Here is a 280,827-nt window from a genome sequence, read left to right on the forward strand (position 1 = left end):
CAGATGTTGGCCCTTTCATGAGGCAGAGACAATAGAGAGAGGGAGGAGGTCTTTCTCTGGCCACACAGACCACAGACATGTGGCATTACTGTGGCCAGCCTAGCAAGAGATAGTCAATGATACACTGGCAGGATCCAAGGGGATTGGGAATGTGTCCCACTGCTCTAAGGAGTCCTCTTCTTCACTTGCCCAGTGGTCCAGTCACATAAAAGACTCAGAAAACCCAAGCTTTGAAATTAAGGCTCCTAGGAGCTAGTAGATCAGGCCACCATGACCTAGAGACAGAAAAACCTATGCCAGTCAGTCATAGCCCTATTGATGCCTAAGGATACCCTGTGCCTTCAGATTGAGCAGCTGTTCCTTTACTGTGATGTCCACCATTATTGACAGATTACATTTCAGAGAAGTGCCACCCACCCTAATAGAAAGCTGCCAGCTCCAGCCCCTGTCACACATTAGTCCTTAGCCACCAGAAGGGGAAGTATGGTGCTCAAAGTGTCTGGCTGACTGGTCCTGCGTTAGAGATGAACAGTCACAGTCTGAGGGGCTAATGGCAGGTACAAAGACCAGATTCTAGGCCATTTTGTCAACTTACTGCCTTGTCCTAACCCCTGGCTCCTTTCTTGGGATATCAATAATCTAAGAGACCACTGCCATTAAACTGGGCACGGCGAGAAACTGGTGCTTTCCGTTACTTGATGTCTATATTTTCCTTTGTTTCCAGGCTTTTATCAGCCAGAGTCTGATAAAAAAGTCTGCAAACGCAGGATTTCTCTTGATCTCAACTATCTGCCACCATCATTGTCTACCTGTCTTGCTGAGTACTGAATTCCCCTTGCTCTAATATCAACCACTACAAATTCTTAGGTAAGTTCATTTAGCAATAAACCCAAGGGGTTGGCCCCATGTTGCAAATATGATTATATATAATGCGGAATTTACATTTTATGTCCTTATCTCTCTCCAAACTCAAGAACAAGATGTTCTACAAGTGTATGGACACCAACTCAGAGAAGGAGGCCATCAAGCTTTTCATTCCCCCTATAAGGGTCCCAGATCTTTCTAAAAAATAGGTACTCTACTTCTGCCAGGAAACCCCAGTGATCCATGTGAATATTACCTGTCTAAGAACATTATCAGTGCCCAATGATCCAGAGGCTCCAAAAAGACAGTCTTTACAAAATGAGATGTCCAGGACACCTACAACCCTATCGATATCTGATGATAAGTAAAAGGTGACCTTTCAACTTTACCACAACCCAGCTTTCACTGAAAAACATCTTAAACATCTTAACCTCCTGAAACTAAGGAGACATGACCTGATGATATGCCAACATGCTCGGTCTAGCTGACATTTCATGATCCAGAGACTTTATCAACTACCCAATGCTACCACCTCCAGGTCAATTCTAAGATATGTGTATTTGAAAACACTGAGGTGGTGTTCTGGAATAAAATCTGTCCACCAGAAGGTTCCCAGAAAGGAGTTCTGCCCCAGATGTCATTAGGGCAACCCGACACCGAGCCACTCCAGGTTACACGGGTCTCTGTCTTTGGCCACTTATTCTCTACTGTTTTTGTATATTTTTCTCTAGTAATTTTGTTTTCTGGTGTGGCCCAAAGGCCACTGCTGCATCCCGGGAAAGGAAGACCTTATTTTTCTTTACTCCAAACATCATGCACTCTCCAATATGGCGAGTAGGTCTAGAGAGGTTTAGTACCGGGAGCCTCTATTTCCACTTGAGTTGGTATTCTTCTGGATGTCTGACTCCTGAAAATCTCATATTGCCTCTTAGCTTATCCCATTACAGGCTATTAGACTATAGCAGGTGACATTGTTCTGGAATCCTGGGGTGGGGGGGGGGATGTCATCATTTTTCAAGCACTTTTCCTTTTCCATTTCACAAGTATCAGGTACGTCAAAATAGTAGATAAAAGCCCTACATTAGAAACAAGAATATGAGAGATTTCATCTCCACCAACCTGTTACTGCCACCCCTGCTTACTGAAGAGATTTCCTGCTTCTGTGGACTGTTGTGCTACAGAAAATTCAACTGCAGCTCCTGGAAGGTCTCGAAACTCATAAGAGAACTGTTCAATATTGTCCAAGTTTTGATTTACCCATCCTAAGGCTAACAATCAATTATTATAAATTGGATCCTTGAAGAATAACTGCCTAGTTCCCACTGCCCAGTTCCCACACATAGCAAACCCAGCCACATCCTTGGCTTATGTACTCACCACACTCTTCAACCCACAGCACTCCTTTTAACAGCAACTAGAGCTTCCAGCCATATGAACCCTCCCTTTCCTCATATTACATTCAGTAGGAAACAACGTGTCCTTAGAATGACCCTTAGGAAATCCATGGGTAAGCCGAGGAGTGGGATCATCATTTAACAGAAGTTCCTGGATACGCTGTTTCATGGGAGGCAGTCTGGCTTTTCTCTAAACCCATACATACCACTAAGCCCCAGAAAGAAGCTGGGGAGGGATATATGTGGTTTTTCACTAATGCTTTTGGTCTTCCAAGTACAATTTCCTTTTTCCCTGAACATCCTCCTCATATTCTGCTTACCATACTCTACTTAACAAAGGGAGTACTCAGGAAGGAAGCACCAGTGTCTCAGTCCATTCTAGCTGCCAGCACAAAGCTCTATAGACTGGGTGGCTTATAAACGATAGAAATTTCTGTCTCACGGTTCTGGAGGCTGGAAGTCTGAGATTGGGGTGCCAGCATGGTCCGGTGCTAGTGAGAGCCCTCTTCTGGGTCTCAGATGGTATCTTCACACAGCAGACAGCAGAAGGAAGCAAGATTCAGTAATTGTTATAAGGGCACTAATTCCAATAGGGGAGGCTCCACCCTCATGATATCATCTAATCCCAATTACCACCCAAAGGCCCCACCTCCAAACACCATCACATAGTGTGTGTGTGTGTGGGGGGGGGGTGCTTAACATATAAATTTGGGGGGACACAAATATTTAGTCTATAACACCAAGATCCACCGTACACTGAGATGTGTTGGCCAGCTTGAATACTTGATCATTTGAAAAGTGCACAGCCCAGACTGCTAGACATAGGAGTTTAACTCTACCGTCACATCATTCCTCATCAGGTCTTAACTCTGAGTGTATCAGGAAAACCCCAGCCCATTTATACCTTCAAGCTAGTTCAGTACTCTCAACAACTATAATATTTTACCTCCTATTTGCCCTAAACTTGTCTTATCTTATTTCTGTAACATAGAGAAGATAGTTTCACCTGTTTTCAATGTGTTCCCTGACACTGAAAATGTAGTCTCAATCTCATTTTTAAATATATTAACTAGGGTTATGTATTTCATAACTGATAGTATCTAGTTTATTTTTTTTTAATTTTTTATTTTTTTTATATATATATATGAAATTTATTGACAAATTGGTTTCCATACAACACCCAGTGCTCATCCCAAAAGGTGCCTTCCTCAACACCCATCACCCACCCTCCCCTCCCTCCCACCCCCCATCAACCCTCAGTTTGTTCTCAGTTTTTAACAGTCTCTTATGCTTTGGCTCTCTCCCACTCTAACGTCTTTTTTTTTTTTTTTTTCCTTCCCCTCCCCCATGGGTTCCTGTTGAGTTTCTCAGGACCCACATAAGAGTGAAACCATATGGTATCTGTCTTTCTCTGTATGGCTTATTTCACTTAGCATCACACTCTCCAGTTCCATCCACGTTGCTACAAAAGGCCATATTTCATTTTTTCTCATTGCTACGTAGTATTCCATTGTGTATATAAACCACAATTTCTTTATCCATTCATCAGTTGATGGACATTTAGGCTCTTTCCATAATTTGGCTATTGTTGAGAGTGCTGCTATGAACATTGGGGTACAAGTGCCCCTATGCATCAGTACTCCTGTATCCCTTGGGTAAATTCCTAGCAGTGCTATTGCTGGGTCATAGGGTAGGTCTATTTTTAATTTTCTGAGGAACCTCCACACTGCTTTCCAGAGCGGCTGCACCAATTTGCATTCCCACCAACAGTGCAAGAGGGTTCCCGTTTCTCCACATCCTCTCCAGCATCTATAGTCTCCTGATTTGTTCATTTTGGCCACTCTGACTGGCGTGAGGTGGTACCTGAGTGTGGTTTTGATTTGTATTTCCCTGATAAGGAGCGACGCTGAACATCTTTTCATGTGCCTGTTGGCCATCTGGATGTCTTCTTTAGAGAAGTGTCTATTCATGTTTTCTGCCCATTTCTTCACTGGGTTATTTGTTTTTCGGGTGTGGAGTTTGGTGAGCTCTTTATAGATTTTAGATGATAGTATCTAGTTTAAAAGGTAGCTTTCTCTCTATAGAGGAAATTTTCTTGATTTGGGTCTTCAATCGGGCTACCCATTATCAGTTCATAAGATCCATGACTACTTTTCCAGAAAGTTTAAGTAGACTCTTAGAGGAGCAGAATGAATATCAGATATTGACACATTCATGATTTAAGGCACTGGCAATGAGAGGTATATAAATCATTGTATTAATATGTGGAAAACAACTTTGAGTGAATCATAAATTCTTTCTATCCTGAAGCCCAGAACAGTCTGGCACTAGGGGGAAAAAGTCAGAGATTCCTCTTTCCCTTCTTCCCATAATTTTCTTGCAAATAGCATATTCACTGAAACGTATTCCAGTATTTCTTGAGAGCTCAGTTACAAAGATGGAATCTTAGAAGGAGAAGTAGGCTATACGATTAAAATATTAATTGATAGTTACCGTAATATTCCTTCCAAGAAATAATCTCTTTCTCATGTTCAAAAATAAAACTAGAAAAGCTTATTATTTCAGTTAACCAAATTCAAATAGTTTCTGGACAGTTAAATATGGCATTTTGTAGGCCATAAAAAGAAGCAACATACTGTTTCTGATCTTAAAAGAACACAAATTTGGTCAGAAAAACAGTAGAAGTATACATATGCTAAAATACAGTAAATTTTTTAAAATACAGGATCACATTCTTTTGAGACCAACAAAAAAGATTTTAAGCTTCATGGAGATGGAAACTTCAAATCAGGTCTTGAGAAATTAGGTAAGATTTCCAGAAGTTGCTCTCTGGAAAGGATTTAAGTAAATCTGGGGGAAATAAGTAAATTCTGTGATTAATTATGTGTCAACAGCTGAACTTAGAGGTTCCAAAATGAGAGAACAATTAGATTGTTGCATATAATAAATAAATAAATAAATAAATAAATAAATAAATAAATAAATAGTATATGCACAAGTAATAAGTAATTTTTTTACACAAGTAAAAGTGAAACTTTTCGGCTGTTTCATTCTGGAAGGTTGTTGCCCTCCACAAGAACACTTGATGTTACCCTCTGGCAAGATACAGCTGGAACTCTGAAGTTGAGTGTCAGTGGTTTAAATTAAGAAACAGCTTGTGATATTAAAATTAAGACACTTTTGAATAAAGCAACAAGACATATCACAAACTTCACAGAGATATAGAGCCTTTCATATGGTTCAGCAAATACAGGAACAGGATTCTCTTTATTTATTAATTTGATATGCATTCATTAGGTACCAACTGTCTACCCCATATTGCACTAATTACCAGGAAGATGTAAAAGAAAGCATGGAAATAGTCCTTTCCCAACAGGTTGCCTAATATCTAAGAGGTGAAATAAAATGTGTAAAAATAAAGTGGAAAGAAATTTCTGGACAAAATATGAGGAATTGAGAAATGCAAATGCTACCTACAGTTTTTCTCTCTCCCAGGGGGCTCACAGCACATCATAATTACCTGGCAGAAAGTATCATTCTCATAAGCATTTCGCAATGTGATTGGCAAGGGATGCAGAGAATCTAAGCGATCTGCATAAAAACCTTGTGAGCTGAGTGGGAGAACTAGAAATTAGTTTTCTATATAGTACATTGCAAGGAATACTGGTAGGTCCAGAGTCAGAAGTCCTCAAGGTTATTTTTCCCTGTACTTTTGAGGCATCAGGTGATTCCAGGAAAGTTATTTCACTTCTCTGAAATAAGGTTTCTCCATCTGGGGGTGATATCCTGGGATATCTACCTTGCCTATCTCACAGGGCTTCTATGTGAATGGAATGAGTTGGGGTGGGGAGAGGTGAGAATTTTAAAGAGCTGTGCAATGCACAAAACATTTTATAAGTATATTGTAGGATATCTTTATGATTGATCGATTGATTGTGAGCCTATGTGCAGTGTCTGTGAAAGGCGTGTTCTCAAAAAACTGATGGTACAGAGGAGAAATCTGCTATTCCAGTTGCTAAACGTTCCAATAGGCACAGTGTTACACTTTGGGTGGCAGAAGAAGTGAGAAGAAGAGCTGAAAAGTAGATTAAAAAAAACAGCCTCGGGGCACCTGGGTGGCGCAGTCGGTTAAGCGTCCGACTTCAGCCAGGTCACGATCTCGCGGTCCGTGAGTTCGAGCCCCGCGTCGGGCTCTGGGCTGATGGCTCAGAGCCTGGAGCCTGTTTCCGATTCTGTGTCTCCCTCTCTCTCTGCCCCTCCCCCGTTCATGCTCTGTCTCTCTCTGTCCCAAAAATAAATAAACGTTGAAAAAAAAAATTAAAAAAAAAAACAAAACAAAAAACAAACAGCCTCAGGTGCCCAGGCACAAATGCTAGAGGATAATAGAGACAGCTGTGGAAGTGTCTAGATTACAGAGGATCCGGGCAGCCCCGCTACATCTCTCTCAGCTACAAAAAAAAGCACTGAAGTCTTTCCAATCCCCCAAGATGGGCTCATAAATTAACTGAAAAAGAGAGAAAGCCAGCTGGCCCAAACATGACTCCCTGGTTGTCACAGAGAAGTACCACAAGAGAAAGCAGCAAAGACCATAACATCGGGGACAGTATAGAAACACGGGAATCTGGCTGCTTGATGAACACCAGCAAGGGGCGGTGATCATGCCCCAAGACCTGCCCCGGCACAGACAGACACCGCTGAATGGCCCATGAACTTTCAGACAATGCCATACAACTAAGTAATTCCCTAGAAATTTTGATGCCAGGAGAAGTGAGGTGAAAAGTAAAGAAGGGCAAATCACGACCAACTGAGTTTTGATGTGAAATGACTAAGAAAAACACAAAGTGACTGGGGTCATCTAGAACTAACTAGAAGCATTTTCCACCATCAGGAGTATAGAAAACCTGACATGGAAGTTACGGTCTGTATACAAAAACAAGGTTGTATCTTTGGGGACCACTCCATATTGGAGACTGAAAACATCATATCTGCTATAGGATTTTATTCTGCAGATAATGAAACATTTTAAGGTATAGAAACATTTTAAGCAGAAGAGTGACATAATCAGATCAATCTATCATAAAGAAAGGTGTGGGAGAATGCTGACAGAAAGGAACCGAATGGCGGAAGCAAACTATACAGCCGCCCCTGGTAGTCTAGCTCAGTGATCCTTAAATTTTAACGTGCACACAAATCACCTAGGGGGCATGTTAAAATGCAAATTTGGATTTTTCCCGGTGCTGAGGGAGTCACTGCATTCTCGGTTTCTTTTAAAAAAAATTTTTTAATGTTTATTTATTTTTGAGAGAGAGAGAGAGATAGAGTGTGAGCCAGGGAGGGGCAGAGAGAGAGGGAGACACAGAATCCGAAGCAGACTCCAGGCTCTGAGCTGTCAGCACAGAGCTTGGCGTGGGGCTTGAACTCACAAACTGCAAGATCATGACCTGAGCCGAAGTCGGACGCTTAACCGACTGAGCCACCCAGGTGCCCGTGCATTCTCAGTTTCTGACAAACGCCCAGGTGAGGCTGATGCTCCTGTCCATGGAGCATGTTTTCGGTGGCAAGGTGACCGACGCCTGAACTAGGCGGTGACAGTGGAAAAGCAGAAGAAAAGACATGGCTGAGAAGTGGTCAGGAAGTAAAAATGGCAAGACTCAGTGACTGATTAGGGAAAGAGGAAACATTCATGATGACTCCAAGATTTTCAGGCCTGGACAATAGGGTGGATCATAGTGCCATTAACTGAGCCTTTGGTAAATAAAGGTTTATGCAGAAACACCGCAAGACCTTTGTGCATATGTCTTTTATAAATATTTATTTTTACCAAGTTACTGAGAAATACCCCTACTGTGTGAGATTGCTTTTTGAGTAGTTTCAGATTGGGATCCATCTGTCTTTACTTCGTGGGTTTGGGCTGCTTTGTTTTCATTGCACATTGTTAATGGTTTGCCCCGAATAAACTGAAAATATACCATTAGGGAGATCAGCAGACACGGAGCCTAAAAGCACCCTAGTGCTGCATGGTCAGGAGTCATTAGAGGTGCAGCAGAAAGTCTAGAGTGGTCCATGTGGTTGCCAAAAAGCATCCATGGAGATGAACTATTGGAAATGGCCGTGCAATTTTAGCTCTCCTTTCAGATTCTTAGTGAGGCGAGGCCAGATTAGATTCAAGCCCTAGTCTGTGCTCTATGTGCATGTTTGGAAGGAGGGGGGCACGAAAGAGAGAGGAGAAGTGGGGCGGGAAGGGTAGCATTGTGCTTCTGTGAACTGGTTTCCTTAATGCAAGGAGGTAGCACTTACAGCAGCAGTTCATGGCTTCCCCAGGAAACCATTCTAAGTGGGCCACGTGCCCAATGGTTTCTATCCCAGTTAAGTAAATAAATGAAATATGCTAATTAGCACCCTATTAGCTCACAGCAGGGAGTAATCCATGGCATTTTGATTGGAAAGAATTCTGTCATCCAAAAGACTGGTCTGTAACAGAACGCAAACCGGCCCAATTTCCTCCCTCCCTTCCTGCTTCCTCGTGGCAGTTGTCCAAATGTCTGAGAAGCAGACCTCACAACTGTGTGCAATTCCAAGGGTGTCGCCGCGCTCCGGGAAAGCACCTCCTGGCCTCCACGGAATCTGGCACTGTGCCGGGCTCTGAGAACAGATTTATACGATCCAGAAATGTGGACCAGAGCTCAGAAATATCGTGTAGGTTTGGGGGGGCCTTTAGGGGGCAGCTCTTATTTCTTTCATTATGAGAGTAACCCCATTTTTATTCTCTGGCCCTCCCCGACTCCAATCCAGAATGCATTTCCTTAACTCAGGTACACAGGCACGCTGCCACGGAGTGGTTCAGCTGAAGGAGGCCTTCTGATTAAAATGGTAGAGCTGTGGGGTCTTAGTTGGGGAAAGGCAAGCTCAGGTAGGGTCACCTCTTTATATTGTTATTGTTTCAGCTGCAGGGGAATTCCATCTAGCTCCCGTTTTCCTACTCCTATTTAAATGCCTAGATTTACATCTTGCCTATCTCCTACCACTTTGCCGAAGGAGGGATTTAGGGGCAGGATGGACACTGAAGGAAAAAGCTCAGTACAAAAAACAGCATGTTTTCCAATTTGCTCTTTTAAAACATCCACTTTTCCAAGGGCTCTGGGTGTTTAAAGGGATTAGATATTATGACACATCTGTCAGGTTGTCTCAGAATTTATCAGAAATCCCCATCAGAGTGGGATTTAGGCAATGAAGCTTACTTATATCATGGCCAGGCTTCTAATGCTTTTCTGTTCTTGATACCAAAAGTTACAGGGATAACCTTGTGTTCACTGATGGCTGCTTAATAAAACGGGTGGGGTGGGGAGATAGGATTTTTAATCATCTGAATGTTACAGAAGTAAGTTGCCAGTGTTTTGTTTTTTTTTTTTTTTTCCCTCAAGTTCGGTCCTTTGTATGATGACCTACAAAAGCCAAATAGAAATTGTATGCCTATGACAAGCCTCAGGAAAACACTCATCTCTGCATGCTCTTATGTTTCCTTCCTGGTAAGAAAGTGATTATACTGACTTAAAGTTTAAAATTTTTAATGGAATGTATGTGTTGGCTTCAAGTACATCACTCTTTTTTCTTTCCCCCATACTAGTTTTTCTTGTACCTAGGAAGAGAATCTATTTATCTTGGTAAGATATAAATTCAAATCGAATGCTGAATACCAGCTGTTGTATCAGCCACATTTTGAAATTCAACTTTAAATGAAATCTTGAAGAAAGCAAGTCCAAGAAAAACCTCACAGTAAAATATGTGTCTCAGTCACTACCATTACCACATTGATCGCCATACCTGAAGAAATCGTTAGGCATCCTATGACACTAATGTATATTTAGAATGTTTTTTTTTTTTAATCCTGTATTGGAAAATAAAGCACATTACCTAAATGATTCAAATGGAAAAAAAAATCATTCTTAAAAGCCATCTGTGAATTAGCATATGGGCTTCTGGAACCCAACATCTTGGTTCTATATGTGAGTCAGAAGGAAAAAAAAAAAAAAAAAGAAGAAGAAGAAAGGAAAGAATGAAAGGAAGAAAATGGGATCCTGTCTTTAAATATGAAACATGGAATGATTTTCTCCAATCAAGGGGGCTTCAAAGAGGGAAGGTATTTATGACAATGAAGCAGTCAGCTGGACCTCACAGCAGCTTGCCCCAAGACTGATCCCAAGAGCAGTCAACAAAACTTTGTGTGAGCCAAGACCAGACTCTGCTAATGGAAAAATGTGTTCCTGAACTGGTGCTCTGTAAATCTAAGCAGTTCTGTATGCAACATAGGCTCTGATGCTTTGGCAGATCTTGAACTGGAAAGCTGTTTAAACAGTAAGGAAGAGAGAATGGATTGAAGTTAAAAACAAAAAGCCTAACAGTGGTAGCAGCCACTGATAACTAGTAGGCAAGTGTCAGCGAGCATTAAAAGACCCCCATCCAAACGGCGCCCTGCCCCGGCGCCCTGCCCCCATCACAGTTGTCAAAATGTAACTTTTCTGCTTGGTAAAGACTGAATGTCCTTTTCTGCATTTATCAGATACTGTGTATCTGGCTTGACTATGTAAGTTGATATAACCTAGCCAAGTCATGCGGATAGAGGGATGAGCCTAAATGCTTTTACATATTTTCGGTTTCTGGGGAAAATTTTTCCTTGAAATTCACATGTTCCAAATATCTGTCTTACTTTGAGCCTCAATTCTAAAGGGAGAACTCAGAACCTGGAAGTGAGAACAAAAGACAGAAATAAACTCTCTATTGACACTTTAAATTAGACATGGTTGCAAGGCCTCTCAAGATGACAACTACCCCTTACTGCAGACCCTATTGACAGATAAAAGCAAACACGCCTGCTACCTGGTAATTCTACCTGCTAATTACTTGGAAAGATTCAGATATTCAACAACTGACCTGAATGTTTTTGTGAGTTTGAGGACCAATTAGGGAGGGGTGGGGGGATCACTTTAAAAAGCCACACAGTGAAGTTGACAGTCAGTCAGGAGCTGTTGAAATTTTATCAAAAATATTCTTGCAGTATAATGAAGCTGTGCAGGCAGTCAATCTCCCCAGACTTTTGCCTTTGCCAACAGTTACAACAATAAGGAAAACTTTATTGGTGGTGTGGCAAGTTTGTGTGTGTGCTGACTATAAAAACACCCACTTGAGCTCTTTGCAGGCTCTGCCAAAGGGGCAAGTGCACCGTGAATTTCAGATAAGAGAAGACTTTGGATTCCAGAACTTAAAGTCATACTTGGAAGGTGCATGTGTGTTTCTGCATGGAAGAAAGCAGATGGGTGTGCGTGTGTGCGTGTGTGTGTGTGTGTTAGGGAAGCAAGAAAGATGAAAAGCAGATGAAGAAATGCTGAGACAAGCTGACACTCCTCCTTTGACTTGTTTTTCTCCTGCTTCTTCTCAGTCATCCAGTGGACAGCATCCAGTGAAGTTCTGGGGCCTCTCCCTGGAGAATGGCAAACATTAGTGCCATGGCCAGATCTGGCTGTGAAGAGAACTGGCCCCTGAAGGGATTCCTGCTATTGGAGCACTAGTTGGGGCAGAACTAAGAAATCCAGATGGTGAATGACTTGGCAAAGGTCGCACAAGTCACCATTCTAGGTAAGAGTAATTAATTAATTCACTCATGCAATTGCCATTTTCTGAGTGCCCATTCTGTGCTAGGTGGTAGAGATACGTGGCCCCTATCTGTAATTGAAGCACAATCATAGCCACTACAGAACTCATTCACTAAAAGGAGGAAAAAAGCACAGTTCCCTGCCTCTAGGTAGCTCATAGGTCTAGAAATAACTATCTTTATATTTTTACTTTGTACTGTGACAAAGCTACTTTACTGTATCTTCGCTATACCCCTTATAAAGTAAGGGTTATTATCCCATAAATTTATAATTGAGAAAAATGAGCCTTGACCTTATTTGAGGTCACACACCTCAGCTAGTAGGCAGCAGCACTGACACTTGAACTCAGGTGTCTTGATTCCTAGGTATCTGGGACCACCATCCCTGCTGTCTGGACCTTGGCACATTTGTGAGCTTTGATGTAGCATAACTCAACTGAAATTAATACCTGAAATCTCCAGGATCCCACTAGAAGCTGTCCACACTCAGACTACATGCCACACTACTACTACAAAGATTCAAGAGAGACACAAAAAAAGACAAGAAGGATCTCAAATCAACAACCTAACTTTACAACTTAAGGAATTAGAAGAGGAACAAATTAAACCCAAAGCTAGTGGAAGGAAGGAAATTATAAAGATTAGCACAGAGATAAATTAAATAGAGAATAGAAAACTAACAGAGAAAATCAATAAAACCAAAAGTGGGTTCCTCAAAAACATCAACAAAATTGACAAAACTTTAGCTAGATGAACTAAGAGAAAAAAGAGAATATTCAAATTATTAAAATCAAAAATGAAAGTGCAGACATTTCTGATTTTACAGAAATGAAAAGGATTATAAGAGAGTACTATAAGCAATTAAATACCAATAAACTAAATAACCTAGATGAAATGGAAAAGTTCCTGGAAACACAAAACCTACCGAGAGTAAACCACAAAAACAAACAAACAAACAAACAAAAACAAAACTGAATAGACTTATAGCTAGGAGAGGTTTAATCAGTACTCAAAAATCTCCCAACAGTAACAACAAAACTCCCTGGAGCTGATGACTTCATTGGTGAATTCTACCAACAGTTTTAAAAAGGGCGCCTGGGTGGCTCAGTGGGTTAAGTGTCTGGCTTTTGATTTCAGCTCAGGTCATAATCTCGCAGTTCGTGGGTTCGAGCCCCATGAAAAAGCTCTGCATCCAGCCTGCACCAAGCCTGTGTCAAGCCCTGCATCGGACGCCCCACTGTCAGCTCAGAGCATGCTTGGGATTCTCTCTCTCCCTCTCTCGGCTCCTGCTCATGCTTTCTCTCTCTCTCTCTCAAAATAAATAAATAAAACTTTAAAAAAAAAGCAAAGAACACCAGGTCTTCTCAAATTTTTTTCAAAAGTTTGAAGAGGAAGGGCCACTCTGTCATTCATTTTATGAGGCCAGCATTACCCTAATACCAAAACCAGACAAAGATACTACAAGAAAAACAAAAACCAAAGAACTATATAGATCAATATCCCTTATAAACACTGGTACAAATGCTCAACAAAATGTCAGCAAACCAAATTCAGCAGAATATTAAAAAGATTATACACCAAAAGCAAGTGGAATTTATTCCTGTAATACAAGGATTGTTCAGCATAGGAAAATCAATCAATATAATACATCACATTAACAGAATGGAGGAAAAAAAAAAAAACAACCACACATGGTCATCTCAATTGATACAGAAATTTAACACCCTTTCATTATAAAAGCATTCAAAAAACCAGTAATAGAAGGAAACTACCTCTTGATAATAAGTTGTATATTAGAAAAAAAAAACCTAGCAAATATATCTAATGGTATAAGACTAGAAGCTCTTCCTCTAAGATCAGGAACAAAGCAAGAGGCCTGCTTTCACCACTTCCATTCAACATAGTACTGGAAGTCCTAGACAGAACAATTAGGCAAGAAAAAGAAATAAAAGGCATCTAAATTAGAAAAGAACAAGTAAAATGATTCTCTTCACAGATGATTCATCTTATATATAATTAAAGATTCCACAAAAAATACCCTTTTAGAACTAATTAAATTCAGCAAAGGAGCAGGATACATAGTTGACACAACAATCAGTTGCATTTTTATACACTAACAATTAATCTAGAGAATGAAATTAAGGAAACAATTTTATTTACAATAGCATCAAAAATAATAATACTTAGGAATTAACCAGTAAGGTAAAATACTGTACAATGACAGCAATAAAACATTTCTGAAAGAAATTAAAGAAGACAATTAAATGGAAAGATATCCCATGTTCATGGATTAAGAGACTTAACATTAAGATGTTGATGCTACCCAAAGCAACCTCCAGAAATGATGTAATCCTTATCAAAAATCCCAATGATTTTTTTATAGAAATAGAAAAATTCATCCTAAAATTAATATATTTCATAATCCTAGGGGAAAAAAAGCCGGAGAACTCACACTTCCTGATTTCAAAACTTACTGTAAAGCTACAGTAGTCAAAATAGGATGGTACCGGCACAAAGACACACAAGTAGACTAAAGGAATAGAACAGTCCAGAAATGCACCTTCACACATATGGTCAAATGATGTTCACCAAGGGTGCCATAAGCATTCAATGGTGAGAAGATAATCTTTTCAACAAATGGAGCTGGTAAAACTGGCTATCCACATGCAAAAGAATGAAGTTGGAACCTTACATTACACAATATACAAAAATCAACTCAAAATTGGCTATGACCTAAATGTAAAACCTGAAACTTACAAAATTCTTAGGAGAAAATACAGGGCAAAGACTTCACGAAATTGGACTTGGTAAATGATTTTTTGGATATGATCAAAGGCACAAGCAACAAAAGAAAAAAAATGAACAAATTGGACTTTATGAAAATTAAAAACTTTTACGCATAAAAAGACACTAATAAAAAGTAAAACTACAAATCACACAGTGGTGCATGAGGTCATAGTCAAGCTGTCACCTAACACTGCAGTCATCTGAAAGCTTGCCTGGACTCAAGGATCTGCTTCCAAGAAGGTTCAATCACATGGCTGATGGTGGGAGGCCTCACTTCCCAGTTGTCTATTGTCAGAAACGTCAATCCCTCCCCAAGTGGGCCTCTCCATAGGGCTCCCTGGGTGCCCTTTCAAAATGGCAGCTATCTTCCTCTAGAGGAAAGTATGGTTCAAGAGCAAGAAGGAAGCCATATACTTCCTATGACTGAGGCTTGGAAGCCCCACGTTATCACTGCTACCACGTTCTGTTTGTTAGAATCAAGGCACTAAGTCCAGCCCTCACTTAAGGGGAGGAATTAGCTTATATTTTTTGAAAGGAGGAGTATCAAAGAATTTATGGATATATTTTTAAATCACCACAGTAATCATATTATGATTATGAGTGTTGGTAATTTTTTCTTTATTAACTAATTTTATGTATTGTATTTATTATATTTTTCAATAAAAAAACTTGAAAAGATAAATTTGCATTTAATTATAAACATTATCTCTATATTTCAATGCACTCAGCAAATCTTTTATTTTTTTTATATTTTTGTTTTTGTTTTTGTTTTTCCAGCAAATTTTTTTTTTTAAAGGTACGTACGTCTAAAGGTCAAATTCAACTCTGTCAATTACTTCCTGGTGTTTATCACACACTCTGAAAATAATAGCTACAGGACAAACAGTTCATCCTCAAATGACCACCATTCTCAGAGAGGAAGGAAGATTTGGGGGAGCAAGCCTAACACACAAGCCTCACATCTACTTCCTGAGGCATTCTTGTGTCTCTCCATCAGTCCAGGTAGACCTCCACAGCAATCTAGCTGCCCTCAGAATTGTCTTAAGTTGCAAAAAAGCCCTGTGCCTTTAGCTTTTCTCGGTTCTTACAAGAAATAGCCATATGAAATCTGTTAGTATAAACTTTGTAAATCTGTTTTCAAGGACACTAAATATTATGCCTCTCAGTGCTGTTTATAGAAGATTTCATATAAGAGATATCTTTTAGAAGGTACTGCCGTGAAAAAATTGCTTCCTTGAAGAATAAGTATGCCTTGTCATCTCTGAGTTATAAAGCTTGACATTTTCTTTCTTTGTTCTGGCTACAAGGAAACTCACAGTACTGTACTGTCTTTTACAATTAAAATAGATCTTTTCTTTTACATGATGTTGATCTTACAATAATGTAACCCTATTTTAAATCAACCCTTTATTCAAAGCCATGAAAAGTATTTTTTTAGAAAAAAAAATCAGGTAGGAACAACAGCTACTGTTTTAACGCTTATATGTTAATTACTAGCAAGTTTTTTTTTATATGTAGTGAGGTCTCCAGTAAAGGAGGAATTTTTATTTTCTTTTAAGCAACAGAAGTACAATTTGGGAATGGTTTAAAGTTTGCACTTTCTCCAGACAGAGACCTTTGGAACATCCTTTTGGGGGTAGGAGGTTGAAATTATTACCAGGAAAATGTACTATTACTAATGCAAAGCAAGTTCTTATCAACTTTTTGGGAGAAAAAAACTGGATGTTGCCATAATTTTAATGATGATGAAACTAAGATAGTGAGTGTCTTGTTTATTTCTACAATATAAACTAGATTGAGCTTTAGCTATGCTATATCTTAGCAAGTGTCAAAATATGTGTTTCCAAAATATAGATTTAGACTGGATTTTAGAGCTCACACATAACATTGCTTAAGTTGGAAAAAGCCTACTTTTTGAGCTACATACTCTCAACTTTTGTGATTGTCTTGTCAGGACAATGGAGTTCAGACCATACCTCTTGGTGGGGTTAGGAGATTCCCTGAAGGAAATGAAGGTTTCCACTGTCAAATAGGAAACAACATGGCTTTAGACAGAGGGAGGGGAGGCTCCCCACTAATCTCATGCTGAGGATGGAGACAGGGGTGGGGGGGGGGATGGATCTGAAGTGAGAAGCTCCATGAGTGCTCTGGACATTCTCATGGTAAGAGGGACCTCTCCTTCATGGAAGCCAGTGGCTTCATGGAAGCCAGTGAGTCAGAGCCTATGAACCCTTAAAGTAATTACAATTGACAGTGGTATATATTCTCATTTTTATGTCTTCATTGAACATTTATTGAGGACTTTCTCTTAATTAAATAGTGTGATTTTTATATATGCTTCTAATCCCTTAATGTTACTGGCCACAATAGTGACTCGTATTTGTCGGTCTCTAAAATAATTCCCTCAAAATAAAAAAAAATTAGAACATAAGTATTTAATTGGCCATCCAAGATAGTCCACATACTGCCATGTGGATAATACATGAGAGCTGGGGGTGCCGAGGAACGAGGGGGTTGGATGCTGCAGACACTCTCAGAGTGGAGCGCGATCTGTCCTCCTCACTCCTCTGTTGCTTCTCTTCCTGCCATGAATTTTTGGCAAATAGTTTTGACAAATAATAGTGGACAAAGGTAAGCAAATAAGGGTTTTAATTTGCCACAAAGAATGAGAACTATACTCAATTGTTCAAATGCAAGTTTTCTGTCCATCAAGGATACAGTAAGCAAACCAAGGGTACTGGTAGGTCTTTTGACAGTAAGAAGGCCCTCATAAATATCCCTGCAGAATGGAAGGATATGCCAACATTCTTATAAATGGTATCTACATGAAATTAATGGCCAGAGGCCTGTCAGCCTGCCTGCTCCTATATCCCTTAGAATGTTAATTTCTTAACAAGGTTATTATTTTGCAGATTGGGAAACCAGAAGCCCAGAAAGTTTTGGAAAAAGCTGCCAAATGTTTCCGGCTAAGAATTATTACACAGCCAGTGTTTGGACACAAGCAATCTGATTCTAGAACCCATTTAACTGGATCATCTTAACTGCCTTCAGCTCTCTGTAGCATTATTTTCTTATTCTTCTCTGTATTCAATTAGACTTCATCAAATAAGACAGTGGTTCTGAGCTGGGAGATGGAATAATGGTAACGGAGTGACTGGGTCCATGTTTAGAGCAAAGTAGAACCAGGAACAAGAAAAGCCTTTTGAGAAATTACGGTTGCCTACCTCCAACATTCACTTTCCCCTCCTCCTTAGTAATAGAATCACCATATAAACCATGTGCCCAACTAAAAAGACAACATTTCTCAGTTTCCTTTTCAGACATGTGTGTCATATGATTAATTTTTGGTGAATAAAATTTATGCAAAATATCCTTATGTATACAGGGTCATGCCCACTCCATTCCCTCCTCCTTCCTGCTACTTAGAACTTGAATAAAATAGTGTGAGTTCCACAGCTATCTTGGACCATTAGATGACCTTGACAATGGAAGCCTCATACTGAGGATGGTGGAACAGAAAAACAGGAACCTAGTGCTCTCATGACACTATGAAGTGGTCAAATCAGTCCTAGGAGGCCTACTTCATGTACATGAGCAGGACTGTTATTTTATTTAAGCCAGTATTGCTTTGGGATTTCCTGTTACATGTAGCAAGGGATTACCCTGTTTGTCATGGTTGTATTGTGTTTTCATTGCCCAAAAGTATCTGGCTGAATAAGAGGGATGGGGCCTGAAATCCAACCTGGACCCGCTCAACAAACCATGAATCCTGAGATGGAGCTGAGTCCATTTGGATAGGGAGGACACCATTTTTCTCATTCATCCAAAGGCCTAGTCTTCTCATGGAGTCCATGGCCCTATCTCAAGGGGACATCTTTTGCTGATGCATACAAAAGCCCTATGTGGGCTAGCTGTGGCTACATTCTAAGTGATTCAGGCACAGAGATGTGAGTTACACAACAGCATGGGGTTACAGGATATACATGAGGCAGAAATCCTTCAGAGAAATAATTTGATTTCTCTGGAAATCAGGATTGATTTGCAGGACTTGTAAGTATTTTCTCTGGTATTCCCAGAAATGACTTGGAGAAAGGGGATCCAGTGGAAAACTGGACCTCCTATAACCACTAAGATAAGGGCTTAGGGTTAATTTATGAAAGGGAATGTGACTTTACTTTTTAATCATGAACTACTGTGCATTCATCACCTCATTTAATCCTCAAAATTACTTTATAATTGCCACTGTCCCAGTTTTACAGAAGAGAAAACAAACCGAGAGCAAACAAATTGTTCAAGAACACAGCTAATAAAAGGCAAAGCCGGGGTTCTAACCTAGATCTGTCTGGCTCCCAAACCTGTGCTCTTAACCACTACCCCATATTTCAGCCTCGCTCCACCCAAGTCATCACATGCCCGAACGAGTGAAGTCCTAAATTTGGTCGAGCTCATGGAAACTTAAAAAACATTTATAATGGGCACAGCTGATGTGTTAGAATCCCTTCGTTTAGAAAAAGAGGTTGCCTCACTTCTTCACTTATTTCTGTTTCTGAGACAAAGCACACTTCACAGATGTGTGAAGCAGCCAGGATTCCTACTCAGCATGACACAGCGTGCCCAGCTTCAAGAAGCCAGACCCAGAACTCTCCACAGAAAGGGCAAGTCCTCTTTAATGAAATGTCTCCTCTGGAGGTACAGCTTCTTTCCCTCTGGTTCTCAACTCGAGTTCATCTTGGGATCACCCTACCCTAAGTTATTTTAAGGCAGTATTAATGTTTTATGACTCATTTCCTAGTTTCCTGCTGGGAAAAAAAAAAAAAATCACAGCCTAGGCATTTGGTCTCAGACACTGCAAACAGCTGACATGTAATTTGGAAAAGTGTATTTTATTGTGAATGGGAGGATATGCAAGAACTAGGAAATTATTTCTGTTGGAGTAATTTCTGTTCCCTGTCCTCCCTTTATCCTGGTCCCTGCAGCCATGCACACATATACACCTGGGCTCCTGTAGACCTTTGCACTAACATTTCCTTTATGACTGTAAAATTTCCCCTGGAGAGCCAAGTTTTCTTATTGAGCGATTTTTGCCTTGAAAAGTTGATTCAAGATCATTTCAGGGATATGTCCTTGGATTATCTTACATTTTTTAGTCTCTCTGGATCTTCTTCAGCCTCAGGTGTGTGTGTGTGTGTGTTTGTGTGTGTGTGTGTGTGTGTGTGTTTAACCATTTGAAATAATATATATTTCTTCCTCCAAATAAAAGCTTATAGTAAATAAAAGGAATACTAATGAAATTGCCCTAGTACCTAGGCGAGGTCAGTAATGCGTGCTTTTACATGTGGTTTAAGAGAAGGACGTGAACTCTTAGCATCACTCTCTGAGTGACACAAAAGGCCCTGGGCTGAATCCATTCCCAGTGAGCCCTCTCATCTGACCCCGTGCACAGGCAAACCAGCCATCCCTTAGGCCTGCTCCTGGAACTACTTCTCTTACACTATTCAGGAGGGAGAAAAAGGTTTTCTGTGAGCAATTGGTACAAACTGTGCTAAAAATAAAAACAAAATCAAAACCAAAACAAATAAGGGGGGAAAAAATCAGTGAGAATTGATTAAATTCTCAAATTCTGAAGAGTCACTCATATCACCCAAAGGTTGAGACCTGAAGGTGCTATGGTCATGTAGGTGACCATAGTCAAAGCTGTAAGTACAAGCATACGTTAGAGTCAAAAGGCATTTTATAGAGTAGAAATCTGCCACCATTTTAAATTTGCCAATTGGCAAATCTGTATGAATCTCTACAGATTGTAGAGATTTTAAATATATCCTAAAGAGAAGTATTTCTTTGTCTCATGTTAGAGAAGAACATTTTATCGGGAGGGACAAGAACGGACTTTCTTAATCCTCAAATACTTAGTCCCCCTTCGTTTTTAATGTCAACAGTTGTTGAGTGATGACTTTATGCTAATCACAGTATATATTATTTCATTTACTCATGACATAGTATGTAGCTATGATGTTGGTATTATTTTTCTCCCCATTTAAGGGATAAGGAAGTTGAGGTATAGAAACTAAGTAACCATATTCAAGGTCATATACATTTGAGACAGACTTGTCACACTCTAGCACTCAAGTTTCAGAACCCAAACTTAGGCTCCCAGATGCTTTGTCTAGATTTGTTTAGCAGGAGATAGAAGGAAGTATGAGGGCAGAGTGTCCAGGCATGTGTTAGGGAAAAGACTAAGATTGTAAAAGGACTTTATGTGACACAACATTCTTTGTACATCAATAAGAGTATAATTTTCATGATGCACTATCTTAGTACAGTCGTTTAAAGACTGCACATTTTCTTTGTAATAATCTTACAATAATCTGTTGCAAATTTTTCCACGACAAAAATGATAAAATTATAAGGTCATGAATGATCACCAACAACTTGTAGATTTCTACTGAGCAAGGCGTCCTAATGCTCAAGAAATTGAAACTATTACATTGCTATTGTATTTAGCAATGTACTCTAGTATCTCCATGTCTTTAGAGCAAAAGCATTTCCACAGCTCTTCTCTCACCAAACCACAGAAGACACCAGGGCTAATCCTAAATTAATCTATCTCTTCATTCAATCACCAGTCTTCGAGGCTCTGGAGATACTACTATAGTGAAGGTAATAAAATCCCTCTACATTCTAGAGATCCTACATTCTAGAGGGAAAGACATGTTTTAAACAAACAACAAACGTGTTTTTATGTACAGAAGAGTTAAGCCAATTAAGGGACAGAAAGTAGTAGTGCTAATTAGCTGGCCCTAATATAGACAGAGTAGTCAGGGAAGCCCTCCCTGAAGAAGTGATATTTGGGCAGAGACTGGAATACCGTGGCTATATAGGGGGATGGGTATCCAGGCATAGGGAGCAACAAATGGGAAAGTCCTGATGTGGGATCTTGACTTCTATGAGGCGGGGAAATAGCAAAGAGGCCCATGGGGTTGGGACACAGTGATGAAGGGAGAAAATGAGGAGATGAGATTGCAGAGTAAACAGAGCCTGGTACCTAAGGTGCACCTAGGCCGTGAGATGTAAGGCCCTGACTTTGATTCTAGTAAGATGGGAAGCCCCTGGATGGCACTGAGCAGGCCAGTATTTATTATCTGACAAATTTAAAGGAGCACTCCACTCTGGCTGCTGTTTCAAAAATAGACCACAATAACTTATCAGGAGCATAGCATAATGTATAGACTTGTCCAATCACTACGTTGTACACCTGAAACTAATGTAACACTTTGGACCAAGTAAACTTCAATAAAAAATAATAGATAGATAGACCATAATATCTCATCCTACTAATAATTGGTGACAGCCACTCAGTGGATTGGAGGTAACGGGTACTGAATGTCAACTGCACTGATTGCTAGTATCTCCACCCTCAGCACACACAGAAACTGAGCCAACACAATTCAAACCTGCCCCTAAGGGAAAATCTTACAGTGGGGCTATATGAATTGAGCAGGAATGTGAACTTAAAATATAAATGTAAACTTAAAAAGTACACATGTTTCTATTGAAACCATTATGGTATAAAGTAACAGACTTCTGTCCTGGCAGAAGGCGACCTAGCGCACCTCCAAGAATCCCAAACTCTCATCCCGCCCCCATGAGATGGACAAGGAGACACTGACGGAAAAATGGTCCTGACCACAGGAATAGTCCAACTGTGGAGTACGTTAGTGATCATTTGCCTCAGGTTAGGGACAGGAGAGAAGAACAGGGAAGGATAGGCATGAAACAAGAAAGCCAAGGTGATGGGAAGCAAAGTAGGCCTACAGGAAATTAGGAGAGAATTAACGCTACAGGCCTACTAGGGCCATGCACTGTACAGATGTGACCTTGGTTTAACTGGAACTACAACCCTGTGAGGAAAATGAGGCTCGGATATGTTCAACAACCAGCCCCATGCAATTGGTGAGTGACAGAGCAGAGATTTAAGCTCAGGCATTTTTTTTCTTTTTCCTCAAAGTTTGTACTCTTTTATGCAACATCTAGTTACACTGATGGCATTGTCACAGTGACAGTGAGAAGACTGTCCCAAATAAATGTAAAAATAAATCTTGGGCTATTCACTACCCAAGATTTATAAACAAGCCATCAGCCCTGTGGCAGGACTGTGCCTTATAGAGAAATCTCAGAGCACACATAAAGAAGCATCGTTTAGTTTACGGGGCCCTCACCTGCTGGATGGGAGGGGTGGGGTCTGGAGGAGGAAACATCCCCAAAACTCTTTTACCTGGAGCTGAAAAAACAAAAGGGGAAACAAAATTCCAGCTAATGAAAGAAGATCTCTCGTGTCGAGCTCTCCCTTTCATTCAGGAAACATTTATTAGTTTCAACCAGTTCTTATTAAATCTCTATTTGCTTTGCAATTCTAAGAAGAACCTAAATTGCAAAAATGTTTTTAAAACATAGTCAGCAGCCTGAGTCCACCTCCATGAATATCATCACCACTGGTTAACACATTCTTTTATGCCTTCATTCAACGAATGGATATTGAGCAACAATTTTGTGCCAGGCACTGGGGCAATTTGGCAAAGGAATGTCTAAACCCTGCTGGTGTTCATTCTGAAGCAACCAGGTCCTCCTGACACATCACTGATTCTTAACAACTACCAAACAAAAAAGATCTCCAGTTAAATTGTATATAAAATCCACTGCCTTTGGAATTTGGAAATTTACACTATATGAGAAAATACGACACACAGTTTATTGCCCTTTATTTTTCAGTAGTCTTGCATCTTGTTCTCATTCTCTTAAGTCTGGTTATTATTAAGTCAAGAGGATTCTCAGCACACCACGGCATATTAATTTCCTTTGGCAAAATGTCAACTGGAATGACTGATTTTTATGTGTGGTTGGCATGTGTGCGTACGGAGGTTGCTCACGTTTCCTCATGAGTTCTGAAACTCAGACAGGCCTTAGTGTGGGGAGATGAGAATCGCTTCGTGGACCAGTGTTGCCCATCTGGCTCGTCACCTTCTGGCTCCACCAATATCTCCAGAATTAATATTTGGAGCCCCTCCAAGGAAATGTTCTCTGTGGCCAGTACCCAATTGAACCTCGAGTCACGCTGCTGGAATTATTCACGCCAGAAGAGAGTATGGATTTATCTCGAAGGCCATCACTGCGCTATTAGACCTGGGTGTGCTCCCTTCCTGGAGTTCTGTGTGTCAGAGACACTAATCCTCCTGCCTGAGGAGAATTGAATCAGGCCAAGGTGACCAAACTGCCAAATTAGGCAGCACCATGTCAGTCAGAGACCTCCCTGGGATGGCTAGATACAGAGAACTGAGAACTTTGAAACAAAGACCACCACAGAGCTGGTGATGAGCTATAATACATGAAAAAATGGAATCAGAGGGTTGAATTTGAGGGCTGAAAGAGAGCTACAGCAACCTCTCATTTTACAGATGAGGGAAGAGCCATCCAGAGAAAGTAGGTGCTTTCTCTAAAAACATTCCACTTTAAATTGCAAAGCCAGGACTGGCCTCCATCGCCGTAGAACCCCCACCCCAGCTGTGTGCTCAGAGCCATCACGAGCAAATCCCTGAGTTCTGTTCTCAGTGGACTATTCAAGAAACTCCCACTAACAGGTTAGCTAATAACATGTTTAGGCACTTCCCTTCCCCAACTTTTTATAAAAATAAACTCAAACTTGTAGAAAAGTTGTGCATATAGTACAAAGAGCCATTTTCCCTAAAGCATTTGAGGATAAATTACTAACATGACAGCCTGGATCCTTATGTCCTTTAGTTTATGTGTCCTATAAACACAGGTAAAGTCTCTTACATTATTTTTAAAAATGACAATGTGTTTCTCTTACATTGTCAAATACAAACATCAACATCAGGGAACCAACACTAATACATGACCACCATCTAATCCACAGATTCCCCTCAGTTTCCCAAAAACATCCTCTCCTGGACAAGAGTCCAGTCAGAATCAACGAAATACACTTAGTTGTCATTGTCTAATTCAACATGGAATGGTTCCTCAGTATTTTCTTGATTTCTGTGACCTCAATACTTTCAACGATTCCCGGACAGTTTTACAGAATGGATCTCACTTTATCTTTGTCTGGTAAAAGTCACATTTGTATACCTTTGGCCAAAATATCAGAAAAATGAAGCTGTGTGTGTCTCATTGTGTATCATCAGGCTGCATACGACTTTGGGTCTTCCTACTCCTGATGGTATTGGCATTAATTATTTAATTAAAGTAGTTTCTGCCAGGCTTCTCTACTGAAAAGTGCTTTTTTCTTTCTTTTTGTAATTAATTAGCATTTTGTGAGGCATTATCCAGCCTATGTTCCTCATCAAGTTCATCAAGCTTTCAATGTATTTATTCAGTTATGTATACCAGCATGAGTACATAGATTCCTAGTTTATTCAAAAGGTTGTATAGAATCTGTGACCAGTGTTATTCATTTTGATGCTTATATTGTCCCAGGACTGGCCAGCGGGAGCCCTACCAGGCTGGATCCTATGCCCAAAGAATGTTCTCATCATTCTTTGAACTCATTGCTTCCAGAGCAACAGGATTTTGGGACTCATCTTGTTCTTCCACTGCCCCCGCTACTGAATCAGCCAAAGATCTGAGTGTTTGGTGTATCCATTGCTATTGGCGTGTGACCCTTGGTGTACAAGACTGGGAAATATGTATATGCACATACCAAAAACAAACAAAAAACCCAACAATACACACTCTTATATTTGTTCCTGTATCTCTCCACATATTGAAAATCATGAGTTCACACTGAAACCCCCAATTCTAATACAACACTACAGGGTTCAACCTCATTTTCTCATTTTCATATGTAGAATTCCCGTCTCAGCAGTGGAAAAATCTGCCTCATGTTATACCGAATATATTTACTTATCTGATCCATCTCTACAGCAGCCACCACAAGCTCCTCATGCAGACACCTTCCTCCCGTGCTTGAGCCCTGACTCCACATGGAGACACTTCCTGTGGGCAGCCCTGCTTGCCTCGCTTTGGCTCCAACATCCCAAACTGGGCTGTGACCAGCTGCGTGGATACCTTCCTCCTCCCGGTTGGAAGGACCACAGAGGCTTCCTCTTACCTCCTGAACACAACTGGTAGGCTCGGTCCTCCCTAAAGGCTTTGTGGAGAATTGTTCAGGAGGGAATGCAAAGGGGGGACATGAAGAAAAAGAAGAAACCCTCTGCCCCCTTTTTTCACCACATGATCAACTTCCATACTCAGCTCCAGCCTCACACTACTCGCCTCCAGAATCCCCCATCACTCCTTTCTTATGCTTAAAATGGCATGAATCCCGTTGTATGATAACCATTGGTACACATATCTGCCTTTCTCACTGACTCTGACCTACTTGACGTGGGGATTATAGCCTACGCATTTTTTATATCCATTATCCGGCATAATCCTTGACATAGAGTAGGGTCACAACATATACTTGTTGAATAAATAAATATTACATAAAAGAATGATGACACTTAAGTTATAACTATCCCTTTACTCTTTAGAAGCATTTTCCTTTTAACTAATGTCTCTTAAAGATTAAATGTTTTCTAGAGCCAAATGAATAAAATAGTGTCGTTTAGTAGGAGTAGATAAGTAGTAAGCATCTGAGTCCATTAGTCCATTTGGGCTGCTACAACAAAAATACCATAAGCTACGTGACTCCTAAACAACAGAAACTTATTTCTCACAATTCTGGAGGCTTGGATATTCAAGACCAAGGTGCTAGCAGAGTGAGTGTCTGCTGAGAATTCTCTTCCCGGTTCACAGATGACTATCATCTCACTGTGTCTTCACATGGCAGAATGGGCAAAGTTGCTCTCTGAGGTCTCTTTTATAAGGACACTAATTTCACTCATGAAGGCTCTATCCTCATGATGTAATCATATCGCAAAGGCCCAACTTCCTAACCATCACAATGGGAGTTAGGATGTCCACATATGAACATGGGGTGAACACAGATGAATATGGATGAATATAGACAGAATACTGTCTACAGCAATAGGAATATTTTTATTACAGGATTGAGGTATTTTGGCTCTTTCAAATCAACTATTTAGCGGGGGCTCTCTCTCTGCTTTGCCGTCTTGAGGAGCTAGCCATCTAATATAACTATTGTGTTTATAGTGCTTGAGGCAGTTAGCAAAAAGGTGCTCTACTTGGTGCTTTACATTTGTTCTTTTCACCTGTCCCCAGTTACTTGACCTTCCAGGCCTAGGTCGCTCCTCATGGCACCCATCCATGAATCTTTTCTCAATGACTGTAATCCATATGAAGTGTTGTCTGCATTTCTATTGTACTTATAGTAGTACCACAAAGCCAGCATTACATTTTTATTAAATTCTCTCTCAAAGTAGGCTATAAATCCCTTGGAAGCAGGGTCCTTCCTTTTTACTTCCTTGTTATTTCCTATAGTGTCTAAAAAATATTAAATGCCAAATAATATTTGATTGATTGGTCAGTTGATTGATTGACATCTGGTAAGTGGCAACAGTGGTTTTAGTAGTCAATATGCTTTCACCTATTGCTTTAATACATACTACTGCTTTGAATAATTTCAGCTGGCCCTAGGACACAGGGGCTGTCCCTGGCTGTCTGGTACTTGGCCCAGAGTGTGAGAGCCTAATAAGTGAGATGACTGGGGATGTGGATTTAATCAGCTGCTCAATAAGGGGAACAGAATGGTCTCTGGCCACAGCCTCAAAACTGGGTCAAGACAGTGTATTTTAGAAATGTATTATGTTAAAACTTATCGTCCTAAGAAGAAATGTGCTATCAAGCCATGAAAAGATATGGAGGAATCTTAAATGCATATTGCTAAATGAAAGAAGCCAATCTAAAAAGTCTACATACTGTATAATTTTATTCTGGAAAAGGCAAATCGATGGAGACAGTAAAAGAATGGATCAGTGGTTGCCGGGGTTAAGGAGGAGGGAGGCATGACCAGGCAGAGTGCAGAGGAGTTTTAGGACACAGAAACTATTTTGTATGATGTTTTAATGGTGGTTATATGTCCTTATACATTTGTCCAAATTACACAGAATAAATAACATCAAGAGTGAACCCTAATGTAAACTGTGGACTTTGGGTGATAATGGTGTGTCAGTGTAGATTCATCGGCTCTAACAAATATACCACTCTGGTGTGGGATGTTGATAGTGGAGAGGTTGTGCATGTCAGGAGTATATGGGAACTCTCTGTACTTTCCATGAAATTTTTCTGTGACCCTAAAACCTCTCTAAGAAATAAAAGCTATTAATTTAAAAAAAGAGAGGGAACATATGAAAGTCATCTAGAAACAAAAAACTAAAGGAGCGTTTTCCTCCAGAAGTCAAGAAAGAAAGAATGGTGACAATTAGGACACCATCATGCAATGAAGAGAGTACAAAGTTAGGTGACAAAACCCTGTTATTCAAAGACAATCTAGAAAACAAGACTAGATTCTTAGAATATTTATTGAAGGCATGCTACATGCCAACCACCACAAGAAGCATTCAAATGATGAGCCATTCATTATCTCATGTAATCTCATTTAATCCTTAACTAGAGCTCATGAAAATGTGGTATTAACCCATTTTAAGGTGAGGAAACTGGGGATCAAAGTTGGTAGGTGGCTTGCTCAATTTGATTATTTCAAGAAAACAGGGTTGTCTCCAGTGGACCAAGCAGTGTGCTAAACTGAGAAGATCCCACAGTAAGTAAGAACCATCTTCTGTAGAACTGGAAATTTCAAGAGAAAGTAGCCATCTAACCCACTAACTATATAGCATTCAGGGCATAGGAAATGGAGAAATGCATGGAACAACTGACTTCACTTGGAAGGCATAAGAAGGCTCCATGGGGCGCCTGGGTGTCTCAGTCGGTTAAGCATCTGACTTCGGCTCAGGTTGTGATCTCACAGCTCAGGAGTTCGAGCCCCACATTGGGCTCTGTGCTGACAGGTCGGAGCCTGGATCCTGCTTCCAGTTCTGTGTCCCTCTCTCACTCTGCTCCTCTGCTCATGCTCTGTCTCCTCTCTCTGCACCTCCCCTGCTCACGCTCTCTCTCTCTCTCTCAGAATAAATAAACATTTTTAAAAATTTTAAAAAAAGTCTCCATAAACAAGACACCATTACAGCTGGGACTTGAAAGATGAATACAATTTCTAATAAGCATGAAATGTGGGGAGAAGTATTTCTGATGGGAATAATGGCATAAATAATGGATAAAGAGGTATAAAGAGCAGGAGGCCCAGAGTGGATGAAGTGTGGGCCCCAAGGGAGATAGCCACTGGATCCTTTGAGGAGAAAGGTTACACAATTCAATCTATAGTTGTGGAATATTATTTGTGGCAAATATCAAATATCATTTGGAATATCGCTGTGGCAGTGTGGAACTGCCAATTGTAAAGACTCAAGGCTGGGGTTGAGGAGACCAGAAGGAGGCAAGGGTACCACAATAACACCCAAGTAAGACAAGGCAGATCAGGGTCCATGGAAGGGTAAAGCAACAAAGTCAGAAGTACGGAGGTTTTGCTCAGTTAGAAAAAGTATAGTACACTCTTCAAATTGCTTCTGAGTAACTTTTATCTCAAATGTTTGCCTAAATGTCATTTTCTCCATGAGGTCACTTCTAACTCACCCTATTTTTTTGGACTTTTTTTAAAATTTAAATTCACGTTAGTTAACATTCAGTGTTGTCATGGCTTCAGGAGTAGAACCCAGTGATTAATCTCTTACATATATGACACCCAGTGCTCATCCCAAAAAGTGCCCTTATTAATGTCCATTGCACATTGAACACACACTATTTAAAACTGCAACTTCACCTCAGACTCCTGATCCCTTAAGCTGCCTTACGCTTTCTTTTTTTCATAAAACGTATCAGTATAACTGTGAACATTCTATATGATTTACATTTTTGATTGTTTATTTTTTTTAATCTGTCTTCCCTCGTTGAAATATAAGTTGTGTAAAGAAAAACATGTTTAGGGGTGCCTGGGTGGCTCAATGGGTTAAGTGTCTGACTCTTGATTTCGGCTCTGGTCATGATCTCATGGTTTGTGAATTTGAGCCCCACATCAGGCTCTGCACTGACAGCACAGAGTTTGCTTGGAATTCTCTCTCTCTCTCTCTCTCTCTCTCTCTCTCTCAAAATAAATAAACATTTTTAAAAAAAGGAACAACACGTTTGTTTGGTTTATTAATTATTCCAAACACCTAGAGCACAGCCTAAGACATAGTAGATATACAACAAATATTGCTGAATGAGTGAATGAATATATGTGTGAATTGGCTCACACCCAGCAGTGCTTTAAGGTAAGCAACTGAGATAGCATAACCTACAGACAATTTCAAGACTGCTAAGAGATAAAATATTCTCTATTAAAACATTTATACATGTACCTAAGGAGAAGTAACTTGAAAACAGATCCAAGGTTAGTAGACAGCATGTAATACCAGTCAAGGAGACCACATTTTTTTTTCTGTCTTGTTATTTTGTCTTTTTATTTATTTATTTTTTAATTTTATTTTTTAAAATTTACACCAAATTAGTTAGCATATAGTGCAACAGTGATTTCAGGAGTAGATTCCTTAATTCCCCTTATCCATTTAGCCCATCCCCCCTCCCACAAGCCCTTCAGTAACCCTCTGTTTGTTCTCCATATTTTAAGAGTCTCTTATGTTTTGTCCCCCTCCCTGTTTTCATATTATTTTATTTCCTTTCCTTTATGTTCATCTGTTTTGTCTCTTAAAGTCCTCATATGAGTGAAATCGTATGATATTTGTCTTTCTCTGACTAATTTTGCTTAGCATAATACCCTCCAGTTCCATCCACGTAGTTGCAAATAGCAAGATTTCATTCTTTTTGATGGCCGAGTAATACTCCATTGTATATATATACTACATTTTCTTTATCCATTCATCCATCATGGAAATTTGGGCTCTTTCCATACTTTGGCTATTGTTGACAGTGCTGCTATAAACATTGGGGTGCATACGTCCTTTCAAAACGGCACACCTGTATCCCTTGGATAAATACCTACTAGTACAATTGCTGGGTCATAAGGCAGTTCTATTTTTAATTTTTTGAGGAACCTCCACACTGTTTTCCAGAGTGACTGCACCAGCTTGTATTCCCATCAACAATGCAAAAGAGATCCTCTTTCTCTGCATCCTCACCAACGTCTGGTGTTGCCTGAGTTGTTCATGTTAGCCATTCTGACAAGTGTAAGGTGATATGTCAGTGTGGTTTTGATTTGTATTTCCCTGATGATGAGTGATGTTGAGCATTTTTTCATGTGTCCATTGGCCATCTGGATGTCTTCTTGGAGAAGTGTCTATTCATGTCTTTTGCCCATTTCTTCACTGGATTATTTGTTTTTTGGGTGTTGAGTTTGATAAGTTCTTTCTAGATTTTGGATACTAACCCTTTATCTGATATGTCGTTTGCAAATATCTTCTCCCATTCTGTCGGTTGTCTTTTAGTTTTGCTGATTGTTTCCTTTGCTGGGCAGAAGTTTTTTATTTTGATGAGGTCCCAGTAGTTCATTTTTACTTTTGTTTCCCTTGCCTACGGAGACATGTTGAATAAGAAGTTGCTGCGGCCAAGATCAAAGAGGTTTTTGCCTGCTTTCTCCTCGAGGATTTTGATGGCTTCCTGTCTTGTCTTTCATCCATTTTGAGTTTATTTTTGTGTATGGTGTAAGAAAGTGGTCCAGGTTCATTCTTCTGCATGTCATTTTTCCCAGCACCACTTGCTGAAGAGACTGTCTTTATTCCATTGGATATTCTTTCCTGCTTTGTCAAAGATTAGCTGGCCATACATTTGTGGGCCCATTTCTGGGTTCTCTATTGTGTTCCATTGATCTGAGTGTCTGTTCTTGTGCCAGTACCATACTGTCTTGATGATTACAGCTTTGCAGTATAGCTTGAAGTCTGGGATTGTGATGCCTCCTGCTTTGGTTTTCTTTTTCAAGATTGCTTTGGCTATTCTGGGTTTTTTCTGGTTCCACACAAATTTTAGGATTGTTTGTTCTAGCTCTGTGAATAATGCTGGTGTTATTTTGATAGGGATTGCATTGAATATGTAGATTGCTTTGGGTAGTACAGATATTTTAACAATATTTGTTCTTCCTATCCAGAAGCATGGAATCTTTTTCCATTTTTTTGTGTCTTCTTCAATTTCTTTCATAAGCTTTCTATAGTTTTCAGTGTATAGATTTTTCACCTCTTTGGTTAGATTTATTCCTAGCTTTTTTATGGCTTTTTGGTACAATTGTAAATGGGATCGATTCCTTGATTTCTCTTTCTGTTGCTTCATTGTTGGTGAATAGGAATGCAACCAATTTCTGTGCATTGATTTTATATCCTGCAACTTTGCTGAATTCATGAATCAGTTCTAGCAGTTTTTTTGGTGGAATCTTTTGGGTTTTCCATATAGAGTATCATGTCATCTGCAAAGAATGAAAGTTTGACCTCCTCCTGCCTTTTATCTCTTTGTGTTGTCTGATTGCAGAGGCTAAGACTTTCAATACTATGTTGAATAACAGTGGCAAGAGTGGACATCCCTGTCTTGTTCCTGACCTTAGGGGGAAAGCTCTCAGTTTTTCCCCATTGAGGATGATACTACATTGGGTCTTTCATATATGGCTTTCATGATCTCGAGGTATGATCCTTCTATCCTTATTTTCTTGAGGGTTTTTATCAAGGATAAAAGGATGCTGTATTTTTTCAAATGCTTTCTCTGCATCTATTGAGAGGATCATGTGGCTCTTGTCCTTTCTTTTATGGATGTAATGAATCACGTTATTGTTTTGTAGATATTGAACCAGCCCTGCATCCCAGGTATAAATCCCACTTGGTCATGGTGGATAATTTTTTTAATGTACTGTTGGATCCGGTTGGCTAGTATCTTGTTGAGGATTTTTGCATCCATGTTCATCAGGGAAATTGGTCTATAGTTCTCCTTTTTAGTGGGGTCTCTATCTGGTTTTGGAATCAAGATAATGCTGGCCTCATAGAAAGAGTTTGGAAGTTTTCCTTCCATTTCTATTTTTTGGAACAGTTTCAAGAGAATACCTGTTAACTCTTCCTTAAATGTTTGGTAGAATTCCCCTGGAAAGCTGTCAGGCCCTGGACTCTTGTTTTTTGGGAGATTTTTGATTGCTAATTCAATTTATTTACTGGTTCTGGGGGACTGTTCAAATTTTCTATTTCTTCCTGTTTCAGTTTTGGTAGTGTATATGTTTCTAGGAATTTTTCCATTTCTTCCAGATTGCCCATTTTATTGTCATTTAATTGTTCATAGTATTCTCTTATTATTGTTTTTATTTCTGCTGTGCTGGTTGTGATCTCAAGGAGACCACATTTTTTACATGGACTAAAACCTTCTTTGGTACTAATATTCTTGTAGATTATGGCAACTGATTATAAGGAGGGAAGTTTTAGGTGTGGGGATTGAGTCATGGCAGAAATCCATGACAAGATTTGATAAGCCATATTTATCAGTTTGGCATGCCAGGCATCAGATTTATTTTTTTACATATTTTATCTCAGGCTTTGTAATAGTATGTTATCACACTAAGGTACTGTTATTTCTATTTAACAGATGAGGAAACTGAGACTCAAACAGGCAAGTGGCTTGCCCAGTGACATAGTTCAAACAAGTCCATCTGGTTTCAATGTGTGTGTGCTTACCACCATGCCAAGAAAATTGTAACAATAACTAGGAAAAAAGAAAAAGATTTTATTAAACATTTATTCTGGACCAGACACTGTGCTACTCGCATTACAATAACCCTATAAAATGGTTATCATTAGTTTACCATTTTACTTATGGAAAGCCTAGCACAGAGAGTTGGAAGTAAATTGTTCATGATCGCATGTCTAGAAGGTTCTAGAACTAGGACTCAAACACAGGCCTCATGGACTCTAATGCCTATGCTCATAATCCACTACACTATATTGCCAAGTGGAAAATGATTTTATTGCCAGATGGAACAGACTGAAGTTTTGCTGATTTAGGGGAAAGGGAACCAGTAAAAGATCGGTTTCCACAAGGCAAGTGCAAAGAGATAAACATTTAGCAAATTAATGCAGTAATTTGAAGGGTAGTTTGAGCAGATGCCATGTGGAAGTTACCACAGAAAACATCAGTTCTTTAAGCCAAATGGTATTTTGAGAGTATGAAAAGAATGTAATTATAAGATTTTTTACCATAAAAACAAATCCATATACATAAACACTTAGCTAGAAGGAGAACAGGGCATATTGCTGAGAATATTACATTAAACAAGTCCTTTACTAATTAATAAGATACTGGTCATCATGAAATTACAAGTGCTCAAATGTGGTGATATTGGCATTTGATGTACAATTACTGATGTTAATGTTTGTACAGAAATATGAATCTTCCCACTCACTTCTCCCAGCGGAGGGTCCTGTGAGGCCATGACAGAAGCTGAGAATGTCTCATCCGTGACAGTTCAGGGCCCGCCAACTCAGAGAATAGAGCCAGGAGCTGTGCAAGAAAAAGAAGTCTGAAGGGAGCTGAAATCAGTCCCCCAAAACAAGGATGCCATGGCAGAGACCAGCAACTGCCTACAACAGATGCTGTGCCTTTCATGTGAGCCATCTTGTTTTTATCTGCACATTGGGATGTATGAGATCTAAAGGGCCAGGTGGTAAAGGGAAAGAACTTAGGAGTTTACAAAGAACTCTGACATATATGAATTATCTCACTACACCATGAATAATTCAAAGGCCATAAGTAAAACTAATCCATCTTTGTTACCCCAGCTCCCAGTGTGGGCCTAACAAGTTGCTCAGCAAAAGTCTGTTGACTAAGGAACGACTGGTCTCATTGATCAGCAGATCTGTGATGATTCTTTTACTTGAGGGTGCAGCTTGGACATGCCAAGGGATAAAAACCAACTATTTACATAATAAAACATCCCTAACTGTCTCTCTATATAGCTCAGTTCCTTCCTGCTACATTAGGAGACTGTTATAAGAAGCAAAATTCACTAGTCTGACATGAAGATTGGCCTAAGTGAGTAGGGTTTCAGCGTCTAGTGTCAGGTAGTGAGCAGGTATTAAGTGTAGGTTTGCACATGACAATGTGGAAAGAATACGACACATTTGCACAGACCATTATGGAGGCGAGAAGCACACACAAAGAGAGGAAAACTCTAATGAAGAGCCATCTTTGTGTTAAACATTGAGAAATACCCAAGTCTCTTCCCACACAGCCCAGCCTGTTTACTTTGAGGAACAGAAAAAAACAACTGCTTTTCTCATTCTATTGTATTTATTTCACCAGCAGTCAACATCTCTGCCATTGCCCTTCTGAATGCCATGCTCACATGGAAGTCTCTGCCATTTTTGTATTGTGTAAAAAAAATGTTTTAAGATACAAGTGGAAATAAGTGACAAACAACGATGGGGCCAAAACAAAATAGCAGAGAAATACTTGACACAGCGGAATCCAACAAACTGATTTGGCAGCTTGTATTTTGCTAGTCATTTGCAAGTCGATCTTAGGAAAGTTAGAAGCCAAAAATACCGTCAACTACCACGTGCATGATGCGTAATTGGTACTCGGTGACTATTTGTTGAATGACTTAATTTCTCCTCGCTTTAGCAGGACAGTGACAGATGTGATGATTCAACATCATTGTTAAAACATCATCAGCTCTGCTCACCTGGCTTCTGTCACCCCACGCTTTGCTGATTCTCATTTTTCTTCTCACCTGGTCTCCTTCTTTGGCATTCTTTTTCTCTGTCTGCTCAAAGAGGCTGTATCCCCCAGAGGACTGAGCTTGCCTTCGTGTTCTCCCTACTGCACACACTCCATGTGTGTGCTTAATGTGGCCTGAACCATGGCCTACCTGGTAATGATTCCCAGGTCTCCCTCTCCAGCCTGGACTCTCCCGTGAGCTTCCTGTGTGTGCCGTTCCCTCTGTCCTCCTCCACTGTCCTTCCCCACGTTCTCATCAGCTCTCTTGTGGACTACTAAAGTGTCACTTGTCCCCTCCAGTCTTGCCATCTCAAATCCATCCCACCCAAGCTGCTAAAGGCAAACTAAACCATACCAGTCACTCACGTCATTACTTTGAATACCCCACTCCCTCCTACTACCACCGATGATGGCTTGCTTCACTAACACAGCAAGGATGTTTCTCTGCTTCCTTTTCTACCCTCATCTCCTCCACTGTTCATCTCACTCTCTAATCACTAGCAATTCAAGCTGCTTTGTGGCTCCATGCTGTTTTATGCCTCCCAGCCTTTGTCTTCACCATTTCCCTAAACCCTACACCTTTTCAAAGATTTGGCTCCAGCAGCCCTTCCTCCAGTAAGGCCTTCCTGACCTCCCCCTCCAGCCCCCTGGAGACCGGGGCAGGCACCCCTGATCCCTAGTTACCCCGTATCATACACCGTGCTGTCACTGAGTTTGCCACACTGCATTAAAATAATCTGTGAGCTATTCTTGCTCCAACAGAATCCACACTGAGAGAAGAATAAGACGGGATTTTATTCAGCGTTGGGTATTCAGCCCATAATGTTGGTATCTGGTACAGAAGATAAAAACCTCAATAAGTATTTGTTGAATAAAATTGAACTGATGGTTGCAGATGTGTGTATTAATTAGCATCTCAACAATCTCTGAGTGCATAACTACTTAGCGCACAATCAATTATTCCACTTTCTAAACTCTCCTGAGGAAGGAGCTTGCCCCACTCAATGCCATTCAGAGGCACAATTGCTTAACTGATATTGCCAAACTGGGCCTCAAGTAATGAGGAAAGTTCCATTTTCCTCAGCTGTGAAGGCTCTGAGATACACAAAATGATGCTAGCATCCTAGTCACTTGGCCTGCCACTTCTATAATCACAGCTTCTATTGTTATGAGGTGACACCTAATTAAGCATACTTTGAGTAATAGTGTCACAGGCCAGGAGAACAATTCTGCCACAGGTAGGTTTCCCGTTACCCTTGCTGGAATCCCCATTTCTCTGTCTTTACACTGTGTGCAGAAATAAATTGCCGATTTCGTTGATGCAAGCACATTCTCAAACAACTTGAAACTACTCCAAATACCAACAGCCACGTGAGAGGGGAAAAAGATGAAATGTAGTTTGTGGGAAGTAAATTCTTGATTATGTTGGAATTAAAGGGTATATGCTTTGCTGCACTCTCAAGAGTTACAGATAAGAAGCACAGCAGTGTTTTACTCCTATGTCAAACACAGAGCTGGCAATTTACTGTGCAAAATAAACAGATGGAGAAAAATAGAAAGGTAGTATCTCTGCCTTTTAACTATGTTCCTCAAGGGTCATCACGAAGAGAGAAGTAATAATTATAGCAACAGAGCGGGTGTTCTCTTGCCTCTTAGAAAGCTTTATAGGCCAGTTGTTTACTGCTAACTTTTGGTGAAAGACTAGTTTAAGTATATCAAAGCTTTATAGCCTGAGTGGGAGCCATTACATATGGAAGCTGACCTGACTGTTACTTACAAGGGGGCCACAGACTGATATTCAAAAAATAATAATGTTGCTATTGCAAAGAGAGACGAACATTGTCCTAGGAGATCGTTTTGAGTAATCAAGGCACTAGTTTTCTGCCACCTTGATGTACAGGGACAATATATGCTTTGACCCACTGGAAGAAAGAGAAAAAGGAAAGAACTTCTACCCTGAGAATTGGTGAGTGGGCATATGTTTATAGAGTTTGAAACAAGTCACAGCTAGCATACAGGGCTCACTTTAAGTAGATATGAAATAAAACTCAAAACAGCTGGATCTATACTTAAAGAGTGGCTAGCATTTAGCTATTTGCTAAGCTGTTACGGATATACTAATGGTGGCGAATGCTGTGAGGTCCAAGTTTTCTTTTCCTTTTTTTTTTTTTTAAAGCTTATTTACTTATTTTGAGAGAGAGAGAGAGAGAGAGAGAGAGAGAGAGCAGGGGAAGGACAGAGAGACAGGAAGAGAGAGAATCCCAAGCAGGCTCCACACTGTCCATGCAGAGCCCAACACATGGTTCGAACTCACAAACTGTGAGATCATAACCTGAGCCAAAATCAAGAGTTGGGCACTCAACCAACTGAGCCACCTAGGCTCCCCACAGTCCAAGTTTTCTTAATCCCTTTTGCTCCTTCATTTCTTTTCCCACAGTCAAGAACTTCATCTAAGGCATTATCATTTCAGACCTGTTTAACAAGACTCCCACCTAAAGACTTTTCCAGTTTCTTCATTACAACCTTACCTTGGTTTTCTCTCTAAATACTATTTGGTTGGTGCAAACATCCCTCTGCTTCCATTCTTTTAGGGAACTGTTGGTTCCCAATTAAACCACGTGTTTCAGGCTGAGGGAAAGGTACTGCTAATCATAAATATCCCCTCCTAAACACAGGGGTAAGGACTTCACCTGGAAAGGGCTAATTATGGCACTCCATTCCCTTTGCCACAGCCAAGATACATGCTCAAAATTTTTACTGGTTAATTATCAGCAAAAGTTGAGACTTCTGCACAGGTACATTTACTATGAAGCTCAAGAGGTTGAATCCTTAGGGCCCATTACTAGACAGTTCCTGGGAGTCTTGGACATGCTGGGAGTTATAGAGTGTCCTGGTGGAGAGGGAGTAAAGGTTGCATTCATGAGCATTTCTATGTATGCATTGCTGGTAACTCACCTAAAAAAAATCTTAGACAATGGAGATCTGAATCTTCAAGGATCCAATAATTTGGTGAGTTTATTTTTCTCATTCTGAATAATTTCTAATTTATATATGTAAGTTTACATCCACAATTTTCTATTCTTTTTTTTTTTTAAAGAAAGCCCCTCAAATTATATAAACAGTGGGCTACTATTCCAAAGCAGAGATCTATGTGGATCACTCTTGAAATCTCTTCTAAGATATGTCCCCTTCCCAGTCACCATGCTCACAGCCCTCCTGAGGATGCATCCTGAGTTCCTTCCTCCCCAGCAACTCATCTCTCCTCCAGGGTCCTGAACTTTCCAGCCTGGAAGTCTACGCTCACCCTTTCCACCTGGGAATGCCCTACTAGATCAGTCAAAGACCCATCCTTCAAGCCCCGCTAAAACCCTACCTCTTCCATGAGGTCATCCCAAATTTTACTTTTACAACCAGAGTTTTACTTTTAGTGTCCTTCCATGCTCCTTGTAAGAAATGAATAAATATTTGCTCAATGAAATTGGGTTAGATTAGGATACTGTTCGCAATATGCCTTGTGTTAGTTACCTGCATATCAAGTGTTTCTTCTTGATGAATTTCCACAGGTCAGGACTCTATTTGCTTCAAGTTTACATGTTACAGCACCTATCACTGCTTTGCACCTAATGACAGCCCAACTAATAACTGAACTTAACTGAACAGATGAACTCATTAAATGGTTGCTGATTGACTACAGGGTGAGGATTGCTATTTTGGCATGTATTTCCTGAGTTCAGAGACCACAGAGGCAACTATTTCCAGTTTTCAGATTTTCCTCCTTTAGCACAAGGAAGCACACAGTGGGAAAACAGCCATGGCAGTCTCGTACTATCTGGAGAGAAAATACAAGTCCTGTGTAAAGGATTTCCCTTCCCTTCATGGTCCCAGCCAACAATTATAACTCATTATGCTCCTCCATGTCCCTGTCTAGGATGGATTGTTGGTTTGTAGTATCCCCCTGGCGATCAATATCTTACCTACTTACAACCTTCACTAAACAAATCTTGCTGGAAGGTATTTGCAGAAAGGCATAGCCAGGGAACCTGAGGAGTACACAGGCAAAGCAAAACCACTTTTCCAAAACCTCTGTTTAGGGAATAAAAACCTTTTATATAAATAAATAGCAAAGAACAACCGTGTTTCATAGTGGTTAATCTACTTCAACTCTTAGTATGTGAGGTGAAAACAATAAAGATTGTAAATTGCACATGGATCTGGATTGCTCGGCTCAGATTCAAGACAGAGCACTTGGGGTTATCTGGGGGTGATTGGTTAACCATCTTCTTAGTTTTTGCTCAAAGAAAAACTGTTCTTCACACCATTTTTAGGTCTAGATCCTTATGTCAGGGCCTTTCCTGGATTGTATGGACTTGTTCCAAGGATGCTGTTTGCACCAGAATGTTTCCTTTCTAAGGTTGGAATTTGAAGCTTGTTCCTTTTGCAAGCTCAGGCTGCCAAGGTGAGGAAGGCATCCTGCTTTCCTACGAGGCTCACTTAGGATGCAGAGAGAGTAGCTCAGACGGTCAGGGGAGTAGCTAGAATCCACAGGCAGAAAGAAAAAAAGGATTCCATTTTGGGCTCGACCTCTGCCTGGTCCAAGAAGATTGAGTTTGCTATCAGTGTCTGAACAAGCTCCCAGGGGTTAGTGAGCTCTCCCATTTGAGACTCCCCTTTGTCACAGGGTAAAGAATTTATTAATGAAAAATTTCAATTTCAGACCTTAAAATTGTCTTGCTTGGCCTCAAGTTCTGTCCATACCATGTATTTATAATACACCTCCTATCACTGTTTGAACATCTTTTTTCACCCTATAATCCTTGCCGTGTTTGTTTATAAAGGGATTTTGTTTTAAAACAGAGGAATTATTGCTTGATTTGAGCGGTTTTATCCAGTGTCCCAAAGGATTCTCGACAGGCTTGCGGTAGTTGTTAATGGACTTAGTGGGGGAAGGATAGCTGCACGTGGGCAGTGCCCACGTGCTGGTCAGTCAGCGGAGCCGCGAGTGCAGTGTGACTGCCGTCCCTCGTGGACAGGGCATATGTGGATCACTACATTCATTTGCTAGGAGTGCCACATAAAAAAGCCACAGACTGGGTGACTTAAAACAAAGAAACTTATCGTCTCACAGTTCTGGAGGCTGGACAACTGAGACCAATGTGTCGGCAGAGTGCCCTCTGACAGTGGTAAGGATGCAGAGATCTGTCCCAGGCCTCTCCTCTCTGTCCTCATCTTCACATGGCATTCTTCCTGTGTGAGTGCCTCTGTGTCCAAATCTCTCCCTTTAATAGTGATGCCAGTTATATTGGATTAAAGCCCACACTAATGGCCTCATCTTAACTAATTACATCTGTAATGGAGCTATTCCCAAGTAAGGCCGCATTCTGAGGTACTCTGGGTTAGGACTTCCCAACATATGGGAAGGAGGGAGGGAGACACAATTCAATCCATAACAATCACAAAGGAGACACCAGGAGGCCCTTGGAAAAATCCCATCAAGACTTTATGTCATTTATCAGTGACAATCCTGAGCCAATCAGAAGAGACTAGGATATGCTCTGGTAACAAATTAACTCATGGGTTAACATACTGACGGTTCATTCCTCACTCATGTCAAAGTCTGATGTGGGTCTGGTAGCTATTTTAGGGATAGACAGAGACAATTGTCCTTTAACAGTGACTCAGGGATCCTCCAGACTGCTTTTACCTTGCATCTCCAACATCTCAAACGTTCTTCCTTTCCAGCTCTGCAAATGGCCAAGAAAGAGCATGGAGAACTCACCCTCACTCTCAACTGCTTTAGATTCACTTCTAATATGTAGCAGTGATATGTATCACTTCTAATCCAAGTGAATAGACTAGATTTAGTCACATGACTGCAACTCAACTGCAAATCCAGCTGGAAAATATAGAGAAGCATATGGGTGTTTGGGGAGCACAAATTACCCTTGCTCTATCTTCCTTCACTTAGAACATGAGAGCTTTGATAAGCAATTCTAGGGGGTAGAATAGAAAAGCACCAGTTTAAAATCTGGGCTTTGAAGTGAGACTGGGTTTGAGTGACAGCTACTTAGTAGGGATCCACCACCAAGTGTATTGCCCAATTTATTTCAACACTTCGTCCCTCAATCTCCTCCCTATAAAATGGGGATAAAATACTTCATATCTAGTAACATTGTTCTGAGGACTAAATGTGCTATGAATTTTTAGTATCAGTGTTTCTAGCACATGATACCACAAGAATTGAACCGTTTCACTTGCAAAAGATAATTTACAGATCTATAAACAAAAAAGGGGGGTGTAGAGAGTCATATATGAAGCATTTTGAAAATTTTATTGATCTCAATCCTGAGTAATTATGTGCCTTGGTGCTTAGTAAAAATTCTATTAAAGAACAGAAGAAACTGGCTCCTTGGTGGCCCAAATGAGAAAGAAAAGTCATAATTGATGTCATTACTATCAATCATTTCACTTATAGGTGTGAGTTAGGTCACTTTGCTCCTATAAAGCTGGGAGCAATTATTTCTATAGAACACTATTCACCCCTTACACAGATGAGAGAGCCTCCAAATTCGTGGCAAAATTCCACCAGAAAACTTATGAGAAAGAATACAAGTCCTAATCTGAATTTTTATTTTTTTTAATGTTTATTTATTTTTGAGAGAGAGAGAGAGAGAGAGAGAGAGAGAGAGAGAGACAGCGTGTGAGTGGGGGAGGGGCAGAGAGAAGGAGACAGAATCCAAAGCAGGCTCCAGGTGCTGAGCTGCCAGCACAGAGCCCGATGTGGGGTTCAAACTCACACAAGGCATGAGATCATGACCTGAGCCGAAGTCGGACATGTAACCGACTGAGCCACCCAGGCATCCCCTAATCTGATTTTTCATACCATCCTTAGTAGAGAAAAAAAATGGGACTTCATTGAAAAAGCCTTTTTTATTTTTGTAAATTTTTAAATTGAGGTAAAATTCACATAACATAACATAGAATTGATCATTTTAAGGGGTGTCTGAGTGGTTCAGTCCATTGAGAATCCGTCTCTTGATTTTGGCTCAGGTCATGATCCCAGGGTCATGGAATCGAATCCTGCCTCAGGCTCCATACTGAACGTGGGGCTTAGTTGGGATTCTCTCTCTCTCTCTCTCTTTTTCTCTCTCTCTTTCCCTTTGCCCCTTCTCCATTCATGCTTTCTCTCTTTCAACAAAAGTTTAAGAATTAATCATTTTAATATGTATAATTCAGTGGTGTTTGATATATTCAAAATGTTGTGCAACCTACTTCCAAAACATTTTCACAGCTCTAAAGGAAATTTCATAACTATTAAGCAGTCACTCCCCATCCCCTACTACTCCTGAGCCCTTGAAAATCAACCCCCTATCTTCTGTCCCTCTGGATTAATACATTCTGGATATTTCATATAAAAAAAATCATGTCATATGTGACCTCGGTGCCTGGCTTCTTTTGCTTGATACAATGTTTTCAAGGTTCATCTATGGATCCTTTAAAGAGTAAATAATACTCCATTGTATGGATTTACCACATTTTGTATATCCATTCATTAGTAAATTGACTTTTTTGTTATTTAAATTTTAGTTAGTCAACATACTGTGCAATATCAGTTTCAGAAGTAGAAACCAATGATTCATCACTTACATACAACACCCAGAGCTCATCACAAGTGCCCTCCTTACTACCCATCACCCATCTAGCCCATCTCCCACCCACCTCCCTCCATCAATCCCCAGTTTGTCCTCCATCGTTGAGACTATAGTAAATGGACTTTTGAATTGTTTCCATCTTATGGCTATTGTGAATGATGCTGTCATGCACATTTATGTATAAGGTTTTTTTAATATCTTTTTTCAATTCACTAAGGTATATACCTAGGAGTGGAATTTCTAGGTCTTATGGTAATTCTATATTTAACTTTTTGAGGACTGCCAAACTGTTTTCCACAATGACTGCACCATTTTATAATCCCAATAGGAATATGCCACTGTTCAATTTCTCCATATCTTCATCAACACATTATTTTCTGTATTTTTTTTTAATTGTAGCCATCCTAGTGGGTATGAAGAAGTAACTCATTATGGTTTTGATTTACATTTCTCTAGTGTTAATGATGTTGGGTGTCTTTTCATGTGCTTGTTGGACATTTGTATATCGTCTTTGGAGAAACATCTATTCAAGTCCTATGCCCATTTTTAATTGGGTTTATGTCTTTTTGTTGTGGGGTTGTAAGAGGTCTTTATGTATTCTGGATACTAAGCCCTTATTATATATGATTTGCAAATATTTTCTTCCATTCTGCAGGTTGTATTTTCACTTTTTGATAGTGTCCTTTGATGAACAAAAATTTTAATTTTGCTAAAATCCAATTTATCTACTTTTTCTTCTTGCATGTGCTTTTGGTCTGTCTGAAAAAGCCTCTTGAAAGATACCTATTTTTTTTTAAAGTTTGACTTACAAACTAATTGGAAAGAAAAACTAATTTATTAATCAAACCTAGAAAGAGTAAAGCAGTCTTCTGTGATCCTCATTACTTATCTTTGATCAAAAAATGTACTAAAATTAGTTTTCAATTTGTAATATATGTCCCCAAAATATGTATGTGTCATTAGTAGGTCTTTGTAGTTAAATGTAGAATCAGACAGGTATGAGAAACATGCAGAATACAGTTAGACGTGATTAAAATATCTGTAAGTGCTATGGCCCAAAAAGGCAAGGAGACAGTGAAATGATCCAGAATTTAATCAGGAAATTTAGAAAATAAAGAGCAGTTCGTTATATCCTGGTTGGGGGCGGGGACTGGCATCGAACCAAATTATCTGAGGCAATTTGATAAAAACAGATCCTGAACCCAAAAGATAGGAGCTACTAGACAAACCTCATGTAAAGGGTGTAACTTGAAGTCTTTGTTTTCCTAGCAACTACTAAAAAGGGCTCCAGGTGTCCATATTTAAGATAAAAAGAATAACCCTGAACATGCAAAGCCTCAGATTACACATCTGAGCTGAATAAACTCTTCCCTTCATGAGTGTCTTTCCAAATCCAGGATGGGTTAGTATTAATTATACAGATGATGAAGTATTAATACTTTTGTGTCAAGTTCAGGAATAGGTTTTTAATCATTGGGACAATCTGTCTATATTCAGTATTTAAAGTGTTTGTAATGATTTAGAACTGGCATAATAGAGATTCTGACAGATTAGCCTTGTGATTCCAATTTAAAATATGTAATTGACTTGTGGTTCAAGTTGAAGATATAAGATTTTTTACGAAGTTTGTAAACAGAATAAGAGTATTTAAGAGAACTAGATTTATAATATTTATAAGTTTAGTAATTTATTAGACTGAAATGACTCATTTAAATTCTCAAGACAGTTCTGCTCATTAAAGACATAAACTTGTTTGGTCAAACACCTAAAGTGCTTAAAAAGAAAACGGAATATATTACATTTATAGCTGTAGTTTAAAATGCCCACATTTGCAAATGATACTGATTATTTACAAGAGAAATTAGTTTATTAACTTGACCAAACATATATATCAATTGCTTAAAGTTATGGTTCTTAATTATTTAAAAAAATGTACCCTTTTAGCAATAACAGTGCTTATAAATTGAACTTGAAAATTTAGGAGAAACTATAGGGTCTTAATTTTAAGAATTCAATACTAATTTAAACAGTAAGTAACCCTGATTATACAATATACTGGATTTTGAAATTCTCCAATTGTATAAATAATGAGGGTGGTTTCCAGTATATAGAATCTCTAATAATAAGACTAATGGATATTATAAAACAGCTTCTCACTGGTCTATTTATTTTTTTGGATTGCAGTATTTAGAGGGAACCAGAACTTTCTGGCTAGCAAACTGTAGATATGATAAGCTGAAGATGGTTGTAGCCCTAAGTTACATTTGGTATGAATCATAGGACTTGAGTGCTTTTTGGTCACAGAAAAATCAAACAAAAAATGAAAGAGAAATGGTCACAATCTTTAGATAGGCGATATATTTGAAGCACCCCCATCCACAACTCATCCTCTAACAGACTGGACTTAATGTGAGGTGTTCTTAGTCATCATGTCCATTCAAATTGTTTAATCACAGACTAGTCCTTCTGGGATAAGATAAATGAAATTAATGAGCAAAGGTCAACACGAGACAGACTGGGTGTAGGCACTTCCACATAAATTAGGGAAAGGCTTAACTTTTTTTAAGGTCTTCTTCCAAGGCATTAAAAAAAAAAAAAAAAACACCTTTAGAATAAGGTGTTGTTCTCCAAATTCTGCTAATGGAGAAATATAATTGCTGCAACTAATACGTGTCTCTGAAACACTGGTGACCAGACTAAATCTCCCAGGAAAAGACAAGGTCTTGACATTCAGGATGGCTGAGCTCAACATCCTTTTAAACTGCTTACATACGACTTTGTAGCTTTAAAATGGAAAACCTTTAAAGACCTGAAGGAGTGAATAACTGATATATCTCTCTAGTGGAAAATGAAGTGACATCAGATGGCTTAAAAGTATGACTTTGGAGTTAGATACCTTGGGTTCAAATCTTAGCTCAGCCACTTATTAAATGAATGACCTTGGACAAATCACTAATCCTGTGGAAGTTCAGTTATTTAATACAGCCATAAGTAGAGAAGGTAATAACTATCTCTTAGGGTCATAAAATATTGTAAAGAGCTTAGCACCATGATCAACACATAAGAACCACTCAATAATTTATACTGCTGCTTTCACTTGCATTGTTAAATGTAGGAAATTTCTGTAAAAGGACACGAATCCCCCATTTACATCGTTGCAATTTTTTTCTGTCTTCAGCCTCTGGCCAAAAAATATACATTAATGTTTTACATTAAGTTCGTGCTTTTCATACTGCTTAAAGCAGGTTGTCTCTTTAAGAATCAAGAGTGATACACTGTCATCTGTTAAACATTTGAAGAAAGGACATAAAATGCTGAAGGCTTTTATTAAAATGTCTCTAGATATGAAATAACATTATTCTCTTTGAATGGTCATAAATTGAGAAATATGAGGAAAGCCAGTTTGCACAGCTGTGAACATCTACGTATTGTAAACTAAAAGTTGACTTTTAAACACTTTATCCACACACGCAACTAGAAAATTATTAAGATTTGTGATAGTTTAGGAATGTTAGACATGATTTTGTTGTTCTCTTTTTTTTTAACATTTATTCATTTTTGAGAGAGAGAGAGAGAGAGAGAGAGAGAGAGAGCGCGCAGGAGAGGGGCAGAGAGAGAGGGAAACAGTACTTGAAGCAGGCTTCAGGGTCTGAGCTGTCAGCACAGAGCCTGTCACAGGGCTCAAACCCACGAACCATGAGATCATGACCTGAGCTGAAGTTGGACACTTAACTGACTGAGCCACCCAGGCACCCCTTTATTGTTCTCTTAATTGCTATTTCAATACTTCACTGTTATTTAAATTAATCCTCACACATCAGGATTAGCCAGTTAAAAGCATTAATAAAATGACCAGGGTCACACCTTGTATGTTATTAGGTAAATTTGGGACCCTGTAGGAAACAGTGTCATTTAAGGTCTCTGAGGACCTTCTGGAAAATAAGCCTTCTGAAAAGTACCACATGGTTCACATCCAATTACCTAAGTTTCCAAAAAGACAGTCTTCTTGTAAGAAAACTGCTCAGCTCAATAAATATTTATTACAATGAGACTTGAAACTTTGTTTAGTGGCAAATGACATTTTTCGAAACAGTGTGTTCCCTATGGTTTCAATAAGTAGGAATTTTTACTAAACTTACAAGAAACTGGGGTTTCATTTTTTAATTAATTAAGGAATATCTCAAATAAAGAAACCAGGATTTCATTTTTTAATCATTTTTTATCATGAATAAAGGAATTTTATACAGATATGGACCAGCTGTCCTTTATCTTCCCCAAAAAGGGGAAAATTAAATTAGGAAAGGAAGTCCTCAAGTGCACAGGACATTTCAATGATGAGAAAAACTGAAGAAGGTTTTGGAACCTCCACGCTTGGAGGTCTTCCAAAGGACAATCCACAACCTACCCTGGGTGACTAGGTCCTCCTGGGCCAGATGCCATTGCAAAGCCCCAATTAATCTAAATATTACATTTTTGACAGATATACTCTTGGGGTTTCTATGCCAGGATACTGAAATTTATAGTTAAGGAGTGCATCTATGATTGTTAAGCGCTGAAATTTCTGCCCAAATTAGCCTGACCCGGAATGTGGACTTTGATCTCAAAATGGATGAATCCTGAAGATACTGTCATTGTCTTTAAAAGCCCCAAGAATTGCAGACAGCTTTTTAAGTAGTATAATTAGTGTAGAAGCAAAACCATCCATGGACCTGAGAGACGTCTTCATCTCACCCAGCAACCAGGATGGTCTTTCCTAAGACTGCCATATACCAAATTAAAAAAAAAAAAAAAAAAAATCTTAAAATGAACTAAGGCACACTTAAGGGCTCAAAAACTGGAGCACTTAAGAGGACTTATTTAAATCTCCCAAATAACAGCTTGAAAACAAATCCTGTTAAATGCTCCATTTCCCTATATCTGTCAAAATTTTTGCTTGGCCCTTTCCCTTTTATTAAATTCTGTAACTATTCATTATATTACAACATAACGTATATGGTTGTTAGCAATCACCTGTGGCTATTGGCGTTTCTGAAAGCAAAGCCTTTAGATTTGCCAACATGGTAATGCTGGATTATAAAGACAATGATTTGCTAGAGAAGATAAATGAAGATAATTTTTTTCAAATGCTATGAACACATCCACTCTTCTTCAGAACTTTTCCCCCATTAGCATCACCTGCAAGAATTGTTTGCTCTCTGAGGAGTTGCCAAAATCAGGTTTTAAACTGAATATATACTATCGCAAAATCCAATGGGCTTTGTTTGTCCCAGAGGTTGGTAAGGAAGGTCAGCCAGGTCCTTTTGCAAGAAGACTCAAAGAGTCTGGAAAGCCTTAGAAATACTGAGACTGACACATGACGGCCAGGGCTAAGATCCCTGCACTCTCTAGAAATGAGGTGTCCCACAGGCCACAAGCAGTGCACCTGGATAGACACTGTGAAGGGATAAAGATGATGCTGATGGTCTGATGGGGGAAAGAAGCCATCCTAAAAAGAGAAAGCAGAAGTCCAACACTTAGCCAAAGGACATGATTGAGGCAGGGCGGTGGGTGGTCACAGGAAATAAATGACTTTGAACATCTCTCAGTTTGCTGACACTCATTATCTTCAAAGAAAAATGTTTATAATAAATACTGAATCACATGGAAGAGTCAAGCCATCAGAGATGAGAAAGAAACAAAACAAGAGACAGAAGAGGGTGTTCTCCTGCTTCCACATGAAGACAGCTGGAGCAAGACCAAATAACAACTGGAACTAAGTCACTTGAAAATAGCAAAAGAGAATACCACAGATACCTGGGAGCATCACGGCCATTGCTCAACATCAGAGCAGAAATAACTAGGTGAGACAGGTAGATGTGAGTTGTATCAAAAGACTTGATAAGAGACCACAGGATATTTCTTTCATTGATAGGAAGGATTTGGGGGAACTAGGGTTCCAATGATTTCATAGGGTGGGTGCTAAGCCAGAGATTATCGTTTTCTACCATTATTGTGATCCTGTTGGGGCTGCAGATAAGAATCCCATGGAAAGCAAGTGTAAGTGATATACTGAAAAATCTGAACACTAAAGGGCTCAGTCCTGCTGCATACTTTCTTGTAAGGGAGACACTTTCTGTCTTTTTTTAGTTTACTTACTTATTTTTGGAAGAGAGAGCGCACATGCATGCACGCACATTCACGAACAGGGGAGGGGCAGAGGGAGAGGGAGAGAGAGAATTCCAAGCAGGCTCCACGCTGTCAGCACAGAGACAGACATGGGGCTTGATCCTGAACCATGAGATCATGACCTGAGCTGAAATCAGAGTCAGTCCTCAACCAATTAAGCCACCCAGGTGCCCCAGGGAGATACTTCCTGACATGATTTCTTCCAACCTCCTCTCTACCTGCGCCTCCTTGCTGCTGGTGTCCCTTCATCTGGCACTTGGTCAGCATCCTGGCCAGATGGTACAAGGCTAGCTAGCTCCTACAAAGGCCTAAAGGTCCAAAAGAAACGCACAGACCCCTACTAGAACAAACAGTAGTGTGACTGTAAGCAGTATCTCTATTCCCTTTCTTCCTGATAATATTTCACTCCCATTTCTCACCAGCTACTTTTCCCTTTATTCAAATCAGCAAATCCACTTTACACGCAGATGTCCACCTGTAGAAAAGAAGCCAGTCTCCCCTTTTTTAAAGTACCCCTTACAAATTTAAGAGGTTCTCTTAGATCTCCCCTCACTCAATTTGGTGTGTGGCAGAGGTAGGTGCTCCAAGAATGTACCACCCACTAAGCTGACAAATTCTCTAATTATTCTACTTGGCTCCTAATTTATAGAGTGAAGATGATGATAGCACAGGTAGTTTCGTCATTTTGTAAGTAGGTTCTGCAAGGATTTGGGGGAGCCTGTTTCTAGAATGGAAGGCTTACTGCTCTCATTTTCGGGGAGTTAGCTGCATATCCAAGGCACAGAAACAGTTCAATGTGACATCCTGTTATGTCCAGTAGATTCCTCAGTAGAGAGATGTCATATGGAGCAGCAGAAACGCTGCTACTCAAAGGAGCAGTCTCAAAGTCTTTCTTTTTTTTTTTTTTTTTTAATTTTTTTTTCAACGTTTTTTATTTATTTTTGGGACAGAGAGAGACAGAGCATGAACGGGGGAGGGGCAGAGAGAGAGGGAGACACAGCATCGGAAACAGGCTCCAGGCTCCGAGCCATCAGCCCAGAGCCTGACGCGGGGCTCGAACTCACGGACCGCGAGATCGTGACCTGGCTGAAGTCGGACGCTTAACCGACTGCGCCACCCAGGCGCCCCTCAAAGTCTTTCTTAAGATAATGTCACTGTCATTCTCTTGGTACAAAATATGACAGCATGCTTATTTTTTAACCCCATTCTATGGGCAATGAAAGTGGAATTCAAAGGTTAAGAAGCTTGCCCATTTTCACACAACTAATAAGTCAGGGGTGAAGACAAGACTCTCAGTTCTGTTTTGAACTGAACTTTACTATTCGACTTCTCATTTGACATACTGTCACTAGTATCACATACTTTGTCCTCTTTATAGTGAATCTCTTATCTGATTAAATTGGTATCCACAGGCTGATATGCTGAATTATTTGTTACTAGAAACATAGCATCTCAAGTAGATATTATTTAGACATTAGGCTAAACATGTAGCTAGATCCTCTCTATCTAAGGGACCAATCATTTGTAAGTTGATTCTTCATGTTCTAGCTCTAATTGTTTAGAGAAAATGAAGAATTTATTCTCTAGTCATGTGAGGAGGGCCCAGATTCAATAAGTACGATAGTTACAATAAATATGTAAATATTCTCAACTTGAGACTATCTCATACTGTACATCTTCTAATAAACAGTAGGTCAATTACAGGACAATTAGGTAATGGGGAAAGGCCATTAGTGAAACTAGATCTAGCATATCTGGCTTTCCAGGCAAATACCTCTGCAAGAGACAAAAAAAAATTAATCTGACCCAGCTTGACCCTAAAGAGATTGCAGTTATATTTAAATTCATTGCATCATGTCCAATACAGCATATCATTCTAAATACTGGTGAATTTAAACATTCTATCTAGAAATATCCCTAAATAATGACACAGATTTGATAACTTTGTATAGGGTAGCAAACGTTTCTCTTTTTTTTTTTTTTTTTCAGATTTTTAAAGACATAGGTTTGGTTGTTTTTTTTTAAGAGAAATTTTATGTTCACAAAAAAATTGACAGGAAGGTACAGAAATTTCCCATATACCTCCTACCCCCATATACATAGCCTCCTGCATTATCAACATCACACATCAAAGTGGTACATTTATTACAACTGACAAACCTACACATCATAATCGCCCAAACTTCATAGTTTACATTAGGGTTCACTCTTGGTGTTCTACATCCTGTGGGTTTGGACAAATGTATAATGGCATGTATCCATCATTATAGTATCACACAGAGTAGTTTCAGTGCCCTACAAATTCTCTGTGCTCCACATATTCATCTCTCTCCCCAACACTGGTAAACCACTGATCTTTTTATTGTCTCCATGGTTTTGTCTTTTCCAGAATGTCACACAGTTGGAATAATACAGTATATAGCCTTTCAGATTGACTTCTTTTTCTCAAGTTTTTATTTAAATTCCAGTGTAATATTAGTTGCAGGGGTAGAATTTAATGATTCATCACTTACATAACAACACCCAGTGCTCACTTGGTAATATGCAATTAAGTTTCCTCCATGTTTTTTCATGGCTTCATATCTCATTTCTTTTTAGCCCTGAATAGTATTCCATTATCTGCACGCACCAAAGCTTACTTATCCGTTCACCTATTGGAGGACATCTTGGTTGCTACCAAGTTGGGGCAGTTATTCATAAAGGTGCTATAAATATCTATGTACAGGTTTTTGTGTGGACATAAGTTTTGAAGTCCTCTGGGTGAATACCAAGGAAAGCAATTGTTGGATCATATGGTATGTTTGGTTTTGTAATTAACTCCAAACTGTTCTAGAATGACTGTCCCATTTTGTATTTTCATCAGCAAGGAATGATAATTCTTGTTGCTCTACATCCTCGTCAGCATTTGGTATTGTCAGTGCTCCAGATTTGTGCTATTTTAAAAAGTGTGTAATGGTATCTAGTTTGAATTTGCATTTCCCTGATGACCTAGGATGTGGAGTATCTTTTCATATACTTATTAAAAATTTGAATATCTTCTTTGGTGAGGTTTCTGTTATGGTCTTTGGTTCATTTTTTAATCCAGTTGCTTGCTTTCTAATTGTTGAATTTCAAGAGACCTTTTTATAGTTTGGATAACAGTCCTTTATCAGATGGGTCTTCTGCAAATATCTTCTTCAAGTCTGTGGAATTTCTGCTCATTTTTTGGACAAACCTTTAGTTTTGTCCTGAGTTTTTCTAACATGACTCAGGAGGCCCAAATCTGGTTACCTATGAGACAAAGACCAACTTAAGTTCTTAAGCCTGCGAGGGTGAGGGTCAGGGCCTGAGCCAAAGTGAATTCACAAAGACAAATGCCACCTTATGAGTTTGGGAATTAAGAGGCTTTACAGATAGCCTTGTCCAACTCCATCGCTACCCGCCTCCTCCCATCAATTATTGGTATCTTATTACATATCATATCTGAAAAATATTGTTTGACCTGGTGGTTTCCAAACTTGGTTTTTTGTTTTTGTTTTTGTTTTAAGTTTATCTATTTATTTTAAAGTGGGAGAGGAAGAGAGAGAGAGAGAGAGAGAGAGAGAGAAAGAGAGAGAGAGAGAGAGAGAGAGAGAGAGAGAGAGAGAGAATCCCAAGCAGGCTTCATGCTGCCAGCGCAGAACCCAATGTGGGGCTCAACCTCACCAACTGTGACTTTTGAAATCAAAACTCATATGCTGTTGACTGACTGAGCCACCCATGTACCCTCAAACTTGGTTTTATATCAAAATAATCAAAGAAGCTTAAAAACAATACAACTCCTAGACTCCCAGTGCCAGAAGGAATTCTGAGGTGGGCCTAGGTATCTATATACTTACATAACCTCTCTAGGTCACTCTGATACATCCCACTCCACCTTCAGACTATTCTGAATATTAGAAAGATCTTCCTTCTATTGACTCAAAATGTCCTAAAACTGTAGATTTATACCCGTTGATATAAATTTTAACTCTTGAGAGTAAAATGAATAATGATTCTTCCCTCTTCTCCCCAACAGCTTTCAGATACATAAAGGCAACTACTTTGTCCTTCTATGTCCTTCTGAGAGGAGAGAGTGTGTGCATGAGTGGGGGAGGGGCACAGGGAGAGAGAGAATCTTAAGCACACTTCACACTCAGCAGAGCCCAATGCTGGGCTTGATCCCTGAGATCAACCCTGGGATCATGACCTGAGCTGAAACCAAGAGTCAGATGCTCAACCGACTGAGCCCCTCAGGCAACCCAATCTCCATCTCCACTTTCAAACCATCTCCAAGCCAGTCATTTCCAGCTTTGCTAATCTTTCCCCTGATGCAAAGATTTAAGTCCCTTTTTCTTCCAGGCTGCCTTTCTCTGATGCTCTTCAAGTTGATTCTATTAGTTTTAGATCTTTGATCCATTCAGATTATGTACTTTCAATTGTGCAAACAAAGATCACAGTAGCTTATAGGTGGATATATCACACAGGGTCCACTGATGAAGAACCCCAAATCATTTTTTAAAAAATTTTAATAAGTTTATCCATTTATTTTGAGAGAGAGAAAGAGAGTGAGCAGGGGAGGAGCAGAGAGAGAGGGAAACAGAGAATTTCAAACAGACTCAGAACTGTCAGCACAAAACTTAATGCGGGCTCAAACCCACGAACCGTGAAATCACGACCTGAGCCAAAACCTAGTCAGATGCTCAACAGACTGAGCCACCAAGGTGCCCCCAAATCATTTTTTTAAACAGAAGTTGTTGCCAAGCTAGTTCCCTACCTCTTTCCCTAACTCTGTATCACTGCAGTTTGTTTAATTTTTATTTAGACTCACATGGATAAGCTTACAGTTAACTGATAAAAACTTGTCTTTTTAGATTCTGCTTATCCCTTCAGCTTGTCAACATCTTCATCCACACTAGTAATTTTGTCCTCCAAGTCAAAGGGGCTGCAGAATTCTTACACAGGAGAGTCCTTGAGAACAGGAATCTACTTGGAGGTGAGTGCTTAAAGACGTACTTGCTGAATATATTTCACAAAACCAAGAAAACTTCTGATGGAGACCAATAAAATGTGGAGGACAGGTCTTCCAATTCATCTCTTGGTGTCTCCATCCATCAAATATTTGATATTCACCTTATCAGAAAATTTGAAAATCATGCCTTTCCTATTATTAAGCAAACTATTAATAGAATGTTATATAGAACCGGTTCGAAGACAGAATTTTACAAACTTGTTATCAGATTAATATTGATTCACTCATCAGAAATACTTGTATGTAATTGCTCAACTCATTATGACACTAATTTTATGTCCATACAGTCTTTTTGTCTCCTCAATTTAAATTTATCAGGATACAACTGGAAAAAGTCAAAATAAAATCATACACTTCCACATCTTCCATCAAAACTGTTTTTAAAAAGAAAGAATTGGATTAACATGTTTTGTTTTTAGTAAATCCATCCATCCATGCAATGGCTATTCTAGAATTTTGCCTGGAATTGACATTAATTTCTAGAGTTTATCTTTAAATTTAATATATTGAAAGCTCATGAGAACGGGGCCCATAACTGCTTTGTATCCTGAGAGCCATGCACAGTGCCTAGCATCCAGTAGGCATTCAATAAAAGTTGGTTGGTTGGTTGGTTGGTTGGTTGGTTGATTGGTTGGTTGGTTGTTTGGTGAGTGGGTTGGTTGGCTAAATGAATGAGTCTATGTTTTGGTGAATTTACTCTTTTTCCAGTTTTGAAAAATCAAAATGGCATTTATCTGTTTCTAATTTTCTGATTCCTACACAAATGTCCAAGAAGTTCTCCATTCCAGATGAGCCAGAAATAACCTCCAGTTATAGACAGGATCAGCCTTGAATGAACCCTGAGGTGATAATAGCAAAGTCCTATCCCTCCCAACCAATTAATTGTGTGTGTACAAAATTGTGTCTGTGTGATCCTATAATAAATTTTGTGCCCTGATAGAGGTCTGACCTCCAGCCCTTTATTTAACACTGACCTTATGTATTGGACTATGTGCTAGTATATACCTGACTACTCTTTTTTTTTTTTTTTTTTTTTTAATTTTTTTTTTTTTTCAACGTTTATTTATTTCTGGGACAGAGAGAGACAGAGCATGAATGGGGGAGGGGCAGAGAGAGAGGGAGACACAGAATCGGAAACAGGCTCCAGGCTCCGAGCCATCAGCCCAGAGCCTGACGCGGGGCTCAAACTCACAGACCGCGAGATCGTGACCTGGCTGAAGTCGGACACTTAACCGACTGCGCCACCCAGGCGCCCCACCTGACTACTCTTGAATCCAATTTTTAACTGGAACTGAGTTCTATCACTAATTCATAGGCTTAGGGTACTAGACTTTTCTCTTTATTGCCAGCCAGAGACTGGGTTCTGCTTCTGATATTCCTTTTACTGACTTTATACAGCAATATGACTTACCAATTACATATTGTTGCCACACCCTATCACCTTAAAAGGCCTCTTAGCATCACCAGAGTCCTGGCTAGAATTAGAATTTGCTAACTTTTCTTATATTTAAAGGCCTTTGATGACGTTCTGGCTTCACCATGGATAAGAATAGCTCTTCTGAAACAAGTGTTGGCAAGGATGTGAATTAAAAGAAACCCTTGTGTACTGTTGATGGGAATACAAACTGGCGTAGCTACTGTGGAAGACAGTATGGAGGCTCTTCAAAAAGTTAAAAATAGAACTATCCTGTGATCCAATAATTGTACTACTTGGTATTTACAAAAAAAAAAAAAAAATACAAAGACACTAATCCAAAGGGAAACACGCACCCTTATGTTTATTGTGGTATTATTTACAATAGCCAAGACATGGAAACAGCCTAAGCATCCATCCATAGATGAATGGATAAAGATATGGTATGTATACACAATGGGATATTATTCAGCCATAAAAAAAAAAGAATGAAATCTTGCCATTTGCAACAACATGGATGGAGCTAGAGATTATAAGGCCAAGTGAAATACGTCAGTCAAAAAAGACAAACACCATATGATTTCACTCATATATGGAATTTAAGAAACAAAACAAATGAGCAAAGTAAAGAGAGAGAGAGAAAGAGGGAGGGAGAGAGGGAAGGAGAAATCAAGAAATAGACTCTTCCAAAGCATAAAAGACTCTTAAAAACTGAGAACAAACTGAGGGCTGATGGGGGGGTGGGTGATGGGTATTGAAGAGGGCAGCTTTTGGGATGAGCAGTGGGTGTTGTATGGAAACCAATTTGACAATAAATTTCATATATTAAAAAAGAAAGAAAGAAAGAAAAAAATAGACTCTTATCTATAGAGAAGCAGATGGTCACCAGAGGGGAGGTGGGTGGGAGGAACAGATGAAATAGCTGATGGGGATTAAGAATACACTTACGGTGATGAACACTGAGTAATGTATAGAATTGTTGAATCACTCTATTGTACACGTGAAACTAATATAACACTGTGTGTTAACTATACTGGAATTAACATAAAAACAATAATTTAAAAAAGAGTAGCTCTTCTATAAGTTCTAATGTATTCTTCTTAGTTTCTTTAACTGCCATTCACCAAATCTCTGGGTTCCTAACATGTTCCAATGTCATGGGAACAATGACATTTAGAGTATAACCTTCTGTGCTAGGAGAATCAACATCATGTAGAATATCTTGGTGTTCTTAAAATTTCTTTGTCTCCATGGCTCTATTTTCTCTAATTTCAGCTCTACCACATTTAGTTTCAAGTTTAGTTTCCTTCACAAATAACACAGAAGCAAAAACAATTAAGAGGTTCTGGAGTATTTTTTTTATTTTCTTTCAATATTATACCATCAGTCCTTAACAATTAAATAAATTTTGTATCAAAAATAAATAAATAAATAAATAAATAAATAAATAAATAAAATTTGTGTTTTAATCTGATTGACACTAATAGTACAAGTCGACTCCATTTTCTTTTAATTGCTGTGATTAAATATCTTTCTTTCAATCATTTATACATGTCCTTTTAATTCACTTATTCCAAAAAATATTCCTGGGAGCCTTATATTTGCCAGATCCTCTTCTAAGCTGAATACATTTATGAACAAAACAAGGACAAAGGTCTACTCTTTGGAGCCTCCATTCTAGTCTGAGGAGAAAAAAAAATCAGCAAACAAGTATAAATATAACATCAGGTGGTGACAAGTGCTATAATGAAAAATAAGGCCGTGTAAGAGGGATAATGAATAAGGGTGATGAAGGAAGGCCTCTCCAGGTCACATTTGAGCAGAGTAGAAGTGAGGGAACGAACTGTAAGGATTTATGGGGGTAGAACTTAATAGGCAGAGAAAATAAAAGCAAAGCCTTGAGGTGGGACTGTGTTTGGCTTGTTCACTACAGTGGATAAAGTAGAGTGAGCAAAGTAGGGTGGTGAGTAAAATAAAATGGAATACTGAAAAACAGAAAAGCAATACAGGAAAAATTGAAAAGTAAACAGATGGGACAAATAGAAAACAAATAGCAAGATGGAAGATGTAATCCAACCATATCAATAGTTACATTAACTACATATGGTCTAAACCAATTAAAAATCAGAATTGTCTGTCTGGTTTAAAAAGCAAGACCCAACTATATGCTATCTGTAAGAAACAGCTGTGTATAAGAATCTTTAAATATAATGATTCAGTAAGATTGAAAGTAACAGGATGGCAAAAAAAAAAAAATGTATCACATAATCACTAGCCATAAGAAACCTAGTATGGCTATATTAATATCAAAAAGAGACTTTAGGACAAGAAGCATTATCAGTACAGAGAAGGACATTTCATAATATTAAAAGGGTAAATTCATCAGAAAGACACCACAATCATTTTTTATTGTGATAAAATGTATATAACATAAAATGTACTATTTAACCACTTTAAGGTATAAAATTCAGTGGCATTAAGTACATTCACAGTGTTATGCAACCATGACCATCATTCATCTCCAGTACTTTTTCATCTTCCCAAACTAAAACTTTACATTCATTAAACAATAACTTCCAATTTCCCCCCTGCCACTATCTCCTGGCAACCACCGTTCTATTTCCTGTCCCTATGATGTTAACTACTGTAGACACCTCATATAAGTGGAATCATACAATATTTTTCCTTTTGTGTCTCACTTATTTCACTTGGGAAAATAACTTCAAATTTCAATCATTTGGTAGCATGTGTCAAAATCTCATTCCTTTTTCAAGTTGAATACCATTCAATTGTATGTATATACTACATCTTGTTTACCTATTCATCTGTCAATAGACATTTGGGTTGTTTCCACTTTTGGGCTATTATAAATAACACTACTATGACCATACGCGTACAAATATCTGTTCAATTACCTGCTGTCAAATCTTTTGGGTTTATACCCAGGGGTGGAAATGCTGGATCATGTAGTAATTCTATGTTTAATTCTTTGAGAAATAGCCACACTATTTTATGCAGTGGCTACACCACTTCACATTTCCACAAGCTATGCACAAGGGTTCCAATTTCTCCTCATCCTCAATAACACTCTTTATTTCTTTTTTAATGTTATTTATTTTTCAGAGAGAGAGCATGAGCACAAGAAAGGAGGGGTAGAGGGAGAGGGAGAGAATCTCAAACAGGTTCTGCACTGTCAGCACAGTACCCAACTTGGGGTTCCATCTCAGGAACCATGAGATCATGACCTGAGCCGAAATCAAGAGTCAGCCACTTAACCAACTATGGCACCCAGGTCTCTCTTTTTCCTTTCCTTCCTTCCTTCCTTCTTATCTTCCTTCCTTCCTTCCTCTCTCATTCTCTCTTTCTCTCTCTCTCTTGTAACAACTGTCCTAATGAAGTAGTATCTCATTGTGGTTTTGATTCACATTTCTCTAAAGGTTAGTGGTGTGGTGTGGTGTTGATCATCTTTTCATATGCTTATTGACTGTCTGTGTCTTCTTTGGAGAAAGGTTTTATTCAGTTCCTCTGCCCATTTTTTTGGTTGGGTTGTTTGGTTTTTGTTATTGATTTGTAGGTGTTCTTTATATATTCTGTATGTTAATCTCTTATCAGATATATGAATTGTAAATATTTTCTCCCATTCCATTTCAGTCTATTGATCTTGCCCTTCAATACACATATAACAATCTTACTGAACTTCAAAATACATGATATGAAATGAAATACATGAAATGTAAACTAACCAAATGAAAGGGATAGACAAATCCATGATCAAAGTTGTTTTTTATTAACATCCTTCTCTTAGGAATTGATGGAATAATTAAACAAAAATATCTGTCAGTATAATCAGGATAATAAAGATTTGAATAACAAAATTGACCTAATTGACATTTACAAAAAAATAAAATTAAATAAATAAATAAGTAAATAATTAATTAATTAATTAATTAAAAGCTAATAACTGCAGACTAAAATTTTATAGAATATGTTATCTGAGCACAATGGAAGTAAATCAGAAATCAATAACAGAAAAAGATCTACAAAATGCCAAAATATTTCTAAGTAACTCATGAGCCAAAAATAAATCACTGTTTTCGTTCAATTGAAATAGATTTTAATCAAATATTTCATTGAATGGCAACAAAAATACAATACATCAAAATGTGTATGATGCAACTAAAGTAGTGCTTATAGGGAAATTTATAAGTTCAAATACATATATTAGAAAGAAAAAGAGTATAACAATAGTGATCTAAGCTTCTACCTTAAGAAGCTAGAAAAGAAAGTGCAAATGAAAACCAAAGCAAACAGAGGGAAGGAAATAATAAACATCAAAGCAGAAATCAATAAAATAGAAAACAAATTATAGAGAACATTAACAAAATCAAAATATGGTTGTTTGAAAAATTAAAATAATTCATAAACTTCTAGTGAACTGAACAAGAAATCAAGACAGAAAAGCAAATCAGTAAGAGGGGCGACCACTCCAGACCCTACAGACATGAAAACCATATTAGGGCCACTCCACTCCTAGTTTATATGTAGAAAGTTGCAAAAGACCATCACTCTAACTTTACCAATCAAGACAAGGCAGATCAGATGAACTACAAAATCACAGTATTAAAAAACCAGTTAAAATACTGAAAACAGAAACAACCACAAATGAATTAAAATCCAGAAATTGAGAAGCCATGTTATATAGAAAAGGAAATACACTCAGAAGCTCTCATCCCAGGCAGAAATATGAAGGATAAAGACTCTACCCTATGAAATTAGGATACATGATAATAAATGCAATTATATGTCTATATCTTGGTAGTAAAAAATTGGAAAGAAAGAGTTTTTAGCAGAAGATTGGAAGGTAAGAGTTTACCATTTAAAAAGCACCAAAAACTTCTAATGCTTAGCAGTACATTTAACAAACAACAAGTGAGACATTGAAAATTCAGATAATTCTGAGAAATATTAAAGAGATCCTTAACAAATGGATGAATAAACCATGTTTATAGAGTAGAAGACTTATTAATGTCAAGTTGTTAATTGCTTAAATTGATGTGTAAAATCAATGTAATCCCAATCAAAACCCAGAAGCACTTTATTAAAATTATCTATAAATCTTCACATTTATATTTTAACATTAAGGACTTAAAACAGCCAAACAACATCAAAAAAGAAAGAAAGCAAAATAAAGTTGGATTTCCAGACTTTACTATAAAGTTACTATAAAGTGATATGCATGTGGTATCAGTGTAAAGATAGACCCCCAAAAAAATCTATGAAAAAGATATGTTGAGGGTATGTATATTTATGATCAAGAGATTTAAAAAATTGTTTTTCATGTTTATTTATTTTGAGAGAGAGAGAGCACAAGGAGGGGGCACAGGGCTGAGAGAGAGGGGGTGGAGACAGAGAGAGAATCCCAAGCAGGCTCCATGCTGTCAGCCTGATATGGCTGTCCATCTCACAAACTGTAAGATCATGACCTGAGCTGAAATCAAGAGTCTGATGTTCAACCAACTGAGCAACCCAGGTGCCCCTAGAGATTTTTGACCAAAGTACACAGATGATTCAATGGGGAGAAAAAAAATCTTTTCAACAAATGGTACTGAAACAATAAGACATCTTTATGGAAAAATAAACTTCAGCCTCTATTTCGCTCAGTACACAAAAATTAATTTCTGATAGATTATAGACCTAAATGTAAAAGCTAAATCCTTGGAGAAGAAAACATAAAAGAACATCTTCATCACCTTGCAGTATGCAAAGGTTTCTTAAATTGAACACGAAAAGCAACACTGACCATAAAAAAAAATGTTGATGAAATAGCTTCAATATTAAAGAGTTGTTCTTAAAAATATATACAATTTAATCAGATAAAAAGGCAGGCAATGGACTACAAGAAGTTATTGCAATACAAACATCTAACAAAAGATTGGGAAACAATATCAAAGGAACTACTATAATCAATAATAAAAAGAAAAACAACCCCATTTTTAAAAATGGGCTAAAGATTTGAACAATTTACAGAAAGATATGCAAATGGCCACATGAATGAAAGGTGCTCATCAGGGAAGCACAAATTAAAACCAAAATGTCCTACCACTTCACACACACTAGAATGGCTAAAATTAATATACTGACATCATCATATGTTGGTGAGAATGTGCAGCAACTGGAACTCTCATACACTTCTGGCATAAAAATACCACATATAAAAATACTACAACCACTTTCTTTTTTTTTTTTTTTAATTTTTTTTTCAACGTTTATTTATTTTTGGGACAGAGAGAGACAGAGCATGAACGGGGGAGGGGCAGAGAGAGAGGGAGACACAGAATCGGAAACAGGCTCCAGGCTCTGAGCCATCAGCCCAGAGCCCGATGCGGGGCTCGAACTCCCGGACCGCGAGATCGTGACCTGGCTGAAGTCGGACGCTCAACCGACTGCGCCACCCAGGCGCCCCTACAACCACTTTCAAAATTAGCAGTTTCTTACACAGCTCAACAAACATCTACCCAATTACCTAGCAGTTTCTCTCCTAGATGTTTACCCAACAGATATAAAAACATGTCAACAAAAATATTTGTACAAGAATGTTCATAGTTGCCTTATTCATAATAGGCAAGAAAATAGAAACCACACAAATATCCATCAACAAAAGGACACAGTAGAAACAAACAAAATGATACAACGATGGTATATCCATACAATGGGTTACTATTGAACAATAACTAAAAGAATGGATTATTGGTATAAGCAGCAATTGGATGAATCTCAAAAGCATTATGTTGGGCAAAAAACAGCTAAACACACACTTTATTATTCCATTTATACAAAATCCAGAAGCAGGGAGAACAAATCTGGCCATGAAAAATCAGAACACTGACTGACTGCCTAAGGAGTTGGGGATGATTCAGATTCATCTCAATAAGAGACAGAGAGATTTAGAAAAGGAGAGAGAAGTAGAAAGAGAATAGGAAAAGAGACAGTAGAGATGACAAATAGGGAGAACTCTTTGGGGAGGTTCTGCTCTAAAGAGATTCAGAAAGATGGAGCATGAAGGAAAGGTGGAATCAAGATAAGGCTGCTTTTATAAAGTTGGGTGATATTCTGGAATATTTGTGCCATGTTTTGGAAAAGAGGAAGCATATGAAGATGTAGGGGAAGCGGACACAAATGCAGAAGTGATATGTTTGAGAAGGTGAGAGATGGGAGGATCCAGCGTATGAGCGGAGGCCTTTGAGCAACCATCCTGGTTTCTTTAAACATCCCAAGTTAAGATAGTTCACCTAAAATGTTCACTGTAGTGCACTTAAAATGTTTACTGCAGTTATATTCAGTTGTCAAACAAACATCATTGCTGTTCCTTTTTCTTTCTTTTTTTTTTTTTTGATTACACAGATTACACACCATGGGTGATTTTATAACAACATATCCTTCTCCCAGCATGCAAAGAAAGCAAAGTTTGTTAACTAATGAAAGATGATGGATTTGGGTCAAGGAATTGTGACAAAGGTTTTAGAAACTGATAACTCCAATAGCTTTTCTCAAAAGACAAGCACAGCAATAAGGGGAAATGTAAAAGAACTTCTCGGTCCAAATCAGGTTCAAGAGCAGAATTAAGGTTACAGGAGAACAAGTGCTAATCATCCTTTGCTCATTTTGAACAGATTAAAGCTCCAGCTCTTCCATAAATGCTGAACATATTCTTAACTGCCTGTGATTTCTGCAAGCCTCACTGGTTTAGAATTAATATCAATACTCCATTCTCAACACACACAAAACTCTCTCTCTCTCTCTCTCTCTCTCTCTCACACACACACACACACACACACACACACACACACACACAGCCTGTGCTCAACATCAACAAATACCCACAGCTTGAGATTAATAGTCAGGAATTAGGAGGGCAGGAACCTTCGATAAAAGCCACATGTAAAGGCCAAAGTGGATTTTTAATATTGGGGACAACAAGCATTAACTAATTTTTCCTACTGGAGTGCACTGTCCTTTAGTCTCTATTTTTGCTCCTAATTGTTCCTGCAGGTAGTAGGTTAACACATAACGTACTTAGAGAAGGAAGCAATTGAATATGGCATAGATACTGAAAGAAAGGGCTCAATAAAAGAGCAGCATGTGCTCTAATCTGGCCTTTTACAACATCCACTATCAAAGAGCTTTGGGGGTTTAAGGGGATTAGACACCATAACCCATCTGTCAGGTCATTATGTAAGGAAACACTCCTGCTGTTTTCAAGGGAAGATGCCCTACTGTATATTATTATCATTAAGCATTTAGAGTACTGTAGACTCGCAAAGCTCTTTCAAGGCATTTTTATTTGTTGTTTCTTCCAAAATGCTGTCAACTCTAAGTCTTATTTACAGAGAAGAAACTGAGGTACCAGATGATGATGGCAAACATCTCAGTCACCCAGGGAATAGGAGGAGCAATGAGGGGAGCCTGGATCCTTGAGAAAAGGGAATAACCTACTACATCCTTCCACCTAAAACTACGCCAGAGGTTTTTGGGGGTTTGTTTGCTTTTTTTAAGGCCAATATTAATTCTCTCGTGTTTTCCTGCAATGTTATACATTATTCCATAACAAATACTTATGGGTTATTTTCTGTAGACACAAGACGTATCTTAACAGTTGTATCTCATGATTGACACCGTTCCATATGGGAGGAGAAGCAGGATGCATTCAAGCATAAGCACGTGTAAAGATGGAGTGATATATCGTAGTTATCATTTACAAAACTGGAGATCCCAAATCTAAAGCATAATGAGGCAAAAATGAAATACTACATGTCCATTCATCCATGTTGCTTATAATTTGCTAGAAATAATTTAGCATTCTAGTAAACTCTAAGCAAGCAACTTAGTATACAGGGGAAAAAATAAAGATGCTTGCTGGAAAATAGCAAAGCTATCCAATATGCGCTCCCTGGAGAGCTCTAACACATCACAATAACATGGATGCAGTTACCTGATAACATTTATTTTTCTGAGATTTTCCCTCCTATTTAGAACAGAATTATGGGACTCATTTTTGTGAATTGTAACATGAAAGGATTATAGTTTTCCCCTGAAAGAGAATTAATCCCCACTTAAAATAAAGGCATGAATAGCATTGATATATTTAGACCTTAAAGTCAGAAGATATATTCCTCAATTGTGCACAATTATACAAATGTACTGATCAAACTTGAAGACTTCATTAAAAGACTACATTTTACATCTTTTAAAGTTGTTGTACCTCCCCCAGTAACAAGGAAAAAAACTCATACCATTCTTTAATCATGAGTTGATAAAGAATACTGATATTTGCTTATTTATTACCTGCTGAGGACCTACTATATGCCAGACATAATTCCTTTCCTAAGGAGTCTACAGCCTGATAGAAGAGATAAGATATATCCATTATAACTTTATTACAAGGTAGAAGGCAATGGTCCCATAAGTAAATTATAGGTAAATTATTCTGGAGTTTGAGGAAAAGTCCAGCGCTGGACAGGATTACCATCTCATCCACTGGGGGAGGCAGGGCAGGGTCATGTGAGGAAGGAGGAGAGATACGGGAAAGCTTTACATGACCGATTTCAGTTGAGGTGGTTGGTACTCCAAGGATGTGTAAGGAATTGAACAAGTGGAAAAGGAGGAGACAGATCATTCCAGGAGAAGGTAGTGGCACATGTATAGGGGCAAAAAAGATACTTGTAGGAGAGTACTAATGGTAGTTGGCTGTAATTCATAGTTACTACTACAGCCTAAATGATTACGCTGGATCATAGCTACATGTAAAAGAAAACAGAAGAGGAGGCAAAGCCAGACCAATTAGTGCTATGGTTCCAAAGTTTGGTTTAATCACCCACAGGCCATTTGGAAACTCAGCCAATAGCTAGGTGAAGCCTTGGCTGCTTTCGATTGCATCATTCAATTGTCTCCTTAATTCCTACCCACACCCACAGTACTACTTCAGACCCTGGTTACCTGTCACCTGGAGTATAATAGCATGCTGCCTCACTCCTCATTAATGCTAGAATCATGTTTTTAAAACGTATGTATGCTCCTCACCAGCCTACTTCAAAACTATGTAGGGCTCCACACTGCCTTTTAAAAATTTTTTTAATGTTTATTTATTTTTGAGACAGAGAGAGACAGAGCACGAGTGGGGGAGGGGCAGAGAAAGAGGGAGACACAGAATCCGAAGCAAACTCCAGGCTCTGAGCTGTCAGCGCAGAGCCTGACACAGGGCTCGAAGTCTGTCAACCGCAAGATCGTAACCTGAGCCAAAGTCAGACGCTCAACCGACTGAGCCACCCAGGCACCCCTCCACACTGCCTTTTAAAGAGGATGTGGCACACTAGGTTAGTCAAAAGCTGGTCCAGCCTACCTTTCCTGCTTTATCTGCTTCAGCACAAATGTGTGTGCATAACACACACACTCCCAATGTCACTAAAGCTCATTCAGCCTCTGTTGGCACGCTCTGTGCTCCCCTTCCTTTCCAGAAAAAATCCCAACAACATTTAGCATTTTGATTCTGGAATTTATTCTAAAGAAATCATCTAAAATATTAAAATGTCTCTTTTTAGCCTCATCTCTTGTCATTTCCCACCTTGCCCCCACCTCCCGGTGCAGGGAACTACTTGCAGTCCTCATCGACTCTCTGCCTTTATTAGTGGCCTCCCTCTACTTGGTACCTTCTTGCTGGCTCACTTACCCCCACCCTTGCTTTCACTTCTTCATATCTTATTCTTTTTTTGTTGTTGTTTATTTATTTTGAGAGAGAGAGAGAACAAACAGGGGAGGGTCAGAGAAAGACAGAGAGAGAGAATCCCAAGCAGGCTCTGCACTGTCAGCGCAGAGCCCAATGCAACGCTCAGTCTCACAGACCGTGAGATCATGACCTGAGCTGAAATCAAGAGTCAACCTCTTAACTGACTGAGCCACCCAGGTGGGCCTGTATTTTCGTCTTAAAGGACCGATTCAAACGTCCCCCTTGACAAACCGTCTCCATCCTAAGCAGCTAGCTATTCACTTCACCAGACTTCATAAAACTTTGACCATATCTCCACAAGCACACTCAATTACACTGCATTAGAATGGCATCCAACCCATCTAAACCCATCTAAATCCATCTAAACCCATCTAAACCACGAGCGCCCAGAAAACAAGAAGCAAGCGTTGTGCAGCTGTGAGCTTTATCACTTGCACTGAGCCCACCAACATTTGTAAATAAATTAATAAATGGCTCAGTGAGAATCATTTTTGCAGGGAGATGTGTTTGGAGGGCTGTTGCTGAGATAGATTTGTAGTTAGTCCTCCCGTATCCATGGAGGATACATGAAACGACAGATAGTACCAATATATATACTGTGTTTTCTCCTACATATACAAATCTATGATAAAGTTAAACTCTCAAATTATGCACAGTAAGAGATTAACAGCAAAAACAAATAAAATAGAACAATTATAACAATATACTGTAATAAAAGTTATGTGAATGTGGTCTCTGTCTCTCAAAACATCGTATTACACGTACTCACCCTTCTTGTGATGATGTGAGAAGATAAAATGCTTATGTGATGAGAAGTGCGGTGAATGACATAAGCATTATAGTGACGTAGTGGTTGGGTACTATTGACCTTCAGGTGATTCTTCAGAAAGAGGATCATCTGCTTCAAAACCTTGGGTAACTGAAACCAGAAAACGCAAAACCACAGGTAAGGGAGGGCTACCAGGTAGGTTGGGTGCCTGTTAAACATAAGTGGTAAAGCAAAGAGGAGCGTCAAAGGCGAAGTCAAGCTTAGGTGATGGTGAAGATGATCTTGTCAAAGCAAATCAGAAAACATGGGATGAGAAAGAGGTTAAAAGGAAAATGTTGACAAATGCGGCCTGGGACTTGAGGAGGAGGAGAAAGAGAGTTCTGGGTTCCAGGCCCAGACGCACAGACACATGGACCAGCTCATCCATCCGTCTCCATAGGCTGGGAAATTAGAACCTTTCCATGCTCTGCCTATGATTCTCTGTCTTTTAGCTCTCGTGCTATTGAGATGCAGTGTGGGTTGCTATTAGTCACTGTAGAACTACATAAGAATCAATAGATGTGTAACCAGTTTATTGAAAAGGGCTGAACGTAATGAGTACAAACAGGAAGCAGCTGTATTTTCCTCCTACCACTGCCTTTCAATATGTCAGATTCCCCTTTCCCATACCTTAATGACATCACAGGCAGTTCCAGAGCTTTTTGGTCATTTTCAGCAACAACAACAAAAATTGGCCTCGTGATGGTAATTATGGCTCACTTCAAGGTAGTAGAAGGCTCTGTTAAATTTAAGACTTTAATCTCACATCTCATTCAAAGCTGCTCCCCTCCGCCAACAGACTCAGGCCCAACCTGACGCCAGGCTCCTGTAAAGGAGAAGCTGGGCATGGTCTCTTTTCGTCTCCGTCACCTACCTATTTGTGGCTTTGCTAGAGTTGGAGCAAAACAAGGAATGTCTAGAGAAAGGGACAAAACATTTTCACCTAGGTGGTGCTGATTATAGCTCTGTGTTGACTATTCCTGACTATTTATATACCATCTGGATGTTCACATTATCTTTCTTTCAGAGTCCATTTGTGGCTTCTACAAGCCCCTACCGCACTAATGTGGGCCCTCTTCCCCTAACTTTTTACCACCCACACACACACACAAGTCCCCTCAAAGCAGCCAGAGCCTGGTACTCTGTGCCTTGCACTACAGAAAATACATATTTGTATGACACCAGATGAATGGGAGCAGAGGCTTCCCTGAATGCTGTCCCCTCTCCCTGCACAGGTGGCTGCATAAGCCCCACAAAATCCTGGTGAACCCATCACTCAATAATGAATAGCCTTCTTTGTCTCTGGGAGATCAGCCTCATTGTAACAGGAATGAAAAGAGAAAAGAAGCAGTTGATGCTCAGTTTTTAAATTTTAAAGTACATTTGTGAAACCGACAGCAGAGACAAAAGTGTGAAGGCTAAAGTTTTTCCTTGCAAGAACCAGGCTATTTTGCAAAAAAGGAACTATATACTTTTTTTTAACTCAGAAAGCATGGTTTGGGGAATTGGGCAAGGAATAAAAAGGCAAAGCACTGAAGAAGCTCAGGACATAAAAGTTATGCCATAAACACTAATTAGAAAGACCAAAAGAGAGCCTGGTTACAGCACTCCAGAGGAGATAAAGATGCAGAGGGCCGGAAGAGGAGAATGTGACCAGCAGGAGACACCAGTGAGGCCCAGGATGGGGGCCTGAGCCTGGAGGAAAAACACAGTGCACCCAGAAACTGCCCAGCCTTTTCCAGATCTAAAGCCATATTTTACCAGCATCAGAGAGGCATAGAGAAGCGTGTTATTGCCTATGTCTATTCTAAGAGCATCCAATGGACCACTGCACATCACTTATGCTGAGAAATTCCATCAGCAGGTCTTTCCATTACCATCTGGGAACTTACTATGCACTGCAGTCTATTTATCACCTGGTGATCTTGCCTATATGTTCAGCCCCACACTGAATCATCCTTTGTGTCTAATCCACCCCCTCCCCCTGACCCTTCAGCAGCTCAGGACGCTTGAAAGTCCCAACACAGTGTCCCAGAGTCTTCAAGTGATAGTATCCCAGTAAAAGGAGATGCCACCAGCCCTCAACTTCTTCATATGGATTCTGTTGAGCGATTACTTTCACCCAATGCCCCTAGCAGCATCCCATGCCAAAACTCCAAAGCTGTATATTGTTTCTCTTAGGATTAGGTCTAAACACACCTTAAAACAATAAATCACAGTTTACCTAGTAGAAAAGCATAACAACAACAAAAATAAAACCTGCCAATTTAGAAAAAGCAGAATAAGGCAAGATACTCACGTACTACAAGTTATTCACATCAGCTATTACAACCCCTTTCATCAGCTGAACAAGTGGGCAAATGGGCTTTCCTGGGGATCCAGGCTTCAAGCCAATTTCTCCCTTGGTTTCATATATTAAGAACAGTGTAACAAGAATACTTCAATTCTTTTCTAGAAGCTATGTCAAATATGTTTCTTGCCTTATCAAAAGAAAACCAAGAAGAAGGAAAATATGTAGAAGTGGTATGGCTACGAGGAATTCTGAAGTCAAGCCCACACAGGCATTTAGACACACTATATACTGAATTTGGTAATACTCCATGTTCAAAATTAAATACCTAAAATTTACCAGGTCCTAGAAAACACTGATAGCGCATTCCACATTTCTCTGGATGTTCACAAGCATGTATGACATTCAGTCTCAGAGAAATTTTCCATAAGGTCTTTTGAAATGAATTTGTACTGACCATTTCAGAACCTATCAATGCTGACCTCAACAATTCCAAGTCAGAACCCCTATCTTCCAATGCTTTCCATATTAACAGGCTGAAGCATAGGTGGAAAACCTTCAACATTCAGTTAATTTCTTATAGTCCCTGGAGAAGTCACTACAGTTTATACAATCTATTCATGCCTGTAGTTGCAAGGTGCTTTGTAGGCTATAAGATAAGATGGTACTCAATTACATTGCTTTCTGTTTTTTCAACAATTTAACAAACATTTACAAAACCCTATTTTGGTGTGATAGAAGCTGAGAACACAAAGATAAATGGGAAACAAGCCTTGCCTTTAGGAAGTTCATAATCTCTTTTATTTGGTGTATTTATATGGCGTTCTCTTCTTTTTTCTATGCAATTTATCCAAATAAAGAGAGCATGCATGTGAAACTTTGCATTCATACTTACATCATTTTGTTTGAGGAGAAATCTTATTCTCCCTCTCTTTGTCTCTTCCATATGATGTCTGAGGCCTATTTCTTTTTCTGATTCTCTCCCTCTCCACCTCAGACTTCTTCGTATTTATTCTCTCTTCCTGAATGAGTTAAGTGAAAGTGCATCTTATTTTTTAGACTTGTTACATTTTTGTGATCTTAAATTTCAATTTTTATACTTAACTTTTCTTTATTATTTATGTAGCCTTTATATGATTTTCACCCTCTACATGTCAGTAGAACTTGACAGAAAAATACACTCCCTATCTTCTGAACTTACAGATTTGAGGTTTTTGTGTGTGTATGTGTGTATGTGTGTGTATGTACATATGCATATGCTTAGATTTTATCCCCAACTGGCCCGTATGAAATACAATGATAATAATAAAAACCCATAAATAATAGAGGGATGATTACATTCATTTCTCATTTCTACTTATTGTCTGATAGGAAAAGTCCTAGTCTATGAGTTTCATTAGGCTTGACCCGATTTCTTTTATCTTCATAATATGTGAGCCAGGATAAAGCGATTCAATTTGAGAGCAGTAAGAAATACCCTTAAAAAGAAATCAGGAAATGGATGGATTACGAACAAAAAGAAAAATTCTGTAATACCTGGAAAATAGCATATGAACAAACCTGGCTCAATCACCATTTTATCTACTTCATGCCCCTGTATAATTAACTCTCCGGTACAAAATGAAATCAAGTTTTACAAGTATATTTGTCACACCCTAGTTTATGAAACCCCAATATTCTAAAATCGGGTTATTCACTTCATTCATTCTTATTTTGGGAACTTTTTTCTTCTATTTTTTTAAATGTTTGTATTTATTTTTGAGAGAGAGAGAGAGAGAGAGAGAGAGAGAGAGAGAGCGCGCTCGTGAGCGCGGATGGGCGCGCTCGCGCTTGCGCCTGAGAGGGGGAGGGGCAGAGAGAGGGAGACAGAAAATCCAAAGCAGGTTCTGCTCTGTGAACACAAAGCCTTGAAGGGGGGGAGGGGGGGAGGCTTGATCGCACAAATGCTAGATCTTGACCTTGACCTTTGACCTGAACCGAAGTCCAAAGTTCAAATGACTGAGTCACCCAGGCGCCCCTGGGTACTCTTTATTATTAAGTCTTAGCTTTAGCTCAAACCACTGAGTGGATATACCATAACTCGTTTCTCCTGGAAATTTTACCTCCAATCTGCTCGTGAACTCCGGCTGTGGATTGAGGCAGCTCCCCGTTTCTCTGAGGCCGCACACAAGTCTTAATTCGCTCTGTGGGGACCTTCCATCCTTTGTTCTGAGAGCTGCCTTCTCTCTGGATCGTGTGATGAGAAGTTTTAAGGCTCTTTTGTCCCCTGTCTGCGTTTGGAGTTTAAACTGAAAGTGGATTTGTGCGCTCGCACGGCTACCTCCAGCCCTGTGAGCTCCCTTCGCTGCTCTCTCCTTCTCCCCACCCTGGGCGGCGCTGACTTCCGGCTGAACTCACACAGCCTGAGGAGTGCATACTCCGTGCACACAATCTGATGGGTGTTTAGAGATACAAAATGCAAAGAGAGGAACCTCGTTTTAATTAATGAGCACACAATTTAATAGGAGGAAAAGTATGTGAATAATCGCAAAAAAAAATTTTTTTTCATGCAACTTTAGAAAGACCTATCAGCCATAACATAAAGGACTGAAGCAGTTATTCAGGAGGGTGTTAGAGGCAGGTAGAGATCTCAACAGGTTTCAGGTAAAGGGAATAAGCATTTTACAAAAGGAAAAGCAAGGAAGTAAACAACAGCTTCTTCCAAGAATTGCATGAAACAAACGTTATGGATTAAAAAAAGAGGCTCAGAGAGGTTATGTAAAAGGCTTAAGATGGCAGAGAATTAATACCCAGGTCTATCTGGCTCCAGAGTCCATGCTCTCCATACTATTGCCTTAGAACGGAATGCAATTCGCTGTCCACATTACACACCTATGGCAACATGAGATGCCTTCTCAAGGCTGTGCCTGTGCCTGTGTTTCCCAGAGTATGTTCCACCTAATTTCAACAGGCTCCCTTCCCCATCGCTCAGTTGAAACTGTTCTTGTGATGGTCACAAACAGCCCCATGTTTGTTGACCATTCCACTTCTCTCCTCACCTTCCTCCACATCGATGGAGCTTTCTCATCTCCTTGAAATAATCCCTCCTCTGGGCTCCTGTGGCCCATTATATTCCTGGTTTTCCTCAGACTCCAGTGGCTGCTCTTTTTCAGTCTCCCTTCTTATCTCCTTGGCCACCTCATATGGAAGAGTACACAGGCACGGTGGTCTGTCTTTCTACTCTCCTAACTTCTTTTCCCAAGTGAGCCCATTCCAACACCAGCGTTTTAAGTCTCTCCAACCCTGTGTGCCAAAATGACAGAGGAGTGACTGAAAGTGTAGACTCTGGGTCAGCCAGGCTTCCTGGGTTCTGATCCCAGCTCCACTGACTAAAAGCTAAGCTGGAGACCTTGAGCTAACTGCTTAACCTTCCTATACCTCACTTCTCCCTGAAAACGGAGATGATAATAGTAGCTGTTTTTATATTCAACCATCTTATCCATACTTCCACTTTGCGTATCACATTTAACATGTCCCAGACTGAATTCTATATTCCCTAGCCCTCACAGAACTGTTCCTCCTCACATCAATAAATGGCACCATCATACACTCAGATGTTCAAATTAAAAAAAAAAAAAAAATCTAAAAACATCCAGGGGCATCTAGATGGCTCCGTTGGTTAAGCGTCCAATTTCAGCTCAGGTCATGATTTCACAGTGAGTTCAAGCCCCGCATCAGGCTGTGTGCTGACAGCTCCGAGCCTGGATCCTGCTTCAGATTGTGTGTCTCCCTCTCTCTCTCTGCCCGTCCCCCCGTTGTGCTCTCTCTCTCTCCTCTCTCAAAAATAAATAAAAAAATTTTTTTAAATCTTAAAACATCCTGTTTCTTTGCCTTTACTAACTCCCAACATGAGCGGGTTTCCTCTGCTCTATGTTCCAAATATATTCCAAAATGTTCCAGTTTTCTTCACCTCTTTCCCACCCTAATCAAAACTACCATCACTTCTTAGTTCATCAACGTTAGTAGCCTTTCAACTGACCTTCTTCTATTCACTCTTGTCACACTACAATCTATTTTCCATATAGGAGTGTGAATTATCGTTCTTTTTTTTTTTAACGTTTATTTATTTTTGAGACAGAGAGAGACAGAGCATGAACGGGGGAGGGGCAGAGAGAGAGGGAGGCACAGAATCAGAAGCAGGCTCCAGGCTCTGAGCCATCAGCCCAGAGCCCGACGCGGGGCTCGAACTCACGGACCGCGAGATCGTGACCTGAGCTGAAGATGGCCGCTTAACCGACTGAGCCACCCAGGTGCCCCTGAATTATCTTTCTTAAAAGGCATAGCAGCGTATCACTCCTCTGCTTAAAACTTCCAATGGCTTCCCACTGAACTTAAAATCAGAGTCCACACCATGGCCTAGATGGCCCTGTGTGAATAGCCCCTTCCTCTCCATCTTCATCTGTACCACCCTCCTTGACTCATTACAGGCCAGCCACTGGCCTTTCTCTGTTCCTTCAACACACCATCTTGTACCATTCCAGGACCTTTCAATGGAATGTTCTTTCATTGGCAGAGATATTTTACCACTGGGATGTCTCGTTCTTACAAGACTGCCGGGAACGTAGTATGTGATCAGTATATACCTGTTTGATGGCTTGATTGATTGAGCCTTTTTTCAAGTCTGTAAGTCAAGATTTCATTCATCTAATCTATTAGATGAATTGTTCTTTAGATGAAATCTATCATTAAATTCTTTAGGGGAGCATTCTGTGTAAAGGAACGGTGAAGTGAAATTTTTTTTGAAGTGAATTTTTTTTAATGTCTAGAACAATTCCTAAATTATAATTATAAAATTATGACTTTGTCACTTACAGTTATTTTGGTTATCAAATATATATGTATATTGATATATACATGTATTCACTGACTATATATATTTGATATATCAGGATGCTTTAATCTAGGGCTCTAGGGATCTTGAAAAGGATCCAGGGATGCTTTAAAAAAAAAGTAGGTGGCTCATTGAATACATAAAATTCATTATATTCTGAGGTAACTATGTCAAGTATAGAATTAGACCCAGGGTCTTAGATATAATTACCGTTTTTTCAAAACTAAATATTGAAAGGACAAGAGCAGCATCAGACCTCAAGGGTACAAAGACACAAGGCAACGCCTCCTTGTGGCATTAATATTCCTAACTTATGCCCGTCAATATTCCTGAGAGCAAGCTACAGAAACCAGGCAAATATTTACATGGAATTTTTTAAATCCACAAGCTTCTTTCTATAAAGACTTCTAAAAATAAACCTCTTAAAAATAAATGCCTCAGATGTATTTTAATTTTTAAAAATTTTCTGAATTTAAAATCACATGAAAATAACTTTCTGAAAAGCACAGAATTAATACATTTATTTGTAGCCATGACCTTGTTTTTTTTTTCTTTTTCTGCCCTCACCCTGGTAAATGACCCCCCAGAGGTTGACAAGTATCTAAAGATCCATAAAACATGAATGTAATAAGTATAATAAATCGTTTGTCACTGGCATTTTTAAGATTTGGCCTTATCGAGTTTTAACTGATATGTTTTGCAGGTACTCCTGCTGTTATATGGAAGCAATATAAGTTAGATATTTAGTTATAGCAATCTAAAGACACTGTGTTTTACTGAAGTATGAAAACCTTGAGAGGAAATAGTGTCCTTAAAATACTTAAGGTAAAACTTTAAGCCACAGAATCTAGCAAAAATTTTAAAGTTAATCACAATTAATGATTTGAAAGTACACACTTTATTGGTGAAATCTTCACGCTTTTGTTTTTTTTATTCAGAGTTGCAAGTACACTTAATAGTACTAACATTTTCCTAAAGAAAATCTCCAGACATACCAGTTCTCTTAAAGTTAGATATGACGCAGCTTGATCATGTTGAAACAATATAAAAATTAAAAATCCACCACTTACACAATCTAAAACTCTTCCAGTTTTACTTAACTTCATTATACCCGTTGGAGAGAATAGATCCTGTCGAAAACCACTTCTGACAGGAAAAACAATGCCGATATTCAGAAACTCATAAACATGGATAAGTGAAATCATAAAGAAGAAACATGTTGTGCATAGAAAATACCTGGAGATAAAAATATGATCCTTTACAGAATGCATCATCAACTGCCATACTCCTAACTAATCACTGCACTTGGTCTGTCAAGTTCAGAGGCAGGTAAAGTAATAGGTTCCTAAATAAAGCATGGACACGATGCCACCACTTATGGCCGTGGAAATGTATTTTTGTAAAGTGTGCTTATGTTGCTCTCTCTTGGTGAAAAAGTAGTACTGTTCAAATTGAGTGCCGCTGATTTTTTAAACTTTCTTAAAGGTTTTCTTGTTAAGGGGAACAGTCTTGTTTTGATACAGCATTTTCAGTGCCATTTGCACAAATTAAAGTGCTAATTGCTAACCTTAGAACAGTTAGAACCGCTTTAAATAATTCTGAGTTTCTAAATTGACATGAATTAAAAGCCAGTTAGAGCACACACTCAAACGTTTTCATTTATGGACTCACAGGAAATTTCATTTCATAATAAACAAAAGTAGCAAAGGGAATGGATAGGAGGATACTAACTATGAAAGAAACTCAGCACTGAAACCTAATTGACTGGAAGAAGGTAAATATAATTGCAGTCTTGTAAGTGCTCTACCGATTTAACATGTTTGCAGTAACAAACCATAAATCCATTTGAAAAGAAAATTTAGTGGAGAGACATAAGTAGTAGCAGAAGGTACAAATGTTTAAAAAACAGAAAAGAAAAAAAACTTGGGTGATCACCAATTTTCATATCAGAACCAGTGATTTAGTGGAGCCGATTGGTACCAGCTTGCAAGAGCTAACTGTGTTCACAACTTCCGAATTGCATGTTTAGTGACATAGCTTTGATAGTTGAAATCTGTCATGGCGGGAGTGTTTAAACTGCAGAAATTGGCAAACACTATAAAATAGGGTTTTGTTTCTGTGTGTGTGTGTGTGTGTGTGTGTGTGTGTGTGTTTGGGGGAGCTTGTAATCAAACAGTTACCAGCATACTACTAGAAATGCCAAAATGTGAAAAAGCATGCCAAAAAAACAAAAAACAAAAAACCTTTCCCTTTGATCAATGATAATTGATACATAATTAGCAACTTTTCTGCATTGCAATGAATGAGAAGACTGAAAAAGGATCTCTCAGAAGAAATCATTACATGTTAACCATTGTATAAGTGAAGATACTACCAAATTTAGTGTAGTATCTGAAACAAAAGGGCATCTTTCCCCCTCTCTTTAAACCACTTATAAATCCAACAATTTATGGCATTTTGTTGTCAGAATAGAAACTATTCACCGTGACTATTTCTTCATGTTCTCCCCTCCAAAACAAGATTCTTTTCAGAGACGCACTTCCATCATATGTTTTTTCAAGTTTATTTATTTTGAGAGAGAGAGAGAGAGAGAGAGAGAACACACAAGAGCAGGGGAGGGGCAGAGAGAGAGGGAGAGAGAGTATCCCACTCTGTGGAAGCCAAGCCCCAAGTGGGCGGGCCTCTATCCCATGAACTGTGAGATCTTGACCAGCCTAAATGAGGAGTCAGATGCTTAAAAGACTGAGCCACCTAAGTGCCCCACCAATCATATTTTTAACCAGTTCCCTACAGCAGTCAAATAGAGCTGGGTAAACTTTGGGAATTTTTAATTTCTCAAAATACCACACTCAACTAATATGAGTGTTCTGCACACTTTTGTTATTTTTAATACGAGACTGAATAAAGAGGATGTTCAATGGCATAAATTAAGGCATATACAATGTAAGCCAAAGTTTGTTTGACAAAGACTTGAAAATGATGTTCCATAAGCCAAGCCCTTTTTGTGTGCTCCTTGGGGTACACTCACCTTTGGGAGGCAAGACTCAAGATTCCTCAGTCTTCCTTTCCCTTAAAAGACTTACTCGTACATTTAAAGAAATAAACTCAGGAAACCACTGTTTCGCTGTTTAAACTTCACAGCAGAGCATCCTTTGTACAAGACAAGAAAACGCAGCTTCTAAAGTATCACAGTGTTCTGCAGCTCACGTACGTCAAAGGCACTGAAATGAACTCTTCATGCACGGTCCAGCAGCTCGTGTTTACATTAGGTCCAGTTCACTGTGTGGGGAGGATTCTCAAGGGAAGGTTTGATTGATTATTAGGCCAGTTTTGCCTTCCCTTTGGACCCACTTGAAGATGTTATACCTCAAGGTGACTATTTTATTGAAAATAATATAATATTAATTAATTAATGATTACATATAAATAATGGCAAGATACTAATTGAGGGATGGTTCAGTTAAATGGTTCCAACAATGTCACTAACAGTGACAGCACAGCTGAGCAATTGATAAATAGTACCAGGCATCGAGGGCAGATATAGTGCCTTTTAAATTAATCTTTCCATGTATTTCTTCATGATGAAAACCAGTAACAAAAGTGTATTTTAGAGACAAAAAAGATGTTAGAGAAAATATAATCGTTAAAGCAGCAAGACTTGTCTCTTTATCATTAAGCCCTCGGAATGGAAATATATCTAGTGATGTAAGATTGTTTCTAATATTATTGACAGAAGGACAGGAAGATCATCGTGTCAGTAACATAGAAAGAAAGAACTATCACTGCGGAGAACAATCAATGGGAGTGCAATTTTCAATGTTACAAATCATTAAGTTGAAGATATATGAGAATCAGTTTTAAATACAACATATAATCAGAATCTATTGTGAAACCATACAATAAAGATAACTTTTTAAAAACTGCACCAATTCACTAAGGTATTTATTTAATAAAATAAAAACCTGACTTCTGGTATAGTTATTCTGAAGGTTCCCTATCATAAAAAATGAACATAAGACTTCATCTCACTGATGTCTTCAGAAATGCACACATCAATCTTCATAACCACCCTATTTCTACTATCATTATTATCCCCATTTTACAGATTAGGAAAATGAGAAAGAGGGTATTAAGGAACTTACTAAAGAGCATACTGGTAGGAAGTGACGGGGCTGAGATTCAAATGCTGGCAGTTCACTTCCTGAATCCTGCCTCTTAGCTACCACAGTGCATACTTCTCATCATTTGGATTAAAGATAAAATTGTAGAGTGTCCAGAGTCCTTTCTGAAGAGAAAGTTTATCTTGAGCTGCTTTCGCCTCCTGAGAGTCTACAGCATTAAACATCAATTCTGCTTTCTGCATTACTCATTACCCCTGCTGCTGTAAGGGCCATTCCATGTGGGAACCAGAGCTAGGTCCTCACGTTACCTAGAGGTGTTCCGTGCTAACAGCAATAGAACATTTTAGGCAATTCCTTACAAATAATTACCTTTTGTTGTAATTATTTGTTTAGGTGACTTTTTCCTGTACTAGAATTTGAGCTCATGGAAAGTGAGGGCGTTATCTTATTAATAATAATTTGTTTCTCTGGTATTTAGCATGGTCCCTGACACAGAGCTGATACTCAATACGTGTTTGTCAAAATGAAATTAAATGCCATAGCCAAGGTAAGCAGCCTTGAAGGAAACAACCTTTAGCCTGCATATTAAACACACAATCATTTTTTAGACCAAATAAGATTTTTTTTTTCACAACAACGAAAACATGTTTAGACAATTCCTTGATTGTTCTCCTTCATTCCTCACACAAAATAGATCAAAAAGTCTGAGGCATTATTCCTCAGAAACCCCTCTTAAATCTGGATCATCTCCACCCCACTGAAGTTTAGTCCCTTGTCCTAACAGGGCCCTGCAGTCACAGTGTCCTACTCCCCTGCCTCCAAGGCCTGTGTTCCTCCCTCTCCACAAGGCCAACACAGGCAACACCATAACATGCAGATCCCATCTCCTCATTACTTGATATAAAAAATGTCCATTGATTCCATTGCATAAAAGGTAAAACACAAACTCTGAAGAGTGGCATCTAAGGCTTTCGTGATTTGGCCCCAACCTACCTCTCTTCTTCCATCAACACCCCAACATCACACTAAGCTTCTCTGTTGCCTCAGTCAGTCAGGCCGTCTCACCTCTGACATCCCCCTGTGTCTGGAGTCCTTCTTTTTTTTTTTTTTTTTTTGGCTCTGTATGTTGAAATCCTGCTCACATATCAAGGCCAACCCAACTCAACCCAACTCAATTGCTCCCTTGTGACACTGACACCAGTTCTCCCACACAGCATACTCATTACTTCTGCTGTACTCCCACATACCCTCTCGTATCTCCATTGTACTACATGTCTTCATTAGTATTATCTAATAGTGATTATGTATCTCCCCACCAAGAATATGAGTTCTTTTTATCTCAGAGCACAGTTCAGTGGTGTTTGGCAGATAGGAGGCCTAGTTTTGTTTGTGGTGCTCATCAGGCCCTGTTGAACAAAACCAGGAATAGCCAATAAAAATCTTTCATTTATTGATTTTTCTCTACACCTTCTTGTTTCAGAAGAGGCATGTGTGTGGTAATTCTATAATGATTATAACTACCATTTCCTAAGAACAAATATGACTAATTCTTTACCGATTGGTCAATTCGCCCTTCAATTCAGTATTTACTCAGAGATCTCAATGGTTAGAGAAACCTTTTGGGAAATGAACAACTACACTGCCCCTTGTCTGAAACTGGCATACTATAAAAGAAAGAACAAAGCAGAGAGCAAGGCTGGAAAATGTGCAGTGGGAGACCCTGAAGGATGCCCCAGATGCCAGATTGGCTTTAGGAGCCCCCAGTCCTAAAATATATCAACAGAATTGTGTTTCATGTGGAAATAAAAATAACAACAAACATTTATTGGGAGGTCAGTGCCAGGCTCAGAACTCTACATAGAACATTCCAATAATTCCCCACAAAACTGCAGAGAAAGCCCTACTCTACCATGAAGAAACTGAGGCCCAGAATCATTGAAACCCAGGTCGTCTGGCGTCTGAGGTCACTCTTTTACTCAGCATCTTACTTAATTGGGAATAACAAAATCTAAAGGTTTTGGTTTTGTTTTGTCTAAAATTCTTCGCTGTGTAAATACCTTACTTTGTGATTTTGAAAGTGAATTTAGTGGGTCCGCAAAAGGTTTTTACTGAATGAATGAAGAGGATTACCACCCAGTAACAAGTTTCCTTAGTCCCATTCTTGGAGAACCTGAAGCCCAATGATAGCCCTCCGGATTTAGAATCATAGAGTCTTCAGATCATCAGTGAGACATTTTTTTATATACAATGAGGAATTTACAATAGTTTGCTACCGACACTAGTGCTTCCTATTTTCCTCACAACAAGACTCTCGTGTAGACAAAGTTGCTATTATTTTTAGGAAATGAACTCTCTCCCACCCAGGAAGTTCACAGCAAAACCAAGGTTGAAACTTATGTCATCTGCTTCCTATTCAGTGTGTTTTCTATTATGTAGGAAAAGTAAATTTAAAAGGTAGATGAGAAATAATAAACTACGGAAGACAGTAAAGACTCCAGTCTTTGTAAGGTGTTTAATTTCATTTTCCCAAAGCCCTGGGATTACTTGGCAAGGTGTTATGGTGCTATGGAGTCTTTCAGAAATCTGTAACCCCCATTTAATAATTACGCACCTAGGTCAGATCTGCAAACTGCTGTGGAAATTTTTAGCAAATGCAGGGCGAAGCAAGGTCTAGAAGTGGCCTCTCATGGTTTTTCCAGGGCATATAGTCTCAAGAGGTTCCAAGAAGCCACCGAACTTTACAGAGAAGTGGTGACCATTTATCTGCTATCCAGAGAAATAGGACACTAGGACTGTAAGCCAAATTGCTAAAAAAAAATATTAATCCAAAGTACAAATAATAATGCAGAAGTGGGATCTGCCTTTACTCTTCCCATACATGTATGATAAGAATTCAATGTTTTAGTTAAAACAACCAAAGTAGGCAATGATTACCATTCTTCAAGTGAGGGCACCATGGCAATGCATCACATGGGAAACGTGGAACGGAATGAGATGAAATGGAGAAACGTAGACATGGTCAGAAAAAACAAATTCCAAAGCAAATTATAAGTAATCTTTGGCTGAGAAACCTGAGGCTAAAATATAAAATCAAGCTAATTTCTGAGGAATCTACTTATCCTTTATTTGTACTAAATGTTTTATGACAAGTCTATTGCTTCAGTTTGGGAAGAATCAAAAAAATGTAGAACATTTACTGAATAAATACCAATTTGAGCTAAAATGATATTAGGTTTTGATGATCTACCTATTTTTAGCCTAAGGACTAAATGATTTTCTGACTTCACATTTTCATCATTTTAATGAAAATGAAGTTATATGCTGAAATGGTATTTTCTTAGATTGTATTAAGGTTTATATATTCTAGATTTTTCACATATGCTGTGCTATACATTTTCCCCTAAATCAAATATATTACACACATGTAGATATATTTTTACTCCTAACAGAATACTGCAGGCTTGAAAATGAATTTTATTATGTTCCTTGACCTTTTTAAAGTTTTTATTCTAATGCTAGCAACAGTCTGTCTATAATATAACAGAGCTTGGCTAAATTTATATCGCTTTGAATCATCCTTGCAAGTTTTTGTCATAACAGTGTCAATTTAGTACTTAAAAGGTTTATGTCTACTTGCACCTGTTCTTAGGACAAGATTTGGAATTTGCTTTTTCTTACTGTATGTTTTTATTACTATATCAAATACTGAAGACCCGCTTGCTGTAAAGATATGAAAATGGCATCATTTCCTTACAACAGTCAAGACACTACTTTCTACGTCAAAATTTCAACATTTTTGATAACTACGTAAGACAGTTCAGTTTAGATCAGTCTTAGTACCACTCAATATACAACTCTGTAGACACACGGAATAGTCATAGATTTACTACATTTTTAGGAGGGAGATTAATTTGGCAATATTTCACATGGGACCAAACAGAACTGAATGTGATGAAAATTCTTAAGGCTTCCAAAGTGTCTAACATACTGCTTAAAGAAAACCTAGATATGGGGAAAATTTGGTTCAATAAATCTTGCCTCTCATAAATAATCCAACAAACTTTTAATCAATTCCAGCTTTGAGGGAAATTTGTTGTAAACCAAGAGGCCTTTTTTGTTTGCATAAGATGATGCTTTCAAATGGCAAGTGCTTCTAGATAGACTGTGTGTTACATACAAAGCTCTTATCTGCTGATGGGTGACAAGAGAACCTCATTAGAGACAAACTTTTATCATGTTAGACCCAAGAAATCATTAATATCTTTTTCTAAAAGCTCGGACCTCATTCTGACTACATTCTTAAGCATTTTATATCACTTTGCATATCACAATTGTGTTGCAAATGTCTAATACAGCTCAGGTTTACCATTAAGGTAATTTACCTGTGACCATCATTCTTGGATCAAGCCATCCCTGTTGAATCCCTGCTTCAAAGATTCCTCCGGAAATGACCAATTCTTTCTCAACTGACAGGTTCAAGTAAATTCCTGCACTAGATTTATCAGTGTTCATAATTATACCACCAGTGCATATTTGATAAATGATTAAGTAAATACCTTGATTACTTTATTAATAAATGAATGGTTTAGTTTTTTGTTTTCCAAAGTTTGGTCAACAGAAGATTAGTCCTGGGAAATGAATTTCAATGAAAGGTACCATAGTAAAATTAGTTCAGAAACTGATGTACGTTCTAATCTCTTGCTGAAAACTCTCAACATATCTTAAGATACTAAGGACTCAGGTCCTGAAAGTAGAGAAACACAACCCAAATTTTACACCCAATGTTTTACAAACCTACAGGATCATGATGATAGGCATTGTTGTCACCATATTCTATACATACATGAATAATCATGAAGGGATAACGCTCTCCAAATTAATTTAAAGATCTATTATCTTCCTCTCTGCAAAATAGCTGTGTTATTTTAGTTTTACGGCACTGTATGAAGTTTTCTACACTTGAAATTATTTCAGGATTTATTTTATAATTTAAAAAGATGTCTAGTCATTTAATTGAATTTATACATATATCTTACAAATTATTTGATAAAATAAGGAGATACCAAACTACCCACACTAGCCTCATCTTTACCTGTCACTGAAAAAAAAAGTCAAAAAATTAACTTTTAAGGCATTCATGGAATACTTTAACATTATAAAAATAATTTAAAATTTTTAAAACCATTTTTAAGTCAATATTTATACCATGTTATCGTCAATTCCAAAAACGAAGGCATTCATGCATTCAAGTTCCTATCACGTGACAGGATTTTTAACCGAAGTGCTTCCTTTCTTTAAAGGAAAAATATTCTAAACTTCTTTCTGTATAATCACCTTAAAGAACAATGGTATGAATGGCGATGAGACTAGGATATGCTTCTTACTGAGGCTTAGTATGATGTTTTAACGGTGACAAAATGATAAAGTCTTAAGAAAAATAAACTTCATAACTAAGATGCTAATATAATTCTATTCAGATTAGTAATACTTTGTTATAAGGAATGATACTAGAGACATATGAAAATATCATTTCTAAATTTTAGAAAGGTTTGCCTTTCAGCTAACTAGGAAAAGAACTGACACCAATTTTGTTTACTCTACCTGACTTTAATAGAAGGTAAAGTTATCCCCATAGTGCTATTGCTGTCTACACAGCAGAAGAAAATTACTGTGAAAATATATTTCATCACCTGAAAGCTTAATTGACCAGTCTCCTCCACTACTAAAAACACGGTGTGTATGTGTAAAACAGAAATAACCATTTGATGACATGTTGTAGCTTTCTTATGTTAAACATTTTTTATTATAGTAATTGAAATAACTTCACCATACAGATATCACATGCTGAAGCATGACAATGCAATAGTAATTGCACATTGTGTTGACATTTCAAGCATATTTTCTGTAACAACATTTGCATTCATACACAGGTAGTAAAGCACATGGGGGGATAATTTGAGTCATGATTCATGGTAGCAAAATGTATTGCTTTCAAGCTATTCTTGAAACCCAGAATCTTCAGCAAATCTATTAATATTCGATATTGTAGCGTGTACAGTATTAATTGGATGAACCAACCAGTTCAGGACCAAGAAATGCCATTGTTAGCCTTTGAAAGAGAAATAAGAGCATTATCTGATTACTTTTGTAAAGCCTTCTTACTTATTTAAAAAATATTAGTCTGTTGAATAATGATTTTACCAACAGTTTTCAAGTTAGTAGGGATGGATAAAATAAAAGTTTTATGTAGCCCTTCTTAGATAATATAGCCCAGTTAATACAAAATGTGTTACCCGAATCATTTTCCTTCAATATACCATACACCCATTTATGACATGGCGAAAAATCACCAAAAAAGGGCAACAATCTCAAAGAGTGCAATAAGTTTTAATATACTACTTTTTGGTTGCAAGGTTATTCTTTGTATCCATACATCTTGGTTCAAATGGTCTAGACAATCCATGCTTTCTAGGCATAGAAACTTGGTTCTTAAAAATAGCAGATGAATAGAACTTGATCTAAACACATTTTATCTAAGTTTTACTGTTGCCGAGGCAAAAATACACCACCATAAAATACAAGGAAAACCAATATTTAAAAGGCAGCAGATATCTTTTCTTGACCTTCTCCACGCAAAGGTCAAAACTTCAAAAGGAGCTTAAAGTGAAGAAGATGAGGAGAAGCAAAGAAAAAAGGAAGAAATAAAAATAGTGTAAGAAATAAAATTTTCATCATGAATATATTTCCACTTTTTTAATTTATTTGTAAGTACTATTAACCCAAAATATTTAGATAACTAATTCAGAACTTGAAAACATAAACTTCTCAATTTAAAGAGCAAAGCCAATTTTCAAAAATTAAGTCACAGCAACACAACTATTTGAAGTTACACTTTTTATTGCTTAGCCCTTAAAACTAGGTAAGCTAAGATTTGAAATGTAAATTAGCATTACAGAAAAGAAAAGGAAGGTATTTTCTGTCACTCTTCTCGAGGTATTTGCTATTATTTTTAAAGAATACCCTTTTAAAAATGAATCAGTGCTTTATAGAAACCTAGAAATAATAGAGTTTATGCAACTATCAATTTTTGTTACACTGAAAAGGTCAAATAATGTGTATGTTTAGATTTAAAAAGAATTTTACATAATGGCTTTGACATGCTAAAGACAAAAGCACTTGGATTAATTTATATTACAATGTGAAATTTCAAGTTAGATAACTTCCAACTTGAAATTCTATAATCATATGCTTTCCAAATTAAAAAGAGAATTAGAATGAAATCCTTGATGTCTACAAGCCACTATCATCTAGTTGTTTGTAAATACTACATGAAAAGAAAATTGAGTGTTTTTTTGTTTGTTTCTGTCTGAGTTTGGCTCATTTTAGTTTTAGGGAGGAGAAATTAGTAGGCAATTTTTGTGTAGTTAGACCTAATTTAGACATATGGAAAAAATATGTATAAGTCTTTGCATCTGGCAGAGGTTATTTCCATATTTGATCCTGTTATAGCTTCATTTTCATACACACAAGGTAAATGAAATGCTAGTAAAATAAAATTTGTTGCTAATAAAAATAAATAAAAATATGAATCACAATAGTTGGATTACATAAAGCAAATGCTAATTAATTACAATGCTTGATAATTAAAGTGAAAACAAATCTGTAATCTCATACCATATTCATAGATGATGATTTAAAATAAAGATTGCTTTTTATATAATTCTGGAAATCATTGCAATCATATACGGTTCTGGAAAGCATTCTGATCTTAGATTAACAGAATGAGTAGAGATATGTTTTCTCTAACAGAATGAAAATATACTTTCAACTTAAGTAACCCAAATTCCCTATTAAAAACTCCTGTGAATATTCAATAACTTCTGGAGTTTTTCAAATAAAGTTATTTTCTCTCCTGGAAAAGAGAGAGAGAGAGAGAATCAGACCCGTACTATCACTTATATTAATATGTTTTAACCCTATGAATAAAAAATTTATAATAAAAACTAAGGAATATTTTATACCTCTAAAACATTTCCGTGGCCGCTAGAGACTTTCATGGTTTACTAGTGTATCTTCTCTTCTTAGTTTCTCATTAGGGAATAAGCACTATAGCAACCATAGTCCACAGCATACCAGGTAGCATATATAAATAATGAGCACATGGCTTTTATTCACAACTTTATCACATCAAACTAGATCAGTATAAATATGCAAATGTGAGCAATAAAATTCTGGTGTTCAAAAAAAGCCAGCTCTAAGTAGCTAGAGAAGTGAAATTTGTTCATTGGGTAGTTTCACACATTTTAACTTACTTTTGGTTTTTAAATTGTGTGTGTGTGTGTGTGTGTGTGTGTGTATGTGTTTTCTAGGGGGAGAGGGTTCATCCCCATGTTAAACATTCTTCTTTTTTGTTTTAAATAAAAATTTTAGTCTTCTATCACTAAGGACAGAAGTTCCAAAGCACCCACTCTAGCATAAGAAATAACCATTTTGATTTAAATTAATGCAAGTGAGTGACCAACAAACTGGGTTGATATCATATACCAGACACTTGAAATTATGTCTCATTCATGGAGAAATCATGAATTTAAAAGAAAGATGATTTAAAAAAATACTTCATGAAAAGACCCACTTGCTGATCACTCTTAAAATGATTTTGTAATATCCCAATTTTTACATTATTAATTCTAAGAAATCTGCAATAAATTTAGTAATTCACAAAGTGGAGTCACAAATACTCAGAGTTAAAATGTAACTTCCTTTATCCTGACATCCTCATCCTCTTTTTCCACAAAGATAATAACAAATTCTTCTTTGGGATGCATCTAGCAAGGAAAAGTATCTATTGGAATATGGATGTTAGGTAGTCATAAAGAATCAAGTAGCGATAATTTAAGGAAAAACCTATTTTAGCCTATCACAGCCTCAGAATATGGCTCTAAAAGCAAAATGTATCTAACTTACAACTTCAGGTTGCTAATTATCCAATTTGTAAATTAAAACCGGACAGTTTGCCTCTCTTAAGTTCTCCTGCTTTGGGGCCATTTCTTGATTTACTGAAAACAGTTTCTAGGATAGTAAAAGGTAAAACTTTCCTACATTTTGCCAATAATTAGCATCTGTGAGAAAATAAGACCGTTGGGAGAAGTTTAAACAAACTTCTAAAAGATGAATATCACAATTTCTAAGGACTTCCATGTCAATGATACTGCTGTGTTGATATTTTTATGGAAAACTGAATGCTCACCCATCGTTTTTGAAACTGTAAGCAAGAAAAGGAAGTAAACTGCTAAGAAATTCATGCAGAATAACTTTACACATGAAGAAAACTTCATACTCTATTTTGATTTTTGAAAATTCTTAAGGGTACATCCATGACTAATAATATTTAGTAATCCAAATCTTCCATTTGCAATAATTTAGATTATTTTCTATGGTACAATGTGAAACTCTTTATTAGACTTTGCAATGTTAGTTGGTCTCAACATTGAGAGACTTGTAAGTGTGACACATTACCCTATAACTCCAAAATGAGTTTGAAATGTCAACTCTTCTACTTCTGAAGAACAGAAGAAATTGTATTTAACCATATGTACCCATTGGAGATATACTTTCCAAATAAAAGTGAGTGATATGAGATACAAAAATCAGATGGAAAGATTTTGTTATTACCATCATTTTCTGTTCCTTTATGTGACTCCCAATGAAACATAAAAAATGAAAGCTAGTTTATGTTTTGTTTACTTTAACCCACTGGATTGTCTTCCATTTTAGATCATTATATGATCTTACTAGATCCTTACTGAAAATGTACATCATCACAAGTAGCTAAATTTTCATATGGAGAAATAAAAATGTTGGGAATTTTAGGTTGGGATTTTTATAGTAGTTTGCAGTGTGCTGTAGTAATGATAAACCCGTCTTATATTTAATCCTATCATCAAGCAACACCAGGCTTCTAGCTTTGTTTTTCATTTTAAATGGCTACTATATATAAGAGAATTAATAAGGTATTATACTATTAATGCTTTTTCAAGTCAAAAGATGTGTTGTCTAGAAAATAATTTAACACTGAAATGGGATCTTCAAGATCAATTCTGTTTTATATATTCTGCAGCAAAAATAACATTTCTAGTAGGAACGTATTAATTATAAACCTAGCAAATTCTAGACATTCACATATTTGTGTAAACAATTTTAGCATGGTTTATTACATTTCCAGAAAGGTTAAGTCTTATATCCAGTTTTCTGCTAACTCTTCTTTCATATATTATAATAAATATATATGTATTATTTGAGTGCACATGTGTATATATTTTCACACATATATGTCATATATACATAAAACAGCACTTAATGGTCACTTTCTTTGCATGTTTAAACTGGAGGGAAAAAATGAATTGCTATTATGCATAATCCATGGTGATCTTCCTTTCTGTTTCACAAATGGCCATATCGGGACGTAAACAAAACATTGGAGCGAGTCATTCCAGGTGAACTGTATTTCAAGGTGTAGGTTGGTGTTCTCATGAAGAATTGTGTACTTCCTGGTAATAAATACCTATAAATGACAGTTAAAAAGTTATACTTTCACAAACAAGTTAATATGAACATGTCTCACTAAAGTGTTCTTGGTTAATACTTTATATATCCTACATGAAAAACAATACTATAACAACAATGCATTCAACATAAAAAATGCCCTCTCCCAGACTGAGGTGGGGAGGTGGGAAGGTGCTCATAAAAGCCTTACCTAAAGAGCTGCCTATAGATGCAATATATGACGATCTCAGTGTCCTAAGACATCCCATATAGGGCCATTATACTCACATGCTAGGAAACTATTTGCAGGGCTCATGTTAATTTGGAATTCATTGTTAATCTCTATAAATAATGTGTGAAACTAGTCAAATATTTCTTAAAAGTATGTGATATGAGAATTTGGCTAGCCACATTAGTAATAATTGTTTGTTTCAAGGATGTTGGAACCACTAGTTATAATTTAAAAACATTTCATCAATATATTAGGACTAAGGTAATCTAAGAGAAAAATTAAAGATTAAAATTCATAACTATAAAATTTATATTCCTGGACCACATAGTTCTTATGGTAACAGAACACCAAAAACAATCATGATTACAGGTTACATGCAATCCTTGCAGCCAAACGTATTTGAAAATACGTGAATTATCCAGATTTTAGAACAATATAGTGTATATACTATATATGATATAATATCTCCATGGGGGCTTGGGGCAGCATCCTGAAATCAAATCATTAATATTTCTGTATTTAAATGTATGCATACTTACAATAAACAGGATGAAAACAATAAATAACTTCATGTCAATTCAGGTCAGGTCAGATTTGCCAATAAAAAGGTTACTCTTCCTTTTTAGTTTTCAGAGATTTGAGAATAAGGAATTGTAAACAAGAATGTGCACCTGTATAATTTGTTTCTCTCTGGAAAAACTTTGATTAGCATTAGGCCACTCCAATCTATATATCTAGAGAAAAATGGAAATCCACAAGGAAATCCACATGAGCAAATGCACATAAACATAGCTATTAAAAGTATAAGTCTTGGTAATGATGAGAAGGACATGGTATAAAGCCAGGACAAAGACATCTATGAGGAATTTCCAAAACTATAGTCAGCAATAGAAGGAGGTTTGAAATTTTTGAAAAAATAAACAATGGTAGAGCATCAACTCATTTATTTTTTTCACTTGACTTTAGAACAGCAACAGTATCACACTTCCAGAGATACACAAAGAAACTGACAGCCAAGAGTACAATTAGCTACCTATTCTACATTAAATAATGTTGATAATTACTATACCTCTATGTCAACAGAAAATTACACTTATAGTTGTATTATATGAATTTTATAGAAGAATATGAATTCATTATGATCAAGTTGCATACAGCATTCAAATTAAAATGGAAGAATTCTCTATAATATTCATAAACATCACTTTATCATGAATTATCTAATAATATCCTCTAAATCTATTACCTAGTACCACAAACTATAAATAATTGCTCAAATCATTAAGTTAATAGAGCAGTAAAATAATACAACAAACCAAATTAAATCAAAATTGCACAATGGGTGATGAATAATGAAACAATTGATTTCTCACATCACAGATTATATAAATTATTTTCTTAATATCACTTGGGTAATTTATATGGATTAATTATTATGTCAAGAGCTAGTGGAATCATGATGATTAATCTGATGTCTTCTGTCATGAAAAGACTCCCTTCCTATCTAAGGCAGAGGTGCAAAAGAAAATAAGGTGTTTGACCAAAACCCACTACTTTGTATTGGTTGAGAGTTATTCTTCTACTGAAAATGCATCCTGATTATATTGATAATTTTCAGAGTAAACAATAACTTCTACCAACTTCCTTTTGAAGAATTTCTCAGCAATAGTTACTACTGACATTACAATAACATCCACATATCTGTTTGAGTTAAAGATCTCCATTCCGCAGATGAAAAAAATAAAATAAAATAAGAACACGAAGTCCAGGGGTAGCTATACTATTTTATTTAACCTACGTAACATTTAGTGTTTTCTGTGTGCTCACCACTATTCCAATTGCTTTGCAAATATTAACTCATTTACTTCTCAGAACAATTCTATACAGTAGATATTATTGTATGCTTCATTTTACATATGAATACACTAAAGCATATGGGGGTCAAATGTCTTGCACACAGTTAGACAGCCAGTAAATGGCAGAGCTCAGATTCAAATCCATGTGCACCAACTCCAGAATCAGTGCTCCTAGCTACTGTATATATGGCCATTTCTCTGTGTGAATCTCAACTTTAAAACCAATGGATACAATGATTATACTCAGTTTTTCAAAACTATGAAGTGTAAAATAACCTAGAAAGTAGAAAAAAATTATACATCCACAAACCTAAACTTCTTAATAGAGGCAGAAAAAGCTAAAATGAAACTTTTTCTAAGGAAAAAAGTTCAGTATGAACTAAAAAAAGCATATGAAATTACATTGAAAGAAACACTTTGTTTCCCTAAAGCAAGTGCTGTGGGATATTTTAAAACATAACAGGGAAACACAATGGATTATATGCCTTAAAATCTCCATTAATATCTCTTGGGAGATTCCACACTAGCTGAACATCAAAGATTATTTTTGAAATGTTCTTTGCAATGATATTAAATAATACAATTTGGTCATTTTTAGCAAGAAGAAGATCTCTGGGAAGTACATTTACAGCCTATATATATCTATCTAAAGATTTTGTGTTAAAGCACCAAAAAAATGTGAAAAGTTTAGTTCTACCTTTACTCTAGCTTACTCTTGATGTACAAAAATAGCTAATTTGTAGATACCAAGGAAAAATACCTCACACTTATACCCTCACTTCTCATCTCTGAGGCTAGGTGTGTACAACCTCACATATCCATCACATAGACATAAAACATGTATTTGTCTAATTTCTACTTGACGTAGAATTGGTTGGCCTGTCAATGCCAACTTATTGCTGACCACGGAGGATCTCTGGAATGTGAGCATTACAAGACTGGTAGGGAATTAGCCTTGAAAACTTAAGCTACACCCACCTTCCAAGATTGTCCTAGAGTAAGATCAGGGCCCCTCAGACCCCAAAATAAACTCAGCTTCCTAGTTTGGGGAACAAAGGTAAATGAAACTCATCATAATATTTTTCCTGTGTTTAATTTTTTTTCTATTGTGGTAAAAGATATAGAACATGGAACTTACTAGTTTTATCATTTTTAAGTTTTATCATTTATCATTTATAAATCAGTGCATTAAATACATTCACAATGGTTGTGTAACCATCACCGCGATATAGTTCCAAATGTTTTCATCCCAAACAGAAACTCCTTGCCCTTAAACACGAAATCCCCATTTCCTCCTCCTCCCATTCCCTGGTAACCTCTATTCTACTGTCTCTATGAATTTGTCTAGATATTTTCTAGATACCTTATATAAGTGAAATCATACTATGCTTGTCCTTTTGTGTCTGGCTTATTTAATTAGCATGCTTTCAAGGTTTGTCCATGTTGTAGCATGAGTCACAATTTTATTCTTTTATATAGACTATTTGAATAATATTCCATTGTATGTATATATCACATGGTGTTATCCATTCATCTGTTGGTGGACACCTAAGTTGTTTCCACCTTTTGGCTATTGTGAATAATGTTGCTATAAATATTGCTGTACAAGCATCTGTTTGCGTACTTGTTTTCAATTCTTTTGGGTTTATACTGAGGAGTGAAATTGCTGGGTCATACAGCAATTCTATATTTAACTTTTTGGTCAATTACCAAATTGTTTTCCATAGCAGCCACATCACTTCACATTCTGAGATAGCAATGCATGAGGGTTCCAACTTCTAAATACCCTCACCAACACTTATTATTTTGCATTTTGGGGATAACAGCCATCCTAATGAGTGTGGATTGTCCCACTGTTTTAATTTTGATTTGGGGTACGGGGTGGGGGAAGCTCTAGTCCCACTTCTGCCATTGCTAGCAATGTGGATTTAGATAAGCTATTTAACCTCCAAGAGCCTCAGTTTTCAGTTTTCTCTTCTGAAGAGTCCAATAGATTCTGCCATGCCTGTTTAATAGAGTGTAGAGCCAAAGAAATAGTGCACAAAGGTGAAATATTACTTATGTGTTATGAAATCAGCCTCACTAGGCAAGACTACCCCTGTTCTGAGATAGATGTTTCAAGCTATCTTGGCCTAGGGCCATAATGGTACCATGTCTTTAACTCAATTGTATAGTACACATTTGAAAATGTATAAAACATAAACGTCTAGCTTAATGAATATTATAAAGTGATTACTTGTAAAACTGATACCCAGGTTAAATAACTGAATATTCCTAACAGTCCAGAACCCTATACTATAGCACCCTCTCTCCTTTCCAGTGTCTTCCCCATTTTTTTTATAGACTGTTCTGATTTTTCTTAGAAGTTTGTAAGATTTTTCTAAAAATCTTACACAGGTTATGCAGGCTGTAAATACCTTCTTCCATTCAGTGGCTTGTTTTTTAACCCTCTTAGGATATATTCTAATGAACACATATTCTTAATTTTAATGTAGCAAAATTCATTTTTTCATTAATGATGTGCACTTTTGGTCCTATTTTTTATAATCTTTGCATACTTCAAAGTCATGAAAATATTTTACTATATTATCTGCGTAATCTTTGGTTTTGCCTTTCACATCTGTATAGTCAATTCACTGGAAATGATTTTTGTACATGGTATCAGTAAGTTCAAGTTTCCTTTTTTTATTACTATTTAGAAACCTAATTGCCTCCACACTATTTTTTAAAACAAATTTCTTTTTTCCCATTTGTCATAAATCAAATGTACCTCCCTTTCTCATAAATCAAGTCTCTATATATGCCTGGGTCTACTTATGACTTTCTGAATGCTTCCGTCAGTCTATTTATCTATTTGGCAATATTACACTATTAAATTAAATTACTTTAACTTATTAAAAGTCTTAGTACACTATAGTTAATAAACCCTACCATTTTATTTTTCTACTTCAAGAGTGTCCTAACTATTCTTGGCCCTTTGCTTTTCTATATAAATGTTAGAATAAGCTTTGGTCAAATACTGTGCCCCCCCCCCCAAAAAAAAATAATTTGTTGGAATTTATACTATGATTACACTGAATTTAGAGATGTTCAGATCTATGTGAGATGTGACATTTGATGATATTGATTCCAATGATGAACAAGGTATATCTTTCCAGAGTTTACATTTTCCTACCTAAAAGTCTCACACATTTTTGTTACATTTATTCCTAAGTATTAACTATTCTTTGATGCTACTGAAAATAATATCGTATCTAAAATTTCATATTTGAGCTGTTTATATAGAAAAAATACAATTGATTTTCGTGACCTTGATTTCATTAAAACTATTAAATTTACTTAATAATTTATCTGTAGATTTATTTAGATTTCTATGAAATAATCATATCCACTAGCATTGAGTTTTACTTTAGTGCCTTTTATTTCTTTTGCTTGACTCATTGAACCAGCTAGGACCTCTAGTACAGTAATAAATAGAAGTGGTAATAACAGGCAATCTTGTCTTGTTCCTAATCTCATAAGGAAATCCTTCAACATTTCATCATTAGGCATGTTGGTTGTAGGTTTTTTGTAGTTATTCTTCATTAAATTAAAGAATTTCCCTTTTGTTTCTAGTTTGCATTTTTAAAAAAACATGTACCCTGAATTCTATCAAGTGATGTGTATGTATCTTTTAAAATGATCTTTTATCCTATAAAAATTACATTGACCCCTTTTTACTGTTATTGCACCCTTAAATTGAAGCAATAAACAGAAGTTGATCATGATACATTATCCGATTTAAAGTTTCTGGGTTCATTTTGCTAATATTTCATTTAAGACTTTTGCATCTACATTGGAATAAGATTGAGCTGTTACTATCCTTTGCCATAATGTCCTGGTTAGGTTTTAGTATCAAATGTATGGCAGCCTCATAAAACAAGTTGGAGAATGTTCCCTCCTTGTCTGTTCTCTAGATGGGCTTAATAGAATTGGATAGTGAAAACCTATGAATCTAGAGTGACCTTTGAGAGGGTTTTTAATTACTGATTCAATTTCTTCTATAGTCAAGACTATTTGATAATTTCTATATAAGACTTCCTAACAAGAAGTTGTGTCACTTTTGGTAATACATATGTCTTTTTCCAGGAATTTGTTAACCTAATCTCAATTACCAAATTTATTGGCATGAAATTGTTTCTGTTTTCTTACAAAATTTTCAATGTTTGTAGGATCTGTAGTAATGTCTCCATTTTTGTTCTTGATGTTAACTATTTCTGGCTCTTGTATTCTTGATCAGTCTCACAAGTTGCTCATCAATTTTACTAGTCTTTTCAAAAACACATTTTGGCCAAGTTAATCTTTATTGTTTGTTTCATTATTGTTAATTTCTGCTCTCTTTTCTTTGTATTCTTTGGGTTTATCTTAATGTCATTTTGTCATTTTTCAAAATGGTTACTGATATCATTAAATTTGTGCCTTCCTCTTGCCTAATGCCAATTTATGTAAATTGTCTATAAATATGCCTATAATAATGATTTTTTATATACTGCAATTTTTATTATAGTATTTTTGTTATAAATCCATTCAAAATATTTTCTTATGACCATTAAGATCTTTGATCTTCTTTGATTCATCAGTTACTTAGAAGCATAATTTTTTTATCTTTCCAAAGTATGGATATTCCAATTATAATCTTTGCTATTATTTTGTAGTTTAATGGCATGGGGTCTGAAAAAAAACTCTGTATGAGTTAAGTCTTGTGAAATTTGTTGAAATATGTTTTGTTATTCCACAATATGATTGATTTTTGTAAAAATTCCTGGTGTCCTTGGTATTTTATATTCTGAGATTATTAGATTCACTTCTGTATATGACAGTTAAGTCATATATATGACAGTTAAGTCTGTTATATTGTTAAGATGTTCTATATCTTTAATTTATATATATATAGATAAGATAGATCTCCATCTATGGTTGTAGATCTATTTTTCCTTGTAATTCTGTTAACTTCTGCTTTGCAAAACATCTGGATGACTGTTACTCCTAGAAATCTAGGGTGTTTACCAATATCCCCATCTTTGGCAGACCTTGAACTGCTACTTTTTCCCTTAGGCCCATGAGTCTATCAAAAGTACTACTCAGTACTGGGGCACCTGGATGGCTCAACTGGTTAAGTGTCTGACTTTGGCTCAGGTCATGATCTCACAGTTTGTGAGTTCGAGCCCTGCATCAGGCTCTCTGCTCTCAGCTCAGAGCCTGCTTCAGATCCTCTGTCCTCCCATCTCTCTGCCCTTCCCTCACTCTCTCTCTCTCTCTCTCAAAAATAAACATTAAAAAAAAAAAAAGTACTACTCAATACTAACAAGCACTCATTATGTACCCAATTAACTCTCCAATGTCTTCAAGCAAAGGTATCGGTATTTTGTCTAGCTTTTCTAGTTCGTATTAAAAGGAAGATTTGTCCAAAAACCTAGTGCTCATTACCGAAGGCAGAAGTTTGAACTCAAAATGTTTTGAACTAAAAATGTTTTTAGCCATGAAACACCTTGTGAAATGAGCTTATATGGAAGCTCAGTATATGAAATATAGAAACACATTTTAATTCTAGTATCCTGGAGATAGAGAGAGAGAGAGAGAGAAAATATATACATATATATATGTGTGTGTGTGTATATATATATATATACACAATAGATATATATATATATATGAAGAAAATAGAGATAACATATATATATATATGTTATCTCTATTATGTTATCTCTATTTTCTTCTCTTTTAATTTTATAGATAAATGAACTAAATTTATATCTCCTCATAAAGTATTTAGGTATACCCCATACATTATTTATATTAGGTATATATTAAATTATAAATATTAATTTATACTTTACTAGGTAACTTAATAAATGAAATTTATCTATGCATTAATAAGTATAAGTTAAGTGACTTCTACATATAAAGTAAAATGCTATAGGTTCTTAATTGACAAGGGAAAGAAGATACGGCTAGTTGTCACATGTTTTTAAATTAATGTGACACTGACTTGGGTTTTAATAGCTAGATATCAGGAGGACAGGTTCATTTCTCTTCCCTCCTTGTGGTTTCCAAGTAGAAGAATTTCCACCAAATTTCTGACCTTTTCCCAGAAGTGAGTTATCTGATTTTCAGGTTTGAAGTTTATTTATTTATTTTGAGAGAGAGAGGGAGGGGTTGAGAGAGGGAGAGACAGAGAATCCCAAGCAGGCTCTGCACTGTCAGCACAAAGCTCGATGTGGGGCTTAATCTCACAAATTGTGAGATCATGACCTGAGCTGAAATCAAGAGTTGGACGCCTAATTGACTGAGCCACCCAGGGGTCCCTGATTTTCAGGTTTAAAAGAAGGAACCAGGTATGCTTGGCTTGGCCCCCTTCTCTTGTTGGATTAGTCTATCTGCAGAAAGGGTGCATCCTTATTTGTTCTTTAGCCAACACCAACAGAACTAGACTTTATGGGGTAGTGTGGAAGGTTTGGGTTGATCCAGCTCTGCTTATGACTGGATCAGTACATTTAATTCTCAAAGTCAATTTTAGAGAACTCACTTGGATCAAATCTATACCATGCCCTTTAATGTAGCTTTACTCAGTAACGAAGCCACATTCTGATGATCACCTGTCTGATTCCTACATTTCTCTCTCAAATGGTTCTGAACTTGGGCAGAAATAGAGGGTGTGTGTACTAATATCCATCCCCCAAAATGCTTATAATCACCATACTTGGGTTATAGTGAGCATTTATCAGAAGTCCAGAACTCAAGGTTCCAGAGTCAAGAATATCTCTTCTGACCACCAAAAGGGGGAGAAAATAAAAAGGCCTGAACCAACTGCAAGGTGTAACTTCTTCCTCCAGAATGACCTCATCCTATTTTTGGCTCTCTACAAAAGTTATAAGATCCCTCAACAGAAAATGGGTTACAAAATCTGTAATTGCAAGTGTGACATTAAAGATTTTGAAACCATGCTTCCTAGACTGGAACTTAAGATTTTTCTGATCATCCTTCCAGAGTATCACTCTTTAAAATGAAGCCTCTTCATTTATATATTGTAATATTTCAATGATGACCATCATTCTTTCAAACCATATGAAAATACTAATGAAAGTAATATAAGTTGTAGTTCAATAATTTGCTTCAAACCATTAAACTGTAGAATATTGTTTTGATATTTACATATTTCAAATATTAATGGCTAGCTTTATCCTTACCATTGTTCTAATCAGGCAGCTTCTAAAGGTAATGCAACAGTCAGAATCCAACACAAAGATTAAAAATACATCTTTCAATACTTTTTGTTAAATATATTCCAAGCCATTCTGCTGTTGTAAGTCAATTTATAGAAAGTTAGCTTTAATATACTCTCTGTGATTTTTATAATAAACAGATTAATTTCTAGGTATTTCAAAAAGAAAATCCAAGCTATGGTGGTTCTATTTTCCTCATTGCCTATTCGACTGTTAGTTGAATACTATCATCTTTTGACTATCACTTAGTTTTTCAAAGTCATAGTTTATTCTCTTTTTTTTCTCTTTCTTTCTTTCTTTCTTTCTTTCTTTCTTTCTTTCTTGTTAACGTTTTATTTATTTTTGAGACAGGGAGAGACAGAGCATGAACAGGGGAGGGTCAGAGAGAGGGAGACACAGAATCTGAAATAGGCTCCAGGCTCCGAGCTGTCAGCACAGAGCCCGATGCGGGGCTCGAACCACGGACCGCGAGATCATGACCTGAGCTGAAGTTGGCCGCTTAACCGACTGAGCCACCCAGGCGCCCCTAGTTTATTTTCTTCTATCTTGAGTAGTACTTCAATGTATATATACTAAAAATGAAGTCGCATATCCATCTTTAATTCTAATGGGAACTATGATTGTACAGAAAAATCCTAAAATGTACTTCTTTTTTACTCTGTGTATTTTTGCAGCTTAAAAACAACATTATTTTTTATGATTTGGAAAACTACCTATTTTAACTGGACAATATTTATTAAAATTCAGTTTTTAAATGGAACTTAACAAAATTCACCTCCCATAGATTTGTTTGGTGATGAAAGGAGTAGTGGAGGCATACTGAACAACAAAAATTAAACTAAAGGCATCTTCCCAACTTATCAGGCTGATGGATAAATCTGAAATATCCTTATTGGAGCAAAAAGTTAATTACCATTTTTTGGATGCTTTTACTTGGCTTTTGAAAGCAAAAGTATATAAACCAAATAATCTCATTTCCATGTAGGTTATTTCTGTCACCTTCAGGTTTGTGGCTGTTGTCCTTGTTTGGTCCTTCAAAGGTAAAGACTGTGCAAATTAAAAGTCTTTTGTAGATAATAGCGGGTATGAATTTTTGGTCTTTAGCTTTTTCTCTAGCTATATAAATGAAAAGAGACTTTCAACTGCAAACTGCATTGTGGAATTACTTTATATAAAACTCACAGGGTGTAGAAATGTAAACAAGTACCTGGAGTTACTCCAATCAGTACCAGGGCCTGACAGTGATCCTCTTGTGTCAGTTGCATACTTGTAAACCACTAGCAGGCACTGTTTACAAAGCTCAACCAGGCGCTGGCAACATTGGAGCTGCAAAGGAGTCACCACCTCCGGGCTTTTACTGAAAATACTCTCCCAAGAGGATCTGTGGGCATGGAAACAGACATGACCTCATGTGGCTGTTAAAAAAGGCAACCAGCTTTATCACTTACCTAGCAACAAACCAATAAGGAAAAGTAGAAGTGGCCTCAGAACATGTGAAGTGACTGCAGGTGGTTGAAAGGTATAAAATAAATATATATTTGAAAATTAATCTTTATATTAAAAAACATAACATAGAATTCATATGCTATTTGTCTCTAAAGACTTTACTGATATCAACTGTGGGTAGCTATCAGCATGGCTTCCCAACACCTCCTAAAAATTTCCATTACTCTATATTAAAGTATATGTAAAATATCGAGCTTATTTCTCAAAAGTTAGGTATTCTAAAACTTTAAGCTTTCTAAAGTCCTTGTTATCTTTACCTTTATATTAATAATAATCCCAAGATCTGAGGAGTTAAGATGGTGGAATAGTAAGGGGACCCTATACTTGTCTCTTCCCTTGAACATAGCTAGACCAACATCAAACCATTCTGAACACCTAGGAAATAGATCTGAGGATTAACAGAGCAATCTGCATAATTTGAGACACAGAGGAAGGCAGAGGCAGGTACTTGGTGCAGACAGGTGAACTGGGGGAGAGAAAAGCTGCGGTGCTGCAGAGCAGAGGGAGCTATTTTCATGGAGAGGAGAAAGACAGAGGTGGCTGCAGGGAGACAGCAGCACTCGGGTTTGCATAAGAAAACACCCCCCTGAAAGCAGCTAGAGAGAAAGAGTGAAAACACACACAGGGGACTGCACAAGAAAATGGTTCCCCAAAACCACCGGAGGCGGGGGAAGGAGAGGGTTTCAATACCGCCAGTTTTTTTATTAAACAGCTGAGCACAGAGTCTGAAGTTTCAGAGATCAGACTCTGGTGTTGTCCGGGCCCCAGGAGCAGGCAACTGGCCTAAGGATCCCCTAGGTCCCATAGGGAGAAATGGTTCCTCGGTTTGGAGTACATTTGGTAGAGGTGATACAACCTCTCTCTGGGTAAAAGACAAGGTGGGCACCATCAAGCTGCCACCGATATAGGAAGAAAGATGCCAGTTGAGGCCAGCAAATCCTGGAGCCAGCTGTGTGTTGTGATTTACCATAAACTCTGAGTACTGCCACTGAACGGTGGCATGACCATTTCCTGGGACAAGCCAGCCACAGGGCAGTGAGATCCTCCCCCAGAAGATCACTGAGGGTCTGAACTGTAAAGGTCTCTGAAGTGTGGGGTTTTGAAACACAGCTGTGCCTGAGATAAAACTCTGGAGAGAGGCACTGTTTGATAGGTGGACAGCTCAGACACAGACAGGGTTAAGGCAGGGAGCTGATGGAAGCAGTGGACACAGGAAGGGTGGCTGATCATGCATCTGTGAGGGCGCAAACTTCCCTCCCTGGAGACTAGAGAGTGGGGTGAAGCCATTTATCATTATTAGCCCACCAACACTGATCCACCCCAATGAGCTAAACAGTGCCTCCAAGTGGAGAATAGAGCCATTACACAAAGGCCCCCTTGTGCCCTCCAGGCACATCTCCATTAGGACAAGTTGGCCTGAGAATCTGAGCAGCAGACCCCTCTCCCAGAAGCCCAGCACAAATCCTTTCCCTGAGTTTAGCCTACCATAGACCACTGCAAAGTTTCAGCTCTAGGGGAAACCTGATCTAGTTTCATTTGTTTTTTTTGTTAGTTGGCTCATTTTGTTGTTGGTGCCTCTGTTTTTGTTGTGTTTTTCTTCTCTTTTGTTTCTTGGATACAGAATGGACACTTTATTTATTTATTTTTTTAATTTTTAATTTTTTTCTCTCTTCTTTTTTCTTTTCACTTTTTCCTATCAAGCTTCTCTTAACTAGCAGACCAAAATACACCTAGGATCTAGCTTCCTTTATTTTATTTTAAAAAATTTTTAAACTTTTATTCCATTCTATTATTATTATTGTTGTTGTTTTCTTCCTCCAAAATGACAAGATGGAGAAAGTCACCTCAAAAGAAAGAACAGAAGGAAATGATGGCCAGGGATTTAATCAATGCAGATATAAGTAAGATGTCTGAACTAGAATTTAAAACAATGATTATAAGGATACTAGCTGGACTTGAAAAAAGCATTGAAGACACCAGAGAATCTCTTTCTGCAGAGACAAAAGAACTAAATTCTAGTCAGGCTGAAATTAAAAATGTTATCACTGAGATGCCAACCCAGTGGAAGACATAAAAACGAGGATGGATAAGGCAGAGAAGCAAATAAGCGATAAAGAAGATAAAAATTATGGAAAATAATGAAGCTGAAAACAAGAGGGAAACAAAGGCCAGGGATCACAAAGGCAGACTTAGGAAACTCAGCAATTTATTAAAACATAATAACATTTGTATCATAGGAGTCCCAGAAGATGAAGAGAAAGAAAAAGGGAAAGAAGGTTTATTTGAGCAAATTATAGCTGAAAACTTCCCTAATCTGGGAAAGGACACAGACATCAAAATCCAAGAAGCACAGAGAACTCCCATTAAATTGAAAAAAAGTTAGCCATCACCAAGCTATATAGTCAAATTCACAAAATAAACAGACAAGGAAAGAATCCTGAAAGCAGCAAGGGAAAAAAAGTCCTTAACCTACAAGTCCTTAACCTGAAAACAGATCAGGTTAACAAAAGATCTGTCCATAGAAACCTGGCAGGCCAGAAAGGAGTGGCAAGATATATCCAATGTGCCTAATGGAAAAAATATACACTCAAGAATACACTATCCAGCGAGGCTGTCATCCAAAACAGAAGGAGAGATAAAGAGTTTTCTAGACAAACAAAAACTAAAGGAGTTTGTGACCATTAAACCAGCGAAAAATTTTAAGAGGGACTCTGAGGGGGAGTGAGGGGAAGACCAAAAGCACAGAGATTAGAAAGGACCAGAGAGCATCACCAGGTAACACAATGGCACTCAATTCATATCTTTCAATTAACACTCTGAATATAAATGAACTAAATGCTCTAATCCAAACACATAAGGTATCAGAATGGATAAAAAATGAGATCCACCTATATGCTGCATACAAGAGCATTTTAGAGCTAAAGACACATGCAGATTGAAAGTGAGGGGATGAAGAACCATCTATCATGCTCCTGGATGTCCAAAGAAAGGCAAAATAGCCATACTTAATCAGACAAGCTCTATTTTAAAACAAAGACTGTAATAAGAAATGAAGAAGGGCATTATATCATAATGGCCCTATCCATCAAGGAGATCTGACAATTGTAAATATTTATGCCCCCGACTTGGAAGAACCAAATATATAAATCAGTTAATGATGAAAATAAGGAAAGTCATTGATAACAATACCACAATTATAAGAGACTTTAATACCCCACTTACAACAATGGACAGATCACCTCACCAAAGCAGAAAATCGACAAGGAAACAATGGCTTTGAATGACACAATGGACCAGATGGACTTACCAGATACATTCAGAAGATTTCATCCTAAAGCAGCAGAATACACATTCTTCTCCAGTGCACATGAAACACTGTCCAGAATAGATCACATAGTGGGTCACAAATCAGCCCTCAACAGGTACAAAAAGACGGAGATCATACCATGCATACTTTCAGATCACAATGCTATGAAACTTGATATCAACCACAAGAAAAAATTTGGAAAGCCCTCAAATACATGGAAGTTAAAGAACATTCTATAAAGAATGAATGGGTTAACCAGGAAATTAAAGAAATATAAAAATACAAATGAAAATGAAAACATGGCAGTCCAAATCTTTTGGGATACAGCAAAGACAGTCTTAAGAGAAGAGTACACTGCAATTCAGGCCTATCGAAGAAGCAAGAAAGGTCCCAAATACACAACCTAACCTTACACCTAAAGGAGCTAGAAAAAGAACAGCAAATAAAGCCTAAAGCCAGCAGAAGAAGGGAAATAATAAAGATTAGAGCAGAAATAAATGATATAGAAACAAACAAACAAAAACAGTAGAACAAATCAATGAAACTAAAAGCTAGTTTTTTTAAAGAATAAACAAAATTGATAACCCCCTAGTCAGACTTATCAAAAACTAAAGAAAGCGGAACCAAATAGATAAAATCATGAATGCAAGAGGAACCAATGCCACAGAAATACAAACAATTGTAAGAGAATATTATGAAAAATTATATGTAAACAAACTGGGCAATCTGGAAGAAATGGACAAATTCCTAGAAACACACTACCAAAACTGAATCAGGAAGAAACAGAAAATTTGAACAGGTCCATAACTGGCAAAGAATTTGAATCAGTAAATCAACAAGAGGGGCACCTGGGTGGCTCAAGTCAGTTGAGCATCCGACTTTGGCTCAGGTCATGATCTCGCACTCCATGAGTTCAGGCCCCGCATCGGGCTCTGTGCTGACAACTCAGAGCCTGAAGCCTGCTTTGAATTCTGGGTCTCCCTCTCTCTATACCCCTCCCCCCACTCATGCTCGCTCGCTCTCTCTCTCTCTCTCTCTCTATCAAAAATAAATAAACATTAAAAAAAATTTTTTTTTTTTTTTTTAAATCTCCCAATGAGAGTCCTGGGCCAGATGGCTTCCCAGGAGAATTCTACCAGACATTTAATGAAGAGTAAATACATATTCTTCTCAAACTTTTCCAAAAAATAGAAATGGAAAGAAACCTTCCAAACTCATTCTACAAAGCTAGCATTATCTTGAATGCAAAATCAAAGACCCCACTAAAAAGGGGAATTACCGGCCAATATCCCTGAAGAACATGGATGCAAAAATTCCCAACAAAATATTAGCAAATCAAATTCAGTAGTACATTAAAAGAATTATTCACGATGATCAAGGGGGATTTATTCATGGGCTGTATGACTGGTTCAATATTCACAAATCAATCAATGTGATACACCACATTAATAAAAGAAATGATAAGAACCATACGATCCTGTCAATAGATGCAGAAAAAGCATTTGACAAAATACAGCATCCATTCTTGATAAAAACCCTCAATAAATTAGGGATAGATGGAACATAATTCAACATCATAAAGGCCATATACAAAAGAACCACCGCTAATATCATTGTCAACGGGGAAAAACTGAGAGTCTTTCCCCTATGGTCAGGAACAAGTATGTCCACTATCATCATTACTATTTAACACAGTACTGGCATCACACAACAAAAAGAAATAAAAGCATCCAAATAAGCAAGGAAGAAGTCAAACTTTCACTATTTGCAGACAACATGATACTCTATGCAGAAAACCTGAAAGTTCAACTGCAAAAAAAAGTGCTAGAACAAAAACAAGAATTCAGTAAAGTTGCAGGATATAAAATCAACGTGAATAAATCTGTTACATTTTTATACACCAATAACAAAGCAGCAGAAAAAGAAATCAAGGAATTGATCCCATTTGTAATTGCACCAAAAACAATAGATACCTAGGAATATATCTAACTAAAGAGATAAAAGATCTATACTCTGAAAACCACAGAACACACATAAAAGAAATTGAAGAAGCATTCTTCAAAAAAATGGAAAAGCATTCCATAGTCATGGATTGGAAGAACAAATATTGTTAAAATGTCTATACTACCCAAAGCAATCTACCCATTAAAAAAAAAATTTTTTTTTTAGTGTTTATTTATCATTGGGAGACAGAGAGAGACAGAACATGAGCATGAAAGGGGCAGAGAGAGGGGGAGACACAGAATCCAAAGCAGGCTCCAGGCTCTGAGCCGTCAGCACAGAGCCCGACATGGAGCTCGAACCCATAAACCCCGAGATCATAACCTGAGCCTAAGTCAGATGCTTAACCGACTGAGCCACCCAGGCACCCATCAATCTACCCATTTAATGCAATCCCTATCAGAATACCACCAGCATTTTTCACTGAGTTGGAACAAACAGTCCTAAAATTTGTATGGAACCAGAAAAGACCCCAAATAACCAAATGTTGAAAACAACCAAAAAACAAAAAACTTGAGGAATCACAATTCCGAATTTCAAGCTATATTACAAAGCTGCAGTCATCAAGACAATATGGTACTGGTACAAAAACAGACACATAGATCAATGGAACAGAACAGAAACTATATGGTCAACTAATCTTTGACAAAGTTGGACAGAATATCCAATGGAAAAAAGACAGTCTTTTCAACAAATGGTGTCGGGAAAACTGGACGACAACATGCAGAAGAATGAAACTGTACCACTTTCTCACACCATACACAAAAATAAATTCAAAATGGAAGAAAGACCTAAATGTGAGTCAGGAAACCATCAAAGTCCTAGAGGAGAAAACAGGCAACAACCTCTTTGACCTCGGCTGCAGCAACTTCTTACTAGACAGGTTGCTGAAGGCAAGGGAAACAACAACAAACACGAACTACTTGAGTCTTCATCAAGGTAAAAAGCTTTTGCACAGTGAAAGAAACAATCAACAAAATTAAAAGACAGCCCAAAGAATGGGGGAAGATATTTGCAAACAAAATATCTGATAAAGGGTTAGTATCCAAAATCTATAAAGAACTTATCAAACTCAACACCCAAAAAACAAATAACCCAGTTAAGAAATGGGCAGAAGACATGAATAGACACTTTCTCAAAGAAGACATCCAGATGACTAACAGACACATGAAAAGATACTCAAGATCACTCATCATCAGGGAAACACAAATCAAAACCACGATGATATAACACCTCACATCTGTTAGAATGACTAAAATTAACAACACAAGAAACTACAGGTGTGGGAAAGGATGCAGAGAAAGGGAAATCCTCTTGCAGTGCTGGTGGGAATGCAAACTTGTGCAGCCACTCTGGAGAGTAGTATGGAGATTCTTCAAGAAACTAAAAATAGAAGTACCCTAGGATCCAGCAATTGCACTATTAGGTACTTTCCCAGAGAATACAAAAATACATACTTAAAGGGGTACATGCACTCCAATGTTGATAGCAGCATTATCAACAATAGCCAAATGTCCATCAATTGATGAACTGAGGAATGGATAAACAAGATGTGATATATATATACATACATATATGTATATGGAATATTACATATACATACATATATATAATGGAATATTACTCAGATATCAAAATGAAAGAAATCTTGCTATTGGCAATGACATGGATAGAGCTAGAATGTATCATGTTAAGTGAAATAAGTCAATAAGAGAAAGACAAATTTCATTCATATGTGGAACTTAAGAGACAAAACAGATGAACATATGAGAAGGGGAGGTGGGGAAGGGAAGAGAGGGAAACAAACCACAAGAGATTTTTAATGACAGAGAACAAACTATGTGTTGATGGGGGGAGGTGGGTGGGGCATGGGCCAGAAAGGTGATGGGTACTAAGGAGAGCACTTGTGATGAGCACTGGGTGTTCTATGTAAGTGATGAATCACTGAATTCTACTCCTGAAACCAATATTGCACTGTATGCTAACTAAAATTTATTTTTTTTAAAAAGGGGGAAAAAATAAAAGATGAAAAAATAGAAAAAAATAATGATCCCACAAAAGAATTTAAAATTTGCTGTGATTTCATTTGTGGTCTCTGTGCTAGGAACATGTAAATTAATCCTTTGACTATGACCACTCCTTTCAAAACCCTTTCAGATGTAATTATATATCCATGATATTTCTAGAGCTCAGTTTCTCTATTCTAGAAGTAATGTTATCTCAATGAATACTGCCTGACTGAAATCTTAAACATAGTGTTCTTCCTCCTTTCATGCACTCAACTTATACCAAAGCAGGTAGTAGTACACACTTCTTGGTAAACTTAATGTGTGTGTGTGTGTGTGTGTGTGTGTGTGTGTGTGTGTGTGTCTATGCACATGCAGGTACACAAATATATATAAATATACTTACAATTCTAAATTTACCATGATGATCCCAATCAGGAAACACCTCATCACCCACCCCCACCACCACAGAGAGAGAGACACAGAGAGAGAGAGAAAGAGATTTATTTCCTTAGTGTAAATGAAACTCTTTTTAAGTCTCAAGGGGAAAGTTTTATTTGAGACTTAGTAATGGTTCAGGTCTCGTTTTACATAAACCAGCTCGCTTAACCCTCAGAGAAAGAAAACAGTAGATTTTCAGAAAGAAAAAAATATTAAGGAAAATATTTTTCTGAAGAAATTTACTTCCCAGTGGGAAATTCAAAGACTCCATTTTCAATTTTCTGTGGATATTTGATATCTTTGGAATTTTTAAAAATGCTTTAAAAACTCAGAAAGGCATTTTTTTAGCAGAAAGGCTACTGTTTATTTTTTCGGGAGAAATGTGGTCCTAAAAAGATAGCATGTCATCATGCTATCACAGGTTTTCTTAAAAGGAATGAGATTCAAATGAATAGACTGAAAGGAATAAATTTTCTTCCATATTCTGAGATGTTCAGGACTAAATATAATACTGTTTTTATTATTTTAAGAAAGTTATTGCATTCAAGAAGCAGTAATGTGCTAGCTAAATTAACTTTTAAAATAAGGTTTAATTTTTACTAAATACAAGAAAAACTAGATATAACACATACATGTTTGTATATACCCATATGTACCTGTGTGTGTGTGTGTGTGTGTGTGCAATTGACTTAACCTAATTTGATCAAGAAAAATATTGGAGAATACCAATTAATTAGAGAATGTGTTTATAATTAATATGTCTTAATTTCAAAGTCCTACATGTTTAGGCCCAGATAAATAAAAATTTCATATAAATACAAATACATTCAGGAAAACATCCTGTGTTACGACTGTCTGCTTAGGACTTTTCTCTCCACTGAAATTGAGTATTGCTACATCCTCTTCTCTTAATTTGGATATATTTTTATTTTGATCCTTTGGAGCCATTTGATTAGATCCACTATCAAGTTACAAACATCATGGCAATTTTTCTTTTCCTGATTTGGAGTATAGAGAGGTAAGAAAAGAACAAATAAAATGGAAGCAAGGTAAAAAGAGCTTTTTCTATAACACTCGAATTTGATGGAACAGTCTGAATATTATATAAGTTATATCACCAGCTCTGCTTCTCAATCTCTCATTCTTCCTTAAATATTTAAAATAAATATGTGGATCAAAGTCTTTTACCAATTTTTGTTGTGTATGTTCACCACCACAGGCCAAAGACCACATTCTACTCTATTAATTCATATTTAAGTGTCAGCGCACCAGTGTTCATAAAGAAAAAAAGAAAATGGATAGGAATTGCTTCATTTGGTACTAGGCTAACTTTCTCTGCACAAAGGAAACCTATCTTTCAAACTGAGTATGTTAGAACTATGTCCCCCACCTCCTATCCACTACACCTGGCATATAGAGGCATATAGAAATAAGAAGGTGAAAGGATGTAAAAATAACTTATAATACCAGTTCCGTTTTAAAGAACCCAAGGTCTTATCTGCCTTTTTTCTGTATCTAACTTCCGAAAAACAGAAGAGCCAAAATCCATAAATTGAAAAAGAAAAATTAACTGGTTAAAAATTTGTTTGGTACTCCCTAATGCTCAGAGATACATAACAGGAAACAACTTTAAACAACCATTTTTAGTAATATAACAATAAGATACAGAATAGTGAATACTTCTGGCAATAAAGGGAAGGTATTAATGAAATCCAGAGACTTGAAAAGCCTCTAATTATCCAGCAATCCAATATTTTTCACCAACTTTCTCATCAAAATATTTAATAAAGTAGCTATCTAAAAAGTAAAACGGATTCATCTTTTTTCTCCGTCTCTAATAGAAGTCAGAATGGATGACTGAGTGGACCAAAGTTAAGTAGCAGAAAGGAGAAAGGAAAATAAAAACAAAACAAAACAAAAACTGGCCTATACCAACGGAATAAACAGCAACAATTGAGCTGAAAAGTACTAACAACAACACATCCAATTGAAAGTGATATGAGAACAGGAAGATTCATGTCATTTTTAGTCTATATGTCATGCATATATTTTTAAGTAGGCATATAATTCAGCCTGAAAGCAGACTGCTTAGAATACTCCTTATCATTTCTTCTTGCCTGAAGATTCTAAGAGAAAAAGCTTTTCCATGAAAAACTTCCACTAGAAAATGCCTTTGGCTAACAGGTCCAAACAGATTCTCTTTCTTTGGGGTGTACAGATCATAGTTTTGAGTGGAGAAAAGGCTTTTCCAAACAATACATTTCTTCTCCCATACCTCCCCCTGCCTCCTCTTTTTTGTTTTACCTGGAAAACTATTCTTCCTCTTCCTACAAGTCTCAGCTGAAATGTTACATCCTTTGGCTACCTTTCATGAGCTCTCAGACCTGAGTTTGAGTCCACAGCACCAAGACTTCCTCTATCCCAGCAAAACATGGCAGATAATTTTATTCATGAAAATTCTAAGAGCTATTCCCCTACAGAGAACACATTCAGAATGTGGGGCATCATGTGATAACAAGAGAAGGTTCCATGTAACAACAAGGGTCACTGAGCATGGGCTTTAGCAGCCTGGAAAAGTAAGAAAGAGGGATAAGGGTGTTTTCTATTTGGTGCATCAGTAAAACTTCTGGGCCAACTCTAGGGAAACCTGCCACAAAGTTTCCTACGATATTCTTTGATGTGTCTGGATGTGGACAGGGAGTGGTTTATTTATTTTGCTTTGTTATTGGGGTGTTGATGGGCAGAGGAAAGAATCAAGGTGGCCCAGACTTATTTGAATTATATTTTTCCAAGATTTTACACCTAACTGTGAATGACAGTTGTGCTTTTATTAAAATCATTCTCTTAGAACTGAGTTTAGAGTAGATTTTTGCCTTGACTATTGGGCTGTAGGCCAAACGTTAAAGGAGTATGCATTGACTAAACATGACTCAAAGGATTACTAACACTACTCTGGGTCTAACCTGTGAATCAAACACAATGCTGTGTGACTTCATGAAATTGAGGAAGCCTAAGAAACCCATTCGTAAGGCTGCAAAATAAAACCCAGTGTTAAACTCACCTCTACAAACCACCAAAATTTTAAAGAAATGGATGGAGTATGGAGGTCAAATTGGGCTCAAACTCCTGCTCTATTTGCCCAGATGTGGTGGGGCTGGGGATCTGACTAAGGCTATGGGACTTGCAATCAAGCAAGTCTGGCAACCACTGGGAATGCTGCTTTGAAGGGAATCAGTGAAACACACAGCTAAGAGCTTGGGCTCTTGTCTCAGACAACCTGGGTTTAAATCCATGCTCACCTAGTTACTATAAGAACCTGGATAAACTACATGCTCTCTCTATGTGTTAATTTCCTCATCTATACAATGAGAATAACAATAATAATTTACTCAAAACACTAAAGTGGCAACTATAAGACTATTTAATATGTAAAACAACGTCAGGCTTTTAGTAAGTCTTCAATAAATGTTGTTAACTCTCATCATCAATACCAATAATAATAGATACCACCAGAGAAATTTAAGGGGAGTATTGTGCAAAACACAAGAGAAAAAGATTCTGAATCAATTAATATTTTACCAAACTAGTTCAGGGAAGAGGAGCCCTAGAGGCAAAGAAGAACCACTTGATGGGCATCTTTAGGGTCTGGAGTTGGAGATTATCTCATGAACTCAAAGCTACCAGCACTAGTTTCAGTAGCAGACTGTCTGACTGTTTTCCCTGGTGAAAAATAGCTGGGATTCATATGTAGCATTCCAACCAATGGATCAACAAACAGGAAAAAAAAAAAAAAACAAAAAAACAACATTCCAACTGTGAGTCTAGATTGAGAGAACTTCTACAAAGAGGCAACAACTAACAGGCCATAGAGCATAGTTCAAATATTCCACTTAACTCTCTGAGGAAATAATTTATAGCCAAGATTTCTCTCAGGTTTTACCCAAACCCAGAGCACCTTAGAAAGTCTTCCTGTTGTGAATGGCTACTGAGGAGATAGTAGTGAGAGTAAATCTGCAAATGATATGAATGAATCAGTACTAGATGACCAGAATATTTAAATGGAGGACATTCAGACATCATTTCAGACTACAATAGGCTGTTATGATTTTACCAAAAAGGAAGTACAGGCTGGGTCTTTACACTGAATTTAAATAATGCAAAGGGAATTGGAGGGATAGGGTTGTGGAAAGCAGCCCGGTCAGACACTTAAGGACACCAAAAGCCCCGATGAAGAAAAGAAAACATTTTAAAGATATTTGAAAATAACGAGCTTGTTTTTCTGGCACAAGCTTTAAGTAGAAAAGTAATGACAAAGAGAAAAATTTCTCTTATAGAGAAATAAGAAAGAATCAGCATATTAGAGAGTGCTGTGTCTCTAGATAAAAACTCTAGACTTTAATGATAAATGAGGGAACTCACTACAGATTTTAGGAAATGACCCCTGACAGTAGGATGGATATGGGAAACAAAAAACTGGAGGCAAAAATGTCTAGAAATCTACTAATCTTACCTAGCCTTTCTATAAATGGCTACAATACTTTATGTCTCTTTTATAATCATTATTTTTTTTTATATCTCTTCTTTTGTCTACTAGAGGCAACAAAGCTTATTGGTTAAGACCATAAATTCTTGGGCCAGGTTCCTTGAGGCCAAATCCCAGTTGCACTAGGTCCTTAGCACCTATCTGTGCCTCAGTTTCCTTGTCTATAAAATGGTGATAAATCATAAAACCTGTTATGAGGATTAAATCACTCATTATACATAAAGTGTTTAGAACAATGCCTGGCATACAGTAAGTAGTATAGCTTTAGCTATTATCATTTTTAAGAGTCTTGCAGGGATCTGTGGGGAATTCAACTCTGTATCTCCAAAAGTATTCAACATGGTAATAAGTACTTAACAATAGCTAAGAACAATGAAAAAGAAAGTAGCCCCATGGGAATGTGACAGAAAAACTAACAGGATTTAGTAAACAATTGAAGATGCAGAAGCCCCTAAAATATCAAACCTGCATAACAAAGGGATAAAGGGAAGGCCAGAAAGGTAGCCCTTTCTAATTGAAAAAGAGGTAGGGAATGTTTGGTTTTAAATTATCTTAAGGCTAAAGAAACAATGAATCACAATAGCTTTGGCAGGACTGAAATTTTGGAGAGGGATGGTAGCCATATTTTGGAAGTCTGTTGTACGAAGGAAAGAGCAGAAGAACATTAAGAATATTGATTCGTAATTGAGATTTTTCATTAAGACTACTTTCTCTCCATTGAATTCAATTTAGTTAGGTGTTATGTTCATATTCATTATCTCATCTAAATCAGTTCAACTGCTATAAACTACAGCTGAGTACAAAAAAATTATATGCAGTAAAAAATATCCATATTTTAAGAGGTCATTACGGAAATTCAACCATTTTATTGGCCTTCCTCTAACCAAATAATAAAATGTTAAAAGTAACAATAATAAAAGGTAATTTAGAACTTACCCTGAATCACAGAAACAGTTCCACAGTCCTTGACCATGACTCCAGAGTAAGCGATTAAAAACCCTATTGAAAATCCGATATAAATTTACTTCCTCGACATCAGGTACCTTCCAGATGCGTGGAAGAATTGTACGGATACTTGTTTTTACTATGTCCAAAACCTAGTGGAAAAAACAAAGTTATTTCAAAATCTAAGTAAGTGTGTGTCTAAAATTCTAAGATGAATATATGTAATTCAAGCATAAATACACACACACACACACACACACACACACACACTAATTCATTAAACAACAGCACAGAGTAAAAATCCCATGCATTTATGTAAGTTTGGTGTATGCCACAGGTGGCAAATCAGACCATTGGAGTAAGAAGAGATTAAGTTTGAAGTTAAAATTTAAGTTAAATGCAAATTAAATCAATAAATGGAGATTGAAAAATAGTAAGCTTTACTTAAAAAATAAAGCTGAATCCTCATTCACTCGATTTAAAAAATCAGCTCTAGAGGGATTAGAGTCTTAAGTTTAAAAAATAAACCGTTAAGAAAGAATTAAATCATGTCATCTGTAGCAACGTGGCTGGAACTGGAAGGTATTATACTGAGTGAAATAAGTCAGTCAGAGAAGGACAGATATCATATGTTTTCACTCATTTGTGGATCTTGAGAAACTTAACAGAAGACCATGGGGGAAGGGAATGGGAAAAAGTAGTTACAAACAGAGAGGGAGGGAGGCAAACCATAATAAACTCTTAAATAGAGAGAACAACCTGAGGGTGGAAGGGGGTGGGAGAGAGGGGGAAAATGGGTGATGGGCATTGAGGAGGGCACTTGTTGGAATGAGCACTGGGTGTTGTATGTAAGCGATGAACCAGGGAATCTACCCCAAAAAACAAGAGCATACTTTACACACTGTGTATTAGCCAATTTGACGATAAATTATATTAAAAATAAAATAAAATAAAATAAATTTAAAAAATAAAAATAAAATAAAAAATAAACCACTAAATATCTTAGTGAAAAGCATTGGTGAATATCTTTTAGTCCTTAGGTTATAAAAAGATTACTTTAACTCACAAAAAAGTGTGGGCCATGAAAGAATAATAGATTGATTATATTAAAATTAAGAACTTCTGGCCATCAAAAAATACCTTCAAGAAAATAAAGGATCAAATTACAAACTGGGAAAATAGATTTAAAATATATACCTCCAACAAAAGATTAATATCAGAAATACATAATGAATGCCTAACATAGGCATAAACACCACCAACTTAGAAAAAAATGCACAAAAATACATGGACTGGAATTTCACAAAAGAGGGAATAAATTTGCCCAATAAACATAAGAAACAAAAATTAAAACCATAAGATATCTCTTCATGTCCATTTAACTGACAAAAATTCAAAGTCTGACAATACCAAGTGCTGGAGAGACAGGGACGTGCAGGGTCTCTTAGACACTTTTGGTGGGAGTAGCAATTGGTGCTGTCACTCAAAAATGGCTTGGCATTATCTCCTAAAGTTAAAAATTCATATACCCTATAACCCAGCAACGTTGGTCCTAAGAGAAATCCTCTCAGAGGTTAAAAACAAGAGGCATGTACAAGAATGTTCTAACAGCTGTTCACAATTGCAAACAGCTGGGAACATCCTAATTGTCCTTCAATGGGAGACTGAACAAATAAACTGATACCCTCATTCCAGTGAACTATTATACAATAATCAAAATGAATGAAATACAACAACACGCAAAACACAAGCATCCTAGTAATATAATAGTACATTTTTAAAAATGCAAACCTGAGTTATAATATACAGTATGAAATCCCTTTAATAGAAGTAAAAACAACTAAATATTAAAAATGCTTATGGGGAATAAAGATAGACAAATAAGAATTTATAAAGAAAGAATACAGTAAAGAACTAATAAATCCTGAATTCAAGAAAACGGCTCCCTGAGATATGGGGAGGATGTCCAGGGGAATGGGGTAGAGTCATGTGATTGAATAACAGGTCACTGCCAGGAACATAAGTTTTGTTTTAGATGTGGGGGTCACAAACGGGACAGTGACCTTACAAACACTAAATAAAAGCAGGTCATATACAGACCATTAATGAGAGTATCATGAAATAAGAACATGATTAATCTAATTCTGGACAACTGAAATCCTAGAGGTTCTAAAAAAATTTGTAAACCCAAAAATTGACTTTGCCCAGTTCACATCTATTTAAAAATTATACAATGCAGTATTTCCAATGAAAAGTCTTAAAAAAAAATAGGAAGCACCAACAAATACAGTTATTCAAACAGTTATTCAAGACTTTTACTTTGTATTTTATTTATCTAATTGAAGGAACTGCCTGGAAGTATGTGAGTGAGTGGTGAGAAGAGAAAGAAGCTTGCAAACATCAAGGCTGAAGGAAGACAGATTTCCCTCAATTGGCACAAATGTAGAGAGAACTGGAGGCAGACAGAGGAAGAATTTAATTTGCCTGTCTTTAAAACAACCATATTTAAAGAAGTGATACTAGTTCTCTCTGAGAAGGCAAATGTAGAATAAATATCTGTTTAAAATCAATTTAGTAAAAAACTTTCAAAACACTTTATTTAGAGAAGAAGGTCGACTCCAACTTCTCATGATGAATTGTGTGAGCCTCATGCCTTCCCTTCCTGTTCACCATGAAGTGGAAACGGTATTTGCAACTCCCACTGCAGGTTAAGGGTATGTCAGATGAAGGGGCAGCGAATAAGGAGAGAGAATGCAATCTGTAATAAAGTCGCCTGGGGAAAAAATTGTCCTGGAAAAGCTCGTTATTACAGATAACAAATGCTTAATAATTAAGAAGTATTTAAACATTTTTTAATATGAATTATTCACAATAATAATGATATGTGTATTAACACCTTTTATTTTTTACAATTTTCATTTAAGCTATTAGTTTAACTCATATGTATATTTTTTAATGTTATTTATTTTTGAGAGAGCAAGCAGGGGAGGAGCAGAAAGAGGGAGACAGAGAATCTGAAGTGGACTCCACACTGACAGCAGAGAGACTGTTGTGAGCTCGAACTCACGAACACGAGATCACGACCGGAGCTGAAGTCAGACACTTAACCAACTGAGCCACCCAGGCACCCCAAACTCTATATTTTTTAATGTAGAAAGCAGTACTCATGACTGATGTGATGGAAGAATCCACACTAGCAGTAAATGATAAATTTCAGTAAATTTTCCTTTCTACTTTCTATGTATTAGTGAGTAATAACAGGCCAAAAGTCATAACACAGGACAAATTTAAAAAGCAGCCATGCTAACGTTAATTTCATATTCTATTAATAAATAGCTATTCAACTTTAAAGCATTTGAGATTATAAGTTATTTGTTTATTTCTTTTTGAATACATTTTATGGTAAAATGCACACAACGCATAAGAACCAAAGAGAAGAGCCTGCCTGCTCTATACTAAGCACTATACTAGGTGCATTATTTAGTGGAGACCCTCTTGGCCACTGCTCTGTACATGTTTTAGTCTTAGTTTAGAGGGAATTTTAAAACCATGATCATTTAATATCCTAGCCCACACATGACTGAAGGCAACTCCAGAAAGCAGCTAGGGAATTAGGGGCGGTGAATGCTTGTGCTCTACTCCTAATGTTTCCTTCAAAATGGAGAGATGAATACATTTGCTAGGTCTCTTGCACCACATCAAGTATCTCTGCCTGAATGATTTCCCAGAATCATGAGACTAGCATAGTCTAGGCAACCCAGGAACTTGCTCCTTCTTTTCCTGAGCAGCCCACTGGGAACATACATTCTACTTTGCTTCTCTTTGCCCTATTTTTATTTTATTTTATTTTATTTTATTTTATTTTATTTTATTTTATTTTACTTTATTTTATTTTATTTTATCTTATTTTATTTTAATGTTTATTTACTTATTTTGGGAGAGAGATAAAGGGCGAGCGGGGGAGGGGCAGACAGAGAGAGAAACAAAGAATCCCAACCAGGCTCTGCGAGGTCAGTGCAGAGCCTGATGCGGGGCTCAAACCCACGACCTGTGGGATCATGACCTGAGCTGAAATCAAGAATGGACTAACCCCCCAGGTGCCCCTGCCCTCAATTTTAAAGGAGGCAAGCTCTCTGCTCCTGGAGAAAAGAGGGGGTTAGAGAGACCTGTAATTTGGAGGGCATGAGGGCATGTAAACCAAGGGGACAAGTACCTGAATCTCTGCATCTTCCCTCTGAGCCTTCATATGCACTCTTTCCTCAGCTTGGAACAGTCTTCCTTATCTATTCACCAGGTGAACCTACTCAGGGACAACTTTACCTGCCATTAAACTATGATCCCTTAATCCCCGGTTCCTCCTCTATTAATAACTACCTTGCTTTATTTTAATTTCCTGTTTCACTAATATAGACTGTTAATCCATATAAAGGGAGGCATTATGCCCATCTTGGTAAAAAACGTATCATGTCCTCAAGGCTGAAGATAGGTCTAGCACTCAATAGGTGTTTACCTTAGTGAAACTGTTCCTTGCATCAAAGTGAAACCTGTGCAGACACGGTAAAAATCAGAGCTCACACTTTTTGAGAGCTTCCTATAGACCTCACTGTGAACCAGGGACTGTTCTAAACACTTTTACATAGAACAATTCACGTAATCCTCAGAACAAAAACATAAAGTAGGTACAAATTGATCCACAATCCTTTTCCAAAAAATCATGAGGCTGGATTCCATAATCATAAATATTTCTATTTCCACAGGAAAATATATGAATATTCAAACCAAGACATGAGACAAAAATAACACAAACCTTCCTGTCAAGTCATTGTCATCAAATGAATTCAAGTAGGTTAGGTTTTGCTGCCTAACGGTTATGAAAAATTTTCATTTATTTTTTTGTTTATTTATTTTGAGAGGGGGTGCCAGTGGGGAAGGGGCAGAGAGAGGGAGAAAGAGAATCCCAAGTGGGCTCCTCTCAGTGTGGAGCCGGATGCGGGGTTCAGTCTCAACGATTGCAAGACCATGACCTGAGCCAGTATCAAAAGTTGGAGCCTAACTGACTGAGCCACCCAGGCACCCTGGACATTTTTACGTTCTGAGAACACTTCTGGATCTCATTTTATGGATGAGAAAACTCTGGCATGGAGCAGGTAAATAACTTCGCCAAGATTACACAGCTAGTAAATGGACAGTTCTGTAGCCAGAGCTTCTGGGGAAGCACTACCCAACACTGCCTCACAACTAATTTGATCTGCCCAGGTGTGAACAGCAAACTCTACAAGAGAATCAAATTGTTACTTCTTAGATTCAGATTTGCCTCTAATCAAGTGATACTTGGGAAAATGGGTTGGGTTACTGTACATAAAGAAGGCTGCCCAGGCACGCCCTTTATCAGGGCCATGGTGAAGGGTCTAGTCTGCTTAAGAGGCTCACAGATGGCAAGACAGTGACTGCACCTTTAGCAAAACATCCACTGAATAATCTTAGGAAGGCAGAGGGCAGACAGGCAAGAAATCAGACTGGAAAGAAGTAAATTAGTGCCAGTTCTATCTGCAATGCTATTTTGGATATCTGGGTGCTTTGGTGTTAGAACAAAATGGTAGATGAATGATTTGTGAAACACGAAAACAAATGGTCAGCAAGTTGCCCTTTGTGTTTATCTGTGGACTCAAGTGAGGCTAAGTTATAGAATACAGGTATGCATTTCCTGACATTGTGACTTTTAAAAGCACCCCGATCTAACATTAAGCTCTCCAAGGGAAAAAATAAATAGGAGATTCAGTCAATGAAAACATTAATAAAATGAAAAGATTTGTCTTTTCCATATGAAATATAGCACATTGAAGGCATAGAGCACACAAATTCATATTTTGCAAGAACATACAGATGTTGAATGACAAACTGCTCCATATGGCTGAACAGTTGGTTCTAAATTAAAATAATGGCATGAGGTGAGGGAGGTTTAGAAATAACATTAAAACCACTACATGCTGTACTAATGATGCATGCAGCAGCCATGGCTATGGGGGAAAGGCACTTTTGCTGATGCAACACGAACAGCTCCGTGCAGCATCTATGTCGGCTCAAATGAAAAAGAGATGGGAAATAATAACATCAAAATGCACAAAGAAGCAGCTACAGTAGGTATTAAAAAGAAATTGCTATGTAGAGAAGAAATACTTGATAAACAAGGATCTCAGAACCCCCAAATAAATGCAAATATGGTCTAACCTTAATATCACTACTTATTTCTCTTCATCCTCCAATCTGAGGTTTATGCCTAGGTATCACGTCAGAGAATAAGCTTCTCAGCAAATCTGGCATTCTTCACAGCCCGCCAGCACTGCAGTATTTTCATACTTCTCATATATTCCTTACAAATTATAGAAAGCAGCTGCATTCTTGGCAGAAAGCTGTATTATGCAAGTGTGGAGTTACCACAACATGATATTAAATAAGATTAGCTGTTTCCATTTTCACCTGGTGAGGATTCTGTTCAGTATTTAATTCCCTCATTCTTGACCTTTAACGCTTACATCCAATAAGGAAAATTTGAAATAAGGCACGTGAAAGAGTTTGTGTATGAGGATTCTAATCTTACAGTTTTATAACATTTTAATGAGCAACCAGCAAATGCTTTGATCCTGGAACAGAAAAAGTGAGATACACATTTCAACAACGGTCTATAAATAGAAATTAAGAGCTTTAAATTATGCATTCCACACCGAATACAGTGCTTGGGACATGATAGTCCCTCAATTAATATTGTTGAATGCATGTTAGAATGAGCAAGTAACTAAATGAATGAATGAACAACTCTCAAAATCCCCAGTAGTGCCTAGCACAGTAATCGTACAAAATGGCAACCAATAAATGTTTGTCAAATTAAATTGCATGACATGCAGCCTTTGTGGCAGCCATGGAGACGTGCCATTTGGGTCAAGTTGCTTCCAAGAGTGAGTTAGCCTCCCCATTCAGGATCCACTGCATCATTCAAGCTTATGCTCTCCCCTGACTGCCCCCAACCAAATGGTTGGGCATGGCTGGGACACATGAGAGGCGTCGTTTCTGCCTAGCAGGCAGTGCTTGTTCTGCCTCCCCACCAGCGCTACAAGGCTTTCTGAGAACTTCACTAGTCTCAGGTTCTTCCTCCCAACCCTCTTGCCTTCCATTCACAGCTGTCAGACCTATACTGCAGTCTGAAGTCCTGTCCTATCTACTTGAACTCTCTTACCCTTTTATCTTTCTTGTGAGTTTTCTCCTATAAATCTCTTTCACTTCTAAATCTGTCTTATGTCTGCTCCCCAGGAGACTGAAAGGACACAGCCTTCCAATGATCACTATCATCCCAGCCCAAAGAAGCACAGAGCTGATTAATCCACATCTAGATGTAAATTAGTTAAGTGCATGACCTTATGAATAAGTAACGTTTTATAATATCTAATTCTACGTTCAACAGCTGACCCGCATTCTAGGTTTCTTTTTGTTTTCCTGGATGCAGTTTTTTGGCTTTAAAAAGCAATAGCACAGGTTTCAAACAGATGGTCAAATAAATGGCTAATATATTACAACCCCACAGACAATTTTTTATACCTCATTTCCACATATTCTACATAAAATAATTCTACATCTGAAGAACTGAACTCTTAGTAGTCTCGCTGTGTCTGCAGTTCCACCTTCCACAGTTTCAGTTACCCGAGGCCAACCACTGTCCGGAAGCAAATGGATTCTCCTTCGGACGTAGTCTCAGAAGGTCAATGGTAGCCTAACGTTGCGTCACAATAACTACAGCATTCACCTCACTTTATCTCATCGTGTTGGCATTTTATCATCTCACGTCATCACAAGAAGAAGGGTGAGTACAGTATAATATGATATTTTGAGAGAGAGAGAAACCATATTTATACAACTTTTATTATAACATATTGTTATAATTATTCTATTTCATTATTAGTTATTGTTGTTAATCCCCTACTGTGCCTAGTTTATAAATTCAACTTTACCAGTGGTATGTATATATGTATGAGAAACAACAGAATATCTACAGGATGCCCCATTTTCAGGCATCCACTGGGGACTCGGAATCCCCCGCGAATAAGGGGGAAGCACTGTTAAATAAAACACATTGGAGAAACAGCCTGGTATGACGATCCTTAGTAGGAAAACAAAATCAGCCTGCATTTTATACCTCCTAAGGCAGAACACCCTCTCACATGATGTCTCATTTCTTCACAAAAACCCTCCAAATCTTAAGGTTAAAAATCTCAGAAATTCTGAAAAGTTACCTGCCCCAAGTAAAGGACAGAGGCAGTATTTAACTCAAATCCACATGACTACGAGTCCAATACCTCTTTCCACTATCTAATATTGCCCCTTATCAACATATAAAGCTTAATTTTTTTTCAATGTACTTTTCAACTCATTATTATACTGGCTCTCTTGTTGCAAGAAAAAAAAATATTTCAGTCATTCTCTTATCTCACTTTACCTCTTGATTTCATTTGAAACAAAACAAGATTGGGAAGAGGTAGAGAAAAAGTATTTATATATTATAATATATACATATACATATATACAACTAGAGCAGACAAACATATTTAAGTTTGTCCCAATGATTATTTTATAATATATCTCTATACTTATCCTATCTGGGCTAAATTTTAAGTACTTCACTTCATTCATTCTAATGCTATTGATTAAATGAACAAAACATAAAAACAACAACAAAAAAATCCCAATTAAAAACTCTGTGTTTATGTCTCTTAGAGCTCAAGACCTCCACCGTTGGCTGGCCTTATGATTTGCATTCACGGTATGTGTATTTGTTATGCTTATTTTGTGGGCATGGGTGAAAGAACACATACATTTGGCAGGGTAAATTTTACAAAAAGGAGAAATTTTACAAAAATTGGTTTCCTTATTATCCCAATAATTCCTCATGGGTGATAGCTCCTCAGTGGCCCTGGCAGTGAGGGGGAGAGTGTCATCACATGACAAATGCTGCTGAGAGCTGCCTTCTGTTTCTTTTCCCAGGAGCACTTCACCTTTCATGATGTATCTGAGAAACTAGAGTTTGTTTTGGAAAAACAGTGTCTTAAAAAAAAGGGTTGAGGGAAGAGAAAGAAACACAGTGATCATGACGTTACCACGAAAAATTGTTGCAAACAAGTTGTAGATGTGTAAATTCTGGCCTTTTCCTTTCCATCATAGCCTAGGCCTACTATTCCTGAGCCATCTTTCAGGGCCTCCTTGAAAGCAGGCAACGTGGCAGGATAAACTTGGTCTAGCTAAGATCAGCCCTTTCTGTTCTCTGAGAGTCAATATTCAGCTACAGGTTCTTCTGCCAAAAACACAAGTATTAAATTACCTTCTGCAGAACTTCTGTAACTGCTTGGGTAGTGTAAGCTATGGGACTGTAACACGTTGTGCATTGAAGATGGGACGTCTTACTACTTTTTACAAGCATAGAGGACACAGAGTACTTTTGGTTTATGCCAGAATGGAAGAAGCCACCAAAGGGCTCAAAGAAAGGATACCTAGGTATGTAAGTTGTATTAAAAAATTCTGCCCCCTCACACTGGCATTTCCACTCCTGTAACATGACAGTGTATGACAAACATGGACATGTGGCTACACATCTGGGAAATGAAGGAAAGGGCTACACAAACACAACTCACTCCAAATATTCTTAGAGGACATCAGTACAGAAGTAGATGTACTGGCAAAAGTACTTGCAAGTAAATTTACAAGCAATTGTTTAATTTTACTCAAAATTTATAAACCAAATTGAACATAACAATCCTAAAATGTGAAATAGTTTTCTTCCAGTTCACAAAAGTCATTACTATTCACACACATCCTCTGATCATCCTCTACAATGTTTATCAGACCTTCTCAAATCACACGTGAAAAAACAGAATGGCGTCCTCGTTTGTAGCTGCTGTTGAAATAAACACACATCGGGGCGCCTGGGTGGCTCAGTCGGTTGAGCGTCCGACTTCGGCTCAGGTCATGATCTCGCGGTCCGTGGGTTCAAGCCCCGCATCGGGCTCTGTGCTGACAGCTCAGAGCCTGGAGCCTGTTTCAGATTCTGTGTCTCCCTCTCTCTCTGACCCTCCCCTGTTCATGCTCTGTCTCTCTCTGTCTCAAAAATAAATAAATGTTAAAAAATTTTTCAAATAAACACACATCACTAGTGAAGAAAGGAGGAGGCAGAGAGAAGTGAGCTTGCCATTGACAGAGTTCATAAAAGAACCTAGAATTGAATCAACTTACTAAGTGGTTACAGAGAGCTTCCTACAGGTAACTACAAAGTAAGACAAGCACCTGGCTTTTAGAGAAGTGGGGAAAAATTAATAGAAAAATCTCTCAAGGCAGATCATAAATACAACTGAGTACAAAGTGCCATGAAGATTTAGAATAGGGAAACATAACACGTGATTGTAAGGGAATCCAGACAGGCTTCACAGGAATGCCTGTGTCTCCCTGTCATTCTGCCACTTTTGAAAAGATTATTTTAACTTGAAAAAAGTATAGAAATCTACAAAAAAGGTAAGAATGACAGCAAATGTCACCTCTTTCCTTCCTGTGGCTCAATAAGTCTACCCTCTAGAAATATATCCTCTCAACAATTTGATACCTAGTTTTTAAAAATTTTTTATGCTAGATATATATATTTAAAATAGTATATACACATAAGTCACTTAAAATGGGACAACACATATTATTGTACGACATGACACGTTTGTTTAATTTACTATCCTGATATCCTTTTGGATGGCATATAGAAGGGAACCAGTTGACAGAGGTGCTCCTTCTTCGAGATGCCCAAGGCGATCACGACCTTACTGGACACTCTTGCAAACCCTTTAATGGAATTTCTCAGCAGGAAGATAACTGAGAAAGTTCTTATCTAAGAACATATTAGAAGGCTACCCCTGATCTGTCTAGATCCACCCTGTCAACTACAGTAGCCACTAGACACATTTGGCTATTTAAATTTAAATTTAAATTAAAAGTTCAGTTCCTCAGTCACAATAGCCACATTCTAAGTGCTCACTCAATGGCCATACGTGTCTGTGACCACTCCTTTGGACATCACAAATATAGCATATATTAGCATCTTTGCAGAAAGTTCTATCGGACAACATTCATAGTAGATCAATCTTTTTATTTCAGCTGACTGGAGAACAGAAGTTAGTCACAAAGACTACATGGGTGACTAATGGAGAAGAAAAATGAAGGCCACCCACATTTGGAAGGCTCCCTCCGTACGCAGGTGAACCACACATAGTTGGCACTGATCACTCTGAAGCCAGAATGCCTCTGGACGTGTGAAAAGGGATGCCTGATAGCGGATGGACTCATGGCCTTCGGGTGACACCTAACTGATTGTATCCTTTCACTCGTGATTAGTTACCACTGGCTGATTTTACTAATGTATGTTTGTTTCATATGTTACAAGCCATAATCTGATTCTATCTCTCAGGTTAAGATCTATGATTCCAGAATAGTATTCAATTTAATGAAACTGAAGAGTGTGGATGCACTATATTTAACCATAAATTTATTGATAAGATATTTACACTGCTTCAAATGTTTTGCTTTCACACATACCACTGCAATGAATGCTCACACATGTAAATCTTTCATATACACAGACAATTATTTTGTTGGATAGAATGCTGTAAGTGGTTTTGCTGCATCAAGGTTATGAACATTTGTAATTTTAATAGAGACTGCAAATCACCTGTCTATGGAGTTGTATCAATGTATCCTCCCTCTAATGATATAGCAAAGGCCCTTTATCCATACTATTTCCATCACTGGATATTATCTGTCTGATTAATTTCTGCTAATACGATGGCTTTTACTTGCTTTTCCTTCATCATTAGTGAGGCCAAGGATCTATTTACATGTTAATTGGCTATTTGAAGATCCATAAATTGTCTTTTCATGGCCTTTTTATGTACTTTGCCATTTTATTTATTAATATTTATAGGATAGTTTGTCTTTTGATGGTTGATTTGTAGAAAGTTTTGGTTTATTGGTATTACTTTGTGTTTTATGTGTTACAAATATCTGTCTTCCTCCACACCCCTCCTCCCATGCCCCTCACAGCTTCTGCCTTTTAATTTGGTTTAAATTTTCATGTAATCAAATCTGTCAGTATTTTCCTTAAGATTTCTGGGTCTAAAGTCTTTCTTAAGAAGTGGTTCCCCCATTCTAAGGTTATAAACATATCCTTTTCCTTAAAACTTTTAATATTTTCCTTTTTTTACATATAAACTGCAGTCTATCTGCAATTTATTTTTGCATATGGTGAGAGATAAGACTCTGACTTAATTTTCTTACAAAGAGGTAGCCAATTGCTTCAGTATCATTTTGGGGGGAAAATGTCATTTCTTCAAGTCTTTAAAATGTCACATTTATCATGTATTATAAGTATATTGTATAAACACTTTATAAGTATTTATAAATAAGTATTTATTTATAGGTATCTTATAAATACTTTAATCTGCTTCTGGCCTATTTCATTTTAATTATCAACTTACCTACAGTTTTCCATCTTTTAGATTACAAAAAGTACATGGACTGTATACCTCTTCTGCTCAAAATTTTCAGTGGCTTCCCCTTACTTGGAATAAAATCCAAAGTCTTTAGACAGCCCATGAAGTTGTGATCTGACCCTTGCCCATATACCCAACTTTAGCGTTCACCACCCCTCACTCACTCTTGACCAACACAAGCCAATGATCCTATAAATAAGGGAATAAAATGGTCCTTCTATGCTTCAGGGACACCTCAAGCTAACATCCACCACAGGCCCTCTGTATCTGCTCTTCCCTCTGCCTGATTGATACATTGTAACTGCAGTTATCTGCATAGTAGCATTTCATTAAGGTCTCTGCTCCCATGTTACCTTCTTTCTTTTTTTCACTCTGATTTATTTTTCTTCAGGTACTTACCCTACTTCAGGTATTTACCCAGTAAAATTGCCCTTCATTTTATTATATATTGTTTATTATCAAACACCTGAACTAAAATATAAGCTCTATCAGACCACGGGGCTTGTTTTAAATTCACTTTTTTTATCCTCAGAACCTAGAACAGTGCCCGAAACACAGTAGGTGTGCAACAAATATTTGTGGAAGAAATGAGTAAACAAATGAAGATGTATATAGCTTGATTATGGATATGGATGAATGATCTTAATACATAATCCCAAAGGGCAAAACTATTTTTGGAATTACTCACTTTTCGTTGTTTTACAGAGTCCAATTTTATGAGCCAATATGAAGCCACTTTTGTTTTATGATACCTCCAGTTATCAATGATCTGTTTTGGGAGAGAAAGATTAAGAAACTTAATCTAAAATTTTCCTTAAAAGTAACAAAAGAGAAATAAATGGGGTGAAACCAATATTATTAATTTGTGAAATGGAAGCACTGTAATATTACTTGCAACAAAGAATGTTTACTTTCATAAAGACATGCCATCTGAATCCAAAGTTTTCTCTTTTTTGCTGTTAAAAGCACACAGTCTCTAATAAATGAAAGTCAAATGTCTTGAGGTACATAAGATTTGGGAAGAAGCCCAAAACACAGATTTTCCATTTTAATTTTAAGAGCTCTATTTACACAGCACCCATAGTAACAGAATATTGAACAACACATTAAAAGATAGCCCATATATAATCTATTATCCCTTTGTTTTGTTTATTGGGTTTTTATTGGTACAAAGCTTCAAAATTTCTAAATATATATTCCAGTAATATATACTGTAGCAAACAGATTAAAATATTTGCTGCGTATGGTGAACATATAGTAAACAGTCTAATGTCTTATAGAATTATTCGTTACATTTTATTTATACTCTCTATTTTTTGTTTTCTTGGTTTTTTGTTTGTTGTTTTGATAGTGCATGTGCACGGGGGAAGGCCAGAGGGAGAGGGAAAGACAGAATCTTAAGCAGACTTCATTCCCAGCATGGAGCTGGATGTGGGGCTCGATCACACAGCTGCAAGATCATGACCTGAGCCAAAATCAAGAGTTGGATGTTTAAACAACTGAGCCACCCAGGTGTCCCTATAAGCCCATATATATTCTTTAAAAAATAATCACATTAGCCGCAAATATTAGTTCTACTCTCTATCTAATTTTTCTTCTACCTAATTCAAAAGGGTGGTATGTAGCTAATATCTCTACGTAAAATTTATGTACAAAAACTTTGTTTTTACCCAGAACTTGATTGAATAAGATTAATATGTAAATAAAAACAAATGTACATAAAGCTTTATAATTAATGTTCACTTTTCCTCCTTTTTCCTCAATGTAACAAATATCTTTGTAAGCAAGATATCATTTTCACTTTTTAAAATATATATATATAACAATACAATGAATAATACTTGGGGGGTTTTGCTTATAACTATGTCATGATTACAAAATAGAAATTGCCACTATTAATTTTTTAGCTAAGAAAGTTAAATTTTTATTATTATTTTGTTTGTTTCTAGACAGTTCCTTTAGATTGGTCTAAAGTAATGCTAAAACATGAAAAAGGCCAAGTGCATTGTTGTGGTTCTTATCCTACAATTGGCCACTAGATGGTGTCTTCTTCTCTGGAACAACAACAACAGCAACAACAACAACAAAAAACCCAAAAAACAAAAACCCACCAAAACCAAAACCAAACCAAACAGAACAGGGAAACCAGAAAACAGCCTTCTGTTACTGGGAGATTATCTAAGCATGTCAATTTGAAATAGATGTTTAAATGAAATTAATCTGTGACTGAAGAAATGCTCTTTCACCAGAAATATCTAAAAGTTGGACATTCTTTCTAAAATAGAAGTAAGTAAAAGCCCTTGACTTTAATATGAATTTTAGGACTGTGTCATTTTAGAATGTTCCACTGGGTGGTGCAAATGTGTTTATAACAAGAAAAACCCCCAACATAAGCCATTTCAAAATCTGACCAAAACCAAAACCATTCAAGGAGCCACATTCAAATATTCTTGATATTTTATACTGAGGGCCCTACTTTTTTCATTACAATTCCTTCCATGTTAGATCCTTCTAAATCTTTACAGAAGGAGGCTTAACTTGGTATTTTTTTCATCATTACGAACAGTAATTATTTAACACTAATTATTCTCACTTATGAGGCAATTTCATCATTTTAATATTAAAACAGGACTATACGCTAAAAGATATTCTGCTTTATTGACATGGTGATCTCACTGCTCATAAATCATAAAAATTAAAATAACCCCTGTATTTTCTAAAGCTTGTGGAGGTTGAAAAGAACATTAAGTTTACCATGACATTCAGAATGATGCTATCAGGAAATAAACTTTAATATTTTAAGAAGAACAATAAAAAGGTGCAACCACCTTGGAATTTCATACATTAAATACTCACATCTTCTATCAGAAGTAATGATTCTGCATCTGATTTTCCTGGAAACCGGATCTTCATGTCCTTGAGGACAAATAAGGTCTGACTTGTTAGATGGTCTTCTTGTTCCTTTGTTCTCGGTTGCCGCAAAGACTCACTCTTAAATTTGAAAGAATACAGATATTTGGAGGGGGTCTTATTTCATTGTGCCACTATAATCTGAAAGATATTTCTAGGTAAAAATGATGCACTTTTAATTAAAAAAAATAACAAAAAGAAAAATTTTTTTTTACATTTATTCTTAGGATTAAATGGATATGATTTTCCAAGAATGTCTTTCACACTTCCACACAGTTGTAGTTTATTTAGCACAAAACACTAAAATAAAATGTAAGTGTTTAAAAAAGACTTCCTGGTCGGTTCCATTTGTTCCATATACCTTATGCAATTCTTGATTAGAAAAAATAATTATTGATAGTTACCAAATGAAATTCATCCATTTATACTTTCTAGACTTTTCTCTTTGGGAACATAATCCACATTAAATAAACAAATAAATCCCTGGCCTGTGTGTAGGTGCCTTGAGATATCTATTTGAGCACCTACAACTACGCCTGGTTGCAAAATAAGTTCACTGACCTCCTTAACACTGAATCTCTGGGATTCGTGCTAAGGAGGGAATATGCTGTATGTTAACATGAAGAAAACATTATGAACTATGTTATACTTCAGTAGCCTAAGGATAAGTTATCAATGGTTTGGTTTTTTTTTAAACTATTAATCAATCATCCCATTAAGGAAAATTTACTATCCAACAAATTCCCCCAAATTTACGTATATACTGCACAATACACTGCAAGGTGATACATTTACTCAGATGATTTTCAACAAAATTACCCTAGACCATCAGCAAATGGACATAAAACGTTATTCTCAGTGTCCATCCTCAAGTTCTATGATATAGTAGAGTCTGCTTTTGAAGAACTCATACTAAGTTATAGGCTAAGTTGGATGAATAATTCAAATTCCAGAAGACCATGAGTTGAATTATAGAAAGGATCTGAGGTTCAACCTGTCCTCCTCTCCACTGATCCCTTTACCACCTAAATCCTGAGTGTAGTGCTTCCTGTAATCTCGGAGTGAAATAGATGACTTACCATCTGAGAGTTAGTAGAGCTGGCTTCATTAGTGTGAGGCAGAGGCCTCATGTAGGAGGAAGCACGGTTTAAGGAATGCGACCGAGACCCTGAAGCCGGCCGGGATGCTGATATCATTTGTTGAGCAGAAAACGGCCGGTTGTCTGCACTGGAAGGTGATTGAGAAGAGATGGACCGAGGGCAACTGACTGAACGCCTAATAGAGCCTATTATGATGGAGAAGAGGGATGATAGTACAGTAGCGAGTTAGAAGTTTCCCACTTCATTGGGTTCATTTAAACTAACAATTAGACCACATGGTAGCAGGATGGCCATAAATGTAAAAAACATAGACATCATCATGAGAATATGAGTTTGAAGTTAATTCTTCAATATAAACAGTAAATTTGGTGCAGAACCCCTGTCATGTATGAAGAATGGCAACCATGAGAACAATTCTTAAACAGTTCTGTTCTTGAAATGTGACATAAAAGAACCAGAAGGAAGGAAAACTAACATTTATGGAGCATCTTCTATAAGCCAGGCATCTTGCCTGGTGATACACTTTTATCTTAATCCTCACAGAAACCCTCTAAAGTAGGAATCTCCATCCCCTGGAGGTTCAGAGGAAGAACTTTCTCAAGGCCACATGATGAGAAAGTGGCAAAGCTCAGGTTTAAGTCCTGACCTACATAACATCAGTGTCCTCCCTCTTTCTAAAGCATTATGCCATCTACTATCTTTGGATTAGACTGACAATTTATTAGAATAATCTGTGTATAGGTTAAAAATAGAATACTTTATAGCAAGATTCATAGGGAGGGATGCAAAGGAGTCTAGAGAGTGGCCAGGATAAATGGATGTTATATCTCAGAAACCATGAAAAAAATAAATACATAAAACAGAAGAAAAACATAAAGATTATCCTAATGGAGTTTAAGTATATAATTGGTTATTACAAGAGTGGGACTAGACAGATAGTCTTCTTATTCACAGGACAGGAAAAAAAATAGGTTTAAATTCCCATAGTAAAGATTTAAGTCAAGAAAAAAAATGTCTGGATCTAGAGGATTAACAGAACAAACTAGGGAAAACCATAGAATATCTTCCCCAATGCATATTGAGACCATTTATGAAAGAGAACCAACTGTTCCAGGTAAATTTTGATTCCTCGCACAGGGAAATAGAATATCACTCAATAGTATACATTTATATCCTTTTTAGTTCATACATTCTTTATACCCTCTGTTCTATATTTTCTCTCTGCTTGGGGAATATATCAGTCTTCACTAATTAAATAATTTAATAAAACTCACATGAAGGCAGGTTGAATACCCAAATAATTCTCTTCATTAGCTGTTGAAAAAAATTTAAACCTTTATAAAGGCAATGGACATAAACCTTATATTTAGGGATGTATTTCTAATGGATATTTTGAGTACACGATAAGCCTAAAACCATGTAGTTCTGGAAAGTACAAAAAAGTACACTCGTTAAAGCTTATTATAGGGGCACCTGGGTGGCGCAGTCGGTTAAGCGTCCGACTTCAGCCAGGTCACGATCTCACGGTCCGTGAGTTCGAGCCCCGCGTCGGGCTCTGGGCTGATGGCTCAGAGCCTGGAGCCTGTTTCCGATTCTGTGTCTCCCTCTCTCTCTGCCCCTCCCCCGTTCATGCTCTGTCTCTCTCTGTCCCAAAAATAAATAAAAAAAACGTTGAAAAAAAAAATAAAAAAAAAAAGCTTATTATAAAAGGTGTTTAAAAAAAAAAACCTTCCATTTTTTCTAACTATTAACTTTCTTCTGAACCTGAAAGTCGTATCTTTTTTTTGGAAAGGACTATACTTCTAGAAAAGGGCTGTGTGGAAAACACACCACTGCTCAACCTTCTACCAAGAAAACACACAAAAGTGTGTGCTACTCCTACGCCTTGGTCCTGCTCTCTTTGAGGGCTTAAGGTGACAGTTTGGACCTGTATAACCTGATCACAGGTGCAGAAGGAAAAATATCCTTTGTCTTGAATCACCACAGATTCCCATTTTTCCCCTGCACACACTGGAAATTCAGACAGAATAATTAAATCACTAGACATGCCAATAAGTAGATAAACAAAAAATGGTTATAACTTGCATACACAAATTATGTGAGAAAATATTTCATATCGTTTTTCATTTATGAACATCTTATATCAACCCAAAATATATCTCAAAGTATAGCAAGTTTGAATTTCCTAAGTTAACAAATGTTACACATAATCTGGATTTTGTCCTCTGTCATTAGCATTACTTTGGAGAGAAGCCTCAAGAAGCGTTTGTGGCTATTCCCTAGTGTAATATTAAAGACAGAATACAAAACAAATTTAAACCTTTGAGGTAATTCCTAATGACTATAAAAATAAAATATAACTAATAAAGAAAAAGATGTAACTGAATTAAGCTATGTTTAAAATGTGAATTCACACTTAAAAACATTTTTAATACACTATTTTTCTGATCTCAATTTATTAGCCTGTTGGTCTGAGAACAAAGAACACTCTCAGAGCTATAGAAATCCTAGCAACATATTCTCTACGCTATCCTCTGTCAGCTCCTGCTCTTAGGAATGCACACCTTAAGCAACTGAAGAGGGCTTAAAAAAAACTGATGAAATCTAGGCAGGACAATGTCAGCTTCCAAAAGAGAAACAGAGCCCTCCTTACGTATAGACATATTGAAAGTACTTAAGGTGTCTTTAAGAAAAAAAGGAAGTAATTGATAAAATAGCTTGCAAACTCTAGAACAAGTGCTCAATAAACATCTTAAATGAGTAATTAAATAAATGAAATGGAACATAATGCATTATGTTCCCTCCAAACACATAAACTGTCAAAGACAGGACATATATTAGCATGTATATTTATGGAATAGTTCAGTAAAAGAAAGTAAAGGAAAAAGAAAAGAAAGACCATTAAAAATCTTCATGGTAATTTGGTAAAAGAATAATTAAACATTTTCATGTTTGTGCTGTATTCCTTACGTTATGTGCCAAAGTATGGAAGGCCAGGATTAAAATCCACTCGATACCAGGGAAATAACATATTAAACAAACCATTGCTGGAGATCAACAAAGGCTCACAGTTGTGTTTACTGCATGATTGAACTGGTCCCTTTAGTAGAGCTCTGGGACAACAGAGAACAAGGGAGAGACAGCAGAGATGGGAGTTAAGGAAAGCCCTGCACTGGAGTATCCAATGAGCCTGGGAAAAGAGCAATACCACACTGGACACTTGGGAATGAAAGAAGAATTGTGGACACCTCTGAAATCAAGGAAGGAATGAACGACAGAATGGAGTAGAGAGAAAATGTGAAAAGAAATAAAAGAAGAAAGAGAAAAGAGGAAACCAGAAAGAAGACAACACAGCAGCTGGTCGGCTACTCTCCTGAATACTTGCTGCAACCCAAAAGCCCTCACATAAGTGTTTAGCCCTGATGGAAATGAGGGAACAAAACTTTAACTATTTCACAATTCTGTGGGCTCACAGAATTGATGATCAAGTCAAATGCCTAGAGAGATACACATTTTTATAGGTGAGAATATAAACTAAAATGGGTGACCAGGAGGAAGGGAAAATGGGGAATGGAATGAGAGAACATACTGTCTTAAAAGAGAATGAATTAGCAGATTAGCAGCCATGAGGCACGCTTTATAAAATCCATGCAAAAATCTAGCACTTAACAAAAACTATGAAATATAAGACAATGGACTGTAAGAGATCCTTGACTCAAACCTTTTGTTTTCTATCTACAGAGCCTGAAAGGGATTGTGGGTTGTGCCCAGGTCCGGTTAGGGACGGAAGCGGGACAGAATCCAGGTCTCCTCACACACGACAAGGGTTCATTTGGCCCGAGGCCTTTTATTGAGTTCAGTAATTTCAGTTCCATAATTCTTCATATAACAACTAAATTAGAAGAAATTAACTTACTGGATTGTTGAATTAACTTGTAGTGGTTGGACTGTTTCAGGTCATACGTAACTTGTTTTTCTCTTTTCTTATTTTGGTATTCTTCCTTTTCATTGTCATCTGATTCCGAAGAGCTGCTGCTACTGTCATAACTGCTGTCACTGCTATAGTATTTCTGTCTTCTCATTACCTCAGAGCTCTCAGGCATGGAGGACAGAGGCTAAAATAGAGGGAAATGTGTTATTCTGTTAGAATTCAAAAAATTAACAAACTATTAGCATGATTAGCTACTATTTTTAATTTCCTGTTTATGCCTGCTGCTTTTCACAAAAGCCTGATAATCCCCCAAGTATGACTGCTACAGTGCTATTCACTAATTGTTCGTTTCTGCAAAATATTCCTTCTTAAATGATACAGTTCAGTCATAACGAGGAGAATGCTGTTTCTGCATGATTTGAATAAATGACCAGAGTATTCACACAGAATAACAAAATAAAATATTTGATATGAAAATATAAAAATCGGAAACGTAATCATTCTGCCTAACCACTTTTCTTCATTCCATACAAAGAGATTACTTAGTACTCATCAAAACACGAAGATGTACTTTTATTGTACCACTGATGTTCAGAGTCACTCAATAATTGTGTGTGTGAATGTATGTTGCTTCTGAGAGAGAAAGAGAGAAGGAGAGAGGCAAGGGGAAGAGAGGCAAAAAAGGGTAAGAAAGCAGCAGCCAGTTAAACCACTATAAGTAAAGTAACATAAATCACTGTAAGTCGAGTAAGGTCATATCATAAAACAGAGTCTATGAGCCTATCCACTCAGATAACGTGTAACAAGAAGCAAGGTATTCCTCACATGTCTAATTTGCTGTGGATACTTTCACAAATAAACATTTTTAGTTAATTATCTACTTTCCATATTGGTCATGAACAGTTCCTGTCTTTTCTCATAGGATTTCTAACTAGGACATATAGGTATGGCCATAATGGAGTAACACTGCTTTTCACTGCCCATGCTACATAAAAAAAAAAATAATGTAAAAATCAATATGGCATGAATTTTTGGAGGACAGGTGCCAAGAAGAAGGGAAAATCTGTAATGATTCAAAATGGTATTATGTTCCAAAATCTCCATTAGAATTACTTGTCTCCCAACCTCCCAATCAATATGTCTCCAATGATGCCAGCCAAAGGAATAAAAGGAAAGTGGGACAGCTTCACTTCAGAAAGAATGTGCACAACCAAGAACAAGACATTTTTCTGACTTAGTCATTTTAGGAGACTATTTATTATACAAACCATATGCCTCTTACTCCTGCTGGGAAAGGTGCCTGTAGTTGTATACTAGATTCTTGTTCTCCGTTAAACAAAAATGCTTTGATGTTAGCATACACCATAATGAAATCCTTGGTTACCGTGGGATTTCACTGAAATATCAAGGTATATCTTCTTGTGCATCAGTGTAGGATGAAAGATAAAGAGAGAAATAGCATTTCATGAAGTGCCTGGAATACACAGTGAGCCAAAGCATGATCCTCTTAAAGTTACTGCCTTTCCACGGGATGAAAAATAACAAAAGCAGGAAAGTAATTTCATACGCTAAGGTACCAACCTGTATTTCAAAGTATGCTTTCCTTTTGATAGTCTAATATTTACTGAGCACTGGCAATGTTCAAAGAGATATATATGCAAACACTGACTAGTACACAATCATCAAACATTCTGACAGTCCTGGGGAATATGAATTCTACAGGAAACACGTTTCTTCAGAAGTCTCACAGAACCAGAAGAAACACTAGCATGACCGGGCTTGCTAGTAATGCCCTCTTTCATGTAGGCAAACAGCTTTAAGGTTTCTTAAAGAGCTGACTACGTAATGAGTTATTTGATCCTATAAAGAATCACAAGGGGAAGCAGACAGCTGAACCTTTGTGTCATATGTGCACTTGGGACTTTTTGACCAACACACTGTTCAAGCAATAATTCATAAGAAGTCATAGCATAAAGTTTGAACAGTGCCTTAATTACAAAATGGAATCTGTAAAATGGCATTGACTTAGGACGCAAACCATACTACTTATTTTTATGTCCAATTTTATTATGAATTGGGTCAGACATAAAAATATATAAATAGCAGAAAGATTAGTAAAACAAATATTTATGTCCCTACCGCTCAGCTGAAAAGAAAAAAGAACAATGCTAATAGCTAATACTTTATGTGGTATTTATTATTTATATCGTTAATTAATATTTCTTAGTTTCTCAAATAAGGGAAAATTATTATTTCTCCTAGTACGCATTTCATTTAACCTGCACTATCTTCAATTATTCTTCTACTATAAACACACTGGAAATTAATGTGTAGCATGTGATATCATCCCTTTAAAAAAATTTTTTTTAACGTTTTTTTATTATTGAAAGACAGAGAGAGTCAGAGTGTGAGCAGGGGAGGGGCAGAGGGAGACACAGAATCCAAAGCAGGCTCCAGGCTCTGAGCTGTCAGCACAGAGCCCGACGTGGGGCTCGAACTCACAAACCGCAAGATCATGACCTGAGCCCAAGTTGGAGGCTTAACTGACTGAGACACCCAGGCATCCCTGTGATGTCATCCCTCTAAAAAGGAAAGCCTGCTTTGAAGTTTGGCTCAGCCCAGACCCTCAGTGTACATAAAGTTAAAAGGTATAAAAATGCTTTTACTTCAGACCGATTATGCAGCTTTCAACCACTTGGAAATATTACTGACATTAATAACTACAGAAACCAACCAATTCATTTCATTTCAACAAATACAGTTAGTTTCCACCACTTGCCTAGAAATAAGAGGGGTTGAAAAAAATACATCATATGAATTCTGCCCTCCAGGAGCTTATATTTTTATTTGAATGAGAAGCCTTATTTGATGAGGCAAAGAAAAATATGACAGTAGAAGGCTGTCTCAGGGCCTTTGCATTTGTCGTTCTAACATAAATATTGTGTCCCCGAGTTGTCTCATAACTGGTTTGCTGAATTGCAATAATTAACACATAAAGTTTAAAAACTATTCACTTTTATAGATAGCCTAAAATATATCTGTTCCAAAGGCATTATCAACAACATCTTCCACAATTCTTCAGTATAAAGTACATATTTCAGAAGAATGGTGCCTAAGATCCAAGGTCTCTGCTGTCCACCAGATACATATTTTTCACCAGATTCATCTTGCACTGTTTTACTCCTCAGGAATCTTCCATTTGAGTCATTCCAAATTCTTTCTTTTCTTTCCAATACTCTATGCAATGGCACACCTCCATGTCCTTGCCTTAAATATTTCCTCTACCCTGAACATCCTTCTCCTGTTCTTTTATTTTTTAATGTCTATTTTATTTTTGAGAGAGAGAGCGAGAGAGATAGAGATAGCACGAGCAGGGGAGGGGCAGAGAGAGAGAGGGGGACAGAAGATCCAAAGCAGACTCTGTGCTCATAGCACAGAGCCTGACGTGGGGCTTGAACTCACAAACCGTGAAATCATGACCAGAGCCAGTCAGATGGTTAACCGACGGAGTGAGCCACCCAGGTGCCCCTCCTTCTCCTGCTTGTAAAAGATTAAAGCATTACTCATTTTTCAAGACCCAGTTTAATTGGCATTTCCTTTACGAGGCCATTCATAGTCTACCAATCCTTTTCTTCTCTATGTTAGTGTCGCCCTTTCCTCTCCCTTTATTACACCACTTGCCACAATATATGTGGGTTTTGGTGCACCTATTTTTTCTTCCACCAGCCAATAAGGTTTTGGTGGACACATTCAACAAATTTAACTAATGGTTTTTGACAACCTTCTAAGTGCCAGACACTGTACTAGGTGCTAGAGGTATAAAAATGACAACACGCTTCCTACCCTCAAAGAACTTACAAATTCATACTAAAGCGAATATGCACACAATTGTCACAGCTGCTCTACGAAGTGTTACTTGTGGCACAGCAGAAGAAGCAGAAGAAGGAAGTCTAACTAGGGGAGTGTGGGAAGATTACACAGAGGCAGCAAGGGGTCAGCTAGATTAGAAGGGGATCTCTAATCAGTCGAGTAATGAATGATTTTTTTAAATAGGAAGGCATTCCAGAGGCATGAAAAAAACATGAAAACATGACAGAGCATGCTGATGTGTGTAAGGACATAGAGATAGCTTTGTATTGCAGAAATATAAACTAAAAACAAACAAAAAACATATTTTAAAAAAACAATAAAAAATGTTTCCAAGATTTTACAAACTCAATATTTTCCTACTCTACTAGCAAGGACTTTGACATATGAAAAAAAAAAAATAGCATGTAGCTATCATCACTAAAGAGCAGATGAAGGTAAAGCAACCACCTGCTCATTTCTGCCTGCATGACAGCTTCCTGTTTATTCCTAGAAACCATACCTATTTTAACGAACACAATTTCAATGTTGCCGGGTCAATGATAAGTGGGGCTTCCCATAAGGATCTCCAGAGTCATGATTTGCCTTATCTATAACACTACACATCTCTGATCATTGTAAGTCTAGGATATGAGAAAAACGTAATACAGAATATAGAATAAAGGTACTAGTTCTAAGTCCCTCTTGGCCCTAACTTATAGGGTTTTCACTAGCATTAGGGAAAGAATAAAAAAATGAGGGAAACTATTAAAAAAAAAAATGAGGGAAACAAGAATGTAGAGGTACTGTACCTTTGGTCCTCGAGGCTTGACAGTTTTGCCCATCAGTTTTTCATCGTCAATCTCACATTGTTCCAGAAGATCTAAAATATCTTCCTCCTTAAAAACAAATTAAAATTGTGGTCACTAATGAACTCTAGAATTTTTCCAAGTTCATTAATCTCTATAAAATAGTGTACAACAAAGAGTCCTAGAACTATTTAATGAAGATGGCTCAGATCAAAGGAGAAATAAAGGGTCATGGAAAAATCTCTTGAAGAAAACTTCACTAAAATCTGGCAATATAAAAAATACATACCTGAAATCTATTATGTATTAATATCATAAATAAATGTATCCTTAGGTTCTAGTACACTACTAAAATCTTAGAGTACAATACTTCAATGAATTAGCCTATTGAACATTTTAAAATTTCTAAAAGTACACTCTAGTTTCCAAAGCACAATTTCTTCAATTATTTCTATTTAATTAGTGCAAAATAATATTACAACTTCAGGAAGAAAACTGATGATTGGCCTAATAATTTCATTTAGAACAATCTAATGTTAGTATTTGGTTAATGGGCACAATTTAATGAAAATTCTTTCAAAATTTTAACTATTTTAACTATTTAACTATTTTAACTATTGCTCAAGAGTATCTTTATGAAAGAGTATCTTTATCAAAAGTTTTCATTCTATGGGCATAGTATCTTCTCTTACGCTCTTCTAGAGTCATTTTAAAGTCAAAGGGAAAAGTTATAAAACCATATACTGAAGTAGATGTTTGGGCAAACCAGAGAAATATGATATAATACCTACACTGAAAGAGGTATAATTTATGGTTTCTTTGAGTTATTTATTCAACCTATAAATATATCATATCTTCACTTATGTATTATGACATATTTCAGTGTCCCTTACAAAAAGGTTTTTGAAAATATAGAAATCTCATGGTACAATGGAAATTTGTAAAATAAGTTACTCTTCATCCCAATCCAATAAAGTTTAGCTATTAAAATACCAAAATACCTTTGTTATAGTGTTTTGATTAAATAATAACAAAACAATGAATTCCAATGACAGCAACACAAGATAATGAAAAAGAAACTCAAAGAGTTCTATTTCTGCTTAAGAGAAAAAAGGTCATAATAGCTAATACTTTCATTATAGCAGCTAGAAAAAGACAGATAAATTAAACAATCACATTTTTTTAAAGACATCAGAAAGCTGTGGTTTAAAAGGAATGTAAAAGAAACTGAATACCAGAGGGGGTAAAGTTCTTGTAGGTAAGCAGACATGAGTAGCCACTTTCTACTTTGGGATCATTTGTCTAGTCTGCACACAGAAGGGCAGAGACCATGTCTATAATAGAGAGATTCTAGTGGGATAAAGAGAATCCAACAGTTTTCAATGGTCATGTGGGCTAATGTAACATCTAGAGGAGCCCCACAGAGCTGGGTCTCTCTGACAGCAATTTTAGTGAATATGTAGTGGAGTAGGAGGATAGAGGTATGTAAAAGTCAGTGCTACTCCTCTGAAACCTTACAGATTTTAGATACTGATAGAGAATGAGGTCTATAACAATCAATAAGTGATGTCTATCCTTGACGCATTTGAAACAAGAAGCTAATAAAACTACTACAACCCAGCCTGGACCTAGTTCAACTTTTATTTTATTTATTTTACTTTACTTTACTTTACTTTACTTTACTTTACTTTACTTTACTTCATTTTATAGAAACAAATTTGGCATACAACATTGTGTAAAGACACATTTACATATTTAATATGAGCCTAGAGCCCAATTCACTCTGTGAGCCTAGAGCCCAATTCACTCTGTGTCTCCCTCTCACTGCCCCTCCCCAACTCACGTGCGCACTCTCTCCCTCCCTCTCCACTTCAAAAATAAACACTAAAAAAAATTTAAAAAAATTATAAGACATTAAAAATAACAGGAAAAAGTGACACATGGACACATCAAAGTAAAAATGTTGAGTGAGAAAAAAAAAAAGCAGCTGGGGAAAAAAGACATATTACATCCAGAAGGAAAACAAGAATAATAATGGTTGATTTCTGAATAGAAACAATAGAAACCAGAAGACATCTATAAAAGTGCTGAAAGAAAAAAAAGCCTGCCAAGATAGAATTCTATACCCAAACAACCATTTAAGAAAGAAGGCAAAATGAAAGACAATTTCAGACCAAAAAAAAAAAAGGAGAAAATTAATCACCACCACACTTATGCTACACATGTGTCCATGTAGTTTTCTTTATATGAATTCTCCTTGTAATTTTCTCAATTTCCTGAAGCTCTGGATTAATGTATCCTATTGGTTTTGGAGAATTTTCCTCCATTATTTCTTCAGATATTTCTGCTTCATTATTTTGTATTTGTCTCTTTATGGGACTCTAATTACATGTATATTAGATCATTGGACAGCATTCCATCTATCTTTGAAACTCTGTCCTGTTTTTCCTTTCTTTATCTTTTTGTGTGCTTCAGTTTGGATAATTTCCACTGATATATCTTTGCTCTGCCCAGTCTGCCATAAGCCTATCTGGTCGTTTCTTAATTTTTTATTGTATTTTTCAGCTCACTATTTGATTGTATTTTGAAAAAATATTTTCAATTGTTTTTGAAATTTCATTTCTCTGTTGAAATTCTCCATCTTCCATTCATTTTATTAATTTTTAATCAATTTTATTTATATGTATATTTTCTTTAATATGTGTGTAGTATTTATTTTAAAATCCTTGTATGTTAATTTTAACATGGAGATCATTTATAGACCTGCTTTTTAAAGTGTTTTTTCCTTTTTATTATGGGTCACTTTTTCCTGTTATTTTTAATGTCTTATAATTTTTTAAAATATTTTTTTAATGTCTATTTTTGAAGGGGAGAGAGAAAGAGCATGTGCACACCCACAAGTGGGGGAGGGGCAGTGAGAGAGGGAGACAGAGTCTGAATTGGGCTCTAGGCTCATATTAAATATGTAAATGTGTCTTTACACAATGTTGTATGCCAAATTTTCTTCTATTAAAAAAATAAAATAAAATAGAAGGAATATGAAATACTAAAGTAAGTTTCTTCAAACTGAAGACAGATAACCCTTGTTAGAGGCATGGATCTGCATGAAAAAATGAAGAATACAAGAAAGGGTATAAATATGAATAAATAGGAAAAGCTAGTTAGAAAACCATTAAAGACCACTAATTGCTTAGACAACACTAACAACAGCGTTATTTTGAGGTTTATAACATATGTAAAAGTAAAATATATGTTAACAGCACAAAGTCAGAGGGAGTCACTAAATGAAATGAAATTGTTATGGTCCTTAATTCAAGGTTGATTATTATAATGAAAGGATGTATGTTGTAATTTCTTTTATAAACATTATGCTAAAAATATAACAAAAAGCCAAAAGAGAAGACAAAATAACATAACAAAAAATAATTGATTTTTCCAAAAGAATAAAGGGAACATCAAAGGAATAATGAACAGATGGGATACAGAACAAAGGTAAGAGAGAAAACAAGCCCAACTATTCCAGTAAATGTGTGAAATGATCAAGACACAGATAGTGTCAGACTGAATTTTAAAGCAAATATGACCCAACTACATGCTATTTACCAGAGACATCTTAAATATAAGAACACAGATGAGTTGATAAATAGATGGAAAAGATATGCCATTCCAACAGTAACCATAAGAAAGAAACTAGTGCGGCTACATTAGTCACAGAAAGTAAATTTTAAGACACAGAATATGACAAGAGAAAGATGAGCACTTTATAACAAAGAAATTTTAAAAAATTAATTAATTAGAGAAACACCTTCGTAACTTCAAAGTATATGAACCAAAAATTGACAAAACGAAATCCACAATCACAGTTGGAAGTTTTAACAATCTCTCAGTAACTGCTAGAACAAGTAGGCCAAAAAAATTAGGAAAGATATAGAATATCTGAACAACGCTAATAGCCAAACTTACTTAAATGACATGTATAAAACTCTATAGCCAATACCTGTAGCAGCACATTATTTTCAAGTACACTTGGAACATTCACTAAAATAAGTAGTGTATGAATTAAAGCAAGTATCAATTCATTTTATAATATTGAAATCAGAATGTCTTCTTACACTAATGAAATCAACTAGAAATTTTTAACAAAAATAAAACTAGAAATGTTTAATGTAAGAAAATTAAGCAACAAACTTCCAAATATATAATATATATTCCAAATATATAAATAATAAATATATAAATAAATAACCAAATTAAAACCAGAAATTAATTTGAGGTGGCTGTTAATAAAAATACAATACTAAAAAATTACTAGATATAAGGACAACATACAAAAATAATCATATGTTTACATCCTGGAAGCAAATTTAAAAATGAAAAAAATTGAAAACAGTATTATTGACAATAGTAGCAAAAACATCAAATACTTAAGAATAAATTTAATTAGGGGCAACTGGGTGACTCAGTTGGTTAAGCGTCTGACCCTTGATTTCAGCTCGGTCTTGATCTCAAGGTTTGTGACATCAAGCCCCATGTCAGGTTCTGCACTGACAGCATAGAGCCTGCTTTGGATTCTCTCTCTCCCTCTCTCTCTCTGCCCCTCCCTTGTTCACACACTCTTTCTCTCTCAAACTAAACATTTAAAAAACTATTTAGTTCAGCATGTGCAAAAATTATATACCAAAAGTTATAAGCACAGATGAGTAATTAAAGACTCAAGTAAATGGAGAAATATACCATATTAATGGATCAGAAGACTCAGTGATGTTAATTCCCCAGTAATTATTTTATAGATTCCTCATAGTCCCAATTAAAATCCCAGCAACCACTTTGTAATATAAAAATTAATCAAAATCTAGAATCAAGTGGATTCTAAAATTTATATGGAAGCATAAAGGACCTAGAAAAGTCAAAAGCAACAGTACTACAGATAGTATGATATTTGTGTAAGAAGAGGTTCACAAATCAATGGAATACGACAGGCAGAGTGGTGACATTTAAACTAGATTTTGAAGAATCCAAAGAATACAGGAATTAAGATTTGAAGCCTATTTATTATGTGCCAAGTACTTTACGCAGACTACTTTAATTAACTTCAATTTTATTTTAACAACTAACCTGTCAAGTATAGTTTTAACAATACTATATTAGTGATGAGGAAACTATCGATCAAATAGTTTAGTCTAAGGTTACAAAATTATTGCATGGGCAACTAGAATTTGAATGTAGATCTATCTGGCTCCAAAATCCCTAGGCTTTCTAGCAGAAAAAGTGGGGCTGTGGAACAGAGTAATGACAAGATGAAACAGACGCTGTGTCCACAGGAGAGACAAACAACAGTGCAGAACAGGTGAAGGAAAATGAACAAAGTCTCCCATGTCTTGATCAAGAAAAGCAAATGGGCCACAGAATATAATTCTAATGGTGGAAACATCTGCGTATGTCAAAAGAAACACTTTTAGAGGAAAAGAACATTGCAGTAGACATTATTCCTTATGCTTCTGTCTTTTAGGTGTAGCCAGATTGAAAGTGGCTTTATATCCTTCTGTCGCAGAATTTGAGTGAAAAGCCCATAGCAAAATCTATCTATAATAAACTTTATCATGACTTTTGAATCACTCAATATAACAGTGTATCCAAGCAATGGAGGTTATCACTGTAATGAAATGACAGTAATATAAAGTACTAACAGTTTTAATAGGTCCACATAAACTTACTTATCCAATGGGACATTAGCAAGCACAATGCAAGCAGTGGCTTGATTAGCACTTGCACACTGGGTTTATCCTCTTGAAATGTTTCCTTTTAGAACTCCAAGCTACCATATTATGGGATCTGGGTACCCTGCTAAGAGACCATGTAGAGAGAAAGAAACATCCAGCCAGCTCCCCAGATGTTCCACCTATCTTAACTGAGGCAGCAGACATAGGAGTGAAACCCTCCTGCATTTCCAGCCCAGGTAAGCTTCCAGACAAAAGCAACTATATGATTCACTCCAAGTAAGCCAAAACAAAGAGCCACTCAACTGACACTAGCCAAGAGTACAGAATATGAGCAAATAAATGGTTTATTATGCTACAAAAGAAAACCGATAGACATTTTGGTAAACAGATTACTCTGTGTGTATGCGTGTGTGTGTTTTAATTACTTCCCATATGCCAGGTCTATGCAGTATATCAGGGAAAAATACTGTATAATGTTAGTTACAATCCAAATAACAAGAGCATCACAAACCACTAGGCTAATTCAATGGATTTTTTTTATTCAGTTATATATACACGCCTCTGTGAGAAGGCATGTTACAATAGATTGATATTACAATATAATATCAACATTCTCTGCTACATAATTTGTCCTGTTAGACGTCTAATTTATTAAATCACTTGGTTGGTTACGAAATGCTACCAACGGTTAAAATAGAAGGGAAATGCCTCTTAAAACTAAAATGTTTTTATACGTGGGACTAAGGTGGGTTGTTTTTAAAAACATATTGTTTGGCTTCATTCATTTTTCTCTTTATAAACATTCATTCCTTTACCTTCATCCTTTTCAAAGGATTATTCAGCTCTCGCTGGAATGAAGCTGCTCTTCCTGACAGGAAGGTCTGAAAGGCAACAGCCAACAAATTTTCATACTTTTCAAGCAGAGTTTTATCTTCAGGAGGATAAATTCGTCTACAATAAATCAGACAAACCAACTTGTTTAAAAGAAGCTATCGTAGTACAAGAGCTAAGGTCAGTTACATAGATACTCTTTGACCACTTACTCTGCCAGTCATTTTACTAGGTGCTAGAAATAACGATGAACGCAGGTATAAGAAATTCACAAATTGTCATTGTTTACCTACGCAAATTAAAGTTTATCTAGAGAACGGTCATTAAACAATGAAGCTCCCGAAGGCATAGCATAAGGGTTTTTGTGGGGAAGTGGTTGGATAAAAATTACAACTGGGCATATTGAAGGAATACAGATCTTCATGAGAGTGAGCAGGTAATGAGCGATAGTCTGGAAGTTGTGCATGTATAGTGTGGCTACTGACATACAAGAATGCAGGCATTAATCCTGAGGTTCTCTTCTGGGGTGGTGGAATTTGCCTCTCTGATGGAGAGAACAGAGTAAAAGGTAGAATGAGAGGAATGTGTTGTCATTGTTGCTGTTGAGGATGTTAAGGCAGGAAAGAATGTTTTACTAAGAGTGTGAGAAGCTCTGTGGCCCCAAATCCTCCTAATTCTGTTAATGGTTGGGAGGTGGGGCAGTCTTTCCAGGGACACAAGGAATTTAAAAAGGGGGGGATCCTCTTTTATCCTGTCAAAGGATATTGTGGAAGGCTTCCAGTTCAACACAGTCCACACTCCTCTGGATCGTCTCACACCTGCCTCCTTCAAACATTTTCACTATTTGCCTGGTTCCTGACACATCTAAGTTTAACCAAAGTAGAGCAATCACTCTGAACTGACAGAAAGAAAACTAGGAGACCTGAAACCTGACTTTCTCAAAATACTTCATTATAAGCAAATAAGGCCACAGGATAGTATCAGGTTTAAAAGACCTCATATAAACATCCAGGAAGCTAGCTAGCAAGAATGAAACAAACAGTGCTCAAAATAAGTCTAAAAGGTTAAAAAATGTAGAACAGTTGTTTTGACACTTTACTTCTTCCATCTATAAGAAAATGGAAACACAGTTACCTATAATTCCCCATATGTCGATTTTCATGTTCTTCTTTTAAGATCTGTTTTCGTACTTGAGCGAGTCTCTCTTTCTAAAAATGAAGAAATTTTACAAATAAAATCTGACCAATGAATTATGCAATTCAAATTGTGGGTATGTTGTTAACATTTTCATACCAACTCTTCTTTCCGCCTCTCTAACTGATGTCTCTGCTGTTCCCAGTCTGAGGAACCTGGTAAGAGCCTTTTTATTGAATTTTGGCCATAAAGCCTTCTTTGAGCCTCAGCTTTTTGTTTGGCCAAGTTTCTCCTTTTATCACTGGTCCTAAAATATAAAACATAGGAATTCAAATAAGCCCTGATCTTATTCCTATGAGGAGAATTAACAAAAGAAGAGACAACGTGGGAATATGAATCAATGTTTATTATATTCAGGGGCACCTGGGTAGCTCAGTCGTTTGAGCATCCAACTCTTGATTTTGGCTCAGGTCATAATCCCAGGGTCATGGGATCAAGCCCTGCATCAGGTTCCACGCTGAGCATGGAGCCTGCTTAAGATTCTCTTTCTCTACCCCTCTGTCCCTCTCCCCTGCTTGCATTCTCTGTCTCTCCAAAATTAAATATATATATATACACACACACACACACACACACACACATATATCTTCATATACATCATATTCATCTAATCATCCATTGAATAATGGTCTCCCTGTAGTTGAGGTTCTGTACTCCCAGGGTTTGTGATAGAATACTCTGAACAATCTACATTCTTCTGGATTTCCTTGAGATTAAAAGAATAGTCTCACAAAATGAACTTTGGGTGTATGTGGAACCATACTGTAAGTAAAACATTGTATTAAGAAGTGCACAGATTTGAAATACAAGTCTAACACATTTATATGTCCATGGAGCCCTCCATCTGGATGGAAGAAAAGGCACATGTGCAACGTAAGCTTCAGTAGCACATGCTGTAAATGCTAAGAATTATACTAAATTCTCTTTGTGGAACAAGACAAAGAAAAATAAGGAAAATTAATTCCAACTCTCCTTTATTTTTAAGTCTAGAAATTTCTCACTGTTTGAACTGTATATATCTCACTTTTAAAAAGACCAAAACACCCATAGGTTATGTCCTAAATTGGTAACATCACTGACAATGACATACAAAAAACAAAAACAAAAACCATTAGGCCTACTTATACGATAACAGTAAATGTTAAAACCATGTATGGGCATACTACTTGTGTAAGCTAAATAAACAAAAATTTCACCTTCTACATCTCTTCTATTCATTTCTTTTAGGGTAATTGAAATATCAGTTAAATTTAGGCAAATCATTTTTTATCAAGCAAAAGAAGGGGCCATATGAAAATTTCTAAACAAATTTATGTATCAGTCTCTTCTTTCAATAATGCTTTCCATATAAAGCTACTTCTCATGCAGGCATCTGCTAACTGCTTGAAAACACTTAAAATAAATAAATTGCTTGGAAGCATCCCACAACTCATTTAGAGTTCTTTAAATGACAGTGGGAATCAACTGAATTCATAAGATCCCTGGGCTCAAATAACCTCAGAGGTCCTTTAATCCAACACCCTAAACACTGTTTGAACACTTATAAAAGCAGACGTGACTCACGACTTCATTAAGCACTTCAACTAAACTTCTAACAAATTTGTTGCATAATGAGCCAAAAGCTTTCCCACAAAATAGCAATTCCAATATTTGAGATCCATGATCATGTACACTGCAACCAGCTAATAATAACACTAATCATAATATTAGTGCAGCAATCCCACTTCTGAGTATATATCCAAAGGAGTTGAAATCAGGATGCAAAGAGATGTCTGCACTCGCACATTCACTGTAGCATGATTCACGATAACCAAGACACGGAAGCAACCTAAATGTTCATCAACAGATGAATGATGAAGATGAGGTAGTATACACATACAATGGAATGTTATCCGGCCTTAAAAAATAAATAAATAAATAAACAAATAAATAAATAGGAAATCCTGCCTATGATTTTCAATGGCAAGGTTAATCCTGTCTTAATAACCATCTCATTTCTGTTTACCCAGGCAGCATGATATAGTGGGAAGACTTCTGAACAGAAAGGTAGGAAATCCATGTGTTTGAGGGTTGTTGTTGTTGTTGTTGTTGTTTACTTCTTGAATGCTGAATGACCTCTGCTTTAGTTTCTTCTTGCAAGGTGAGGAAGATAATCTAGAGATTTTCCTCAGGTAGTCTCCAATTCAACCTTATACTCTATACTGAATAATTATACCAACACTGTAATTTAACCATATTTACTATAGATTCAGAGCATGATACAGGGAGAAGGAAAAGCAGTATGTAGAGGAGAGGAAATGATATTTAAAAAGAAAACACTAAATGGGTTTGAAGAATGAATCAAGAAATTTAAAACACAAAATATGGAAAAGTTACAAGCCAACCCCATGTACAAGTGATTGTTCCAGGCCAAATGTGCTGGAAACCTTCCAAACAATGAAGGAAAGACTTTACCTGATGTTTAGCAGTTTCAATGCATTTAGCAGCACTCCCCTTTTTACATCATAGTCTATTTTCTGATCCGTTCCAAAGCTTGGAGCTCGATTAATCTGAAATTTACAAAGGAAACAATGAGAATGGCCAAATGTTGGTAGGTTGGTAAATATTCAATTCCTATTTTTTAAATTAATGCAAGATCTCCAACCAGTAGAAAAACTCTACAATAAATCTCAAAGCTCCACATACTAGATGGCCCAGTTACCACTGTCACACCTCCCTTCTCGCCACCCTAAGTCAAGGAACTGACTGCTCTCATGGCCCTCTTCCCCCTGCTGCCTTAGCTCAGGATCTTCAGTCGCCTATGTGCCCTCCCCCTCCTCCCTGCCCTTTTTCAGCCCAACACCCCATGCTCTAGGTTTTAAGTTCAGGGAAGTTAAAAGTGACTCATTCTGACATGAGATTAGAAGACCAGTATTAACAATAATAATGATGATGTAACAAAAAAGATATGCATGCTACCAATATAGCAATACTCATGCATTTATTTAGCATACGGAAACTATCAGTACCCTCTTTTCACTACTTCAGATCTTCTGGATGAATTCGCCTATTGCTGTCTAAAAAATAAACTATTTTTTTTCTACCTGGATCAAACAATAATTTATCATTTTTCATTTCCAAAAACTGCATAACTCAGAAGATACCATTAAAGGTAGTTGCAGACTAATCTCTATGAGTTTCTCTAACTATATAAGGATTCTGGGCATAAGTGAGTTATTTGTGAGTGTTCTTTCCAACATCATTTCCAGGATTTCATTAAGATAAAAAATAAAGAGAGGCCGGGGTGGCTCAGTCAGTCGAGCGTCCGACTTTGGCTCAGGTCATGATCTCACAGCTCATGAGTTCAAGCTCCGTGTTGGGTTCTGTGCAGACAGCTCAGAACCTGGAGCCTGCTTCTGATTCTTTGTCTCCCTGTCTCTCTCTGCTCCTCTTCTGCTCATGCTCTTTCTCTCTCTCAAAAATAAATAAACATCTAAAAAAAAAAAAAAGATGAAAAATAAGAAGTAACAGTAACTATATGTACCCTGAAACCCATGATACAATATGCTACCACCCCAAGAGCTGGAGCTCCTGTCTTTGTCTTTGCTGCTATTGGGTTTGTTGTTGCTGTTGTTATAAAAATGTAACTGGAATAGCAAGTGTTTGAGAAAATTAATTAACTCGGTTGGTTAGAATGCGCTGAGTTCTAAACTACAGCTCAGCTTTCATGACCACCACCTAACACCACAGACGATCTAAAAAAATATACTACTAGTCCTGAAAGAGGATTGTCTTTTACAAATCCATTCCATTAGAGACAAAAAACTTGATAGTATGCATTTTACAACTCTGGCAACTGTAGGAAGTATAACTATAAGTATATAAAGAGAAGCTAAACAAAGAACAGAAAAATCACCTGTAATCCCACCACCTAGCATACTGTCATCTATTTGATAGTGTATTGCTCACCATTTGATAAAGTGTAAGTATCTGCCATGCATGCATATTTATAATTTTCACTTTACTTTCTAAATACATGCCTATACTAACAATACTATTTTATAGTCCAAGTTTTTCCCTTATCAATATATCATGAAAATCTTTCATGCCATCATTTTGATGCATGGTATTCCATTTATAGAGATATGCCAAACTACATTATGCTTTTGCTGATTTCTGATTTAGAAGGTGACGGACATATTTCTGCCTATGTGATGTGGTCCCAAGGAGAAAGGAATAGCTTAGTAACTACAAGAACCTCCATTTATTCCAGGCAAATTTAAGAAAGGGAGTCTACCGGGGCACCTGGGTGGCTCAGTCTGTCAAGCATCCGACTTCGGCTCAGGTCATGATCTTGCAGTTCGTGGGTTTGTGCCCCATGTCAGGCTCTGTGCTAACAGCTCGGAGCCTGGAGTTTGCTTTGGATTCTAGGTCTCCCGCTCTCTCTGCCCTTCCCCCACTTGCACTTGGTCTCTCTCTCCCAAAAATAAATAAAATATTTTAAAAAAATTTTTTTAAAGAAAGGAAGTTTATTAATCCACGACTTCAAAACTCTTTAAGTATTTCCTCTTACAAGTGCAAAGAAAGGGCAATGTATTTTATGTGAAAAAAACAAGTTAACCATTCCATACTTATTCAAATCTCTGGAATCTGTAATACAATTAATGATAGTTCAGCTGCTACCTGTAACAGGATTATAAAATAAACCAGACATTTAGGAAACAATGATTAAGTGGTTCACTGAAATGTAATCTATCTTTATAGAATTCCTTGGGTGTTCCATTCCAAAACTGTCATCTGGAACTCTGCCAGACATACCCCTCCTGCAGGATGGTTGTGACCTCAGGTCCTCTCTTACCTATGTCAGAATCTTCCCTCTACTACCATAAAAAAGAAATTGGTCTACAGACAAATGTACTCACACAAGATCAAGTAATACATGAAAAGGTAGAAAAACTTTTTGCAACTAACATTTTGGATTTCTCAAAAGTTTTATGAGAAAGGTAAAGTAAAAACTAAAGACAGATGAAACTCTGAAAATTAGGGTTTCATCCAGTCAAAATTCTACTCTGTGATGTTGACAGCTTCTTTGGTTCTCATTCCTACCCCAATTCTAGAACAGACAAAACTCTGCAGATGTTAGGGTCTTAACATTCAGCAGCTTGTAAATGCACACAAAAATGAAAACTATCAGAAAGCAGACTAAATTGATAAATACTATTTATTAACCAACCAAATGATAGTTTTACTATCAAAACAAGCACAATAATTTCATGCACATAACAAAGTATACGTAACAGATTTTGTGCTCACAAATTAATGCTATTCCCTCTGCCCAGTAACTTCTCCTCATCCCACCCCCATCTCTCCCAACTTCCAGTCCCCACCGTACTTTCTACAGCCTCAAATACTCTGCTCAGGAGTTCCTCCTCTGCAAAGATTTTTTTTTAACTGTCAAATACACACTTGTACATAGAGAGATTAATCACTCTATTGTTTGTGCTGGTACCCTGTTCCCTACTTATACCTGTAAATATTACCATAAGACACATATCTGAGTCCCCACTAAACTAGGGCAAGTATTCTGTCTTCTTTTATCTCCACCCCCCTGACACAATGACTCGTTGAAATAATTCAAGGGTAATTGAAGTATTAGCAGTATATTCATACCCTGCCCAGTTTTCATACTTTTCCCTAACAATGTTTCTGTGCTTGAAAATTTCTGCAATTTTGTCACTATGAATCATTACCTGCAATTATTCCAGTTAACTAAAAGTTATCATATCCTCAGATGCACCTTCTATCTTATTCCACTTGATGGTGCCAAAAGGTTTTTAACAACATATGTTAGAACCACTACAATTGCAGCTGGGAGAAAACACAAAGAAGCAAGATCTAAATAAGATAACTTTAACTGTTTTAATACAATAAATGTTCATTATCCATAGTGATTGATTACTATACAGTCTTTGTAATGGTTCTGACTGATCTGGAAATGATGAAGAAATGAATTGAAAATGAAAATATGCTAATGCAAACAGTGCCAGTTAGCTGTTGAGTATTGTGGAGTTTTTTAATGGTTATTCATCTGGACATGATAAAGGAGAGAACGAAGTATGAAGAAACACTAATGCCAACAATGGTGTTTTGAGCCTTTGAAAAAATATAGAATTCAACCATTCAGTCAATTCTGCTTTACCAAGCTCATACAAAGCTCCAGTTAGACAAATGCTTTTAAAAACAAGTAACTAAATTATCTATAGTCATTACTCCCTACTATACTTTGAGTGCCACTTCATGCATGTGCCTTCACTTTTTCTCCACCCCGTCAAGGATAAAAGACAAGTAGCAGGAGCAGGGGGAAAATACAGTTAAGAACAAGGAAGAATAATTGCAGACAAAGTATGAAACCTAGGGAAGAAAATGTCAGGCCTAGTAAGGCGCAGAGTCAAATGCTTTCATGTTCAAGTGATGAAGGATACAAAAAGATAGCAAAATCTTATTTCCAGGACCCAAGCAGGAACAAAATTTGAACATCTGACATCTGTATTTGATTGGAAATATAACATGCTGGAACAGAGCAGATTGAACACACACACACACACACACACACACACACACACCCATTAGCCCTCTAATTGGAAAAGTGCTCCTTCCTAAAAATATATTTTGAATGTCTTGATTATCTATCACTCATTCAATTTGCTTTTGCACGTTATAGGCAGAACTTCCACCTTCGAAATCATTAACAAAAAAAGAGAGATAATCAGCATAAAATGAAAGGTACTTGTTGATTATACCTTCTATAGCAATATGTTCCAAAATGTAACTAGTCTAGTAAACACTGTTTAGATATGTGCTATTCTCCTGATAAGGTTTCCTAAACACAGTGTTCTGTGCCCATGCACTCTATGACTCTAGATCTTGCCTGAGAGGAAACTGCTGAATGGGATAGAAAACTTCTAAGTTTTCTTCTGGATGTAGTATAAAGTATGACTGGAAGGAAAGGTACACAAATCTTAAGAAGAGACTATTTTTATTTCTCCTTTATATCATTTCATATTTTCCTAATATTAAGTGATTTTTTATAATGAGAGAAAAATAATGACGACTCCGACCATACCAGGGACTGGCAGCAAACCCAAAGGCACACAGTTAACAGACTGGACATGGGGGGAGTCCCAGGCATATAATATGGCCTTCAGGGAGAAGCCATGCCAGCTGGGGTATAAGGTACTGAATACTGATTAATGAACCAATCAGAGTCTCTCTCTTCTTAGAGAGTTTGAATAGGAAACCAATGAAGATAAGGAGGCCATGGTCCTCAAGCCCAGGCACCCACACAGAAGAAAGACAACATCCAGAGGTCATGGAGTAATGAAGTAATGAAGGACGTGAGACTGAGGAAATAGCGGAGAAAGTAGATAAATCAGTAGAAGCAGATCCACACACACATTCAAAATTCCTGGCCCAGAAATGCACTCAAATTAACTTGGGAAAAGTAATATCAAACACATATTGGTCCGTTCTTGGAACTGTTCTATTCTCTGAATTTTTGTTCTCTTCCTCCCACATGTTCCATTCAGGCCTCTTTCTGCTCGGTTAATGAGACAACTGTGCCAACTACTCATTTAAAAAACATTTGTTTTAATGCACAAGAACAGTAGTAACTTCTCTTTCTTCTTATAGAAATGCCTTACCTCCAGAAGCCATGGCTTTAGTTTTCTGTCCAACAAAATATCAAATCCCAGAACTTCAAAACAGACGCTTTCACTTCCTGGAGGCTGACCGGGTCTGCACATTCGATATGCATGCAGGACATGAGGTTCTGCTACAATCAAAGTCTTTACAACCAATTCCTGCAAATAGAGTGATTAAAAAAAAAAAAATGTGAAAATGCCTTACTTTTTTGTATCCTATTTACATATGTGGAAATAAGGCCTAAACTTACAGAGCAGCACACTGGCCAAGTTCACAAAGCTCTATGACACGTGGCCCCTGCCGCTACTCTGATTCCATTTCATGCAACTCTTGTCCTACTCATTACACTCCAGCCACGCTTGCCTGCTTAGGGTCTCTGGCAGTAACTGTTCCCTCTTTCTGGAACACTCTTCCCAATATTCCCATGTCTGGCTCTTTGATATTCAGAAAGGCCTTCCCTGACCCTGGAGTCAAAAGTAGTCATGACTATCCTTTACTGTATCATCTTACACAGCATAGAATCAGCTGATATTTTTCTTTTTTAATTACAGCCATGTCCTTGTGCCTACACTAGTGCCTGCCATTTAGTAGATGCTCAAATATATTTGTGAACAATTAAGTAAAATAAAAGTGGATATGGGCCGCCTGGGTGGCTCAGTTAGTTAAGCATCCAACTCGTGATTTCAGCTCAGGTCATGATCTCATGGTCTTGATTTGGAGCCCCATATTGGGCTCTGCACTGAGCATGGAGCCTGCTTAAGATTCTCTCCCTCTCTCCCTCTGCTCCTTCCCTACTCATGCTGTCTATCTCTCTCTCAAGAAAAACAAAAACAAAAATCAAGTTGACAAATGTGGTTTCTATCTGGTAAATAAATAAGGGTAGGAGCACATGCTAGGCTTCTCAGAAACCATACAGGAGGGTTTAGGAGTGGCAGCGAAGAAAAGTTACAGCGAGGGTCAACTACTTCACAAACAGCATTATGGAACCTCCACTGAGACAATGACTGAAAGGATGGGACAGAATCTAGGAAAGGTGGGCCTCTTTGTGTGGTGATGATTTTGCAGTTCATAAGGTTTACTGGAGACAAGAGGACACACAATACTACTAGAATGAGTTACTAATGCTAATAAAACAAAAGGTTGGTTTACTGAAGTTTAAGAACAAACTATGGATTGTGGAAAAGTGGTTTTGCTGTATTTTTGCCTTAGAATATATTGTCTTTTTAAGTCCCTCTCTACAGGCATAGGCAATATAACATGGCAGTTAAGAACTTGGCTCTAACATCAGACTTTCTGGGTTTATTCCTGGCTTTGCTCCTTGCTGGTGTACAACCTCAGTTATGTTGCTTAAGCTTTCTGAATCTCACTTTCCCAAAGGGAAAGGGGAAATAGTAATAATACCTACTGCAAAAGACTGAAGTAAGTGCAAAATGAGACTCCATGTAAAACTCTTGGCATAGTGCCTAGAACAGAGTAAACCTTCAGTAAGTGTTAACTACTACTATTGTTACAATTATTCTGCCATTCCTCACTCCACTTCGTATTTCAGGTCAGAAACAAACATTCCATTACCTGGTGGGAGCAATATTCATTATATTGGAGAAAAAATGGGAAACAGATTAATCTTGCTGTTATCCAGAATCCCAACCCAGATCATACTTGGGGTAAGTATCAGAGATGTTATAAGAGGTTACTCTCAGAAAAATTTTACTCAAAGTAAAAAATTGAACACCAAAAACACTAAAGTATATAAAGATAAAAGACAAAAAAATCACTTAATATAAATCTTTGGATGTATTAGTGAAGATACTGGAAAATAGGGGAAAAAAAAGTTAAAACCTTGGCTAATAAATGTCTGCATGAAACAACTCAGACGGGGGCCGGGGGGAGGAGATCGAATATTAATTGACCCTGAAGAATTACAAATCTGTGCTTTTTCTGCAAAAAACACCACATTTTTAGGAATGCAAAGGTAAGACTACAGGTATATGTGAAAATCAAGAGTGATATAACCAAACACAAATCAAACTCCGCTGATGTTTTTTGAGAATTTCCAACATACTGTCGTTGCTCTGAAATACGATTTGTAGATCTGTATCTACAGTGTATAAAAAGAATTCAGAGACAATGGGGTTTATGAGTAACTTCCATGGCTTGATTTTCTATTGATTTCTTACTCATTCTTTTTTTTTTTAATATTTTTTTAATGTTTATTTTTGAGACACAGAGAGACAAGCATGAACGAGGGAGGGGCAGAGAGAGAGCGAGACACAAAAACCCAAGCAGCTCCAGGCTCTGAGCTGTCAGCACAGAGCCCGATGCGGGCTCGAACTCACAGACCACGAGATCATGACCTGAGCCGAAGCCGGAAGCTCAACCAACTGAGCCACCCAGGAACCCCGTTTTCTCACTCATTCTTGACCAGCACAAAAGCACACATCTCCATGCTACACAGGAGGTACTAAACGTCAGTTTTCATATACAGACAGTTATTTTTTAGAGAAATTGCCTCCCAAAAACGAGGTCATTGGAAAAAAAAGTCCAAAGTTAAATTCATGAAATTTGTAAACTATGACACAAAGATAAAAACTTACTGATTGACTGCCTTCTCTATCTCCTTTTTTTTATAATATATTATTTCATTAACTCATCTTAAACAGATATCTTTATATGCAGTTCTTAATAAAGGTAAATATAATTAAAAGATATACACTTGATGGGCGCCTGGGTGGCTCAGTAGGTTAAGTGTCTGACTTTGGCTCAGGTCATGATCTCGCACTTTGTGAGTTCAAGCCGCGCGTCGGGCTCACAGCCCTGTGCTGACAGCCCAGAGCCTGGAGCCTGCTTCAGATTCTGTGTCTCCCTCTCTCTCTGCCTCTCTCTCTCTCTCTCTCTCTCAAAAATAAAGATTAAAAAAAATTTTTTTTAAGATATATACTTGGAAAAGTTAGTAATTTACTAATATTAACTAATTGCTTATTTGTAGATTATTACACATTATAACTAATGTAAGCAAGAATGATGTAGAATTTACCCCTTTATAGAAGATATCACAAATGTGTCAGAACTTAATAGGCACACACTGGCCATGTTCAAGTTATATATGAATGTTACATTTTAGGCTCTCACAGAAAGGTCCGTTTCCATACCCTCTTATTAATATTAGTCTCACTTCTATACCTTCTCCTAATTAATTATGTACGGGAAGTACCACTTAAAACCAATGGATATAAAGCTAATGCACTCATTTTTTTCTCTCTGATTCTTTCTACACATTCCTCACCAAGGCAGTCCAAGAAGTTCCACCTTTTCACACCCCCTTCTCCAAAGAAGTAAAACCCACATGGAAGTGACAAATTTGGTAAAAACAACAACAAAAAAGGAGCATCACAGGGCATATAAACCTTCTTGGTCTTGCTGAGCTATTCATCAAATGATCCATTCATTAAATCATCCAGGTATCAACATGTATGATCTTCCATTTGTTATTCGTGCAATAACAAATTTCACACCTCTGATGCATCTGACATAATAAACCATCATTATTAAAATAGTTTTTGAATTTCTGCAAACTTGGCTTTGATAAAATAAATAAGTAGATAAATAAACACAGAATTAATTGTCATCAAATTTCTTGTTTGGATGTATTTAGGCCACCAGGAAGATAGGATAGAGAGTTAACAAGTTGGTGGGCCTCCAACAAAATCCAGTTGATACACATTTTTGGTTGAGCCCCTACATTTTCAAAAAGTTTTAAATGTGGTGTCAACATTTTAATAAATCAGGAGACTTAGAGCTTCTATTGTCAAATTAGGAGAATGAACCACACTGGGCCCACAATACCATGTGGCAACAAAAGGCTGGTGCTGAGTAGTGTCCACCCCCTTCAGACTTCTCATACACTTCAAGTTACCATAGTTCCCCGCATACTCTATTTACTTCTATCCAGACCATTTCACTCCTTTTACTTATCTGACACCAAAGGACCTCTGGATTTACATTCTGTGATATAGAAAATAAGGTATAAAAAATCCAACCAACAAAACAAGAAAAGGATAAGTATAATGACGCTGATTTTTCTAATGATCTCAAGAGAACTAAATTCAACTAACTATACTTTCACGTGCATTTTCCATGATAGATTTATTTAAATTATACAGTATCCACTCCCAAAGAAAAGCTAAATCATATTGCATAATCCTATCATATTAAGTACTTTCAAGAGACACACTCTTCTAATTTTGAATACCATTGTGATACTTCTGCTAGGATTTATAAAGGGGCAGTTTCACCCAGGTTATCTTCTCAGATCTGCTTCTTTTCCCTCTTTACCCTTATTTTCAGTGTCATCCACTGCCATGGCTTTAATTATCAATTACACTTCAAACATGCACTTTTAACTACCTGCTTAATCTTTCTACCTGAGAAAACATTTCAAGTACAATAAATCTCTAGACCTCATTATCATAGCCTCATGAACTTTTACAAACTTAGTTCGGGTGCCAATGACTCTTGGGAGTCCTCCTCCTATCCCTTCCCACGGAAAGTTACTATATGTGGTCTTCCTCTACATTCCCACAGAATCCAACACATGCCTCTGTTGTACGTGCTATGGTATATTTTATTAACAATTTGTATGTGGGTCTTTCCTACAAAACTCTTACATTTCTTGAGGACTGGAGCTGTATCTTCTAAATCTTCAAATTATCAGTCAGAAACAAGGTTATGGGTTCAATTAATGTTTACTGAGTGACTGAAAGAATGAATGGAATGAATAAATGAACAGAACTCTTTTCCCTCACTTGCAAAACTAAGCTCTACATCTTTTCAAAATTAATTCCTCTCTACTCTACTTCAGATAAAGCCAACCCATGCTCCCTATAACTCCTCCTTAAAACTGCAGAGGAATCTCTGAATACTTCTCCCCGATTTTGGACATTTAGTTAACCTCAATGTTTACTTCGTTGTCACCTCTTCTACTCTGAGCTGGTTCACCTCAGGCCACTCTTTTCACTTAAACTACACCCCGGCGCCCTCCTTTACCTACTCTTAGTCTTTACTATAACCCGTCCCACACCCATCTTCAGATTTATCTTTTAAATTCAGGGTCTTTGGCCTTATTTCTCTTCTCCCTTAAAATCTGGAAAGATTGAATCCTTACTGCCTACCAAGTTAACCATTGATTTTCAGACCTAAAATTTTGCCTCCACATATCTTTTCAGCCATAAATCCCCACAAAATTCCCACAAATACCATATGTGCTGACCTGGGCCACTTTTCCCTATTCCCCTACATCTATGCTTCTGCTTATACCTAGTACCCCTCTCTCCCATCCCTAGCAGTAGAAACACTGCTCATCAAGGTCTGTCATAATTCCTACCTCCTTCATGACAATACTTCATTTGTTCAACCTAATGTAATCTTTATTTAAAATGCTGATGATCCTTTAAGTTAATCTGAGGAAAGACACTTATAATTGTGAAATGATATAATCTTACTGAAATATCACTCCAAAACTTAGCAACATCATGTTGATTTGCTTGTAGGAATTCTGTAAACCACTTGATGGAACGTTTGCTGCCTTTGTTTTCAGTCTCATCCCTTTCAAAACGCTCATTGTGCTTGTTCACAGAGTAGTTTGTTAGATGCATGTATAACTGCGTCTGTAACAAGTAAGAACCAAAGTTATCACCTATGAGACTCTAGAACTGTGAGGTTTCACAGAACATAAAGCATCCAAAGATGAAAGACATTTTTAAAATTTAAAACATACAAATTGACAATTTCACGATGACTTAGATAGGTTTCAAATTAAGCGAAACGGCAAATTTCCAATAAAAGGATTACAAATATAGTCATCTACAAAGTTACTTTATATATTATTCAAAATGTATCTACCATAAAAAGTATTGGCTTAGTTGGCTATGTGTCTGACTCTTGATCTCGGCTCAGGTCATGATCTCAGGGTTCATCAGATTGAGCCCATATTGGGCTCTGCTCAGCGCAGAGCCTGCTTGGGATTCTCTCTCTCCCTCTCTGTCTGCCCCTTCCCCACTTGGACACTCTCTCTCTCTCTCAAAATGAATAAATAAGCATTTTTTAAAGTATTAAAATAATACGAATATACAAAGTAATTACATGAAAGCATGAAATTCTACATTGCTAAGCAGGAAAAATGCTATTTGTTTTCATATTTATTTTTAACATCTTTAGTCACTTACAGTTTTCACCCAAATTTGTTTGGGGAAGGGCATTTTCTGACAGAGCATTCTATATCTTTTAAAAGAAAAATAAAAAATGAAAGTTCAGGTAAGTAGCATAAACCAAAAGGCAGGACTACCAAACACAACCTCTGCCCTCCCACGCTGACCAGGAGGCCACTTGAACTCATTCGCAAGACAGAGTGCACTTACAGCCAGCAAACAGAGGCACCACACAATGCTGTACAGAGTCCAAATGATTAACAGTATAAATTTATAGTGCTGTTTATTGGAGCTGCCGTGCCTTGGTCTCTTTATAGTCTTACATTTGTTGATACTGTTATCCTCAAATAAACCGGAAAAGTAATCCAAAATTTAAAACCTCTCGTAACTGTCAACTAAGACACATCTAATGGTTCCCTACCAATCTATCATAGACATTCGTCAAATCTATAAATTCTGCCTATTCTCAGAAATTACTTTAAATAGCAGGGTGCTTCACAATGAACAAATACTTCATGTACATGGTTATTATTTAGGCTTGTTAATAGCAAAGTATATTTGCATCATATTTTATTTCCATTGCAGTTACTTCCATCTACAGTATTCACATCTTTGATGCAAATGTGCAGAACTTATCATTTCAGCTACATGCTGTTTACTAACCCATGCACCATTGCTAATTAAGAATTTATTTTTTCATCATTAAACAATACTTAAGGAGCGCCTACTTACTATCTGCAAGAACTTGTACTGGGCACTGAGGATACAAAGATGAACAAGACAGACACAGTCCCTGCCCTAATGAAACTTGGAAAAAGCTTTAAACTAAGTGATATTTGAAAGAAAGAGCATAAATCTTACACTTGTCTAATTTTAACTGCTTGATTTGAAGAAAAAGGAAATTAATCAAACTACAGCACTTCCTAGTTTCCAAAATAGAAATCACATTTAAATTTTAAAAAATTGGAAAATAATTTTTGAGGGGGTTCTCTATTTGGCAAGAATTTTTTAAGATAAATAATATTAGCAGTCATAAAAACTCTAGCTATCCTAATGAAAAAAGGGAGTAAGAAATGGAACTTTGCATTTTTCTTAAAACAGTAGCTTTGTAAGTAGGATTAGAAATTCCAATTTCACGGGGCGCCTGGGTGGCGTAGTCGGTTAAGCGTCCGACTTCAGCCAGGTCACGATCTCGCGGTCCGTGAGTTCGAGCCCCGCGTCAGGCTCTGGGCTGATGGCTCAGAGCCTGGAGCCTGTTTCCGATTCTGTGTCTCCCTCTCTCTCTGCCCCTCCCCCCGTTCATGCTCTGTCTCTCTCTGTCTCAAAAATAAATAAACGTTAAAAAAAAAAAATTAAAAAAAAAAAAAAGAAATTCCAATTTCACATCTACCTTGACAAAAATCCCCTTCTAAGCATTTTATTGCCAGTTGGACATTAGCCATAAGCAGTGAAAACAGCTATAAATCAAAGCAACCTGCAAGGTATGAATAGGATATAAATATTCTCCACCCTATTTTTTAGCATATAGGCTCAATACAATGAATTGGGATACACAAAACTTTTCAAGAACCTGCCAACTGCTACATTGGTAGCAAAAAATAAATGTTTACTATATTTCAATGTTTGAAATTCTGTCTTATGATCTCCTTATATGTAGTTTACTAATATTTACTTCTTATAAACACACACAGCTCTTTATAAAATATATGCTCACTATTTTAAAAATTGGAAATAGGAAAAAGAAACAAACATGCAGCATTATGCCATCCAAAAACCACCAATGAGAGCATTTTGGTTTATTTTTTCCAGCATTTTTTCTTAAGCTTACCTTTTACATAACTGTGATCTCACTTTAGATAAAATTTTGTACTTCTTTTTTTTTTTTTTTTTTTACTTTTTCATATCTTAATCTAGGAACTTGATCGTGAAGTCGAAAAAGGCGAACTTTTGAATTTTAAAGATATGTAAGGAACATTGACATTTATCTAGGAGATCATTCTTTGTACATGTGACCCAGAGCCACAGAGTACATGATTCAAAAGCACTTGGCAAAGTGAGATACATTTGCTGACTCATGGTCTTTCCTTATGATTTCCTAACTCAGCGTACTTAAGTAAATCATATACATATAATTTAAAATACTAGAATAAATCACTTTGTCACCTAAATGAGCTTCCATATCTCACCCTTTCCTATGTCTTCCCTTACTCTTTTCTCTTAAAACATTACTACCTGCCTCACATGTATTATAACCCATTCTTCCCCAGACCAATTATTTTAATTATAATCTAAGAGCTGACAAGTCTCAAATTAGGTCTATAGCTCAGTTCTCGTCTCAACTCCACACCTATACTATATATCCAAATGCTTATAGCATAGATCCATTTGGAGGCCCTTGCGGGCATGTCGAACCAAACACACCAGCCTGCAAGACCTTTAATAGCCCTATATTACCTATCATGGTGAATAACACCCCATCTACCCGACTGCCCATGCCAAAAATCTTGAGTTTTTATCCTTACTTTCTCTCTCCTTTTCCTTTGTTCTACAAATGCAACCTCGCAGTATATTATTATATCAATGCTATCCATGTTATCATAAATGTATCTTAGATCTATGTTCTTATTCTTTGGCTAGCCCTACTACTGTTACTTCAAATAAGGCCATCTTTTCTCTCACGTGTGGTTAGTATAAACAACAGCTTTTTCCTTACCCTCACCTCCCCCATCCATCCACACCCCCATCTCACATTCCCCACACTACAGACCAGGTGAACTTTTGAAGACAAAAATCTCATTCCTCCTTTCCTTCTTTAAAATCTTTTAATGTTCCCTTTCTTCCTAGGTTAAATCCCCAAATCCTAGACATGGCCTAAAAAGCTCTGAAAGATCTGTGCTGTAGGATCTTCATACTCATTTCTGAACACCCACCCCTTCATAGTCTGTATAGAGCAGTACTGAACATGTCTGCTTTCTCCAGATATACCGTATCTCTGGGCCATTTTTCTCTCTGGAGTTCCATTCTACCCCGCCCCCAGCCTGGCTGACCCTTCATTGTTTGTATTTCACTTTACAAACTCCTTTTCTAACCTTTATCTCCAACTGGGTTAGATGCTCTTGCTATGCACTGCCATAGCACCCTCAGTTTCTTAGACCATTACACTTACCATTAGGTATTATAACTGCTTATTTTATTTTCTGCCTCCCCACTAGACTGTTGCTTTTGAGAGGTCAAGCACTGTATCTGTCTTGGTCACTGTTTTTCCAAAACCAGCACAATGCCTGGAACGCAGTAGAGTTCAAATATTACTTGGTGACTGGATATATTCACACTTTATGACCTTTAAAGAGACGATTCTTTCTTTTATCTTCCTTTCCAGTGGAAACAGTTCCTTTATTTGACAGTTCCCTTATTCTTCCTTTGCCAGGTTTACATTTCTCAGTTAACTGAACATAGCAACATTTATGATCAGTCATTATGTAATTTTTAAAATATGACCACTCTTAATGCAATTAATTCCGTGTATAACATTGGAAGAGAACAATAACCAGGCCTTTGATAAAATGGGAAACAATACTTAATTACTTGTAACTTTTACTATAATTAGCAGATCCAAAAACAGGGTAGAGGTTAACTAAACTTTTAAGTATAGATAATAAATTACAGTTTACTATAAATTAAAGTTTGTTATTTGCATGAAAATTGTCATAACGAATTACAGCTTGACCTTCATAAATTATAAAGTTATATATGTTATATATGTTATGACAGCACAAAGGAAATCTTAATGGAAAATAACTACAGGAAGTTCCATTTAATAGATTTTAAAATGCACCCAGAAACTGCCAATTTATGTCTCTACTTCACATTTGGTGAATGTAAATTTACCATCTTTTCATTTGTGCAAACAAAACTTAACAGCTCTACTTTCTGATAACTTTTGCTTCCTCTGTTTCATACACTTTCTCCCACATCCTACATGTTAAACTGTACCTTTTATGTAAAGCTTTCTCAAAGCTTTCTCCATGAGGAGCTAAACACAAACTATCCCTAAACTCAACCCCATGACACTTTGTCTGTACTTCTCAATGAGATATTATTTCTACATATATCTCTAAATAAGTCATTTCTATCCAAAGTATACACATATGTGCTTTGAAATCCATTTTTATATAGGGTCACTGTATACACATGTGTTATATGTCATTTCTACACAAGCCCATTACATACACGTGTGTGCTTTGAAATCTATCCTTATGCTCACAGCACCCAGAGGGAGTGCCTTCTCCTAATTAGCCTGCTGGAGGAGACATCATTTTTTCTAAGTTTCACAAAGCTGTCTATAAATTAGAAGCAGTCCTGTTTATGCACACAATTCTTGACTATAAAAACTGGGGAAAAGGGACTTGGATTCATATAATCATTATATACAATGGGTACTTTAAAAAGTACATGTTGAACAAATGAATAAAATCATCGATTCTAGCTTGTGTCACTTACCAAATTAGACTCATTAGGTGGGATGTATTTCTCTGTCCCCATTCGCACAAGTCCATCATGGTAGAGAAATATTTTCAGTGGATCACATGATGTTACCAGAATATAAATTCGTAAATCAAACTTGTAACCTTCCATTAGGAAAGGCTTTTCAATGTATTCTTGAACAATCAAATGATCCTGAGATGGAAGTTTGTCACCATTTCTTATCAAAGAAATCCTAAGTTAAAAAAAAAGAATTAAAAGGATAATTTGATATGGTGTCAAGATGTTTAAAAAGCTACAGATAATACTAAAGAGAAAAATGGTACAGTAGGGAATTCCAAAGTCTGTCCCCCTACAAAAGCAAAAACAGCCAAAAAGTTGTCAGAATCAGCTTTTTTTGGAACTCTGGAAACTGACCAAAAGCTTGTGACAACCAGGGAACACTTAAACAAAAAAACAGCTGAATCTATGTAAAACAGCTTTGTGGCATTTTAACTCACTCTGGTCCCATCCCTCAACCTCGGCTCAGCAGTGGCCTTGAAGAACAATTCATGTTCCTAGTACAAGTACTGGTTCTAGAGTGCGGAATAGACTTTATTCTTGTGGTAGTTTTTTGTTTGTTTTGCTTGTTTGTTTGTTTTTCACCTGTGTGGTCATTTCCTGAAGGAACTCAAAGGACTTGATTATATTTTGTCTAAACGGGAACTCTCCCAGTGTTGAGGCAGCTACATGGAGGTGGGGGGAGGGAGTGCATTATTGAAAACCTTTAAAGACAAATGCATTATAGTTCCTGCTGCCTATGGCAACCAATAAAGGTTGGGGAAACCAATATACTAACTAAAAAGATTGGGAAGAAAGAGTAAAGTATGAGAATCTTGGGGGAATAAAAGCTTTGAAAAACTCAGACATTTCTGAGAATTTAGAAGACCTGTGTATGCCCAGGGCTGAGTGCTTGCTCAGGAAAGACTTGAGAGACCCAAAGCTCTCTTGAGAGGTCCATCAGGTTCTGGTTGTTAATGAAGGAGCAGGAAATGAGAATAAGGCAGAGTTGTAGACTGTCTAGTTAAGTGTTGAAGACATGTCCCAATATACATACACACACACACACACACACACACACACACACACACACACCATCTGCAAAGATTGGGAGTGTTTGGTTTGGGGGAGGTTTTCTTGGGTTTTTGTTTCTTTGTTTTTTGGCTGCAAGTGTTTGAGGAAAGCTCTGTTCATTTACTAGGTGAGTACTGACCTAAAAGAACAGGAACTTCAATGCCACACACAACAAAATATACAGACTTCACAAAATTATTTCAGAAAGATCACTAAACAAATAAAGAACAACCAAAATAAGCAGCAAGAAAAGCCTTGTAAAGGAGGAAGAATTTGATCTCCAGAGTTGCTACATTATTAACATTCTAAATGTCCAGTTTTCAATAAAAAAAATTTACAAGTCATGCAAAGAAAAAAGAAAGTATGGCTCATAGGCATGAAAATTACCAATTAATAGAAAGCCAGACATTGGGCTTACTAGACCATCAACTATTTAGATCAACTGTTTTAAATCAAATAGTTAAAGGAAACAATGTACAGAGAACTGAAGGAGATCATGAGAATGATATCTCACGAAATAGAGAATGTCCATAGAGATAGAAGTTATTTCAGGATCCAAACTGAAGTTCTGGAGTTAAAAAAAAATTCATGGAACAAAAAATTCATTAGAGAGATTAAACAGAAGATTTAAGAAGTAAAAAAAAAAATCAGTGAATTTAAAGTTTAGGTCAATTGAGACTAACTAGTCTGAGAAACAGGAAAAAAAAAAAAAGAATGAAAAAAATGAACAGAGCTTCAAAAGGGAATCCCAAAAGGAGAGGAGAGAAAAATATTTGATGAAAAATATTAACTTACACATCCAAAGACCTCAATGATCTCCAAGTAGGATAAAACTCAAAGACATCCACACTAGAACATATTATAATAAAACTGTCCAAGGCCAAGACAAAGAGAACCTTGAAAGTAGCAAGACGAAGCTACTTATCAAACCCTAGTGATCCTCAATAGATAAACAGTTGATTTTTCATCAGAAACAATGGAGACCAGAGGCAGTGAGATGACCTATTATTCAAAGTGTTGACAGAAAGGGGTGGGGGGTTGGGGGGGGTTGGTGGAACTGCTAACCAACAATTCTTTATCTTGTAGAAATATTCAAAATTGAAGGAGAAATTAAGACATTTCCAGATAAAAACTGGTAAGAGTGTGCTACTAGTATATGTGGCCTATAAGAAATGCTAAAGTGAATCCTTCTGGCTGAAATGAAAGGACACAAGATAGTAACTCAAATCCACACAAAGAAATAAAAAACACCTGGTAAATGTGACTACATAAGTAAATATAAAAGTCACTATTAATGTAGTTTAGGTTTGAAACTATTTTTTCCTTATATTATTTAAAATACAATTGCATTAAACTATAATTATAAATCTATGTTGATGGGCACACAATATATGCAAATATAATTCATGACCAAAACAACATAAAGAAGGACAGAGCTATATAGAAGCAAAGCCAAGACTTGGCAGAATGTATTAAAAATAAATAAATAAATAAATAAAAACAAACAAAAAAAAACATAGTCCAACCACACATTGTCTACAACAGATTCACTTTAGATTCAAAGAGAATGAACAAATGGAAAAAAAATCCTATGCTAACAGTAACCAAAAGAGAGCTGGAGTAGTTATACTAGTATCAAACAAAATAGACTTTAAGACAAAAATTATTACAAGAGTCAAAGAAGGACAATATATAATAATAAAAAATACAACGTATCAATAAGACATAGTAATTATAAACATATATGCACCTAACAACAGAGCTCCAAAACATATATAGCAAAAACCAATAGAATTGAAAAAAGAAACAGTTCAACAATATCAGTTACAGTCTTCAATACTCTACTTTCAATAATGAATAGAACAACTAAACAGAAGACCAGCAAGGACACCACAGAGAGAGGTGTCCCTTACTATGTACAGCTACATTACATGAGATAAACTCTGGCAGCACAGAATGTATACAGTATGCTTTTTCAGCTATTTTTATACTGTCATCAAACCAAATTGTTACTTATTTATAATGTTTCAACATTAAATATTAGCACATATAAATATAAACATGATTAACATTAAAATTTAGAAAAAATGTAAACATCTACTAAGCCCCGCCCAAAAAATTTTCCTTTGATACAAGCATTTAGCAAGCCAACTTTAAACAATTAATATACAATTCCCACTAATATCACATAAGCCATGGTTATAATAATTTCTGATTAAATTATTAAATTATGATTAAAAATTACAAGGAAATTTGTTGAACAATAATTTACCTGGCAGTTACATTTCCAAACATCTTTTTTCACCACAGCATTTTAAAAATCAAACAACTGGGGCACTTGGGTGGCTCAGTCGTTAAGCGTCTGACTTTGGCTCAGGTCATGATCTCAAAGTTTGTGAGTTCAAGCCCCACGTTGGGCTCTATGCTGGCAGCTCAGAGCCTGGAGCATGCTTCAGATTCTGTGTCTCCCTGTCTCTCTGCCCCTAGCCAGCTTGCTCTCTGTCTCTCTGTCTCTCTCTCTCAAAAATAAACATTAAAAAAAAATTTTTTTAATCAAACAATTAAAATAACTCATGTGTTTTTATTAAAAGCAACCTCAGCCACATTTTCTTTGAAACAAACAAACAAACAAACATTGCAGTAAACTAACATTAGAAAGCAAAAGGAAACAGGAATATTAAGTTGTAAAATCTATGCTCAGCTAACATGTCTAGTTCTTAAACATGTCTTAGCTTAAAATGTGATTTATTCAATTTCAATTCAATTACCATGGTACCTAAAGAAAAAAACTTATTTGTAAAGCAAAGAGGATACATATTTTGCTTTAAAATTTCTAGGTATTGAAAGAGTAAGTCCCTTGCCATTTCTTTCTTTGAGTAAATTTAGGTCTACCGCATCAACTGAATTTTACCCTCCAAGTTTACTCTTAAATTATTATAAATGCAAAATTCTATGTTTAAGAAAAAATTAGAAGACATCTTTTTATTGTCTCCTATTAAAGTCTCACAACCTGTTGATTTAATTTTTATAATGAATTACTGAAGCCTGTGGGACAGGGTAAAATGGCTCATTAAATATTTATATTTAGTCCCAAAAAAGCAATGAAGACCCATTTTATTATTTTTTTCATATTCAACCATGAATGAATGTTCACATTTATTCTTTTTCCCCAATTTTTCAAAAACTTTTATATGTTCTGGGTGATAAATACCTACCCATGACCCATTGCACCATTAGCTGGTTTTACTATAAAAGTTTTCTGCTTTCTCTTTTTCTTCAATTCTTTCATATAGTTCTGGAATTGTGTATATTCAGCAGGGAAGATCCATGTTCGAGGAACAAAGGTATAATCCAGAGGCCGGGACTTGATCATTCTGTAAATTAGAGATAATATGAAAAGTAATTTCCATTCAAACTTGTCTAAATTTTCTTTCTCTGTGCTACTGACATTTATTACACGGATTTAAATTCCCTCCATTTCTTTTCATTTATTGATTCATTCAACACATGTCTGTAAAGCACCTACTATGTGCTAGGCATTATTCTAGACCCTGGAAGGATACATCAGTGAAAAAAAAATAGACAAGAACCTCTGTCCTATGTACTAATTTATATATTGGTAGATTATTTAAGTATATACTTTATGCTAGGAACTGGGGATATTAGGATAATTTAATATGGTCTTAACTCTAAAGAATTCACATATAGGCTATTAAATACAATGTGCTAGATACAATAAAGACATACATGGCAAGGTAATATGTGGAAATAGTAATTAACTCTGCATCTGGGATGACAGGACAGGTACCAGGAAATGGTGTGCCATTCATATTGCTTCTTTAAAGATGATTTTGAGTCCTCAAGGAGTGGCTTTGATCATCTTTTACTCCAGTGTTTTTTGAAGTTTAACTACCTTTCTGAGAAAACCATGTGAAGCCTAAGTATACTAGAAGTTTGGGTTTCTTTGTTCATATGAACTACATATGCCTATACATGTGGTTTTATGGCTGCAACGTATGTCCTGATATTTTTATATTTGCTAAAAACCAGGCTGCCTATTTGAAACATAAGGATAAAACTAGGTATAAAATGTTTACTTTTGATTAATCTCGATTGTTAACTGTTTTGTACATATTGATTCCCACTAAAAATGAATATATTTTAAAATATAATCAAAGAAAATCTGATTGCTTCAAGGAAGTTCTTTTTAATAAATGTACATAAGTCTTTTATAGATGAGATGATATTGTCTTCAAATGAGATTAGTCAAAACTAAAATGGAAGCACCATATATGGTATGCACAGAGGTAGCGCCTAAATTCTAAAAGGAGGGTGTGGAATGCATGAGCCACTTGGCCTCCAAACTGTAGGCTCCTATGGTTATATTTCAAGTGCTCTTTCAAAAGAACTCTGTAAAAAACTTACATTTCCATTATAATAAGGGAATTAATTACCAACTCCATCTATCAAATCCAGAATAAGCCAACAAGCTAATTAATTTCAGTACAATATAGGCTAACTTTGACTGGTTTGGAAAACACACACACACACACATATATCTAAAGGAAGCACAGTAACAGTGCTAATGTCCATGTTTTTGTTTCCAATACCTTTAAGTGTATTTATTATATTTTTAACAATGATATGAAATTAGATCAATTTAAAGTTTTCATTAAAATAATCTATTTTAAACTAATCATATAGTATTTATGAGTGATACCATTCTTTCACACATATATTTGGAAAAAATCCAAGCACACATATATTGAAGAGAAACACTTTATTCCATTTAGCAATCTAGCACAAATCATTTGATGTAAAAATGGATAGCTTCAAAAGAAACATGCAGTCTCTTTTGGAAATTTGGAATTTGGAAATATGGAATAATTTCTGCTCATAGCTGTCATGGATTTACTAAATGATATTAAACATGTAATTTAGTTAATTCTCAAACAGGTCATAACTTTCAATCTAATAGAAGATTATTTTTTCCTTAAGGAGAATTCCAAAGATTCTATAAAAATAAGAAATTGCCTATTTTTAATAGCCTACTAATGGGTCTACATTCAACTTTCTTGACTCTCCTGACCATACAGGCTTCTGTTCTCTACAAAACAGATAGAATGATCTTTTCGAAATGCAAATCTCATCATATTACCAACTTCACCTCCCCCTCCTCTCCTGTGGAATTTAGGATAAGGACTATAATCCTAAACATCACGCTTCAACTAATCTCTCCTGGTCCCCATCTATGTCTCTGTGCTCTAGCTACACTTGGCCTTATTTCAGTATCCTGACTATTCCTGCTTTCTTGCACAAACATGACCTTAGCCCATACTATTCTTCCTGCCCAGAAAGCTGTTATATACCATTTTACCAATAAACCCTTACTCAGGATTCAGATTTAGGCTTCCACATCACTTCCTTGGGGAAATTCTCCAATGCCTCCCTAAGCCAGAAGTCCTTCACTATGCACTGACTTACAACTGCGTACCTTTATTTCATAGCACTTATCACAGTTGTAACCCAATGTTGTAAAAGCCTCAAGTCTGCTTTTGATCACCTCATGAGCCCAGAGGCCAGCACAGTGGCTCACATATAAAAATTATATTTAATAAATATGTGTTAGATGAAAGTAAATGACTTCAGTGAAACACATGTCCCAAACTTTACAGAGGTAATTCCTGTTCCTCTGATGTCCGTTCTTCCTATAATCCCTATGTTACTAAAGTGTTGTACCTTCATGATCTCCTAAACCAGAAGGCTACCTACCAGTCATCTTGAACATTTCTCTACTCCCCTTGGATTCTCACATCACAGCAGCTTTCCAGTCCTGTAAATTCTATCTATTTTGTATTTTCCAGATGTATTTTCTCTTCCCTATTACCACTCTCTCCTTTAGTGTATTAGATGTTGACAATCACCTACTCCAGGGCTTTCTCCTCCTTTCTACATTCTTTGAGTCCATTATCTATAGTCCCACAAAGATTATCTAAAACATATCATTTCTCTGCTTAAATCCATTAAAAAAAGTCTCACTTCTCTCAGGATAAACAGAAATGTTTGCTGAGTAGTTAAATACATTAAAGAATCAATAATTAAATAATTGAACAAAATATAGTTACATGGCATCCGCAGCCTGGGCTTTGCATTTATCTCCAGTATCATCTCAGGCTAAGCCTCCTGACACCCTATACAACCACAGAAACTGCTTAAAAGTTCCCCAAACACATCATGTTGGTTTAAGCCTCCATAAAGTTTCTACCACTGTTGTTTTTGCCTACAGACTCCTTGACTTCTTTTCAAAGAATAAACTCTTATATACTTTTCAATATCCATTTTGATTTTCATTTCTCCAGAAAGCCTTCTCTGCTCTCCTAGAAATGACCTCTGTCATCATCTTTGTCACCACCATACACTGACTCTGCCCCTCATGTGGCACCATCAAACTGTATTATATGTATCACTCTTTCTCCCGTATTAAAATTTGAGTTCTAGGCAGGGACTAGGCTTTATTTGTCTTCTTTACATCAAAGTTAGCAGTCTCTAGTCTACAGTAGATATGCAAAAAATATTTGTTGAGGGAATGGATGTATAAACTGTCACATGATACATATAAATATCTAATTACACACCAAGGTTACTAACCTTTCTCTGAGTTTTCTTTCTAAAAATGTTCTCAAATTATCACTTAACTTCCTTAAACTAAAAACAATGTAATCAATATAAATATACATCACATTAAAAATTCTGCAGTTCATTTGGTATAGCACTTGAGAACTTGTGAACAGTGTTTCCTATAAAAGCAGACTGTTTACTCCAAACACTGGTCTCAGACAAATTTATGTATATCCCTGGGGAGGCACATACACATGTGTCTATATGTATGAATGCGTACAAATTCACCTACTACAGTGTCTTGCACATGTTAGATGCTCAACAACCAGTATATGAATAGACACACACACACACACACACACACACACACACACACACAGTGTATTATGTTGCCAAACTGTAGTAAAAAGAAGCCCAAGATTCTGGAGACTAGGATTCTGCTCCAGGTTTGCTATTAACTATTTGTTTGACTTGTGCAAGATATTCATTTTTGTGACACTCAGTTACCTCCTCTGTAAAGTGAAGGAAGAACCAGGGAACTTCTAACCCCTGCTAACTCTACAGTTCTCTCTTCCATCAAAGTATCATTTCAAATCAATGTAACCTGGTGAAAGATACACTATAATATTGAAAATGCAAATTTCAAAAATTATAAGAAATTCTCTATTATAAGTAAATGAAGATTACTTGGTCATATTTCTTGCTAAGAAATCCTTTCTACAGATCTCCCCCATTCCTGGAAAATGGTTGATCCTCTGGAAAATAAAAAGGTAAACATTAATGTTCTCATTGACTTAATGAATATATTCATTTATACTATAATAGAGTTACATCCATCTTCTGAGTTAAATATTTTTTTAAAGCTATTAACGTAAAACATTTAAAATCAAATGACCTACAAGGAATCTGTAGAATTCAAGAATCTACAATAAGCAAAGAATGAAATTGCAAATTTTTTCAGAAATCAGAAAAGGATATTTACACAGGTATCAAAGTTACAATTTTCTGTGTCAAATAACTAGTAATTCTATGTCCAAATTATTTCTATTATCCTCAATTTTCTATATTCATACAGATAAGCATTGTATAAATATTGGTGAAAATGGCCTTGTTTGTTCCCTATGGTCAATTTTGTATTTCCCACCACACTAACAAAGAACTATACAAAATGTCAGTTGTCTAAAGTTCTGTGTATTTGGCTTTTTAGTTTGATGTCTATTTTTTTAATATGCTTGCATTACATTCTAAAAATCAAAGAATGAAGCCAGACTGCACATAGCAGACATGGTAAGGTACTTCTAGTTCCTGATCTGTCTGTGCAAGCTACTCCACATCACCCATCTTTAAGCATAACACAAAGCAGCAGTGTAGGAAGACTTTTCTCCTATTCATTCTTCCTTAAAGATGGAAAGAGGTTATGAGGCACCTGGGTGGCTCAGTCGGTTAAGCGTCTGACTCTTGGCTTTGGCTCAGGTCATGATCTCATGGTACGTTAAAAGTTTGATTTGAAAGAATTCAGGCCTTATGTGACGAGTCAGTACAACCGGACAGCAACAAAACAGGTTGTTTGGGTAAGTTAGAACTGAAATTTAATATGTCAACACATTAAGAACCAACCCTATCTAAGTAAAATTATAATGGAATTCATATAACTTTCCTGATAACCAATAATTGGTCATGATTAATTCCCCACCTGGTAATTTTGCAGCTCGGCAATCTTCTCCTGCTGAACTGCAGAATCACACCATATAAGGTTGCTTGTCTCATCCTCATCTGGAGTTTTCATAAATCCCATTTCATCTATTACTAAACGAACTGCAAGTAAACGGTTACGTTAAATGAAAATTAAAATACTTCTGAAGTATATTCGTTGTGGAAACATTTTCTGATCTGCGCAAATTTTATCTCACAGTATTTCACTTGCAAAATATCCATTAGTTATAGCATAACCTTGTTTTTAGTTACAACAATTTATCTAGGGCCAAATTATACTCACAGTAACTGAGAACTGTTTTTAGGTTGCACTCAAAATCCCTGGTTTCAGCCCTCCGAGATTTAGCGGATACACAACACTGCTAAAGAGTTCAGGGATTATTCATGGCACAGTGAAAACATACACACAGCTGAGACAACACTAAGGAAAATGTACTTCAGGGCTTTTTTGTGACCTTGGGCTAGGTACAAAAGGGAAAAGGTAATAATAGTCCCTGATCATTAGACCTATCCTTTACTTTCCACCTCCCCAGTTCAAATTATTTTTAGCAGTTAAAACCAAGTCAGCTGTGTTGACCCAGGATATGAAATAATGAAGCAGAATTCACAGCAGAGATCTAGAAACTGGCCCTCCTATCTGCTCCTAACCCTTTAATCCTATTGAAAGAATGTATGCTCAGAGGAAAGCTTGTTTTTTAGTACAAACTATTTATATGCCCCTCTCTGACTTGAATATCACAATTAATATCCCACAAATTTCAAGTTCAGAATAAAGACAAGCACAGGTGCCTGGGTGGCTCAGTCGGTTGGGAGTCCGACTTGGGCTCAGGTCATGATCTCGCGGTTCGTGGGTTTGAGCCCCGCTTCAGGCTCTGTGCTGACAGCTCAGAGCCTGGAGCCTGCTTTAGATTCTGTGTCTCCCTCTCTCTGCCCTTCCCCCGCTCGTGCGCTGTCTCTGTCTCAAAAATAAATAAATATTTTTAAAAACTAAATAAAAATTCTGAGTCTTCATAGAATGGTGTAACTGTATAGACGCACTTCAACACTTTATTTTTAAATATTTTTAAACATACTGGTACCCTTCGTAAAGGGAGAAATGGTAATTGGGGGTCAGTTGTCTGAATCTACCTGGCTCAGGCATAAAACTGATGAACAGACACCTGTTGGTCTCAAGTCCTAGAGACTTTGATTGCTTATTTGGCTGAGGAGAAGGAAAGGGCTTTTTATGCACTGGTTCTGAGAACCCAGACATAAAAGGAGGGAACAGTGATTGGTGGTGGGTGAAGTTGGGGCTGGGGGAGGAATGTGGAGCTGGAGTGGTAGTTTTCCATGAGAGGCTTGGGAACTTTTGGGGCTGTTCTGAAGGCCCAGGTAAAAATGTACAAAGCAAGAGTTGGGAAAAGGGCTGTTCTTCTCTGGTCTGCCCCAGACCACCATGCAGCGTTGGTGAGCTGAGGCCTCAGCACCTGCCGTGCCACGTGGGGCTCCCAGGAAGGGCAAGGGCAATAGCCACACAGTCTGGGAGACTCCTTTAACTGACTCATAAGCAGAAAAAAATAATGAGGCCAGAGCATCAGCCCAAGAGTAGACCTGCTCCTGAGTATAGGAGAGACACTGTCTGGGGCTGCTCAGAATCACTGAGAAGACCTTAAAGAGAGGATTGGAGCGGGTGGCAATTAGAGGGAGGACATATAATGAGCTACTCAAACGTGGTCATAAATGTATACATGAACCAGTGAGGCTGAGGACATTCAGGTTACATAGCCATAGTGGAAAAGATCTACTCTTTCCTTAGATTCACAAAATCAAATATGTAAGGTCAGTCATATATAAGTCTCTTTTATTATGAAGTTCAAAGCTTGGAGAGCTGACAAAGTCGAACTTCAAAATACAATGTTGGGAGTTAAAATGTCACTTTTTTCTCCAGTAAGTTTAATTTATTTAATCAAATTTTTGTTTGAATTGAAATTTTAGAAATCAGTTGGAATCTTTTAAGGATATCATCCTCCAATACATGGAAAAGAAACCCCTTCAATGTGTCGGTTCAAAATAGAAAGTTGTTGACACCTAAAGCCTAACTCCATGCCTACAAGGCTGATGTGTTAGGAGCTCTCTTTTAAAAAGGAGGTGAAACAGTTGCCTCCATATTGAACTTCTACCAAGCCAAACACCCTGCTGGAACAATAGAGATAACCATATGAACCACTTTCTCACGTTTCCCTTTGCATATCACATACCCGCTTCTCGGATCTTTTTTGTCCCCATTTAATAAAAATTACCAAAAACACATTCCTCACAATTTGTCCCATGATTTTTTTCCCTAGACCCATAGAGCTTTCAGAGGCTAAGCAGAAGTTTTAAAAATAGGAATCCATGCAACTATCTAAATTTTAGATACAGAAGATACATTTGTTTCTCATTTTAAATTTCAATTCATACTTTACTTAGGCAGCATGATATAGTAGAAAGAAAACTGAATCTGGAATGAAATGAATTCAGGTTCAAGTTCCACTTTCGCCATCTGTATGAACTTGGGTAAGTTGCTAACTCTCACTGGGCTTGTTTCTTCAACTCTGCTATAAAGGACATATTAAGAAAATCATGTGAAATGTCATAATGTATTAATTATAGAACTGTGGGAAAGCACTTCACTATTCCACAATGTGTCTTCATAAGGAACTATAAGAAAAATTTCTCTCAAGACACAGGAACACAGAAGTCCTATATCCGTTGAATAACCAGTATGATTTTATCTCCTGCTGTGCATTCTAGAGTGGATTGTGTTTTAATATTTGCTTCAGTTGAAGCTCCGAGTCAAATCCATCTCTAACTATAGAGGGTCTCAAGGAATGTATTTTGTATTCTTATCAGCCACAAGATTCATCCTATTTTCCTGTTTTTATTTTTCCATGCATATTTTCTTATGGCTATTAACCACTTCAAATTCACTATTAGAGTGAGGGAAGACAGGGGGAAAGGGAGCAAGGGAGTAATGCAGCCTATATGCAGGGTTATTTGGAAGATTAAGTGAAATAATACACGTGGAAATGTTTGGCCAATGGTTATAAAAAATTACTATTAAAACTATAGCAAGGTTTTCTGCCTGAGGAAATAGGCAACACCAGGGCAAAAACACAGGTGTGCTGACTTATGGCTTAAGTGTATTTCCATTATATAAGTCAACTGTCAAGGAAGCAGTAATTAAATTCTAAGAAGTACGCTGTTGCATTCACTAGCTTAAATAAGGGAAAAGCAAGGTAGCATTTTCTCCTAGGCACATGGTCCATTCTCTCTTTCCCTCCCCTATACTTAGCTCTGTATCCTCTCAACGGTCCCCGATTCAAGGCCCTACAGGAATTTTGTTAAACACAAATGAGCAGGCTCAGTAAGGAGGTAGGAATCATTATAAAGAATGCTAAGGCAACTTCAGCCCTGGGAAGACTTCCTGGGAAAGTGACGGGGAAGTGCACTGAAACACTCTCCTATAGATCAAGGCTCCTTATGAACCCTGCCAGAACCGTAAAAGCAAGAGGGTAAGTTAACACCACCCATCAATCATTTTAACAACAGTCGCCTTACTCTTGTTCCTAGAAAACATGCTGCAGATAAACCCCGAATCTTTCATATTTCACCCTCCCATGCTAACTTGCTTCAAGTCCCTTCCTCTGAGGACCACTTGTTGGAACAGAGTATCAGGGGACCTCAATTCCATTGAAGTATTCCACTGATTGCTCAAGAACTTTGGTGAATTACTGCAAATGAAATGAGATTCCCAAAGATTAATAAGGGTAAGAATAATTAACATCCTTGAGGTTCACATGATTTTCCTTAACTTTTAGTGCAAAATGGTTGAGAGGAAGATTATTTGAGTACTTACGGTATTTGTTAAGAGTTTTGTTTGCAATGCTGGACAAATGTATCTTAATTTAAAATGATTATTCTTATCTATTCTCTATACTACAGATACTGCTTACACATAAGAACTGCAATTTCATTAATAAAAAGCAACAGCATCATCAAAAGAATTTTCTAAAACACAGAGAGAAATATGTTTTTACTCCTTAAGCCAGGTTCTCATTGTTTAATAAAAAATCTCAAATTTTGTGTTTTTTTATTTTGCATCTAACATTTTAATCTGTTTCATGTTGATTTGATACTTGATTTAAAAACTAAGTATTAATCAAAATCACATCTATTGAATACTATCCCATTAATAGCTAAAGCTTTTAGCAATGTTTACATTGATGTTCTTTCTGATTATTAACATGTTAAATGTCTCATAAAATAGAAAATTTTATAGAATACATTTAAAAATCAATTACAGGGGCACCTGGTGCTCAGTTGGTTAAGCATCTGACTCTTGATTTCGGCTCACATCATGATATCATGGTTGGTGGGTTTGAGCCCTGCATCAGGCTCTGCACTGCCAGCACAGAGCTTTCTAGGGATTCTCTCTCGCCCTCTCTCACCGCCCCTCCCCCCACTCATGCTCGCCCTCTCTCTCTCAAAATAAATAAATAAACATAAAAAAAATCAATTACACAAAAGATCATTATCTCCAGAATGTCTACATTGTTTTCAACATCAAACCAGTTTCCCCAACAATTATGATTCTGAGGAGACCTACCAATTTCAAACTTTGTCCCAGCAACATTTGCTGTAATGATTCCCTTCTTTTTCTTCTTTCTGACTTTCCTTTTCATTGTGCTTTGATAAGGCAATTCTGTATTCAGATCCAGGGGAGAGGGTCCCTGAATAACTTTAAAAGAAATGTAAACCAGCCAAATATCACTGAAATAACAAAAATTCCAGAGCAGAGAACACAAATGCCCCCCCACCAAAAAAAAAAAAAGTAAAATTATAAATTCTACTTAAAAGTCCTCAATTAATTTTTAATTCTTAAAAAAAAATTCAGTGATGATCTATAATATATCCACATTTTGTAGTGTGATTAAGTCAATCTGCTTACCTCTTTCTTGAGGCAGAGATGGCATTATTGTCTGTGCCTGTGACAGTGTGTGTTACTGGACCAAGCTCTCAGGAAATCTGGAAGGCCTGCATGAGTCTAAGTAGGATACAGCTCCAAATCACTGAAAGTTCCTATCATATTATCTTGGTGGAATCCTCAAATTTCAGGACACTGAAGTTATGGGATGAGAAGGTACCTGTAGGGATTTTAAAACAAAGTCATTTTAGAAAACAACTCTGACGAAATTTTTCTATTGTCTTTAAAAGTCAAGTGAAGGTGAAAGTTACTGTACTCAATCGACAAATGTTTGTTAATTTATAAAACCTTACGCAAAATGCCAAGTGATAGTTAGTTCCCTGTCCTAAAAGGTGTAGTCTAGAGGAGGAGGTTTTATTTAAGTTACATATCATATTTACACACAATAAATAGCATGCCATACCCAAATAATGACGATAACCACACTCGCTATCATCTACTGAACGCTATCGTAGGCCACTTAAGCCATTTAATCTTGCAGCAAAACCATGAGGTGGAAGCTTTTATCCCTAGCTTACAGTTAAGTAAACTGATCTCAGAAAGGGCAAATCTTTACAAAACAGTGACAATGTGGAGATTAAAGTGAACAACCCTCTGGTGTCAAAGTCAGTGCCTTAACTAGGACCCCACACAACCTTCAACCCAACACCTGAAAGTGAGATGCAGCATCACTTTTAATATGACACAGCAAAGTGACTATCAAGGCAGAGATCACATACAACGAAATACAGAGAAAAGCGATTCCTAGTGAAGGGGTGGCGGGGGTGAGGGGGGGCTTGTTGGTAGGGAGGGAGTTGATGACTTCATAAAGTAGACCACATTTGAATTGTGCCTTAAAAAATGAACACAATTTTGAAAGGCAGAAAATGAGAGGAGTCATCATTATGCTGATCTTATCTGGGCACACAGAGGAATGCAATAAACATTTTTTAATGAGCTCATTTGATTCGGCTACACCTCAGCATGGCCTATATTACAGTCCACTTATTTTCACTGTGTATGTATGAACCTAGGTATTTATGCCCTGACTATACTATATTGCCCAGTCTATACTGTCAACTTTCTAATTTCTCCCTTCATGTTGTAAGAATCTTTAAGTTCTTGTAAAATGTCTCTAAGCACAATGAAAAACTATAAAGCCTATCATGATAAACAAAGGTATGGTATCGATACCTTTATCAGGAGGTTATCAGGTTTATCAGAAATTCAGCTATATAAAATGTGACTCTTAATACATCACCCTCAATAGTCATTATTAATAATAGGATTCATTATTAAAGAAAATTTAGAACTTAGTTTTTGGGTATCATTTTTACTAGAATAATTATCTAGAATAATTCAATATGAAAACTAGTTAACTATTACTTATTACAGAACAATTGTGGACAGGCACTGTTAAGAATCTAAAATATCTTACCTAATTAACACACCTGGAATTGAGATACCATTTCTGCAATTTTCTAGACATGGAAATCAAGGCTAAATAAGTTAAATATATCAAGGTAACACAGTTTATAAATAGAAACCTAGGCTTTGAACCCAATTCTGACTGATTGTTCATACTGTTCACAGAGCCCCACTATTTTCAGACACCGTGCTGATATGCTATATAGATGTAAAAAAACAAACAAACAAAAAAAAAACACAAAAACTTGGTAACCCAGTTGCAGTGCAAACTGCCAGATATGGGTGTATTGTGGGAGATCACAATACTTCAAAATCAAACAGTGAAGTCACAGTAAACATCCCCAGCCTGACCTCAGCTCCCAATTCCAAGCTGGAAATAGACTAGATTACTTTTCAGAATAAAAGAAAGGAGTGGTCTAAAGTTCAGTGTGATTTCTTTCTGGAAGCTCTTTGATACCTCAGGGAGGTAACTATTTGGGTTTACAAGTCCTTGTCCAACATCTTGTTACTGGAGTAAACAAAGATTCTCTTATGGTAACAGAGTACGTATTACATCGAAAGTAGGTGACAAAGTCAAGAAGAGTTTGAGACAACATCTGCCAAACTACGTTGACAATAAGTTAGTAATTATTATCAGCTCTAAAAACAGATTTGTTAATTTCTGACTTAAATAATGAGCCAAACAGCTTTGATTAGTATAGAGCTCAAAACAGGAACTGTTACCCCTTCACTCACCACACAGGAATTTAAAGGCCTTAAATTTAGTCTATCTTTATATGCTTTACTTAGTTGCATTTATATTTTGGTGAATAACAGTAAGAGTGCTTTAACAAACTCAAGAACTTCATCCTACCATCTCAATTCTAATCATTTCATTGTATCCCTAGTGAAAGATGTGAGACGGCAAGATTGATCACATCACTTAAATGAGCCATGGTTACCTACTTTCCAGAAGCACACAGCATGTTTCAGTTACCTCCAAAATACTTCAAGCCAAGGGTTTCTTAAGCTTGGCTGCAAAGTAGAATCACCTGAGAAACTTTTGAAACTCCTAGCGCCAAGGCCACACCCCAGACCCAAGTGGGGCCCAGGCATCAGCATTTTTTTAGCTCTCCATATAATTGTGTCATGCAGCCAAATTTGACGTCTGCTGCGAGCACATAATGACACTGAAGCCAATAATAGTTATAACATACACAGACAAGAAAAAAGTAAAACAAAGAAGAAAACTTTGGAACCTATATTTAAAAAGGCCAAATAGGTTAAAAAAAAAAAAAGAAAAGAAAAGAAAGAAAGAAAAAATCATCCATTAAAATCTTCATCTCTAGTTGAAGTAAACAAATTGGGGAAAAAAAGAATTAGAAGATCAGCAGAAATTGATTTCTAAGACAAATAAGCAATTTTGTTCTGCAAATAAGCCATTTCCAGAAGGACTCAGTTCTCAAAAATGTCAAGCAAATGGGCACCTTGAATGTAGAAGTTCAGGGGCTACCATGCAAAACAATAGATACATAAGACTAAAACACAAAAAGCTGTAATTCCAATACATTTGTGTTGGAGTGCTCTTTCTTCCCAGTCCTTTCTGTCGAATTACAACCCATCACTTAAAGTCCAGATACCAATTTCCACTCTTTCCTTAGAGCTTCCTCTGATTATGTTTGAAGAAATTCATTACTCCCTCTTCTGGTCTATCACAGAGACCATTATTTGTACCCCTATCATATCACCAACCACAAACTAAGAAGGTAAGCTCTGTGAAGACAAGTGGTTCTGGTTTTCTTCTATCTTCTTCAATCCTCCACTCCCAGAGCCTAGAATATTGCCTCACACAATGCCAAGAAAGTACTTGTTCATGATGCCACCTGGCAGGAACCAGAGGTGGTCATGGGGCTCTGAGAAACAAACACATATCATTTACAATATATTACTTTCACATTTTTAAGTGAAAAAGGCAAAGTACCCAGAAGTTTACATCTGGGTAAAATAACAGAAGAGCACGTGGGAAATATGCATCGAGTGGTGGCAGCCTGTTGTGGCAGGTGCACAGCTAAAGGAGACACCCTTTCGTGTACACCCATTAGTATCCCGCGCTATTACCTTTTGAAAAAGTAAGATACATGTGATAAAAGTTTGTTTCATCATTACAATGTTAATAACAAACCCACCAAACTTTGCGTGTCATTTAGATCAAAATACAATATGATAGAAAGAGCACTGAACAAGAGGTCAGTTTCGATTCTTATCCTTTATTCCGCCACTTAACAGATACATGACTTAATTTCTTACTGTGCAAAAGGAAGAAATTGACTTTTTCCAGCCTTAGAGTCAAAAATACCAACCAATGCTATCTTCATTGGTTGGTATTTTTTTTTTTATATATGAAATTTATTGACAAATTGGTTTCCATACAACACCCAGTGCTCATTCCAAAAGGTGCCCTCCTCAATACCCATCACCCACCCTCCCCTCCCTCCCACCCCCCATCAACCCTCAGTTTGTTCTCAGTTTTTAACAGTCTCTTATGCTTTGGCTCTCTCCCACTCTAACCTCTTTTTTTTTTTTTTCCTTCCCCTCCCCCATGGGTTCCTGTTAAGTTTCTCAGGATCCACATAAGAGTGAAACCATATGGTATCTGTCTTTCTCTGTATGGCTTATTTCACTTAGCATTACACTCTCCAGTTCCATCCACGTTGCTACAAAAGGCCATATTTCATTTTTTCTCATTGCCACATAGTATTCCATTGTGTATATATACCACAATTTCTTTATCTATTCATCAGTTGATGGACATTTAGGCTCTTTCCATAATTTGGCTATTGTTGAGAGTGCTGCTATGAACATTGGGGTACAAGTGCCCCTATGCATCAGTACTCCTGTATCCCTTGGATAAATTCCTAGCAGTGCTATTGCTGGGTCATAGGGTAGGTCTATTTTTAATTTTCTGAGGAACCTCCACACTGCTTTCCAGAGCGGCTGCACCAATTTGCATTCCCACCAACAGTGCAAGAGGGTTCCCGTTTCTCCACATCCTCTCCAGCATCTATAGTCTCCTGATTTGTTCATTTTGGCCACTCTGACTGGCGTGAGGTGATACCTGAGTGTGGTTTTGATTTGTATTTCCCTGATAAGGAGCGACGCTGAACATCTTTTCATGTGCCTGTTGGCCATCTGGATGTCTTCTTTAGAGAAGTGTCTATTCATGTTTTCTGCCCATTTCTTCACTGGGTTATTTGTTTTTCGGGTGTGGAGTTTGGTGAGCTCTTTATAGATTTTAGATACTAGCCCTTTGTCCGATATGTCATTTGCAAATATCTTTTCCCATTCCGTTGGTTGCCTTTTAGTTTTGTTGGTTGTTTCCTTTGCTGTGCAGAAGCTTTTTATCTTCATAAGGTCCCAGTAATTCACTTTTGCTTTTAATTCCCTTGCCTTTGGGGATGTGTCGAGTAAGAGATTGCTACGGCTGAGGTCAGAGAGGTCTTTTCCTGCTTTCTCCTCTAAGGTTCTGATGGTTTCCTGTCTCACATTTAGGTCCTTTATCCATTTTGAGTTTATTTTTGTAAATGGTGTGAGAAAGTGGTCTAGTTTCAACCTTCTGCATGTTGCTGTCCAGTTCTCCCAGCACCATTTGTTAAAGAGGCTGTCTTTTTTCCATTGGATGTTCTTTCCTGCTTTGTCAAAGATGAGTTGGCCATACGTTTGTGGGTCTAGTTCTGGGGTTTCTATTCTATTCCATTGGTCTGTGTGTCTGTTTTTTTGCCAATCATTGGTTGGTATGTTTGATAATAAGATTGACACCAAACACCTTTTGTGGAAATTATGAGAGAAACTCCGATGTTCCCAACATCCCCAGGAATCTGTGCCCAGTGAATGCTATATAGAATGGGTTCTTCAAACATATTGGCAGAATTTTAATTACCATAGATTACTAAATTTTAGTAATCTTAACCAAAGGTCAGTGGGAACCAAAATTAGGGTTAAGTTGAAAATATGTAAAATTATATTAAATAAAAATTTAATAAAAGCTGTTTTTATGATGAGAAGGAAGGAGAAAGAAAGGAATATAAACCAGTACCTCCTGTGTACTAAGCATTTTTCACATAACTTCATGTGTATTTAGTCCACTTAATAAATGCCCTGGTATGTTTTATTCCCATTTTATATATAGGAAAATTTAGATTTCATGGCTAAGTAACTTGCCCAAAGTCACACCTAATAGGTGACAATGAAGTGGCTTGTCTTTAAAGCCCACGACATTTCCCACTTTGTATGCTACCTTCAAAATTCAGTCTTTAAACATGACACATTGAAGATTTCACAAAGAAGCTTAATTCTGCTTGAGTGGAGCTGTTTTAAAAGCTAGAGAATGAGAGCAAGAGAATCAAGCTGTGGTTTAAAATGTAGTTGAGATCACAAAGTTGCATCAGATTTAATCTGTCTTCTTAGAACCCCAATGCAGCTATCCATATCCAGACTGTCTTCCTGTTTTTTTCCTTCATGAAGGTACTACAATTCAACAAATACTCTTATGTAGCAGCCACTGTTCTTAGTGAACAAAATAGGAAAAAAAAAAATTTTCTTTGTGGTGCTTACACTCTAGTTGGGGAGAGACTAACAGTAACAGCAAACATATTAAATAAGTAAACGTCAGAAAATGCTAAGTACTGGGGGGGTGGGGAACACAACTGATTAGGAGACCAGGAACGTGGGGGGAAAGTAAGGAGAAGAGTTACAATTTCATTTTATTTTTATTTAACGAAGAGCCTTTTATTTTTATTTTTTATTTTTTAAAGTTTATTTTTGAGACAGAGAGAGAGAGAGAGCATGAACAAGGGAGGGGCAGAGAGAGAGGGAGAGAGAGAATCCCAAGCAGGCTCTGTACTGCCAGCGAAGAGCCTGATGCGGAGCTCAAACCCACAAACCATGAGATCATGACCTGAGCCGAAATCAAGAGTCAGATGCTTAACCGACTGAGCCACTCAGGTACCCCAAGAGTTGCAATTTGAAATTTGAATCCAGATGGATTGAATCCAAATGGAGTTGATAAAAATCTGATTTGTATGTGCACATATGTGCCTGTAAGCATATGAGGATATGAACATGTGCGAAGGGGAAGGAATGGAGAAGACATACCATTTCTGTGGTACTGAACAATGTCTAAGCCCTCCAATATGGTTCTTATTCCTAAATCCTGGTTTTCCTATGTATTTATTTTCTACATTGGTTTTAAAATTACTATTTTCACACTGACAAGGAGAACAAACATGTTTCACAGTGTATATAACGAGTTTTATGTACTTTTGATAGGGTATCAATTTTCTGATGGAGAAGGAGAGAAGAGGGGCAGGGAGATCCCAACCCCTCTCTCCACCTTGTGTCCCCAGGACAGACATTAGATTTGCACACACTGCTGATAACTCTCTTGGGTTCTTGTCTCCTAGCATCATAGTTTTTGGCATCTAAGTTACTCCTGTCCCCCTTCCATACTTGCTATCCTACTAATAATATGACTTTTCAGATCTCAAAACAACAATCTGTATTAGGAGAGTCTACATTTTGCTGCAATAATAAATATCCCCCATATCTCAGGAGCTTAAAACAGCTAAGGTCTATCTCTTAATCATGCTACATATCAACCAAAGACTGGCAGGGCTGCTCTGCATTTCACAGTCACACAGGAAGCCAAGCTGTTAGAGCAGCCATCATCCTAAAACCAGTCACTGTACCAGAGGGAAAGAGTTTTGGAGGCTCTTATATAGGCAACTAAGGACACACAAAATTTCTACTCGCACGTCAATGGCCTGAATAAGTCACATGACTCCAGCCAACAAGAGTTAGGAAGTACAATCTTATCATATGACCAGTAACACTAATAACCATCACAAACTCCCTATTTGAACCTTGCTACTTCCCCCTAGGCACTATTTTCTAGTTTTCCATAGCTCCACTTTATAGTATTCTCCTCTGCTGGAGAAAAAAAAAAAAAAAAAAAGATAGCGAGACTCTGTACTGGGCCCAGTATACCCCTTAATTTTATACAATGGATAATTAAATTTGTCTATCCTTCGCCTGCTCTGGACTGTAACAACACTGATGAGGAAGAGGAAGAACACAAGAAAAGGGAAGGGATCGGGTGATTTCAGTCATTTAATGTTAAGCATACTATGTGCCAGGCACTCGTCTAGGTTTTTACATCTAAAACTCTGATCTTCACAACCTAAAAGGTGCCATTATTATTATCCCTATAGACAGCTGTTTGAAGAAAAGAGGTACTGGGGCGCCTGGGTGGCTCAGTCGGCTAAGCGTCCGACTGCAGCTCAGGTCATGATCTCACGGTTCCTGAGTTCGAGCCCTGCGTCGGGCTCTGTGCTGACAGCTCAGAGCCTGGAGCCTGTTTCAGATTCTGTGTCTCCCTCTCTCTCTGACCCTCCCCTGTTCATGCTCTGTCTCTCTCTGTCTCAAAAGTAAATAAACGTTAAAAAAAAAAAAATTGAAAAAAAAAAGGAAAAGAGGTACGATGAACAATGATATTGAAACACAAGGTAAAAGAACATTTTTAAATGATAATTCTGCAAATTTGCCTCAAAATAATCCTCTCCGGATTTCTAAACTGTAACTATCTCATGAAAGATGTTTCTAGTACTACTTCAAAATAATTGAAAAATAATGTTACAAAAATCATATCCAATCAGGCTTTTACTTAGGGGAAAAAACACTCTCCACACACATAACGTATTATTGCAGAGAGGTTACACAAGTAGCAGTCAGAAATCTATTACTTCATGAAAATTATCAAATGAGACAGCTGATTTTTTTTTTAATGTTTATTTGAGAGGGAGAGAAAGAACGAGAGAGGAAGAAGCAGAGAAAAAAGAGTGAATTCCAAGCAGGCTCCACACTGTCAGCTCAGAGCCTGATGCGGGCTCAAACCCACGAACCCTGAGATCATAACTTGAGCTAAAATCAAGAGTCAGACGTTTAACCGACTGGGCCACACAGGCACACTGAGGCAGCTGATTTTTTTGTGTGGGAAAAGAAATATTTCCAGACATCAGGTCATGAATACATTCATCTATTTTTGTGCTGTAACACATCACTAAATTTTAGCACTTGGTCCCCAAACCAAATTTGATATATTATTTTTATTTGCAAAGAGATACTGCATTTCTTTTTTTATTTTATGTTTTTTTCAAATTTTATTTTAGAGAGACAGAGTGTGAGTGGGGGAGCGGCAGAGAGAGAGGGAGACACAGAATCCGAAGCAGGCTCCAGGCTCTGAGCTGTCAGCACAGAGCCTGACATGGGGCTCAAACTCATGAACGGAGAGGCGATGACCCCAGCCGAAGTCGGACGCTTAACCGACTGAGCCACCCAGGCGCCCTGAGATCCTGCTTTTCTTAAGTGACAGTAAGAAAATGAAAGTAAGTGAAATATGCGCCAATTTTTAAACATTAAAATTTGAAATGTTTCTTATTTGTTTTGATATTATCAGGATTGGATTTAATGTGAGCTCTAGACCAGTGGCTTCTTAAGCTTTCATGTGCACACCAATCACCTGAGAATACTATATAACTACGATGTTGAAGTCCAGATTCTGATCCATTAGTTCTGGGGCGGGGCCTCAGAGTCTGCATTTCTAACAAGTTCCCAGGTATGCTGCTCCACAGACCACACTTCGAGTAGCAAGGCTCTAGGGGACCACGATGTTTAATACTAAGCTGACACTTTTTTTTTAAGCTTAAAGTCCTTCTTTACAACATGTAAAAATTACAAAATTATATAGTGATTTTAAAATTCACGTGATATGAAATTACATATTAATGTTAAAGGGCTCCACGAGTCAAGGAAATAAAATAAAGATTAGGAAATGTTGGCCTAGAGCAGGGATTCTCGAAGTGTGGTTCCAGGAACAGTAGTATCAGCATCACCTGCACTTATTAGAAAAGCATTTTCTTGGGTTCAAGCCCGGAATTTTCAAATCACATTCCAGGGGTGAGTGAGGCTCAACAACTGACAAGCTCTCCAGGTGATTCTGATGTAGACTAAAGTTTGAGAACTACTGGACTACGGGCCAACAGCTGGTGGCAGAGGCAAACTCCAGGAAAGTGGAGGACACCACTGCTGGAGTCTACTCCTTCCCCACCGGTCTTTTTAAGCAGAAACATGTGCATGACTTAGAAAGAAAGCATTTGCCAAGCAGGACTCTGAACGGCTGGAAAGGAAGATACTTACTACAAAGGATCTCTCCTTACTACAAAGGATTTACTACTGGAGACAGCTAAGTGAGGTGAGGTTTTATTAATCTACAAAGGCAACTGATACCCCTGTTTGAGCCCAAATCAGCCACCAATGGTAACCAATCAAGACATTCATTTTAAAGATAAGCAGTCTACTAAAAATCATTACACATATGAGGATTAACAGTAACCACAAAGATTAATAATATACTCTCTGCTCTTGGGGCGCCTGGGTGGCGCAGTCGGTCAAGCGTCCGACTTCAGCCAGGTCACGATCTCGCGGTCCGTGGGTTCGAGCCCCGCGTCGGGCTCTGGGCTGATGGCTCGGAGCCTGGAGCCTGTTTCCGATTCTGTGTCTCCCTCTCTCTCTGCCCCTCCCCCGTTCATGCTCTGTCTCTCTCTGTCCCAAAAATAAATAAAAAACGTTGAAAAAAAAATTTAAAAAAAATATACCCTCTGCTCTCAAGCACCGAGCCAGGAGCATGGTAACTTGATCTGAAACGGTCATGAATAGCTGAGAAATGGGGAGAGGGGTTGCAGATGAACATCAATATTGTGGTACATTGCTGCACGCATGCAACGAAAGTACTATGCATCAGTAAAAATAAACAAACTAGAATTACATGATGAATCACACAAATAACGCAGATGAAAAAAAGTTGAGGAATACATATAGTAGTATATTATTTATACAAGGTTTAAAAGTACATAAATAACATATAGTATATATTGAGAGAGAGAGGGAGAGAGAGAACTTAGGAATGAACATATAATGAAATAAAAGTGTCAAGAACTACATGGGGAAGATAAGAAAGGAGGAGGAGGAGGCAACAGCCAGTCCTGTTCTACAGAGGATGAGCATCGAATATGTCATTCTTAACATAAAGAGAGAATGCACCCTTATCATGGTTTAGCCTTCTGAAACAATAGGGAAAGTAAAATGGCCAAGATACTTTCATTTGAACCATCACATGTCTCCTTAGAATAGAATTATGTTCTAAGTCGGAAATTTAGGTCTGATCCTAACTCGTAAGAAATGTGGAGTCACTGAAGGACTTTAAGAGGAGTAACACAATCTAAATATTTTTTTAATGTTTATTTCTGAGAAAGAGAGACCGCATGAGAGATGGGAGGACAGAGGATCCCAAGCAGGCTCTGTGCTGACAGCAGTGAGCCCAATGTGAGGCTCAAACTCACGAACCATGAGATCATGACCTGCACTGAAATCAAGACTCAGATGCTTAACTGACTGAGCCACCCAGGCATCCCCTAAATTTCTTTTTAATCGATTACACTGGCAGTAATCACGGGAGCTGGATAGGACGGGACAAGAATGGAGACCCGGTCCTGAGAGGATGTTACAAAGACATCCTTCTCCAGAAGAGAGATGGTACGAGCTTGATCACAGATAAAAGCAACAGACACAGGGCAAAGGGATACTGCTACTACAGTTGGTGATCAAGAAAGGAAAGGTGATATCAGATGACTTGGAGATTTCTGGTTTAGAGGATCTGGGTAGAAGCGGGCACCAGTCATCAAGAGAATGCCTGCAGAAGGAAGAGTCATTGTGTAGGGTAAGATGATTTCAGTTTTATATTTTCAGAAAAGGACAGATAGAAAAAAAATAGAAAATAACACAACAGAATGAGTGATTGACTGTAGATAAGGAAAACCTCTACTTTCATAAATAAAATGATTTTAATTAAACATAGAAAGGTCCATTCCAAAGCTGACTGCTCCCATTTCTGTGCTCTCTGCCAAGAAATTACAATAGATTTTCAAAACGCCCAGCTGCCTGACTGGTGAACAAATGACATCACCCAAACAACCGTCCTAACAATAGTACATTGGCACCCCTCATTGTGTGTATAAATTAAAAAGGTTTTCAGAGAAGCTACTTACTTCCTGAACACAGAAACTTTTGTGTCCGTTTCTCAGACTGGGTATATTCCCAAAAGCTAGCTCTGTAGTGTTTTAGACCTGAAAAAAACATTTGATCAACCACTTCTAAAAACCTGAAAGAAAGCCAAGTGTGACATTATATAAGAATAAACAGAAGAACTATTTATTCATTCTAGTAACAATTAATATTGACTTTGAGCAACAGTAGCTCTCACTAATGTACTGCTTATTTGTTTTCCAAATCGCCTTACCCTGCTTAGTATTGGTTCAAGGTTTTTGGTTAAATTACAGCATCCATACAAAATGTCCACTAGGCTCTGTGGAATGTCTTGTCTTTAAATTTAGCCTAGTATGACATGAAAACAATAGAAACTGATAAATAGGAAATGATAACACAGCATACCTTGAAGGCATTTTCCCCTTATTAATAGTTGTTTTATTTTCAGTACTTAGAATAATGAAAAAAGGCAAAAAGCCTACTCAGTAAATGTTAAACTAAATAAAGTTCAAAGAAGTAACATCCATAATTCAGTCAACAAAGTGACAAAAGACAAGGTGACTTGATAATGTAACCATCAAAGGCTTAAGCAGAGTCAAAATCCTCTTTGGGTACATTTCCTTTAGAATGTAATACTGCAGTTCTATAAAATTCTCCAGTAGACTAAAAAAAGTCTCATTTGCTCCTTAGGAATAACATGTGATGTTATCAGTTAGTTTTTGCATATATCACTCACTCTTGTGAATCCATTTGCCTCCTCCCATTCCCTCACCCTGCAAAGAACAGTACCAAATCTAAGACAGCTGAACCTCATATCCTCAAAACACCCAACCTATGCTTGACGACACAAAGACTTCTCTTGTTCTAAGCTACGGAGTTGGAACTGTGGTCCTTTGGACCTAGCTCTCCCTAACTTTCAGTAACCTAGATCACAAGGTGAAACAGAGGGAGTGGGGGAAATGGAGAATTTCTAAAATATCCAGTTCTCTGTTCTCTGCCAGAAAATGCACAATAGATATCAAAATGTGCAGCTGCTTAGCTGGTGACCAAATGACATCACCCGAATGTCATCTGATACCAACATTTATAGTTTTAAATGTCCAAAACTTAACTCTTTAACTTCCACTGAAAACCTGGCACTCCTCTTATGTTCCTTATCTTGACAGAGGACCTCACTATAGCCAAACAGAGACAGATAAATTAGAATCATGTTTTACTCTTCCTCTGACCTTATTTGATACTGATTCAATGCACACCTTGTTGCCAATTTTAGGGTATGATTATTTTTACTGTTTATATTTTTATCTATTTCTAAAACAAGTTTTAAATCTTAAATATATAAAATTCATTGGGTTTTTAAACAAGCCTCCTATGTCATCCATATCGGTTAATAAGTTAACACATGTTGAAAGACTACCAGCTGCCTGCCTGATAGCCATTCACTCGTTCTTCCTTACTAACAAAATATTGACTGGGTTATTAAGGTGGCATTGTACCAACCTATATAACCACATTTCCCAGACTTCCTTACAAGTGTACATGGCCATATGACCAAGTTCCAGCCAATGAGATATAAGTGGGAGTTATTAAACAGGAACGTAGACAACTGGTGGACACTCATTTTATTTGCTTTTTTTTTCTTCCATCCTGGAATGTAAATGCAATTGTAGGAGCTGCAGCAATTCAAAGAAAATTGGTTTTGTCATGGAAATGCTTTATCAGTCTTGGACTGACTATGTCCAGAGAAAATAAACCTCCATCTTGTTAAGCTATTGTTATTTTACGTTTCTGTTACCACCGTCTAAATGAACCTTGTATTGGACATGCTATTCCAGTAGAATTATTATTTTGGTTTCTGAACAAGATATAGCAGCCTAAATGCAAAGTCACTAGCACACTGCCCTTGGACATTTATCATTTGCCACAGACTACACTTACCCATTTTCTGTGAACAGTAATCTGAATTTCCTCTGATAAAGCACGACTCCGCCTTGATCTATGTGCTTTGAATGGGGTGGATGCTGATCTCAGTCCCAACACTGGGCAAATGACTTACATCTAAAATTACTGAATCCCGGGGCGCCTGGGTGGCGCAGTCGGTTAAGCGTCCGACTTCAGCCAGGTCACGATCTCGCGGTCCGTGAGTTCGAGCCCCGCGTCAGGCTCCGGGCTGATGGCTCGGAGCCTGGAGCCTGTTTCCGATTCTGTGTCTCCCTCTCACTCTGCCCCTCCCCCGTTCATGCTCTGTCTCTCTCTGTCCCAAAAATAAATAAACATTGAAAAAAAAATTAAAAATAAAATAAAATAAAATTACTGAATCCCATCTCCTTGACCATGGGATTGGTTCAGAGATGAACACAGGATCCAACTAAGACCAGCAAGACTCAAGCCAAGAACTCATTTTCAGATTCTTAAAGAATATAGGTTCTCTCTTGAGCTGGATTTGAATCTGAGAACATACGTACTTGCACTGGTGGTCCCCATCTCACCCCTACACAGAACCTGAGGATGAAGTTATATAAAGGAGGCAGAAAGATAGATAACACATTCCTGAACTTTTCAGTCATATAAACTAACAAATTTCTTTTTTGCTTAAACCAGGTGCCTAACCAATACAAATATTAATGAACTTAGGTTCCATTTTTGTTTTTTAAATAAAGAGAATTACTTCAAAATATCCTTGCATAAAATGCCACAATTCAAGTGAAATAAGAGGAGGCTACATTGTATGTTTCCTCTGTGAGACAATTGGCTCCCAGGCAGCAGCTTTAAAAATGTCTTTGAATTTACATATTCTTCAATCTCAGACACAGAGCCTGAAGTTACCACATCAGAGGGATACAATTTGTTGGGAGGTTTTGAACTTTAAGTAAGAAATTTTCAATTTTATTAACTTCTGGTGTCATGTATATTTGTCATAGTTTTCAGACCCCTGTAAATTAAATTAAAGCCCAGTAAAATTATGCCATGGTCTGAGACTCATGCAGTCAAAGTTTAGAAAATCAATACAGGAAAAGGAAAATGTACAGGCTGAGTTCATATAATGCGCTGCATACCTCCATCAGCTAAAATAAGATGTGTATAACCGTTAGACCCAAGGAGGAAAAGAATAACTAGGCTATTTTGTTTCTAGATCACTAAGCTAGGTGCAAATTGATTTATAAAATCAATCTTTGGAAAGAAATAAAATACTAGTAGCCTTTATGACAGGCCCACTATGAAGAAAAATAATTAAATTTAACTATATTTTAATAAACTTGGCCTATTTTAAAGTAAGAATCTTTCAAGGCACCTGGCTGGCTCAAAAAAGCATGAGACTATTGATCTCAGGGGTGTGAGTTCGAGCCCCAAGTTGGGTGTAGAGAATACTAAAAACAAAACAAAACAAAAAAAAACTTAAAAAAAAAAAGTAAGACTCTTTACCAAAAGTCATTCCAGGCATTTAAAAACACTGTATCTATCTGGCACCATGATCTTTGATGAGAAACTAGTCCTTTTATGGAAATTCAAAGGAAAAGAACTATTTTGGTCTTTTATTCTAGCAAACACTAATGGAATGCAGAAATGGTGCCTGAAATTAACCAGAACACAGTGACATAATATCCACAGATGCTATACTCTCAAATAGTACAAACTTGTCTAATTGTTCTTTCTTAGCCTCAACTTCTCCTTCTTACATGGAGTAAGTGAATACTATAAAGGTGTATCACCAATCTGTTTAAAAGTTTACTTATCCCTTCATTATTTCATTACATTTCTAATTCAGGCAATAAACATTTTTTAATACCATCATTTTAGTAGGTGCTCTAGTGAGAAAAAACGTGCCTGGCCTTCAATACATACATTTGCTTTTAGAGAAATTACTTAGCAAATTCCAAACCAATCAAAAGACAAGAAGTCATCGAAAACCTATATGACATACAATAATACCAACATAAATACACTCAAGAATGAAAGTTGACCCTAACTAAGTATCTGTAAAATTATGCATGTAACCATATATCCAAAACATTCATCTCAGTATTATAAGTTAAGGATTATACTAAATCAACAAAGCTGATTTTCAGTTGTGCCTCATAGGCACATGGGTATACTATTTTTTAATCTTACCTAGTATTCAAAATTATCCATATATAAGCCTGTCTAGAAAAAAATGTGCATTCTCTACAGCAATTTTATAATTATTGTACTGCAGAATTATCATCTATTTCTGTTTTGAACTGGCTTTGATGACTATGTTACATTGTTGGAACTTATACCAACAGATTATTTTCTTTTAATTTCATTTATATTTTCCCAATCTATTAAACAGTTTTCATTAAAAATATAAAAAAAGATGAATTTACAATAGCAATATATACTTGACATGCAATTTTAAATACTATCTCTACCTACATTATTTTCCTCTGCTGTTATTTGATTCACTTGAAGGTCTTCTTTGAACAACTACAATATAAGCTTCTTGTGTAGTGTATATATTCTGCACTCTCAATAGCACTTCACATCTTCAAAATGTGGGTTGGCCTCATCCAATCAATGGAGGGCCTTCAGAGTAAGCAGACTGAAGTCCCCCAAGAAGGGAAAGTCAGCCTCGGACTGCCTTTGGACTTGAGCTGCAACGTCAACTCTTCCCTAGAAGAGCTTGCCAAACTACCCTGCAGAGTTTGAACTTGTCAGCCTCCACAGTCACATAACCCAATTCATACTCATTCATTCTTTCTTTCCCTCTCCCCACTTCCATCCCTCTCAACCTCTCTTCATATATATATTATTGGTTCTGCTTCTCCAGAGAACCCTGACTACTACATTCATTATTCCATAGGATCAGCTACATTTCATGAGACTAAAAATCCATTTGAAGATACTCCTTCAGACAAGAACTTTCTGGAAGAAAATACAGACCAACTTAAAGTTAGCAGATTATCATACAGAGAATGAATGGGACACTGTATAAAGAACAAACTATGGGACCTATGTCTAGAACAGAAGTGAGGAAGTGAGTAGATAACACAGAGTACTCCATAATTACAACCATATTTCTCTGATTCTAAACCATACTGTTTTTTTTAACACTTAACAACATCTAAAATTGTGATGATCTTACAAGGTGGCAATCCTGACACAATTATCATATGCCTGCACATACACATCAAAATCTGCAGAATCCATGTCAGAAGTGGAGAGAAAACCCCAAACATAATAATGGAACACTCTTTTTTTTTTTTTTTTTTTATGAAATTTATTGACAAATTGGTTTCCATACAACACCCAGTGCTCATCCCAAAAGGTGCCCTCCTCAATACCCATCACCCACCCTCCCCTCCCTCCCACCCCCCATCAACCCTCAGTTTGTTCTCAGTTTTTAACAGTCTCTTATGCTTTGGCTCTCTCCCACTCTTTTAAGAAATGTTGCATTGCCCTTTAAAAAAAGGTGGGGTGCCTGGGTGGCTCAGTCAGTTAAGCATCCGACTCTTGATTTTCAGCTCATGTCATGATCCCACGGTTCATGAGTTTGAGCCCTATGTCAGGCTCCATGCTGACATGTGATTCTGCTTGTGATTCTCCCTCCCCCCACCTGACCCTCCCCCACTCCTTCTCCCTCCATCTCTCTCTCTTAAAAAGAAAAAAAAAGAAAAGGAAAAGGAAAAGAAAAAAAAGAAATGTTGCATCACCAACTCTTCATGACACAGAGGATGAGGTTGTTCAGAAAAACATGGACAGTGAATAAAGAAGAGATTCAAGTGTTTGTCTTTGAAAATGAAGTTTAAGGAATACCTTGATCAATTTATTTTACTTATATTTTCCTTTTTTGTACGCATAAAGTAACGAATGATATTTTTAAAATTACCTTTCAAAGGCTCTTCCAACATGCATAAAGTTATACTAAGTAAGCATTGTTCCATAATTGAAATTGCAGAGGGTTTTTTTCCCAAGTAAATAAAACAACGTGTCTTACAACGAACATGGTCTTAACTGTGATGAAAAATAATGGTATATTGGCCAAAAGATTTTGTACTGTATAAAACTAATGACAACTGCAACAACGTTTCAGGCCTTTACTATATGCCAGCAGTTCTAAAATTAAATATGCACCAGAATCTCCTGGAGAGTCTGAATAAGATTGCTAGGCCCCAATCTGGTTCAAGGCAGCCCAACTCATAGAAGACCTCACTCTCCAGCAGGACTGAGAATCTTCATGTACTCTCTGAACTGGGCACGATTGCCTCAGGGGCAAAGAGTTAAGCCTGCAGAGAAAGGACAACAGTACCTGCTCCTGCACAGGGCAAGGGGAAGTAATGAGTAAGTGATCCATGTCCAAATCCAATTCTGACACCAACAACCTGTGTGGTAACTACATAAGGCACTGATATTTCCAGTTATTAATCTGAACAAAGAGAAAATGAAATTAAGAGCCCTTAGCTCTAAAATTCTAAAATCTTTGGCCTCAAAAAAATGAAAGAAAAGAAAAGAAGAAAAGAAAAAGAATAAAGAAGGATAATTTAGGGCATTTGTGATCTGGATAGGTTTACTACTCAGGCCTTGCTCCCAATAGAACTTCCAACATTCCCATTAAAATTGGACCCTGAATGCGAAACTTCCTATTTTGGGGTGGGGTGAGGAGTTCAGCAATTCTCCTCTCCCACAACAATGATAAAACTGCACAGAATTGTCAGAAAACCTCTTCAGGACCCTGCAAAATGTCCAACGGCATACAAGAAAGTTTTATTCAACAAAAACTACTGATACTCAACTCTGGGTAAGAGCGGTGGAAGTGGCATTTGCGCCTGGAGCTGTCCCCATACACCACCACCCTCCACGCCCATCAGTGCAGCAGTTTCACCAGGGCTGAGAAGAGCATGAAAGGCACCAGTTCTGATGCATAGGGAACTGACCTGATTTGGAGCAAAGTGGGGGAAAGCACCATGCCCACAGGTATTGTCAAAAAGAACGGCAAGCTCCATGGCAAATAATCAGAGACGACCAATATTACAGCTGTCGTGGTTGCGACCCTGCCTAACATTACTGGGCCAGAAAAATACTAGAATCATGAGTACCTACCCTCCATCGCACCTAATCCCCAAATAAAGTTGCCTGCCCTTTCTTCTCTGCCCTCCTTACTCATCTCACCCACCCACTAAGAGGATAAGAATTTTAATATGAGATCCAAAGGCAAACAGATTATATCTGAATTCATGTTTTCCATGAAGACATTACTCACTTTGGCTATGCGGAAGCCAATTTTATCTACTAAGAAGTAGAACTAACAACGGGGTTCTAGTTAGGGGAGACTGTGAAGCAGCTGCGTTCCAAGAAGAGGTTTACAAACACTAATAGAAGTCAACTAGGATACTGGCCTAGAAAATTATCATTTCTTTGGCCTCTTGTGACACTGAGGCTAGGGAACAGAGGTATTTTTCTCAACTCAGGCTTTCTCATGATTACCCCCCAACCCCCCCAGAAGTCCCAGCTGATGCTGTCAAAGAAAAACAAGAACACTGACTCCATAATCTCAGTCTGTAACACTGTCAAATGGAAATTTCCTTCACCCAAAGAGACAGTAAGCTGTAGTGAGAAATATTAATAATGAACTTTAAAGTTGTATAGTTAATTATAATAATTATACTTTATTTTTATATAATTTATCCTTCTTACTGACAAGAGTGAGTTAAAGATAAGCAGATGTTTATTTTAATAAGGAATCTATATTCTCAGAGCACCTGGGTTGCTCAGTCAGTTAAGTGTCCCACTCTTGATTTCGGCTAAGGTCATGATCTCACAATGGTGAGGTTGAACCCCCCCACCCTGCATTGGGCTCCTTGTTGGGCATGGACCCTGCTTAAGATTCTCTCTCTCTCTCCCTCTATGCCTCCTCTACTTGTGCACACGTGTGCTCTCTCTTTCAAAAAAAAAATCAACAAAAAGTAAAAAAATCTATATTCTCAAAATAAGAATATTCTTATCCACATAATGCAAAATAAGAAAAACTTACACAAAAGCGTACTTTTCCCTTGAATACAGAAACACCTTCTGAGCATTGTAGACACTCCATAAATAAATACGTCTTGAATTAAATTCATAACTTTAAATAATTATTGCAAAAAATTTCTATTCAATTTTATTGTTTACAATTATGACCTAAAAGTAAACATGGATATTCTTAGAAATTTATCAAAAACATCCATTTAATCATACTCAGTGTCAGTACTTTCCTGGTTACATTACTCAGGTTTACTGTCAGTAAAATGACCATGAGGTAATAAAGTAATCTGGTATATAAAATATTTAGGTTTCTAGCAAGGATGCAAATACACTAGAACAAGCTAGTCATGACAGACACTGGTTAAATTTCACAATTTACTCTCTAGGTAATACTGACTCCAATCAATGTTATTGATTTTTATATCAATAAATTTGAGGTGCTATTTACAAGTAATAGCTCAGATAATACAAAATTAAACATATCACTTTTGTGGACATAAATTATCACATTAAGAACAACCAATTGACTTTAGTACTGTTAACATTAGAAAACTTAGCAAAATAAATTAAAATCCCAACAACTGAAATCAAACTCAAAACAGTAAGTTTACTTATTTTAAATAGCCTATAATTTTTTTCAGTCACTAAGCAAAGTACTCTAGAAAGCAACTAAAAAGCACAGCAAAAACCTGAAATATGTAATGCATTTATGCTCTTACTAATTCCACGTCTAGGAATCTATCCTAATAAAATCACCCAAAATATTGATGGATTGTTCAGGAATCCATAATTAATATGTTGAGGAATACTAGTGAACAGGGATGTATATCAAGACATTATTTATACCTGTAACTGAAACCAACCTAAATGTATCCAACAGAGAAATTTAGTAAACTATGATTTGGCCAACAATGGGTTATTACATGGTCACTAAAATTGACTATGATGAACTTTTACTCATGTGGCAGGCACATTATTTGAGAAAGAATATGGATGATTCACAATAACTTAAATAATGTCATTTACTTTATCATGCATGAATGATACAATTGTAGAAGATCCACTTTAGTTTACTAAACCTAAACAAATAAACCTCAACTGGGATATTATATTCACCATCTATCTACCTTCCATGTCACATCACATCACATTTGTTTTATGAAAGTTCAGGATATTTTAAAGCAAAGGTATGGAAATTATCAATCAGGAATCCAATGCCAAGATGAATTTTTCTAAATAATAATAAAAACCTTTAAAAAAAATCTATAAAATTGACTAATTCCAAAAGAGACTGATTCCTAAGTAGTACACAAGCATTGTGAGTGTGGATTACAATATTTTACATTTATTTTGGTACTTGGAATATTTGCTAAACTACCTCTGAAGTTAACACCTCTGGAGTAAATAAAAATGTAAACTAACTGACCCCAGATCCCAGGAATTCAAGCCAAGACTCATCATCAAGTAAAAATAGCTAGCAGTGAAGTTACAGTACAGGTTATATTTGTTTGAAGTGCTATTCACACCCCAAATCAGAGAAAATTAGGAACATGTAGTACATACTGAATTCATTAAATTTTTTTTTTCCTTTTAGAGACAAATCAAAAGAAGGTAAAATCCTAGGACTCTTCTCCTAATCAAAGCAGGAGCATTGTGTTTTTTAAGTACTGATTTCAGTTTGGCCATGTCAGGTTTGAGGTCATCAACAGCATGTCCACAACACAGAAACTCCAGGACACAGTCAGAAATTAAAATAATTGCTAATCAAAGTAATAATGATAATAATAATGACATGTAGTTCTTCCCTTTCCTGCCTTTTATGGTGGGTATTATCCAAAAAATCTGTCTCAGTTTTGAGTTCCCCGGAAACACACTCTGGAATGAGGATTACATAAAAGTAGTTTATTTAGAGAAGTGAAGGAAATACTGATGGAGCAGAGAAATGAGACAGGGAAAGGAAGGCAGCCAATAAAGGTTGTGTTACAAAGCCAGCTACATTGTGGGTGGCTGGAGTGTAATCCCCTAGGGAACTCTGAGAAGCAGGGTAAAATACAACCATTTCAAAGTTAACCCAATCATTTGTTGAGGGCTGCTATAGGGGTAGAGTGGGTATTAATTTCTTGGTACTTCCAGTCCTCCTGGGGGAGTGAGAGTGAGAGTTGGGGGAAGGCAGCCTGTACAGGCAAGGGGCCCCTAGTCCCATGGCTTCTAGAAAAGTCCTCAAAAGCCCTAGGAAAAGAAATGTAGATATTGGCAGACAACTGGAAGTAGGAAGAGCATAATGAAGTGGTTAGGTGCCAGGGATATGGGCAAGGCACTGAGAGCTTCTACTCAAACAACTATCCCTAAATTACATTATTTGTGCCCAAGACTTCAATTATCACTTACTTGAGGATGGATCCACACATGCCCTTTCAATTCAACCAATAGATCATCTACTATGGCCCACCTATCATATAAAAACAAGTTAAAATATTAGCACTGGTTCTCAGCAAGGTCTGGGATCCAGTTTTATGTGGAGGATTTAAGAATGACAATCTGGTTTTGGTGGGTGGTACTAGGAGATTTGGTAGTGCACAGCAAGTATACTTTAATTGTTTATATTGTTTATTTGCATAGCAGGTATTCTACATTTACTTAGATTGGGTGTCTGTGGTGTGCGTGTGTGTGTGTGTGTGTGTGCGCGCGCGCGTGCATGTGTTTGATGGAGTTGATGGAGAATGGTCACATGCGGTTCACACCCACAGGATACCTCTCAGTGGCCCACAGCTGGAACCTTAATTGGCTGTCAACTCTACTGCATTCCCTGGAGAGTGCCACACTCTTGGCTCTGTACCCCATCCCTGAATGCATCTTGTGGACCCTACAGTTTTACAGCCCACTCAGTCCTATCTTCTAGCTCTTCTAGTTCTAAGGTTTTGATGCCTCTGCCCCTCCAGTAAGAAACTTCCCATTCTAGTCCCCTGCAAAACCCATCAACAGTCCTAGACATCCTAAAATTAGAAGGTAAGAGAAAGACAAAAGAAGAGATGGGATGAATGGATTTAGACCAGTTAGACCTCTAGTTCCTAACTCTCCATAGAACTCCAGATCCTATTGTCAAAGCTCTTCCCTCAGACATTTCATACTTACTGTCATTTTCTATCTCAAAATGAAAACAATTCCAACAAGGGCATTTGTCTACCAAAAGACCTAGACGAGAATGTTCACAGCAGCTTTAGTAATAATAGCCTAATACCAGAAACAAGCCAAATATCAATGTAAAAGGAATACATAAATCATGGTATATTTATATGATGGAACTGCACAATACAAAAGAATTAACTACAGCTAATCACAACACGAATTTAACACAGCATAATGATGAGTGAAGAAAGCCAGGTACAAAAGAGTGTGCCCATATATTCTGTATGATTTCATTTACATGAGGTTCAAAAATGGGAAAAACTAAAACTGGACCACTTTCTTATACCATACACAAAAATAAATTCAAAATGGAATAAAGACCTAAATGTGAGACCTGAAACCATAATAATCCTAGAAGAGGGGTGCCTGGGTAGCTCAGTCGGTTGAGTGTCTGACTTCAGCTCAGGTCATGATCTCACAGTCCATGAGTTTGAGCCCCGCATCGGGCTCTGGGCTGACAGCTCAGAGCCTGGAGCCTGCTTCGGATTCTGTGTCTCCTTCTCTCTCTGTCCCTCTCCTGCTCATGCTCTGTCTCAAAAATAAATAAAAACATTTAAAATTTTTCAAAAAAAAATCCTAGAAGAGAACACAGGCAGTGATTTCTCTCACACTGGCCATAGCAATACTTTTCTAGATATGTCTCCTGAGCCAAGGGAAATAAAAGCAAAAATAAACTATTGAGACTACATCAAAATAAAAAGCTTCTGCACAGCAAAGGAAACAATCAACAAAACTAAAAGGCCACTTACAGAATGGGAAAAGATATTTGCAAATGATAAAGGGTTAGCATCCAAAGTATATGAAGAACTTATACAAACCAATACCCCAAAAACAAATAATCCAATTTAAAAATGGGCAGAAGACATGAACAGACATTTCTCCACAGAAGACATCCAGATGGTCAACACACACATGAAAAGATGTTCAATATCACTTATTATCAGGGAAATGCAAATTAAAACTACAATGAGATATCACCTCATACCTGTCAGAATGGAAAAAACAAAACAAAACAAAACAAGAAACAATAAGTGTAAGTGAGGATGTGGAGAAAAAGGAACTGTTTTGAACTGTTGGTGGGAATGCAAACTGATGCAGCCACTGGGGAAAACAGTATGAAGTTTCCTCAAAAAGTTAAAAATAGGGGCACCTGGGCAGCTCAGCTGGTTAAGCATCAGGCTCTTGATTTCAGCTCAGGTCATGATCTCATGGTTGGTGGGATCAAGCCCCACATTGAGCTCTGCGCTGACAGTGCGGAGTTTGCTTGGGATTCTCTCTCTCTGCCCCTCCCCCACTCATGTTCACGCTCTGTCGCTCTCTCTCTCAAACATTTTTTAAAAGTTAAAAATAGGGGCGCCTGGGTGGCGCAGTCGGTTAAGCGTCCGACTTCAGCCAGGTCACGATCTCGCGGTCCGTGAGTTCGAGCCCTGCGTCAGGCTCTGGGCTGATGGCTCGGAGCCTGGAGCCTGTTTCCGATTCTGTGTCTCCCTCTCTCTCTGCCCCTCCCCCGTTCATGCTCTGTCTCTCTCTGTCCCAAAAATAAATAATAAAAAACGTTGAAAAAAAAAATTAAAAAAAAAAAAAGTTAAAAATAGAACTACCCTACAATCCAGTAATTTCACTACTGGGTATTTATCCAAAAAACACAAAAACACTAATTCAAAGGGATACATGCACCCCTATGTTTATTGTAGCATTATTTACAATAACCAAGTTATGGAAGCAGCCCAAGTATCCATCAATAGATGAATGGATAAAAAAGATGTGGGGTGTGTGTGTGTGTGTGTGTGTGTGTGTGTGTGTGTGTGTATAATGGGTGGAATGTTATTCAGCCATAAAAAAGAATGAAATATTACCATTTGCAGCAACACAGATGGAGCCAGGCAGTATAACAATACGTGAATAAGCCAGCCAAAGAGAGACAAATATCATATGATTTCACCTATATGTGGAATGTAAGAAACAAAATAAATGAGCAAAGGGAAAAAAGAGAAAGAGATAAGCTAAGAAACAGACTCAACTATAGAGAACAAACTGATGGTTACCAAAAGGCAGGGGGCTGGAAGGATGGGTGAAATAGGTAATGGGGATTAAGGAATGCACCTGTCATGATGAGTACTGGGTGATGTACAGAATTGTTAAATCACTGTATTATGCACTTGAGACTAATATAACACTGTATGTTAACATACTGGAATTAAAGGGAAAAAAAGAACAGTAAAAACTAAGTCTAAAGTGATAGAAATCAGAATAAAGGCCAAGTCTAGGCAGGATTCGGGATCACTGATTGAGAACAGTCATGAGGGAACATTCTGGGATGCTAGAAATGTTCCATATCTTGACCTGGGTGATGTTTACTAAATGTATACATGCTTAAAATTCCATCAAGCTGTACCCTTAGGATCTGCGAAGTTTATATATGTTACATACATTTTTGTGTGTCTGTGACCTCAAGTTTTAGAAAGGTAGTAATACATAATCATCAGAAATTGGAGGATGAAGAGATTCCAGGGTCACAGAATTCAAAGGAGAACAAGGCTTGCAAAAAGATACAGTATAGGCAACCATATGAGTACTACAGAAGGAAAGATCCAAAAAGAAAAAGGTCAAGAAGTAGTCATTTATTAGGAAAGTGGAGGTCATGACTATTTTGAGGATAGCAACAGAAAAAGTCAGATTACCATGGGTTTACTAGACAGGAGGAGGAGATGACCTTCAAAAAGTAGTAACGGGGAAAAAAAGATGGTGTGTAGTTTAACAGAAAGAAGGTCTACAGGTAAGTTTTAGGTTTTCTTGGTTTTTGGTTTTTGTTTTAGTGGGGAGAAAAAAACTCAAATATGTTTGAGAGCCAGTGAGTTAAAAATAATTTCCTAGACATGAGTTTCAGGTTAGTTCACCAAAAAGGCAATCTGCATGCAATTTTGAAGGCAGAAGTAAAGCAACAGCCACTATGCTCTAAAAGTCAGTGTAAGGCACCACGCACTGCCGGAGCTTGTGCGTGTCGACACCGACGTGCTTGCTCCCCTTGTGGACGGAGGAAAGCATCTGAGCCTGCAGCTCCTCCAGCTCCTGCCGGATCTTCTTCAGTTTCCTGAATCCTGGCACACCTAGCCTCCTGCGCCAGGCACATGTGAGGCTCCATATCAAAGAACACCAGCTCTTCCTGGAGATCACCCCCACCGTCAAGACTGGAGGGGGCAGGAATCAGCGACAGGCTCTAGTCTGTGCTTATGGGCTCCAATTTATCCTAGTGGGTTCTAGTTCACGTCCAGTTGTTCTTTCTGATTGCCAGCTCTGCTGACCTACCACCGGATACAAGATACAAGCCCTCTGTAAACTTCCTATCTCTATCATAAATGTCTTATTCCATATCCCTTTTAGTGATTCTGCTTCCCTGATGGGAGGAACCCTTAACAGATACAAGTGCCTACCAGCCTGCCTATCTTTCCAGCCTGATTCTCAGCCACTCTCAGTGTCGCAACCACCCACTGCATATTCCCACTACATAGACTTTATACATGCTATTCTTTTTGACAGGACTCCACCCCCATCTGTTCCTGGCCTTTGCCTCGTGACAGCCCAACTTCCCTGACGTTATTCTCACAGCATTAGGTACCTTTCCTTCACAGCACCTATTGTAGTAATTATACATTATTTTTCAAGTTTATTTATTTGAGAGAGACAGAGAAAGCGGGGAAGGGGCAGAGAGAGAGAGAGAATCCCAAACAGGCTCTGCACTGTCAGCGCGGAGCCCAACGCAGGGCTTAACACGGGGCTCGAACTCACAAGCCGTGAGGTCATGACCTGAGCTGACATCAAGAGTCAGACACTTACCCGACTGAGCCACCCAGGCACCCCAATTATACATTATTTTTAATTAATCTAATCGGCCTATAAACTTGCAAAGAACAGGGGTTTTGTTTGACTCTGCTCACAGGTGTATTCCAAGAACCTAAAAAAGCACCTGGGACAAGGTAAACTCTCAGTAAATATTTGTTGAATAAGTGAATGAAGCTCTGTGCCAAGCACTATGCTAAATACATTATGTAGGTCACCCTTGTATAATTACATGATACAAACACACATTGAGACTAGTACTATTATCATTCCCATTTTGCATATGAATAGAGAAGTTACATTGCCACAAGTGGTAAGACTCCTGTCCTTCCATTTATGTGCAGAGAACAGTTTTACTCAGGCATTCACACTCTTAATGCCTTTGCCCTTCACAACACCATAAGACTGGTTTAATAGGATTGTTTATTTTTTCATTTGACAAATGAAGAAACTGATATTTAAGAAGTTAGTTAACTTGCTTAAGGCCATGCAAAATACCAGTTACAACTAGAACACAGATCCAGCACGAAGTTCATTGCTTTTTTAACATTTTTTTTAATGTTTAATTATTTTTGAGTGAGAGAGAGAGAGAGAGAGAGAGAGAGAGAGAGACATAGTGCAAGTGGGGGAAGAGCACAGAGAGAGGGAGACACAGGACGTGAAGCAGTCTCCAGGCTCCAAGCTGTGAGCACAGAGCCAGACACGGGGCTCAAACTCACGAACCTGGATATCACAACCTGAGCCAAAGTCTGACGCCCAACTGAGCCACCAAGGCACCCCTCATTGCTTTTTTAAAACCTTGATCCCTCTACTTCCCTGCAACCAGGCCCCAAATTTATCCCTCTACTGCTATCCACATTCAGATTCACCAAATCTCTCCTTTCATGATGGACTTGCACAGTAAACTCTCAATCAGCACTACCTTCATTTTAGAAATCAATAAAGTTAAGGACAGACACGGCAGAGCACCTTAAACAACACATAGTTGTATGCTAATGGCCAACAAAGCCATGGTTTATTTTTTATTAGCATCATTTTAACACATCTCAAGCTTGTAATAAAAGGGAACGGGGGAATATGGATGCAGTTAATTTTTCCGAAAGGGAAATGAAGGAAGGAAGAAGAAAGAGAAAGAGTAAGGGAGGAAAGAGGAAAGAAGGTGGGAGGGAAGGGTAGAAAGTTAAATTTTTCTTCCTAGCAAAATCAAGCCAGCTTTTTCAGCCACATAGGAAATATGATTTCATTACCCTCTACAAAACATGCTTAGTCATTAATCCTAAGTAAATCTCATGGCCTCTGACATAAAACCTATCTGTGTGACACATTCTATATTTCAATTTTCAATCACAAGAGGTTCTTATAGTTCCACAATGTCAGAGGAGATAATTTGAGAATGATGACAGCAGAATAAGACGACAAGGCGGATAATCCCATTGACGACACATGCCAGTCTTCATAAAATTCAACTCCATGGTTTAGATACTTCTCACAAACTCTAGAATCCAATCCAAGGGAATTATCCCTAGCATGGTTCTTATCATATTGGAATGCTCTGGAAGAAAATAATCCTTCATTCAAAACCTACACTCAGAAAATGTTCCTCCATTCTCTAATATTTTACCTCCAAACTGTTCTATTGCTTTTGAGTGAATTTAATCTTGTGTCTTACAAAGGCTAACAAAAGCATAGGATTAAACATTTCTTTAGGGCTTAAAATTCTTTAATTTTCTTAATATCCTTAATAGCAAAGTTTTTTAAGCTAAATTATCTGTAAAACCTCAAAAACCTAATTTCTCCTTCTACATACAATCAGACACTTCAACTTTAAATATCTAATTTCAACTTTGAATATACAATGCCTGTTGATTTTTTAAGCATCTCATTTTTAGGTGCACTAACAAGCAGAAATACAAATGTTTATTCTCAGTCACAAAACTTAAAGTTCTCATTTGGTTGTTTGTTTTTATTTATTTTGAGAGAGAGAGAAAGCACAAGTTGGAAAGGGTCAGAGAGAGAGAACAGAGAGAGAATCCCAAGCAAGGCTCTGCACTGCCAGCACAGACCCCAAGGGGCTCAAACTCAGGAGCTATGAGATCATGACCTAAGCCGAAGTCAGAGGCTCAATCAACTGAGCCACCCAGACGCTCCAAAACTTAGGTCCTTAACTTCCTTTGCAAATATCTGATTCTACCATAGCACATTTTTGCATTATGCATTTTTGTAAGTCACTAGCACTAGACAATGAGTAACATGTACTAAATGCTTAATAAGCACCAGATACTATTCTAATAACATAACATCTATTAACTCATTTAAATGTAGAACTATAGGTATCCTACAAATGATTTAATAATAGATTGAAAGAAAATACACAAAGGAAAAGGTAAAATAAGACTGCATTTCATCTAAGCAAAGCTGATGTAGCAATTTACAAATCTATTTACTGGACAGAGGAAATGGTTTGTTGTTGTTATCTGAAAATATACTAAATGTAAAGAACACATACATCCATGAAAAAAGAATGGTTTCTTTTTTTTTCCCCCTTGATTTTACAAATACAGTTTTTAAAAGAATGCCTTCTCAGCCACCATTATAGAAGCTGTTATTGAAAACCAGCTGGCTTAGTTGGGGGACCATGTGACCCTTGATCTCAGGGTTGTGAGTTTGAGCCCCACATTGGGTGTAGAGATTACTTAAAAAATAAAATCTTAAAAAAAAAAGCAAACTAAAGATTACAATAAGAACGAGTTAATTTTTATTTAGATGAAAAAATGAATAAGTTATATATTTGAAATAAATAATTAACATGTTCTTTTTAAAGCAGTTACTATAGAAAAATAATATTGTAAAATAAATAAGCTTTCTAAGACCAAAATCAAAACAAACAACAGAAAATTACTAAATATACCTACTTCATACAATGGAAAATATAGTTCTTGCTAATAAACACATAAAAAAATGTTCTTGTCATCATGACATTAAGCCTAACAGATTTGGGTGTCAAGTGTATAATAACATGGCAGAAGCATTTGTAGGTTAATACTCACTTCTTTGTACAATCTAGAAAATATATACCAGATACAATACACTATGTAATGTCAATATACTTCTGCTAAAATTAGGATTGTTACATATTTGAGGTATTATTTTTCTGTAACAAATTAATTTGTTCTATCTGCCCTGTAAATCACTCTGTAAAGTTTAAACTTTAATCTAAAATGATTTTAAAGTATTCAATCTATATTATTGAGGCTGTTCAATGAAAGCTAACTCCATAACTCATTGAAATAATTATGTGGGTAACTAAGCTCCTGATAAAAGTAGCCATTTCCTCTCTAATAAGCAGTGTTCTCCCTTTTTGTGTCAGCCATATGGTAATCTATTATTTGGCAGAACAGTAACAAAAACAAAACACAGTGTTTTCTACATGATATGAAATGTGTTTGTTAGCACATTGCCTAAAACATAGTAGGCACCACAAAAAAAGTTAGCTATTCATAATTGTTGATATTATTCACCAAGGAAACCAGACATGATCCAAATGCTTTCTGTGTTCCACACATTGCATTATATAGCCTTCACAGTGAGGCATTTCAACATAGGCTGCACCAGAGGAGTTTTAAAAAATATCAATGCCTGTAAAATATTCAGGAATAAACTGAGATGTGAAAGACCGAAAACTACAAAACGTTGAGGAAAGAAATTAAAGAAGACACAAACAAATGGAAAGAATCCCATGTTTATACACTGGAAGAATTAATACAGTTAAAATGTCCATACAACCCAAAATTATTTACAGATTCAGTGCAATCCCTATCAAAATCCCAAAGGCACCTTTTTTTCAGAAATAGAAAAATCAATCCTAAAATGCATATGAAATTATAAAGGACCCCAAAAAACCAAAACAATTTTGAGAAAGAACAAGAAACCTGAAGACACCACACCTCCTGACTTCAAAAGACATTACAAACTTAATAGTAATTAAAACAGTATGATATCGGCATAAAGATGGACATATAAACCAATGGAACAATAGAAAATCCGGAAACAAAGCCATGTAAATACAGCAAACTTATCTTTTTTTTTTTTTTTTAATTTTTTTTTTTCAACGTTTATTTATTTTTGGGACAGAGAGAGACAGAGCATGAACGGGGGAGGGGCAGAGAGAGAGGGAGACACAGAATCGGAAACAGGCTCCAGGCTCCGAGCCATCAGCCCAGAGCCTGACGCGGGGCTCGAACTCACGGACCGCGAGATCGTGACCTGGCTGAAGTCGGACGCTTAACCGACTGCGCCACCCAGGCGCCCCTACAGCAAACTTATCTTCAACAAGAGTTCCAAGAATAAACGATGGGAAGGGATAGTCTCTTCAACAAATAGTGTTGGAAAACTAGATAGCCACGTGTAAAAGAATGAAATTGGACGCTTATCTTACACAATACATTAAAAATCAACTCAAGATGGGTTAAAGACTTAAATGTAAGACCTGAAACTGTAAAATTCCTAAAAGAAAAAAGAGGGGAAATTCTTCATGACAGCGGTCTTGGCAATAATTTCTTGGATATGACACCAACAGCACAGGCAACCAAAGCAAAGATAGACAAGTGGGACTCCATCAAAGTAAAAAGCTTTTGCACAGCAAATGAAACAATCAAAAAAAAAAAGTGAAAAGACAACCTACTGGATGAGAGAAAATATTTTCAAACCATGTATCTAATAAGGGTTTATTATCCAAATATATAAGAAACTCCTTCAACTCAAAAGCAACAAACAAACAAACGATTTAAAAATGAGCAAAGGAGCTGAATAGGCATTTCTCCAAAGAATGTGCAAATGGCCAACAGGTATATGAAAAGTTGCTCAACATCACTAATTATCAGAGAAATGCAAATGAAAGCCACAAAGAAATATCATCTCACACCCATCAGAATGGCTACTATCAAAAAAAGAAAAACCAAAGGATAGCCAAAGTTGATGAGGATGAGAAGCTGGAATTCTTGCACGCTGTTAGGGGCATATAAAATGGTATAGCCACTGGGAAAAACAGTAGGCAGGTTCCTCAAAAAGTTAAAAAAAGAACTACCCCATGATCCAGCAATCCCACTTCTGGGTATTTATCTAAAATAATTTAAATCAGAGTTATATAACATTATACTATATGTTAATTAACTGGAATTAAAATATTAAAAATTAAAATAAATCAAGGTTACAAAGAGATACATGCACTCCCATGTTCATTGCAGCATGATTCACAATAGCCAAGATGTGGAAACAACCTATATGCCCATCAGTGGATGAGCAGACAAAAAGAACATGGTGCATACATACAATGGAATATTATTCAGCTTTAAAAAAGATAAAAATCCTGCCATATATGTCAATACGAATGAACTTTGAGGACATCATGTTACATGAAATAATCCAGTCACAGAAGTAAAAATATTGCACAGTACCATTTTTATGAAGTATCTAAAAAAGTCAGACAAGTAGAAACACAAAATAAAATGGTAGCTGCCAAGACCCGGAGGGAGGGTATTTGGAAAGCTGCTATTCAAAGAGCATTAAGTTTCAAAAGAGAAAAACAAATACTGATGCCTGGGTCCCAGCCCCAAACGTTCCAATTTAATTGGTTTAGGATGCAACCTGGGCATAGAAATTTGTTAAATCTCCCATGTGATTTAAATGTACAGCCAAATTTGACAACTGCTGTTATTACTGTTTATTTATTTTTGAGAGAGAGAGACACAGACTATGAGCAGGGGAAGGGCAGAGAGAGAGGGAGACACAGAATCTGAAGCAGGCTCCAGGCTCCGAGCTGTCAGCACAGAGCCCAATGCAGGGCTTGAACTCACAAACCACGAGATTATGACCTGAGCCAAAGTCGAACACTTAACCGATTGAGCCACCCAGGCACTCCAACTGCTGTTTAAAGAGATACGTTATTTCATTTAGTCCTTATGGATTACTTTACTAATTCCATTTTATAGAACAGAAAACGGAGACTCAGAGAGATACAGTCAGTAACTTGCCAAAGACTTGGAGAGAACTGTTCAACTCTCAAAACCTTTCTTTGCACAATACCATGTTGCCTTCTGAACTGCAAATATCCCAAAGCCATCAGTCTGTTTCTTACAATTCTCAAACTCTGCTGAGAAAAAAGTCAAATAGTTCCTTTGCAAATCTGCATATTGGTATTGAAAGGGCCTCCCATGAGGCCCTTCTGAGCTTTGGTATTTGTTTTTATTTTGCTTTCAAAAATGAACCTTGACCCACAGAGGCTCATGAAATCAATTTAGTGACATTCAGTAAGCAGTTTTTAAAAATTTTTTTAATGTTTATGTATTTTACAGGGAGAGAGAGAGAGAGAGAGAGAGAGAGAGAGAGAGAACAAAGCATGAGCAGGGGAGGGGCAGAGAGAGATGAAGACACAGAATCTGAAGCAGGCTCCAGACTCCAAGCTGTCAGCACAGAGCCCAACGTGGGACTTGAACTCATGAGCTGTCAGATCATGACCTGAGCTGAAGTCGGATGCTAAACCGACTGAGCCACGCAGGTGCCCCTCAGTAAGCATTTTTAAATGAAATAACAGAAGAGATAAAAATATAACAGTGCCAGATTGCACTGCATGCAATAGTATTAACTGTAAGTACTGAGTCTAGAAACTTTTATTTCTATCTGTGTGTGTGTGTGTGTGCGTGTGTGTATGCTATGGCAAGTAGTAAACGGTATTTCTTTTTTTTTTTTTTTTTTAATTTTTTTTTCAACGTTTATTTATTTTTGGGACAGAGAGAGACAGAGCATGAACGGGGGAGGGGCAGAGAGAGAGGGAGACACAGAATCGGAAACAGGCTCCAGGCTCTGAGCAGTCAGCACAGAGCCCGACGCGGGGCTCGAACTCACGGACCGCGAGATCGTGACCTGGCTGAAGTCGGACGCTTAACCGACTGCGCCACCCAGGCGCCCCAGTAAACGGTATTTCTTACCATGAGTTGCAGCCAAATATGTTTGAAAGTTATTGTAGGTAGGGATAAAATTACAGGATAAAAATACAACCCTGAAATAGTTATTCATTTTCTGATTTGCGTCCATTTACTTATGTTGTTCTTTAATCCTAGAACATCTTCCTTCACTACCCAGCATTCAAATACAGCTTAGTTGTCCCTCTTTGCCTTCTATCTCCTAAATGGAATTAATGGTTCTTTGGCGTATCACCACTGTTACAACATCTACCACACTGTATCATATTTTTAAAGTATTTGATTTAAAGTTCTTTGTTGGAAAGGGCAGTGTCTCTCATTCTCAGAAATATGAACACAGAGCCTGATACATAGTGAAGCTTAATACTTTTTACAGTTAGGGACAGCAGCTATCTATTATTTTACTCGTGAAATTTTGGAGATACAGAACTAAGAATGAATCTTAATTTTCTTTCTGAATAATCACAAATTAGCATCAGAGGTACTTTAATATCTGGTTTATCCACACCTGGTCTAGATGATATTCTTGTCTGCCAAAGCCTACATCAAAAAAGAAGGAGGACAAACTCTGAAACTGACTCTAATGGATTAGCTTACATGGTTTATACCAGTCTACTCTCTTGCCTATTTTAATATTAAATCACCTTCTCTAATTCCTGTTTCTATACTTGCAATAAAATGAAATGATATGAAAATAGATTTGTTGAACACTCACCAAATAAAATACCCTAAATAAGTTGTGGTTCGTTTCCATTTTATGAATGGTAATAGGGAAAAAACATTTTTACTCAAATGCCAATCCAAAGGAAACAAAAAACCATTTACTCTCTCTTGATCTTAACTTCTGAACTCCATCGTAGTCTTTTTATCACCTATGTTCATCTAAATAAAGGCATTTTCTCAGGTCTTTCCCATTTCTTTATTGAAATATTAGAACCATGTAATTATTCAAAAAAGTATTTTAAAAATATATATAATATGTAAAATATGTAAGTATATGTATACAAATACACAAAAATATGGTTTTAATATTTTATATTCCAAAAGTCGAATATTATCACAGTAATCTGAATAATCAAGACGTTTAACAGATACCATTCACTAGATCTAGTAAGTACCCGGTAGTATGGAAACAACATATACATTTAAATAAACTAGAACTAAAGTTTATTTAGCATTAAAAGAAAGTAATTTAAAATGATAAGAAGATAGAAATGAAAATTAAAATTGGAAGAATGCCAGAGAGCATGCTCCATAAAAATCTATTTCAGGAATCCATTTAAAAAATTCTGCCAGTCTTTCTGCAAAGTTAGCCTTCAATTTTTGTAGTTATAAATTTATGCAATCTTAAAATGTGAAAAAGAAAACCACATACCATTTCTTTGTTTCAAATTTTTGGCCCAAATCAAGTGGCTCAGCGATCTTCTACATTATGCATCTTCACGTAACATTATGGGACCAACTATTAGAGTCAAAAGCCAGCCACGGCTGGAGCTGACTGCCAGACAGCATCGCTGATTCATCTCAGGAAGAAAAGGCTGCAGCATCCACAGTTCTGATGATGTCCAAAGAGGGTAAAGAATTGGTCATAAGCCAAGAATTTCCTCTTGGAGCATAAACAGAAGGACTGTAAGTAGACATAGCTTACAGCTTGCTACATTTGAATCTTAATTCAAATGTGGTGCTTTGGAGGCAAAAAAAAAAAAAAAAAAAAGAAAAAGCGTGGGGGGCAGTACAGAGTAATAATTTCCAAAGCCATACTGTGACCCTAAGATTGGACAGCTTAGGTATGTTTTTAGGATACAACGATGTTTTCCTTATTCATTTAATTCCACTAACAAGAGTTATGTGACTATTTCACCTATTCTACACTAAATAAGTTTGTACTTTTTAAAAAATTTTTCTTTAATGTTATTTATTTTTGAGAGAGAGAGAGACACAGAGAGAGAGAGAGAGCATGAGCAGGGGAGGGGAAGAGAGAGAGGGAGACACGGAATCTGAAGCAGGCTCCAGGCTCTGAACTGTCAGCACAGAGCCCAATGTGGGGCTTGAACTCATGAACCAAGAGATGATGACCCCAGCCGAAATCAGACGCTTAACCGACTGGGCCACCCAGGGGCCCCTAGGTTTGTACTTTAAATATAACTCCCTCTAGGAAGCCTATAACAAAATAATTTCTTATTTCTTCATTTTAGTGCATTAGATTTCATATAATATTTATCTCACCCACCAAATATATACTTAAACATCATAGGGTTAAAATAATAACCCTTCATCTATTATGGAATATGAGGCAAACTGCATAAGCAGACCATCAGGATAAAAATGATGTGAACACTAGTCAGAAAGGGAGATTGAGTTACAAATGTGCTGGTGGGAAGAGGGGGGGAGGGTGCTATATGAACCAAAGAAGCTTTCTTTCTCAGCTTCCCAGTCCATTTAGCTGGCTCCTCAGAGAAATTAAAGGATGCAACCTAACAAAGGGACCCTAAACCAGAACCACATCCAAAACTCAAATGAGACACATAAATTATAGTCACAAAGAAAGGGAGGGAGGAAGGAAGGAAGGGACAGAGGGAGCGAGGGAGGGAGGGAAAGAAAGGGAGAGAGAAGAAGAAGGAAGGAAGGAAGGAAGGAAGGAAGGAAGGAAGGAAGGAAGGAAGGAAGGAAGGAGAGAAGGAAGGAAGGAAGAAATAATATATTATTTATATTATAAATAAATGATTATTCATTTAAACCCAGAAATTCTAATCTGGCAATGATGAAAATGGAAATTTCTAATATGAAAGGTGTCCCTCTTGGTTGTCCCTCTTAATCACCCTCTAAAATGGTATATTGGAGATTTTACATATTATAGAGAAGAAATGCTCTTTGCCAAAAATCAAGCACTCATCTAGCTTTCCTATGAGACACTACAAATATGATGATGAAAGCAAGATTAATAAATAATTAGCACAAATCTAATCTTTCAATCTTGCAAAACTTCTTTGCAATTGACTTTTGTAATTCATTTTATAACCCATTTTTTGAGGACTTTAAATTTTTTTTTAACATTTATTTATTTTTGAGAGACAGAGAGAGACAGGGCATGGGACGGGCAGAGAGAGACGGAGACACAGAATCTGAAGCAGGCTCCAGGCTCTGAGCTGTCAGCACAGAGCCTGATGAGGAACTCGAACTCATGAAATGTGAGGTCATGACCTGAGCCGAAGTCAGATGTTTAATCGACTGAGCCACCCAGGCGCCCCTTAAGGATCAGTTTAAATCAAGAGTATACCAGAAGGCATTCCAATAAAGCAAGAGCTGTTTTCATATTTGCAGAAGTAGTAAGTGAGAATTAAAATTTATTGTATTATAATATATAACAGTATATATTAGTAATTAGTTGTTAATAATTAATAATTACATAATTAGTAAGACTACATTATATTATTTATATTATAAATAAATGATTATTCATTTAAACCCAGAAATTCTAATCTGGCAATGATGAAAATGGAAATTTCTAATATGAAAGACATTTAGCTATGTTATTATCAAATTAGTTGCTTATAATTTCAAAACAGTTAAGGGGCCTAGGATATAAACTTGATTCTAAATTCATTTGTTAGTTCAACACATATTAAAAGTACCTAATTGGCTCTGAACTTAAGACCATGACTTTCCTACTAAATTAGTTTTGACAAGAAAGATCTGGGCCCTTCGTTATCTTGTAAGCCCCAGGAAGCAGAGAGGAGAACATGATGTACCCTCAGCAGCCTGCAGACATGGCAGTGAATCTGAGTTAGTCCTCTGTGGGTAGCCCCAAAAGGCTTTTAATGATGTGGAAAATATATACAGATTGTAGGCTTAAGGCATTCTCAGGGGATTACTACTGACAGAAAATTCTACTCTAGCAAAGATTCAGAAGATTTAAAAAATCAAACACCTATTATGTTGTTCTGAGAGTTGCCTTTAAAAGACCACTAAGGAAGCAAACTAACCTTCTGGAATGCCTGCACACTTACTACAAACTAATTCTACTGTTCTGTTCATAAAGTCTAGGGCCTAATTCAACTTCTACTAACTGAGAATTTACCAAACCCCAACCATTTGGTTTCAGCCTCCCTCAATAGAGATTTGACTGGTGGTTTAAAAAACACTCTAGACAAAATATTTTGGTCTGAGGAAAAAAAAAAATTAACATTTCTCTGTAAGAGAGGTGGAAGTGGTAGTTGAAACTCTTTTATGTGTACAGAAGGCTGTGCTTAGATGGGCATTTGGAGCCAAATTCCATGTCACAAGTTTGCGACTTCCATCACCCACTTGTGTGTGTTGGAACAAATGTCAAATTAACTTTGGAGGAAGTTTTAAAACTAGTCTAGAGTCATTCCTTTCATCTACTTCAGTGCAGGGCTGCATGGCCTTCTGTTTAGGTACCATATATTAGGTAAACTCCCATCACTCAGCCCAGCAGACTCCCAAATCATGGCATTCTTTGGCCAAAAACAAATAATTTGAGGGAATAAAACCTCAAATGCATTACCCCTCAAAATCTCAGCTAAGAAAAATGGTATGTATGAAGGAATTCTGAAAAGATATGAAGAACCCTCATTCTTTGAGCCACTGTAATGGCCATTCCCTAGATTAAGCCAGATTGTCAGAGTTGTGTGCCTGGCCACACCACACTGCTGGTCACGGCCACCCTAACGGAACTTCTTTAGGAAGAACGGTTATTCATTGAGCACATACAATCTTTACCTACATCACAATGCTCTCAAGGTAGATGTTATTCTCATATTAGAGAAGAAAATAATCAGGTCTTGCAAGGTTATTTCTCCCAGAGACACAGAGCCACACAATGGGCCTAGATGAAGGACATAATAGTCCAAAGAATCCTGCTGACTTTCAGTGTAAGGCTGTTGAGGACATTTTGCATTATGCTATACTGAATCCACTTTAAAAAAATATATATATATATATAGCAGAAACTTCATTCTGGATTCTAGACAGGAAAAACTTTGCTCCTCTTAGGCAATTGGTCTGCTCCTCTCATAAATGAGCTTTTCAATCATTAAATCTTTCATGTTTTCCTCTTTGCCTGGCAGTTAGAAATTTTGGAATTAAATGTGTGCCCAGTTCTAATAAACATACCGGATTTCAGGATTTTGTGAGCTAATGTTTCCCCTAGCTCATTTCATCTCACTTTTTTCTTCACCGATATTCTCAGATTCTTTTTCATCTCATCTTACATGTACATCCTATTACAAACTATGTACTTTCAAATGGCATTTACCAAAATCTTGCAAAAATTCACCAAGTTGTACATTTTACTATATATAAATTATACTTTAAAAAGTAGTGAAGTACAAAAGAAAAGCCGTTTATAATAATCAAAATCAAAGGACAGCGGTTGAAATGTTTCTTATAACATCTTTGAGTCAATTCTTTTTTTTTTTTTTTTTTTTTTTTTTTTTTTTTTTTTTTTTTTTTTTTTTTTTTTTTTTTTTTTTTTTTTTTTTTTTTTTAAATTTTTTTTTCAACGTTTATTTATTTTTGGGACAGAGAGAGACAGAGCATGAACGGGGGAGGGGCAGAGAGAGAGGGACACAGAATCGGAAACAGGCTCCAGGCTCTGAGCCATCAGCCCAGAGCCTGACGCGGGGCTCGAACTCCCGGACCGCGAGATCGTGACCTGGCCGAAGTCGGACGCTTAACCGACTGCGCCACCCAGGCGCCCCTCTTTGAGTCAATTCTTGACAAAACATTCTAAATTACTTCATCCTTGCATAAGCAATCGCTGAAGTAATATTGTTATTCTATCTTATTATAACTTATAGCTTAAAATATAGTTACATAAACATATGTGGATTTATTAACGTTAGAGTGGGGATAATTTTAAGGGATTTCATTTTGTAAAGACTGTATTGGAGGGTTCTCTTGGCCTTTTTACCATATTTATTCTAAGAGAGAGGAGTACATATTGGTGAGAAGGTGTGGAGGAAAAAGCGTCTTTTGTGAAATGGAAGTATTAGTGGAGAAAAAAGGAAAACGCACACATGGAACAAGTTGGTTAACCCCAAGCCGAGTGTGAGACGCACACGCCCACACTTCTGGCTTCACTTTTCTCCTTGCCTTGGTTGTCTTAGTACTGATCCTCAATTTTTTTTGGTGTCGGAACCCTTTACAGTTTTTTAATTTTGTTGACTTTGATTCTGGTTATACCTATTAATATTGACCCTATAAGAAACTAAAATTGATAGATGTTTAAAACCATTATGGGTTAACAAAAACAGATCTTACTTTAAAATAACTATAATTTTTTCAAAAAAAGAAATGAGTGGTGTTTTGTACTTTTTAAAATCTTTGTAATATCCTCTTCACAGAGCTGAGATTCTCATATCTGCTTCTGAATTCATTATGAGAGTCTGTTTTGGTTGAAGTATATGGCCTCATAGAGATATGTAGTAGGAGAAAGAAGTATTTTAATAGTCTCCTCAGTTAATTATGGATATTTGAATTTGATACAACATCCAAACTCAACAAACTGTAGTTTCTTAGTGCCACATGAGGCTAGTAATATTCTAACAACCAGAACCAAATAAAGAAAGCACAACAAAAGGGAAACTATAAACCAACATCTCTCATGAAGTTAAATGCAAAAATCTTTAATAAAATTTTAGCAAATTGTATGCAACAATGTGTGTGTGTGTGTATGTGTGTGTGTCATGTGTATATATGACCCAACAGGATTTCTTCCATGTATGCAAGGCTCATTCACTATTTAAAAATTAATCAATGTAATCTACCATACCAATAGGCTAAGGAAAAAAATCATATGTGCATATCAATTAATGCAGAAAAAACATTTGATGTAATTCAATATCCAATATCAGGATAAAAAGTTTCAGCACACTAGAAACAGAAGGGAAACTTTCTCAACCTAATAAAGTACATCTACAAAAAACCTATAGCTAGCATCATACTTAATAATACAAGACTGAATAATTTTCTTTTAATATTGGGAACAAGGCAAGAATGTCTACTCTCAACATTCTTATTTGGCACAATACGAGAAGTTCTAGCTCTTGAAATAAGGCAAAAAAAAAATTAAAGATTTATTTTAACCTTAACATATTGGAAAGAAAGAAAGAACACTGTGGTTGTTTGCAGATGATGAAATAAACAAATAAATAACTCTCAAAGGACCTACAATCCTAGATCCAAAATGTGAGTTCAGTAAAATTTCAGGATACAAGATCAACCCACAAAAACCAACTACATTTCTAGATATCGACAACAAAGTAATGAGAACACATTTTAAATGAGTATCATTTACAGACACTCCAAATAAAATGATGTAATTAGGTATAAGTCTAACAAAACATTGGTAATATCTATATAATGAAAATTATAAATTGCTAATAAACCAATGAAAACCTAAATTGTGAAGACATTCCATGTTTACAGACTGGAAAAATCAACACGGTAAAGATGTCAATTCTCCCTAAATTGATACATAAGTTTAAGACAATTCCTATTAACACATGGTAAATTATAGCAAATAAATACTACACTGGATATTTTTAAAAGGGACTCCTATCAAAATTCAGTTTAATTTGTTAAATAATTACACTAGTCATCATCACATAAGGTCTCAAAAATAATCATGTGGACTTTATTTTTTTTTTTTAATTTTTTTTTCAACGTTTTATTTATTTTTGGGACAGAGAGAGACAGAGCATGAACGGGGGAGGGGCAGAGAGAGAGGGAGACACAGAATCTGAAACAGGCCCCAGGCTCTGAGCCATCAGCCCAGAGCCCGACGCGGGGCTCGAACTCACGGACCGCGAGATCGTGACCTGGCTGAAGTCGGACGCTTAACCGACTGCGCCACCCAGGCGCCCCTCATGTGGACTTTAAAGAATAAGGTGGAAAAGAATTAATAAACAGCAACTTGAAATAATTCTGTCAATATACTTTATTTTAAGTTCATGTATTTATTTTGAGAGATAGAGAATGGGAGAGAGAGTGTGCGCACGCACATGGGGGCAGAGAATCCCAAGCAGCCTCCGCACTATAACCATAGAGCCCTACGCAGGGCTTGATCCCACAAACTGTAAGATCATGACCGAAATTAAGTCATTTAACTGACTGAACCACCCAGGCGCCCCTGTCAATGCACTTTTAAACTGCTCAAAGTAATCAATGCTATATAAAAAACAAAAGCAAAAATAGACAAATGGGACTACATTAAACAAAAATCTTCTGTAAATCAAAGGACACAATTAATATGGTGAAGACAACCTATGGAGTAGGAGAAAATCATATACCCAATAAGGGGTTAGTATCCAGAATATGTAAAGAATTCCAACAACTCAAAAACAAAAAAAATCACATAACCCATTAAAAAATGGGCCAAGGACCCAAATAGACATTTCTCCAAAGATGATGTACGGACAGACAACAGGCACATGAAAAGACGTCAACAGCACTAACCACCAGAGAAATGCAAATCAAAACCACAGTGAGATATCACTTCATACCTACTGGGATGGCTACAATGATCAAGTAATCAATCAATCAATTACTGGTGTCGGTGAGGGTGTGGAGAAATTAGAACCCTTACACACTATTGGGAATGTAAAATAGTGCAACTACTATGGAAAACAGATGAAAGTTTCCCTCAAAATTAAAAATAGAACTACCATGTGATCCAGCAATACCACTTCTGGGTACGTATCTAAAATAATTGAAAGCAGGGTCTCAGAGAGATATTTGCACAGCTATGTTATTTTCAGTAGTGAAGAAGTGAAAGCAACCCAAATGTCCATTCACAGGTGAATGGATAAACAAAATGTGGTTTACATATACAATGGAACATTATTAGGCTTTAAAAAGGAGGGTGATCCTCACATATGCTACAAAATGAGTGAAGCTTTAGGACATTAAGTGAAAGAAATAAATCACAAAAAGACAAATACTCTATGATTCCATTTATCTAAGGTATCTAAAGTAGTAAAATTCATAGAAGTAGAAAATAAAAGGGTGTCTACCAAGGGCTTGGAGAAGGGGGAAAGGGAATTGTTATTTAATTAGTTCAGAATTTCAGATTTGTGAGATGAGAAATTTCTGAAGATCTGTTTCACAACAATGTAAATATATTTAACACTACCAGCTGTATGCTTAAAAATGGTTAACATGGTAAATTTTGTCATGAATTTTTAATCACAATAAAAAATTATATAAAAATAATACCAAATATTAAGTGGAAGGAAAAGTTGCATTTGTGGAATACTTACAAAATGTTAGAAATAACCCAAATAATTATATAAATCACAATATTTTCATACTGCTCTGAAAGAAAAAGTTATTACTTTTTTCTTCTAGAAAACATGATAATCACTCTCATACCACCATAATATGTACAGTCATATTAAAGACAGGAAAACTCTTGGACCATTAGGTAATTTTATTTGGACATCTAACTATATATATTCATAGATATTGCTAAGTATATTTGCTTAATTTTATTCCCAGTAGAAGCTAACTTTAGGAACCTTACTTCATATTTATAGTTATTCTGGTTCCTTATGGATACTAAAAACAAAATTCACAAACACACTCTCAAGCATGTTATTGAAGTATGCCCTACTATAACTAATGAAGAACATTTAACTTTTAATTCCTTAGTTGAGGAAGAAAATAGCTCTCACATATTCTATACCCAAGATAAATTTTTAAAAGACAAAATGCCTTCTATTCTGAAATGACAGCCCCCTCACATATGGAGCAGTAAACTTTTCTTTCTTCCCAAAATACTCATTTGGCACTGAGTTTTGACAAGTGAAAAAGCTTTTCTACATGCATACAGTTCATTTGATTTTAAGCACTGATCCCCCTCGCCTGCACATCAAGCTTTCCTTAATATTTAAGACATCTAGTATCCTTTTGTAGCAAGTTCCAGAAATAACTTGTTTCAACTTATCAAAAATAATGGGTTGAAATGTGTTTGCTGACCAAAGGGGATGCTGATATGGAGTAAATGTAGATGTCAGAGATTTTAAAAAGTATTCAATGAATTTGACAAGCTATTTTTTTTCCTCAAATACCCTAAAAGTAAAACCATTAAAACTATCCATTAAATGAATAAAGATTATCCTTTTATTTACATATAATAGTAAATGCTAGCATCTATTGTCAAAATCAGTATCTAAAGGGGCAGCTGTAGACCAATTTTAATGAATGTGCATGCAAATTATGCCCGTTTTTTTTTCCTCACTTGATTTTTTTTATATTGTTGAAATGGAGGAAAGAATATTTAATATTCTCGATTGAGACATGCTAAGTACCTAAATACCATATTGTCATCTTGCATGTGATCAAATCTAAAAGCTAAATGAAAATGGCCCCATTTGGTTTCATGTAAACTAAGCTGAATATAGAAAGTGTCCAATTTCTATCGTTCCTCTCCAGAGTAGCTAGCACATATTTGTTGGGTAATTGCAGACTGACTGGTTCTAAATATAAACTGAGATGTGTGCTAAAATTATTGTCCTGATTTTTTAGCAATCACTATGAGAATCACACATGGTTACAGATTTTATTTATTAAGTACCTTGAAAAAACTAGCTTAAATAATAACGACAAAATTACACATGAAAATTTTCCCATCGAATGCAATGATGTAAATTAAATCCACGTTTTCCTACCAATACTCCACACATATAACCATTCATAACACAAAATCAGTCAAACCTAGTACTAGGACCACATCAATTAAAGCAGATTTTACACAAATAAGTTTTAAGTGGGTTCACTCCTCTTACAAAAGAAAGATAGTGCTACCTTTAAAGAGAGATATATCTAAGCAGCTCTAAAATTCTAATCCAACAAAAAAACCTCAAAATAATCTTGAACCTGCTGCCTGGATTACTGCTGATCCATCTTCCAGATCTACAAATGCTGAATTTACTTTAAGAAGTCAATTTCACAGAAATACGCTAATGGAGGAAAAGGAGAATTCATGTAAAAATAAGCTAATTCCATCTGGCTGAATTAGACCTGACATAGGTCAGGCTTTGCAAAGTAGTGAGTAAAAGAGATGGAAATGTTCAAAAGAATCCTTTGTCAAAAATAACGTTCCATTTCACATGGCTAAGCAGAGGAACAACAATAACATGGAAGTTTGGAAGCTCAGGAGCCACAACACAATTTTAAAAAACCAAACACTGTGGACAGTTCAGCACACCCAGGGGAACAAGAATATCATCAATTTCAAAGGAAGGAGTTCTCACAGAGCTTTCAGTCAGCCTTAGAGAAGACCCAGTGATCACCTGACCACCTAACTCTAAACTTTCAAAGGAGTCAAAGGAACATAGGCCAACCAGTCACTTGCAAGTACAGAGTGAAGGAAAAAAGAGTAAAACAGATTTATCACTCACCTTCTCAGAGCCTAAACAATCTCAACACCTTGGCTTTCTTAACTACTATGTGTACTATGGGCAGGAGTGTGTTAACAAATAAATGTCAAATGGGAATTAACAGAAATAAGGGTAGTGGAGAATAAATAGGCAAGCCTATTTAAATTTAAGTTTTTTAACTTTGAGTTAACCCTACGGAAACGGCTGGCTATGCCCAGTTCAACTTTGACAGATAATGCCTGAGAGGAATGGAAATAAATTTACCACTTTCTGAAAGTTTAAGGAAATTGTTTTAAATAATAGTTCTCAACTAAGCACAGGGCAAATTCTTCCCAAAATACTGTGTACCTCAATGCCCGGCTTCCACCAGAAATCATCTGTCAGGTCCTAAAAAGGGGAAGAGGGTGCCTATTTTGGATTTGTAAAGTTGATGGTTCAGTTTTCATTGTTTCCTTTCAGATCTCCCAAAACTGATGACATATTACATACTTGTGCAGGTTCCCTACTTGTGCCCTCAAAGCATATTCACATCCCAGTGACTCCCCTTCCATTGGTCCTCAGAGAAACTTAATGACGTCCCCACCTCAATGGCTTCCGGTATTCCAAGTAGGTGGAGGTGGGACTCAGAGGAAGCAAAGGTGAGAGACTGGGGGAATAAGAGATGGCCAAAGCAGAGGAGGTAATGTCACTCCATCCCTACAACTACTGTAGTTAGGGGTTAGGGGTTAGTCTCTCTCCTTGAGGGAGATTTCCTTCGGTGGAGAGTTACAACAAGAGAAGGGAAGTGTCTGAATCCCAAAGGGAAATGCTGGGAATGTTCTCTGTGTGTCTCATTGGACACTGATCTCAAAGGCCGTCTCTAGCAGTGTACATGGGGAAGGGGCAGAAATCATCAATGTTCACTACAATCTCTTGTACCTTATACCCAGGGCTTCTGCTGAGAACCTGAAGGAGATCTGAAGTTCCCTCCCTCACCTATGTGGATTCTCTAAATTAGAGTACAAGAGTGTGTTCATATGCCTTGGATTACCAGGATACTGAAGTTGGAGACCTGGAAACCTGATACTGGCGGACAGAAGAAGTGAAGTTTGAAAGAGATAAGGGTGGGGTAGATGCCGGAGGGGAGGCTAAAGGAGAGGGAGTCGAGGTCTGCAGACACAGTGCTAAAACCAGAAAGTCATGTATTCCCTTCTCTGACTATCACCTCTGGCTGGCTGGCTCTCACCAAACATGTTCTCCAACCTATTGCCATCTCTCCACAGTGGTCCCCTACGCCTGCCTTTCTTACTACCCAAGATTTTTTTTTTTAACTGAAGTATAATTGACATACAATATTACATTAGTTTCAGGTGCACAACACAGTGATTCAACAACACTATACATTAGGCAATGCTCACCACTACACCAAATAAGTGTAGTTATCATGTCACCATTCAATATTATTATAATATTATTGACTATATTCTCTATGACTACATTCAGTTGTTTCTTCTCATCCCTATGACTTCTTTATTTTATAACTAGAAGCTTATACCTCTTAATCCTCTTCACCTATTTTGCCCAGTACCAATAATTTAAGTAGTTTCTCCAATCAAGAGAAGAGGTTGCCTGAAAAAGTATAATCTGAGGAACCACAGACAGGAGTAACTGTTATTAATTAATAATATGCCAATATCTTATATTTAATTTGTAATGTCCAAAGAGAACATGATGAATCCAATAGAGCTTCAAAATTTGCATTAAGTAGCCAAACTACACATCACAAGAAAAGAAGCTGTGACTGGGTGGTGACAGATATTAACTAGACTTACTGTGGTGATCAATCGTAATATATGTAAATATCAAATGATATCAAATCATTATGGTGTACACTTGAAACTAATATGTTATATGTCAATTATATATCAAATTTAAAAAAAAATTAAACTAAGAATTCATACTTTTTAACCTAGAATTTCATTTCTGAGACTCTATCCTAAGAAACCAATTTCTAAAATATAGCTTATGAACAAAGATGTTCATCACAGTATTACTTATTATCGTCAATAGTATAGCAACATTGAGGAATGGTTAAGAAATTATGGTACCTCTACCTAATGGAATATTATGTAGATATTTTAGAAGTTGGCTGTCTAGTTGTAATTAAGTGAAAATTAATGTTATAAAATGTAAAGTGAAAATATTTTAAAAAGGAATATATATATCATGATTAAAACTATGCACAGAAAAAAGAGGGGGAGGAAACATCAGAATCACATCAAAATATTAATACTGCTTATCTTTGTTAGTACAAGCATGGTGATTTTTTGCCTTTTCATATTCTTATAGCTTCCAAATTGTTCATAAATCTATAATGGAAAGGGAAAGCTTTTTGAAAGGCAAGCTTCTCTGAAAGAGGAAAAATGTTACTTGAATAGAAAACTCCTTCTGGGTTGAGTTGACAACTGATCTTTTTAATATCAGAACCCAGGAAATACAGTATTTTCCGGAAGAGCACTTGGAGCAAGGAATATGGAGAATGTGAGCAAGACTAGCCAAAGAGAAACCTAGCGAGCTTAGTAACCTACATTAGTTCCCTATGATTACCAGATGAGGAGTGGATTTCCCTGCCTGATATGTAAGGTTCTTCACAATTTGTCACTGGGTAGCCAAATAGTCTATGAGCACTTAGCTGAACCTCCTTGTCTGGCTTTCTCTTTACCTATCCAAACCCTTCCCATCTTGCAGAGTGACTGAATTCACTTCCATCCATGAAGAGTTTCCTGATCCTCTTATGAACCCCCATCTCTATGATTTCTCCTTCTTAAGGTGTTGATATAGCATTCATAGCACCACCTTTTTCTGGTCCTAGACCAGTTCTAACTATTTTGTTAATTACTCCTGTGTAAGTAAGTATCTCCCCAGTTAGACTTTAAGGTCCTTGAAGTCAAGAATTTGAATGGTTTGCAGACCATAGTCATTTGACAAAACATTCAGACATACAGGAAGAGAGAGAGGAGAGAGAAAAGATGAAGTGCTAAAGCCAGGTTGGTATTATATTCATACTCGGTGATGTTATCTAAATAAAATGTGTTGCCTCGGTTTTAAAAGCTTCCCGCTGACCCTTCACCACTAGGACATGTACTTTCTTTTGCTTTTTTTTAATAGCAGTGGGATCGTAGTTTTGCTTATTTGTTCCTACCAAGTCTGCTATCCTCCTGGGAATTAAACAGATTGGACTGCAAGATGCCTCACCAAGGTTCAGGATATAGTCTACAGCCATATAAAGAACAAAAAGAAATGACTTCCTAGGAATCAAATTTAAGACTAATCACAAGATCCTACTTCTCTTAAGGTCTTGGGAGAACAACAAATACAAATTTGTGTCTCCATTTTATGGCCTTATTTAGGCAGTGGGCTTTAGTCTATCAATATCCTCATTAATAATTCTCCAATGTAAGTAGTTCAATACTCTATACATGATGGACTAAGATGACTATGTTCCTATCTGCCATCAAATATTATTCCAGTACTAAAAGAATAATGAGCACTTGCACTATAGCAACCTGCCCCCAGAGACATCAACAAGAGTTTCATATCGTAAGAGAGAATACATAAATCGTAAGTGAAAGCAAACCAAATGGCCAAGCAATAGACAAAGCAAAACCCAGCATCCATTATTTTTTTCAGAAAGAGCACACAGGTCAATTATAACTGTTGACTCTGAAGGGCAGGGCAAAAATAAATCAATGCAGTTTCCCACTATACAGAACCACATTTTGCTACAACACTCATTTTGCTAAGTCAATGCTTGTCCAGATTCCACCACTCACTAGCTATATGATCTTGAGTCTTCTCTGTATTTCAGTTCCTTAGTCTGTAAAATGGAGTTATCACCGACTATGCCAAATCACAGCTGTAACGAATCAAATAACATTATCAGTCTGAGTTTATCTGTCACCCTATCATGGGATGACACACCCCACAAAAATAGTTCAGTCACACATCCCATGAACTAAATACCTGTTCTCATTGCAAATGTTTTCTCTAAAGTCTAAGAAGAAAAAAAATATTTCCCGTTTTTTTTTTAACTTTCCTAATTGGTTTTCCCAACATTTGAGCAACCACCATTTATCACTGCCAAAACTGTGTTAAACATCTCCTGCTACGACCTAGCTCTTCTATGCAGTGTTGTCCAGATATTATTTTTTGGCATATGGTTTCTAAGAAAATAGGTTTTTTTCCATGCATTTCAAAGAATGCTCTTTCATACTAAAAGAACAATAATTCCATACACAGTTAGTTTACAGGTTGTTGCTATTGTTTCAGATTACTCACATGAAAATTAATTTTATGTTGAACATCTAATAGACCATATATAGGTACACTTACACTGGGACACACAACTCCTCCTTACGGTGAAAGATCCATGGGCTTTGGAGTCACGGAGACTTGCATTCAAATTCCTGTTCTGTGACCTTGAGGAGGTAATTTAACTTCCAGGCTCCTCACTTTCCACCTTTGGTTCTAGGTTGTTGTGATGATTTAATGAAATAATATTATCTAAAAGTAAGTGTCCAAGCTCTGCAAGTATTATTTCCTACCTCCCTTAAATCTTTTCCTCCTATACCAAGACCAATCAAACCCACTCTGAACACAAGACAACTTGCACACAGCATCTATTTCATACATTAGCGGGGAAACGCTAGGCGAAGAAAAACTGAGTGGACGAAAGCATGAATTAGGCATCTAATGGAGCAAGAAGTAAAGAAACTGACAAGGGCCCCCTGCTTCACTCGCAAGTCCGAAAACCACACTAATGTGACACACTTTGAAGACTGCACCGCACACTCACAGAGGTTCGTACCATGCTGTGGGAAAAGGACAAAATACAGCACAAGCCAGCAGGGAGCTTTCTGGTTCACCCCACCCGACCCTGCCCGCCCAGTGGCACCTCTGAAGCCTAGAAACTGAGGTGAGAGCACAGCAACTGACTCCGTCCCCCTGCCCTCCCCCATTCTGCCCAAATCTCTCTCGGGGCACGAATGCTGCTGAATCATTAGCCCTAACAGTACGAGCTCCCGGCTCGGCTGCTCCCACGGGAGCCAGTGTCCCTAGAGCTGTGACCGTCCCCGGTGGGGGGCCGAGACCTCGGGGTGGGGTGGGGCAGTGAAAGGGGGTCTGGGAGGATCGGAGCAGCAGGTACTCACCCGGGTGAGAAAAGCCCAGCCCCGGTCCTCGCCTCCGCGCTGCAGGCGGTCCGTCTGCGGCTCCCCCGCGTCCCGGATCCCCGCGGGCGGTCGCCCCCGGACCCCGCAGCCAGAGCTGGTGGTCCGCTGCTCCCCTCCGCGGGCCCGCCACCCTAGGCTGCCACGGCTCGGGGCTGGGGCGCTCCACCCGGAGCAGCTGGAGCAGCTGTCGCTGCCGAAGGGGGTGGCGGCTACCGACGGGCCAGACCATTAGTGGGCTGCGACCGGGGGTGCGCGACGTGCGGAGAGGGGCGGACGCGGAGGGCGCCCAGGCCCGGCGACGGTTGGGAGAAACCAAGGCCGAGGGGACTCCGCTGCCGCCCAGCAGCGCCGGGAGGGCTTAGGGGGTGGGGGGCAGAAGGTACCAACCCAGGAGCCCCTGCTCTCCCTGGCTGTGGACTGAACACAATCCTTTAGATTTTCCGGGCACCCCCCCCCCTCCCGGTTTGCCTTGGTCCCGCTCAGGGCTCCTTTCGAACGCGGCAAACAGTGGACCTAGCGACGGGTGCGCCTGGGCGGTGTCCCCTCCTGGGGGGATGCGAAAGGGCGCTGGCCTGAGCCCTGCCTTCGTGCCGCCCTCTGCTCCGCGGTGGGGCCCGGTGGCGCCGGTTCCTGGTGCATATCTTACTCCAGACGTCTTACCACAAATCAGAGGGGGCATCCGAGTCCTTGAAGGGGTTCCTCAGACCTTTTACCCAAGCATCTTTGTGGAGCAAAGAATTAAAAGGTATCCACGCCCAGCGTGAAAGTTAGAAAATAAAATCAAGTGGGCCCCATCCGGTAGGTGATTTGTAGATCCAGGAAAATAAGGGACAGTTTTGAATCGTTTACAGTGGTTCCACAAATGTTGAACCACGGCAGTTGGAAAAAAAATGTGGATTTAGGAAGCCCCTTTAACAGCTCTATAAAAGATTATTAAAGAAAGTCAAAAATATGTCAGGTTCATTGTTCACCATTTTAAAGATTAGTGTCTTGGGAAAGGGGAGGAGATAGTATCCTAATATGAAATGAACTTCATAGAGCTGGGAAGAGAAGTTCCCACCAGGACATGTCTTAGACTGCTGTGAAAGCCCGTTTGTGGTCCCTTGGTCCCGGCCCAGGTCACAACCAGGCTTAAGCAGACTCATTTCAGACCATGGTAAAATTTAAGACAAGTGTATAGTTTTCTTTATCAAACCAAACAAACAAACAAAACAAAAAACAAAAAAAAAAACAGAGTTGGCAACTACCTTTAAAATGTAATTTAATGGAGTAAAAAAAAAAAAAGACCCTCAAAATACATCCCCCCCAATAGAAATTCCACAGTTAAAAGCCATTTTCTCTGGATTAAGATTTGTCCGTTTTTGAGTTAACAATCTTTTAACATAAACTGAGCACATACTATGGACCAAACACTGTACTGAGACTGTTTCCAGTTTTATTCATTTATTCTTCTTTGTTTTCAATGTTTATTTTATTTTTTAATTTTTAATTTTATTTATTTATTTATTTTACTTTACATCCAAATTAGTTAGCATATAGTGCAACAATGATTTCAGGAGTAGATTCCTTCCCCTTACCCATTTAGCCCATTCCCCCTCCCACACCCCCTCCTGTAACCCTCTGTTTGTTCTCCATATTTATGAGTCTTTTATGTTTTTCTCCCCCTCCCTGTTTTTATATTTTTGTTTCCCTTCCCTTATGTTCATCTGTTTTGTCTCTTAAAGTCCTCATGAGTGAAGTCATATATTAGTCTTTCTCTGACCAATTTCACTTAGCATAATACCCTCCAGTTCCATCCACGTAGTTGCAAAATTTCATTCTTTTTTGATTGCTGAGTAATACTCCAGTGTGTGTGTGTGTGTGTGTGTGTGTGTGTGTGTGTATGTATACCACATCTTCTTTATCCATTCATCCATCGATGGACATTTGGGCTCTTTGCATACTTTAGCTATTGTTGATGGTGCTGCTATAAACATTGGGGTGCATGTGCCCCTTCGAAACAGCATACCTGTATCCCTTGGATAAATACCTAGTAGTGCAGTTGCTGGGTCGTAGGGTAGTTCTATTTTAAGTTTTTTGAGGAACCTCCATACTGTTTTCCAGTGGCTGTACTAGCTTGCATTCCCACATTTATTCTTCTAAAAACTCCTGTAAAATTGGTGATATTGTTGGTAGGTTTTTTTTTTTAAATGTTTCCTTATTTTTGAGAGAGAGAGTGCAAGCAGGGGAGGGCAAAGAGAGGGAGACACATAATCTGAAGCAGGCTCCAGGCTCTGAGCTGTCAGTACAGAGGTAGACACGGGGCTTTATATCAGGAACCATGAGATCGTGACCTAAGCCGAAGTTGGACACTTAACCGACTGAGCCACACAGGTGCCCCAATATCATTGCTAGTTTTTAAACAGACTAGGCTCAGAAAGTTTGTCATGCTGGGTTCACATCTTATAAATAATGAGCAGCAGAGGAAGCATTGCAATCAGACTAGTGCCTTTCCACTAGAATGCCTCAGGGAAACATATACTAAGCTTTATCATAACCATGATTGGTCCTTGAATGTGAGTTTACTTATCCTTTCTTTATGAAAACTGCAGATACTTAAGTATCTAAGGTGGATGTCACCCTGAGGTTAGGAGTAGGAATCAGAAAGAAGAAGCTGTACTTCCCCCAGAACTAACGTGGAAACATCAATTTCAAAACAAACAAAAAATGCATGATTTGGGTCATGTGAAGGTGAGGAGAAATTCTCCACTGCCTTTTTGTTAATCATTTTTACATCATCATTTACACTGTATTGTGCTTTACACTACCCTTAAACTATTGTTCAATATTATACTTTGCACTATTGTTCTTCCCAGAAAAGAACAAGAGTTTTTAAATGGACTTAATGTCATGGGTCCTCATATACTTTAGCAGAACTTAAAGTAATAGGGCATTAGTAACTGTCACATCATGTTAAGGAAGCTTTTTGAAAAATAAGGAATAAAATTAAATCCTTACCTATGTTGTGTCATTGTTCTTATGTTGACTGTTATTGTAAATGTTCACACATCAGTCCCAGCAAAACAGAAATCCCCAGAGCTCCATGTTGCTGAGGAGCCTGTGTCTAGATCCCTAGTGAGGCCAGGCAGCTATGACTCAGGGTGGGGATGGCTTCAGCCTCCGAAATGTGTGACTTTTCTCTCCACATGCAGTTGTTTCACTTTCAAAGGGGACACAAAAGGAGACAAGTAGCCAAGATGCCTTTGGAATTAGTATTCTCTGTCTGATTGACAGGGATATAAGAAAGAAGGATAAGGTTTCAGGTGGTTTACCTGAGACCACGCTGGGATTTAGAACCTGGTTATCAGTGACATCTCCAGCCATCCGTTTGTATAAGTTGAACTTCGTGGAGTGTATATTTCTAAATGAAGAAGGAAGGGGACATGCTGTGCCCGTGACCTTGAGAAACTGGCAAAAGGAAAGGAGGGAATGGTGTGATGCCTGCATTCCCTACTCTCCCACAGAGTCTGCAAATGCTTTTGAGCATATTGGGGAAAGAAGTTAGGTACAGAAACTGAGGAATTATTTTCAAAAATGACTTTGTGGGATTTCGAGTGTAAGATGTATTACTATGGGCCCTAGTGACACAGAGCCAGGGAGAGGGCCATTCTCTCACCCAGTCTGCCACAGACCGTTGTGCAACCTTGCCACCAATAAGGAATGGCTCCACCAGTGAAGGCATATTCTCATAAAGGGCATTGGTGGCCAATATACAGTCAAATGTGTTGACTAGGAACCCAGAGCCATAGAGCATGAGTGGAATTATTCTGGAGCACCTGGGAGACCCAGCTGAGTATTTCCTATCCTAAATGAGGGAGCTTGGGGGTGGGAAGGGATGACTATTAAACTTAAGGTGATTATTAAATCTTATTTAGGCAGCATTATTAGGGTGAATTTATTTGTATTCACAAAATCAGCATGACATGCGGACATTCAAATAATACCACTTTTAAAATGATATTAATAAGAGAGCCAAAGAGAAAGAAAATACTTAGTACCTTTGATAAAACTACAGTGGTGAGCCACACCATGTTGAACTTTTTGATTCAATAATAACTAAGTAACTCCTTTCCAACCTGGCCCTTCAGAATGGCTCCCCCAAGGAAGGGTGACAGAAGGGCCGTTCTGCTACCAGCCAAGTAGTGACCAGAGAATACACCATCAACCTCCACAAGTGCAACGATGGAGTGGGTTTCAAGAAATGTACTCCTCGGGCGCTCAAAGAGATCTGGAAACTTACCACAAAAGAAAGGGGAACGGCAGATATGTGCATTGACAGCAGGCTCAACAACGCTGTCTGGGCCAAAGGAATAAGGGATGTTCCATTCCATATCCATGTGCAGTTGTCTAGAAAACATAACAAGGATGAGGATTCACCAAACAAGCTCTATACATTGGTTACCTGTGTACCTGTCACCACTTTCAAAAATCTACAGAAAGTTCAGGTGGATAAGAACTAAACGCTGATTGTCAAATAAAGGAAATGTCTGGGAGTCCTGAGGCATCTTCCCAGTGCTGGTGTCTGCAAAACTTGAGTCCCGCTCCGGAGAAAGAGCTGAAGCCAGCAGCTCCTTCCCACATTTGGGGAAGCGGTTTTCAGAGCTGACACTTCCCTGCCCCACTTCCCGGATCTGCCGCAGCAGAGTGGTTACTGTGCAATGGCCTGATACAAATCATTTTCTTCTGGATCTTCACGGAATATACTGTTCAAAGTTTTACAGAACTGGATAAATTCTCTCTGGAATTAAAAAATACACATATAGCAGCATAACCAGAAAAAAATATTAATACAAACTATGTATTGGCCAACACACTAAGGTGTGTGGTGATGTTAACATCCCAAGTTACTCTTATTGAGAATATTTAATAGTGTCATTTCTGTTTGCTTTTAGCTATCACTTTTTTTAAATGTTTATTTATTTATTTTTGAAAGAGAGAGCAAGAGCCTGAGCAGGGGAGGGGCAGACAGAATCCCAAGCAGGGTCTGTGCTGTCAGCACAGAGCCCAATGAAGGGTCAGAACTTGTGATCCATGAGATCACAACCGGAACCGAAATCAAGGATTGGATGCTTAACCAACTGAGCCACCCAGGCGCCCCTAGTTATCACCTTTTAAGTCATAGTGTTTTTGAGGTAAGTATTATTATTATTATGTGAAGTACCATTTTCAGCCTCATTTAATAGATGAAGAAACTGAGAATTACAACAATTAATTCGTCAAAGGTAACACAGCTAGAAAGTGGCAAAGCCGGGTTTCAAACCCAAACCAATGCATGACATCACTCTCCACATACTTTTACTGCCTCCTGCTACATAGAAAGCAAGCTGTACATTGCATTTTCCTCTACAATAGAAAATCTATTTTGTATGTGTTTTAAAATCTATTTTCAACTCTCATTCTTCAAAGGAAATGAGTCATTTCTTAAAGAGGATTTAAATGAGAGTCCTCCCAGTGGAAACATTGGGTACCCTTTTCTAGGTTTCTGTGCTCAGAAAAGAAACGCTGAAACAAGAAACGACCATTGCAGCATAGAGTTAGCCAGTGTTTCCAAATTCTTGCTAAAAATTCTCATTTTAGGAACTCTTGGGTGAAACCTTGGAATCTGTATTCTTATTAAGCACCATAAGTGATTCTAATGCACAATCATTTGACCAGTGTGACCACACCATACAGGACAAGAACAACATGTGGCTCACAAACGTCCAGTCTGCTACACTTAACCCTTTAACCCCACCCACCACCTGTTGAAAAGGAAATGGGAGACCAGTATTTAAAACCCACTATACAGGGAGCATGGGTGGCTGAAGTCAGTTAAACGTTTGACTCTTGATTTTGGCTAAGGTCCTGATCTCACAGTTCATGAGTTCAAGCCCCACATCAAGCTTTGCGCTAACAGCGTGGAGCCTGCTTGGGATTCTCTCTCTCTCCCTCTCTCTCTCTCTCTCTGCAACCCCCCACCCCCACCCCGTTCTCTCTCTCTTTCAAAATAAATAAATAAAAACTTTAAAAAGATAAATGAAACCCACTATACATAATTGCACTTATTATACAAAAATGTATTTATTAAATTGTTACTGCCAGGGTGCCTGGGTGACTCAGCTGGTTAAGCATCCAACTCTTGGTTTCAGCTCAGGTCATGCATGATCTCAGGGTTTTCTGAGTTCAAGCCTTGCTTTGGGCTCTGTACTGACAATGGGGAGCCTGCTTGGGCATTTCTCTCTCTCCCTCTCTCTCTGCCCTTCCCCTATTCGCTCTCTCTCTCTCTCCCTCTCTTAAAATAAATAAACTTAAAAATTAAAAAAAAATTGTTAACTGCCTTTTTCAGTATTACTTTGATCATTTTGAAAATTCTTCAAAAACTCTCAAGTTAAAGATTATGCTCATTCACAATTACTATTATATGTAGATACCTGGAACTCTTTTCAATTATTACATGGTATTTTACATAAGAGAAAAAAGATACAAATTAAAATAACATTAAATTAACTTACTAATTTTTGGAGAATTAACATGTTTGTAACAGTAAGTTATTCCATCTAACATAAATAGGCTTCTTCATTTGTTTATATTTTATCTTGCATTTCCCAAGAACATTTTTCTACTTTTTAAGATTTTATTTGTAAATAATCTCTACACCCAATGTGGGGCTCGAATCCGCAACCCCAAACCCTCCCACCCAAGAATATTTTTATAGTTTTGTTCATATACGTTCTGCACCTTTCTTACCAAATTATTTTTTTAGCATTTGTCTTCTGAATGAAATATTCTTCCCATTTCCTCTTCTATGAGATTTTGACCTGAATAAAGAGAGAGATTGGTTATTTCTATAATTTATTTTTTATTAATCCAACACACCAAAGTCTCTTATTACTTGTTTTTTTCAGGAGAATCTTTGGGTTTTCTAAGAAGACAGGCATATCATCAGTATCTGGAACTTTATCTCTTTTTCCATTACTTACATCCATTATTTTATTTACATTTATTGGAATCACCAATACAAGTAATTATAGCGATGCCTGTCTCATTCCTGATTTTATTTTATTTTTTTCTAAATGTTTATTTATTTTTGAGACAGAGAGAGACAGAGCATGAGCGGGGGAGGGTCAGAGAGGGAGACACAGAGTCCGAAGCAGGCTCCAGGCTGTGAGCTGTCAGTACAGAGCCCGACAAAGGGCTTGAACTCACGGATTGTGAGATCATGACTTGAGCTGAAGTCGGACGCTTAACCGACAGAGCCACCCAGGTGCCCCTCATTCCTGATTTTAAGTGAAAGATTTAATTTTTGCCATTTAAGATGTTATTGGGCTTTTCTTCATTACCTAAGTAATTTCCTTCTGTTTCTGTTTTGCTTCAAGTTTCCCTTGGCATCAGTTGCTTGACCTTTGTCTGATGTCTTCCCACCACCTATGGATAATGGTTGGGTTTTTCTCCTTTAATTTTTAATGGAATCAATATGTAGATCGACTTCCTGGAATTGAACTGTCTTTTCATTCCTCTTATAAAGACTGTTTTGTCATGGTGGGTTAGTCTTTTGATTCACTCCACCATTCTGTTCTCTAATATATTATTTAAACATGTGGCTTTTGTAGCTAGAGGTGAAGCTGGCCTGCACTTTGTCATTGTTGCTATTGTTGCATTCTCTCTTTGGCTTTGGTATTTAAGACAGTCTGGGTTCATAAAATTAACTGGAGAACTTTCAATATTTCTCCAAGTCCCACAATAGTTTAAATAATATAGGAATCATCTATTCTTCAATGGTCAGATTAAAAATTCAGCTGTGAATCCATCTGCCTGCTGCCTTTTTCAATAGGAGACCATTAATCACTTCTTCCATGTCTTCTATAATAATTGGTCTACTTAAGTTTTCACCTCTTTTATGTCATTAGCGATAATGTACATTTTCCTAGGTAAGTATTCTTTTCTAGTTTTTTCTTTTTTTTAATGTACTGCTCCAGAGTCACCTTTAGTGTTTACCTAAAATTCTTTTCATCTCTTTCCTAATTTCACATTGTTAATCTTGCTTAATTTTTATTTCATTCTCTTTATCATACTCACATGGTATTGATCTATTTTATTAATCTCTTTAATGAGTCCATCTTTGAATTTATTATTCTTTTCTATTTTATTTATTTTAATAATTTCAGCCTTCATCAATATTAATTCCCTCTTCAAATTTTTTTTGTTGTTGTTGTGTTTGTTCTTACTAGAATTCATTAAGTACTTAAGCCTTCCTTCTTTGTTCACCTTTCTGCTTCCATAATTAAGGGCAACACATTTTCTTCTGAAGTCAGTTTTGCTGTTCCCCATTGTTTTAGTATAGTGTTTATTTTTCCAATGCTTTTGAGCATTTCCATATTTCTCCTTGCTGTGATCTAAATGTTACGCACCCATCAAATTTGTATCTTCAAATCCTAACCTCCAAAGACAATGGTATTAGGAGGTGGGGCCTTTGGAAGCTGCGTAAATTTTGAGGATGGAGCCTTCATGAATGGGATTAGAGCCTGGATAAAAGAAGCTCCAGAAATATCCCTAGGACCCTCCACCATGTAAGGATACAATGAGAGGTGCCTGCTATGAACCAGGAAGAGGACCCTCACCAGAAGGCAACCATACTGACATCTTGATCTTGGATTTCCAGCCTCCAGAACTATGAGAAATAAATTTTGTTATTTAAAATTACCCAGTCTAGGGCAACTGGTGGCTCAGTCAGTTGAGCTTCCGACTTCGGTTCAGGACATGATTTCAAGGTTTGTGAATTAGAGCCCCCCCCACGTTGTGGAGGAGCTCCCATCCTTACTGTTCCACTCTACTGCCTTACCAAGAAAGAGAAGCTAGTATATTCCATCCCATTTGTGGATCCAAGTATCCCAGACATATGACATTTTGTCACCAGGCTAATTCCTTGGGAAAACCCGTTCCATTTGCCAAGCAAATAATACAAAATTAAACTTGCAAACCTTTTGGCTCACCCTCACATTCCAAGAAGAGTAATTTCCTTAGAAGTATAAGGAATGAAAATCTGACTCACAACAAATAATTCTGTCAAATATAGTTCTGTACTGCCTTTGACTTTGCCTTTCAGCTTAAATCACTGCCAAGACTAATAGATCCCATAATACTTTCAGGATATAGAGAATAATTAGTGAAATTCATCTCATGGTACAAAATTTTAAAAAGTATTTTTGGGGTGCCTGGGTAGCTCAGTCAGTTAAGTGTCCAACTTCGGCTGAGGTCATGATCTCACAGTTCATGAGTTCAAGCCCTGTGTTGGGCTCTGTGCTGACAGCTCAGAGCCTGAAGCCTGCTTCAGATTGTTTCTCTCTCTCTCTCTGCCCCTTCGCCACTTGTGTTCTGTCTCTCAAAAATGAATAAATGTTAAAAAAAATTTAAGTATTTTTGAAACTAGGGAACATTTATCTTCCAAGGCTATTCTCTTTTCCTTAAAGTATCATATAATAATCCACATGATAGTTTTGCAATATAGGTTCCCTAATATTGTTGCCGATTCTTCTCTTGTAACTCACTGCCAAAACAAAATAGATTAGCATTTCATATTTTCATTATTATCTAAATATTCAAAACTAAAACCAGGAATATGGAAGGACACAAACAAAAACAGAATACATCCAAAAATGGATAATTTGATACATAAAACCTTTCTTATTTTGTGGTCATTTGCCTATAATTCCAATAAGAACATTGTCTTGCATATAACAAATACCCAATAAATATTTGTTGAACAAACAAATGAAATCTTGATTGTAACAGATTAAAATCAGCAAATCAGCAATATTCATAAGCATAGTAGAAAATTATTTTTCTTGCCTGCCTCAAACATATTCATCCTATACCAGTGATATGACACCTATTTTGGTGCATTTCTATCTACCATTTGTATAAACATGGTGTCTTCTTAAAACCAAAAGATAAACACGAGGACAAAACTAACAAAGCAGAGATTCTCCAGGACTTTGAATCTAGAGGATAGTTGGAATTCATTCTTTCCAGTAAAGGTAACTTAGCAAGATAATTAAGTAGTCCTTGTTGTCTGGACACTTGGAATTATTCTAGTTCTTGTATAATTTGAGCTTGATTCTTTAACTTACCCATGGATTTTATTGATTCCCCAGTATCAACATGTTAAAGATGTCTTTTCTGCTTAAATTATCCAGAAGCAATTTCTATAACTTAAAAATGAAGAACAGGCGGGGCCTGGGTGCCTCAGTCAGTTAAGCGTCTAACTCTTGGTTTTGGCTCAGGTCATGGTCTCACAGTTCATGGATTCAAACCCCACATCAGGCTCTGTGCAGGCAATGTGGGTCCTGCCTGGGATTCTCTCTTTCTCTCTCTGCCCCTTCCTCGCTTCAGTTCTCCCTCCCTCTCTCTCTCTCTCTCTCTCTCAAAATAAATAAACTTAAAAAAAAGGAAAAGAACATAATTCAGCGTCCACTTAGGATGTATAAAGTTGTAAGGACTATCACACTAAAGCTAAAAACTAAAAGGAAAAAGTGTAGTTAATCTACAAAAGCATAACTTTCCTTGAGCTTCAAAGAATTGAGATCACAAGGCAACTGAGTAATCTGAGTTGCAATGAGGCATGAGTTCCTTCAAGGAGAGAAGGAACACATGAACCTTTTGACCTTTGGCAGAGTAGGGGAAAAACTGGCTGCCACCAGGCAAGTGAGTAAGAAAAAGAATAGCTATTTTTTTTTTTTAAATTAAAGACACATGTGGGCTGATGCATCAGTTTGGGAGAGCTAAACATCCCAGAAACAAAGGGAGATTGCATTCATCCTCAAGTTTTCCCATAGACTTCTATAGGGTGCTCACAAAAAGACTGGGAGCAGGGAGGGAGATCTGAGAGAGCCATATGCAGGTATGAAGAAGTAATGGGTGACTGTTCGGAAATGAGCACAAGGCCTTATTTGCTTCCCTGTTTTCTTCTTTCCTGTGAACCAAAAACTTTAAGTCGCTAGGAGGAGGGGCAGCAAACCCTCTTACCTGCAGGTTTTAGACAAAACCTCATTGCATCTAAGGAAGGAACAGCAGCAAAATTCACCTGCTTCTGGAGGAGAGGCAAAAAACCACCTTGGATCTTGAATGTTACCAAAGTTCCGCTGCCACTGGAGGAGAGACAAGAAACTCCTGCACAAGAGCAACCCCAGATCCAAGGCAGAGTTTGGTTGCCACAGGTAGGATGTGCGGACATACTGAGAAAGCTCAACCTCCAAGGACCAGCTGCCAGAGAATGAGGCTACAACAGGACAACAGAGACTCCCTCCTGCAACAGCATTCTACCATTGGGGGAGCGGCAAAAGTGTGAGTAGACACTGAAAGTTAAAAGTGGAGCAGAACCAATTAGAGAAACCCTCCCGCACTCTGTCTCCCATCCCAAGCACAAAGGAGTACTAGCTCCATTGCTGAATTTTAAGCCCGTGTTACACTGAAGACAAAAAAAAGCAAAAACAATACCCAAACCTAATTCAGCTTTTGACCTTATCAATTCAAACCCACATTAATGGTCTGACAGAAGAAGAGGTATTCCCCTATCCAGGAGTAAATACTATTTACCTTGTCTCTACTGTCCTACGCATAATGTCTCGCAGGTCAGTAAGAAAATTACACGACTTTTATTTTCATTTATTTTTATTTTTTTTAATTTAAACAAAATTTTTTAATTTATTTTTTATCTATTTTTGAGAGAGAAAGACAGAATGCAAGCAGGGGAGGGGCAGAGAGAGAGGGAGATACAGATCTGAAGCAGGCTCCGGGCTGTCAGCACAGAGCCCGACGAGGGACTCAAACTCACAAACCATGAGATCATGACCTTAGCCAAAATTGGACGTTTAACCAACTGAGCCACCCAGGAACCCAACAAGACTTTTAAAAAGCAAGAAAAAACAACCTACTGAGAGGAGGTAGAACAATAAACAATAAACACAAATGTCACAACTATCAGACAGAATCTAAAAAATAATCATAGTTAATAAAGGATCAAATGTAGAAGTTAATAGAACACAAAAATCAATGAGGAAATTCAGCAGAGAAATAGATCAAGAGGCTCCTAAATTTCTGGTGAAATTCTATTATCAAAGAGACTATGAATGCTGATTGAAACAACACTTAACTGTTTGAGATTTAAAATAAACTTCAGGTTCCCAAGCTTGCACCAGCAAAAAAAAAAAAAAAAAAAAAAGAGCTGTGAAAGCTGGGCAGGTCTGTCTAGAAGGATTTGCTTATGGATTGGATGTGGGATATGAGAGAAAAAGAGGGGTTGAGAAGGTCCTATTCATTCTGACTAATTGGAAATATGGACACACATTAACTGAGGTTTGGTGGTGGGTGGGGCAGGGGTTGGTGGGGAGACAAGAGGGAGTTCCATTTTAGACATGTTAAGTTTGAGACATTTACTAGACATTCAAGTGAAGCACTCAAGTAGAAAGTTGGATGTATGAGTTTGGAATTTGGGAGGGATATCTGGGCTTGAGAAATAAAATTGGGAGTTAAAAACATATAGATGGGGTTTAAAGTCATAAGTCTAGCCAAAAGTACTGAGAAAATGTATATTCATAGAAAAGAAAAGACCCCAAAACTAAGCCCTAAGGCATTCCGAACTTAAAAGATCAAGAAGAAGAGGGCCCAACAAAGGAGACTGGTCCATTATCGCAGAGATACCTGATTATATGAGGGGTTGTATAATCCTGACGCTGACAGTTATCACTGAGCCATATTTGACTGGTCACTTTAAAGGTCTGGAAATATGATTGATTTAAATAAGCAGTCACAATATTCTTACCTGTACTAGATTTTTGAGCTATTTACTTATTTATTTTGCCAAAGTTAAATAATTTAGTATGAAAAAATGGTATTTGCTTTTCTTACAGTATTTTTTTAGAAAGGTACAGAGTGGTTAGTTTTGCAACAATTTGCATTTAGTCAAATGTCATACCATTTATATAAATCTGTGAATGTAACAAATGAGACATGGCTTTTACATATTGATGAGAACTTCAAAATTTTTCAGTTTTCTATATTTTTAATATGAATTGTGGCTGTATTTTTTTTCAGAGTCAGTTATGAAGTATGACATATTTCTGTGCAATAATGATGCTGCCTAGCTTCTGTACTGATGCGTTGCCATCTGGGGCCTTGCTGAACCTGGAAGGACTACCACTCATAGGAAAAGCTAAATCCTGGAGACAGCAAGCTGCCGGCCTGTCTTTCATAAGTGAACTACCAATTAAGAGCCCACACAATCAACCACTTCCTCTAATGGGCTCTCAAACTCAGGGCCACTTTTACTCTGCCCTAATAACCAGGCAGGGCCAGGTGCCAGAAAGCTAGCCCATATCTCCCAGACTGCTGAAATTATTCACACTAGCAAATCCTAAACCTGCTTACCTCACCTCTCCTGTTCCTTACCTCAGAAACCATAGTAAGGTTCTTGCCCACATTTTCCCCTCCTGCTTTTGCCTCCAGACAGACTGTGATAATTCCCTATGTGGCCCTGCAGAGTGTGCTGGGCCTTCTGGCTCTAGGGATCTGTGACTACAAACTTTCTTCATAACAGCCATTTCTGTTTGCATCCTACCGTGTGTAATTAAGACAAATCCCAGGTAGACAGGATGCCTGGGTGGCTCAGTTGGTTAAGCGACCAACTCTTGATTTCAGCTCAGGTCATGATCTCACACTTCCTGGGACTAACCCCCAGGTCCAGCTCTGTGCTGACAGCATGGAGCCTGTTTGGGATTCTCTTTCTCTCTCCCTCTCTCTCTGCCCCTCCCCTGCTTGCTCTTTCCCTTTCTCCGCCCCCCTCCTCAAATATATAAATGAACTTAAAAAAAAAAAAATCCCAGGTTACAAATTAAAACATTCTGGATTTCACCTCACAGTAGGAGCTTTACTTTAACAATACCAATAGCCAAAAAACTAGCTCAGAAAAGGCAAAAATCCTTGCAATTCTAGTTTTTCTTAATGTCTGGCTGGCTTTTTACTTTGAGAAACAAATGATATGTTGTCATCTCTGGTTTACTGCAGGGAGTGTTAAGTAGGAAAATAAAGCTTTCCATTGTCACCATGTAGCATAATTGAAGACTTCAAGGTATAAGGTTTTCAGTTGAAAGAAGCTTCTGTCATTTTTCCCTTTCTCTTTGAGCTATTTTCTTAATTCATCTTTGAAATGATTCAAATCTTACTCCAGTTCTACCTTATTTTCCAGTTTTCTTTTCTGATAATTCTCTGCAGCCACTTTATTTTTACCTCTCTTATATTTATCTCAAATTAATACAAGTTGAGTCTTACTGAATTGCTCCTTTGACATCTTGTATTAAAGTCATTAACGCAGAAATTAATGATATTTTAATATGAAGAAAGGGATGTGGAGAGCTTTTGCCCTTAGGTCATCTCTCGTGAGATTGAATGCTTATCTTTTATGAGAGGAGATGACCTATGTCCCCAAAAGATTGGACTAACTGTGTCTAAGGAGCACTTTGGTGTCCTTCCAGGGCCTCTCTCAGTCTTCCATTTGAGAGTCACTGAAGCCATGTGGTGTCCATAAATGGAGGTTTCCCCTGAATGTTCCTGCCATACCATACCATGTTCTGACTTGAGTTCAAAGAAATGCCAGAAGTCAGAATCATCAAGGTGTGATGGTCTTCAGGGTGGTTTGGGCCAAAAGTTTTATAAAGTGATAGATTAGAAATAGCAATGTTAATAATGATATTAATGTCAGTATCATTTAGAAGTTCAGAAAGAGATTGGCTGAAAATACCCAAGGAGAGGATACCTAATTGTTCATATTGGGCTGAATGCAAAATAAAATTCATCACCTCATTAGTTTTTACTTATTATTGGTTTGTATAATAAATTCAAATTTATTATTATTTTCTCTGTCAAGTGGTTGGGGTCTCTGTGGGGAGAATTCTACCAAAGAAATCCTCAAAACATTGAGAAAAGTTAAATTACAGTTATCTACTTCTTTGAAGCAAAAAGAAATGAAAAAATTAACGTATATAAATGATAACTACTGTCAATTTCTAATAAGTTCAGATTCCGGATTAGGTGCTGAGGTGAGTGTCAACCACCTTGTTATTTTAAATGTTAATATACTAATTCTGGAGTGGATCACAGCTCTCCCCAAACTAACTGTGTTCTTTTGTATAGTATTATCATATCATACTGTATCATATTATAGTGTATCATATTATGCTGTATTAACCATGGCTGATAGAAAGATAGAAGTTTCAGGCAACCGAAGCTGGTTTGGAATACTGAAGACTAAGCTGTCAAGGAAGCTGGAATGGTCCAGTAGAAGGGATGAAAATGTATCTGCATACACCTCATTGTCTCACAAACTGGAAAGTCTGCCTGCAGAAACATGGGAGCAGCTAAGAGATATGCTGCTGGTTGACTTGGATGGAATACAACCTTCTCTTATGTGGCTACAATTGAGCTAAAAAAAACTTTCTCTTGCCTCTCATAGCATTGTTTTTGTCATTCTTTTTTATGTTTGTTCTGTTTTGCCAATTTATGTTCTTTTGATCACTATCTGAAATTAAACAGGTCATGACTTACCATAGGTTTATATCTTGCAAACAAAGTCAAATCCACATCTCACTGGGATGGCAATTGGGTCCACTGTGTTGGGCTCTGGGACATATGCTGGTCTCCCTGAGAGGTCTTGCTCCTTGCTCCTTCCCCATTCCTTTCCTGCTTCCCTTCTCTGCCTCCCATCTTGGGGCAAGGGTGGGGGCAAGAGTCCAGGAAAATTTTATGAAGCCTTGTCTCACATACACTACAGATTGCTTGCAAATTTGCAACTTAAAAATTTTCTAAAAAAATAAAATTTCTAGTCCAACTATGGACTATGTCACCAATTGTAGGACTCCTGAGGACAGCTGAAAGACCAAAATCAATGCTAGATGAGAGCCAAGGACACAATACTATTCATTAACAGCAATTATAACGTTAGCTGGTATAATTATTGTGTTAGATACAACACTATTTCATCCAATCCTGCTAAGAATCTTATAAGGTAGGTGCTATTACCATCCCCATTTTACAGTTACGAAAAGTGGTTTAGAGAGGTTACCCAAGATGACAGGGTGTGTAGCAGAGCTCGAATTCAAACCCAGGTCTACACAACCTCTAAACTCGACGTCTGCACAAAGGAAATGCTCATTTATTCCCTAAAAGTCATTCTCCAAACTTACCTCTCTCTCTTTTTGCCAACACTGTCTCCTACACAGACTATCCTAAGTCCCCTAATTTATACAGCCAAAGCTTACTCTACTTCTCATCATGCATGTTGTTATTTCTTTTGACATCTGTCTTCCCTGAGCTCTGCGGGGGACAGAACCAAGTCTGCCTTATACTTAGCAGTTACTCAATACAAGTTTTTTGAATATTTTTTTAAGTCTCATAATTTTGGAATTTCCACTTTAAAATACATTAAAACATATGATGCATACACCCTTGGCAACAAATTCTTTTCTTTTTAAAAAAACTTTAACATTTATTCATTTTTGAGAGACAGAGACAGAGTGTGAGCGGGGGAGGGGCAGAGAAAGAGGGAGACACAGAATCCGAAACAGGCTCCAGGCTCTGAGCTGTCAGCACAGAGCCTCACGTGGGGCTGGAACTCACAAACCATGATATCGTGACCTAAGCTGAAGTTGGACGCCTAACGACTGAGCCACCCAGGCACCCCACAAATTCTTTTCCGTATGTAGTATTCATGAAATGAATATGCTAAAACAAAGAATTTGATTCCCTATGGGTAAAATTCTTCTTATAACACCCATATTTATAGAATAAGAGAATATGGCTATTAGGAAATGATCAATTCTGTCATTTAAAAATTAGGAACCATAGGACACCTGGGTGGCTCAGTTGGTTAAGCATTCAACTTCGGCTCAGGTCATGATCTCGCGGTTTGTGAGTTTGAGCCCCGCATCAGGCTTGTGCTGACAGCTCAGAGCCTGGAGCCTGCTTCGGATTCTGTGTCTCCCTTTCTCTCTCTGTCTCTCTCTCTCTCAAAAATAAATAAACAACAACAACAAAAAAGATTCTGTGTCTCCCTCTTTCTCCACCCCTCCCCTGCTCGCACTATCTCTCTCAAAAATAAATCAACATTAAGAATAAATAAATAAATAAAAATAAAAATTAGGGACCAGACCAAAGTCACATAGTAATGCATAGCAGAACTGGAACCAGGAGCCTGACTTCTAGGTTAGTGATCTTTTGAAGTCCACCTATCATTTAATTCAGTTGGCAGCTTTCTATTTATGGAAATATAAATTCAGGGGTGTAATTGTAGGGGGAAACAATCTGATCAGGGGAGTTTCAGGGGACCTAGTATCATGTGTACATTTAGAGAACCTGGGAGATGAAAAAAGTACCAGAATAACACTGGCTGAATTCTTAGGTGTATTCAATACATTTGGGTGGAAGCTTTGGTCGTCAGGCAGCAAAAGAAATATGGCCTCTTTGTGAACATAAAAATGCTTTTTCTCTTTTTGTTTGCATTTATCTTCCCTGCTTCTCTAGCATTGTGACCATCGCTGCATTATGTTATACAGATTGAAACCTTTTGTACACATCCAGTATACTTATTGTGGGAGCAGACTCCCTGCCTTGTCTGGCAGATAAATAGAGCTCTGTTGGTGCTGGTACCAAGACAAGTACTCCGCGGTACAATTTCTGAGGGTCAACTGAGCCATAACACTCGTAAGGCATGATGTCTTTTTTTTTTTTTTTTTTAATTTTTTTTTCCACGTTTATTTATTTTTGGGACAGAGAGAGACAGAGCATGAACGGGGGAGGGGCAGAGAGAGAGGGAGACACAGAATCGGAAACAGGCTCCAGGCTCTGAGCCATCAGCCCAGAGCCCGACGCGGGGCTCGAACTCACGGACCGTGAGATCGTGACCTGGCTGAAGTCGGACGCTTAACCGACTGCGCCACCCAGGCGCCCTGGCATGATGTCTTTAAAAACATACTTGATTTCATAGCAGCACTCTCAACAATAGCCAAATTATGGAAAGAGCCTAAATGTCCATCAACTGATGAATGGATAAAGAAATTGTGGTTTATATACACAATGGAATACTATGTGGCAATGAGAAAAAATGAAATATGGCCCTTTGTAGCAACGTGGATGGAACTGGAGAGTGTAATGCTAAGTGAAATAAGCCATACAGAGAAAGACAGATACCATATGGTTTCACTCTTATGTGGATCCTGAGAAACTTAACAGGAACCCATGGGGGAGGGGAAGAAAAAAAAAAAAAAAAAAAAAAGAGGTTAGAGTGGGAGAGAGCCAAAGCATAAGAGACTGTTAAAAACTGAGAACAAACTGAGGGTTGATGGGGGGTGGGAGGGAGGGGAGGGTGGGTGATGGGTATTGAGGAGGGCACCTTTTGGGAGGAGCACTGGGTGTTGTATGGAAACCAATTTGTCAATAAATTTCATAAAAAAAAAAAAAAAAAACATACTTGAGAGGGGCGCCTGGGTGGCTCAGTCGGTTGAGCGGCCGACTTCCGCTCAGGTCATAATTTCGCGGTCCGTGGGTTTGAGCCCCGCGTCGGGCTCTGTGCTGACAACTCAGAGCCTGGAGCCTGTTTCAGATTCTGTGTCTTCCTCTCTCTCTGACCCTCCCCCGTTCATGCTCTGTCTCTCTCTCTCTGTCTCAAAAATAAATAAACGTTAAAAAAAAATTAAAAAAAAAATAAATAAAAACATACTTGAGAATCCCCTACTTTCACTCACAATGTATTCCTCCAAAAGTCAAATAAATTTGATGTGTGAAATTCAAACAATAGACATGCATGTTATAGCAGTGTGATGATTTCTGTACCAAGGGAATAAAAGCTTAATTACAATCAAATTTTTAGACAGCACCTTTAAATGATACATTTTATCATTTCTATGTCTTTTAAAAATGTGGGAGTTTTTTACAGTTGATTGACATTGTACCAGGTATCTTATTTCATGTATTAGGCTTACTTGCTATAAATAATGAAGAGACAAAAATACAATGGCTAAAACAAAATAGAAACTAATGATCTCCATGTAACAGTCTGCTGGTAGATGGGCTCTAAGTGGCTTTGCTCCACAAGGTCATTCAGGTCCTTGGGGATTCTTCTATCTTTTTTGTCCTTATTTACAGGACTGGCACTCACTCCAATTCCCATGAGAAAAGGAACAAGGAAGTGAGGACAAGCAGCTTCCTCTCAAAGATGATCTTGCCTCTTGCCTGCTTAAAAAGCCTCTTTGTTAGCTCTCGATAGCCTCCAAAGTAAGTCCAGATTCTTAGTTTGATATAAAAGATCCTTAGAAATCTTTCCTCTTCTTACCTCTTTCATTTGGATCCAATTCTGCCACCAGCTCCTCTACCCAGCTGTGCAGTCCCCACGTGAACAGGGTCATATAGCCATCATCCAAACAGTTCTGGTCATGGACTTACAGAGAAGTCTCTATCTCTATGATTAGTTATTCAAAATTTTATTTTTAAAAATTTTTAATGTATATTTATTTTTGAGAAAGAGAGAAGAGACAGAGTGTGAGCAGGGGAGGAGCAGAGACAGAGGGAGACACAGAATCTGAAGCAGGCTCCAGGCTCTGAGCTGTCAGCAAACTCACGAACCGTGAGATCATGACCCGAGCCGAAGTCGGATACTCAACCAACTGAGCCACCCAGGCTCCTCTCAAAATTGTATTTTTAAAGCACAAAGGCTTTATTAACTATATTAAGTAGCCGTGGATATTTATATTTCTATAAGTTTCTTCAGACAATGATGAAATGTAAGGAGATGCCTTTTTCCTGCAAATATCCCTGCTCTAGATGTCTGGGAGTTCCATTTTCTCTTTCTGCAGTGAAGTGGGTAGTAGGTGTTTAGGTTACTCTATTTTTTGGTGGGAAAAAACACTTCCAAAATAAATGCTATATATAAAAAAGTTTTTCTTACTCCCTAGAATCATTTATGTCACTGGGGGAATGGTGAAATGTCAAACCATGACTACATGATTTCATGTAGTATGTTGAAGTGTAGTCAAGATATTTCCTCTCTTTCAAGGCCACCCTTCCAGCCATATATGGTAGGCTTAGCCATATATCTTGCTGTGACCAACGAAATGGAGTGGAAATGGTGATACTTAATAAGCAGAAGTATTAAGGGCCTTCATGTGGTTCCATAATTCCAGCAATGTTCCGGTACAGGCTTCTTTTTTCAGTCTGGCCTATAAGATCAGATGATGTGGTCCAGAGTTTACTTAGTCTTCAGCTAACATGTAATGAGAGTAAGAAAGAAATCTTTTTTACAGTAAGCCATCAAGATTTTGGGACTGTTTGTAACTGCCACACCTAGCAAAAATGGACTGGTATAATTGAGGCTTTGATATTTTCCTGCTTCATATTTCACCATGTGGATTATGCAGATTATTTACACATACTCATCCTTAATCATTTAAGCATCTTTGTTTGGCTTCCATATGCACCATAGAGAGCTCTTAGCATATATCTTCAAAATTCAAAGGGGGGAGGACATTTACTGGCAAAAGTATCAGGCTTGAAAAGGGAACCTAATGTCCTTTGGCTCAATTCCCTATACAGTATTTGAATATTCTATATGGTATCAGTTTAAACAATTCTAGTGATGAGAAATTCACTCTTTCCTGAGGCAACCTACATCATTTGAGAGAGCTTTCTGTGCTAGAAAATTCCTCCTTAAATTTAGTGGAATTTAGTTTGACCTTAACTTCATATAGCCAGTGGTTCTAATTCTACTCTCTTTGGCCATATGTGTCTCTCTTTTCTCTTCATCCAGTCTCCTCTAGGTGAATTATTTCTGGATAATTCCAATGTTCATCATAGATCATAATTTAAGGGTGCCTGCGTGGCTCAGTCAGTTAAGCATCTGACTTTGGATCAGGTCATGATCTCATGGTCTGTGGGTTCGAGCCCCACATTGGTCTCTGTGCTGATGGCCCAGAGCCTGGAGCCTATTTCAGATTCTGTGTCTCCCTCTCTCTCTGCCCCTCCCCTGCTTGCACTTTGTCTCTCTCTCTCTCTCAAAAATAAATAAACATTAAAAGTAATAATAATAAATAAATGTCTATAGCCATCAGTCAGCTTCTTTCCCCACTCACCCCTGCATCATCCAATGGGCTTATGAACAACATGGCCATGATGACAGAGATGAAGGTTATGAATGGGTTCGGCAACATAGATTTCCACTCACTAAGGCTTACCTGACTGTAACCACTGATGAGTATACAGTCTACCAGCAGCAGAAACTAACACTGAGCCCTCAAATGACACCATTCCCCAGGGTGATCAGTCAGCTACCTGGTGGCAGATTGATTACCTTGGACTGCTTCCCTCATTTTGTTCTTTCTGGCTTAGACACTAGTCTGGATACAGATTTGCCTTCCTTGTATTTAACACTTCTGATAAAACTACCATCTGTAGACTTACAGAATGCCTTATCTACACATATATCTTATCTTAACTTATTCAGTTAAGATAACAGCAAAAAGAAGTATGGCAATGGGCCCATCCTCATGGAATTCACTGGTTTTATCATGATCCCCCACCATCAGGAAGCTGCTGCTTTGATAGAACACTGGAATGGCCTTTTCAAAACTTGGTTATGACATCAGCTAGGTGGAAATATCTTGCAGGGCTGGAGCAAGGTTTGGGCTTTGCAACCACTTTGGACTCCTTCATGCTCTTGAATCAAAAAATGAAGAAGGGAATTACTGTGCTGGCTGAGTGATTGATCCTGACTACCAAGGCGAAATTGGACTACTACCCCACAGTGGAGGTAAGGACCAGTATGTCTGAAATACAAGAAATCCCTCAGGACATCTTTTAGTATTACCACGTTCTGTGACTTATGGTCAATAGAAAACTACAATAATCCAATCCAGATAGGACTACTAATGGCCCAGATCCTTCAGGAATGAAGATTTTGGTCATTCCACCAGGTAAGAACCAAGACCAGCTTAGGTGCTTTCTGAAGGGACTACAGAATGTGTAGTGGAAGAAGGTAGTTATAAATACCAGCTACGACCATGTTACCAGTTAAAGAAATGTGCACTTGGGGCGCCTGGATGGCGCAGTCGGTTAAGCGTCCGACTTCAGCCAGGTCACGATCTCGCGGTCCGTGAGTTCGAGCCCCGCGTCAGGCTCTGGGCTGATGGCTCGGAGCCTGGAGCCTGTTTCCGATTCTGTGTCTCCCTCTCTCTCTGCCCCTCCCCCGTTCATGCTCTGTCTCTCTCTGTCCCAAAAATAAATAAACGTTGAAAAAAAAAAATTAAAAAAAAAAAGAAAAAAAAAAAAGAAATGTGCACTTAATTGTAATGAGTATTCCTCCTTATTTTGTTATAAACATGTTTGTGTATACATGTGTATGCATATATATATATATATATATATGCAAATATCTCTGATTTCTTCCCTCCCTCATTCTCCTATAATGTAACATGTGATGTATTGACTTATTATAAATAAAGTATTATTAATCTTACACCATAGTATTTATGTTATGGGATATCAAAGAAAAGAGTAAACATGACTTAAGGATATTATCTCCTTTAGGGGAAAGGGTTAGTGCATTTCAGTTGTATACAGAATAGTTGTATGATGTTAGGTGAAATTATGACCCTGTGTTGTCTTCATTTGGAGATTAAGTATGCTTTAAGAAGATGCATATGGCTGCCAAGTTGACAAAGGGTGGACTTGTAATGGTTAATTTTATGGGTAAATTTCTGGTAGTTAATTTCATGTGTCAACTTGCCTGGACCAAGGGATGCTCAGATAGTTGTTACAACATTATTTCTTGGTAGGCATGTAAGGATGTTTCTAGATGAGATTAACATTTAAATTGGTAGACTGACATATTCCCAGGGTCATGGGATCAAGCCCTTTGTTGGGTTCTGCACAGAGCATGGAGCCTGCTTAACATTCTCTCTCTCTCCCTCTACCCCTCCCCTGCTTTTATGCTCTCTCTCTAAAATAAAATAAAATAAATGAAATAAAAATTGAAATAAATAAATAAATAAATAATAAATAAATAAATAGATAGACTGAGAAGCAGATTTCCCTCCCCAATGTTGGCAAGGCTCATATAATGTGCTGATGGCCTGAAGAGAAAAAAGACAAGGTATCAGAGAATTTGCTCTCTATACCAGACTGTGTGAGCTGGAACATTGGTATTCTGCTTTTGAACTGGGATTTACATCACTGTTATCCCGGTTTTCAGGCCTTTGGTCTCAGATTGGAGCTACACCACTAATTTTCTTGTGTTTCTAATTTGCAGATAAAGATCATGGAACTTTTCCATAATTGTGTGAGCTAATTCCTTATAATGAATACCTTAATTAATTAATTAATTAATTAGTGTGTGTATGTGTGTGCACGTGCACACGCATGTACTCTGTTTCTCTGGAAAAAATTAACTATTGTGGGCAATTTTCTTCAGTATGTTAAGTTATTTTCAAATTCAAACCCCTATCTAGATTTTCATCCTGAAATTCAAGCATTATCTCATTTTTTTTCCTTCATAGTGTCTAGAAACAAAGGAAACAAAATCCTGAATCTATCAAATTCTAGCAATATAACCTTAAATTTTCTGTATTTCATTGCCTCATCTTTTTTTTTTCAACTTTTTTTATTTTAGAGAGGGATAGAGCATGTGAGAGCAAGAGAGGGGACAGAGGGAGAGAGAGAGAGAATTCCAAACAGACTCTACATTTAGCGCACAGCTTGACACAGGTCTTGACCCCACAACCCTGGGAACAATGACTTGAGCTGAAATCACAAGTCAGTTGCTCAACTGACTGAGCCACCCAGGAGCCCCATCGTCTCATCTTTAAAATAGAGATAATAACACTACCAATCTCATAGGTTGTTAGAATTAAATTAGATAAAACGTATGTATGCTTAGAACAAGTACTAGCTCATAGTAAATGCTCAGTAAATGTTAGACATTATCATTATAGTTGAAGAGGGGCTTCTGGTTCCCTTGATGCCCTTTTATCCTTACTTGCCTCTCCTGCTGATGATCTGATGTCTGGGAGTAAGACTAGATAATTACCCCAGGCATCACTGGCTCTCACAGGCTTGCTGATTCTTTGAGACTCAGTTGTATCCTCATCTAGTCTCCCCATTTTGGGTGGTCTACCTGTAACTTTTGATTACAGGGTTCTCTGGCCTCCTGCTATAGTGACTCCCTTATAGATATACTGACTTTTTGATTGTCAATTATTTTCTGTGCTTCTGAGGAGCTGATGTCTATTCTGCATTTTGCTCTATTCAACATTTATCTTTTATAATATCTATTCTCTAGTCCTACAGGCTTTGGCTTTGATGATCCAACCTAAATCTTTTTAGAAACCAAAACAAACAACTTTCCTCTGAATTCCTAGCCCTTGAGAATCAAAAGCTCTTTGGTTTCAGGCTGTAATGCCTGCTGAGTGTTTTAAAAATTCCACTTAACATTTCTATAAACTTCTTTGTTGTAGAGCTTTATCTACTTTGCCCTGAAGCAGTGAATATTAAAACCAGTAGGTGGAGAATTTAGGAGCAGAGAAAATAATTTCAAGGAAAGAAAAGAAAATTCCAAATGATAGAAATGTGGTAGATATGATGGATTGACCAAACACAGAAGACACACCATGTACCTGTGTTAAACACAACACTGCATAAAATACAAAATATATTTTCAACTTATTGGAGAACTCAAAATTAAGGAAAGGAAAATCCAAAGTGCCAGAAACGAGCAGAAATTCAACAGTTACAAGGATGAGCAATAACTTATAAGGTTATCAGGACTGAATATAGTCCTGAAAAACAGAGAGCTGGGATTTTAACATTTGTATAAGGAGGTAAACCCATGGAATGGGTGCCATGCAGGAGTGACAACAGAGTTGAGGTAGTTACATAAAGCTGGGGATGGGAGTGCCTGGTTGGTTTAGTCATTAGAGCATGCCGCCCTTGATCTCAGGGTTGTCAGTTTGGTCCCCACGTTGGATGTAGAGATTACTTAAAAATAAAATCTTAAAAAAAAGAAAAAATAAAGCTAGGGAAGACTTTATGCCACCTTCTCCATGGACTTCCCCAATGGCTCAGGGAACAACAAAACATACATACATATGGAACTAAATGAAAAACTCAGAAATAGATGCATGAATATATGGAATCTTGGTATGTGGCAAGAATAGAATAAGAAATGATTGGTGGAAGGATGAAATATTCAATAGATGCTGCTAAAAAATTGCAATTACATAAAAAAATTATATGAAAAAATTTACTTACCCATGTACAAAAAATATACTCAAAATAGAGTAAATTCAGTAAATAAAGGGGAAAAAAATCTTTAAAACTCTTAAAACAAAATGAGAAAAAAACACAAGGCGTTTCTTGTATGTAAGGCTACGGATTTTAGATTTTGTCCTATAGGTTGAGGGAGATATTGGAGTGTTTCAAGCATAGACATGACCCATGCAGAAGATAAATGTGCCTTGGAGAAAGAGAATGACAGCAGAATAAGGTATACTTGATAAGATGTTAACATCAGTTGCAGTACCTCTTTCACATGAAGTGTTGTTGCTAGTGAAAATCAACACATCCCTGAGCCTTGTATGTAAGTCGTTGATCCAGCTTATGCTTTTATTCTCTAAACCTATTAGGAAAACTATCATAAACAGTTTATTTTCAGCTATTAGGACCAATATATATTTTCAAGCTCCTACCTCGTTACAGCAACTCTTCATCCCATACCAACATCTAGTCTTTAGGACATTAATGGCTTCTACATTCCATAGGCCTATACTATGCTATATTTCACTGATGATATCCTGATGATTTACCTGGTCTGCAGAAAGTAGAAACTCTTCTAGACATTTTGGTAAGATGCATGAATGTCAGGTGGTAATAAATAAATTCACAAAAATTCAGAGGCCTGACACCTCAGTGAATTTTAGGGTTCTAATTTCTCATTTCTAGGAACATGTTAAGTTATCCCATCCAAAGTGAAAGACAAGTTGTTGTATCTGGCCTCCTTACTACTAAGAAAAGAGCTTAACAATTAGTGTGCTTCTTTGGACTTTGGGGAGAATATATAATAATCATTTGGTTGTGCTATTCTGACCTATTTACTATGTAATTAGAAAAGCTGCCAATTTTGAATGGGATTTGGAAGAAATAAAGGTTCTTGAATAGGCCAAGCTGCCATGCAAGCTGCTCTTCCACTTGGGTCATATAACCCAGCAATGTAATGGTGCTGAAAGTATATGTAGTAAACAAGGATGCTACATGGAGCTTTTGACATGAACTACGGTGCAGACATGAAAGATTTTGGAACAAAGTGATGCCACTCTCAAAATATAACTACACCTCTTTCAAGAAATGGCGTCTGGTTTGTTACTGGGCCCTAGTAGAAAGGGAATATTGACTTACCATGGACCATAAAGTAACATGTATCCAGAGCTGTCCATCATGACCTGAGTGTTGTCTAATCCACCAAGTCATAAATGTTGCTGTGCACAATAGCACTCTGTCATAAAATAAAAGTTATATGTATGAAACTGTGGTCTTGAGAAGGTCCTGAAGATACAAGTAGTTTTCATGAGCAAATAGCCCAGGTACCACGGCTTCTATTCCTGCTAAAATTTTTCCTTCCTCTTATGGGATGTTCCCTATGGCCAGTTGACTTAGGGGAAAAAAATGTTTAATTTTACATATTATTCTGCATGATTTGCTGACACTACACAAAAGTGGAGTGTGGACTACTACAGCACTATAGCCCCACTCTAGAGAGGCCTTAAAAGGAAATCCTTCCAGTGGGTAGAACTTTACACAGTGTATCTGGTTGCTCATTTTTCTGGCATACCAGAGGTAGAAGTCTACTCTAAGTCATGAACACTGCCTAATGATTTGACTAGATGGTCAAAGAATTGGTAGCAACACAACTGGGAAACTAGTGACAGGAGGTACTGTATGTAGATTGATGTTTTTGGAAATGACGATATTTGTGTTCCAGGTAAATGCTTACCAAAGAACAAGCTCATCAGAAAAGGCTTTCAATAATCAGGTGGACATGATGACCGATTCTGTGGCCATCAGTCAAACTCTTTCCCTAGCCACCTCATCCTTGTCTAGTACAATCATGACAAATTGTTCAAGGCAGCAGGAATAAAGGTTATATATTTGCTTAGCAACACAGACTTCTAGTCACCAAGGCTGAGCTGGCTAATTAATCTACCAACCATATGGGGCCATTCCCCAGGGGAATCAAAGAAGCTCCTGACTGATTGTATTGCCTATTTACATCTTGAAAGACAGAGCACTTTGTTCTTACTGTAATAGATACTCAAGATGTGGATTTGTCTTCCCTGCCTACAACATTTCTGCCAAAGCCATCTATGAACTTAGAGAATGCCTTATTCACCATCTGTATATTCCACACATTGCTTCTCATCAAGAGGTTCATTTTATAGTGAATGAAGTATGGCAACAAAAACATGGAATTCACTGGTCTGATCAAGTACTCCACTACTCTGAAGTGGAAGAGCCTTTTGAAGTTTCAGTTAAAAGCATCAGCTAGGGGGCGCCTGGGTGGCTCAGTCCATTAAGTGTCTGACTGGATCGCAGCTCAGGTCAGGATCTCATGGTTTCTGAGATAGAGCCCTGCATCTGGCTTTGTGCTGACAGCATGCAGCCTGCTTGGGATTCTCTCTCTGCACCTCTCTCTCTCTTTCTCTCTCTCTTCCAAAATAAATAAATAAACTGTGAAAAAAATTTAAAAAGTAAAACATGTTTTCAAAAGAGCATCAGCTAGAGGACAACACTTTACAAGGCTGGGGTAATGTCGCATAGGATACAGTGTGTGTTCTAAATCAGTGACCAATATATGATGCTCTCCCATTTGCAAAAGTTTATAGGCCTGGGAATCAATTGGCTGAAATGGGAATGTTTCTCCTCAATATTACCTCAGGGCCAGAATTAGGATGAAATGAACGAAGCACTCAACTACAGTACAAAATTTGAGTGTCAAAAAACTTAATAATAAATACTAATATTTTAATGCAACATTTTAAAATAAAAACTAACACAAAAATAATGATAAATAATACACAAAAATTTTAAATAATATCTTTGTTTGCCTTATAACTCTATGTTATTGTGCAAAGAGAACAGTCATTTCCTATCAGCTCAGAATTCCTGGGCCCAAATGGATATCACACCCCCACCAGGTGGATTATAATGGCATGCAAACAAATTAGGCAACCTCAGGTACCTATATAGTCATGCTTTATATTGTTGTTGTTGCATATTTTCCCTCTTTACATAGGTACTTCCCTTTGTGATCCTCTATGAAAAGTTTTGCTTACTGTGTCTATGACTGGGCTGCTGATCTTGACTTTGGGCTTTGCTAATCTACAGTTTGGGCTTTGCTGGTTAAGAATTTTAGTTCCCAAATGTGGCCCATTTCCACCAGGAGACACAGCAACAGTTCCATTAAATTAGAAGTTGAGATGGCTACCTGCCTGCTTGGGGTTTGTTATGCCTGTGAATCACCAAGAAAGAGAGTTAAATATATTACTGGGGTGATTGATTCTGACTATCAAGAAAACACCGTGTTGCTACTATACAATGAAATAAGGAAGAGTATGTCTGGAATGCAAGAGATCACTGGGAACAACTGAAAATACTTTCATGTTCTGTGATATAACTCAAAAGAAAAATCTACCGACACATACTACAACATGGATGACCCTCAGAAACATTATGCTACTTGAAAGAAGCCAAATGCAAAAGATCACATATTATATGATTTCATTTATATAAAATTTCCAGAAAGGGCAAATCCACAGAGTCAGAGAGTAGGTTTGTTGTTTCCTGGCTCTGAGGGTGGAAATAGGGAATTATTTCCAAAGGGACAAGAGGGATCTTGTTGGGACGATGGAGATGTTCTGAAACTGAATTTTGATGATGGTTACACAACTCAGTAAATTTACCAAAAATCATTGAGTTGTACACAAAAAATAGTAAAATTTATGGCATGTAAATTATACTTCAACAAAGCTGTTTTAAATAAGTCAATGGAAAACTACAACAACCCAATATATGCAGGATGCTTAAAGAACCAGACCCTGCAGAAATGAAAGTTTTAGTCACCCAACAAAGAAGGAACAATGACCTACCAAGGTATGTGCTGAGGGCAAATAGGTAGCACAAGGTAGTGATTATAGATACCAGCTACAACTATATGACAAGTTGCGGAAGTAAACAAATTATCTAACATAGATGTGTTAATAATAGTTAGCCAAGTATCTCAGAATTTAAGTTACAGGTTATCAAAAGTGTTTCTGATCCATCTAGAAAAAAAATGGACATGATCCAATGTACAAGGAAATTTGTATCTCCTTTAGAGAAAGAGTTTGCATGATTTGGGTTGTATAAGAAACATTGGCAACATGTTAGATGGAAGCTTGATTTTGCTGTCATCTTTACTTGATTGTTAAGTCTAGTTTAAAGAAGTGTGTACAAATGTTAAGTTGACAGGAGGTGAACTGTGGTGGCTTTTTACTGTTTCAGCTTATCCAGGCTGGATCTGTTTCCTGTAATCCCCTTTCCTATGTAGTCTCAGGCTAAGGTTGGCCACAAGAGAAATTTCCTCAAATCTGTTCAGTGGAAAAAATTTTAAAGTTGCTATTTTTGTGTTCTAAAGTTTGGTATGGGGCACCATCAGCACGGCTGCTCAGACTTGTTATTGCTGATCTTATAGTTAACCTTGTTGGTGTGGGATACAATCAGGGTATACAGCTTTTCCAGCTCTCCTCAGATCTCTTCTAGTGTCCTGGGGCCAGGTATGAGTGAAACTCCATAGTAAAGAACACCAGATTCTCCCAAAGATCCCTCGCACCATGGAGGTTCCAGTTGTCCTCATGGAATCCAGTTTATTCCCATGGGTTCTAGCCATCACTGTAAGATCTAGATTGTTCTTGCTCTCCCCCCAGTTCTCACCCGGCTCCCTTCAACTGCCAGCTCAGCTAACCTATAGTGACGTTAGGCCCACCACCAGGTGCAGAGGCCACACAGTCTGACATAGACTTCTCGATGAGCTTCTACATTTGTGTAAAGTTTACCCCCTATCATAAATCCCTTATTCTATATAGCTCAGAGTTGTATTTCTTCTCTGAATGAACCTGGCTGATACAGAAGTTGTGGCAACAATGCTGGCAAGAAGTGATCAACGTTTTTATTTAGCATTTAGTTTGTATCATATGCTATGTTAAGAATTTTGCATGACTTATTCCATTTTAATCTTTACAGCAACATTATAGACACTAGTTTCTCTCATTTTGTTGATGAGGGAAATAAGGGTTAGAAAGTCGATAGAATAAAAATATAAAGCATCTGATCCCAGCACAAGCACTGATCTTGAAAGCAATGTTTGTTATCTTTGTCTCCAGAGTTCCAGCTCTGTACCTATGCTCTACTCAATTGCACATTTTTTCTCCTCATGTTCTCCTTTCAGGAGACTGGAATCACTTCTGAAATTTCCAGAACCAGACATGGCCCATGATTGTGCACTTTTAAAGATCTACTTTTATAGAATACTTAATCTAGCCTTCCAGATACTATCAAGTTTCTCTAGGTCATGGCCCATGTTTTATCCCATGGCCATCCGTCCATTATCCTAGAAATGTAGTTGTAGTAAAATACCCTCTTTTTTTTTTAATTTTTTTTAACGTTTATTTATTTTTGAGACAGAGAGAGACAGAGCATGAACAGGGGAGGGTCAGAGAGAGGGAGACACAGAATCTGAAACAGGCTCCAGGCTCTGAGCTGTCAGCATAGCGCCCGATGCGGGGCTCGAACTCACGGACCACGAGATCATGACCTGAGCCGAAGTCGGACCGCTTAACCAACTGAGCCACCCAGGCGCCCCTAAAATACCCTCTTAAGAGAATACCTGAAGTAAAAATGCATGAATCAGATCTCATTCTCTTTACTTCATAAACATTTTTATACAGTCACTGATTCTGTATTGGAAAATTATGCCTAATGCCCCCTTTTAAAGATGCCCTTTCTAAAGGCAGAATGCTTTCCTTTAATTGAATTAGAATATTCTAGATACGTTGGTATAGTCACATTTTTTCTTGCTTTGATATTTCAGGAGAAAAATCATGAATTTTAGATTTATTCAGATCCTCTTATTTAAAGCCTAGAAATTATTTTCCTTTTTTCCCCCAATTATTTGGGCCACTTTTATTTTCTAAAGATAAAAATGGAATATTTTGGTGTTTTTAGAAGAACAAGATAAATGATATAAGTTACTTGCTCTGTCAATTTATTTTTCTGAAACCGGAAAAAAAAATAGCTTAGATTTCAGAAATTAGACCTAGCATCTCAAGGGAATCACAGAACTCTCCCTCTGGATCTTTTTTCTTATAAATATTGTATGTCTTTAATTGAAGAGCTTGTTAAGCCCAAGGAATATAGAAATTTTATTTCCATCCAGAAACTATATTTCATCATCATATCAAAGCCTTTGAGAATAAGCAAGTTGTCAGAAATTAGCCAGTGTAACACTGCAGAGAGATCTTAAACTGCATTTTGTCCTAGTTTTACCTAGTATCTAGGCTAACCAAAGTAAAAAAAAAAAAACCCAAACACTTTCTTGAACTTGTAATTGTCTTCAAAATCTAGTAACATACACACACTCACACACACACACTCACACACACACACACACACACACACCCTGAGGATGAAAAATGGATCTTTATTCTTATTTTTAAGCTTCAAAGGAAATGTTGTTTAAAAAGGGGCATGGGTCCAGGAAAGACATTATATTGATTGTTCACTACCATATTCTGTGTGTTCCTTCACTGAGACTATATACGAGGCTTCTTATTTTCATCGGAACTACAATATTAATCAGAAGAGATAGATAAATACAATTAAATCAACTACAAATGTTTCTTGGTGTTCTGATTTACTTTGCTGTATTGGAAGTCTCAAAAAGACAGTATACTCTCCGGGCCAACCTAACTTGAAAATTACAATATGAGTCATATTCCTAAAGGAAAAACTGTACTATCATATTCTCCTTTTCAGATGCTATAAAATGGTCTCCAAATGCCAGTCCAATCCAATTAAAATTCCTAATAAAAGCCTTATAGGCCCTCTAGAATTTAAACCCACACAACTTACTTTCTTCTATATTCTAGCCCATGTTTTGCACTCCAGTCCCAGATAGGTCTGCTTATGAATGCTTATGAATGCTTACCCACTGAAAGTACCCTCCTTCTTTTAAGTTGATTTTGCTGAGTGACCTATAAGTTTCATGAGCTTGGATATTCAAATCTCTTCCCACATCTGGGAAGTTCTCAGCCACTGTTTCTTTAAATAAGCTTTTTTCCCCCCTTCTCTTCTCCTTCTGGAACTTCAGTGATTTGCAAATTGGTCCTTTTGATGGTACCCTGAAGATTAGATAGACTTTCTTCACTCTATCTCATTCTTTTTCCTTTGTTCTCCTCTGGATAATTTCAAACTTCTTGTCTTCAATTTCACTGATTCTTTCTTCTGCTTGATAAAGTCGGCTATTGGTGCTCTCTATTGCATTTTTCATTTCATTCATTGAATGCTGCAGTTCCAGAATTTGTTTTTTTTTTATGATTTATAACTACTTGTTAAACTTCTAATTTTGTTCATGTATTGTTTTCCTGATTTCATTGAAGAATTTTTCTGTGTTTTCTTGTAGCTCATTGAGTTTCCTTTAAAAAGCTAATTTAATTCTTTATTGGGTAAATCATGGATCTGCATGTCTTTGGGTTTATTTACTGGAAGATTATTGTGATCCTTCAGCGGTGTCATGTTTTCTGAATTTTTTTATGTTCTTTGGATTTTTGTGTTGCTGTCTGCTCATTTTAAGTAGCATCAGTTCCTCCAGTGTATAGTAAATGCCTTTGGGTGAGAAGTACCTTCCATCAGACCCGCTAGAGATTCTGAGTTTTTCTCGGACCTTCCATGAATACATCTGCTCCATGCATCTTGCTCCCTCTTGTGGCAGAATTCTTAAGCTACTATGGCTTCTCTCAATCCTGCAACACACCAAGCCCAATGCTGACAGCCTCTTTTGTTTTCCCAAAAGTGGTGCCACAGCTCAAGTTTTGGTCTCTAGCTGGCTGGCAGATTTGGGCCTGCTTTCTGCTTTGCATGCTCACTAGACATCCTCTAAAGCTTGCTGTTGCCCACCATCTTCAAAAGCTTGCACAGGGTGTTGGTCACAGAGTGGGGAGGCTATGTAGGTGACACACACAGGTGCTAGGGTTGCCCATGGGTCAATTGGGGGTATCCACAGATGAGGCTTTCTCAGCACTTTGTGGACAGACTTCCTGATGGAGTTCATAATGCAGTATATAGGCCCCACTGTCCCTTAAATGCCCTCTGAGTCATGTGTCACTTCCCCAGACTTTTCCCGCCCTCCAGTGATGGAGCTCAGCATTTAGTTCTCTAAATGGGGTGGGAGAGGAATGAGCTTCTTTGGTAGCATCCACACAGCTGTGGAAGCTGGGTGCTCACTCATACCTCTCTCCCTTTGCCCCACAGGAGAAATCATGGGCCCAGGAAGAGCTCTCTTAGCCCTAAACTGTGCCACCTTGGGGGAGGAGTTATTTGGGTAAAATCAAACTGTTCCTCTTACTCCAATGGATCTAAACTCAAATTTTACATTATTTTTCTCTAACAGAGTGCTAGATCTTCTCCTCTGGAAACCTAGACTTCAACAACGGCTCTCTCATACATAGGTGATTGTCTAAATCAGTGTTCTCCAGGGGCTCCTGGACTGGGTTCAAGAGGGGTTGGAGCTAGTTAATGCATCACTTCAATGTCTCTAGCCAAGATCAAGGTCCATCTGCCTATATTACCTGATGCGTGGGTGGGTGAGACTCCTCCTGATGCCCTTGGCCCAGAGCTGTGGTGCTGGATCACACAGCTCCCACAAAGTCCCTCTTATTCATGGATAGGTTCTGCGTATTTGTTTTTGGGGAGGGGGAAATAACACATTAAATTCATAGCCAATAGTACTATAACTCATGCCTGAATGAAGCTTAATTTGTAAGGTACATCACTGCTTCCTTGTACTTAGGAAAACATTTTTCCCCCAAAAGCTGAGACTCCCCCCTCCCTACTTCTTAACAGCATTACAGGGGGAAGGGTATCAGGCTCCCAGAAGATTTCCCTGTCTTCATTGTATCCCCTACCCCATGGGGTCAAGTATGACCCAAGCAGAGCCTCAGAAGATGTCACCAGCACTGAAGTCTCATATAATAACAACTTCAAATCTACCAATTTCACTCTCCAATCCAACACACTTTCCAAATGCAGGGACTGGAAGATGGAATATCAGGAAACCTCATCAAGAGAGATAAAGGAGAAAATGATTTTAAGTGGTATCAACATTCTGTAAAGCTCAAGTTACACCGCCTCCCTCAAACTGACAAATTAAATAACCCAAACAAATGGCAGTGATGCAGGTCAAAGGGAACAGATGCTGTTCCCTTCATTGTGAGGAGGACAGAAACAACCATGGTGGTCTTATGTCACTATGATGCTGATGTAACTTCTTTACCTTGGCTTTAAAATATATTGTAACATCTGATAAATAAAGCTAGTTCTCTCTTTGCTTTTTGTTTTTAGAATTTTGCTGGCTATTCTCTCTTTTTTGTGGCAGATTGGGATTGGGATAGGTGAAGGTGAAAAATAAAGATTGGATTATAGGAGAGCTATGGCATTTGGCAAGTATGGGAACAACGGTAATTATAAGAACTGTGGAGTTGCTGTAGACTTTTGTTAACTCTTTTAGAAGCCTTGAAGACAAAAGAGACAAGCTCAGGTCATCCAACTATTAATTCATATATTTGTGACTTAATTAGTATTGTTTAAGGTGATCCTTATCTTCTGCAAGCTCTATGAAAATTACACTCAAGATCTGTTTGTAAAGTATCAGTGCTATGACAAATATGGAATGCTCAGCCTTTCCAGGTCTCCAATGTCAAGTCATGGCCCTGATAGGAAAAGGATGGGATCCTAAAACTCATAGGCAAGCCTGAAACTAATACCCATCAGAATTACTCCAAAGAGCAGAACAGACCCCTGTCCCTTGTTAGAAGGGGGTTAGAAGAGCGCAATCTCCCCTTAGCTAAAAATCTTGCAAAAACCTCATTTGAGACATATGCCTCAAAGATAACATTTGTCATTATTAAGACCTACCTTCTCCACTCCTCATTGCCTTGAACAGATAGATGTAGTTTCTGCTTGAAGAGAAAGTACAATCATGATTATTCATGGACTCTATATTTGTGAATTTGCCTACCAATTAAAATTTATTTGTAACCCAAAATCAGTACTCACAGCACTTTCATGGTCATTTGTCATCATGCACATAGCTGCAAAAAAATTGAGCTGCTTGTTGCACACATACAAGCTGAAGTCAAACAAGACCATGCTCTACCTTCTTGTTTCAGTTCTCCTACTATAAACAAGCGTCCTTTTTCCGGTCTGTTTAGTGTCATGTTTTCACATTTTTGTCTTTCTTGATGGTGATTTTTCTGTTTAAAATAGCCCCCAGGGGCGTCTAAGTGGCTTAGCCAGTTAAGTATTCAACTCTTGGTTTCAGCTCAGGTCATGATCTCACGGTTTGTGAGTTCGAGCCACGCGTTGGACTCTGCACTTACAGTACAGAGCCTGCTTAGGATTTTCTCTCTCCCTCTTTCTCTGCCCCTCCTCGCTTGCTCTCTCTGTCTCTCTCTCAAAAATAAATGAAAAAGCTTGAAAAAATTAAAGATAAAATAAAATAAAATAGCCCTTAAAGGTAGTTTTGAAATGCTACCTAGTGTTACTAAGTGAAAGAAATGTGTGATGTCTTACAGAGTAAATGTATATGTTAGATTAGCTTCATTCAGTCATGAGTTATGGTGCTACTGGCTGTGAGTTCAAGGTTAATGAATAAATAATACATATTAAATAAGGTATTTTAAAACAGAAACATACATAAATCAAGGTGTGTATTGATTAGTTGAGGAAAGTGTTGTGATTCCAGACTAGTAGAAATCTAACTATGTATTTATCCTACAAGTAATGGCTCAATGACTTTATAGAAAATAACTACCTCAAACACTGAGAGTTGACTGAACCTTATACACAAAAGGAATTTCAAGTTATGGCTAAGAAGTATGTATAGGAACTAGAGGAACACCTGTGGGAATAGATTGATGGTAGTGAAGGTATGGAAATATAAAGACTGGATAGGGAAAATTTTATTGACACAGGGAACATCTTCTCATGTCTTGTGATTCAACATTCTGGCAAGGATGCCTGGAGCCAGTCCTAATATGGTTTGAGACAACATTTTGAAGCTTGAACATGATGATGCCTACATAAATGAGGTGGAGATATTAGAAATGCTTTGGAACAGTATTAAAGAAAGACTCAGAAAGCTCCAGATGTTAGAATTTTGAATAGATATTTAATGTGAGACTGGAGAACCCACCATCTGACTTTGTTTTGTAGAAGAGCCCAGAGGAAACATTCTTCACTGAGACAATGAGGAATCCACAAATGAGGAAGCTCAATAACTCAGAGTTGACAGTAGGACATGCTGCCATGGAACAGGTTTTCCTACTTATTACTGGAAGAGTTCTTTTCATGCAGACTTGTAGCATGTAAAAAATTTGACCATTTAACTGGCCATAAAGTAAGTATAAACAAATTCAAAGAGTGAAATAATGCGAAGAATGTATTCGGACAACTATGCAACAATATTAGACACTTACAGCAAAATCTAACTAGAAAACCTCTTATAGTTTTAGGTTTTACATTTATGTATATCATATATTTTGAGTTAATTTTTCTTTAAAAAATTTTTTTTTAATATTTATTTATTTTTGAGACAGAGAGAGAGAGAGAGAGTGAGAGCATGAGCAGGGGAGGGGCAGAGAGAGAGAGGACACAGAATCCGAAGCAGGCTCCCAGCTCCAAGCTGTGAGCACAGAGCCTGACGTGGGGCTCAAACTCACAAACTGTGAGATCATGAACCAAGCTGAAGTCGGACACTTAACCGACTGAGCCACCCAGGCACTCCAGAGTTAATTTTTCTATATTGTATGACATATAGATCAAAGCTCTTTTAATATGGATATCTAATTGCTGTGGAGCCTATCTTTCTCCACTGAATATGTAACTTAACCTTATTGCACCTTTGGGAAGGATCAATTGAAAATATATGTATAAGTCTCTTTCTCTATTCTGTTCGGTTGGTCTCTTGTCTATCTTTATACCAATAGTACATTCTGTTGATTTACTGTACATAATATTTATATTTCAACTTTACTAGGGTAAAGGATGCCCAGCTAGCTGGTGAAACAACTTCTGGGTGTGTCTGTGAGGGTATTGCCAGAATAGAGTAGCATTTGAATCAGTAGACTGAGTAAAGAATATCTACCCTCACCAATGCGGGTGGGCATCAACCAATCTGTTCGGGGCTCAAACAGAACAAAAAGGTAGAGGAAGGTTGACGCCTGTTTTCTTGAGCTGGGGCATCGATTTTCTCCTGCCCACAAGTGACCCGAGCTCCCAGTTCTGGGGCCCTTGTACTCCAGGACTTATAGCAGCTGTGCTGCCTTCTTGCTCTCTCAGACCTTCGGTCTCAAACTGAAGACTGTTACACCATCAGCTCCCCTGGTTCTCAAGCTGTCAGACACTGAATTTATACTACTGTCTTTCCCTGTTCTCCAGCTTGCAGACAGTTATTGTGGGACTTCCTGGCCTCCAGCACTGTGTGAGACAATTTCTATATTAAATCTCCTCTTATATATGTCTCTATATATCCTATTAGTTCTGTTTCTCTGGAGAACCCTAATACTCTGTAATTTTATAATAAATCTTTAAGTCCAGTAGTGTAAGTTTCCCAACTTGGTTCTTTTTCAGAGTTGTTTTAGGTATTCTACATCTTTTGCGATCCATATGAATTTCAGAATCAGCTTGCCAATTTTATAAAAAACCTACTGTAATTTTGCTTGGGATTGTATTGCATCTACAGATGAATGTTGAGGGGAACTGACATCTTAAAACAGAGTCTTCTGATCCATGAACATGGTGTATTTCTCCATTTATTTAGTTCTTCTTTAAGTTCTTGCAGTAATGTTTCATAGGTTTCAGTTTATAGGTCTTGCACATCTTTTGTCAGATTTATTCCTAAGCATTCCATATTATTTGATGCTACTGTAAATTGTATTTTTAAAATTTCAATTTCTAGGGGCGCCTGGGTGGCGCAGTCGGTTAAGCGTCCGACTTCAGCCAGGTCACGATCTCGCGGTCCGTGAGTTCGAGCCCCGCGTCGGGCTCTGGGCTGATGGCTCAGAGCCTGGAGCCTGTTTCCGATTCTGTGTCTCCCTCTCTCTCTGCCCCTCCCCCATTCATGCTCTGTCTCTCTCTGTCCCAAAAATAAATAAACGTTGAAAAAAAATTAAAAAAAAAAATTTCAATTTCTAATTGCTTATTACTAAAATGTAAAACCACAACTGATTGTAAAATAATCACCTGGGGGGAGGGGCGCCTGGGTGGTTCAGTCGGTTCAGCATGCGACTTTGGCTCAGGTCACGACCTCATAGTTCTTAGGTTCGAGCCCCACATCGGGCTGTGTGCTGACAGCTCAGAGCCTGGAGCCTGCTTCAGATTATGTGTCTCCCTCTCTCTCTGCCCAAGAGAGCTTGCTCTCTCTCTCTCTCTCTCAAAAAAAAGTAAACATTATTTATTTATTTTTTTAAATAACCACCTGGTATCAGGCAACCTTGCTAACTCATTAGTTCTAAAAGCTTTTTTTATAAATCTCATGGTGTTTTCTACACAATCTTCTTCAAACAAACAAAATATAACTTCTTCCTTTCCAATTTGGATGGATTTTATTATTTTTCTTGCCTAATTGCAATGATTAGAACCTCCAGTAAAATGTTGAATAGAAGGGGTGAAAGCAGCCATCCTCATCATGTTTCTAACCTTAAAAAAATTTTGATCTTTCACCACTGTATATGACATTAGCTGTAGGATTTTTGTATATGGCATTTATCTGGTTGAAGAAATTCCCTTGTCCCAGTTTGCTGAAAGGTTTTGTTTTTTCTTCCAAATCAGGAATGGAAATTGGATTTTGTCAAATGATTTTCTGCATCTATTGAAATGATTATGTTTTTTATTTTACTCTGTTAATGTGGTGAATTACATTGATTTTCAAATGTTAAGACAACTTTGTATTTGTAGGATATAGTCCCACTTGACCATGATATATTATCCCTTCTATACACTGTTGTATTTGATTTGTTAAAATTTCACTTAGAATTTTTACATATATGTTCATAATTGATACTGTTCTGTAGTTTTATTTACTTGCAATATCTTTACGTGATTTTGGTATCAAAGTAATGCTGGCCCCATAGAGTTGAGAAGTATTCTCTCCTCATTAATTTTCTGGAAGATTTTGTGTGGAATTGATATTCTTTCTTTCCTAAATGCTTTATAGAATTCAGCAGAGTTTGGCATTCATGACTTAAGGTTAGGGCAAACATTTGTTAGATAGGACACAAAAACATGGTAAAAAAGATTGATAAGTTGGACTTCATTAAAATTAAGAACTTCTCTTCTTTGAAAGAGAGCAAAAGGCAAACTACACACTGTTAATAGAGCAAAAAGGCAAACTACAAACTGAAGGAATATATTTGTAAAACCAAATCTGATTAAACACCTGTATTTAAGATATATAAAGTACTTTCAAAAATGTACTAATAAAAAAACCAGTAACACGTAGGTAAAAAGTTTGAACAGACATTTTGCCAAAAAAGACACATAGATGACAATAAGCACACGAAGAGGCATTTGATATCAGTAGTCATTAGGTAAATGTAAATTATAACCACAGTAAGATAATATATTTTGTTAGAATATCTAAAATTAAAAGTGCTAATGTAGAGCAACTGAAACTCTCATACAATTCTATTGAGAATGTAAAATGGTAGACTATCTTAGGAAAACAATTTAGCAGTTTCTTTAAAAGTTAAACATATATGTCCCATATAATCCAGCCATTCTACTCCTATGTATTCACCCAAGATAAATTAAAGTATATGTCCACATGAAGACTTATAAGCAAATATTCATAGTAGCCTTATTGAACTAGCCAAAAACTGAAAACAACCTAAAGGTTGATCAATAGGTATAAATACAGCCATATGTAGAATACTACTCAGCAATAAAAAAAAAACTATTGATCCATGAAACATGGATTAATCTAAAAATTATTATGCTAAGTGAAAGAAGGCAAAAAAAGAGTACAGACTGCATGAGAACATTATATAAAATTTTATAAAATACAAATTAATCTATAATGAGAGAAGGCACATAAGTCATTGTCTGGAAATAGATGGGCAAGGAGAGGTGGGAGAGAAGGATTACAAAGGGGCATGCTGAAACTTTGAAGATAATGGATATGTTCAATATCATGATTGTGGTGATGGCCTCAGGGGTGTGTGTTTATGTGTATATTTTTAAAAATTCATTGTACATTTAAATATATACAGTTCATTATATGTCAATTTTTCTTCAATAAAGCTGATAAAAATTTAAATACATTAAATATATCATAAGGTAAAAACTCAAATAATAAATGAAGAGAAGATAATTTGCCACAGTATAGATTATAAAGAATTAGGATTCAGTAAATATGCAGATCCCCTAAAAATCAATAAGAAAATAGCTAAGAACTCAATAGAAAAGTGGGTTAAAATAATAAATAGAAATTTCACATATAAGGATGCATAAGTGGCTCTCAAATATATGCACTTATATTCAATTTCTTTAGTATGACAATTAAACCATTTTCCAGGTTGGTTAAAATAGAAAAATTAAAGAACAGTAAGTGTATATGAGGATGTGGGGCAATAGGAATTGGCTATAAGTTGGTATAACCACTTTTGGAAACAGTTTGCTACATACAGGAAAATTGAACACACTTAAATTCTACACCCCCACAATTCCACAATTAGCTATATACCTAAATAATTGTCAAATATGTGTGTTTATAAGCAAGAATACTTATTGCCACATTGTTTAAAAATCATAGAAACAGTCTGCAAATCAGTATATCCATATATTAACAGTATAAAAGTATATAAAAGTATATAAGCTATGGTATATTCATATAACAGTATACTCATATTACAAATATGTAAAATGAATGAGTTATAGTATATATATCCACATGATTGTAACTCAAAAACAATGTTAGAGTGAAGGAAGCAAGTTACAGAATAATTCTTACAAATTCTTATAAATTTCAAAACCAGGCAAAACTGAAGAGTGTATTTTAAGAGCTATATATATGCTTAGGTAGCAAAATACAAATAAAAACAAAAGTCCCACAATAAATATAAAAGAAAGCAAGAGAATGACTAATTCAGGGTACTATGTATCTTTAGATAGGGACAATGAATGAGAAGGTCTCATAGCATGCATCTGAGATACCGTAATATTCTGTTTCTGGTCTGGATATGGGTATATTAATTTTGGTTTATTACTATTATTGGATTTGTACATTTATATTTTACACATTCTTTGTTAGATATACTTTATTTAACAATTTTGGAACACTTAGTAGAAAATACGGAGAAAGGTGACAGATGGTGTGGGAGATTGGCTACACGGCTAATGCAGTTGTCTACACAAAAGAAATCTAAAGACCTATAGCTCTGTGTTATCTGTAAGTTGGGGGGTGGGTATGGTGGGTGGCTTGAATAATTATTTGAAGTAAATGAGTTAATGTAAGGGCTTTGCATAGTATATGGCCCAAGGTAAGACTCAATAATTGTTAAGTTTTCCACCTTCAACTCTTTTCTCACTGATTCCCATATTCTATATAAGGAGATAGCAGAGAATGAATATACTAGATAAATTTTCAGTACCAATTCCAGAAGTCCAGTACTATCCTAAGTATTCTCAAAGGTTGCCTGACCAATCTTGTATTGGGAGTGTTAGTTTGGCTTTGAAGGCAACACAGTAGGGTAGTGGTTCTCAAACTTAAGTGTGCATAAGGATCACACTTAAGTTAAACATTAGGATTACACACATACATAAGGATCATACTTTGTTAAGAGGAAGATTAATTACAATTCACACAGAAGATTCTGATTTAATAAACTTGAATTGGACCCAGGAATCTGCATTTTTAAAATTTATTTATTTTGAGAGAGAGTGAGCATGCATGGGGTGGGGAGGGGCAGAGAGAGAGTATGAGAGAGAATCCCAAGCAGGCTCCATGCTGTCAGCTCAGAGCCTGACACAGGCCTCGATCTCAGGAACCGTGAAATCCTGACCTGAGCCGAGATTAAAAGTTGGATGCTTAATGGACAGAGCCACCCAGGCACCCCCCCCCACCAGGAATCTGCATTTTTAAAACAAACACTCCCCAATCATATCCATGCAGATGGTCTAGACTAGACTTTTGGAAATGCTGGTTTTAATGATTAAATTTCTGGAATGCGACTGATCTGGGTTCAAATGAAGTATATCTAGTTCTTTATTTCCTAGGTATAAAATCTTGGGACAGTTATTTTACCTATGACTCGTGTTCATCATATGAAATGGGACTGTAACAGTTCCCACTTTATAGGACTGCTGTGTGAGTTACATGAAGTGATATATTTTAAAGGTTAGTGCAGAGCCTGGTATGTAGAGAATCTTCTGTCTCTGTTCAAGAGAACTCTTGACAGTGGTGGTGTTAGTGGTGGTGGTGGTGGTGATTTTGTAGTCAATCCAGCTTCTTAACTCCCTACAAAAAATTGATTCAAATGCCTATTACATGCATTTTAGTATCCAAGGTCCTCCTTATGATTTCAAACAAATTTCTGATGGGTTTATATTTTCATGGACCTTTCTGGGTCTGATTTTGTGCTTCTGAGCAATTTTTGTCCCTTATTGTATAATACCTTATGACTTTTCACTTCTTTGCTATAATTTTAAGGCAAAGGTAAAAATGGCTCTTTATACGTTATCATCTCCTTCAGAGCAACCACAAATACAAAGCTGTTGCATGTAGCAAAAATTTAGTTGAAGATTTGGTGCCAAGATTAACTGCCATGTAGGACACAACTTGGAATCACATGTTAGATTTTTTAGCTGCCATTGTCTGTACCACTCCATATAAAAACCTTAGTCTCCTGACATCTTGCTAATTCTTCCCTTCCATCTCCCTTATTCCCTACCTCCTGGATTACTCTGAAAATTTGAATTCCCCCTTAATTAAACTGAGCAATTAAGCTCTCTCTAGCTACTCCTAAACTTGCAGAGCTACTTATTAAAAAGAAAAAAACCCAGTACCTTTTATATAGCAAGATTCATCACTTCTTAGAGAAAGCCAGAGATAGAAAGACAGAAAGACAGAAAAAAAGAAAGAAAGAAAGAAAGAAAGAAAGAAAGAAAGAAAGAAAGAAAGAAAGAGAGAGAGAAGGAGTGAGGAAGGGAGGAAGAGTGAAGGAAGCAGAGAGAGAAAGAAAGAAGACAGAAAGAAAAAAAAGAAAAAAAGAAATTGAAAAATGACCTTAACTTTCTACCATGGTTCTGCCACATTCCACACATATTATTCAAATAACCCCTTCCTTCAGGTTCCAGATCACAAAAACTAAAAAATCATATTTAACTTCATTCTCTTTAGTTGGATACTCGACAGTTTTTTAACAGAATAATTTAGAAGAAAATTAAACTACCTTTTCCTCCTTTATCCTGTTTCCAGGAAATCAGTGTTTCCAAATAATGAGTTTTAGTGGAAAGAATTTCTAACACACCTGTGTGAAGTGTAGAGCACTTGAAAGCCTGGGTTTTGGTCCTGGTGTTGCCTCAGAAAATTTAACAAATCACTTAACCTAACTCTCTTCTATTTTTAAAACAGGGAAAATGGGGTGAGGTGTATTAGTTTTCTATTGCTGCTGTAACAAGTTACCACATACCTGGTGGCTTTTAAAATGACACAAAATTAGGCACCTGGGTGGCTTAGTCGGTTAAGTGCCCGACTTCAGCTCAGGTCATGATCTCACAGTTTGGGAGATCAAGTGCCGCATCAGGCTCTGTCTGTGCTGACAGCTCAGAGCCTGGAGCCTGCTTCAGATTCTGTGTCTCCCTCTCTCTGCCCCTCCCCTGCTCACTTTCTGTCTCTCTCTCAGAAAATAAACACTTAAATACATAAATAATAAGTAAGTAAAATGACACAAAATTATTACCTTACAGTTCAGTAGGTCAGAAATCTGACCTGGGTCTCACTGGGTTAAGATCAAGGTGTCAGCATTGTCGTGTTTCTTTCTGAAGACTCTAGGAGAAAGTCAGTTTCTTTGTCCTTTCTGGCTTCTAGAGGCTGCCCACATTGCTAGGCTCCATTTCTCCATGTTTAATGTCAGCAATGACATAGTGTCCTCACATTGCATCACTCTCAACTTCTTTGTTTCCCTCTTCCACTGTTAAGGACCCTTGTGACTACGTTGGACCCACAAAGATAGTGCAGGATAATTTCCCTATTTTAATGTCAGCTAATTAGCAACCTTAATCCCATCTGCAATCTTAATTTCCCTTTGTTAATTTAGGTAACATATTTACAGATTCTGGTAGTTAAGACTTGGACATCTTTGGGAGGACATTATTCTGTCAACCACATCAGGTAACAGAATATTTCTCACATATTTAACCAAAAAATTGTATGATTTTATGATAAAGTCCATCACATTTGGGTGGAGGAGAAGGAGTAGTTCTTTACAGTACCACTGAGGAGAAATACTTGTGTTCACTAACACTGTTAAATAAATTTTTTTTAGTGGACATTTTTCTTTTACTGAGTGCTTACCTTCTAGTTCATCTAGAAGATGGGAAATTTCTGCTTCTCCACTGATGAGTCCCAGGACTGCTAACTAATTGCCTTCTCCTGGGTAAGAAGCAGAAACTGAACCCAAGATAGGCCAATGGAATTCTCTCATTAGAAACTGAATTGTGGGAAAAGAACAAGACTGAAAACAATCTATATTTTGCTGTTCCATTGGCTATCATACGGAAAATGTCGATCAGCAACAACTATTTCGACTCTTTGGAGCTGCCTGGCTCTGGAATGCGCCAAGCCTGATTCTTTAGCTTTCTTTTCTTTCCTATAAGCATCTGTATATTCTGCCATATTTTGCTTTTATTTGTTAACTCCTGGCATGCACTCAAATTAGTACCCTCTCATTCTTTTTGACCTCGGTGACTGCATTTCCTGTTTTTCTCCCAGCTTGTCTGACAGTTCCAGGCTTTTACCACACCAGGCTCCTTCTTGGACCCCCCTTCTTTTCCCTGTTCTATAACTGTCCATTCTCGGCAGCTTTTTCATTCTTTACATTTTCAGTGAGATTTCATTCAGAGCTGTGGCTTTGGCTCTCATCTTTACACGGAATTCACAACTTCTGTATTCATCTAACTCGACATTTGCCTGCTATTCATCATCTGCATTTACACTACTAACTCAACCTCACTATGACCCAAGTCATACACCTCCCATTAATTTAAAAACTAGTTTCTCTCCTTCCTTCCTGACTTCTGTTATCCAGTCACCCAGGATGGAAAATTGATTGAAAGCAGTATTTATTTTCAATGTATGGGGTATCTGTTGCTTTTGTCTACCCTATTTGACAATTTCTTCTAGAAAATTGCACTTCTCTCATTCCATATCAGTCATGGTACCTTGCTTCCTCTCTTCACAGGAATGGTCATGTGGATTATACAGAACCAGTATGTATATTTATAATATTTAGAATTTAGTGTTTATTATATTATTATAATTATATAAATGAAACATAAATACTATAATATTTACTTTTTAATGTTTATTTATTTTTGAGAGAGAGAGAGAGAGAGAGAGAGAGAGAGAGAGATTAAGGGAGGAGGGGCAGAGAGAAAGGGAGAGGAGAGAACCCCAAGTAGGCTCCACACTGACAGCACAGAGCCTGATGTGGGGCTTGAACCCATGAACCATGACCAAAACCAAGAGCTTGGTGCTTAACTGACTAAGCCACCCAGGCACCCCATACTATAATATGTATAATGTATGGATATTGGGAAAGAGAAGGCATTGTTCTTCAGGTTGCTAAGCTGGAAGTATATAAATCTGTCACATGGAGAGAGCCTGTTTGGCAAAACACAATCAATATATAATAACAGATTTAGGACAGATAGCAGAGATAAATACCTTTGAACTCTTGGATCTACCTAAGCCTAAAGCCATGGACAATCTAAACTCTCCAGTTCTTTGACTCAAAAATTCTGCTAATTTTTTGTAAGCTACTTTGAATTGGGCTTGTATCACTTGCTGCATTATATTAAAGAGCCTTAACAGTTACTAAATCCTATTGATTTTACATTCAAATGTCTCACCTGTATCTTTTCTTCTCTCCCACTGCTGCTACATTACCCGATGACTTCATGTAGTTCTTCTATTACAACAACTACCTTACAGTCTGCTTGCTGCCAACCTTATTTATGTTCATCCTGTATGAACCATCACACTATCAAAGTTACCTTATTAATAAAATGTGAGGTTATATTACTCTTTTCCTTAAATATCCTCAATGGTTCTCTATTGCATGGTGAACAAAGCCCACTTTTTTTTTTTTTAATGTTTTATTTATTTTTGAGACAGAGTGTGAGCGGGAAGGGCAGAGAGAGAGGGAGACACAGAATTGGAAGCAGGCTCCAGGCTTTGAGCTGACAGCATAGAGCCCCACCCAGGGCTTGAACCCACAAACCGTGAGATCATGACCTGAGCCGAAGTCAATGCTTAACCGACTAAGCCACCCAGGGCTTCCCCGAAATTAGCATTATCTAGTCTGAAACTGCCATTCATTCATTTATTCACTCATTCAGTAAATATTTATTGCATACTTACTATGTACCCTACATCATTCTGGATACAGTAAATATAGTGATGACAAAATAGCTTACATTTCAGTGGGAAGGTGGCAACTCTTACAACATCCTTTTATAACATCTGATCTAGTATGATCGAGGGATAACTGTCCTGCAAGACTCTGTTTATGCTGTTCTTAGTTCTCAGTAATCTTACCCCATTTAACAGCAAAATCCAATGCTAAAATCTCCATGTGGTTGAGATTTAACAGCACTTTCCTTTACATTTCCTCAGTGGTTTGTTTATACATATATTATAGTACAAAGTAAACTTGTCTTATTTTACTTAATGACTTACATGTCCATCTCGCCTTACAGAGAAACTGAGGGAGGAGAACAGGTTTTATTAATCTTTGTACCCTTATTATGCTTTGCATACAGTAGGAACTCTCCGAATGATTATTGTAATAATATAAATACAAGAAAACACTGAATGTTATTGCAAGGTGGGCGTAGGGTTACAGTTATATAACAAAAGTTATCCTAAGTACTTTTCACAGATGATTTCATTTAATCCATATAACTTCACACTTTGGGAAACAAAGAACAAGGGAAATTAAATAATTTATGTGAAGGTCACAGATGGTGGCTATAACAGAACATAAATCCAGATTTTTCTGAATACGAAACTCAACCCTTTTCTAACTCATGACACTCCACTCTGGTTTGTTACTGTCAATACTATGAATGTAATTTTAATTTAGTGGGCCAGATGCACGTTGGCCAAAGATGGGCTTAAATTATAAAAGCTGAGATTTCATGAAAGCTCTTGCCCCATCTGTTCCATGATTTCATAAAGAAACAAATGTTTTATAGATTTGGGTGTTCTTTTTGGTCTATAGGTACTGTCAAAAAATGCACAGCACAAAACTGAAAGAGTGGAAATTTAGCCATAGTCTGATAAAACACACTAGTAAAACCTGAATATCCAAAAACAAACATATCTTTTCTGAGGAAATGTATTGCATAATAAGAGAGGAAAAAAGTTGTTGGTTTTGTTCTCTCCTCCATGCTTTCTCTTTTTTTTCTTAAATCACTTTCAGTTTGTGTTCTAAATTTTACACAAGAGATAAGCTGCAATTCTACTGTTACTAACCCATTTTTGTTAACTTTGAGCAGATTTCTTAACCAGTCAACTATTTTAGTCTCTTCATCTGTAAAGAAATACCCAAAAAGATGAATACTGAACTTCAGATAATAAATTTGTTATCGAACAAAGGGGTTAGAATTATCCCCAAGAAGAAACTTGTACAAGTACTTCGTACTGTACTGCAACGCTTTGAACAATTATAATATTTGTAACTTATTAACTATAAAATTACTTCCTCATTTCCAAAGTATTATTCTGCCCTTTGCTTGATATTTAATGTGGTATCATTTGGTTTAGGACACACAATACTGTGTAACAATGAAATATCAGACTCTGTGGACTACTAGTTATCATTCAAAATAATCATAATCTCATGATGGTTTAATAAATTTTTACTTGCACTTATTTTATGTAAAATGCAATATAAAAATAAATGACCTGGTCATCTTCTCCAATAATTATCAACTTCAGCTTATCTGTCCTGGTGATTGTAAACGAAAAACATTTCTGACATACATTACTTTTGAGGGTGTTTTGTTTTAAAAAGTCTTGGAAATCAAGTTGATAATAATAAAAACTACAAAGTAAATAGCAATAATAATTTACTAATTTTTCTCCACTTTTCCACTCGAGTGAAGAGAGAACTCTAGGAAGAAAAGGGCCAAGGTTCTTAGGTCCTAGGCATTATTCTTCTCATTGGTAAAATGGGGGTAATAAAACCTAATCTAATGAGGATTGAGATTACATTTGTCTTGCACAAAACGGCATAAAATCTAGTGCTCTGACACCATTTGAATGATCTTGGCCAAGTTACTTTACTTCTTTGAACTTTCATTTTACTCATTTGTAAAATGGGGCTAGTCTTACTAGCTTATATAGGTGTGTTGTGAGGGTCAGATTTGAAAAAAATGGCATGTGAAATGTTTTTATAAAGTAGTAGAAAATGTAGAACTAATTATTTCCAAAGCAAAATACAATTTTCTCTGCTACATAGTGCTGCAGATTCTTTGGTAAAATATTATATGGAAAAGGATTTAAAGTCTTTTCTCTATAGGATTCCCTTCTTACTGTGTCTGCTTTCCTAGGGAAATAAGATTTAATTCTATATTTGTACTTGTCTAGGTTATAGGAAAGTCATCAATGGCAAAGGATAGCAATTCTCATGTTAGTTAACGCTAATCATTCAAGAATAACTGAACAGTTAATGAAATTTCTGCCTCTTCTAGTATATAAAAAATCTTCGTGAAACATAGTTTTCTATGTGCTATAAATGATCGTCACCTATAGAGATTTCTTCTCTAATAATAAACAACCAACTTGTATATAATTATAATTAAATGATTGTGAATGTCAACCAATTGAAAACTATGAAACTATACTCTTAAAGTATAATCTTTCTTGAATCAGAGAAACATGTAAGCTAATATAAGAAACAAATAGTAAAAGGAAGAAAGAAAAATCACAAGATATTTCTAATTGTTGATCATTTTTTTCTTTATTAGTAATTCATTTATTTTCTTAACCAGTGATAAAGTTAAATTGCAAAAGGGAGAAATTTCATAAAGCTGAATATTTTGCTTATTAATTTTCCAGAATGCAGTTATGATGCATCTAACTCTGTAACAGTTGTCAACTGTCTCCTTTGAAAATTAATGATTTGCAACACAGATGGCTGCCCTCTTATTAGAGACCTAGAACTCAAAATGTTAAGGAATGGAACAAATTATGTTTATAACTACTCTTTTACTATTAAAGCTAGTCTCTAAAAAGGCACACATTTTAAACAGTGAGGACAGTATGAATATTCCAGGATTCTAGAAAGAGTCCCTCCAAAATAAAGTATATCAAAAAGTTGTCTTTAATTTGGTCTATATGTGGCTTAATGCTATTTATTGAATTTTCCATGTATGTAGGGCAAATGTCACATCCACAACACAAAACTAAATGTGATTGGAAAGATGTGACATTGTTGCAACATTGTTACATGCTGACACAAAACCTTACATCTAGTCCAAACCCTTTTTTCTCTGTTATTTTCATAATACTTGGATTTCATGGGAACCCTCGAAACAATACAGTAGTTCCCCACCCCCCCTCCCCCACTTATCCATGGGGGATATGTTCCAAGAATCCCAGTAGATGCCTAAAACCATGGATAGTATTAAACCCTGTGGATACAGTTTTCCTCTGCATCCATACATATGTTATAGTTTAATTTATAAACTAGGTACAATAATAGATTGACAATAACTAATAATAAGATAGAATAATTGTAACAATATATTGCAATAAAGTTATGTGAATGTGGTCTTTATCTAATCTTTTTGTTCTGTACTCACCCTCCTTGTGATGATGTAAGATGATAAAATGCCTTCCATGATGAGATGAAATAAGGTGAACGACGTAAATACTATGACTTGATTAGGCTACTATTGACCTTCTGCTGATACATCAGGAGAATCATCTGCTTCCTGACCATGGGTAACTGAAACCATGGAAAGTAAAACTGTGGATAAGGGGGGACTATAGTATAATGAAATTCCCAAAAAAGTAAACTGTATCTCTTGTAGCTCAAGTCAAGGATTTCAAATGGTGAGAAAGCAATTTACCACAACATCCACAGGTTTCTGATCAATGTTAGACAAATGGTGACTTTGGAGACCATCCACATAGGTTTAAATCCTGCTTCCACCAGATGATAGCTGTGTAACATAGGGTAAGTTGCTTAACTTCTCTGTCCCTCAGTTTTACCTGTCCCCACGTTAAATAATGACAGTAAAGCTACCTTATCTCCCAGGGTTTTGAGGATCAACGAATTATTATTTGTACAGTACTTGGAATACGGTACACATAATATATCATATATATATGATATATATATATCAATATATATAATATAAATGTTTGTTAAATTAATTTAACGTAATTGGTAATAAATGGTTACTAAGAATTTACTGAGGGCCTTCTTAGCACTCTGTTTTTGTCAGTAATGAAAAATATTTTTTTTTAAAAATCTGAAAAATGTCCTTGGGCTTACTTTAAAGTCACCTGGTATCCATTAAACCTTACTGTGCCTGGTGCCTTGAGGACACCAAATACGTTTATGTGGTCTCGCCCTCAGGAACTTAAGTCTTTCTGCATTAAGTTTGGCACAAATGCTCGCAAAGTTAAAAGGAACGGTAACAAAAAATACTACAGTGCCACATACCTGTAAGTAAAGCTATGTGAAAAATCAAGTGCTCTATAATGTATATTAATAAAACGCAATTATCAATTGTGAACGCATTTATTCTGACATCAACACAGAATGCTGCTCAATCCAATGTCTCGCATCAACAGACACTGTGCAGAAACGGTATTTTCCTTATCGCCACCTGGGAGACGTCTGATAAAACCTTGAGAGTGACCCCACAAAATCATGGCGAATGAAAACCGCACTGGAAACATCACGGGGCTTGCGACTGATGCCTGAGAACCGCGAGGACAACGTGGTGGGCTCAGCGAATACCTTGAATCTTCGGAGTAAAGGGAGGTTCCGAGCCACGGTCGACATTAGGGACCAGGTTGTTTCCGCGGCTGAGGCTGACCAGTCCGC

General features: G+C 37.3%; 1 protein-coding gene across 2 annotated transcripts; it reads right to left on the reverse strand.

Moving 5' to 3' along the window:
• Positions 1 to 84,353: 84,353 nt before the first annotated feature.
• Positions 84,354 to 229,128, reverse strand: TTLL7 (tubulin tyrosine ligase like 7). 2 transcript variants are annotated; one of them, XM_030326057.1, is made up of 21 exons: positions 229,052 to 229,128; positions 178,904 to 179,099; positions 178,562 to 178,685; positions 173,915 to 174,036; positions 172,909 to 172,976; positions 168,819 to 168,977; positions 164,509 to 164,725; positions 159,304 to 159,468; positions 153,805 to 153,963; positions 148,580 to 148,674; positions 146,225 to 146,372; positions 146,066 to 146,139; positions 144,916 to 145,051; positions 138,384 to 138,470; positions 133,711 to 133,909; positions 129,774 to 129,979; positions 128,641 to 128,775; positions 126,473 to 126,553; positions 113,210 to 113,370; positions 99,677 to 99,850; positions 84,354 to 89,138 (listed from the first exon to the last, which is right to left on the reverse strand). In XM_030326057.1, exons 3-21 carry the CDS (start codon positions 178,635 to 178,637, stop codon positions 89,018 to 89,020), a joined length of 2,583 nt encoding a protein of 860 aa, XP_030181917.1. In that variant the 5' UTR covers positions 178,638 to 178,685; positions 178,904 to 179,099; positions 229,052 to 229,128; the 3' UTR covers positions 84,354 to 89,017. The 2 variants fall into 2 exon arrangements, with proteins under 2 accessions (XP_030181917.1, XP_030181916.1); XM_030326056.1 differs by having other exon boundaries at positions 178,562 to 178,693.
• Between the last annotated feature and the right edge of the window lie 51,699 nt (positions 229,129 to 280,827).

Source organism: Lynx canadensis, chromosome C1, assembly GCF_007474595.2.
Source record: "Lynx canadensis isolate LIC74 chromosome C1, mLynCan4.pri.v2, whole genome shotgun sequence".
NCBI lineage: Eukaryota > Metazoa > Chordata > Mammalia > Carnivora > Felidae > Lynx > Lynx canadensis.

Excerpts from the sequence above, each read along its gene's own strand:
- TTLL7 (XM_030326056.1), bottom strand. The coding sequence starts at position 178,928 with ATGCCATCTCTGCCTCAAGAAAGAG. Across the intron at positions 153,964-159,303 it reads AGTTTTGGAGTGATATTTCA|GAATTGGTTGTAAAGACTTT; the intron begins GTAAGATTATAT and ends CTCTATTTGCAG. Across the intron at positions 138,471-144,915 it reads ATCCTTTGAAAAGGATGAAG|GAGGAAGATATTTTAGATCT; the intron begins GTAAAGGAATGA and ends TTTGTTTTTAAG.